Source organism: Nomascus leucogenys, chromosome 1a (assembly GCF_006542625.1).
Source record: "Nomascus leucogenys isolate Asia chromosome 1a, Asia_NLE_v1, whole genome shotgun sequence".
Classification (NCBI taxonomy): domain Eukaryota; kingdom Metazoa; phylum Chordata; class Mammalia; order Primates; family Hylobatidae; genus Nomascus; species Nomascus leucogenys.
The window spans coordinates 61,710,590-61,998,947 of record NC_044381.1 but is presented as its reverse complement, the minus strand read 5'-3'; the positions used below and the strand labels follow the sequence as shown (position 1 = coordinate 61,998,947).

The 288,358-nt window shown below is 40.3% G+C and overlaps 3 protein-coding genes and 1 pseudogene across 7 annotated transcripts; 1 reads left to right on the top strand and 3 right to left on the bottom strand.

The window, feature by feature from the left end:
* Nucleotides 1–65,214: 65,214 nt before the first annotated feature.
* ABHD17B (abhydrolase domain containing 17B) lies at nt 65,215–112,174 on the bottom strand. Its single transcript, XM_030809992.1, has 4 exons — nt 111,536–112,174; nt 74,867–75,336; nt 70,343–70,522; nt 65,215–67,086 (listed from the first exon to the last, which is right to left on the bottom strand). Exons 2-4 carry the CDS (start codon nt 75,331–75,333, stop codon nt 66,867–66,869), a joined length of 867 nt encoding a protein of 288 aa, XP_030665852.1. The 5' UTR covers nt 75,334–75,336; nt 111,536–112,174; the 3' UTR covers nt 65,215–66,866.
* A 234-nt stretch (nt 112,175–112,408) lies between these two features.
* On the top strand, nt 112,409–186,876 carry C1AH9orf85 (chromosome 1a C9orf85 homolog). Of its 3 annotated transcripts, XM_003267405.3 has the most exons (4): nt 112,409–112,738; nt 148,030–148,136; nt 174,011–174,124; nt 175,180–176,359. In XM_003267405.3, the coding sequence occupies exons 1-4, from the start codon at nt 112,637–112,639 to the stop codon at nt 175,328–175,330; spliced, it is 474 nt and encodes a 157-aa protein (XP_003267453.1). In that variant the 5' UTR covers nt 112,409–112,636; the 3' UTR covers nt 175,331–176,359. The 3 variants fall into 3 exon arrangements, with proteins under 3 accessions (XP_003267453.1, XP_030665826.1, XP_030665823.1); XM_030809966.1 differs by lacking the exons at nt 174,011–174,124; nt 175,180–176,359 and adding an exon at nt 183,495–186,876 and having other exon boundaries at nt 112,416–112,738; XM_030809963.1 differs by lacking the exons at nt 174,011–174,124; nt 175,180–176,359 and adding an exon at nt 152,456–152,915 and having other exon boundaries at nt 112,416–112,738.
* Nucleotides 186,877–247,849: 60,973 nt separating this feature from the next.
* C1AH9orf57 (chromosome 1a C9orf57 homolog) lies at nt 247,850–268,516 on the bottom strand. 3 transcript variants are annotated; one of them, XM_030809980.1, is made up of 5 exons: nt 259,204–259,252; nt 258,781–258,787; nt 253,929–254,029; nt 253,148–253,270; nt 248,765–248,919 (listed from the first exon to the last, which is right to left on the bottom strand). In XM_030809980.1, the coding sequence occupies exons 1-5, from the start codon at nt 259,250–259,252 to the stop codon at nt 248,765–248,767; spliced, it is 435 nt and encodes a 144-aa protein (XP_030665840.1). The 3 variants fall into 3 exon arrangements, with proteins under 3 accessions (XP_030665844.1, XP_030665832.1, XP_030665840.1); XM_030809984.1 differs by lacking the exons at nt 258,781–258,787; nt 259,204–259,252 and adding an exon at nt 260,418–260,528 and having other exon boundaries at nt 247,850–248,919; nt 253,929–253,988; XM_030809972.1 differs by lacking the exons at nt 258,781–258,787; nt 259,204–259,252 and adding an exon at nt 268,365–268,516 and having other exon boundaries at nt 248,245–248,919; nt 253,929–253,988.
* A 17,197-nt stretch (nt 268,517–285,713) lies between these two features.
* Nucleotides 285,714–286,204, bottom strand: LOC100582839 (annotated as a pseudogene).
* Nucleotides 286,205–288,358: the final 2,154 nt, after the last annotated feature.

Here is a 288,358-nt window from a genome sequence, read left to right as displayed (position 1 = left end):
CTCTCTCTCTCTCTCTTTTTTTTTAAGATACAGGGCTCGCTCTGCCACCCAGGCTGGAGTTCAGTGGCACACATAGCTCACTGCAGCCTCGAACTCCTGGGCTCAAGCAATCCTCCTGCCTCAGCCTCCTGAGTAACTACAACTACAGGCATGTGCCACTGCACCTGGCTGCAAGATTGAGTCTCTAAAACAAGGAAAAAACAAAATTAAAACTGTAAAATTAAAAGTTTACCAAATGCAATAACTCATGCCTGGCCATTTTTTAAAAATAAAATACAGGTTGAAATTAGTACAAATCCATTCAGACCTTACCTAAACAGAAAGAACCAAGCTATAACATTTGATGACAGTTTGAAAATATGATCTATTGGAATAATGGTACGATCTATAAGAGACTGAGGCTTAACTATAAAAGATACCGTCAGCAAGTATGGGTAAGGTTGCTAAATATTTTTCAAGCCGATTTTTTTTTTTTTTTTTTTTTGAGACGGAGTCTCGCTCTGTCGCCCAGACTGGAGTGCAGTGGCGCGATCTCAGCTCACTGCAAGCTCCGCCTCCTGGGTTCATGCCATTCTCCTGCCTCAGCCTCCCGAGTAGCTGGGACTACAGGCGCCTGCCACCACGCCCAGCTAATTTTTTTGTATTTTTAGTAGAGATGGGGTTTCACCGTGTTAGCCAGGATGGTCTCGATCTGCTGACCTCGTGATACACCCATCTCAGCCTCCTGAAGTGCTGGGATCAAGCTGATTTTTTAACCTATTAAAAGGTTTGACAGGTTATATCTCCATTTCCTTGCAGTTAGTATTTTGGGTTATTTCTAGCCAAAGGTCAAGATTTCTGTACTTGGGATTATGATTTTTATCTTTATATGTATCTCTTACAGTGTGATTGTCAATTTCATAAATGAACTATTTCCGCATCTTCTAGCTTTGATGAGGTTTTTTTAAATAAGGAAATTAAAGCCAAAGAGCCTCTTATTTCTATTAAGATTAATTTTTTATCTTTGAATATTTATTCTAAAATGTGGGGTACATAATTTGCCTAAGCCCTTTAGCAATAGCAGAGCAAGCCAAATTTCAGCATATGTGATAGTCATAATTATGTAAGATCATTTTTTAAACATGTTTCCATTTTCTATCTGTTCTGTCTTCCAAGATGTCATATCCTTTGCAAAGAAAATGAATAAAATATAAAATGTGATATATTTCCATCTCTGCAGAATATTTTTCACTTCACTGAAACTTGATACATAGATTCAACATAGACTATTAGTTCTAAAATTATTAGAGTATCTGTATTAAGCTTTAATCGTTTTTTAATTGTCATCTTCATGGAAAAGAAACCTAAATTTTTTTCACAATGTGCCGTATTTTACAAAGTTTGCAACATTTAAAAAAAAATTTTCCTCTCAACAAGAATAATTTTTTTCTCCTAATTAAGCAATAAATAGAAGTATGCAAAACAAGCCATTGGTTTAAAACTACATGGCAATAGAAAAGGCTTTTGTTGTCGCCTGCTTTGAGGAAATTCAATATAGTGTTTTAGAAAGGTTGGCAGAGGTGCCAACGGGGAGAAAAGGAGGCCCCCTCGCCCCAGTTTCAAGTTTTTTAAACTGAACTTGCATTCTAGGTCATCTACTATGTGTCGTGGTTAGGCTCCTAGTTTAGAATATTTTACATACAGAGAGGCTTTTTTCATATGAAAAAAGCTCAATATCACTGATCATTAGAGAAATGCAAATCAAAACCACGGTGAGATACCATTTCATACCAGTAAGAATGGCTATTATTAAAGACTCAAAAAATAACAGATGCTGGTGAGGTTGTGGTTGTGGGGAAAAGGGAACCCTTATACACTGTTGGCGGGAGTGTAAATTAGTTCAACCATTGTGGAAAGCAGTATGGTGATTCCTCAGTGAGCTAAAAGCAGAACTACCATTTGATCCAGCAATCCCATTACTGGGTATATACCTAAGGAATATAAATCATTCTACCATAAAGACACAAGCATGCAGATGTTCACTGCAGCTCTATTCAAAATAGCAAAGACCTGGAATCAACCTAAAGGCCCATCAATGACAGACTGGATAAAGAAAACGTCCATGGTACATATACGCCCCATATATGTACCATGTATATGTACCTAAGTATATGTCCATGGTTCATATACACCATAGAATACTATGCAGCCATAAAAAAGAACAAGATCATGTCTTTTGCAGGAACATGGATGGAGCTGGAGGTTGTCATCCTTAGCAACCTAATGCAGGAACAGAAAACCAAATACTGCACGTTCTCACTTATAAGTAGGAGTTAAATGATAAGAACTTATGAACACAAAGAAGGAAACAAAAGACAAGAGATTCTACTTGATGGGGGAAGGTAGGGGGAAGGAGAGGAGCAGAAAAGATAACTATTGGGTAGTGGGGATAATACCTGGGTGATGAAATAATATGTACAAAAAACGATCTGTGTAACAAACCCTCACATGTACCCCTGAACCTAAAATAATTTTTCTTTTTAAAGAGAAACTTTTTTTTTAAAAGAAATGTTTCGCCAGGCGTGGTGGGTCATGCCTGTAATCCCAGCACTTTGGGAGGCTGAGGCGGGCAGATCACCCGAGGTCAGGAGTTTGAGACGAGCCTGACCAACATGGAGAAACCCTGTCTCTACTAAAAAATACAAAATCAGCTGGGTGTGGAGGCGCTTGACTGTAATCCCAGCTATTCAGGAGGCTGAGGCAGGAGAATCACTTGAACCTGGGAGGCGGAGGTTGTGGTCAACCAAGATCGTGCCATTGCACTTCATCCTAAGCAACAAGAGCAAAACTCTGTCTCAAAAAAAAAAAAAAAAAAAAAAGAAAGAAAGAAATGTTTCATAATATGTATTGGTAATAAAAATAATAAGATGGACACCCCAAAGAGGATAAGCAGTTTATCCTACACCATGACATGAAACTGCTTGTGTCAAACTCTTCATGTTCCCAAACACAGTAGTCCTCAGCAGTTGACTGTGGGATAATTTCAAGCCTTTATTGGCAATGACACCACAAAAGAAAAATATAAAGCGAAGATTGATGTCGTGCAACATTCTCTATTATTATGATAGTCTGGTTCAGATTGCCTCTCCAAAACTGGTTCATTGTCAAATGGCTCATCAGCTTTGGCTGTTATGCTACTATATGTCTATGCCAGCACAAAAGAGCTAGGAACTCATAATGATCAAGAAGAACAGAATAATTTAACTTTTGAAAATAAAAAGTGACATCTGTATCTTTATATAAAATGAAGTTTGGGTCATTGCATCTAAAATTGTAGTGTCACCCAAGTTACTCTGTAAATAGGCTGCAAGTTCAGAAGCTAATGTTGTTAAGTGGTCACAGCTCTCTTTTCAAGGGAAAAGAATGGAAACATGAAAGTTGAGTATTTAATACCACAGCATAAATCAGTGACTTTTCTCTCGGAAAAAGCTATCGGGGGCTCCCACTGCTTTAGCATCAGAAGAGTTGGTCAGTCAACCGGGAGTATGACTTGAGGATGCTACTAAAAACTAAAAGATGGCTGGGCGCAGTGGTTCATGCCTATAATCCCAGCACTTTGGGAGGCTGAGGCAGGTGGATCACATGAGGCCAGGAGTTCAAGGGCTGCCTGGCCAATAAGGTGAAACCCCGTCTCTACTAAAAATACAAAAATTAGCTGGGCATGGTGGCGCACGCCTGTAGTACTAGCTACTTGGGAGGCTGAGGCATGAGTATCGCTTGAACCTGGGAGGTGGAGGTTGCAGTGAGCCAAGATTGCTCCACTGCACTCTAGCCTGGGCAACAGAGCAAGATCCTGTCTAAAAACAAAACAAAACAAACAAACAAAACCCCACAAAAAACTAAAAGACTATTGCAAGAAGGAAGCCTTTTTTTAAATATGTGAAGACATTTAACATGGATGAGCATGTAGAGTACTGCCCAGAAATCATGCTGAAAGCTATCATTACTGTATGAGTAACTTTTTAAAGTATATTGTTATAGATCCTAATCATGCTCATAACCTCGATGAGTGTGCTGCAAGTTTACAAGCAGAATATGATGGATTTGCAAATAAATTTCTAAAAGCTGGAGGAATAAATATTTCTGTTGCTGGGAATGATCCTCATAAGAGACATACACAAGGCATTTTCCCTGTACAAAGCAATAGTGGAAAAAGACAATTACACGTAGACTATTTTAGCTTTCCAGCAGCATCCCCAAACTATTTTTGTATGTGCTGAAGATGCTACTTTAGAACTAACAGTGAAAATTGTGAAACACTTAACGGTTTAATGAACATGCACAGTGAACTTGTGGGTCCATAAGTTTATGATAGAAAGAAATTGAAGGCGATTAGAGTAAAATTCTCCTTGAAAGAACAAAATACTTAAATAATTTTTTAACTACTCAATATGATAAAACACGGGGAATTCTGGAGGTTGTAATTGTTTTAAAAATCCAATGACTAGCTGGGTGCGGTGGCTCATGCCTGTAATCCCAGCACTTTGGGAGGCTGAGGCAGGTGGATCACCTGAGGTCGGGAGTTCGAGACCAGCCTGACCAACATGGAAAAACACCGTCTCTACTAAAAATATAAAAATTAGCCGGGCGTGGTGGCACATGCCTGTAATCCCAGCTACTCAGGAGGCTGAGACAGGAGAATCACTTGAACCTGGGAGATGGAGGTTGTGGTGAGCTGAGATTGTGCCATTGCACTCCAGCCTGGGCAACAAGAATGAAACTCCATCTAAAAAACAAAAAATCAAATGACTATATGCCAAACATTTTATATTTAGAGTGTGTCTATTTAATACAAGGGCTTAGGAGACATAGTTGGCTCTCACAACTGACCAGCTGTTTATTATAAATAAATATTTTAAAATAAACTTTGTTATACATAGCCAGCCTATAAAACAGCACAGAAATGAAATATCTGCCTGTTTTAAAATTGTAAAAGTTAGCCAGGTGCAGTGGTGTGTGCCTATAGTCCCAGCTACTCAGGAGACTGAAGTGAGAGGATTCCCTTGAACTCAGGGGTTTGAGTCCAGCCTGAGCAACATAGCAAGACTCTGTCTCTTTAAAAAAAATTCAAAAATTATTTTAAAGGTGAAGATTTTGCACATCAAGTACCATTTAAGAGTTTGACTCCAGTGGCATAATATACATAGATTTGTATTGTTTAATTACATGAAGAGACAGGAAGCCTTTTCAGTATCAAACAACTTATCTTTGCAAACCTTTATTTATAACGTGCTATCTACTTATTTTCTGTGCATTAGACACAAGCTTTTGCATAAAGGTGACTTAATCATCTTTCTGTGTTAGCATCTGGGCATCAAAAGTCCTGCCATATACTGTTGACAAATGAAATCTGAAGAGAAACAGTGCCTAAAAATGCAGTTTGGCCGGGTGCAGCAGCTCACGCCTGTAATCCCAGCGCTTTGGGAGGCTGAGGCAGGAGGATCACTTGAGGTAGGGTGTTTGAGACCAGCCTGGCCAACATGGTGAGATCCCACCTCTATTAAAAATACAAAAATTAGTGGGGCATGGTGGCCTATGCCTGTAATCCCAGCTACTCGGGAAGCTGAGGCAGGAGAATCCCTTGAACCCAGGAGGCAGAGGTTGCAGTGAGCCAAGATCGTGCCACTGCACTCCAGCCTGGCCTGGGCAACAGAGACAGACTGTGTCCCCGCCCTCCCCCCCCACCAAGAAAAGTGCAGTTTATGTCCTTTTGAAAAGTATGTATAAGTGCCTGTTCTTGTGCACTTTCTTCTATAGCCTTCTTTTTTTTCAGATGTGTTTTTATTTTATTTAATAATTTGGGTTCATTCCCTTAATATAAGGTTCTTGGCAATTATACTAAGAAAATTATTTTGAAGAAGATTTTCTCATTGTTGTTTGTTTTTTGTTTCTCTTTCTTTCTTTCTTTTTTTTTATACAATGTCTCTCGTTCTGTCTCCCAGGCTGGAGTGCAGTGGCACATTCGTGGCTCATTGCAGCCTCAACCTTCTGGGCTGAAGCAATCCTCCCATCTCAGCCTGCTGAGTAGCTGGGACTACAGCTGTGCACCACCATGCACAATTAATTTTCTTTTATTTTTTGTAGAGAAGAAGTGGGGGTTCTCCCTATGTTGCCCAGGCTGGTCTCGAACTCCTGATCTCAAACGATCCTCTCGCCTCAGCCTCTCAAAGTGCCACGAGGACAGGAGTGAGCTACCGGCCTGATTATTGTTAAACTTAATAAATAATTAAACTTATTGTTTACATATAAAAAATATCTAAAAGGATAATACAATAAAATGCATGCAAATTACTGTAAAGTATTTTACATTACCATAGCAATGTGCACGATTAAATTGCAAATAAAAGCATACTGCTTTCTACTTTTAGCTCAAATAATTCTTATAATCAGCAAACAAAAAGCTGTCAGGAATGTCTTAGCAGGTACTGTGGTCTGATTTCATTGAATACCCAAAGCCATTAATAATGCAATTCTCCATCCCCTTCCTGGATGTGGCTCCACTTTGCCAGCAGAGGGCACCATGTGCATACTGGGCAGAGAGGGCCAAAGGCTTATTATTAAGTAGGACAGCCTCTGGCACTGGTTTCTTTGTCTTCAAAGGAATAGCCCAGCCAGTGTGAGTGTGGTTGGAGATCAGAGCTGGAGGGCAGGTTGTTACAGCAATTATGCAGAACTTCAAACTTTCTTATGATGTCCCTCAGCAGTTCACCATCCAGGAGAGCCTGAGTTCAGCCTTGATCCAAATGGGAAAACGAAAGTTTGGGAACCAAAGTTCCAAATACATTTAGAAGCTTTGCTTTTGCTTTTATTACACATGCTCAACATGATAATTACTTTTTTTTTTACTTTGCTGTTATAATTATGGAAATTAATATGTCCACTCATTTAAATATTTATAAAATATTTGGTTTGGAAGAATACAACCATATTTTTTATGCATAGCATGTTTAAAGATTCAACTTTGGCTAATACTTATTTTAACTCTGTAATGTTTATATAATTTAGAGCAATCTAATTTTTAATATAGCAAAGAACAGCTAGCAATGGCTGAGATTATTGCAGAAATGTGCAAAATTGTGCTTATCTCATTAAAGATTTCTTTGAGACTCTTTTAAGAGCAAATAGAGTGCCCAACTTCCTAGAGGCAGATTTTATATGGAAAAGAAAAGATATACAATGTAGAATTGTTCAAAATGTTAGAGACAATATATGTGAAGTGGCTGTTGCATACTCAGTAAATGATCTCCTTGTGTGCTTTTTAATAACATTATTTTAGGAGTGAGGCTGCATTAAAGTAGATCTCTCTAGTTCATAAATCTAACCTGAAAATAACATGGACATCTCATGTTCAGGTTAATCACATTGTCATATCTATAAAGAACCACATCTTGCCACAAAGAACAATGAAGGGGTTATATAGATTAGGTCTTAACTCTGGGTCTCTTGATGAGGCAACAAAAAAGGAATTTCCACTTTGGGAAGCCGAGGTGGGAGGATTGCTTGAGCCCAGGAGTTTGAGACCAGCGTGGGCAATATAGTGAGACCCCGTCTCTTTAAAAAACAACAACAACAAAAGGAATTTCATTGCACAACACAGAGCAAATCTTCATAAACATCCTCCTTAGAGAACACCCACCTCTCCTTTTCTCCATGTCAGCTACTCACTCCTTCATTCACCTTAAAACACTCACCATTCCAGTCTTCTCAATTCTCTTGCCCTTCACTCTTTTCTTTCATTGAGTAGCTCCTTGCCCTTGCTTCTAGAGAACAATAATTCAGCTTTCTACAAAGAGATACTTTTCAAAATAATGTTTTCTTTTGTTAAATAAGACATCAGCCAGATTACTAACAGAATTTGACATTATCTGGCTAAACTGCATTATTAAAATCTCAAATAGAATCAGAAACTTTATAGCTGGGTGCAATGGTTTGCCCCTGTAATCCCAGCTACTCCAGAGGCTAAGGCGGGGGGAATCGTTGAGCCCAGGAGTTAGAGGCTGCAGTGAGCAATGATCACACCACTCAACTCCAGCCTGGGCAACAGAGTGAGACCCCGTCTCAGTAAAAAAATATATATGCATATATATATATAAATCAGAAACCCTTTGACCTGGAAAGGATCAACAAGTCCAAATCTCATATTTTACAGATTAGAAGGCTGAGACTCAGAGAGGGTAATTGGATTGTCCAAGTTTCCCTGATTAATTACAAAGCTGGGGTCAGAATGTAGATTCATTGACCCTGACCTGCTTTGTCCATTATAGCACACTGCCTTGAGCTAAGTTTTTAGCTACATTTTCATTATGAGGTGTTTCTTACTATAAGAAATCTTAAAATAGAAATAAAATCATCTTTCATAGGGTTTTCTTTTCCCATTGCTATTTTGGAACAACTTTTCTGCCTATTTCATCTAAATTATACACTATAAATAATTCAGAAATACAGTGTATGTATTTTTATAAAGGGTGATTTTGCAAAAATGTTGAGAAAATCATATGCAGGTAACATCACACTAGTTTACTTAAAATAAAACACAACTACAAATCTTTCTTAAAATTGGAAATTTATGTCATCCACTCCATTTATTTGATAAGAAACAAAATGAACTTTTTTTCTCCTTTATCACCTCTGGTTTTGTGCTAAGATCAAGTACAAATCTTTGGGAGAAATACTAAATTCTGAGTAGAACTTATTGTAAATGGCATTGTCACAGGAACTAGCAATACAAAGATGGGTAAGTCATTCTCTCGAGCACCTCAGTCTAGTAGAAAAACCTAGCTGTACTCACTCCTTTTGTTTTTTATTTGTCTTTTTGTTTTGTTTTGGGTTTTTTTTTTTTTGAGACAGGGTCTTGCTCTGTTGCCCAGGCTGGAGTGCAGTGGCATGATCACAGTGCATTGCAGCCTCACCCTCCAAGGTTCACGTGATCCTCCCACCTCAGCCTCCTGAGTAGCTAGGACCACAGATGCATGCCACCATGCCTGGCTAGTTTTTAAATTTTTTTGTAGAGACAAGGTCTCCCTATATTGGCCAGGCTGGTCTCTAAATCCTAGGCTCAAGTGATTCTCCCACCTTGGCTTCCCAAAGTGCTGGGATTACAGGTGTGAGACACCACGTCCAGCAGAAATATTCTTTATCATCACTGCAAAAGGCAGAATAACCACTTTCCTTCTCTCCAAAACAAACAAAAAATACATATATAGGCTGGGTGCGGTGGCTCACGCCTGTAATCCAAGCACTTTGGGAAGCCAAGGCGGGCAGATCACTTGAGGTCAGGATTTCGAGACCAGCCTGGCTAACATGGTGAAACCCCATCTCTACTAAAAATACAAAAATTAGCAGGGCATGGTGGTGCATGCCTGTGAGGCCAAAGTGGGAGGATCACTTGAGCCCAGGAGTTCGAGACCAGCCTGGACAACACAGGGAGACCCCACATCTATTTAAAAAGAAAAAAAGAAAGAAGGGAAAAAATAAGGTATAAGGGAGGATATGTATAGGTTATATGAAAGTACTACTCTACTTTATATTAGGGACTTGAGCATCCTTGAATTTTGTTATCTGTGGGGAGTCCTGGAACCAATCCCCTGCAGATAGCACGGGATAATTATATATGAATCTGTTGCCAATGAAACTAATCCCATACATATATGGTTATCTGCTCTACAATATTTTCATCTGCAAACTGAGTGCAGGATGGTATCATGGTTTTTGGTATAATAGGAAAAAAATCAAATGTGGAAAACTAGCTCAAGTGTGATTGTCTTTATCTGGGAACAAAAGAGACTGTCTGTGATTCTTTGCAACCTACTTTGGTTTAAATTAAGAACATTTGGCCAGGCGCAGTGGCTCACGCCTGTTATCCCAGCACTTTGGGAGGCCGAGGCTGTAGATCACCCGAGGTCAGGAGTTCGAGACCAGCCTGGCCAACATGGTGAAACCCCATCTCTACTAAAAATACAAAAATTACCTGGGTATGGTGGCAGGCGCCTGTAATCCCAGCTACTAGCAGGGGCTGATGCAGGAGAATTGCTTGAACCCAGGAGGCAGAGGTTACAGTGAGCCAAGATCGTACCACTGCTCTCCAGCCAGGGCAACAGAACGAGACTCCGTCTCAAAATAAAATAAAACAAAATGAAATAAAATAAATTAAGAACATTTGTGGTAAATCACCTACATTTAAGTGTAGAGGTTGAATGCTAACATTTTTTACTTCTCACCTTGGCAATGATTTTAAAAGCTAACTCCCCACATTAGTGAGGACACTAGGAAATTTGCCCTCTAATATGCCATTGGTAGGAATGTAAATTGGCATAACGCTGGTAGGCAATTTGGCAGTGAATATCAAGCAGAAAATAGTCACGACCTTTGACTCAACAATTTTGCTTTTAAGAATTTGCATATAGCTGGGAATGGTGGCTCATTCTCATAATCCCAGTATTTTGGGAGGCTGAGGTGGGAAGATTGCTTGGGGCCAGGAGTTTGAGACCAGCTGGAGCAACATGTTGAAATCCTGTCTCTACAAAAATAAAAATTAAAAAAAGTATCTGGGCATAGTGGCTTATGCCTGTAGTCTCAGCTACTTGAGAGGCTGAGGCAGAGGATTGCTTGAGTCCACGAAGTGGAGGACGCAGTGAGCTATGATCATGCCACTGCACTCCAGCCTGGGCAATATAGCAAAACCCTCTTTGGGGAAAAAAAAAGAATTTGCTTATGAAAACAATCAGAGTTAGGGGAAAAGGATTTTGATCACAGCATTATTTATAATTACAAAAAAACCTGAAGAACATGTAAGTACCCAACAATAGGGAACTGGTTAACTACATTATGGTAAAAGCATAGGATGGAATACTATAGGCTGCTGAAAATATTGTAAAATAAGATTTAATGGTATGAGAAGATGTTTATTACGTATTTTGAGAAAAAAGAATATCTACACACACACACATACAAACACATAGAATCCATACAAATATCTTTTTTTTTTTTTTGAGACGGAGTTTCACTCTTGCCCAGGCTGGAGTGCAATGGCATGATCTTGGCTCACTCCAGCCTCTGCCTCCTGGGTTCATGCCATTCTCCTGCCTCAGCCTCCCGATTAGCTGGGACTACAGGCACCTGCCAACATGCCCGGCTAATTTTTTGTATTTTTAGTAGAGATGGGGTTTCACCGTGTTAGCCAAGGTAATCTCAATCTCCTGACCTCGTGATCCGCCTGTTTTGGCCTCCCAAAGTGCTGGGATTACAGGCGTGAGCCATCACACCCGGCCAATTTTTTTTATTTTTAGTAGAGACAAGGTTTCACCATGTCGGCTAGGCTGGTCTCGAACTCCTGACCTCAGGTGATCCACCTGCCTCTGCCTCCCAAATTGCTGGGATTACAGGCATGAGCCACTGTGCCCAGTCATAAATATCATTTTTAAAGCTGTAAAGAGTATATAACAAAAATGTCACAATGATTCTCCCTGAATGGTAATATGATGAAGAGTATTTATTTCCTTCTCTGTATTTTTCTGTACTTTCTAAATTTTCTACAATAAATATGTAGTATTTTTGTAATTAAGAAAAAGTTATTTCTTTTTTTTTAAGCCAGACTATCCTCAGTTGATTGTCCAAATGTGATAAGGGCGTATATTTAAGAGAAAGTATGCATCAGTGCTGCAATGTGTTCAGAGCACGCTTGCTATTGCAGTTGTGTGCAAACCATTTGTCAAGCCTCAAGCACACCCTTGGCTCTGGAGCTCAGCACAGTTTCCTTTCTGTGAGTAACACTCTATCCAAAAAGGAGCGCCTCAGCAGGCTATTCCTGAGCCACTAAACCTTCCAACACCCTGTGAGCATAGCAGAAAGGCCAATTCCCCACTGAATCAGCAGATGGTGAAGCATCCCCTTGGCTTTTGCACATCCAGACATATTGGTGCAGACACAGCTGCAAAAAGGCAAGCAAGTTCTCCAAGGCCAGGCGAAATTAGTCTTTTCTCAAGGGAGTGCTCTGCCATGCCAGCTGGCATATCCTGCCATGCCCCCAGCCTGTTTCAAGGGTGGATAATGGACAAAAATGGAGAGGGCTTAAACTGAAGGGCTTTGAACACCGTGAATACACTGTCAGGAAGTAACAGTCTTTCAGGAAGCAAAGAATTCCATATGACAGCAAAGTGGAAAGAGGCCTGGACTGTGAATTAGGAGCCCTGGGTGCTTGTTACATCTCACAGTCTCCCCTCTTTTCAGTTCCTTCTTCTATAAAATATTGGGGGTGGGCTAGGGAGTCAATAGCTGAAATGAGTTATAAAAGTTGCTTCCAGCCTTCAAGACCTTATAATGATTAATAATGAAGTCATGCAATATAGATTTCAGTCAATAAAAATTTACTCAATACCTAGTATATCTGGCAAGAAGGAGCCAGATAAATAAAACACTGTGGCCACTCACGGGACTCACTGTCCAAAGCACTGGAAAATTCCTTGGTTTCAATATGTATAATTATCCACTCTACCATTTATTTAAGATAATGTTTTCCTCAAGATTGAATTTTCTCTGTTGCCAATAAAGTTAATTCCATTTTCGATGAACAACGTGTGTGCTGTATACTGGGAGACAGTATAGGTTTAGGTTAAAAGCATGAATTAGAGACTTAGAAAGTCCCAGTTAAATCTTAGCTCCACAATTTCTTAACTGAGTGATCTTGAAAAAATTACTTAAATTCTCTCAGCTTCGGTTTCCTCATCTGTAAAATGGGAATAATAATAGTACTTACTTCTTGGGACTATTGTAGGGAATGAATGACCTGAGTCATTTACATTAAATAAAGTCTCAGTAAATCCCTATTATCTGTTGTTAATATAGGAAGTTTAAAACAATTTTAATATCAGTTTTTAAAAAGCACAAAATCTTGGAATGTTAGATTAAACAAGGGACCTTAGAAATAATCAGTTCCTGGCACAAGACAGGGATGCCCTCTCTCACCGCTCCTATTCAACATAGTGCTGGAAGTTCTGGCCAGAGCAATCAGGCAGGAGAAGGAAATAAAGGGTATTCAATTAGGAAAAGAGGAAGTCAAATTGTCCCTGTTTGCAGATGACATGATTGTATATCTAGAAAACCCCATTGTCTCAGCCCAAAACCTCCTTAAGCTGATTAGCAACTTCAGCAAAGTCTCAGGATACAAAATTAATGTACAAAAATCACAAGCATTCTTGTACACCAATAACAGACAAACAGAGAGCCAAATCATGAGTGAACTCCCATTCACAATTGCTTCAAAGAGAATAAAATACCTAGGAATCCAACTTACAAGGGATGTGAAGGACCTCTTCAAGGAGAACTACAAACCACTGCTCAATGAAATAAAAGAGGATACAAACAAATGGAAGAACATTCCATGCTCATGGGTTGGAAGAATCAATATCGTGAAAATTAGAATCAATATCTAATTTATAGATTCAATGCCATCCCCATCAAGCTACCAATGACTTTCTTCACAGAATTGGAAAAAACTACTTTAAAGTTCATATGGAACCAAAAAAGAGCCCGCATCGCCAAGTCAATCCTAAGCCAAAAGAACAAAGCTGGAGGCATCACGCTACCTGACTTTAAACTATACTACAAGGCTACAGTAACCAAAACAGCATGGTACTGGTACCACAACAGAGACATAGATCAATGGAACAGAACAGAGCCCTCAGAAATGATGCCGCATATCTACAACTATCTGATCTTTGGCAAACCTGACAAAAACAAGAAATGGGGAAAGGATTCCCTATTTAATAAATGGTGCTGGGAAAACTGGCTAGCCATATGTAGAAAGCTGAAACTGGATCCCTTCCTTACACCTTATACAAAAATTAATTCAAGATGGATTAAAGACTTATATGTTAGACCTAAAACCATTAAAATCCTACAAGAAAACCTAGGCAATACCATTCAGGACATAGGCGTGGGCAAGGACTTCATGTCTAAAACACCAAAAGCAATGGCAGCAAAAGGCAAAATTGACAAATGGGATCTCATTAAACTAAAGAGCTTCTGCACAGCAAAAAAAACTACCATCAGAGTGAACAGGCAACCTACAGAATGGGAGAAAATTTTTGCAACCTACTCATCTGACAAAGGGCTAATATCCAGAATCTACAATGAACTCAAACAAATTTACAAGAAAAAAACAAACAACCCCATCAAAAAGTGGGCGAAGGACATGAACAGACACTTCTCAAAAGAAGACATTTATGCAGCCAAAAAACACATGAAGAAATGCTCATCATCACTGGCCATCAGAGAAATGCAAATCAAAACCACAGTGAGATACCATCTCACACCAGTTAGAATGGCCATCATTAAAAAATCAGGAAACAACAGGTGCTGGAGAGGATGTGGAGAAATAGGAACACTTTTACACTGTTGGTGGGACTGTAAACTAGTTCAACCATTGTGGAAGTCAGTGTGGTGATTCCTCAGGGATCTAGAACTAGAAATACCATTTGACCCAGCCATCCCATTACTGGGTATATACCCAAAGGACTATAAATCATGCTGCTATAAAGACACATGCACACGTATGTTTATTGCGGCACTATTCACAATAGCAAAGAGTTGGAACCAACCCAAATGTCCAACAACAATAGACTGGATTAAGAAAATGTGGCACATATACACCATGGAATACTATGCAGCCATAAAAAATGATGAGTTCGTGTCCTTTGTAGGGACATGGATGAAACTGGAAAACATCATTCTCAGTAAACTATCGCAAGGACAAAAAACCAAACACCGCATGTTCTCACTTATAGGTGGGAATTGAACAATGAGAACTCATGGACACAGGAAGGGGAACATCACACTCCGGGGACTGTTGTGGGGTGGGGGAGGGGGGAGGGACAGCATTAGGAGATACACCTAATGCTAAATGACGAGTTAATGGGTGCAGGAAATCAACATGGCACATGGATACATATGTAACAAACCTGCACATTGTGCACATGTACCCTAAAACCCTAAAGTATAATAAAAAATAAAAATAAAAAATAAAAAATAAAAATAAAAATAAAAATAAAAAAAAAGAAAGTATATCAACCTTGACTAAAATGGATAGGGACAATAAAAAAAAAAAATAGATTAGTATATTCTATACAAGAATTAACAGATAATTTCCTGCCTGGGCACCATGGCAAAATCCCATCTCTACAAAAAATACAAAAATTAGCCAGGCATGGTGGTGACTGCCTGTAGTCCTAGCTGCTCCGGAGGCTGAGAGGGGAGAATTGCTTGAATCCCAGAGGCAAAAGTTGCAGTGAGCTGAGACTGCGTCACTGCACTCCCGCCTGGGCAACAGAAGTGAAACCCTGTCCCCGCCAAAAAAAAATAAATAAATAAAATAAAGAAATAACAGATAAAAAAAAAAAAAAAAGAAATAATCAGTTCCATTTCAATCCTTCGATCCTCCCATTTTACATAAGGAAGCCATGGACTGAAAGAGGCTGAGTAAGGCCCCAGGGATACTTTCAAGCTTTTTTTTTTTTTTTTGGTATATTCTGTTAATTAGGAAATATATTGTGCTTTTCTGAGAAGCTAAAAATATACATACTTGCAAGTCATATAGAAATTATTTCAAATCATTACTATTATTTTGAATTATCTATCTGCTGCTTACTGAGATTTCAAAGTTTTTCCAAGAATCTGGCATTTTGGCTAAATAGCCCAGTTGACCCTTGCCCCAGCTTCCCAAAATCCACTGTGATTGATCCAAATGGGCTCAGAATTTCCCTCCTTGTGCATAGATGCCACTTATCTGTTTTTCCATCTTGTTTTTTTTTTTTCTAGCTACTTTTGGCCATCAGGAAAAAATAATTTAAAGTTCGTACAAGCCAAGTTTGTTTCACTGCCTCCAATCAGACAAAGATACCTTTTCCAGAAATCAAGACTGTGGATATACACCAGTGTCTGGAGGACAAGAAGAAGATAGAAGAAAATGGAACTCACAGAGATCAGAGAGAAAGGGAACTGACACTTATCCTGTGCTTTCTGTGTTCCCAAGGATTCGCTTGGTCCTCACAACAACCCAGTGAATTAGTCATGACTCTCCCCGCTTCAGGTGAAAAAGCTGAGGGTCAGAGAGCAACTTGCCAGGAAATGGAGTGGGAACTTGAACCCAGGCCAGCCTATTTCCAAACTCTTTCCAGTAAGTGGGCCACACTCCTCCCATGGTCTTAATGTGATTCAATTGACAGAGAATGGCTTGGTGGAAAAAATGTAAAATTGAAAACAAATGGTTCCTATAAGATGGTGTAGTCACATATTTGGAGAAGGGAGATCCATTATGCAATTCACTAAAATGTGTTGAATGTCTACTAAGTGTTACCAAAGCACTGAATTTCAATCATTAAAGACTCATCCCAAGTATCGTAAGTCACGTTTCAGTCCTCCCTAATACGATTTTCTTGTATTATGTATTATGACTCTTGAATGGTCAGAAATGAGAGTGAAACTTAACAGATGAAGATGAAGACAGGATTATTACATACATGTTGTTTCTATAAGAACTTTTCTCTAAATCTAATGTCTTTGTAATTGATCGATTCATGTCCATGGCCTTTTTGAGAGTAAAGGTTTTGTGTTCTCTTTCACCTCCCTATCCTGGCTTTTTTTCAAAGCATTTTTCCAGCCCCACTTACAGTTTAGAACAGATGTAGATGCTGGCCTGCTCCCAGAATCTTGCTGCAAAATCATAACTTCACCATTCCCCATGGACTGAGTAGTGCCGAGGTAGAAAATGACTTCAATCCACAGCAGAATCTGTGTTGCTGCCAATCCAATTTAAGCCCAAAGGAGTCACTCCTATTTGTAGCAAGTTTTTTTCATTTCCAGTTTATGCCGAAAATATATAGCACATTATATTTTGATGATTTATAGAGTAGATCTGAAGGCCTCTTTCTGCCCAACTGCCCCGACATTGTCATTTGTCAATTTTGCAGACTTGAAGTGCAGCAAAGGAGTAAAGTTTTCAGAAAATCTGAAGCAAACAATAGATCAAGAATATCAGCCAGGCACAGTGGCTCACGCCTGAAATCTCTGCACTTTGGGAGGCCGAGGTGGGTGAATCACGAGGTCAGGAATTCAAGACCAGCCTGGCCAACATGGTGAAACCCCATCTCTACTAAAAATTCAAAAATTTGCTGGGTGTGGTGGTGGGCGCCTGTAATCCCAGCTACTCAGCAGGCTGAGGCAGAGAATTGCTTGAACCTGGAAGGCGGAGTGTGCAGATCGTGACACTGCACACCAGCCTGGGCGACACAGCAAGACTCCATCTCAAAAAAAAAAAAAAAAAAATATATATATATATATATATGTATATACACATATAGACGGCCAGGAGCAGTGGTTCATGCCTGTAATCCCAGCACTTTGGGAGGTCGAGGCGGGCGGATCACTTGAGGCCAGGAGTTTGAGACTAGCCTGCCCAACATGGTGAAACCCCATCCCTACTAAAAATACAAAAATTAGCTCAGCTTGGTGGCAGGTGCCTGTAATCCCAGCTACTCGGGAGGCTGAGGCAGAGAGAATTACTTGAACCTGGGAAGTGGAAGTTGCAATGAGCCAAGATTGCACCACTGCATTCCATCCTGGGCAACAGAGTGAGACCCTGCCTCAAAAAAAAAAAAAAAAAAAAAAAAAAGAATATCTAGACATGGCTGCCAAGAAAAAGAACATGAACTCAAAGAGAAAATAAAATGGGTCTTTAAGAAAATAACAGCAAATCATTTAAAACCTGAGTAAAGTTAGAGCATATGACCTGGAAGATTAATACAAAACAACTTTGGGTTACTCATGTGTACTAATGTCGGCTGTATCATTTCCCCATCACTGACAGGTACAGGAAACTATACTGTGTTGATAAAAAGCAGATAAGAAAGGGGATGGCTGTCAGTAACTCCACCCCGTATTACAATAAAACTACTCCAGAAAACCTCTGGCTCAAAATGCTGCAACATACAACAGCGGGAACATAAAGTGACCAAAAAATATTGTTACAACTTTCCATTCCAGAAACATTTAGAGACGACCCACCATGAGATGGCCTTGACCAGGCGTGGCTGAACATCTTCATTATAGCTACAGCAGAAGCATCATGTGGTATTCTTATGACCAATTTCAGGGCCCAAAGAAGCTATTCAGGATCCTGTTTTCCACTTGCTTCAATATATTTAAGTTCCTTGAACTATGACATCCACCCAGACAGACTCGCTGACTTCCTTTACTGAGGCACCCACCAAATATTTGTTGAGATCTTACCATGGGTCAGGAACTGTTCAAGGCACTGGACATAGGGTGTTGAACAAGAAAGAAAGACATGATCCTTGCTGTCATGAAGCATTCATTTCAGAGTCACACTTCTTATGTTCACACACAAGTTAAGTGGTATCGGTATTTCAGAGTGAATGTGTTTTATAACCAATATTGATATTTTTCTTCTCTAGAGGCTCCCTTTATTTCTTAGTCACAAAACAAATATTTTTGAAAGATAGCAATGAAAACTTGGAACTTTTAGAAAAGCCGTTTATTGCTAGAAATGGGCTAAGCTTACCTTTTCCTAAAATATCTGTAGAATGAAAACATAATCCAAAAAGACACACATTCGCCAAGAGTGCAGCATGCTGGTCTTTGACTTACATAACCCTAAGGAAATAACTAGTTAGTTTCTATTAATGTTTGATGAACTTTGACAAATTAGCACGAAGGATTAGATCAAATGAACTGTATGCACTGTCTGAACAAGAGGGCTAAGCAAAAAAAAAAAAAAAAAATCCTCTCTAACAAGGAATGTTGGACTCAAGTATACTCTCCTAGAGGAGAAAACTGAGACTTCCTAGATGTAAAGCAACTGGCCCTAAAACACAGAATTAGGATAAAGGGAAGGAGGTCACTGGAGCGGCAAGGGCGGGGGTGAGCTTTACAACAAACAATGATGATCACTAGATTTCAGCTCTGCGTCGACATGGGCTCACTTCCTTCACATGGGGAAACAAAAAAAAATAAAAAAAATAGGCAGAGTAGCTAGGAGCCAAGGCTCAGCTGGGAACAACAGGAAGCAGCCGCCAGCTGAGTGCCATTGTGGCCACTTCACATGGCAGAAGGTGAGAAACCAGCACAGCTGGCAACTAAAAATGAACTTGCAAACACGAGCGGGCAGAAATCAGGATTTCAGCCTTTGGGGATGCAACAGTCAATAAGACATGGGGCCTCTGTTCTGGAGAACTCTGAGATTAGAAGAGGAAATAGATGAATCACACGATGTGATAAAAGGGGAGAAGAGTCAAAATGAGGAACACAGTGAACCCGGGTAGGGGGGCAGAAGATTAATTCAGTCCAATAACACAGGTATCATAGAGAAGGGATTATGCTCTGGGTATTGAAGTATAAACAGGAGTTTTCCAGGTAGACAACTTGGAAAGACCACAGCACTTCAATTTGGAAAACAGCAAGCTCACAGGTAATGAACTAAAATCATGTATTATGGCTGAAGCTTAAACATCAAGGGGGAAAAAGAGTAGATAAATCTAGAGAAGTAGGTAAGGGCTTTGGATATTATTCTGAGGAAAGCCAATGAAGCATTTTGTCTGTTTAACTTTGTTTTGAAAATAAATATAAGCTTACAGAAAAGTTGCCACAATAGAAAAGATTATACAACATACCTGCATACCATTTATCTACTGTTAACGTTTTGCCCCATTTTTCATTCCCCCTCTTTCTTTCCATATGTATATGTAATTTTTGAACCCTTTGAGAGTAAATCGCATACAGCCATTGAAGTGATTTCATTAGCGGGAGAACATGATCAGAGTTGTATTTTAGAACAGTCACTCTCATGGGAGTAGGGAGATCTTCAGGAATATGTATCAGAGGATTGGAACTAAACTAAATGAGAAATCAAATGAAGGGTATTTCTGTGGTAATGGAGAGGAGAGAGTACATTCAAGAGAGAATTAAGTTTTGCCCATTGCATGTGGTATCTGAGGGACGGGGTAAAAAGAGTGGAGTCTGAGTTTTGGGACTGGGTAACTGAGTGGTGGAGACCCTGTCAAGACAGAGAATAATAAATACAACATAAGAAAAATATGAATAGTTTATATCTATCGAATGCTAATTATATGCTAGTCACAGTTCCTAACACTTTAGGTATACTAATCCATTTAATCCTCAAAACAATCCTAACAGGTTTGTTCTTTTATTAACTTCATTTTACAGATGATTTAAACAAAACATGTTTACAGAAAAAAAATTTTTTTAATTAAAGAACATGTTTTGGCCGGGCGCAGTGGCTCACACCTGTAATCACAGCACTTTGAGAGGCTGAGGCAGGCGGATAGCTTGAGGTCAGGAGTTTGAGACCAGCCTGGCCAACATGGTGAAACCCAGTACCTACTAAAAGTACAAAAATTAGTTGGGCGTGGTGGCATGCACCTGTAATCCCAGCTACTCTGGAGACTGAGGCATGAGAATCACTTGAACGCAGGAGAGGGAGGATGCAGTGAGCGGAGATCATGCCCCTGCACTTCAACCTCTGTCTCCCAAAATAAACAAATAAATAAATATGCATGTTTTGAGGAAAAAAATGATAGAGTCATTTTTGGGGACGAAAAGTATAACCTACTCTTTCTAGAAGCTTCTCCAAAAAAGATCAAGGGAAATGTGGGGCCATGGGTCAAGGAATTGTCTTGGAAAATTTGGAACATTTAAGTTTCATTCACATCAAGATATAGCTTGCCATGCTCCAAACCTCCAACCTTAGCTTAAATACTGAAGATTACATTCATTTTATATGTAACTTTATGTCTATAATGCTGGAGATTATGTACACATTATATTAATGTAACTTTAGCTCACCCAGCAAATAATTAAACCTAAAATACCAAAGAGATGCTTTCAATCAGACATTTCTTTCAAATGAGATAAAACAAAATTAGATGTGGAAATAGAAAATCAATTTTATTTCTGTTTTAATTTTCAAAAGGATTTTAAAATCACTGAGAAGAAAAGCAGCATTTTTCTGGGCGCCCCCTTGTGGCTTGGATTAATGATTCCCAAATTTGTCTAATGGACAGAAATTACCTGGAAACTTCATGAAAATAGTTTCCAAGGCTGCATCCACAAATAATCAGAACAGAGTAGAAAGAGATCCATATTTTTGAAAGCTCTCCAAAGAGATTTTGATGACCAGCCACTGTGAAAACCTGCAGCTTAAAAATTCTTTTTTTTTTTTCTGAAACAACTTCAGAGCTGGGCTCAGTGGCTCACACCTGTAATCCCAGCACTTGGGGAGGCCAAGGCAGGCAGATCACGAGGTCAGGAGATAGAGACCATCCTGGCTAACACAGTGAAGCCTCATCTCTACTAAAAATACAAAAAAATCAGCCGGGCATGGTGACACGTGCCTGTAATCCCAGCTACTTGGGAGGCTGAGGCAGGAGAATTGCTTGAACCCGGAGGTGGAGGTTGCAGTGAGCCGGGATCACACCACTGCACTCCAGCCTGCACTGAAACAACGTCAGAAACAAAGATTGTAGAATCAGGAGGAAACTTAGGACTCATTTTGTCCTGTTGTTGCCCCTTACATGTGAAAAAACTGCAACCAAACACATGAAATGGCCTGCTCAAGGTCACAGAGAATGTAAATGTCAAAATCAAGAGCAGAATCTAATGTCTCCTGGCCCTAAATTCAGCATGATTAATTGGAACAATGCTGTCTGATCTAATCTATCTCAACATGTTTATCCCTTAACTCACTGACAGTTCTACAATGCTCCTTATACCCCACATCACCTCTGACTGAGGAGGGCACAGGCAAAATTGTCAGTGTCTTCTTCGGAGATAATTTTTTCCTTGTTAATATTTGGCATATCATAGATTGATTTTAAGGAGGCACAGAGAAATAAGCCAGAGAAAGTATTTCCCATAGGATGAGCCACTTGAACAAGCTGAGTTTCTTCTCTTCTCCAAGGTCTGTCTAGAACTGATACTGGAGGAGTGCTGAGCAAGGACCCTTCCCCACAAATATCGAAGTATTGTCTGTCATTCCACATTAAACATTTATTTCTTTGGGTCTTGAAATTTGAAAGTACATCTGAAATTGCAGCTTCCCAGGGAGGGATGGGGAACATGTAACAGGAAAAACCACCTTTCTGTCCACCCCCAGGCAAGGATTAGTTAACCAGCTGCAGAAAGATGGGCTAAGGCCCGAGCAAGGTGCTGAGCCAGGAAAGGAATTTGGAAAGTGGAAAAATAGGCCTGACAACATTTGTCTGCCTCATCATTTTGCAAGATCTAGTTTTGTTTATCCCCAATATAATTACATTTCTTAAATTCCTTTGGGTCCTGTCTCAGTGCCCATGTGTACTTGGAGAAGTAGTGAGTACATGGAAAACTCTGATTTCTTAAAAGTCAGTCAGCCTCATGGGCATCCCCTGGGAGCTTGTTAAAAATGCAGAAACTTGGGGCCCCACCCCAGACTATTGAAGCAGAATTGGCATTTTGACAAGATCTCCATGTGACTCGAATTAAGGTGTTTTTTTGTTTTGTTTTGTTGTTTTGTTGTTGTTGTTGTTTTGGAGACGGAGTCTCACTCTGTTCCCCCGGCCGGAGTGCAGTGGCGCGATCTTGATTTCGGTTCACTGCAACCTCAGCCTCCCAGATTCAAACAATTCTCCTGCCTCAGCCTCCCAAATAGCTGGGATTACAGGCACCCACAACCATGTCTGGCTAATTTTTGCATTTTTAGTAAAGACGGGGTTTCGCCATGTTGGCCAGGCTGGTCTGGAACTCCTGACCTCAGGTGATCCACCGCCTCAGCCGCCCAAAGGGCTGGAATTATAGGTGTGCGCCACTGGGCCCAACCTTGCACATTAAGGCTTGAGAAACGCTGCTCTAAAAGATAAGTTTCAGAATCCTGTGGCAGGGTAAGAAACAAAACGTTACTTGGTCAAGTTCAGAGTTTTTTCAATTGTATTGAAATCAAAGATTTCATGGGATGTTTCCGTGATTCCAAGAAGCATAATGATATTTTGCTGAAACTGCTGAATGTATACATACTTTGAGAATTAGATCAGAACCCAGTTTCTTCCTCTCTTTCTTTAAATCACACAGTTAACTTCACCTATGGGGGTGCATTTGTTTCCAAATGCAATCAAAGGGAACTAACACCAAACAGCTCAAGCGTTGTCATTTGAAGTAGAAAACAAGGCAGCGGCTCTCAGAAATAATGAGATGTGTGGACTTCAGCAAATTACCTGGTTTTCTTGAATATTAGTCACTACTTCAATAAGATGGAGACAATATTGTCTGCCTTGTGTCTCTTCCAAGATCAACAAAGTTCCCAGTCTCCAGAAATGGTGCTGCTGACTAATAAGTGGCTCAAATCGGTAATGTGGGGGCTGCCCTTGACTTCCCACAAGTCCATCCCCAATTATGATCAAGCTTATCGCTTCTCTCGAAATCTTTGTCAACCTAAAGGACGAAGCTGAGGCACACAATATAATTTTGAAGAGTTTACTTAAGCCAAAGTGAGGACAGCTGCCCAGGACACACTTCCAACTTTGGGGAATGCTCTGTTCAGCCTTTGCTACAAGCAGGTTTTTAAAGGCAAAAGGAAATAAGGAATGGGCTAATACAAAATTGTTTGACAGGAATTCTCATTGGTTTACAGGAATAACATGGATTAATGATTGGGTATACATTGGTGAACTACAGGGTATGAATTATGTGTCCAGCGTATGACATTGTTAGGATTTCATGATTACTTGGCGTCAGTCAGTATAGAGCCCACAGAGCGAGTGGCTTCCCTGTTTAGCTCAAAGAGGGACTGAGACATGACTGCTGTCACATTTTATTTTAATAATTTTTTTTTCTTTTTTGCAGAGATGGGATCTTGCTGTGTTGCCTAGGTTGGTCTCAGACTCCTGGACTTAAGCAATCATCCTGCCTTGGCCTTCCAGGTAGCTAGGACTACAGGTGAGCGTCACTATGCCCAGCTAATGTTTATTTTTGTTTTGTTTCGTTTTGAGACAGGGTCTCATTCTGTCACCCAGGCTGGAGTGCAGTGGTGCAATCTCAGCTCACTGCAGCCTCGACTTCCCAGGCTCAAGTGATCCTCCCACCTCAGCCTCCCCAGAGCTGGGACTATCGGTGTGAGCCACTGCCCCCAACCCAACTAATATTATTAGTTTTAGTAGAGATGGGGTCTCACTATGTTGCCCAGGCTGGTCTCAAATTCCTGGCTCAAGCAATCTTCTTGTCTCAGCTTCCCAAAGTGTTGGGATTACAGATGTGAGCCATCATACTTGGCCATGCTGTGACATTTCAAATGCTTGAATTCCTCAGATTAAAAGTTTATTTTCTTTCTTGCCTTCCATTTCTTTTATCTTCACTGTCACTACTCTGGACCAAACCACTATCATATTTTGCCTAAACCATGTCCTCCTTTTGGTGAGTCCTGCCTCTACTGCCCTTCAAATAATCATTTAGCCTGAAACCAGAAGGATTTTTTAAAAAACACAACTTCGGTCACAAAATTCCCCTATCTCAAACTCTTCAATGGCTTTTTTGTTGTTGTTTGTTTGAGATGGGGTCTCACTCTGTTGCTCAGGCTGGAGTGCATTGGTTAATCACAGCTCACTCCAGCTCAAACTCCTGAGATCAAGTTATCCTCCCACTTCAGCCTTCTGATTAGCTAGGATTAAGGTGCGTGCCACCATGCCTGGCTAATTTTGAAAATTTTTTTGAGGAGACATGGTCTCCTTATGTTGCCCAGGCTGACCTCAAACTCCTAGCCTCAAGTGGCCTTCCTGCTTTGGCCCTCCAAAATGATAGGATTATAGGCATGAGCCATCGTGCCTGGTTTCAAAGGCTTTTTAAAAAAAGCCTTTAGGGAAAAGTCCCAAACTCTTATATGACTCATTCTGCCTTCAAATCTGGCCCTTGACACCTTCTCTACAATGTCTTCTCTTGCCGCCCTCTAGGTTATATCGCTGTTGAAAATCAGGAAACAGAAGAAAACCAAAATATACCACCCCAAAATATATTTATTTGTTGTATCTTGATATGGCTATTCAGAGGGGCTGCAGACCACAGGAATAGCTCTGCAAAGCTGTCCTTGTGTAGGGGAGATTTGTATCTGTAGAGGAAATCTACATTAGTGAGAAACAGCAGACGCAAACAGTCTGTCTCTGAGGCCTCCCTTATCTGTCTTATCCAGATCTAGGAAAGATCAACTCACAGGAGAAGCAGACTAAAAGTCAGACACTTTTAAAGGTCTGACAAAGAAACTTTTACCACAAGCACTCCCATCTAATCTTCTCTCTTTCTCTCTTTCTTTCTCTTTCTCCCTTCCCTTCCCTTCTCTTCCCTTCCTTCTTTCTCTGTCTGTCTGTCTGTCTGTCTGTCTGTGTCAGTCTGTTGTCCAGGCTGGAGTACAGTGGTACCATCCTGCTGTACTGCAGGCTTGACCTTTTGAGTTCAAATGATCTTCCCACCTCAGCATCCCAAGTAGCTGGGACCACAGGCATGCACCACCATGCCCAGTTAGTTTTTAAATTGTTTTCTGTACAGACAGAGTCCCAATATGTTGTCCAGCTGGTCTCTAACTTCTGGGTTCCCGTGATCTTCCTGCCTCAGCCTCCCAAAGTGCTGGGATTATAGGCAAGAGTCACCACCTGGCCCCATCTAATTATTCTGAGTTCTGCTACCTGAGGGACTTCATCTGCATAACAAGACAGTCTTTGCTCACCCTGTATTTCCTCCCCACTCCTGCCCATAACCTGTCACTGGGCTCCAAGACTCTATTCTTTTCTGTATAGTATAAAAGCTTCAGTCATCTGGCTTTTCTTTGAGTCTCATATTTGCAGGACACCATGTCCATGTGCACATTATTACATTTGTATCCTTTTTTTCTTGTTAATCTGTCTATTGTCAGTCTGTTTTATAGACTCAAATGATCAAACCTTGAGAAGGGGAAAGGAAGAAAATTCCCTTCATCTCTACACAACTTAAATCTATCTCCCACTGTTCCTTTAACCCTTTATCTGACTAATTATTCTCTGACACGGATGAAAATGTCAGCAATTTTTTTTTTTTTGAGACGGAGTTTCACTCTTGTTGCCCAGGCTGGAGTGCAATGGTGCAATCTCGGCTCACCAAAACCTCCGCCTCCCGGGTTCAAGCGATTGTCCTGCCTCAGCCTCCCAGGTAGCTGGGATTACATGCATGCACCACCAACTCCAGCTAATTTTATATTTTTAGTAGAGACGGGGTTTCTCCATGTTGGTCAGGATGGTCTCGAACTCCCAAACTCAGGTGATCCACCTGTGTTGGTCTCCCAAAGTGATAGGATTATAGGCATGAGCCACCACTCCCGGCCAATGTCAGCAATTTTAATGACTTTTTGGTTCTTTTTGGGGAAATAGAAAATATTATAGTCACTTTAAGTAGCAAGCACATTTTCAGTCTAATATTTTATTTTATTTTATTTTTTATTTTTTATCTTTTTGTGAGACAGAGTCTTGCCCTGTCTCCCAGGCTGGAGTGCAGTGGTGTGATCTCAGCTCACTGCAACCTCTGCCTCCTGGGTTCAAGCCATTCTCCTGCCTCAGCCTCCCGAGTAGCTGGGATTACAGGCACAAGCCACCATACCCAGCTAATTTTTATATTTTTAGTAGAGACAGGGTTTCATCATGTTGGCCAGGCTGGTCTTGAACTCCTGACCTCATGATCCACCTGCCTCAGCCTCCCAAAGTGCTGGGATTACAGGTGTGAGCCACCATACCCGGCCTCAGTCTAATATTTTAAAATATCTAGTCCTATATAACCATCAAAATACCAAATTTGATCTCAAACTGTCCCCATCTCCATGCTAGGACCGAAAGTGGGCTGGCAGTTTATGGAGGCAAGGGGTGAGTCATGATCTCTTCTTCTCTGTTGCTCCCACTTGGTATTCTCAACTTCCTCAACCTCCTCTATCATGCACAATCTGGTTTCTGATTCCACTAGGGTGTTGAAGCAGAGGAAGAGATTGGAGGTGAGGAAAGAACTAAAGTTCTTTTCTGGCTATGTTTTGGTAAGATGCCACACCAAATGTAAAAGTCAATCCTCCCCTACTGTTGGCCTCTGTCCTGTCTACAACTGCAGATAACGCTAGCCATTTTGCCTGTAAATTTTTCATGTGTAGTATTTTTCTGAAAACAAGGACATTCTCTTACATAACCAGAGTACAATGACCAGTACTATTATCTTACCTAGGGGCTGGCAAACTGTGGTCTGAGACTCAGTCAAATCCAAACCACCATCTATCTTTGCAGGGCTCACCAGCTAAGAATCCTTTCAGATAGTTAAGCACTTTTTTTTTTTTTTTTTTTGAGATGGAGTCTCGCTCTGTCCCCCAGGCTGGAGTGCAGTGGCGCCATCTCGGCTCACTGCAAGCTCCACCTCCCAGGTTCACGCTATTCTCCTGCCACAGCCTCCCGAGTAGCTGGGACTACAGGCGCCCACCACCGTGCCCAGCTAATTTTTTGTATTTTTAGTAGAGATGGGGTTTCACCATGTTAGCCAGGATGGTCTCGATCTCCTGACCTCGTGATCCACCCACCTCGGCCTCCCAAAGTGCTGGGATTACAGGCGTGACCCACCGTGCTCGGCCAGCACTATTTTTTGTTGTCGTTGTTGTTGTTTTGTTTTTGAGACACAGTCTCGCTCTGTCGCCCAAGCTGGAGTGCAGTGGCACTATCTCAGCTCACTGCAACATCCACCTCCCGGGTTCAAGCGATTCTCCTGCTTCAACCTCCTGGGTAGTTGAGACTACAGGCTTGTGCCACCACACATGGCTAATTATTTTTATTTTTATTTTTTTAGTAGAGACAGGTTTTCACCATGTTGGCCAGGCTGGTCTTGAACTCCTGACCTCAAGTGATCCACCCACCTCAGCCTCCCAAAGTGCTAGGATTATAGGTGTGAGCCACCGCACCCGACTATTAGCTGTTTTATTTCAGTGAATGGAAATGTTTGACAGAGAAACAACTTTGGATGCAAATGCTAAATATCAACCATCCGAGCCCCAATTCAGAGGAGCTGTTTTGCCCACATACTGGACAATGGGGGAAAAAGTGGGAGCATAAGAACTATGTTCCAATTTTGGCTCTGTCATGATGTTTACCAGCTGCTCAATCTTAAGAATCTTGGCCTCAGTTTTCTTACCTACAAAGCAGGAATAACAATTCCAACTTCACAGGGTTGTTGTGAGGACAAAATGAGAAAAGCAGGTACCAAGTGCTTGGGACATAGTAAGTATTCAGAACATGTTAATTTCCTTCCCCACCATGAAAGAAATAGGTAAGTTTGGCCAGGCGTGGTGGCTCACACCTGTAATCCCAGCACTTTGGGAGGCCGAAGTGGGCGGATCACCTGAGGTCTGGAGTCCAAGACCAGCCTGGCCAACATGGTGAAACCCCATCTCAACTAAAAATACAAACATTAGCCAGGCGTGGTAGCAGGCCCCTGTAATCCCAGCTACTAGGTAGACTGAGGCAGGAGAATCACTTGAACCTGGGAGGCAGAGGTTGCAGTGAGCAGAGATTGTGCCGCTGCACCACAGCCTGGGTGACAACAGCGAGAATCATCTCAAAAAAAAAAAAAAAAATAGAAATAGGTAAGTTTGTGTTCAAAATGCTGTGGAACTGTCACAGTTACTTACAAACCAAATTTAAGCCTGTGCACCAGTTTAGTGAACTCATTATTTCATTTGACAGGTATTTATTGAAGACTTACTATGTACCAGATATTTTCATGATAGATCTGTAGCTTCAACCTCATAAATGAAAAATGGTATCTCTTCTAACCTAATGACAATATTTCTGACTCAAGCCATGCACTACACAAGAATGTAGTTACAACAACTTAGGCTCTGGGCAAATAAAATGTTTAATAAATAATGACAGTATGACCCTTGGAGCCACTATGGCATTTAAGGCCATTAATACTCCCTGCTGTCTGCTGAGTCATTGCTAAGCTGGGGAAACATGAGTTCCTAAAGGTACCTGGAAGGCTGGTTATGTCACCTCTGGTTGAAATAGATCCCAGTATATATGTCATGTCCAGGATGGGGAGGGAAAGGTTTTAACTCCTGGAAAGTGAGATATTACTTTGTTCCAGTTTATGAAAAAGATCTATTGGACTTCATTCCCAGAAACTGTCTCCTGAATGACTTAAGGCAGTGCTAAGGAAACAGCATATTTTAAATTGTCTCTTTCTTTGAGCTGAGCTCCAAGTTGCCTAATAAATTTTTAAATTTCCAAAGAGATGCATTCAGAGTGACTCCAAAAAAAGACATTCTAATTTGGGATGTCACCGGCATCAGTGACATAAATCATCACAAACAAAATTGCCGCTTTGGCTAATTGTGGGCTGTGTGAAGGATGTCCTCTTTGTCCTCCTTATCTGCTTTCTTCTTCTTCACCTTATTGGGTATCAGTTCTCAAAATTAGGAATAAGAATCCAATCTATTCTGTTATTTTTTTTATTTTTTATTTTTTTCAGAAGGAGTCTTGCTCTGTCACCCAGGCTGGAGTGCAGTGGCACGATCTCGACTCACTGCAGCCTCCACCTCCCTGTTTCAAGCAATTCTCTTGCCTCAGCCTCACGAGTCGCTGGGACTACAGGTGTGTGCCACCACACCCAGCTAATTTTTGTATTTTTAGTAGAGATGGGGTTTCACTATGTTGGCCAGGCTGGTCTGGAACTCCTGACCTTGGGATCCACCCACCTCGGCCTCCCAAAGTGCTGGGATTACAGGCATGAGCCACCGTGCCCAGCTATTCTCCTACTGATAATTCAGATGTTAGGTCATAGAAGTACCATAGGATTTTGGAGCTGGCAACTGGAGCTGGGAGTTATTGCATGCATTGCTCAAGGCCACATAACTTAGCTCAGTGCTTCTCAAACTGTATTACGTATCAGAAGCACTTGGAGGACTTGTTAAAACATAGATTGCTGGGCCCCATCTCCAGGGTTTCTGATCCAGTATGCAATGGGTAGAGTCTGAGAATCTGCATTCCTAGCAAGTTTCCAGGTATTACTGATGCTTCTGGTCCAGGAACTACACTTTGAGAGCCACTGTCTTAGTTAATTGTAGGACAAGGTATAGAAGGCAACTTTCAGACAGTCCTGTACTTTCTCCAAGGGGGCTCTTCTTTAGGGTACAGATTTTATGCTAAGATTATAAAAGCCATACTTGTGCCATTGCAATAAGAAGGGTTTCTTCTCTTGACATCCTGAAAGGGGAGAATTTCACTGAAGGTAGAGCTAAAAGGATGAGCTTTGGAATCAGACAGATCTGGATAAGGAATCAGGCAGTCCACAGATTAGCTTTGTGGCCTTGAACAAATTACTTAGTTTATTTGAGTCCCAGTTTCTTAATCTGTGTATTAGGAGTTATTAGTTCTGAATATTTGAGATTTCTGAAGGATAGTCTAAGAACTATTTGACATAGAGTTATAAGATTGGAAACATTTAACTAATAGAGCATCTAAATTAGCATTTACTAATCTTTATTTTTCAGATGTGGAAACAAAGGTCTAGGGAAAATAAATGTCCCAGTCAGGATCTCATGGCATATGGCAGAATGAGGACCAGAACCTGGTCTTTTAATGGGATTTGTTTTGCTTTACTCCTTCACATTGGATGAATATTTCCAAACTAGATACTTCGAAACTAAACATTTTGATAGTGGATATTTGTTCACGTGGCAAGGTGGACATTTAGGGCTTATGACGAGCATTTTAGAGAGCTGTATTAGCTAAATTTTATGATTTAATCTACTTTTCATAACACTATTCCTTATACAATGTTGTTGTACATTATTAGTAGTAAGATAATAAAACATGTATTCTGCTCACCCCTAACTACTAAAAGAAAACTTATAGGAAGTAAATTGATTTTTTTTCTTTACAATAGATTTTCAAAGTGATCTCCTTTTTTGGCATAATAGCATATTACAAAAGGGGTATGGCTATTTATAGAATTATTGTCTACACTGTTAGAAATGATTACATTTGAGAAAGAAGGATTAGTAGATGGGAAAACAATTTCTACACGAAGGGGAAAAAGTTTTAAATGTGTTGGTCAAATGAAAGTAAATGTTTGAAAGGAAAAAAATGCAACTTAAAGGATTCACTCGAGCTGTACTTCTACTTGTTTGGGAAGAATAAAAATTAGAGTGTTTTAAGTCCCAGCTATTCGGGAGGCTGAGATGGGAGGATCCTTTGAGCCCAGGAGTTTGAATCCAGCCTGGGCAACATACCAAGACCTCATCTCTAAAAAAGTAAAATGAGAGTGTTTTAGACTCAGGTAAATCTCCTTATCTAGCAGACATAGACCCTGGGGTGCAGAGATGTTGAGAGTTATGCTGAACTGAGCAAATGATGATGGCAGAGAGGGGGAATGAAGCCCAGGACTTCTCAACTCTAGTTTGGTGCTGTTGGCACTGTGAACAGCTTGTCATCAGCATTTTCATTTTTAATATTTTGGAGAAGCCATGAAATAAAGGGTCGTTGTTATATACTAAGAGACTGTGGTATGCCTTGATGCTCTATTATTATTTATTTTGAAATGAGCCAACTGTTTTACACCCATTAAAGAAAAAAATTATCCAAGTACTTGTTAAAGATGGGAAGGCAGACTAAATTCAAGAGGGGGCCATGGTGATAGACAAAGGGACCATTGAAATGAGGCACTGCAGCAGGGGAGAGAGATTAGACTCAACTCTAACAAGGACCAGTGGAGATTTACAACCAAGGAGTAGGGTGGCAATCAGCAGATGGAAAATTACTAAGAGAAAACATCAAACATAAGGGTACATGGCTAAACTGACTGGATAGGATTATTGCTGAAGGCAGGTCAGAATGGTGAGATACTGGGGGTGGTCAGACACACCAACAGTGGGACATTTTTGATAAAACAATTTAGAATAATTCTTGTTCAAACTGGATTCTACAAGGACAGAGAGGGAAGCCCAAGACTGGGGCTAGTCAAACAGAGAACTCAGAAGAGACTGACTGAAGTTTTGGCCAAAGGAGAGGGTCTTTGTCACACGTAAGTCAACACTTGGTTTATACTAAGAGTAGGACCAATGATATATTTTATAAGTTACTTTGATCCAAGGAACACAGCGCTCTCATTCTGAGAAAAAACATTCCCATTAAGTGGCCGCTAGCTGGCTAAGTAGACAAGAAAGAGACCTCTTCTCAAAACTATTTAGTTACCTGTTTGAAGCTTCAGTATCAAGATTTATTCAGTGATACGGATAATCCCATATGGCAAGAATTTTCAACTGCCTTGGAAGGACATACTGATGTGTAACAGATCAGTGGGTGAAAAAGGGGGCATGTTCACAGCTATGGGGCACTGAATTGTGCATATCAGGAAACCTCTGTTATCTACCCAGTACCTGATAATTAACAATACTCACTGGTAGAATGGTGTTCTCCCAGGGAGAGAATGGAAAATCTTTTTAAAAAGCCAGTTTGATCCTAGTCAAAATTTACAATGTGTTTTTCCTCAGATGATTTGTAGCTCTTCTTCATAGGCCTGAAAATCTGAAAATAAATTATTTTGAAGTGATGATATAAATTATGCATGAGTATCAATTGAATATTCAAGTATAATGAGTTTATAGAATACAAGAGAGTGTTTCTTTTGAGATGTTGCAATACTGCTATTGTTAGATTCAGGGCCCAGCTGATTGCTTATAGAAAGCCTTTGTGCAAATTTGAAAAAGGCACCCCCTCTGGGTGATGCAGCCCTGTGGGTACATGATTTGGCTAGTAGAGCTTGAACTGGGTCTTTGCTCCCTTTTGTTCCATTGGCTGGGTGCCTTTCTGCAATGCACAAACTGTGCTTCCCTCAACAGCAGCCCCAGTTGCTATTGGAAATGTGTGCCAGCAGAAAAGATGTAAAGGCTTGAAGTGCTTGCATTGGTTGTTAGAAAGTACATTTGAAATATGTAGGCCAGACGCAGTGGCTCATGCCTGTAATCCCAGCACTTTGGGAGGCCATGGCAGGTGGATCATTTGAGGTCAGGAGTTCAAGACCCAGCCTGGCCAACATGGTGAAAACCCATCTCTACTAAAAATACAAAAATTAGCCGGGTGTGGGGGCACATGCCTGTAGTCCCAGCTACTCAGGAGGCTGGGGTGGGAAGATCGCTTGAACCTGGGAGGCGGAGGTTGCAGTGAGCCAAGATCATGCCACTGCACTCCAGCCTGGGCAACAGAACCAGACACTGTCTCAAAAAAAAAAAAAAAGAAAGAAAAAGAAAAAAGTAATATGTAAAAGTAAGTGGTTCCTTCTCTTACCCCAACACAGAATGTTATTTGCAAGAGATAGTTTCAGTTCAGTTATAAAATGCCATGAAAGCCTTCATGATAGAGAATTGAGATCTGTCATGGTGGATATATTTCCCGAGGAAAGCACAGCTGGTGAGGGCACACTTCCTTAGCCAGAGGCAAACAACTCAACATCTGGGAAACTTAGATTTTTGGCACCAGAATTGCCTCATTTGCCACCTGTTGCAGTAACACAGGAAGAGAAAAGCTGTGTTGTGTTGGGTGTGGCTTTAAAACTCTTTACACACACCTAGATGGACTGGAATTTAGGAGTGGTGAGTGTTAGCAATAAAAAGTATATGGGTTTCAATGTCAATTTTCCTTCCTAGAAACATTATAATGCCACAGCAACTAAAGCAGAACCACAGGAATGAATCTAATTCTGAGTTTCTGGTTTCAGGACAGAATGGAGTACACACACATCTTATTTCTCCTGCTAAGTACAGCTAGAGGCCCTGGATATTGTATATACAACAGGTATAAGAAGTTTCTAAAAGGGAGAGAGAAGATGGGCTCGGCTAGATATCATGGATTTTCTTCTTGCTTCATATAGCCCAAATGGGTGCTAGAGAAATGGGCAATTAGAAAATGCTAGCAGGTGCAGACAAAAAAGGCCTAATAAAAGTCTGCTCTCTCTAACTACAGGACAAGAAAGGGGCAGCATAAGCAATCAACAGAGCAAAGAGACAACCATCAGAATGGAATAATGTATTTGCAAACTAAACAAAAGGAGTTAATATCCAAAATATATCAGATACTCAACTCAACAACAACAACAACAAAAACAAACAACCCAATTTAAAAATGGGCAAAAGACCTGAATAGATATTTATTTCTCAAAAAAATACCCATGCAGATGGCCAACTAATATATGAAATAAATGTTGAACATCACTAACCATCAGGGAAATACAAATAAAAACTACAATGAGATGTGACTTTACTCCAGTTAGAATGGCTACTATCAAAAAACCAAAAGACAACAAGTGTTGGCAAGGATGTGGAAAAAAGGGAACCGTTACACATTGCTGATGGAAATGAAAATTAATGTACAAAAATTAGCCAGGCATGGTGGCACTGGCCTATAGTCCCAGCTAGTTGGGAGGCTGAGACAGGAGAATCGCTTGAACCCAGGAGGCAGAGGCTGCAGTGAGCCGAGATCATGCTGCTGCACTCCAACATAGGTGACAGAGTGAGACTCTGAATCAGACTAAATAAATAAATAAATAAATAAATAAAAGAGAGGAAAATTAGTACAGCCCCTATGAAAAACAATACGGAGATCTTCAAAAAATTAAAAATATACTTACCATATAATTAGCAATCTTACTACTGGGTATATACCCAAAGAAAATAAAATCGGTATGTTGAATACTGCATATTCAGTAAATTTAAAAAGTAATTTAATTCAGTAAATGTAAAAAGTTGTTAAATTCAGGATTTAACAACTTTTTAAATTTCACATATGTGATTTCTCTCATACATGAAATTTAAAAGGTTGTTTTTTAAAACAACTACCCCAGCCAAATACCACCGAAAAAAAATGTGACCCATTCATAACCTGCACCAAAAGCCAAGAGGGAGCCTAGATTTATGTTCTTGCCCAGTTACAACAGTTCTCCTCCCCCTGTTCATGGTGTTAGAGAAGACCAAGTGGGGAGTTGGGACTTTTATCCCCACTTAAGTAAGGGGAACACTCCCCAACTTCTGTTCAAGGTGTCAGTAAAGATCATGTGGGGTAATAAAAAGCTCCCAGTAAGGAAAAGTGCAGGTCCTGATGGCTTCACTGCTGAATTATACCAAACATTTAAAGAACAATTACCAATACTACTCAAACTATTCTGAAAAATAGAGGGAGAATACTTCTAAACTCATTTTCTGAGGCCAGCGTTACCTTGATACCAAAACCAGACTAAGACACACCAAAAAAAAAAAAAAAAAAAGAAAACTATAGGCCAATATCTCTGATGAATATTAATGCAGAAATCTTAACAAAATGCTAGCAAACCAAATTCAACAACACATTAAAACATCATTTACCATGACCAAGTGGGATTTATCCTTGGGATGCAAAGAAGTTTCAGTGTACGCAAATGAATAAATGTGATACATCACATCAACAGAATGAAGGACAAAACCATATGACATTTCAGTTGATGCAAAAAAAGCATTTGATTAAATTCAACATCTTTTCAAGATAAAACCCTAAAAAACAAGGTATAGAAAGAAAACACCTCAACATAATAAAAGCCATATATAACTGATGACAGATCCACAGCTAATATCATATTGAGTGGGGAAAACCTGAAGGCTTTTCCTCTAAGATCTGGAACATGACAAGTATGCCCATTTTCACCACCATTATTCAACATAGTACTGGAAGCCCTAGCTGGAGCAATCAGACAAGAGAAAGAAATAAAGAGCATTCAAATTGGAAAGGAAGAAGTCAAATTATCCTTGTTGGTAGATGACATGATTTTATATTTCAAAAAACCTGAAGACTGCACCAAAAACTATTATAACTGATAAATTTAGTAATGTTGAAAGATACAAGATCAACTTACAAAAATCAGTAGCATTTCTACATGCCAACACGAACAATCTGGAAAAGAAATTTTAAAAGTAATCCCATTTACGGTAGCCACAAATGAAATTAAATACTTAAGAATTGTGAACTGGAAGTATCTGAGACAGGTCTCAATTAATTTAGAAAGTTTATTTTGCCAAGGTTAAGAACATGCTGGTGACATAACCTCAGGAGGTCCTGATGACATGTACCTAAGGTGGTCGGGGTACAGCCTGCTTTTATACATTTTTGGAAGACATGAGACATCAATCAATATGTGCAAGATGTACATTTGTTCAGTCCAGAAAGGTGGGACAACTGGAAGTGGGGGCTTCCAGGTTATAGGTGGGTAAGACACAAATAGTTGCATCCTTTTTAGTCTTTGATCAGCCTTTCACTGAACACACAAGTTACATGTGAGAGGTGGGTAGAGGAATAGTCAATTATGCCTTAGTCTGGCTCAGTGAATCTACATTTTTTATATAAATAATAGGGCAGAGGAGGTAATCAGATATGCATTTGTCTCAGCTGAGCAGAGGGATAACTTTTAGTTCTGTCCTTTATCTCTCATCTGTGAAGATAAGCTATCAATTTATATTACCAGGGTGAAATTCAACAGAACTGTTTTAGGGTCAAGATCTTGTGGGCAAATTTTGAGGGAGGTATGTAGCTTAAAAAAAAAATCTTGTAGCTATCTTATTTAGGAATAAAATAGGAGATAGGTTTGTCTGACACAGTTCCCAGCTTGACTTTCCTCTTTGTCTTAGTGATTTTGGGGTCCCAAGACTGATTTTCCTTTCACAGAATTAACCAAAAACGTGAAAAATCTTTACAATGAAAACTATAAAACACTGATAAAATAAATTGAAAGGAACACACACACAAAAGAAAAGATATTCCATGTTCCTGGATTGGAAAAATCAACATTGTTAAAATGTCCATATTATCTAAAGCAAACTACAGGTTCAATGCAATCCTTATCAAAATGCCAATGATATTCTTCGTAGAAATAGAAAAAACAATTCTAAAATTTATACGGAACCATAAAAGACTCAGACTAGCTAACATTATACTTAGCAAAAAGAATAAATTGGAGGAATCACATTACCTTACTTCAAAATATACTATAGAGCTATAGTAACCAAAACAGCATGGTACTGGCATAAAAACAGACACAAGGACCAATGGAACAGAATAGAGAGCCCAGATACAAATCCATACACATACAGTGAACTCATTTTCAAGAAAAGTGCCAAGAACATACATTGGAGAAAGGACAGTTTTTTCAAAAAATGGTGCTGGAAAAATTGGATATCCATATACAGAAGAATGAAACTTGACCTCTATTTCTCATCAAATACAAAAATCAAATCAAAATGGATTCAAGACTTAAATCTCAGACATCAAACTACGGAACTACTACAAGAAAACATTGGAGAAACTCTCCAGGACATTGGTCTGGCCAAAATTTCTTGAATAATATCCCACAAGCATAAACAGCCAAAGCAGAAATGGACAAATGGTATCACATCAAGTTAAAAAGTTTATTCACTGCAAAGGAAACAATTAACAAAGTGAAGGAACAACCCACAGAATGGGAGAAAATATTTAAAAACTCACAAAGGGTTAATAACCAGACTATATAAGGAGCTTAAACAACTCTATAGGAGAAAAATCTAATAATCTGATTTTAAAAAGGGCAAAAGATCTGCATAGGCATTTCTCAAAGGAAGATGTAGAAATGACAAAGAGACATATGAAAAGGTGCTCAACATCATTGATCATCTGCGAAATGCAAATCAAAACTACAATGAGATATCATCTCACCCCAGTTAAAATAGCTTTTATTCAAAAGACAGACAATAACAAATGCTGGCAAGGATGTAGAGAAAAAAGAACCCTCATACACTGTTTGCAGGAATGTAAATTAGTACAACCACCTTGGAGAACAGTTTGGAGGTTCCTCAAAAAACTAAAAATAGACCCATCTAGATCCATGACTCATGACTCAACCAGTCCTGTGTCCCCCACCCAAAGGTGGACTCAGCACACAAGGATCATTTTCCATAGCTCTATGATTTCACCACCAACCAATCAGCAGCACCCATCCCCTATCCCCCTGCCCACCAAATCACCCATAAAAACCCTAATCTTTGAATTCTCAAGGAGGTTTATTTGAGAACTATCCTCTTGCTTACCTTGCTTTGCATTAATCTTCCTTCCTTCCTTCCTTCCTTCCTTCCTTCCTTCCTTCCTTCCTTCCTTCCTTCCTTTTTCTTTCTTTCTTTCCCTTTCTTTCTTTCTCTTTCCTTCCTTCTTCCTTTCTTCCTTTCTCTTTTTCTTTTCCTCTTTCTTTCTTTTTCTTTCTTTCCTTCCTTCCTTCTTCTTTTCTTCCTCTCTGTCTTTCTTTCTTTTCTTTCTTTCTTTCTGTCTGTCTGTCTGTCTGTCTGTCTTTCTTTCTTTCTTTCCTTCGTTCCTTCCTTCCTTCTTTCTTGACAAGGTTTCACTGTGATACCCAGGCTAGAGTGCAGTGACACAATCATGGCTCACTGCAGCCTTGACCTCCCCAGGCTCTGGTTATCCTCCTATTTCAGCTTTCTGGGTAGCTGGGACTACAGGTGTGTGGCACCATGCTCAGCTACTTTTTGTATTTTTTGTAGATATGGGGTTTCATCATGTTGCCCAGGCTGGTCTCAAACTCCTGGGCTCAAGCAATCTGCCCACTTCAGCCTCCCAAAGTGCTGGGATTGTAGATGTGAGCCGCCATGCCTGGCTGCCTCTTTCTTTACAGCAATACTACTATTTCAGTGAATTGGATCTATCTTTGCAGCAGACAAGGGTAATTACAGGAGCAATAGCAGAAGGTAAAGGTCAAAGGAAAGAATCAAGGACCTTAAAGACAGAGCAACAGAAATTACCCAGTCTAAACAACAGAATGAAAATACATTGGAAGAAAATAAACAGAACCTCAGAGACCTGTGGGACTAAATAAAAGATACAATATTTATGTCATCAGAGTCCCAAAAAAAGAAGATAAAGAAGATGGGGCTCAAAAAGTATTCAAAGAAATAAGGAGCTGGGAGCAGTGGTTCAAGCCTGTAATCCCAGTACTTTGGGAGGCTGAGGCAGGCGGATCACTTGAGCCCAGGAGTTTGACAGCAGCCTGGGCAACATGGCAAAGCCCTGTCTCTACAAGAAATACAAAAATTAGCCAGGCATGATGGTACACACCTGTAGTCTCAGCTACTTGGGAGGCTGAGGCAGGAAGATTGCTTGAGCCCAGGAGGTGGAAGTTGCAGTGAGCCAAGATTGTATCACCTGGGTAACAAAGTGAGACCCTGTCTCAAAAAAGAAAGAAAGAAAGAAAGAAAAGCAAAAGAAATAATTGCTAAAAATGTCATGCATTTGGCAACAGATGTAAACATAAATTTAAGAAACTGAGCCAACTCCAAATAGGAGAATCTAGCATTGAGCCTTCCCTTCGTAGGGAGCTGTAAAACAGATGTCAACTGCACAGTCAGGTAAAACTATTTTTTTTTTCTTTTTTTTTTTTTTTAGATGGAGTCTCACCCAATCACCCAGGCTGGAGTGCAGTGGCATGCTCTTAGCTCACTGCAACCTCCACCCACTGGGTTCAAGCATTTCTCCTGCCTCAGCCTCCCGAATAGCTGGGATTACAGGCTACCATGCCTGGCTAATTTTTGTACTTTTAGTAGAGACAGGGTTTTGCCATGTTCGCCAGGCTGGCCTCGAATTCCTGACTTCAAGTGATCAGCCTGCCTTGGACTCCCAAAGTGTTGGGATTACAGGCATGAGCCACCTCCCCTGGCCAAACACATTTTTTAAAAAGGTGATAATATTGCTTTATAGCATCACTGTCATAGTGTTAAGCATAGTAAGTTTTAAAAAAAACCCATGACTCGGCTGGGCACAGTGGCTCACACCTGTAATCCCAGCACTCTGGGAGGCCAAGGCAGGCAGATCACCTGAGGTAAGGCGTTCGAAACCAGCCTGACCAACATGGTGAAACCCCATCTCTACTAAAAATACAAAAATTAGCTGGGCGTCGTGGCATCTGCCTGTAATCCCAGCTACTAGTGAGACTGAGGCAGGAGAATCACTTGAACTCAGGAGGTGGAGATTGCAGTGAGCTGAGATCACGCCATTGCATTCCAGCATGGGTAACAAGCGAAATTCTGTCTCAAAAAAAAAAAAAAAAAAAAAAAAAAAATCATGACTTGGGGATTGATAGTTTAATTTCAGAGAAATTTACATCTGCTAAGCAAATAGCTGATAATATATTCAATTAGTGAAGCACCAAAGTGATTTGGGAGGTGATTTTTAAGGAGAGACTTTGATTTTCATAACCTACCAGTATGACTCTTCACGGTTTTCAAATTTATTTATTTTCTATCCTCTGATCAGTTTGGCAGCAAAATTAGAGTGCAGGTATTTAAAAATGAATTCATTGTTATTTGTTTAATGTATTTAGCATTTAAAATGGTTTAAATTCAACATCCTAGTGAAAATAAAATTCAGAATTATTAGTTTCATGTAAATACAATAACCACATATACCATTAATTTCATCTGGAAATACAACTGTCTTTTTTGTCAGCTTCTAGAATCAAATGGCCCAAACATATGAGACTCCTCTGACAAACTTGAATATTTGTCAATGTGTATAGCAAAGAATGTTGCTAATTTTCAGGCCAGGCACAGTGGCTTGCGCCCGTAATCCCAGCACTTTGGGAGGCTGAGGTGGGCGGGTCACCTGAGGTTAGGAGCCCGAGACCAGCCTGGCCAACATGGTGAAACCCTGTCTCTACTAAAAATACAAAAATTAGCCGGCCGTGATGGCATGCATCTGTAATCCCAGCTACTCGGGAGGCTGAGACAGGAGAATCACTTGAACCCGAGAGGTGGAGGTTGCAGCGAGCCCAGATCGCACCATTGCATTCCAGCCTGGACAACAAGAGTGAAATTCCATCCCTCCCCCACCCCCCGTTACCCCCTCCAAAAAAAGAATGTCGCTAATTTTCTTATAAAAATGACATGTGAAAAGTGGTTGTTAAAAAAAAAAGGGGGGGGAATGATTATTGGTTTTTAAGACTGTTTATTCAAACATTATCTCCTTTAGTTCTTATGGGAACCCAACAAGAAGACATTAACTTCTTTATAGAGAAGAACAAAGAGATTCAGAAAAATTAAGGTTTATGCTGGGTCCTTCCCAGCTGAAGCAGTCACACAACTGACACAAAAATCTGATATTCTTTCCACTTAGGTATCTCATAAAGCATAGAAACTTCATCTCATTTTGAGGTCTTAGCTACCAATGTATGGGGGAAAATATCACCTGACTTTATGTCAATCAAACTAAAATCTTTTCTTAAGTGATGTAGAGTATAAATGAGAACATGCAGTGTTCAAGAATAAGTTTTTTTTTTTTTTTTAGAGACGGAGTCTCACTCTGTCACCCAGGCTGGAGTGCGGTGGCGCGATCTCGGCTCCCGGCAAGCTCCGCCTCCTGGGGTCACGCCATTCTCCTGCCTCAGCCTCCTGAGTAGCTGGGACTACAGGTGCCCGCCACCATGCCTGGCTAATTTTTGTATTTTTAGTAGAGACGGAGTTTCACCATATTGGCCAGGCTGGTCTTGAACTCCTGACCTCGTGATCCGCCTCCCTCCCAAAGTGCTGGGATTGCAGCTGTGAGCCACCACAACAGGCCAGAATAAATATTTTTATCCCAAAGTTATGTCTTTTTTTTTTTTCTTTTTTTTGAGACGGAGTCTCACTCTGTCGCCCAGGCTGGAGTGCAGTGGCGCTATCTTGGCTCACTGCAACCGCCACCTCCTGGGTTCAAGTGATTCTCCTGCCTTAGCCTCTTGAGTAGCTGGGATTACAGGCTTCCACCACTATGCCCAGCTAATTTTTTTATATTTTTAGTAGAGACAGGGTTTCTCCATTTTGGCCAGGCTGGTCTCAAACTCCTGGCCTCGTGATTCGCCCACCTCAGCCTTCCAAAGTGCTGGGATTACAGGTGTGAGCCACCATGCCCGGTTCAAAGTTATGTCTTATTCAATATTTAGTTGCTTCAAAGATTGCTCTTCTTGATTATTTTCCCTCATTTTAACATATGCACCAGGCACAAGGATGGTCCCTGCTCAGTTTTACTCTAATCTTCTCAGCAATGAGAAAATTGATGAGGTGTTTCCGAGCCTTTAACTGTTATGTTTTTCCTCCCAGCCCCCAAAATCAACCTCTCACTATGATCCTTACTTTACACCCAGAGTACTCCCTTACACTTTCAATTAAAAACCTGGTGAACAGTTAATCCAAATAAGTCTTTGTATACAGCGTGTAAGACCTTCTGGGAAGGTACATATTTCTCTTGCCCTTCTTTCCCTAGCCAGTCAAAAAGGCCGATCTGAGCAAAAATCGATTGAGCAAAAACATATCAATCCATTAACTTCTCTTCCCCCAAGAATAAAAAAAATCAGAACAGCATCCTTTCTATGTCTATTTTTTTTTCTTTTTTCCTTCTCTCTGGACACTCTTCCCTTATCCAAATAAGTTTCGCCATTTAGTATTTTCCTGGTGTTTCTCTCCTGCCCCACTCCCACACCCCATTTGATTACAAGAATTTGAAAATAGTCTATAATCCGCAAGGTATGTGCAAAACACTTTCAGCATGGGTTCAGTTAGTTTTGTACCTTGTTCACAAGAGAAAATCTGGGAAAGCCTCTAGTCCCTTCCAAGACAGTGTGACTTGAATCTGATAAGGCTGTGGCAAACAGTTTGATTTGAATTTGATTTTATTTTTTGGCATCTTCTTCAGAATCTCTTGGTTCTCTGAAGTTGTGTTTAACAATGCTATGCCTTAGGCATGGTCAGTTGTGTTTGAATTAAAAATATAATGTAATTCAATGTCACATTGACATGATAGTGAAAAGGGAATATCTTGCATGCCCTCTTACTTTATTCATCCATCAAATTGAAGTCTGGCAATAGAAAAAAAATGTATTATCTTGGTGTGCCTAATACATGCTTCTTACAATATGTTTTTTGGGGTACCCCAGATTCAGTCAGGTAATTTAAATAAATAAAATCTGACTAGCCCCACCCTATCCAACACTGCTGTGTTAGAGCAAGTTGGACACTCTAACTTCTTGATGAATCCCAGTTATTTCTTGATAGATTTCACTTTTCAACATGTGACAGTAAGCATGAGTTATTTAGTGGTTGCTGTTTATTTTTATTTTCCAAGTTAGAATGATATAACAGCTTGGTAAAATTATCTATTGTTGACTTAGTAGGGGAAAGTTTGAATGGGATTCACAAGGAGAGGGAAGAAGAGGAAGAATGGGAGAGATGAAGGGTAAAAGTGAAAGGCTAATGATGAAACGTATGTTTTTTCATATGTGGAAAGAAGAGAAAACAGCTATGGAGACTAATATAGAACATAAGCAAAAACTTCCTAATACAAATTAAGTTCCTTCAGCAGCAAATGTGTTTCCTTTTTTATTCTTATCAAAAAGCATCAGCCAGGCATGGTGGCTCACACCTGTAATCCCAGCTACTTGGGAGGCTGAGACAGGAGGACCACATGAAGCCAGGAGTCCAAAACCAACCTGGACAACATAGCAAGACCTCTCTAAAAAAAAAAAAAAAAAAAAAAAAAAGACAACCATTTGAAAAGCCCCAATCCTTTCTTAACAGGCAAGTAGAATAGCTGACTAATCCAAATACAAAATAGATCATTATGGTTGCACATGACATCAAGGTGAAAATATTTAAGAGCCTACCTGCAGAGGCTGGGTGCAGTGGCTCACATCTGTAATCCCAGCATTTTAGGAGGCCAAGATGGGAGGATCACTTGAGCTCAGGAATTCAAGACCAGCCTGAGCAACATAGCAAGACTCTGTCTCTAAAAACAAAACAAAACAAAAAATGTCTGCAGCATTTTTGTATAAATCCCATTCCTCCTCACATCCTGTGATATCATAATGTAAGCTAGGTTCTACAATCTCTAAAATGGAGTGGCTTAGGGCCAAAAATTTTTTTTCAGATCTGCGTTTTCTTTTTTTTTTTTTTGAGATGGAGTCTCACTCTGTTGCCCAGGCTGGAGTGCAGTGGTGCAATCGCAGCTCACTGCAAACTCCGCCTCCCGGGTTCAAGTGATTCTTCCTGCCTCAGCCTCCTGAGTAGCTGGGATTACAGGCATGCACCACCATGCCTGGCTAATTTTGTATTTTTAGTAGAGACAGGGTTTCACCATGTTGGCTAGGCTGGTCTTGAACTCCTGACCTCAGGTGATCCACCCCTCTCGGCCTCCCAAACTGCTGGAATTACAGGCATGAACTACTGTGCCCGGCCCAAATCTGCATTTTCTTGAATGATTTATACTAGAGAGTTGACTGTTTTCTTGAGAATGCTTAGATTGAACTCTTTTAGAGAAATTCAGTATTTTCTGGGTTATCTCACTTTTTCTGTAGATATTCCACAGTAAATGATGTATCAGAAGACTTTTTCCTGTCTTCATGTGCTATTAGATTGTATGTGCTCATGGTACACAATATCATACTTAAATGAAGTGGTAAGGTATATTGAAGTGGAAGGTAAATTGCTTGCCCAATTTATGTCTTTATAGTTTAGATTGTCTTCTCATGTTGTTTTCCCTTAAATTCTTGAACATGTTTATAACTGTTTTCTTGCTAGCTAATTTCATAATTTCTGTCATTTTTAGTTCTGTTCCTATGATTTTTCTACTGGATATGGGTTGCAATTTTCCACTTTTTTGTATGTCCACTAATTTTTGATTGGGTGCTGGACATTATGTATGTGACACTGTATAGCGTTGAGATTTTGTTGTCCTCTTTTAAAAATGTTGAAATTAGTTTTGGCAGGCAGTTGCTACTTTCAGATCACCTTGCTTCTTTTGAAGCCTCGTTTAAAATTTTGTTATATTGAGTTTAGCGTTGCCTTTATCCTAGGACCAATATAGCAGTACTACTAAGGTATAAACCCTCTCAGATCCCCTCTGATGGCCATAAATATTCAGAAAAGTCTTTCTGCCCTGGGTGGACAGAATTCAAATGTCCCCAAGCCCTGTGTGAACCCTTCCTTTACATGCTGGCCTTGTGGAGTTTCACCCTATGCATACAGAGTGACAGTATGCAGCCAAGAAATCAAGGAGGTCCTTGTGAGATTTTCTGAGTTCTTTCCCTGTAGTTTGCTCCCCTACAGTTTTCTGCCCTGGAAATTTTACCTGCCCCAGCCTCACCAAACTAGAATTTCTATCTCCTCATCCTAATGAAATGATAGTCCACTGGAGTTTTCTCTCCCTGTGTCACAGTCCAAAAATTGCCTCCAGGTAGCATTGCCGGATTTAACAAATAAGAATACAACATTGTAGTGTATATATACTTATATTAAAAAATTATTCATTATAATCCGAAATGTGTTGTATATGTGAAATTTAACTAGATGTTCCTGTATTATGTCTCACAACCCCACCTCAAGACCAAAAGCCAGGACAATTGTAGGGCTCATTTTAATCCTATCACTTCTCTCAGGAATCAAAATGTTGAATATACTGTGATTCCAGTGTGTCTGAAAACAGTTGTTTCATATATGTTTTAAAGTTTTCTAGTTGTTTATAGTGGGAGGGTAATTCTGCACTGGTCATTCCTTCTTGCCTAGAAATTGAAGTCCATAGTACATCTTTAAATTTAAAGAAAGCAAGCAAACAAATAGGATAGCTGGAATTGTTCAGGGAATTATTGAAGAAAATAATAAATAAATGTGTCACTTCTACTCATCCTGGGGTATGCTACATAGAATTGCCTGTTTGAGAAAGAGCTAAATTATAATTCAGAGCATCTGCCTTTAATTCAGTATTCTTATTTGAAATCACCATTTCTCTTCTGCTTTATGGTCTCATCAGGCTTTAAATGTACGTTAGTTTCAGCTGCTCTGAAGAATGTCAACCTCTCTGGGAAGCCACAATTTATGCCTGGTGAATTCTGTGCAGGTCACAGATCCAACATTGTTAGAAAGTGCATCCCTGGCTGGGCACTGTGGCTCACCTCTGTGATCCCAGCACTTTGGGAGGCCAAGGAGGGTGGATCATCTGAGGTCAGGAGTTCGAGACCAGCCTGGCCAACATGGTGAAACCCTGTCTCTACTAAAAATACAAAAAGTATCTGGGCGTGGTGGTGCACACCTGTAATTCCAGCTATCTGGGAGGCTGAGGCAGGAGAACTGCTTGAACCCGAGAGGCCGAGGTTGCAGTGAGCTGAGATTGTGCCACTGCACTCCAGCCTGGGTGACAGAGCAAGACTCAGTCTCGGAAAAAAAAAAAAAAGGAAAGTGCATCCCAAATACGCCTTGAAAATCTGTGAAATGCAGGCATCTTCATATGGGAAACAGAGTTCATTTTATTTATATGAATAAGTACAATGATGGCTCTCATATCTTGAGAAATTCAAATAGTGTTCATCAAACAATAGTTATATAGCATGGCAGAAAGAACTCAGGCCTAGTGAGGATGAGAAGGCAACTATTATTTATTGAGTATCTGCTATATGTCAAGTGTTACACATTCAGTGGTGTGCTGAAGCTGGCCCTTGCTGGCTCATACAGGATTATGATAGGCAATTATCAGGAATTTCGCCAGCTGGTTGCTAAACCACTGGTAGCTTGGAACTGGCCACTGGATGAATATTTACACCATAGAAATAACCAAGTACTACAAATTAGGGCTTTTCCCTCAACCCCAAGAGCCTATTATTAAATATTTACCAGCTGGGCGCAGTGGTTCACGCCTGTAATCCCAGCACTTTGGGAGGCCAAGGCAGGCGGATCACCTGAGGTCAGGAGTTTGAGACCAGCCTGGCCAACATAGTGAAAGCCCATCTCTACTGAAAATACAAAAATTAGCTGGGTGTGGTGGTGCACACCTGTAATCCCAGCTACTCGAGAGGTTGAGGCAGGAGAATCATTTGAACCTGGGAGGTGGAGGTTGCAGTGACCCAAGATCACACCACTGCACTCCAGCCTGGGTGACAGAGGGAGACACCGTCTAAAAAATAAAAAATAAATAAATATAATATATATGTATTTATATGTGTATATATACATATATTTATACATATGTATAAATATATGTGTATATATAATATATAAATATATATGTACAAATATATATGTGTACATATAATATATATATATATATTAACCAGTACACCACTGTCACCTTTTTCATTACAGTTTATTTTCCAAACAAGTCTACAAGGTGCATATTAGAATGCAAAGTCTAAAGATAGGAAAAAAACAACTCAGATTGCATAAATAACAAGTCCAAAAATCTCAGATTACATAAATAACAAGTCCACATTTACCCAGAGAACAAGTAATGAAACTAATTCTATGTATCTCCTTGTCGTTTCTACTTACATTCTTATACCTTTGACTTAAGCCAAGTTTTTGCCTTAATATTATATTGTCTTGGACCAAAACCTGACCATTCCCACCCTGGATTGTCCTTTCAGCTGTCAAGGTGGGAACATGAATTACTTAATCCCAGGGTCTCTTTTGGATATAGCAGTCTCTGCTGTCCACTACCTGGTGCTTAAAATTATGATACCACCAAATTTGCTTTGTTCAAATCTCCACCGTCAAGGAAATACAATAAAGAGAATGTGTGTAGTGGATTGACTTACTGGTTTTTTGACAGAGAACAGTAACTTACCGTAAAATTACCTGTTTTATTTTTCTCAGCTTTAGACTTGAGAGTTACTCACCACCACTCTTGTCCCAGAAGGATAACCAAGTCTTTGTCTCATTGATGGTTTTATCCCTGAGGACGATGTAGATCTTTATTTTCAAATGATTCATTATGGAGATTAAAAGTGGAAATAATGAAGGACTACTTCAAAGGTAGAAGAGGGAAATATTCCCATTTTATTATTTTTTTTAATTTATTTAGAGACAGGATCTGTTGCCCAGGCTGGAGTGCAGTGGTGCAATAGTGGCTCACTGCAGCTTTGACCTCCCGGGCTCAAGTGATCCTCCCAGCTCAGCCTCCTGTAGCTGGAACTACCAGTGTACACCACCATGCCTAGCTAATTTTATATATATATATTTTTGTAGAGATGGGGTCTTACTTTGGGTTTTTGTTGTCATTGTTGTTTGGGGTTTTTTGGTGGTTGTTTGTTTTGTTTTTGAAAAGAGTCTCCCTATCGCCCAGGCTGGAGTGCCATGGTGCAATCTGGGTTCAATGCAATCTCTGCCTCCCTCGTTCAAGCGATTCTCAGGCCTCGGCTTCCCAAGTAGCTGGGATTTCAGGCGCACACCAGCACATCCGGCTAATTTTTGTATTTTTAGTAGAGACGGGGTTTCACCATGTTGGCCAGGCTTGTCTCAAACTCCTGACCTCAAGTGATCTGCCTGCCTCAGTCTCCCAAAGTGCTGGGATTACAGGCATGAGCCACCAAGCCCGGCAATGGGGTCTCATTTTGAAATCCCATTTTAGAGGATGAAAATATTTCTGAAATCTGGGAGAAAAGTTGTAGGCTTATAAGTTTCAGAGGACTGAATTTATGGGTTGTTTATGGGGAAAACTGCAGGGATGTTATTGAGACCAGGTACTAAGCGCCTTGGCCTTCAGGGCTCAGCAAAGTTCCTCATAATGGGGCACCAGCAGAACAGAGCCACTAGTACAACCACTAGCCTTTGAGTGGACTGAGAAGTGATTTCTGAGTAACCATAGACTGAGGACTAAGACTTCCCTATTTTCTTTAACTAAGGAGGAAAGAGGATTGAGTTCTAAGACTGTTACATTTGGTCCTACATATTCATGAGTTAGGCATCTATGGATTCATAGACAATTCATAGATAGACAATCTGGATGGATTCATATGGATAGACAATACTCAGAAAAATTTCCAGAGTTAGAAAAAGTAAAATTTGAATATGTTGCGGACCAAGTACCACGTTGAATCGCATGAATGAAAGACACATGAATGAATATATAGGCATTGTAATAGGTATTGTAAGTAATTTAGACACGATTTAAAGTATACAGGAGGATATGCATAGGTGACATGGAATACCACCCTATTTTATGTAAGGGACCTGAGCATCTATGAATTTTGGTATCTGAGGGAGCTCCTGAAACCAATTCCTCAAGGATACCAATGGATGAATGTATTTGACTTTAGCAACTGGGCTTCAGACCAAAATCTGGTTGTCATGGAGAAATGTATACCCACTATATACAAATAATTAATGCTTTCCAATATGATAAGCAAAGAGATTCTATGATATATCTCTGTGGCAGGGTAGGGAAAAAATGATTTTAGAAACTGGAATAGTTCTTAGGGAATGTTCTATATCTTGCCCTCTCCCCAGTAAATCTCTCTCCATGAAGCTAGATGAAATTGTATGTACAAGAGATTTATTGGGAGAGGGTAAGGTATAAAAAGTAAATGGAGAGGGCAGAGTAGGGAAGAAAAGCCTTCAGATTGTGACGAAGGTATGATATCTCTGAAAGGAGAGCAGAGCTAAATTTGTAGGACGGGCCTCGGACTGCAACACAGTTCTGAGAAAGTCTGGCCAGGTCAATGGGGGGGTCCCTGGGCAAATTTCCCATGGGACTTCTATAGAGAAGTCCCCATCTGGCAAGAATGGCTCCCTCTATGTGTAGTTACTTACTACGTGTAGTTACTGGCTGGGAGCATCCCAGGGGAAGCACAATCTCAATGTGAGAGCCACAGCAGAAACAGAAGTTTGGCAGCTGGAAGCTGTCAGTCAGCTCTGCTCCTGAAGCAAGTGCCCTTCAAGGGACATCCGAGAGGTGCACCTCCATGTCTGCCATTTTTCAGGAAAGTATGTTTTTAGAAAAATACCAAGAGGCACTGCTTTGGGGTCCCAAGTGGGACCATGAGGCATGATCCGACAGGGGAAAAGGAAATAAAAAAAGTGTTCACATTTTCACCTTCATAGAATCAGAAATTTGAGAGCACAATTTAGGATTAAAGGAGACAGGCAAAAAACATGGCAGGAAATGACCAACTGACTTTTTACAAACAGGGGTATCTAATACTCAGAGTTACATTTTTTGTGTGTCCCAATAAAATCCTTTGTGTCATTGCAAGCCATCAGTAAAACCTTTTATGTGTACAAACACCTCATGGGAACATGTGTGTGCATGTGTGTGTTTAAGTCAAGAAAAAAGGCTGTGTTCTATTTGTAGGTCAATAAGATACAAAACCAGGTGCAGTGGCTCATGGCTATAATTCCAGCACTTTGGGAGAGGTCAAGGCAGGAGGATCATTTGAGGCAAAGACTTTGAGACCAGCCTGGGCAACAGACCAAGACTCTGCCTCTACAAGAAATTAAAAAATTAGCCAGGGGCAGTGGCACATGCATGTAGTGCCAGCTACTTGGGAGGTTGAGGAAAGTGGATTGTTTGAGCCTAGGCTGCAGTGAGCTAAGGTAGTGCCACTGCACTCTAGCCTGGGCACAGAGCAAGACCCTGTTTCAGAAAAAAAGATACTAAACAGGGATATTGTTGCAGGAAAAGAAAGACAATTCATAAATGAATTAATTCTGTAGAAACAGGAGTTCCGAGCCAGAGGTGGTCACTAGAGAGCATAGTTACCCAGGAATTCACAGGAACCTCGGGGAGGGCATTGGAAATTCCAGATTGTGCAATGAGAGCATTGGATCCATTTTGTCTAGCTTTCCTGGGGTCAATGCAGATTGACTTCAACTACGAGGTCTTCATGCTTAACCACTGCCAACCCATAGAGTCATGTATGGAGATGTGAAACAGTGGTAAGAATAAAGAAGAGACACCAAGAAATTACATTGCTTTCCAGGGTTTTCCTCTGTCTTCTATGCAATTTTTAGTGCAATTCTGCTAACATATCTTTTCTCCTTCTCTATACCTCCTTTATAAGATATAATGGTTTCAGTGGTCTATCACATAGAACGCCACTCTTCAGACTGGGCTGAGAAAGTGTTATACGTTATTTTTTCCCATTCTGCAAACAAATCCTTGTTTTTAAATCTAACTGATTGGCATGGATCTCATAAACAACCACCTGTCTCAGACCCAGAATGCCTTATCTCTTCACTTATTCCAATTTTAACTGGTGTATTGAAGCTTTCTTCAATTAATAGTAACAATAGTAATATTTGTATGAATATCTACCTAAATTATTTCCCATGTATTATCTTTGAAAAGACCCAGTAATGCAGGCAGGGCAAGTATTAATATTGCAACCACTTATAGATGAGAACATTTAAGTTTTGAGCGGATGGTATAAAGTCATGCTGTAAATGGTAGAGCCAGAATTTGAATCCAGATATTTAATGTTAAAAAGCCTCCCTTTTCCATTATACTGCTTTTCTAAGGCTCCTTCCATGTGGATCTAAATAGTCCATGATTTGGTGACATTGGGAGTCACAAATATGTTTTAAGCAATGGCAGTATCTTTCTAGGGACCCTCCCTTAAAAAGTAGACCCTGAGACAAGGGTTTGAATGCAAGTACAGACATACCTCAGAGATATTGCAGGTTCAGTCTCAGACCATTGCAATAAAGCAAGTCACATATTTTTCATTTCCCAGTACATATAAAAGTTATGTTTATATTACACCAAAAGTAATTGCAACAAAAGCCAAACTTGACAAATGGGATCTAATTAAACTAAAGAAGCTTCTGCACAGCAAAAGAAACTATCATTAGAGTGAACAGGCAACCCACAGAATGGAAGAAAATTTTGGCAATCTATCCATCTGACGGAGGTCTAATATCCAGAATCTACAAGGAATTTACACAAATTTACAAGAAAAAAACAAACAACCCCACCAAAAAGTGGGCAAAGTATATGAACAGACATTGCTCAAAAGAAGACATTTATGCAGCCAACAAACATATGAAAAAAAGCTCATCATCACTGGTCATTAGAGAAATGCAAATCAAAACCATGATGAGACACCATCTCACACCAGTTAGAATGGCGATTATTAAAAAAGTCAGGAAACAACAGATGCTGGCGAGGCTGTGGAGAAATAGGAACGCTTTTACACTGTTGGTGGGAGTATAAACTAGCTCAATCATTGTGGAAGACAGTGGGGCGATTCCTCAAGGATCTAGAACCAGAAATACTATTTGACTCAGCAATCCCATTACTGGGTATATACCCAGAGGATTATAAATCATTCTACTATAAAGGCACATGCGCATGTATGTTTACTGCAGCACTACTTACAATAGCAAAGACTTGGAACCAACCCAAATGCCCATCAATGATAGACTAGATAAAGAAAATGTGGCACATATACACCATGGAATACTATGCAGCCATTAAAAAGGATGAGTTCATGTCCTTTGCAGGGACATAGATGAATCTGCAAGCCATCATTCTCAGCAAACTAACACAGGAACAGAAAACCAAACACCACATGTTCTCACTGATAAGTGGGAGGTGAACAATGAGAACATATGGACACAGGGAGGGGAACATCACACACTGGGCCTGTTGTGGGGGTGTGGCGCAAGGGGAGGGAGAACATTAGGACGAATACCTAATGCATGTGTGACTTAAAACCTGGATGACAAGGCCGGGTGTGGTGGCTCACACCTGTAATCCCAGCACTTTGGGAGGCCAAGGTGGGCACATCACGAGATCAGGAGAGCGAGACCATCCTGGCTAACATGGTGAAACTCCATCTCTACTAAAAATACAAAAAAAAAAATTAGCCGGGCGTGGTGGTGGGTGCCTGTAGTCCCAGCTACTCGGGAGGCCGAGGCATGAGAACGGCATGAACCCGGGAGGCGGAGCTTGCAGTGAGCCGACATAGTACCACTGCACTCCAGCCTGGGCGAAAGAGTGAGACTCCATCTCAAAAAAAAAAAAAAAAAAAACCTAGATGATAGGTTTATAGTAACAAACCTGCATGTTCTGCATATGCATCCCAGAACTTAAATAAAATTTAAAAAATAAATCTATTTTTGTCCTCACAGCACGCAGTCTACCCTGAAGTACCTCTAGAATTTTTCTATCAGAAGGGATTACGACAGCAATCTGGATGGAAATAGGGCCCAGGAAACTTGTCTTAAGAGATATGTTAAGAGATATGTGTATATAGAATGCATATTAAATCAACAAACAAAAAAAAGTTATGTTTATATTATACTGTATTATTTTAAGTATGCAATACCACTGTGCCTAAAAAAGCAATGTACATACCTTCATTTTAAAATATCTTGTTGCAAAAAAAAAAAAAAAAAAGTCTTGTTGCTAAAAAAGACTACCAATCATCCAAACCTTCAGCAAGTTGTAATCTTTTTGTTGGTGGAGGCTCTTAAATCAGTGTTGATGGCTGCTAACCAGGATGGTAGTTGCTGAAGGTTGGAATAGCTGTGGCAATTTCTTAAAGTAATAGTGAGGTTTGCTACATCAGTTGACTCTTCCATTCAGGAAAGATTTCTCTGAAGCATAAGATGCTGTCTGATAGCATTTTATCTATATAACTTCTTTCAAAATTAGTGTAAATGCTCTCAAACTCTGCTGCTGCTTTATTAACTAAGGTTATGTCATATTTTAAATCCTTTGCTGTGTCATCTCAATAATGTTCACAGCATCCTCACCAGGAGGAGATTCCATCTCAAGAAACCACTTTCTTTGCTCATCCATAAGAAGCAACACCTGAACTGTTCAAGATTTTGTTTTCTTTTCTGAGACAAGGTCTTGCTCTGTTGCCTAAGCTGGAGTGCAGTAGTATGATCATGACTCACTGCAGCCTCCATCTCCTGGGCTGAAGCAATCCTCCCGCCTCAGCCTTCCATGTAGCTGGGACTACAAGCATATGCTATCATACCCAGCTAATTTTTTTAAAAAAATTATTTTAATAGAGAGAAGTTCTCACTATGTTGCCCAGGCATGTCTCAAACTCCTGAGCACAAGTGATCCTCCTGCCTCAGCCTCCTAAAGTGCTGAGATTACAGTCATGATTACTAGGATTACAGGGCCACTTCACCAGGCCCTGTTCAAGTTTTATCATGAAGTTGCAGCAATTCAGTCACATTGTCAAGCTCCACTTCTAATTCTCCTGCTATTTCAGTAGTTATTTCCTCCACTGAAGTCTTAAACCCCTCAAAGTCATCCATGAGGGTTGAAATCAACTTCTTCCAAACTCCTGCTAATGTTGCTATTTTGACCTCCTCCCATGAATCACAAATGTTTTTTTTTGAGATGGAGTCTCATTCTGTTGGCCAGCCTGGAGTGCAATGGCACAATCTTGGCTCACTGCAACCTCGGCCTCCCAGGTTCCAGCAATTCTCCTGCCTCAGCTTCCTGAGTAGCTGGGATTACAGGTGCCTGCCATTACACCTGACTAATTTTTGTATTTTTAGTAGAGATGGGGTTTCGCCATGTTGGCCAGGCTGGTCTTGAACTCCTGACCTCAGGTGATCCACCCACCTTGGCCTCTCAAATGCTGGGATTACAGGTGTGAGCCACCGTGTAGGGCCCACAAATGTTCTTAGTGGCATCCAGAATGGTGACTCAGCACATGCTGTTGGGAAAAATGACACCGATAGACTTGCTTGACGCAGGGTTGCCACAAACCTTCAATTTGTAAAAAACAAAAGCAGTATCTGCAAAGCACAATAAAGCAAAGCAAAATAAAATAAGGTGTCTCATTATAGTTTATTTTAGGAGGTCTACAGTTTATTTTAGGAGGTGAAGAAGATCCAGGAGAATGGGGAAATGTCAAGGGGGGAAAAGGCAACCAATAAAGTCTGAAATTAAGAGAGCTAAGATTCTAAGTGACTGAAGCATAATCTTTGTAATCTCTCTGGGGAAACTCTTGGAGCTGTGAAGGACACAAAGCTCAGTTATCCCACCTGAAAGGCGAGGGAGCTGGGGTGTGCCTAAACTCCAGCCAGTCTTTGGTTAAGGGCTGCTCCCAGTGAACGTAATTCTGCCAATACTTCCAGCAGACTGGACAGCAAAACTGGCTCAGGTAGTGAGAGAAAGCCCTCAGGGAAGAAATACAAGTGCTGGCAGCTGGCAGTTGGGCCCGTATGCACGGAAGTGGTACAGATTAAGGAATATGAGTGAGGCACCAAAGCATCTTCGTGGAAGTTTCAATGGAACAGCCTATATACAGACATCATGCTCACTTTTCTCTAATAATAAATAATTGGAATAGAATATAACTTTACAATTTTAAGAGCCCTTTCACATATATTATAGGATTATTAAAAAGTCCTTTGATATAAGCAGCATTATGAATATGGAAAAATCAGGGATAAAAATAAATTGGTCACTTGCATTGAATGCTCTCTACAAAGTACAAATTTTATCTCCTCCCGGAGGACTATCATAAATTTAAAAGTTCTTGTTTTGTTACACCAAATTAATTATTCTAAATTACAGTCTTCCTTATTTTGAGAATTTTCAGACCCTTCTTTGGTGGGGCAGGCAAGGGAGTAGGGAAACAGGAGCTGTGGGTGATGAAGACCATTTTTTTTTTTTTTTCTAGACGGAGTCTGGTTCTGTTGCCCAGACTGGAGTGCAGTGGTGCAGTCTTGGCTCATTGCAACCTCCACCTCTCAGATTCAAGTGATTCTCATGCCGCAGCCTCCTGTAGCTGGGACTACAGGTGTGCACCACCACACCCGGCTAATTTTTGTATTTTTAGCAGAGACAGGGTTTCACCATGTTGGCCAGACTGGTCTCAAATTCCTGACCTTGTGATCCACCTGCCTCGGCCTCCCAAAGTGCTGGGATTACAGGTATCAGCCACTGCACCCGGCCTGATGAAGAGCATTTTAAAACCCCAATCTAAAACCTCTTTTTCAGAACTATACAAGCTAGTATACCACTTTATAACCTCATTTTAAAAAAAGATTAATTAGCTGCTGGAATCAGAAAACATAAACAATGTATGGATTAAGTCAAATCAATTCAAATCAATAAGTCAATTGCTATTCAATTGTTCACTTATGTACATTTTACATCACAATATACAGTAGAATAAATATTTTCTTCATAAAGTGGTTTAAATCAAAGTGTTTTTCCTTCCCCTTCTCCAAGGTCTGGTGAGATGAACTTACTTCAATGCAGCCAACACTGAAAAGTATGGAAAAGCCCCAGGAAAGTCGTAAGTAGGAGATTTTCTGTTTATTAGCTTGTTTTTCAGGGCAGCTAAATGAATGGCAACTCTGGACAACCACTTTCAAGGGATTATCCCTAATGGATTAGATTGTTTTAGAAAACCCTCCTATCTAAATTCATTGATTCCTGGTTAATGCAAAGGAGTGACTCTGCTGCCACTACACTTGAATGAGAAAACTAATGACACAGATTGTAAGAATTTAGTCAAGGTACAGAGTTTCCTGTATGTCATATTTTTGTGTTATCATAAAGATAAATAAAATATTAAGACATTAAAAGTTTTACATTTAAAAATCTTCTTTAAAAGACATTAAATCTTATTAATGTGGTAGTTATTTATTTATTTATTTATTTATTTTTTGAGACAGAGTTTCGCTTTTGTTGCCCAGGCTGGAGTGTAATGGCACAATCTTGGCTCACTGCAACCTCCGCCTCCCGGGTTCAAGCGAGTCTCCTGCCTCAGCCTCCCGAGTAGCTGGGATTACAGGTATGCATCACCAGGCCCAGCTAATTTTGTATTTTTAGTAGAGATGGGGTTTCTCCATGTTGGTCAGGCTGGTCTTGAACTCCCAACCTCGAGTAATCTGCCTGTCTCAGCCTCCCAAAGTGCTGGGATTACAGGCGTGAGCCACCACGCCCAGCCATGTGTTAGTAATTTATTAAGTTTCTTATTATTTTTGAGACGGAGTCTTGCTCTGTTGCCAAGGCTGGAGTGCAGTGGCATAATCTCGGCTCACTGCAACCTCCACTTCCCAGGTTCAAGCAATTCTTCTACCTCAGCCTCCCGAGTAGCTGGAACTACAGGCGGGTGCCACCATGCCCGGCTAACTTTTTCTATTTTTAGTAGAGATGGGGTTTCACCTAAAGTTAAACAGCAAACCTCTAACAAACTAAATTTAAATAATTAATTCTGACATAAGTGGAGAAGCATTGTGATTAAAAAATGCAATCAGGATTTTTTTTTTTTTTTTTAAGGAAAACTGAGCACCAAGGATTTGCCACTACAGATTAAATCTTTTCTGAAACCATGGGATTTTCCTTTCAGCTGTTCCACTGTTGTTTGTCTTGCCTTCATCCTTTCTAGTTTAAACATCAAAATGAAAACACAAAGGCAGCATGTTTGGGGACAATAGAATACATTTGGACCCAAAGTGTTATGAGAATGAGGCTGTATTGGACAGGACAAAAGGTGCGCTTGCTCTCATTTGCTGTGGTTCACCAGTTGTGCCAGCTTCCTGGAGAACCATCATTTTAAGGTACTACAGGCCAAAGAAAGAAATGGGCCAACTTTAATCAGAGTTCCACAGACTCAAGTGTTCACTGCTAATTCACTTATAAATTGGCACATTATCAAAAATAAAAACTCTTCAAAAATTATCTACAAGTCCCAGCTACTTGGGAGGCTAAGGCAGCAGGAGGATCACTTGAGTTCAAGTCCAGGCTGGGCAACATAGCAAGACCCTGTCTCTAAAAAAGAGAGGAACTAAAAAAAAGTAATTCATGGCCTGATACTTAATTGCTAGGTGTAGATCCACCTATAGAACATAAACAATTCCTTATTTTTTTTTCTACATTTCTTTAGGGCACTAAGTATTCCCAATTAAGATTATTATTTAATCTTCATAGTAAACCTCTAAGGTCAACAGAAAGGATAATTATCTACCTTTAACTGGTGATGAAACGGTGGCTCAGAGATTAATGTCTAACATTTCAAAAGCTACCCTTCATATCCCCCTTGTACTGTTAATTTTACTAGTTTCTTCTCTAATATAATAAAGATACATGAGGAAAACATAAAGTCACAGCTTTGAATTATAAGGCTATCATATTGATAGGATTGATTGCTTTCAGATAAGGCAACAAAAAGGAAAAGTCTTATTTTTTTGGAACATGTTCTTTCTTTATATTAATTCAATTGTCAGGAAGCTTTCAGTTACCAAGTAAGGGAAGGGTGCAGAGATAAAAATGAAAGACGTATTCTCTGCCCTTCAGAGATGTCCAATCTAACAGATAAGATAGCAGATAGCTTCTTGGAAGGTAGATCTATAATGCAGAGGGCCTTTGTTTCTGGGGGATCTTCTTCCTTTACAACACTCCGCGTGGCACTCTTTGTTGAGAGACCTAGAACTGGGAGGATTAAAAGGGACAGTACACAGTAATATCTCTCATGTCTCACCCCAAGTACTGGAGTGAGGCTTTGAGGGGAAACACTGGGAAAGATCCAAACGACTGGTGCAAACAGCTCTTGTTAGGCTTTTCTTATATTCTTTTAATCATTATTATTATTATTTGCCTTTTTTCTCTTGGGAAGACCCTGGCTTCTCTAAAGCACAAGAATGCCAAATCCAAATGTGACCAAAATTAGGGAGTAAATAGTGCTAAACACACCCTAGTCATACTCCCACCAATACGGCCTGTTTCCAGCATTTCAAACAACAGTTCCACACTATTTCCTCATATTCAAATTAACTATTAACCCAGAATCTTTTTTTTTTTTTTAATGTTATGCTCAGAATATCTCATGACTTAAAATGTTCCTTAACTGGGTGTTTGGGCTATATTTATATCTACACTGCCTTCTAATTATGTATGTATTTGTTTGGAAGGATTTGTTAGACCTAAACTATTGCATGTTTCCTCCTATTCTGTTTCTGGTGTTGATTAACCTGTTCCTTCATTTCCAAAGTCACTCTAAGTTCTATTCTATATCTCCCCGATGTTTGCAACTGCTCAACTTTTTGTCTTTGTTCTCAAAGGGAACACTTCCATATTCATCATCTCAGTCAATGATGGTTATCAAACTACACTAAGCTCAAGGCTGATTGATGCATACTACCACTTCACATATTCCCCCTCAATTTCTCACATCGCTGATGAGTCATTTAGAAACCACTGACTCAACACTAGCAAAACTTGGGGATATATTGCTCTGGTTCTTGAAAATTCATGACTTCTTAAAAAAGAAATACAAAAAATAACAGAAGTAACATTCACAAGAAAAGCAGACTCCTAGCAAGCAGCCCTAGTAATCCTTACCTGCTGGACAGAACCAGATCAACTGGGCAGCTAGTAACTACTACTTTTTTTTTCTTGAGATGGAGTTTCGCTCTGTCACCCAGGCTGGAATGCAGTGGCACAATCTTGCCTCACTGCAATCTCTACCTCCCAGGTTCAAGCAATTTTCATACCTCAGCCTCCCAAGCAGCTGGGATTACAGAGGCACGCCACCACAACTGGTTAATTTTTGTACTTTTAGTAGAGACGGGGTTTCACCATGTTGGCCAGGCTGGTCTCAAACCCCTGACCTCAAGTAATCCACCTGCCTCAGCCTCCCAAAGTGCTGGGATTACAGGTGTGAGCCACGGCGCCTGGTGTTACTACTTCTTACTTCAGGGTAGGGGCAACTTTAGTCTTGGCTATCTGGCTATTGCTCACAGCATAGCCTTTCACAGATTTAAGCAGAGCTATTTTGCTCTTAATATAGACATAATGTAATAAGTTTAATTATCAAGTTTCCTAGATCTGAGTAGAAATACACAAAAAGCAAGTTGGAGCAAAAGAAACAAACTCACAGTAGTAAGTAGCAACAGCTGACAGTATGAAAGGACAACAGAGGAAAGCAGAGAATAAACGTAAGAATCTAAAAAACCAAAGCAGCCCGAGGTCCATTAACATAAGAGCAGCTGTAATCCTGTAGCCCTTGTGCTGAGTACCAGGAGAGAAAAGAAAATATTTGGAGAAATAATGGCAGAAAACTTTCCAATTTTATTAGAAAGCAATAACCTATACATCCAAGAACCTTAATGAATGCTCTGGAAAAAAAGCAAAGATGCCCACAAGCAGATACTTTATAGTATAAATGATGAAAGTCAAAGACAAGGAGAAGTTTTAAAATCAGCAAGAGAAAAACAATGCATCACTTACAAAGGTACTTCAATAAGATTTAAGATTAACACCTTATTTCTCATCAGAAACCATGGAAGCCAGAAGGCAATAGAAAAACATTTCATATGCTCAAAGAAAAAAGTAGGTAACCAAGAATCTTATATACAGTAAAGCTATCTTTCAAAAACGAAGATGAAATAAATACTTTCCCAGATAAGCAAAACTGAGATTTTGTTAGCAGACTCATTTTACAATACTAAACGAAGTTCTTCAGGCTGAAATCAAGTGACCCTACAGAAATATGAATCTACAGGAACAAACAATATTGATAATTATATAATGATAAATGCATATTTTTCCTCCTTTAATTGATTTAAAAAAGCAATTTCAAATAATATGTATATAATGGATTGTTGGGCCTATATAACATATAGAAATGTAACGTATGTGTAGTATAATAGCACATAGGAAGTGAGTAAAAACAAAGCTGTAATGGGCTAAGGAAATGACTACAGATGGTAAAGTAGTAACTATAACAATGCATTGTTGAGTTTTTAACATTAATATATTATGTAGGCATTGCCTAAAAAGTACTTTAGACCTGGTACTCAGTGAGAGTAAGTTTCAGATATTATTATCCTATTCATTACACTCCCTACCAAAACAAAACACAAAATTCAATATTGCTCACCCAAATAAAGGAATCCTCCCCTCCTCCAGCTACTTTTATTTGCTGCTCTGATAGCCAGGCTAAAATCACATTTGAGAATTACTTCTCCTTTATCTATTCTTGGGTCTTATGATTTCAGAAGTCCAGAAGCCAGTTTCTGACAGTGAAAACCAGGAGACAGCAAAGAAATAGGTCTCCCCCCTTCTTTTTTCACCATAAAAAATAACACACCAACATAAAAGATACCTTTCTAAGTAGGTCAAGGAAAAAAACTCACCCATAATCCTATTGCCTCAACACAATCATTTGTTTCATTGTATTTATTTCCTTCTGCTTTTATTCCATAGACACTTACATTTTATTTTACAGAGGTGTAATCATTTATACTCTCTTTTTCATTTAGGATTACACTGAATACTTTAGCAAGTTTAATTATCATTTTTGACAGCACCAGATATATTTAGGGATATATAAACTATTTTCTTTTGTCTCCTTCCCTTCTGCCCATTCTATTTCCCAGGGGTGGGCCTTGAAGGCTTGGAGCCCAGACTTCTAGACTTAAAAGAGCTCAAAAAGTAGCAAATTCTCACTTTGGTGAAGTAATATAGATGGCCTCTGACTTTACCAAAGTTATTAGGTGTTCAAATAGAAACACAAGTTTCATCTAAGATTCATAACATGAGAATGCTAATTATAAGTTTTGATTTATAGCCTATTAATTCACCATAGTGCCCCTATATTCGTAAACCTACCTGCTACCCTCTCTACTTCTTTTCTTCTTCAAAAACCAGAAGACTGAATCTACTTCAATTCAATATACTGCCTTAAGTAGTTGTTTTAGAGGAAAAAGAAATCCAAATTTTGAATTAATCAAGTACTACAGTGGCTGAAACTTGCATTTTATTAGGAGATAAAAATTATCTAAAAACAGCATTTCCCCATTTTTCTAATATAACGTCATTTTTTAAAGCACACTATTAAAACTTTTTTCTAAAAGTGTCATATTATGCAAATTTAGTACACGGCCTACAAGAGGAAATAGAGGGAGTAAAATAGTTTCATGTCCATCTGGCTTCATATGAAAAAGCCAGTTTAACAGCTTTCAGCCCACTGACATTTGTTAAGACCTTTGTACTTTCCCTAAAAAAAGAAAAAGAAAAACACACAACTCTAATGTCAAGTGGGTCATTTCCAGCATAGAGGTGTTTGCTTCATTCCTTAGCATTACTCATTCAACTACTCAGTCAGAGGCATAATCCATTTAGAGATACGATAGACAAATGTCTTCTTCCATTCTGCAAGTTCAAACTCAAAGCCTAATTCCAAGTATCGTAAGCATAAATTGTTACTTTTTTGGTTACTGGACATTTGGGGTGCACATTATCAGAATGCATCATGTTATCATGTTTGAATAAATTGCCTATTTTAAAACAAACCAACAAGCTAAAAACTAATTCGTAATAACTATATTGATACTTTTTTCAATGTAATTGCTTATTCTGTGTGTTACAATTTGTAGTAAATCAGCTTCTGAAGTAAACACTTGTTTATTCATGTGTCTGTGGCTACCATCCTCACTAGGTTTCAACATAACTAATTAACTGTAACTGTGCCTAGTAAAATGAATTGGTATTAAATTCTTTAATCATTAACTTGAGAATTAATTGGCACAATCTACAATCTACCAATTTACTATTCAATGAATAACTAGCTGACAAGGAGGAACTTACCCATTAAAAAAATACAATTGTGACTAACATTGTAGAGCAAATAAGTTTATGCCATATAATTTGAAAGGATCATTGGTATATTAATCCAGTTAAGTTTGGTAAAGAGAAGATAATGGAATACATAGTACCGTCGTTGACAACTGTAGACCTTGAGAAAATCACTTCCCTTCTTTATGTTTCTGCACCTGTAAAATAAAGGGATTAGGCTATATCATCTCTGCAGTTTTCATAATCTGAGTTTATGTGGCTTTCCATAACTGTTTATGAAAAATCACTCTTAAGATTTTGTCATGTATGTCTAAATGCAATAATACCACTATTTACATGATAATTGCTGTCAGTCTACAATTTCTAAAATTCATTTTATAATTATTTTTGCAGAGACAGGGTCTCATTCCATTGGTCAGGTTGGAGTGCAGTGGCACAATCAGTTCACTGCAGGCTTCTAGTCTTGGACTCAAGTGGTCCTCCCACCTCAGACTCTTAAGTAGCTGGGATTACAGGCTTGAGCCACCTCGCCCTGCTTAAAATTCATTTTCACTTATGAAGCTCTCTTAAAGTGAACACTACCTATATATTTATAGACATCACCAAGAAAAAAAAATCTATGGTATATATTCATGTAGGATACAGAACTGGTAAATTTGTGTAAGAAACCTGGAAAAATATGAAGATGACAAACTAGTTCATGAAAGTTCTTCTTTATCATTCTTTTTTGTACTTGGAGGATATGGCAGGAGACCAAGGATTTGTGTTACTATCGAAATTGCACTATGTTAGTATGCACAAAAGCCAAATATCAAAACAAACTAACTGGGACCATTCTATTAAGGCTAAAAACTGATATGAGCCATTACGTGTGAGTAGGGCTGAAATTTTCACATTACATTAGAAATGTAAGGGATATTATTATTCAATTAGTTCCATTTATTTCTAGTGAGAAAACTGAGGTCCAGAAGTAACTTGCCCAATGTTGCAGATCTAATCACTGTTAGCTGACAAGAGGCCCAGATGTAATTGCCAATTTAATTATTCTACATCATACTGTCTTCTAAAAACCATAGGTAAGCTCTCAGGAGTAAGTAGGGGAAATCAAAATGGAATACAAAGTCTCAAACGACCTTACACACAGTACATCTAGTTCAACTTTTCATTTAAATCTGGAATTTCTTCTGTGACACCTATGACAGATGTCATTCAGCTTCTGCTCTGTCTCTAGTGATAAGATACTCATTAATGCTTAGGAAGCAATCCCTTTCCTTTATGGACAAATAGCCATAAAGTTATTTCTCATACTGAGCTCTCATCTGGTATTGTGTAATTTTCACCCAGTCCTGCTCTGAGAGCCAGACAGAATACATTGTACATGCCTCTCAAATATTTGAAGGTAGCTAGTACTCCTTAGTCACATCTTTCAGCTGGTTTGAGAGTTTCAGTTTACGGTACCTTTTCCAACTTGGCAAATACCTCAGGATTTGCTCTAATTTGTAAATATCCTTTCACTGCATCCTGGAATAACATTAGTAACGTAAATGTGGTTTGAACAGCACTTTGTGTATCATTTTCCCATGATGTATTTTTCACCACTCTAAAATTAGTCAGTCTACACAACTGACTTATATGTTATTTCCAGCAAGCGAAAATCTCCAGATTTTTTCATCTTGACAGGTGCTGTTTCCTTTTTCTATTAATGGCCTATTTGTTTTTAGGATATAGACTAGGGTTCATCATGCCATCTGTAATTGTGTTCCTAATTAGCAGCCTCATGTGTAGGCCAAACTTTCTTCTTTTCTTTTTTTTTTTTTTTGAGACAGAGTCTTGCTCTGTCACCCAGGCTGGAGTGCAGTGGTGCAATCTCGGCTCACTGCAACCTCCACCTCCCGGGTTCAAGTGATTCTCCTGCCTCAGCCTCCCAAGTAGCTGGGACTACAGGCGTGTGCCACCACGCCCAGCTAACTTTTTGTGTTTTTAGTAGAGACAGGGTTTCACCATGTTAGCCAGGATGGTCTCGATCTCCTGACCTCGTGATCCACCTGCCTCAGCCTCCCAAAGTGCTGGGATTACAGACACGAGCCACCGCACCTGGCCCAGTCTTCATATTTAACTGCACCTTCCTTCCTCTAGGCTTCCATATATTATTCATTCCCCTCAGCTAGGAATGCTTCCCCTGGGTCACCCAGGTCTACCCAATTCTTAGTTATCCTTCAAAACTTAGCTGAAATACCACTTCTCTGGGGGATTCTTCCTTGCTCTGCTCCCCATGTTCCCATCCCAAAAGTACCTTTTACCTGTTACAATACCTTACAAATCTCCTTTAGCCCTTATCAAAATAGTAGTATTTGTGCAATGAGGTGCCTGTCTCCTTAGCTATACCATGAAATCTATGAGGACACAGTCTGTCTTTACCTAGCACAGGTTTTTGCATGATTTATACATTCAGTAACTGTCTGTTGAATGAAGGAACACTGAATGAATAGGATCAATATTTAGATTTCCCCAGGTAATCAAAGAAAACATTTAGCTAAGCCCTGGGTTGTATGCTGTACAAAGAAGAAACTGTATAGGTTACAAGACAATTTTGAGAAAGAAAGACCTCTCCAAAAAAAGTGATGATATAATTTAAAAAATTTTCAAACTATGTCCTATAAAAAAGAAGGGTAATTTTTTTTCACTCTTTCTAGTGTGGGGGTGGGGAGCATGGAAAAAGGCAAATAAGCACAGGTCAGTGGTATATTTGTTGTTTTACTGTTAATTTGACACATCTGAACCAAAGCATTCACAATACTTGATATACTTTGAAGAGAGTCATATACTATAGTCTTAAACATAACCACGGAACAAGCAGAACAATTAAAACTACATAAGGCCTTAAAATATATCCACAGTGTGTATTATTTCCATATTCATTCATTTACAAATTAGACTACATACCATTAATTTTATTTTTATTTTTCTTTCATTGTTTTATTCAGGCAGGGTTCATTCAAGGAAAGGCAACTTAGTTTTTATATGTGTGAGCTTTATTTTTTTACTATATTGGTTAATATAAAAGTTATGAATTAAACTTATTCTTATCTCCTGTATCCAGGAGTGAATCCATGAAATTCTCAGATAGTAATCCAAAACAATAGGTCCTATTTTAAAAAATAGCCAAAGTGGGCCAGGCGTGGTGGCTCATGCCTGTAATTCCAACACTTTGGGAGGCCGAGGAGGGCAGATCATGAGGTCAGGAGTTCAAGACCAGCCTGATCAACATGGCAAAACCCTGTCTCTACTAAAAATACAAAGATTAGCCAGGCGTGGTGGCAGGCATCTGTAATACCAGCTACTCAGGAGGCTGAGGCAGGAGAATCACTTGATCCTGGGAGGCAGAGGCTGCAGTGAGCCGAGATCGCGCCACTGCACTCCAGCCTCAGTGACAGAGCAAGACTCCATCTCAAAAAATGAAAAAAAAAAAAATAGCCAAAGTAAAAAGGGATCTGATAGCCAGGCTGTTTGTGGTCTTTAAGATCAACTCACAGACTTTCAGGATTTCATACAATGAAGACTACTGCAATTCTATGAAGACTATGAGATCAGTCAAAATTTAAAACATCGCATACAAAATCATTCTTGAAATCTCTAAATGCCTTTTAAATAACCAGCATGAAAATTTTAAGTAGTTGCCTCACAGTACCAAACTTAGAAGTCAAAACTAGTTAAAATTCAGTGCTATCATGACTTCTCATTCACAAGGTAACTCATTGGTAAATTAACAGATGGCATAAAAATTAAGATTTACATCTTTTTTAAAGGATAAATGTATGTAATCAGAGTATACAGAAAATTCAATGTATTTTACAATAAAATAGCTTTAAATTTCTATCCCTGTACAACAGGGTTTAGGTTAATTCTAGTGAACTTACATGGTTTTAAATCTCTTTTACAGTTCATTCTATTATGAGTACTTAAATTGATTTAGATACATAGCTTTTTTCAAAATAATATTACAGTTGTATTCCAGGATAAGATTTAGTATATTGAGATGTTTTAAAAATATTTATAAATTTGTTTCTAGTATGCAAAAGCATTTGGCAATACTTTTACAGCATTTGATTTTATAGAATTAAAATCTCATACAGTACTCATCTTGATGTTAAAAAAAAAATTCACAGAAAAAATATAAATTACACAGCCTGACTGCAGGGTACTGTTATTTCCAGTTTTTAGTTCTGGTAATTAAAACCTTCATTAAGTCTGTTAACAAATCATTACCTGTACATTTATGAAGGCAACTGACATGATTTGCAAACAAAACCTTCAGGTTTTATGTTATTTACCAAAGAGTGCAGTTCAGCAAGAAAGGAAAACCCAGTAGCAAATTTACAGAATATTTTACAAATTTACCAGTTCCTGTGACACAAACTGTTTCAACCTTTCAAGATACTGTCCATAAAGTTCCACATCATTGTGACCTGCTCCTTCAACCCAGAGAGGCTCCACAGGTCTTTGGCAACGTTCAAACAATGCAAGGCCATGTGAAAAGTCAATGACTTCATCTTCAGTCCCATGAATTATTAAAACTGGAGAGGTTATCTTAGAGATTTTGTCAATGCTGCAGGGAAAAAGGAAGGGGGAAAAATGCAATAAATTAACTATGTAAAGGAACATATTCTTGTGCTATATCAGACAGATAAGTCAAATATGAGAATTGTATGAATCAGTTCAGAAGGTAAGAATGTCTCTTGAATTTCCAGTAAGATTCAAAAATTGCCTTTTACATACTCCCTACCTTAAGATTATCTGAGGAAGTTATTTTCATGCACTTGTTTTGATGGTTTTGCTGGAATCACTCAATGCTCTTGTCACTCTACTGTACCTTTCTACAATGTTGACTTTTGGCACAGAGAAACTTAGGTGTCCAGAAGAAGAGAAAACTTAAGAACCATTTCAAGTATGCGCTAATTTCACTTTCTGCACTCACTATATTCTTTCTCCTAGTCTCCTACTAAAATGACAGCAAAATGTTTTATGTTTTTGTTCTTATTGAAGATAAAGATACAAAAACAAGGAGAATGTACTAAAATATAATCAAATGTTGGAGCTGGAAAGAAGATTAATGTGTGAAATAATTTATTAAAAGGATAGAAGAAAACACAATTTTAGGCAGATAGATGGTAAAGTGATGAACGAAACCAATTTATACCACAGAATACCCCAGAAAGCTAAGGAATTACCATGGTGATGAAGGGGGTGACTGAAATATACAGGACTTTTGCAAAGTCTGTGTAAGAAAGTTAGCCTCCCCTTCCCAGTTCCGTTTGCCTGTTCATATACCCAGAAATTGCCTGCCCCCAACACTGGAATGTCTGTGAACTAGAAGACTGCCAGAGTTTAGAACAGAGGTATCATAGAGACAACGGAAACATATACATTTACATACTGGCTACTATGAACCCATTTTCCCTATGTGGCTCCCAGAATGTTGGTAGTCAGGCCACTGTCCTCCAGGAGGGACTTTTAGAAAGAGTCTTCTTTGGGCCGGGCACAGTGGCTCACGCCTGTAATCTCGGCACTTTGGGAGGCCGTAGTGGGTGGATCACCTGAGGTCAGGAGTTCGAGACCAGCCTGATCAACATGGTGAAACCCCGTCTCTACTAAAAATACAAAAAAAAAAAAAAAAATTAGCCGGGCATGATGGCGCATGCCTGTAATCTCAGCTACTCGCGAGGCTGAGGCAGGAGAATCACTTGAACCCTGGAGGCAGCGGTTGCAGTGAGCCAAGATCGCACCATTGTACTCCAGCCTGGGTGTTGCAGCGAGACTCTGTCTCAGAAAAAAAAAAAAAAGAAAGAAAGAGCCTTCTTTGGAGATTATATCAGATCAGCCCTTTAGGTGATCTGCTAAATCTCGATTGTCTGCTTATATGTAAGAGTAAAGAGTTGATCAGCTCCTTTACTTACATATAAGCAGGCAACCAAGAATTATCAGACATGAGAGGAGAACACTTCAAATAACGTAGGAATCAAAACACACACTTTTTTAAAAGGCAACTTGGAGGGCACAGAAACTACACAGACAATTCTTTTTAAGAATCTTTAGAGAAAGATATAATAAACATAAAATGAAAATGGAATTTTGACAATGAAAAAACCATCAATGAAATAATCTAAGGCTGCATTTGGTAAGAATAAATACTTGGGTTTACTATCTGCTGTCAGAAAGATGTTCAGCGGTAGAGGAATTAAAACTTGAATATAAGGCCGGGCGCGGTGGCTCACGCTTGTAATCCCAGCACTTTGGGAGGCCGAGGCGGGCGGATCACGAGGTCAGGACATCGAGACCACGGTGAAACCCCGTCTCTACTAAAAATACAAAAAAATTAGCCGGGCGTGGTGGCGGGCGCCTGTATTTATAAAAATAAACTGTTTGAAAAAGATAATATACTTCTTTTTATTTTTTATTCAAGTTTTTTTTTTTTTTTTTTTTTTTTTTTTGAGACGGGAGTCTCGCTCTGTCGCCCAGGCTGGAGTGCAGTGGCGCAATCTCGGCTCACTGCAAGCTCCGCCTCCCGGGTTCACGCCATTCTCCCACCTCAGCCTCTCCGAGTAGCTAGGATTACAGGCACGCATCACCATGCCTGGCTAATTTTTGTAATTTTGGTGGAGACGGGGTTTCACCATGTTGGCCAGGCTGGTCTCGAACTCTTGGCCTCAAGTGATCCACCCACCACGGCCTCCAAAAGTGCTGGGACTACAGGCGTGAACCACTGCGCCTGGCCAGTTTATTTTTAGTGTTGCTCTCTGTTGGTGCACCAGAAATGAAAGAGGGAGCTAGATGGAGACAAAAGTTGACAACAACACTGATATGGGGATACTCAGATACATCCCTATCATTTTTACCATTCAGCTAGACAGAGGCAGTATAATGCCTATACCCACATTACCTGAAACAAAAACAAACCCAAAACAAAATAAAAACCCAAACATGCCCACAGCTTGCCCTTGTGATAAGATCATGTGTTTACATACTTTCCCTACTAAAGTGATCCACTACTGGCTAATGATGAAAATAATGTGTTTTTAAAATAATTCTTGAACCATGTGATGACTTTGCCTTTGGCCCATCAGCCATTCACAAAAAAAATCCTTTGTATTGCTGCCAGTTGGAGAAAGGAAAGAAAACTAAAATTTGCCAACTTATTTCTTGTCTTCTCCTTGAGAAAAATAGGCCATTAATTTTTTCCAACTATGAAGAGTAGGTGGGAACTACCTCCTGTCTTGAGAAGCATGAAAGAAAAGTAGCTACTTTCCTTTCAAATACATCTAAGTATGTTTGCAGGTTTTGTGGCAGCAATACTTACTAATCTAGTTAATTTAAGATTCAACTTTTTTTCAATTCACTTCTTTTGTAAATTAGGTATCATTAATCAGATATTCACTCATTTTAACCTCTACCTGTTCTTCTGTAACATCAAGTGTCTCACTGGATGGCACTATCCATTAGCACCTCAGGGCAGAAACATGGTAGTCATATTCAAGTTTTTCTCTTTAGCATCCTACATCCAGTCTGATACTCAGTTCTGTCAAATTTATCTTTCAAATTCATTCCCTTGTCTCCAACACTAGTGCCACCACCTGAGGTGTAAGGCTCTCAGCAATTTTCATCTGGATTACTACTCCTCAAACATTTCAGCCTTCTGACTGGTCACCTGCTAATACCCTCTTTACAAATTAATTTTTCATAATTTCTATGTGCTAATATATATAAAATGAAGTTTATGGTTGAGTGAACTGTGTCATGAATACTTTAAATGATGAAAAAATTCCCAAGTTTCTTGGAATTTAACTATTTTGAATATTGCTACTTACTTTGGGAATGCATCAAAACAGTAGGTCTTCTTGGTATCAGGAAAGGCAACTCGCATTCCTGAGGTCAGAGGAGAATGAAGAATAACAGCAGCACTCTCATATCGAGCAGCAAGATCCACAGATGGTACTGTCCCTATACTTTGGCCATATATAATCACATTTTCAGGGCGAATGCCATATCTACAAAGTTCAGGCGTTAAAAACAAAAACCAAAAAAGTTGGAGTGGTATGAAATGTTCCATCATTCCAAAGGATTTGATCTTAGAATAAGACAATGTCAACTAATCCATTTTTTAAACTTACGTTTCTTAGCTATTACTGTTAGTTTTAACGTTACAATAAAGTCTGTATCATCAGTTTATTTCATGTGTTTCTACTTCATCTTTTGGAAGAATAATTGCTGAGGTATTTTAAGATTTCAATCTTAAGAAATACATTTATTAAATAATTTATTACACTATAATATTTCAACCTAGCATACTGTTGACTAAGCTTGGGGCATATCACTAATATTTTAATGAACTGATGTTGAATGAATAGGTCATATTTATTTTCCGTTCAATGTAACAAAAGTTATTTATTTCTCCACACATCAAGAGTGGCTCATTTTAATTTCCAAAATTGGTCATATTGATGAACTGTTACATATAGTTATGGTATGAAATGAATAAACTATATGTATGGTTTGGTAAAGGGCAAATTATGATTTTATGATTTTTCTTAAAATTTATCTTTGCTTAGTTGTAGAAATAGACTTATGGTTGAAAAGATAAAAAAGAATTCCAAACACCACATCGTCCAGTTATTTATGAATAGACTTTACGCTAAAATCACAAGGTACTATTTTAATCCCTTTAAAATGGCCGCAGGTTTAAATAGATGAAAACTCATTGACTCAGTATTTATTGGGTACCTAGTACGTTCAATGAACTGCTTGCTACTTGTCTACAGTATAATCAACCCAAATGTAAACTACTGCCAGTGCAAGTGCAGTGCTACCTGAGCTAATGAATGTGGGGATAAAGGTTATAGTGACATTAAATACACCTTTCCACTTAGAAGGCACACAGCAGTCACTCTGGCAGCTAAGAACATAACAGCTTCTTTTGGAAATCTTTTGCAAGGGTAAAATATCTTTCTAAGAATCTGGATATTCACCAGGAAAGAGCAAGGGAAACTGTCCATGTGTTCTCTTCCAGGGGCATAATACTATTTCAACTATACAGGTAGTAACACAGCTCTCCCCACATAGTTTCTTCAAGTCAGTACTACACAAGCATTTGGATAGGACACAGAAAGTGGGGCTCTGTCTATTTCAAATTGACTCTAAATATTAGCAAACTCAGAAAAGCTTTTTTCTTTACAGCAGACCTAGTTGCACATATTTCACATGAATGAAGAAATCAGGAGAATGAACATTTGCAGCATAACCACAGTTCTTGAGGCTGCATTGTTGCTGTCAGCTGAATATCAGCATTGTTGGTGGCAATCATGAAATTTGGGCTACAGCTAGCAACGACAATGCTCAAGGAAAGAGTCGCAGAGGTAGCTGACAATTAAGCACGAGGGGACTCACAAGAGTAACAACTGCCTAACAGTATGAGCTAGAAAGGAGTTTACAGACCATCTAATCTAGAGTCCAGCTGCCTAATGAGCAGACCTTCAAAGTCACCAGTAGGTGACAGCTCTATAATTAGAACCCAGGCATGCTGACTCCCAGTTCAGTGTTTTTTACCTCTGAAGCACACAGATGAGGAACTCAAGGACTTTGTGGGAAAGGTGCATAGTGAATGCCAGGCCCCGAGTTTCTTTTGGTCCATCAGAAGGTCAGAAATTGGAGTTATTATGGATATCCAATTTTCCCAAAAAGGATACCATTCAAATAATAATTATTTAAGTTCATTATTTATTTTCTCTCTCCTGGTTACTTAAGTCCTAACTTTTAATCAGGCAAATAAAATAAAAGGCATGTATTCTAATTACACACATTTCATTAGATGACAGAATTCCAGAACTGGAAAAGATCTTGGGGATCATTTAATTCAAGCTCTTCATTAAACAGATGAGGAAACACAGGCTCAGAGAAGTAATATTTCCTAAAGTACCTACACTTATGAAACTCCTCCAACTATATTTTGGTTTCAACATGAAAGAAAACAGAGGTCTAAAATTCTAAAATATAAGTGCTAAAATAGTATGTGGGATTATTGATGAAATCTGCCCATTCCTCATTAACACTGGCTATCAAATATGTTAAAAAAATTAATCAAGGCTGAAAATCATTTTTGAAAGTTTTCTTCAAATTCATAAATGCCAAGATTAAAAAAAAAAAAATGAAAAGAAAAAAACAGTAAAGTTGACCACTTAAAAAATGGGATTTTTTCACATAGACACAGAACACTGAACTGAATACTAACATGTTTTGTTTGAGTAAAGTGACCCTTTTGTGTTACTGGGAAGCACTAATAATGAAGGCTGGCTATCAGTTTTAACTTAGCACCCTTTAAAACTTCATTATTCCACTGAAGTTAAACTTTAAAAGTGTGAACTTTATCACTCAATAAAGCTTTTTTAAATTATAATACTTTCTTATAGCTGTTATACGTTATTCAACTGGCTGACTCTAAAAAGTGGGCACTCAGTTTCTGTTTTAAGGCTTGTGGAACTGATATCAATATACGTAAAAAAGATTTTTATTTAAAGCAGTTTTTAATTTATCAATTAAACAATTATTTTACCATCCCCCATCAATTCTTTACCTACTACTTGCCATCTTTTTTTCCTTATTCCCCATATTTATGTTTTTATATAATTTCAATTGATTTTAAGAATCCCTTTTATGTAGAACTTCACTATCAGAGCGTAACTTTATTACATTTTTTTGGAGGGAAAAATAGCTTTAAAGATATTTTTAATATCTTTAACAATATTAACTACTTTATTATTAAAATTGAGGAAATTTTTCCTGACTAAATGAAATCTTTAATATTTAAACATTAAATTAGAAACAGTAAGTTTTCTTTATATCCTATAGCTTCAGTCTAAAACATCCTGGAAGTCAGATATTTTATTTTCATATAATATAAAGAATAGCCTATATTAAGGTATCTGTTTGTTGTACACTAACCTGACTAATAATACACTGAAGTCTACCAAATTGTGATTTTTTTTTTCAAGAAAAATGTTTAGGTATCTTGGTGACCAGAAAAGATTAATGCAATTTCTAGTTCCCCAAAATGTATGCTGCTATAATCAAAGAATAACTGACATAGTAAGAAAATTTTATTAAACAATTTATCATAACATTAAAACTTTTTTTTTTTTTTTAAACAGAGTCTTACTCTGTCACCTGGGCTTGAGTGTAGTGGCTTGATCTCGGCTCACTGCAACCTCTGCCTCCCAGGTTCAAGCGATTCTCCTGCCTCAGCTTCCCGAATAGCTGGGATTACAGGCACCTGCCACTGCGCCCGGCTAATTTTTGTATTTTTAGTAGAGACGGGGTTTCACCATCTTGGCCAGGCTGGTCTCGAACACCTGACCTCGTGATCTACCTGCCTCAGCCTCCCAAAGTGCTGGGATTACAGGCATGAGCCACTGCACCCAGACATTTTTTTTTGTATTTTTAGTAGAGATGGGGTTTCACCATGTTGGCCAGGCTGGTCTCGAACTCCTGACCTTGTGATTCCCCTGCCTCAGCCTCCCAAAGTGCTAGGACTACAGGCATGAGCCACTGCACCCAGCCTAAAAAATTTTTTTAAACTTGTTATCATCTCTCCCAATTTTAGGAATACAGAATATAAAGTAAAATCTCAGTTTTACAGAATGAATACTTGAAAAATAATTCCAATAAGGTATCTTTAAGTTGTACTTCCCAAGAAGTAATCACATAAAATAATGTAAATCTTGGCTTAAGATTTCAATAGAAAGCAATCCAGCCTCATACTGTTAATGAAAGATCAAGTGAATAATTAGCTATGTCAGTATTTTCTCTCATTTCCTTGAAAGGTTGTAGCTTTGAATAAACATTTTTTATATCACACTCCAATAAGAAAGCTTACAAAACTAAACATTTGTCACTGGATTTTTTTTTTTTTTAACTTTTTTAAGAGACGAGGTCTGATGCTGTCACTCAGGCTGGAGTGCAGTGGCACGATCATAGCTCACTGCAGCCTCAAACTCCTGGCCTCAAGTGATTCCCCTGACTTTGTCTCCTAAGTAACTAGGACTATAGGTATGTACCATGGACTTCCAGCTAAGGATTTAAGTTAAAAAAAAAAATCATACATATATACATGTATTAATGTACACAAACAAACCTGAAACTGTCTTTAAAAACTTTGTTTTGCTATTATGTGAAATTTAAAATTGCTGTCTAAAATATTAATTATTCACAGGTATGTAACAGTAAATATAACCTCTATATAGCAGTTATGTATAATAAAAACAGCTTTTATTTTATTCTTACACAAGATATTTTTAGCTAACCACCACGAGTATGAAAAATAATTTCCAACCACAATTTACCTTGTCCTAAGAGCAAGCCAAGCAGCTTCAATGTCTGCATAGAGGTTCTTCTCCGTGGGTTTCCCGGAACTGGCACCATATCCAGAATAATCATATGAGAATATATTACAATTAATCCGTGATCCTAGTCCTATGTAAAAGCTGCTCATTTGACCAAGATCAACAGCATTTCCATGTGAGAAGAGTAAAGTGTATTTTGCATTGGGTGAGCAACGTACAAACATACAGGCAATTCTGTTGCCTTTACTGGTTCTAGTCATGAAACACTCAATAGCATCTTTTTCTCTAGAAGAATACTGCCAGTCTGCTCGTTCAGACAGATGTAAAGTCCAACGGCTTCCGCTTTCATCACACATCAGTGTGTAAGTTGGATCAGGTGGCAAAAACGCTAATTTTGAAGCAATTTTCCCTGGACAAGGTGGACAGCAGAAGAGGCAACATAGCTCACTAAATGAAAGATTATTCATGCTCTGAAAAAGAAAAGGAGATAGCAAATATTTTAATAACTGAATGTAGACTCATACAATAAAAAGTTAAAACACAGACATGGGTAAATTTTATTGGTGGTTAATGACTACTATTATTTTAGGTATGATTCCGAACAGATTTTTGGCATCTTTTTTTTTGAGATGGAGTTTCACTCTTGTTGCCCAGGCTGGAGTGCAATGGTGCGATCTCAGCTCACCACAACCTCTGCCTCCCAGGTTCAAGTGATTCTCCTGCCTCAGCCTCTGGAGCGCTGGGATTACAGGCAGGCGCCACCACACCCAGTTAATTTTGTATTTTTAGTAGAGACGGGGTTTCTCCATGTTGATCAGATTGGTCTCGAACTCCCAACCTCAGGTGATTCACCCACCTCGGCCTCCCAAAGTGCTGGGATTATAGGAGTAAGCCACCGCGCCTGGCCTTTGGTTTCTTTCTAGAAGTGCTTTAAATCCTGGGGTGAGGCAAATATTCCTGACCAGCAGACAGACTCAAATCCTATATGACAGGTTTCAAATAGCAGTGATTATTATCTCATTTAACAAAAATGTCAAAAATGATAAAGGTAATATTTGCCATTTCTTTACAAATAACCTGAAGGTATGAAATATCTTTAGTGTAGTCTGTAATTTCTATGTAACTCAGCAAAACTTCTTAGAACCTCATGGAGAAGCTAGGAATTTAGCATAAAGTGAATACATAATAATAGCATTTATGAAGCTATTTGTCAGGCATTGTGCCAAGTGCTCTATGTGTATTACTTGGTTTAATTCTCAGAACAACTGTGTAAGTTGTTGTGAGAAAGGAAATTTGCACAAGATGAGGCAGTGGTGGAGCCAGGATTTGACTCCAGGCTGTCACTACACTATGTTACTGGGCTACACTGCCTCACAGATTCAGAACACGCTCAGAAGACTATCACTTTGGTCACAGTGCCAGTGGCCCAAATAACCTATAGAACATTAAAGTGTATGTATGTACGTATGCATGCATGTATGTATGTATGTAATTACTGCCCAAACTAAAAAGGCTATAACATAAAGTTTATTGTGGAAAAAAGGTAAAATCTACTAAAGGTAAACTTTTCTAAATGTTTGGAAGAGAAAGAGTACAAGGTTTAAAGTTAGGAAGCTGGGGCAAAATCCTACCTCTACCACTTACCGTTTACCAGCTGTATGTCCTTGGGCAAACTATCTCTTTGACTCTCATTTTCTTCATAAGTAAACAAGGCCAATACCTACACTGAAGGACCTGGTTGTGAATATCAAATGTTGGTGTAGTGAAGGCCCATCATACAACATATGGTGAGTGATGGCCATATCATTGTCACACTTTAACTTAGGGACAAAAATAAAGTAATACTTGTTTGTTCTATCAGTATTTCCTTCTATCTTGTCCTTTTTCAAATTCCTGTCTCTTTTTAGCAAAATTAGGCCATTGCTTAGTTCCAGAGAAAAGGCATTTAAAACCAACACCTTACAGGTTTGGTGGCATCCAATTTTCTCCAAAAAAAAAAAAAAAAAATCTAAGTATAAGAATAGGGGGAAAAAAGTACATTATTATGCCAAAAATGGGAAGAAAACAACTCAACAGTGACTAAATGGTTGAGAATATCTGGGGGAAAAAATGCCCTTTTCACTCAATACAGAATCAAATATATCCTATAATGCTCAATATAAATGTGTTTATAAGAAGCAGCAGGAAAAAGCACAGGAAGAGAGAAACAAGGGTAGGTATAACATAAAAGGCTTCAAAAGGTGAGACAAGGGCAGAAAAACATCTTGGATATTAGGAAATGCTTTAATTGCTTTCTACCTTTATTCCTTTTTAGGCTTCAAAATACAGCCTGAATAAGTTAATGGCTTACTCTGGTTGGAACAAGAAATAGGACAGAAATAACAACTAAGTGTCATCTGCTAACTTTAACTGAGGGCTTCCTGAAGTGTTGTGCTGAGAATGATTCTAAGGCATACACAGGGCTTAGCCAGCAAAAGATGTGATAAATTAGTGATGTTTACTGTAGACTCTGGCTACAAATTTACTATCCTGGTCAGGAGGATAAAGTGTCTGTTGAAGAAGATGGAAGGGAAGGGACTCAAAGGGTCTGTTCCAGAGGAGGAAATGACCTACAGAAAGGTGATGAGGTACAAGGTATAATATCAGTGCTATCTGTTTAATATCTGTCTATGGTTATTTGTCAACCCCAATTACCTCATATACCATTGACTGCTGAGCCACAATAGCCTTTTAAAAAGCTTAATAAGTAAATGGTACGTATATAGACTATAGTCCTATAATTTATCTCTTAGCCAGAAAAACTTTTGTTGTTGTTTTTCGAGACGAAGTCTCACTCTATCGCCCAGGCTGGAGTGCAGTGGCACGATCTTGGCTCGCTGCAACCTCCGCCTCCCATGTTCAAGCGATTCTCTTGCCTCAGCCTCCCCAGTAGCTGGGATTACAGGCACACACCACCATGCCCAGCTAATTTTTTTATTTTTAGTAGAGATGGGGTTTCATGATGTTGGCCAGGCTAGTCTCGAACTCCTGACCTCAAGTGATCTGCCTGCCTTGGCCTCCCAAACTGCTGGGATTACAGTCATGAGCCACCGCACCCAGCAGAAAAACTTTCATACACTATAATAAACCACTTTTGAAATAAACCTGGCTGGCTGAACATATATAATGCTGTGAAGAAGTTTCTGGGGATGAACACCAAAGGAGAGAAGCAGAAAGGAGAAAAACTGCAGTGTCAGGGTCTAGTTTAATGACAACTTCACTTCCTTAATGTTGACAGAATGATTCCCCTCTTCCACTGCCCAAAAGCCAGATAACTGGGGCTTATTTAATGACAACAACTTGCAAATGATCACTTTCCTAATAAGAGGCCTGGTATAGGGCAGCAACACAGACCTACTTTCAAAAGTTAATTGAATACTTTTTCTGTAAGTCTGAAAAATTTCACAAAAACTATAAACAAAACAAATAAATCTACGTTTTAGTATAGTGTGAGCAAGTTACTGAAGAAAAACATTTTATTCTGTAAAAAAAAAAAAATCACTGAAATAGCTTGTTAAACTTAGATAATTTCAAGTCCAACTTGTTCTTATAAAACTCATGTAGGGCTGGGCGCAGTGGATTGCTTGAGCAGTAACAGTTGAAAAACACATCAGTGAGCTAAAAGATCAGGTTGAGTAATTTGCAAATATGGAATTTTTTTGTGGGAATTAAGAGACAGAAAACAATAAAATTTAATAGATAGAAACAGAAGAAGTAGAAATATCACTATCCATACTACAGAAGTTCCAGGAGAAAATAAAGATAAGACTATCTAAGAATTTCTCAGAATTAAAGGGGGAAAAAACGTCAGATTGAAACACCTCAAAGTGTACCAAAAAACAACAAACTACTTACAAATGAACAAGATCAGATGAACATATGACTTTCTAATATAAACACTGGAAGCCAAAAGACAATGGAGAATTTTAAGCTAAAGATGAAATCAAACTTTTAATCTAGAATTGTATATAGAACAAAAATACAGTTTTAATATAAGGATAAAGGTATCTGGGCTGGGTGTGGTGGCTCACTCCTGTAATCCCAGCACTTTGGGAGGCCAAGGTGGGAGGACCACTTAAGCAACATAGGAAAACATTGTCTCTATCAAAAAAAAAAAAAAAAGAAAGAAAGAAAGAAAGAAAGAGACAGAGATCTGCAGGCCCACAAAAACTTGTAAGACTTAACCAAAGCAAGTCTCTCTTTGAAAAACTCCAGCAAGGAGGGAAGCAGATAAATCCAAGGGAAGGCCAGGCACAGTGGCTCACACCTGTAATCCCAACACTTTGGGAGGCCGAGGTAGGAGGATTGCTTGAGCCCAGGAATTCAAAACCAGCCTGAGCAACATGGCAAAACTCCATCCCTATAAAAAATACAAAAATTAGCCAGGCATGGTAGTGTGTGCCTGTAATCTCAGCTACTGGGGTGGTTGGAGTGGGAGGACTGCTTGAGCATGGGAGGTCGAGGCTACAGTGAGCTGTGATTGAGCCACTACACTCCAGCCTGGGCTACAGAGTGAGAGCCTGTCTCAACAATAACAACAAAACAAAACAAAACCCCAAACCTCAAGGGAATTCTATGAGATATCTGAGATATGAGAAATAAAGGAGAATAGTTAATACAATGTTTTTTGTACAAGTGAGCAATGGGAGCAAGGAGGGTGAAGACAACAAAGTATATCCCTAAAAATCCAGAACAAAAACTTTGGTGAATGAATATGAAAAGGATTGACAAAAGAGGGACTATTTAAGAGGTAAAAATGTGCTGGGGTACCTGACTTGTTGAGGATGCTACTGATACTAATAAGCTTAAGACATAGAAGAAACACATGAATATAAGCATGACTCTTAATAAGTCAGATATAATCATCAGAAAAATGACAGTGTAGGACACATCTAAAGGAGTTATAATTATCCATTACAAAAGTCTAGCTTTAAACATTAGTGTCCAACTTAAGGAGAGAGTAAACAAAAAGAAAACAAGAAAAAGAAAATTAAGAGCAGATATCAACAAAACAAAGAACAAAAAGCAATGGAGAACTAAAAGCTGATTTAAGAAAAGGCTTCCACTACTACTAATAGCAAATAGCATTAACTGAACACTTACAAAGTGTCAGGCACTATTCTAAACACTTTTCACACATTAGCTAATCCTTTCAACAATCCTCTGCTTTAGGGACTATTATTACACCCATTTTGCAATTGAGAAAACAGAGGCATAAAATAGTTATATAAGTTGCCTACTGTCACAAATCTGATCAACGGAACTGATACGTAACAGAATGACTGTGTAACTCAAACTCATAACTACTGCTTTGTGGAAAGGGTACTCAGACAAGACTGATCACAAGAAAGAGATAAGCAAAATAAACAAAATAATGTACTAAAGGAAAAAGGACTTTGAGCTACAGACATAGTTTCTAGAAACGAAAGAATATCATGTGTCAATAAATAACCTAGACAAAATTCACGCATTTTTTTTTTTTTTTTTTTTTTTTGAGATAGAGTCTCGCTCTGTCACCCAGGTTGGAGTGCAGTGGCGCGATCTCAGCTCACTGCAAGCTCCACCTCCCAGGTTCACGCCATTCTCCTGCCTCAGCCTCTCTGAGTAGCTGGGACTACAGGCGCCCGCCACCACACCTGGCTAATTTTTTGTATTTTTAGTAGAGACGGGGTTTCACCGTGGTCTCGATCTCCTGACCTCATGATCTGCCCGCCTCGGCCACGCATTTCTTGAGTAATATAAAAGGACAAAATTGGCACAAAGGATAGAATATGCAAATAACCGTCAGAACTTCAATGGGAAATCAAAGACCATCTTCACTTAAAATACTTTCATTAAGTGAAGTTATTCCAGAAAATGAATGCTGCTCAACAATTGCTTTCTGAGGCTATCATAACCTTTACCCCAAAACTTAGAACTATAAATAAAACTAAGTCCACTTCACTTTGAACATGCATGAAAAAACCTTAAAAACCTTAAAAAAAAGAAACAACATGTAAAGTGTATATAAACACAAAATACAAAATCAAGCTGAAAGACAAAAATGACAAATCTTCTAATGTTAAACCAAAGTAATTCACATTAATGAACTAAAGAAAAAAAATCAAATGGTTTTCTTAATAGATATACAGGGACAAAACAGTATGTTTGGTAGATGATATAATCACCCTGATAGAAAACCAAAAAAATCTAGAAAGTATTAAAACAAATGAGACTTCTCAGCAATTTTGGCAAATGCATGAACTTAGGTAAAGTTGGTACAGTTCAATGTTAGCTAGCATTAAACAACTAAAAATAGTTTAAAAAATTATAAATAAGATTGCACCCACAACCAAAACAACTATCTAGGAATTAATATAAAATAGAATGCAGAAAACCTTTATGCAGAAAAATTTTAAATAAGAACATTAAAAAATGGAAAGAATGACTTAATAGCATTGAGAATGTCAACTCTCCCAGAATGAAAATTTCAAGCTAATTCCCATCAAAATTTCAGCAGAAATTTGAGGAACTCAAAAGTGATTATAAAATTTATATAAAAGTATAAAGGTCTATAGAAAATTAAAAAAATAAAACTAAGAAAAAAGACTCCTCCACTTATAATCAAGAAAAACAAAATGCAGAGAATTCATACAGAACCTCAAGGAACCCAGAATAGCCAAATCAATCTTGAAAAGAAAAACTAAGTTGGAGGATTCACACTTCCCAATTTCAAAACTTATAAAGCAACAATAATCAAGACAGAATGCTATTGGCATAAGGACAGACAAATATATCTAAGGAATAGAACTGAGAATCCAGAAATAAACCTGACATTTATGGTCAGTTGATTTTTGACAAGAGTGCCAAAACAATTCAACAGTGAAAGAAGTGTTTTCAACAAATGGTGCTAGGGCAACATAATACCCACATGCAAAAGAATGAAATTTTACTCTTACTTCACGCCATATACAAAAATCAACTCAAAATGAGTAAAAGACTAAATGTAAGATCTAAACTATGAAGTTCTCAGAAGAAAATATAGGCATAAATCTTTGTGACCTTGAGTTATAAAATGTTTCCTTAGAAAAGATACTGAAAGCACAAGTAACAAAGGAAAAAAATAGATAAATCAGACTCCAAAATTAAAAACTTTCATGTTTCAAAAGACACAACGATACTGAAAGGACAACCTACTGAATGTTAGAAAATACAAATAATCTTTACAATTCAACAATTTTAAAAGGACAGCTGGGCACAGTGGCTGGCTCAAGCCTGTGATCCCAGCACTTTGGAAGGCCGAGGCGGGTGGATCATGAGGTCAGGAGATCGAGACCATCCTGCTAACATGGTGAAACCCCACCTCTACTTAAAATACAAAAAATTAGCAGGGTGTGGTGGCACGTGCCTGTATTCCCAGCTACCCGGGAGGCTGAGGCAGAAGAATCACTTGAACATGGGAGGTGGAGGTTGTAGTGAGCTGAGATCACACCACTGTACTCCACCCTGGGGAACAGAGCAAGACTCCGTCTCAAAAAACAAACCGAAAAAAAAAAAACAATAAAAGGACAACCCAATTAATAGGCAAAAGGATTTATAGACATTTCTCCAAAAGATATACAAATGGCCAATGGGCATGCGAAAAGATGCTTAACATCATCAGTCATCAACGAAATGGAAATCAAAACCATAAAGAGATACAGCTTCATCTCCACTAAGATAGCTATAATCAAAAAGACATAATAATAAAGGTTATCCGGCAGGTGGAGAAATTGGAACCCTCATACACTGCTGATAGGAAGAAAAATGGTAGTCACATTAGAAAACAATCTGATATTTCCTCAAAAACTTAAAGAGTTGCCATTTGACAAAGCAATTCTACTCTCAAGAGAAAGCAAAACCCATGTCCACACAAAAACTTGTACATGCATGTGCAGCATTATTTACAATAGCTGAAAAATGTAAGCAATCCAAATGTACACCAGCTGATAAATGGATAAACAAAATGTAGGCTGGGCGCAGAGGCTCACGCCTGTAATCCCAGTACTTTGGGAGGCCAAGGCGGGAGAATCCCCTGAGTTCAGGAGTTCGAGACCAGCCTGGCCAACATGGTGAAACCCCACCTCTACTAAAAATACAAAAATTAGCTGGTGTAGTGGTGCATGCCTGTAACCCCAGCTACTTGGGAGGCTGAGGCAGGAGAATTGCTTGAACTTGGGAGGCGGAGGTTGCAGTGATAGGTTGCAACTATTGCGCCACTGCACTCCAGCCTGGGCAACAGAGTGAGATTCCATTTCAAAAAAAAAAAAAAAAAAACAAACCAAAAAACAAGAAAACAAAAACAAAACAAAAGGTAGTATATATATCCATAAAACGGGGATGAGGAGAACAGGAGGGATGGAGAATAATAACTAAAGGGTAACAGGTTTCTTTCTGGGGTAATGAAAATGTTCTAAAATTGATTTGGGTGATTTGTTGCACAATTCTGTGAAAATTCTGTGAATATATATATTAAAAATATTGCCAGGCGCAGTGGTTCACACCAGTAATCCCAGCACTTTGGGAGGCCGATGTGGGCGGAACACGAGGTCAGGAGTTCGAGACCAGCATGACCAACATGGTAAAACCCCATCTCTACTAAAAATGCAAAAATTAGCCAGGCGTGGTGGCACACACCTGTAATCCCAGCTATTCAGAGGCTGAGGCAGGAGAATCATTTGAACCTGGGAGGCAGAGGTTGCCATGAGCTGAGATTGCACCATTGCACTCCAACCTGGGCGACAGGGTGAGACTCCATCTCAAAACAAACAAACAAACAAAAATTGAGTTGTGTCTCAAATATTTGAGTGTTATGGTATGTCAATTATATATTAATAAAGAAGTTACCAAAAAATGTCTATAAAAAGCAAAGGTATATATACATATTTGTGGGGTAGATAGGAATTTTCCCTCCCAGATATTAAGACACACTGCACAAAGTCCAAGTAATAAAGACAGAGTGGTGCTGGTACAGAAACAAATAGACCTAGTAACGGAGCTTATGAATGAACCCCTATGTGAATGGGACTAGGGATTGACACAGCTGGTTTCTCAAAGCAGTAGGAAAGGATGGATTCTTTAGTAGATTGTGCTGGGAAAACTTACCACATGGGTAAAGTGGTTGGATCACTACATCATGGAATACAGAAAGCAAATTCCAGGCAGATCACAGACCTAAAGAGCAAAACTAATTTTTACACAATCCACAAAAGACAAACATTGGTAGATTTAGCTTCATTCAAATAAAGGATTTCTCTTAAATGAAAAATATCAGGGCAGGCATGGTGGCTCACGCCTGTAATCCTAGCACTTTGGGAGGACAAGGCGGGTGGATCACCTGAGGTCAGGAGTTCAGGACCAACCTGGCCAACATGGTGAAACCCCATCTCTATTAAAAATACAGAAATTAGTTGGGCATGGTGGCGCATGCCTGTAATCCCAGCTACTCGGGAGGCTGAGGCAGAAGAATCACTTGAGCCCGGGAGGCAAAGGTTGCAGTGAGCCGAGATTGCGTCATTGCACTCCAGCTTGGGCGACAGAGCAAGACTCTGTCTCAAAAAAAAGAAAGAAAGAAAAGAAAAATGTCCTTTTTTGGATGATTTCATCATCCCAAACTGTCAGAATATTTAAAATGTAGGGAACTTCAGCAAAAACCAGAAAAAACTGGGTAACTCAAGAACAATGGGCAAAATACAGGAATAGGCAATTCATATGGCTAACAAGTATATGAAAAAAGGCTCAACCTCACCAACTATCAGAGAAATCAAGAAATAATACATCAAAACTAAAAGAAAAAAGTAGAAAGTTGAGTATTATCAAGTGCTGGTGAGAATGGGGAAAATGGAAATCTTTGTAAACCGCTTGCTAAGCTATTGTGTTTACCAATGACCCAGAATCTCTCTCTTGGGTAAATACTACAAAGAAATACTTGCACAGGTCCTTTAAGTGTATCTGAAGTATTATTTGTGTCAGGGCCTGAGATGCAATATAGGTTCCATACCTGGGGAAATGAGTAAGCATGTGTTGGATGCAGATAATGGAAAATTAACACAGTCAGAAGCAATGACTGATGACTAGGGATTAAATATAATGGTACTGGGTGAAAAAAGTAAGGTACAAACAGATCTATAATACCATTAACATACATGCAAAACAGACATAAACATTACCTTTGAGGACAAATACATTTCTAAGGGTATGTGTGTCAGAGTATATGCTTACGGAAGGGGTAATGGGGATGGAGGTTGAAGGGAAAAAAAAAATAGAAATTAAGTAAAACAAGAGCAGGGCCTATGCTCATAGATTGATGGTGATAATGTGCCATGAACTAGATTAGAAATTCCAGAGGGTAACAATCACATCTGCTTGCTTACAACTGGACATCTAGTATCAAGCAGAATACTTGACATATAGTAGGGTTTCTAATATTTTTTAAATGAATGAGTTAGTAAATTATTAAGACTGATTCAACTCTTTGCACCCAAGAAGCTCCTACAAAAGAAAGAAATTCACTAAATTTACATGTCAAGAAAGAATGCAAGGCCGGGCGCGGTGGCTCACGCTTGTAATCCCAGCACTTTGGGAGGCCGAGGTGGGTGGATCACGAGGTCAGGAGATCGAGACCACAGTGAAACCCCGTCTCTACTAAAAATACAAAAAATTAGCCGGGCGTGGTGGCGGGCACCTGTAGTCCCAGCTACTCGGAGAGGCTGAGGCAGGAGAATGGCGTGAACTCGGGAGGCGGAGCTTGCAGTGAGCCGAGATTGCGCCACTACACTCCAGCCTGGGCGACAGAGCGAGACTCCGTCTCAAAAAAAAAAAAAAAAGAAAGAATGCAAAAATGTTTTGTTACTATTACTTAGGTTTTTCATACAGGGGCGAAACAGAAGCTTTTTCATATGGGGGCAAAAGAGAAGCAGTCAAACAAAAATCTGTCAACCTAAGTGGGGGCAGGTGGAAAAAGCCTTGCAAGTTACTCAAATCATTCAATGTGTTATGCAACACAGAGAAGGACCCTATTCCAGGGAGGAGGGAATCTTGCCCCTCTTGAAATAAATACACAAAATGAAAGGTCAGGCCGGGAATGGTGGCTCATGCCTGTAATACCAGCACTTTGGGAGGCCAAGGCAGGAGGATCACTTGAGGTCAGGAGTTCGAGACCAGCCTGGCCAACATGGTGAAATCCCATCTCTACTAAAAAAATAATAATAATTAATACAAAAATTAGCCAGGCATGGAGGCGTACACCTGTCATCCCAGCTACTTGGAAGTCCGAGGCAGGAGAATGGCTTGAACCCGGGAAGCAGAGGTTGCAGTGAGCCGAGATCGAGATTGCATCACTGCACTCCAGCCTGGGTGATAGAACAAGACTCCATCTCCAAAAAAAAAAAAAAAAAAAAAAAAAAAAAGGGGGTAACCTCAATGTTAAACAGATGACCCATTGTGAAAAATTAAGGTTTTCCTTTTGGCAGGGTATTCAACAGTTTCTTCACTTACAGCAAAAGCAATTTCCTAAAATTGTATGAAATAATAATTTAAGAATCTGCTTCTCCTGGTAATGTTTTCCTCCTCAATGACAAAGAAAAAAGATGAATAACTGATTCTTTCTCAGCAAAACAGGAAGACTAATGTTAAAAAAAAAAAGTCCCTAAATAGAATGGCCTACTGTATCTCCTTCCTCTCTTCTAACATAAGAAATTACTGACATGACTCTTGTCAATTTTTGATGTAATAACAATTTACTAGGGGAAAAAAATCTCCTTTTGATCTCCTTGTAATAGTTTCTTGGTAATGCAGACCAACTCATATTACTACTAATTATTATAAGGTTTAAGATTCTTGGTGTACTGAACTAGTATTAAAAGTCTTTAAAAGCAAGTTTAGAGAAAACATTTAAAAGAATGCTTATATCTTTCTTCATTTTGTGTGATATGTTGACAACTATGCTCAGTACACTGTATATGATAAACCATTTAAATTTTGATATATTAGATTTCATGTTAAGAACTATAGTCTAAAATTCAAGATGAATACTCCATTTATGGATAAATCTGGGGATGCAATATCATTCTATGTAATCTGTAGTAGTATTCAAAGTATAGCTACATGTGAAACTCTGAGTGTTATGTTTTTTAGAAAGCCATACACATTACAGAGTTTAGTACATAGAGAAGCTGAATATTCACCTTGAAAGAAGATGAAGCATCCAAAACACAGTATCAAAGTTTCCTGGGCCAGGCACAGTGGCTCATGCCTGTAATCTGAGCACTTTGGAAGGCCGAGTCAGGAGGATCTCTTGAGGCCAGGAGTTCAAGACCAGCCTGGGCAACACAGGGAGACCTTGTCTCAAAAAAAAAAAAAAAAAAATCCACTAACTTACTAACTACAACTTGGACAGGAGGTACTTAGTTGTAACAATGTTTTAAAACATTTTCTATCTTATCTGGGCATGCCTTATGCAGGACGATAGCTCGTCACACTCTGTTGCCCTGGCTGGAGTGCAGTGACGTGATCTTGGCTCACTGCACCCTCTGCCTCCCAGGCTCAAGTGATCCTCCTACCTCAGCCTCCCGAGCAGCTGGGACCACAGGTGTGCGCCACCATGCCTGGCTAATTATTCGTACTTTTTGTAGAGACAGGGTTTCATGGATGAAACAGGGGTTTCACAGATGAAACAAGAGTTTCATCTGTGAGATCAAAGGGCTCAAAATTCAGGTGACTTTGCAGGAAAAAGTCAACTCTGCTTGAAGACACAAACTAGATGAACTGCATGCTACATGAGTTTTTAAACTCGGAGAAAAAATTTTAAAAATATTAATGTTTTAATATTTTGAATTAAAAGAAGAAGTTTTTGCAAAACCTCTTCTTTGAAAAAGAATCATGTCTGGTACTTTTAAGGTAAAGTTGCAATTTTTTAAATACCAATAAGATTCTAGATATAGAGTGTAACAGTGCCAATGGGTCACTTGAAAACACCCTTAGAACTGTGGGTTTTGTTGGGGGTAAATTGAACAAACGCCTTAATAATTTGAGTTTAGAAAAATTTAGAGGAGTTTCTCAAATGGAAAAAAAAATGTACTGGGCAATGTGCAAATAAGAGTCCTTTCTCACTGGTAGAAAGTATTGGAGTCAGATGAAAAAAGAAAGTTGAGGTGAAGATAGGAGGCATCAACCAGAGACATCAAAATAGTGTCAGTTCTAGTGTAAGTTGTGAACTTACTATTCTAGTAAAAAAAAGCTAGTAAGGTTCAGAAATGAAGATGTTAGATCTATGATGACATTATAGTAGAAGATGAAAATTAAGTGTAAAGAGTCTATAAGCTGTGCCAAGCAAACTAATTTGGGTCAGAAGTCCTATTTAGTTTAATGCAGTGCTTTTTATTACTTTTGTTTTCCCTCAGTTTCTTGATACTACTAGACACTGCACTATCAAAGCACTCACTCTCCACATATGATTATTTAAATTTAAATTACCTAAAATTAAATATTCACTTCTTCAGTCCCACCAGCCACTGTGGCTACAAGTTACACAGCATAGTATGAATATTTCTTTCACTACAGAAAGCCCTAATGGGCAGTGCTGAACGAAAACCTTTGAAACCCAGGCAATCCAGAACAAATGGTTCCATGCTTTAAATTCATACTAGCTTCAAATGTTAAAGAGCACCTTCCTTCCTGGCTTTTCCATCAAAGTACATATAGGTAAATCTCATAGATCTTTCTGTTGAACATTGATAAAACACATAGAACTAAGTGAGATTGCCTACACAAGACTATTCTGGAAAATTTTATCTTTATGACACAGACTTATTTCTAACCCAATTCTAACATAAAAGCCATTTTATTAAAAATGAGCAGTGCAACTCAATTAGGCTATCTACATGTTTTAATCCACGGTTTGATGAATCCAAAGGATTCATGTTCTTGAGAGGTTCCTTGTAAGCTGAAGTTGCAAGTAAACCATGAGAATGTGTAAAAAACACTTGTGACTATTAGCTAATGAATTTCTGAACATAGTCCAAAACAGTATCCTAAACACTTACAATCTTGATGATCCACCAGAGCAATGCCCTAACAAGTGAACCAAGTCTTCCTGATGGAGCAGTAAAACAGGTTGTTGGTTTTTGCATATGCTAGTATCACATACTCCTATAAAACTTTTGGTGACTGGAAAGTACAATTAGCTCATGGCTTTTAAAAGTCATACCTTTACCTGTTGCTGAGCGTAAGCTAGACAAGAACAGACACATGTTTTCTCTCCCTAATGATCAGCTTTTGGCATTTCTATTCTAAGAATCCAAATCATGCTTATCCTCAAAGTTCATAGAAAAGCTGTCATATTACATTGTTCCAGAAACATTCCACAATGCACCTTATTCCCTAGTTTATAAGTAAAATAAGTCCCTGAGAAACTTTTCAGGTGAGTACCTACTCAATATTTTTCATACCATAGAACACCCATATGTACCCCAATATTATCTAGTCAATGTAGTCACAAATTTCACAAAATTTAAGGATTATTGATTATAAATAATGAATACAATCTTTTTTAAAAAGAGGTTCATATTATGGGTACCCCAGTTTGAATTTCTAAGAGTTACAAAAAAGATTATTTCTAAGAGTTTATACAAAAAGATTATAAAACCACTTACAAGTCAACACAGCATATAAGCATGGACCCAAACAACCCTTATTTACCAAGCAGTAAATAAAATAAGGTGTTTCAATAAAGTTAAAAAAAACTTTACCAAACAACAACAAAGGTTTTGTTTTTTAGGCAACTGAAACTGCTGTAAAACATATTAGAGCTACAGTGAAAAGACAAAAATGTAAATGGTGATAATACTACTACTGTATTCAAATAAATATTAGTCAAGTTCCACAATAGGGATTTGACATTTTAAGAAATAACATTGCTATTATGAAAGTATTACAAGACAAAGTTTTAAAAAAAATCAAACCAGCCAGGTGCAGTGTCTCACGCCTGTAATCACAGCACTTTGGGAGGCTGAGGCGGGCAGATCACAAGGTCAGGAGTTCGAGATCAGCCTGGCCAATATAGTGAAACTCCGTCTCAACCAAAAATACAAAAAATTAGCCGGGCATGGTGGCAGGCGCCTGTGATCATAGCTACTCGGGAGGCTGAGGCAGGTGAATCACTTGAACCTAGGAAGTACAGGTTGCAGTGAGCCAAGATCGCACCACTGCACTCAAGCCTGGACGAGAGTGCGAGACTCTGTCTAAAGAAAAAAAAAAATCAAACCACATGTTACACTATTTTTTAAAAGTCTCCTCGCCAGGCTAAAATAAGGATTGGTTAAAAGTCCACTTCAAAAAATGCAGTTCCCTAGATACTGTCTCCAACTCATAAGAGTAGAGGTTTACATTGGGAAAACCTCTGAGGAATCAGACTAATCTGAAAGACATATCTTAAAAGATACTGATATGGCAAATTACACAGGGAAGTTGGGGGATCTGGGAGTGTATTTGTGTGATATTGGTGGGGGACCGCTATGCTCTCTACTATTAAGTGGGATGTCAACATGTAAGAAGTAGTAATATAATACTGTTATCTAGCGATATGGAAGTAAACACCAAAAGAAACATTCAAAAATAAGTAAATGCCCCTGGGAATTTGTAGAATTATTTGGCTTCCTGACCACATACATGTACAAAACCGATAAAAAACAAAAAAAGACCAAAAAAAAAAAAAAAAAACACTTAAAACTTCTTTAGTCTCTTCCCTAATCCCAACCCAAACCTCAGCCTTGTTCTCAGAAATTACAATTTCAGGTCATTTGTTTTTAATTCTTCTAGTGTTTACTACCATACTCATTTTTTTAAAAAATCTATTATTGCTTATTACAGTGTAGCCTCATTATAAAAGACTGAGCAGGCCGGGCATGGTAGCTCATACCTGTAATCCCAGCACTTTAGGAGGCAGAGGCGGGTGGATCACTTGAGGTCAGGAGTTTCAAGACCAGCCTGGCCAACATGGTGAGACCCTGTCTCTACTAAAAATAAAAATAAACAAATAAATAGATAAATAAATAAATAGCCGGGAGTGACGGTGCATGCCTGCAATCCCAGCTAGTTGGGAGGTTGAGACTGGAGAACAGCTTGAGCCCAGGAGACAGAGGTTGCAGTGAGCCGAGTTTGTGCCACAGCATTCCAGCCTGGGTGACAGAGCTGGACTCTGTCTCACACACACACACACACACGAAAGACTGAGAAGATTTATCCTAATTCCCGCCTTCTCTGCTCATTCTGATTTATTTTAGTTTGTATTAGTTATAACTTTAGATATTATAGCTGAACCTGTATTTCTTATTCTATCAACTTTAGGAAGTTTCTTCTGGCTCCCCCATGTAATCATATACCATTATTGCTGACTATACAATTAAGTTTCACATTAAGTTTTATATCATTTGCAGTTTATTAGTTTTTATCTATTAGTTGATTCTCATTAATTGGATAATAAAAAGTACTTACAGTGTCATTCACTGCCCATCCAAGGGGCATGGTAAGATTCAGAGAATAAATAGCAACTTTATGTCACTGAATTTCAAGTATCAAGGTGTTTACGTTATTGATACTCAATTACACCTCACTGTTCAAAAATAAGGTACATTTTCGTTTGCTTCACATTTGGACTTGCAGAAGAGGCTTTAATTTTTCTGAAGTTTTTGCCTTTTTATTACATTTAACATATTCCAATTTATTATTAGAATTTGTTCAACAAAATCCATGTTGTTCTTAAAGACATGTTTAGACCCCTGTGAATTCTGTTTTAATTTTGAAATAATTATGTTCTGGGTTAGTTCACAGCCCAGTTGTCTGCCTACCTAGTACTTCTTTTCATCACAAATTTCTGTTGATTCTTAATCTCAAGCTCCTTTTTGTAAGATTTTTTTGTTTGATTTTGCTGTACTACGACTCCCAAGCACTACCCCCCAACCCCTCACCCAAAGGTCTGGGGAAGTAAACTACACTGTTATGTATACTTCCACACTTACAGCAAACTAGGTCTGCTTCAGAATTATAGGTTGTTTCTTAAAATTCTCCTCGAAATTTAAATCATTGGTCCACATTTTCTAGCACCCAGTAATAAAAGTGTCTACCAATCTGATTTTTAAAAAGTGATTCTCATCTCTCCCTGCAAAAATATTTATGAGATTTCCCTACATCATGAGCTCTGAAATTTCATAAGACTATTATCTAAATGTGTGTTACTGTTTGTTCATTTTGTTTTATACTTAACGGGTCCATTTGATCTAAAGCCCTGAGTCTTTATTTAGCTCAGATAATTTTTCTTCTATTTCTTTTCTCTCCATCTTCTCTGTTCCAAGTGGAATTCCTTTTTAGGAATCCTAGGACTATCCACTATATCTATAAAGCTTTTCTTTTCGTTCTCTTCATTTGTGTTTTTCAGGTAATGCTTGTTCATCTTGGGTTTCATGCTGTTGGAATGCTTCTTTCTTGACTGTTCCTATTTCTAAGCAAAGAACTACATTGGGTTTCCTTTATATTTGTGTAAGCCTATTGACCCAGAAGGCTTATAGTCTGAATAGGACTGACTGCAGAATTGGAACTCCTGTAAGTGCTAGAATAAAGAGGATTTTGGAGATAGAGTAGTCAGTGTCAGTCTGTCTCTCACAAACACACACATACGCACTTTCTCTCTCACACAAACACCCACACCCACACCCTGTCTATAGGGCAAACAAGTATGCTCTGTTTATCTCTTCAATGGGACCAGAAGATGCTTTACAAATATTCGAGAACATAGTACAGCTTTAACTACTTGGTCCAATAATGTAATTAAAAATTTTACCCAGTAAATTCTTCTAGTGAGATGCCAATGAAGCCTTTGGACAGCACGATAGCACAGTGTAGTCCAAAGAGCACTAAGAATCAAAAGAGCCATGGCTTTCAGTTCTAGTTTTACTATTGAAAAGCTGGTGACTTTAGGGAAGTCAGTCTCTTTATACCTCATTTTCCTTTTCTACAAAGTGAAAAGCATAAACTGATAATAAGATTTCTTCTAGTTCTAAAACTTTGTAACTAAGATGTTCTCATAAGCTTCAGATACAATCTTCCACACTATATAAAAAGAATGAAGAAATTTATAATTTGAAAAACTTCAGGTTTTCAAAGTTGTTTCTGCTACTAAAAACAAAGCTCCTGGCCAGGCTCGGTGGCTCACACCTGTAATCCCAGCACTTTGGGAGGTCGAGGCGGGCGAATCACGAGGTCAGGAGATCGAGACCATCCTGGCTAACACGGTGAAACCCCATCTCTACTAAAAATACAAAAAAATTAGCCAGGGGTGGTGGCGGGCGCCTTGTAGTCCCAGCTACTTGGAAGACTGAGGCTGGAGAATGGCATGAACCCGGGAGGTGGAGCTTGCAGTGAGCGGAGATCACACCACTGCACTCCAGCCTGGGAGACAGAGTAGACGCCCTCTCAAAAAAAAAAAAAAAAAAAAACCACAAACAAAAAACACAAAGCTCCTAAACAGGTACACTATATTTACCAAAATTTAGTTAAGATAAACTTTATAAACATAAATTTACATTTAGCAAATTAATTTGGAGGGGGGAAGGCAGATGATAAGGTGGGGGAAGTGCAGAGGTGAAAGAGTAAGGGAGGTTGTCATTTCCTATAGCTGTCTTCCAAAATGAGTGGTTTTTGTATCTTGGTCACTGTAGGGAAATAATGTTGTGTTTTTTAAATTATGGTAAAATATAGATAAAAGTTACCATTTTAAGTGTACAGTTCCATGGCATTAAATACATTCGCATTATTGTGCAATTATCACCAGATTTTACTTTTCATCTTCCCCAACTGTAACTCTATACCGACTAAACAATAACATCATTTTCTTCTCCTGCCAGCCTCTGGCAACCACCATTTTGTCTCTATGAATTTGACTATTCTAAGTACTTCATACAAGTGGAATTATACAATATTTGTCCTTTTGTGACAGGCTTATCTCATTGTAGCATGTCTTAGAATTTCCCTTCCTTTTCAAGGCTGAAAAATATTCCATTGTACCTAAAACAAACTGTTTTGTCCTTTGCACTCACACCACAACAATCACCAGAATACTTCTGTGACCAGATGTATGAGAGATTTCCCCCAAGGCAAGCAATCACTTCTGCAGCGGACACCAGTTGGGTGTCCTCCCACCCAGTTCAATTCCAACATTATCTACCTGGAGACAGTGTCACATCCCACAGGTTGAGGGCTCCCCATTCCAATCCCAATCTAAAGCCCCAGGTTGTTTTACCTATGCTTCTGACTAACTTGCTATAAATTGGGGTTCCCACAACCTCTTATTCCAGTTCGATTAATGTGTTAGAGCGACTCACAGAACTCAGGGAGACAGATTTACCAGTTTATTATAAAGGATATTACAAAGGATACAGTTGAAGAGATGCACAGGGCAAGGCATGTAGGAAGGGGATGCCACCCTCCAGGTGCTCAGCCATCTGGAAGCTTTCTGAATCCAGTCCTTTTGGATTTTTATGGAAGCTTTGTTAAGTAGGCAATGACTGATTAAATCACTGGCCGTTGGTATCAATTTAACCTTCATGCCCTCTCTCCTCCCCAGAGATTAACAGGCAGGACTGAAAGTCCCAACACCCTCTAATCCCGCCTGTTTCTGGGTAACTAACATCCATCCAATAGCTACCTAGAGGTGCATGGCTTTCAGTCAACTTATTAGCATACAAAGATACTTCACTGGCCTGGCACAGTGGCTCACACCTGTAATCCCAGCACTTTGGGAGGCCGACGTGGGCGGATCACAAGGTCAGGAGATGGAGACCATCCTGGCTAACATGGTGAAACCTCGTCTCTACTAAAAATACAAAAAAATTAGCTGGGCATGGTGGCGGGCACCTGTAGTCCCAGCTACTCGGGAGGCTGAGGCAAGAGAATGGTGTGAACCCGGGAGGCAGCGCTTGCAGCGAGCTGAGATCGCACCACTGTACTCTAGCCTGGGCGACAAAGCAAGACTCTGTCTCAAAAAAAAAAAAAAAAAAAGGATACTTCACTTTGGAGATTCTAAGGATTGTGGGAGTTGTATGACACAACACAAGAATGAAGATCAAATATATATTTCACAATATAATGCACATTTTGCTTGTCCTTTCATCTACCAATGTTTGACTTATTTCTTATTTATCAGTTCATAACAAAATAGATACTATAACCAATTTGTGTATACATATAAAACTGGATTAAGGTAATAAATACATTAAATTTCAAATTTTTTAGATTTTTTAAAGACAGTATCTCAGTCTGTTGCCCAGGCTGGAGTGCAGTGGCACCATTTGGGCTCACTGCAACCTCTGCCTCCCGGGTTCAAGTAGGCTCTGCCTCAGCCTCTCAAGTAGCTGGAATTACAGGTGCCCGCCACGACACCCAGCTACCAAAATTTTTAGAAGTTTTATCTTTAGCACTTGGGGCATTATTACTAAAAAATTAAATTGCAGTCTGTACATATTATTAAAAGCTACCTTCTAAAAGCATGGAAATGTATACAAAGGGCCCAGAAAGTCTTATTTCAAAAGGAACTAGACTTCTTGGGCTTAAAAATGTTCATTTTAGCCAGGTGTGGTGGCTCATGCCTATAATCCCAGCTACTTGGGTGGCTGAGGTAGGAGAATACTTGAGCCCAGAAATTTGAAGCTGCAGTAAGCTATGATTACACCATGGCACTACCAGTCTAGGTGACAAAGCAAGAACACGTCTCTTAAAAAAAAAAGTTTCTTTTGATGGTACAATTAATCAAATGAACCACTTCATAAGTCATTTACTAACTATAAGGTCATGTTTGCCCTTATTAGTTTTGAACCATATAACACACCCCTCCCCACTGCACATACTTAAATTCAAGTATACCTACACCTAGCAATGGCTGCCACACAGAAATCACTCAAAAGCCACTGCTGGCTGAGCTGAATTTTGTCAAAACAAATCAAACAGTATTATTATGACTGGCAAATCCAAACTTTCAGGTTTAAAACTTTGCTAGGTTAGGAAAGCCAGGCTAGTGTTAATTTACCAAAACACACTTATGCAGCACTTACTATGTCTTGCTCCAAGTACTTTAACAATCATATGAGATAGATATTATTTTTTCCTCCCTCCGCCCACCCCATTTACAGATGAGGAAACAGAAACATAGATAAGTTTAACTTATGCAAGACCACAGTGTTAGTAAATGGTAAAGCCAGGTTTCATATTCAGCAGTCATCAGGAAGTGTTCTTAGACCTGGAAGCCAAGAAGTTATAACTTCTTAAGGAATTTGACTAGACCAGTACTTACTTGCCTAAAGCCTATGTCCTGGCCAAATAGGGTATATAATTGTGTTTCAGGCTGAATTATCTGTCTTTGCAACTTACTCTCAAGATTCTTCTGCCTTCTGAAGAATACCAGTATGGAAAAAGGAGGCTATGACCCAGTATAGATTTTTAAAGTTGAGAAGTACTACATTACCTTACTTTGTAAAGCCTGCAATTTGAAGAATGCATCAAGCTGTTCAGCCTCTGAAACACCAATCTGTCAATGTTCTAACAGTTAACTTTCTTATTAATATCTTCTACCAGAAAATGTCAGTGTCTCAGGATAACATTATACTGTATATTGCTCTCAGACCTGACTTTGGACAAACCCTTATTTGGATGGTTCGGAGCTAGGTACTATTTAATCAATTCCATGCAAAATCACTTAATGTGCCAACAGCTTGGGGTCAAGCCTAAAAATTATCTTAGAATGCAACAGGACTATTTAGAGTCTGTGGTTCATGGAAAACTCCTGAAACTACATGCAAAATTTTGGGACAAAAGGTCCAAAATATTTAATAACAGACTGACTTGAAAACTACTTTCTCAAAACTCTGGAGGTTCTTAAGATATATCACATTTTCATTTTAAGCTTCTCAAGCTTTACCACTCACCCAATCTAGAACAGCTATAATATCTTAATTTCTATTTAGAAAGCTAAAAGAACCCTTCCTTTTTGCACCTATCTAATCTGTGGTTAAGATGGATATTTCCAGTGCTGTGTAAGACATTTCTGTTACAAAATAAACCAAGCTGAATCTTAATCTACTCCTATCTTGATTCAGTGAATGCTCATTCTGTCCCCAGCTTCGCTTCTATATGATTAACATTCTCAGCTGTAGATAGGAATTTCTACATTGTACTCTTGACTTCAATTTCTTTTTTTACCTTTTAGAATTGCATAAAATTGCAGACTACAAATGTAGTAGCAGACGTCTTACCCCTGCCCTGAAAATATGTCTACATACGGGCATTAAGGAATATTCCTAGTTCTGTCACCTATCCAGTGGGGGTTCAAGAGAACTTGGTCAAGATACCAAACTTCTAAAAAATATCTTTAGTTCTTGATAACTGAGATACTGATGAAGGAGGAGGGTTAGAATTTCAGCCTGTGAATAAAAAAGATGCCAAATTTGTAGCATAAGGCTTCAGCTTTTCCTAGTGGAAATGCTGTTTAAAAAGTCCTCTGATGGTTATTACAAAGTCAACCAAATAAACGGGGTCTGTGTATATATACAGTTCTATCTTCTACCAAAACACACACACACACACACACACACACACACACACACACACACACACACACATATACCTTCTTCAAGACATAGGAGTGTCCCTCTCCTCACCTTTTCAAAGGCAAATGACAGAATTAAAAGGGAAAATGGGATAAATGGACATAGAGAAAATTGATTAAACCCCTGTATAGGTTTTCACGTTGTTGCAAAAAAGATCCTTTTTTCTGAGCTGAAGAAGTGGAATTTGGTTAGGAAATGTCATCTCTCTCTTCTAGCAGCCCTGGGGCTGATTATATGCAAAACCTCTTAGAATAAGGGTTAAGATGTTCAGTGGTGGGTGCCCAAGAGGAAGTACAGAACAATAAGAAAATGTTTAGGTCTCTCATTGGAGACACATGAATTTATAACTGGAAAGAATTTTAGGTGCCAACTAATGGCTAATAAATCGATCTGTCCCCTTTTTACCTAAAGATTAACCAAGAAAAGTTATAGAAGTGGCAGCTCCAAGAATAACCTATAAAACTAATAACAGTTGGCTTAGAGGGTTTCAACCACTCCATATCATTAAACTTCTTGTAACCTTGCTCTACATGAGATAGAAAGTCATTCTGCAGGCCGCGCTCAGTGGCTCATCCCAGCACTTTGGGAGGCCAAGGTGGAAGGATCACTTGAGCCCAAGAGTTCAAGACCAGCTTGGGCAACATAGTGTGTACAAAAAATAAAAATTAGCTGGGTGTGGTGGCACATGCCTGTGGTCCCAACTACTCAGGAGTCTGAGGTGGGAGGATTGCCTGAGCCCAGGAGTCGAGGCTACAGTGAGCAATGATCGTGCCACTGCAATCCAGCCTGGGCAACAGAGGAAGACCCTGTCTCAAAAAATATAAAAAATGAAATTAAAATGAAGCCATCTCGCAAAGAATTTATTTCCCAAAGGAATTTATATTCCTCATTTAACTATCAATCCCTTTTCCATATACTGTATATAATACCTTTTTAGTAGAGATATGGGGGAATTATAACATTTATGCAGTCTCAATATAAATGTAATACTCTTTAACTCTCGTTACATAGATGTTGTAACATGTCAGTCAATCCTTACTAATGTGGTCTTCAGTTTGTCTACCCAGTTTGGCTAGCTGCATAAACTGTCATCTCTACCACTTCCTTTTCCTCTGGCTGCAGTTGTTTTCCCTTAATCATATGTAAGTAAAGGTTTGAAGAAATAGCACTACTCTTAGATGTGTAACAAACACCTGTTACTTGTGCTTAATAAAACTTTTCCGGCTTCAAAAAGTTTACATTTCACCACCTTCTTCAAATATGGAAATATTGTCTTTTCATACATTTTTTTTCAGTAGTGCGTAAGAAGAAATGGAATAAAGATTTCAAAGAACAGTTTAGATGCCTAATATAAGAAAATAAGAACAATATATTTAACAGATTGGGAATTAATGTTCTGTAGGGTCTTTTCATCCAATAAAAAATTAAGGGCTATTTAATGTGGAGTAGATTTTAAGCTTTCAGAAATCAGAAGACAGCAGAGATCAAGAATTAGGAAAGCCTTGTGAGAGAATTAGAACTTCAGTTAGATATGACTTCCCAAAACCGAGGGAAAATCCTCCAGGCTAGGAGGATAATGTGTAAAGTGAGAAAGAAGAAAAGCATAGGGTGCATGGTGGAAAGGAAGTAAAAACATGGGAGGCTGGGCATGGTGGCTCACGCCTGTAATCCCAGCACTTTGGGAGGCCAAGGTGGGCAGATCACCTGAGGTTGGGAGTTCGAGACCAGCCTGACCAACATGGCGAAACTCCGTCTCTACTAAAAAAAATAAATAAATAAAAAATAAATAAAATTAGCTGGGCATGGCGGTGCATGCCTGTAATCCCAACTACTCAGGAGGCTGAGGCAGGAGAATCGCTGGAACCCAGGAGGCGGAGGTTGCGGTAAGCCAAGATCGCGCCATTGCACTCCAGCCTGGGCAACAAAAGTGAAACTCTGTCTCAAACAAACAAAAAACACACATGGGAAAGGGCGGGTTTAGACATGTGAGAAACTTAAAAACAAATCTCTGGCTGGGAGTGGTGGCTCCCACCCGTAATCCCAGCACTTTGGGAGGCCGAGGTAGGTGGATCACTTGAGCTCAGGCATTTGAGACCAGCCTGGGCAACATGGCAAAACTCTGTCTCTACCAAAAAAATTAGGCGTGGTGGTGCACACCTGCAGTCCCAGCACTTTGGGAGTCTGAGGTGGATGGATCACCTGAGGTCAGGAGTTTCAGAGCAAGCCTGGCCAACATGGTGAAACCACATCTCTACTAAAAGTACAAAAATAAGCCAGGTGTGGTGGTGCGTGCCTGTAATCCCAGGTACTCAAGAGGCTGAGACATGAGAATAGCTTGAACCCGGTAGGCAGAGGCTACAGTGAGCCGAGATTGCGCCACTGCACTCCAACCTGGGTAACAGAGCAAGACTCTCTGGGGAAGAAAAAAAAAAAGAGCTGAGTAGCAACAATACAAGCAAATACTGTTTTTGTTTTTTCTTTTAAAGAAATGTCCTAGGGTAGGTCTGAAAAGTATTTTAGCCAAAGCTGACAGAACAATGTTTCCAAAGCTGTATGCCAAGTAATGCAACTGGGGAAGAGTGGGATGGAGGAAAGCAGAAGAGGTTTGTAAAAACATTGAGGCAAATCCTTTATTTGAGATGAATCTCATAGGCTGAGCCTGTAGTTTTTATTTGGTAGTCTATATGTCTAGGGTATCTCTGGTGTAAATACTTCTTTGTGATAAGGAAGAAAGCAGGCATTTAAGACAGGTGGTTTGCTCACCCTTACAAATGTTGCACATCAGGTTACTAAATGGTCTTGCATACCCTTTTAGGCAGGGATCCCATGGACCCTGTTATTAGATGAGTTAAATATATCTTTGACAACATTACTTGGATCTGTAGGAAATATAGGAATTGTGGAAGGAGCACCAGCCCAAGAGTTGGAAAATGAAGGTTCTGGCTATAATTCTATTTAAATGAGCTCTATGCCCCCTACTGCCTCAATTTTAATGTGAAAATAATGCACTATGAGACACAGAGATTCTCCGGCAAAATTATACTAAATCCCCCCTCTTCTCTGTAAACTGCCTATTTCGGGGACATCATCTCCTATGTTAACATTATCTTTATGCAACTAAATATGGCTCTCTTCCTGCCTTGTCCTTACAGAAACAAAAACAAACAAAAAAACCCTTTAATTCTACATTACATTAAAAATACTGAGAATATTTTAAAAGCTTCTAAATGACATTTCTAAAAGAAAAGTAAATTCTTTAGGAGCCTTACTAAAAAGAAGCCAGAACAGTATCAGATAGGCAGGAAATTTTCATTGACTTTAATATCTTAAAAGTCTAAACTCCAAAAAAGATAGTTCAATTGAAAAGTCAATTTATGTCATCTTTAATTGTAAATAAGAACAAATGCAATTCTCTGAATTTATTAAGATTGCCTTTTCTATCCTTTTTGTACTAGGTTCTCACTATGAGGAAATGAAAGGACTAACTAGGGTTATATAGAATAAGAAAACAGAAAGAACAACTCAAAATGTGCGAGTAAACATAAAGAAAAATATTTGAGCAAATGTGAATTTCTTCCATTCATATGTTCTCCTAATCTACAGTTTCTTTTCTAGATGGCCTACAAGGTGATTTCCTGCTTAAAAACTCCTTGATGGCTTCTCTCTCTACTTGTAAAAAAATCAAGGTCGGGGACGGTGGCTCATGCCTGTAATCCCAGCACTTTGGGAGGCTGAGGTGGACAGGAGTTCGAGACTAGCCTCGCCAATAGGGTGAAACCCCGTTTCTACTAAAAATACAAAAATTAGCCAGGCATGATGGCATGTGCCTGTAATCCCAGGATTACTCGGGAGGCTGAGGTGGTAGAATCGCTTGAATTCATGAGGCTGAGGTTGCAGTGAGCCAAGATCGTGCCACTGCACTCCAGTCTGGGCGACAGAGTGAGACTCCATCTCAAACAAACAAACAAACAAAAATCAAACTTCTCCACAGGTCCTTAAAGGCCTTGTGTCAAGTGGCTTTTGCTTAACCCTCCAACCATATCTTGATAGTATCCGCCCTCTCATCACCATGGTTGCAGCCTCTCTCACTCACCATCTTTCAGTATCTTGAAAGCATGAAGCTGTTTCCACATCAGAGTTCATGCACTTGCTTAAAAAATTTTTGCATGGGCCGGGTGCGGTGGCTCACGCCTGTAATCCCAGCACTTTGGGAGGCCGAGGTGGGTGCATCACAAGGTCAGGAGATCGAGACCATCCTGGCTAACACCGTGAAACCCCGTCTCTCCTAAAAAAAAATACAAAAAATTAGCCGGGCATGGTAGCAGGCGCCTGTAGTCCCAGCTACTCAGGAGGCTGAGGCAAGAGAATGGCCTGAACCCGGGAGGCAGAGCTTGCAGTGAGCCAAGATCGCGCCACTGCACTCAAGCCTGGGAGACAGAGCGAGACTCTGTCTCAAAATAAATAAATAAATAATTTTTTTTGCATGTATCTGTATCTACATTCTACCTACTGTACCTGTTTTTTTTTGTTTGTTTGTTTTTTGTTTTTTTTTTCTCCCAGAATCAGACCTCTTTACTTCTCACTTACCAATATTTCCTGTCAGGCCCAAAATGAATTGTAATATAACATCTATCATCAACTTGTAGGATCACTGACAACTTCTTAACAATTTCGAAGTATAACAGGTATTTTTCAATCTTCAACTTATACAAGATCACTTTATAGCATTTAACATCGTTGTCCTTCCTTCCTTCTTGAAATTAACCTTCAACCTTGGTTTCTCTGATGGTTTCTTCAAACTCTTTTTTAACCTATTTATTTATTTTTATAGATTGGTCTTTTGTCTTCCTCTTTTTTATCTCACCCAAACCGAGTGCTTTAACTACCCTTTATACTACAATGTTACCTAGATCTAAAAATCTAAATCTCTAAGATTTCAGGTCTCTCCCCTTTAAACTCTAGACTCTGAAATATCTCCATCTGCATTTCACTCTTTCCCCATCCCCCTCTTCATTCCTCTCATTCAGTCAAGGTCTACTTCCTATGGACCTCTCTCCAAACCTCTTAGCCACATTTTTAGCTCAACAATTTTTCAATGAATGTTATAAAATCACTCACTAATATCTATTTCATACCCCTCTACACTGCCACCAGGTGATGTCACTTTCCTGTTTAAAATGTTCCAATGGGCCTTTCAAGCCCTCTTAAACAAGTCTAAATTCTCTGGCATGCTATACATGATTCCCCCCACCCTCCTTGGTCTGTAGCCTTATTTCTGAGCACTGTCCTATTCATTTATTCTATTTAACATGCTGTTCCTCGCTAAGAGAGGTTCTTTTCTGCTTCTGTGCCTTATCACATATCGTTCCTTTTTTGTTGATAAAATTTCCCCAACTCATCACTCCCCCTTCAAATAAATGAAACAACTTTTACTAGTTTTTAAGCCTCTGTTTAAGCTGTACTTCCTTCCGTAGGGGGCAAAAATAGTCTCCCCTGACCCGTGCCCATGCTGATTAATTTAGATAATCTCTTTAGTCAGACTTATTTTGGTTTTTGGGTGCATATGTATGAATTAGGTTATGAAGCAAAATGTATTTTTTATAGAATCTAATGAAAAATGGAAAGGCATTACCCTAGGGGTTTGTATCAGAACGCCCTTTATATATGTAAAGTCCTGCTTCTGGCTATTATCTCATTACCCCCACCTTCCACCCCACCCCCACCCTTTTAGTTTTTTTATTTTTTTCAGGCTAGTCAAATGAAGCAGTGGAACTGGAGAAGGAACAAAGAAGTCTGTAGCAGGTTGTTATCAATTAGTTGTAAAGGGACTGTGATCAGCCCCTAACTCTTTATTGGATTAATAAAAGTGACAATGAGGTCTGTTAAAAAGCTCTGAAGAAAATGTAACTTGTAGTGTTTCAGATGTAGGCTTGCCAACACAAGTTACTAAATGACAATTTTCTTTGCTAATAACTGATATGCAGAGAATAATCATTACCTTTAGGGGTTGGGTCCACAGAGCTAGAGTGAAAAATTATCAGCACACTAAGCCGGACAGTAATCAGAAACAAAATATCTAGGTCATAATCTGCAGATGACATTTTTGGGAAAAGTTTATTATACGAATTATTTCCACTGATTTTAATTTTCAAAACAAACTAAAAAAAAAAAAACTAAATTCAGAAGCCAAACAAGTTTGACATGATTGATAATGTCTTTTTTGTTCCTGGAGGCACTTGCTTTACTTCAAGTTTCTTGTGATTGGAATGAAGACTTGGCTGCACCAAGTAAATGAAGTTATTTCAACCCCCTTTCTTCACTGTGATCTACATTAGGCATGTGCTATGCATTTTCTAAATCCTACCCTTTTAATGTGACTACATCCTCAACATAAATCTTAAATACTCTGATAAGCCATAATTTTTAAAAGTATTTATCTGTATAAAGTATTTTTAAGTGTAAAGGCCTCTAACTATTGTCATCCTTTTTTTTTCACTGATAGATAATATTTTACCTATTTATGGGGCACATGTGTTTGCTATATGCGTAGAATTCTACCATCACCTCAGACGCTATAAGAAGCTTCTCGTGGGGAAAAAACTGAAAAGTAAAGTCATAACTAAAATATTAATTGCTTGTTTGCTAGTGATTTTCCAATAATCTACATATTTTTGCTTTTATACTTTAAAGAGAGTCCATTTTAACACTATTGAAGAAAGAGGAAAATATAATCAAATGTAATCAGATTTGATCCAAATTCTCTGATTTTCTATGTCTCTATGCAATTAGCAACCTCAGTTCCTTCAACTGCAAGATGATACATATCCATTGCCTTCATCACAAAGATGACATGTGGTAATTAATGGGCTAATACCTGTAATACAATCTGAAGCTCTAGCATAAAGACATTCTGTAAGTACAAAACACTTTCTCAATAAATCTGCATGAGATGATTTTCACATGAAAAAAGGTTTAGGGTTTGTCTACAAATGATTGTATGTTAACAGAATAGATTTACTGCACTGACTGGTTCTTTCCATCAATGTTTTAGAATGAGTGAGATAAATATTTATCAAATAATGACACAGATAATTATAGACCGTAATAAATGCTATGAAAATAAAGTACAGAATGCTATGAGAACAAGGTGGGGGGCGGGAAGTAAGCACTTTCACTTGTTATATCTTTTAATCTTAATAATACTTTCCCCAGGTTATCATGAAGAAATCAAGAATTCAGGTTAAGTTAATTAGCTTGTCAAGTTCACACAACTTAAAGGTGGAGAGAGCCAGGAACACAGGTTTCACTTAGAGACCATATTCTGTCCACTCTTCCAGTATTTTGCTAATATCTGCATTGCTAATACTCTCACTGACCGCACATCTCTGCCCATTCCCCTCTTCTCAATGAGGCCTACCCTGAACACCCTATTTAACAGGTTCAACTAACTCCTTTGGTCCACCTTACCCCTCTTTATGTTTTCTTTTATTCCAAAGCAGTTATCACTTTCTAATATATTATTTTATTTGTTGTGCATATTATCAGTGGGCCTCTGGTAGGTGATAAGCTCCAGGAAGTTAGGGATCTTTGCTTGTTTTGCTCATAGATATCATCCCCACCCTCCCAATCCCAGAATAGTGACTGGTACCCAGTGGACACTGGCCCAATTTTCCTTTCCCGTTTTTCAGCTTTAGCTGTATGCGAGAACTTGTTTAATCATTCTCACTTTTAATTACTAGGAAAACAAAGAAGTTTGACCCTATATCTGAGAAAAATTTATATTCAAGTACATTTAAATTTAGCCTGAAATTCTATTCTGTTAAAAAAAAAAAAATTAGGGTCATCAGTATCATTTTAAAAATCCTAGCCATAATAAAAAGTGGTGAAAAGACATGTCAAGCAAACTCTGAAATGTAGAAGATGCAGATGAGGATCAATGATCAGTATTTAACAGTGTCTACTCACATTTGATGATGCTGTAGTGGGCAAACGTGAGACATAGATGAAACATAAGAATCAGTGTACACTAAAGTAGTAGTTCCTAAACCTTAGGGATTTCAAAAAACAGGTAAAGTAGAAAAGAGAAAAGTTGGAATGAAAGAGATGTCAAATTTTAATTTTGACACAAAAGGATATTAAGAACTAAAAACAATTACTATCACTGTAATTTCATCAGAACATCTTAACATAAAAAATTACCTAATTTCACAATAAAGGGCAGTTATTTTTAAGTAAATTTAGATCCATGAGCACCTCATTATATACAAACAGTTCAACAAAAATTTAAGATCTAAGTGTGAACTCTTAAAAGATGCTCTGAAAGAATTTTTATAACCCCAGTATAGAGAAGGCTTTCTCCAAAAGAATGATACACTTGATATTAAAATTAAAAAACTTCTAGTCATTAAAAGACAACGTATTTAAAGTGAAAATGCATGCTAAAGAATGGAAAAAGTTTTGCTTTTCTCTTTTTTTTTGAGATGGAGTCTCGTTCTGTCCCCCAGGCTGGAGTGTGGTGGCGCGATCTCGGCTCACTGCAACCTCTGCCCACTGCAACCTCTGCCTCCCAGGTTCAAGCGATTCTCCTGTCTCAGCCTCCTGAGTAGCTGGGATTACAGGCGTCCACCACTACACCCAGCTAAGTTTTGGTATTTTTAGTAGAGACGAGGTTTCACCATGTTGGCCAGGCTGGAAGATATTTTTAATGCCTACCAAGTATTATTACAAAGAATACATTAAAATAAGATGCAAATAAAAACTACAATGAGGTACCATTTCATACTCCTCGGAATGGCAAAAATTAATAAAATATTACTACTAATATTTTTCTGCCTTCTAAAATAACTGAAATGCAGACAAGCAGACCCTCTCTCATGCATTATGGACTGGAAGGTGTACTTTGTACAGAAAACTGACAGTTATTTAATAAAGTTGAAGACATTCATACGCTGTGATCTAGCAACCTACTACCAGATTTATAAACCAGGGCAATCTTTCTCAATGACAGCTTTTGGCTACTATAATGAATGAGGGGCACTACTAAATAGAGGCCAGGAATGCCAGGCACTTTTCTTGCATAAAGAAAGTGCTGCTCAGATTGGGCGCAGTGGCTCACACCTGTAATCCCAGCACTTTTGGAGGGGGCAGGCGGGGTGCGGTGCTATGGTAGGCAAATCACTTGAGCTCAAGAGTTCAAGACCAGCCTGGCCAATATGGTGAAACCCTTGTCTCTACAAAAGAAATACAAAAATTAGCTGGGTGTGGTGGTGCACACCTGTAGTCCCAGCCACTCGGGAGGCCCAGGTGGGAGGATTGTTTGAGCTTGGAGGGTGTCGAAGGTTCAGTGGGCAGTGATCATGCTACTACACTCCAGCCTGGGTGACAGAGTGAGAATCTGTCTCAATAAATAAATAAATAAATAAATAAATAAATAAATAGTGCTGCTCCATGCCTCATGACTTGAATATTCTGCTGGACATTCATAGAGGGGAACAGAAAGGAAAAAAACCCCACTAACGTCAGATAATTCTAAACAGGATTTAATACCAAGTTTATCTGTATAGTTTTAACATAGATGAAGATTTGTTACGAATGCAATCATTGTGTAAAGAGGTAAGATTGCACTTTTATTTCTGTTTAAACTTTTCTGAGGATAGTTTATTATTTCAGAAAATCATTTTCCACCAATGACAGGCCCAGCATTGGTAATTGAATGGCTAACATACCTGTTTTAATCTGCAGCTGTTGTATTGATGGAGACACCATCCATTGGTACAAAGCGTCTAATTACTACTATTTCTTTTAGCAGTGCTTCTTATATTTCAATGCGTATATGCATCACTTGGGAATCTTGATAAAATACAGCATCTGGCCGGGCAGTGGCTCATGTCTGTAATCCCAATGTCCCAGTGCTTTGGGATACTGAGGAGGGAGGATCACTTGAGGCCAGGAGTTCAAGATCAGCCTGGGCAAGATAGCAAGACCCTGTCTCTGTAAAAAATCTAAAACTTAGCCAGGCGTGATGGTGCATACCTGTAGTCCCAGACACTCGGGAGGCTGAAGTGGGAGGATCCCTTGAGCCCAGGAGTTTGAGGTTACAGTGAGTTGTATGGCTCCAGAGATCCTGTCTTTTACATTATTTAAAAAACAAAAAACAAAAAACAGCATCTGCATCAGTAGGTTAAAGTCTGATGCTCTGCATTTCCAACAAGCTCCCAAGGGATTCTGATGTTGCTGGTCGACCATTACACTTGGTTGCTAATCTTGAATGTAGTCTTGAGCTCGAGTATTTACAAAGTGAAACACATATTACTTTATTACAAATTTTTCTTATTTTATTAAGGCCATTGCTTTCTTTAAAGTACTGTAAAATATTTTCTATGAACATGGGATGTATGTAGGGTCAAGAACCACTGCTCTAGAAGTCTTACACAACAGATACCTAACATATACAGGAATATTCCTTATAGTACTGTTTAATAGCAAACAAATGGAAACAACAAAAATGACCATCAACAGAAACCTGACATAGTTATATTATAGAGCACATACCACCTAACAGTAAAAGTAAATAAACTAGAGCTAACTAAATAAGCATAGATAAATCTTGGCCAAGTTGTGTGAAGAAAACAAGCTAAATAAAGATATCTGTATTTAAATAGTCTTAAGACAATCAAAATAAAACTATATATATAATGTTCATAGGATAAAGGTATGTAGTTAAGTATCAACACGTGGATATAGGAAGGATGCATGTCAACTTTGGGTCACTGGTTAGATGTGCGTGCGGGGGAAGGGAACAGCGTTTAAGAGAGGTATTAACATTTTAAGGAAACTTCGTTTTTTGTTTTTGTTTTTCTGAGACAGAGTTTTACTCTTGTTGCCCAGGCTGGAGTGCAATGGTGCTATCTTGGCTCACCACAACCTCTGCCTCCTGGGTTCAAGCGATTCTCCTGCCTCAGCCTCCCGAGTGGCCGGGATTACGGGCATGCACCACCACACCCGGCTAATTTTGTATTTTTAGTAGAGACAGGGTTTCTCCACGTTTGTCAGGCTGGTCTCTAACTCCCGACCCCAGGTGATCCGCCTGCCTCCGCCTCCTAAAGTGCTGGGATTACAGGCGTGAGCCACCGAGCCTGGCCAGACACTTCGTTTTAATTGGTAGTTTTGTTTGTTTAACTGGGTGATGGGTACATGGATATTCATTATATTGTATGGCACCAACATTTATATTGCTATGTTAGTTCTCATTTCACTTGGACAAAACTCTTGGGCATGAACAGGTGTTTGGAAAACACTGCTCCAAAGCAAAGGATTCAGGACTAGAGAAGACCCAGGTTCAAGCCTCAATTCTACTTCTTACTAATTGCTTAGCTTTAGGCAATTGAAATAATTAACTTATCTGGGCTTTATTTATTTCATCTGTAAAAATTCCACAAAAGGCCAGGCGAGGTGGCTCACACCTGTAATCCCAGCACTTTGGGAGGCCAAGGCGAATGGATCACCTGAGGTCAGGAGTTCAAGACCAGCATGGCCAACGTGGTGAAAACCCGGCTCTACTAAAAATACAAAAATTAGCCGGGCGTGGTGGCGGGTGCCTGTAATCCCAGCTACTCAGGAGGCTGAGGCAGGAGAATCACTTGAACCCGGGAAGCAGAGGTTGCAGTGAGCCGAGATTGCGCCATTGCATGCCAACCTGGGCAACAAGAGCAAAAAACTCCGTCTCAAAAAAAAAAAAAAAAAAAAAGCCACAAACTCACTTTTCCTCTCTCCAACTCACAAGGCTGGATTCGACAGGCAAATGGGGCAATGTATGTGAGAAATTTTAAAGAGTAGGAAGGGTAGGGGGAATTTTCAGAATTAAGAGCAAAACTTTGGATAAATTTTGGTAAAATCTACCAGTAAATAAACCAACCAATAAAATATACTCTATTTTCTTGTCATCACTGCTTCTAAAGATCTTAACACCAATCTTAATATGGAAGAAATTTTAATTCTTAAATGATGGCATAGGGAGAGTCATTCTCCTTATCTTTATGCTAACTGTTCATCAAAGGATTGAAATTCATAATATCAAACCAAAGTAAGAGCACTGCATTAAAAAGTATTCTCATTTAACTTATATCAATGTCACATAACCAGAGTAACTGTTGCTTATATGGTTCTCACTCCCCTTTTTATAAAGTAAGCAGGTGGCACATTTTATTAGCCCTATATTACAGATGGAGAAAACTGACTCAGATGTGGGATAGCGTGCCTGGAGTTGTAGACCAATTCAGTGTCAAACTTGGAACAGACACCAATTGCTTAATTCTTCTGTGTTCATTAAGCTACTAAAAACATTATTTTTTCATGATGTTTTTTGGTGATTTTGTTTGTCCCAGGAAACAGAAAATTCTTTGTCAGCAGTCATTTCATAAACATTTTAAAATGGGCAAAGATACTCAAGGAAACAAGCTACTCATCAACTACAGTACTGCACACCAAGGGACAAAATTAAAACTGCCTAGCCTGCTAAAAATCTAATCCTGTCCTTGCCAATTAACCTTATTAACACTAGAGTAGGAGAAAAGAGAGGTCAAAATATAGGTGAAGGTGCCATTCATTTCCTTCTGGATTTCAAATGATATGACAATTACTGCACAACAGAGATTTTTACCTCTGCTGTTCCGTAAGTAACACGACCCCTATTCTCCAAATAAAAACTTACCAACAAGTTGGGCAGTCTCAAATTAGAATACTAGCAATCATGACAATTTTCAAAATACTGGCTATCATTAGATGTCACCCAACTGAAATTCATGCTATAAACATATGTAGAGAAACTCTTCATGGAAAAAATTCATTTTAATGTACATTTCCCTGTTAATCTAAACAGATTAACGTTATTACAACATGTATCTGGCTTTCTACTCCGACTCATTAGGTATTATAGTTTCATATGTTGGCACAAGAGCTCCAAAGATTTATTAGAGGCATAAAAAAATTCCAATGAATCATCTATAGATCAAGCATCATACATCACAAAAAGTATTAAACAGGAACACGTTTCATAAACAGCGAAATTTAAAGGTCACCCTCTGTATTCCGTTATTCATCCTTTTGCTTACCAAATCTACCTCACACTGACTTAAAGCATCATTTACAAAAAATTCTCTTCTGGCATCGGCAGAAATCTCACCAAAGATCAAAGATCTGAACTTTCTTTTTTTTTTTAAACAAAAACCCCAGGTTAAATACACTCTTTCCTTTACGAAAGCCCCCACACAGTACAATCTAATTTGACATAACTTTGTTTCGGGGTTAAAACAAATCCCAAACAAAACCTTTAAATTTGCCAATTCAAAAACGATTCCTGATAAGCCTACTTTAGAGTTCGAAAACAGATAAGATTAAAGTCCAACCATCTGAAGAAAAAGAACCCTACGACAGCCCCACCGGAATACACAAATCGCCAAGCCCCGTGCAGATTCAATCTAAAATCGCGCCTGACAGAGATATAAGGACATTCAAGAGAAAGCTTTTAAGCACCCGCGAATCTCTCAGTGCGCCAGTGAGGGGAATGGGAACCTGACCCCATCTTTTCATCCACTGAGAGAAAAGCAAAGGAAATGAAATGGAACCCTTCTCTTCAGCGAGGAGGACCAAAGACCTTCTTAGAGTGTCGGTCGATCCTCCCTCCCCCACCCCCTGACTCCGGCCGCTCCACGGACCGCAGGGACTGTCCTACCGCTCCCCTTCACGCAACCACCAGAGAATCCTCTCAAAAACACAGACCCGATCAGGAGTGGCTTCCCCGCCTTTCCCCTGTGCCGAGAGGGATCCCAGTGGCCAACAACAAAGACGCTTCCCGCTCCCCTCCCCCCGCCGGCCCGGGCTCGTCCCTCCCGCGCTGCGGCTCCCGGCCTAGCGCCCCCTCCCCGAGCCGGGCTGCGGCGTCCCCAAGCCCCGAGGCCGCACGCACCTGCACCTGAGCGGCCCGGGCCGAAGCGCCGGGCAGAAGGAGTCGGGAGAGAACCGCAGCCGACGCGCTGTCCTCCACACGGCGAGATCCGCGCTCCGGACGCCGTCGGACTCTCTCCGCCGGCAGACGGGCCCGACAGAGAAGCGGGGACCAGGGCTGCAGCCCCCGGCGCCGGGACGAAGAAGGACGGTGGCGCCCCAGGGGCCCCGCTCGCGCTCCCGAGTCTCGCCTCGCGCCGGCCCTGCTCCTCCACAAGAGCCCGCGTTCTGCTGACTAACGGCCCCGGTGCGGGGCGCTGGAGCGGCCGCCGCTGCCCGTCGGCTGCTCTCGGGCCTCACGTCCCGCGCGGCCGTGGTCGCAGCCGCCGCCGCCACCGCCTCCCTTTCTGGCACCGCAGACACCACCCAGACCCAGCCAGGTCTTCCTTCTCTTTAATCCTGCTTTCTTTGCTCCTCCTCAGCCTGCCAGGCGCGAGGCTCGTTCCGGTAGCGGGAGAGAGACTGGAGGGGAACCGAGGGGACGAGCAGAATCCTCACTGAGCCAGGAGTTGGCCACTGACTGGAGGAAGGTGCCAAAGCTGACCCCGGCTCCAGCCTGCTAGCGGGCGGGGAGAGGGACGGAGCCCAGCCTCGCCTCACTTCCACCAATGACAGGCCGCCCGGCAGGGTCGGAGGCGCTCTGAGCTCCAGGAGAGGCTGAGTTCGCTCGGCAGGAGGCGGGGATTGCGGAAAAGAAGAACCAATAGGAACAAAGGTTCACCGCCCCTTTGATTTGATGGACTACACATTCGGACCAATGGGGGAATTTTCATTTCGAAGAAAGCGGGACTTGTTCTCCGGGTTTGAGAAAGAGGCTGCGCGGAGCCGGAGGGGTCGAGGCTGCGCCGCGTGGAGTGGCCTGGCTTAACAGCAGGGAGGGCAAAGCGTTGCTCTTTGACCTCCCAGAATAGTCACGTGGGCTGACCCGGAGCCGGGGCGGAAAGGCTGCGTAAGTGTCTTCCGGGTCATTGACAGAAGCATCAATTCCTGGGAGTAGTTCGTTGGTTTTCTTTACCTTCATCCTTTTGCCTGTTCCCGGCGAGGGGTGGCTTTGATTTCGGCGATGAGCTCCCAGAAAGGCAACGTGGCTCGTTCCAGGCCTCAGAAGCACCAGAATACGTTTAGCTTCAAAAATGACAAGTTCGATAAGAGTGTGCAGACCAAGGTAGGAACCTGCCTGTTGCACCGTCTTTGACTCCAGGAAGGAATGGTTCACTGGAGAGGGGAGAGAGGAAATGAGAGGAGTCGGCTGGGGCGAGTGTGGACCGCAGCCCAGAGTTAGTCTTGGCTGCAGTGCAACTCTTTCTAAAATGTTATTCTCACGCTCTTTCTTTGACCTGGACATGTTGTCTCCTGGTAAATATTTGATGGTCAGCACACTTTACTAATTGCACAGAGTGAACACGACCCTAATCAAATCTAAGGTGCAGATGGGGCAGTTACGTCGTTCAGCGTTCCCATCTGGATCACATTAGCAGAGCGAAACGAGGAATGTGGCATGAGTGTCTCTTTCAAATTTTACACCAAGTTTATGCAGCTACGATTTTTTTTCCAAAAACCCCAAGCCCATAGGGGAAATGTGAATGATTAAGCTGTCTTAGGCTGTCCTCACTAGTATTGTGGGAAATTTCTGTTTTGTAACAATTGTTTTGAAGATAAAAATATTTGGTTAATGTAAAAATACTTGTTTTGCTGTTTATCTTTAGCAGGACTTCTGTAAACTGGAAAAAATTCAGACTGTCTAGATAGCCAGAGGACTTGGGTTGTATATAAGTACTAATTTGCAGGCCGGGCGCCGTGGCTCAAAGTGCTGTAATCCCAGCACTTTGGGAGGCCGAGGCGGGTGGATCACCTGAGGTCAGGAGTTCGACACCAACCTGGTCAACATGGTGAAACCCCGTCTGTACTAAAAATACAAAAATTAGCCGGGCGTGGTGGCGGGCGCTTGTAATCTCAGCACTTTGGGAGGCCAAGGTGGTGGGCGGATCACTTGAGGTCAGGAGTTCGAGAACGACCTGGCCAACATGGCAAAACTCTGAATCTACTAAAAATACAAAAATTAGCTGGACGTGGTGACGGGCGCCGGTAATCCCAGCTACTCGGGAGGCTGAGGCAGGGGAATCGCTTGAACCCTGGAGGCGGTGGTTGCAGTGAGCTGAGATCACATCACTGCACTCCTGGGCAACAGAGCAAGACTCCGTCTCAAAAAACAAAAACAAAAAACTACTAATTTACTGTTTGCTGTGAATCTCTCTCCCTGTCTCCATAGCTGTATGGAGAGAAAATCATTGATGACAGGGGCATATTAGGGGCCAGCATCACTCAGATAAACCTAATATTCACATAAGTTATGGAGCTCAAATTTGCTAGGTGTGCGGCTTGGGTGAGTTATATAATATTTAATTTCTCTGAGCCTTACTTTGGTCTCAAATGCAAAGTTGTCAGGATTGTTGGGAGGCGAAACTATATGATTATGCATAAATGGCCTAGGTCATAGTAAGTGTTCAATAAGTGATTAATTTCCCAACATTGATTGGGAAAGCAAAGTAATCTGTTTTTGGTAACCTGTGATCTCCTTTTCCTTTCCTCTTCTTTCTTTGCTTATTCTACAAATATTTAATAAGCACCTTCCGTGTGCAAGGCGCTGTGTTCATAGGTATACTGTGTTCAAAAGAGCTGACTGTCCCTTCACGGAGCTTATAGTTTCTAGGTGATATGGGCAAAAAGCAGAAAGATAAGTAAATACAAATTATGATAAATATTGGTGAAGGGCAACACAGCTCATTAAGGGAGAATAAGGAAGAATATTTTAAATTAAGTGCTCTCCTTTCCCCCACTTAGGTTGAGAGGTTTTTCAGAATGAAAACCTGAAGCAACATTTGGGAAGACTTTCCCAAGTTTGCTCCTATTATCAATAGGTAAACAAGAATAAAAATAAAAAACTGCACTATTCCAAATAGATATCTGTGTCTTGTGTATTCTTACCCTAAGATTGTGCACAAACATTTGCTTTTGATTGTTTTTCATGACTGTTTTCGTAAAAAGCAGTTTTAATGAGTATTTAACTACAGTGTAGCTTCTCCTACTTGTACTTTTCATTGTGCGTTTTCTTGGTGTTATCTAATAACTATGTCATTCTGGTCCTAAATGTTTTCCTGGGTCTCAGGTTCAGTCACTAAGTTGCATTTGACCATTTTTATCTTTTTATCTTTAATTCCTTTCCCTCTTTTAAGTTATGAAAAAGTCTCATTTGTTAATCAGGAGGACCACCAGGCCACTTCATTATTGAAGGTTCTGACAAAAAACAACACAAAATATTTTACTGAGGAAAAATCATTAGGTTGATTGTTCATCTGTGTAATGAATAGCTAATAATTGTCTGTGATCATAACAGATTCTTGCATCTACTATGAGTAGCCATCTAAAGCCAAGACTTTGTCAGAAGCATCTGACCCTAACTTTGTGCCTATTCTTTACACTGGAAAGCTATTTGATTTGGTGACATCTAACAAAGGAGTGATAAAAAATGCACGATTCTCTGTAACTCCCAATAAAGCAAGCTTGTCCAACACATGGTGCAGGGCGTCTTTGAATGCAACCCAACACAAATTCATAAATTTTCTTAAAACATTATGAGTTTTTTTTTTTTTTTTTTTAGCTCATCAGTTGTCATTAGTGTTAGTGTATTTTATGTGTGGCCCAAGACAATTCTTCCAGTATGGCCCAGAGAAGCCAAAAGATTGGACACCCCTGCCTTAAAGGATTGTAGTAACAATTGGCTACTTGTATTAAATACTTTATGATTTGGTAGGGGTCCCACATGATAGTTTTCCTTTTCCTCCTCTGCCAAGCAGTTTGTTAGGACTCACTGCGATTAGAAGTTGGATAATTACAGATGTTTTATTGGAAGTTTGTATAGGTAAAGCACTCATTCTCAAAAGGACACAGATGATAGCTTTCTTCATATGCTTGAATATACTCTAGAAAAGGAGAGTATATTCAAATTTTGTGCCATTTCAAATGGCCAAACTTGGACCAGGGAGTCAAAGTAACAAAAATAGGTTTCAGCTCAATATGAGGGAATTGTCTGACAATGAAGGGGCTTGCGCCAGGATTTGTAACCTCCTCTTCCCTGGGGTTATTTAAAAGAGGTCCCTCTGGCCATTGGTCACCGGTACCCTCAAATAACTTGCGGGGATTGGGAGGGTCAGCAGTGGGAATAGGTTTAAATCTTTTCTAGTCATTTAGTACTAAGATGTTGAGCAGAGCAAGGCAGCCTTCTTTCCCTTACTGGAAAGGCAGTGATGTCCAACAAAAAGAGCATTGGACTAAGAGAAAAGAGCCATTTCTTAGCCCCAGTTCTGTCATTTGTTTTGCTTGGTGATGTCAGGCAATTTACCTGTAGCTTTTAATCTATGATACTGGGTTAGTACTATCTCTTGTCTTACTTTCCTCAGAGGATTGCTACAGAGATCATTACAAAAATTATTATTATTATTTTTTTTTTCGAGACAGAGTCTTGCTGTCTCGCTCAGGCTGGAGTGCAGTGGTGTGATATGGATCACCGCAACCTCCACCTCCCGGGTTCAAGTGATTCTCTTGTCTCAGCCTCCCAAGTAGCTGGGATTTCAGGGGCACGCAACCATGCCTGGCTAATTTTTGTATTTTTAGTAGAGACGGGGTTTCACTGTGTTGGCCAGGCTGGTCTCGAACTCCTGACCTCAAACGATCTGCCCACCTTGGCCTCCGAAAGTGCTGGGATTACAGGCGTGAGCCACCGTACCCAGCTACAAAAATATTTTTAAGAAATAGGGATAAAAATAAGAACTAAGAATAAAGCCCATAATAATTTATGTGGCCCTGCAGTTGATCAAAGCCTAAAAAAATTAATTAGAAAAGAAATGCATGCTTGTTGAAGAATACTGAGACAACAGAGAAGTATATAAGGTACTGTATAAAAGTGAAAGTCTCTGTTCCCAGTTTTAGTCCTGTTCGGATATAGTCACTGTTAACACTTTGATGTGTACATTTCTAGATATCTGTGTATGATACAGCGCATATGTAATAAAATACATCTTTTCCCTTCTCATTCAGTAAAGTGGATGTGTCGGAACAGAAAGATTAAGCTTATTTTTTAAATGCTGTGTAATATTATACAGCACAAATGTGGATTAGCTTATTTAACTACTTTCCTATTAATAAACGTTGAGTTGTTTTCAGTTTTGCACTATGCCAAAAAGACCGCAGTGAAATTCTGGTATTCCTGTCTTTATTCCACATCTGTTGTCTAGTACCAAACCTTGTGCTAGATATTGGAGGTATAGGGTTGAGCAAAATATACAGTCACAGTCTTAATTGAAGCTTGTGATTTGGGGTGAGAAGTGACAGGCATTAATCAAATAATCTTTCAAGTATGTTAATACTACAGCAGTAACAGCTATGAAAGAACAGTCTAGGGAGCCCTGAGAGTATCTATAATAGCATGAAGTCTTGATTACGTTTGGAGGGTTAAGGAAGGCGCCCCAAAAATCAGAAGGATGAGTAACATTAAACTAAATGGAAGAGCATCTGTCATCCTTTTGAGGATGCTATTAATAATATATATATAGAGTCAGTATTGTTTTTAATAGCATTTCCCAAAATATATTTCTTAGAGCCCCAAGGTCATGTATCTTCTTCATAGGGCAGGAGAAAATTTCATGATCAAATCACCTTGGAAATACTGTATACTAGATCTCACTTTTAGAGGTGGGTCGTAGTGTACATTGGAATAAATCAATGTTTTGCAGTTAAAAAATTATTCAACCAAAACTTGCTTGGCTATGGAATGCTTTGATTTACATAATACCTATTGAACTAATTTGTTGTGGAACTCACTAATTTTAGGAAACTATAGTCTTCATCTTGATATGGAGATGGAAAATGGAAGTCTATGGGTGTACTCTAAATAATTTTGGAAATATAGTTTTATTAATACAAGTTGAGTATTACTTATCTGAAATGCTTAGGACCAGAGTGTTTTGGATTTCAGATTTTTTCAGATTTTGGAATATTTGCATTATATCAGTTTAGACTCTCTAATCCAAAATGTTCCAACAGGTATTTCCTTTGAACATGATATAGGTGCTCAAAAAGTTTTAGATTTCAGATTTTTTGGATTAGGGATACTCAACCTGTTATAGCTAATATTTGTGTACTTAAGTGTATTAGGCAGTATGTTTAGGCACTATGTATACTTGCTATACATTATCTATAATAATTTCATCTTCAAAGTAACCCTAAGATAGATGCAAAATGATCCCATTTTACATATTGGGAAATTAGGGCTTAGAGGTGAGTGACATGCCCAGAGTTACATAATTAGCACATGCCTCTTCATTGGTTGGATGGGATCTGTGGGAGGACAATTCAAAGGGCAAGTAAATCAAAAGCCCTCCATGTGTATGTGTGATTTTAAAATATATATATACTGTATTTTTGGGTGTAATAGAAGCAGTGTGACAGCAGATTAGGGTCAGAACAGAAATGAGTGTGGTTTATTGCCACCGATACTAAACACTGCCTGTTTGAAATGTTCTAGGAAGAGTCTCTCCTCATGAGGTGTGGCCCCTGGAGTATCACATGCCATACATGTGGGCTGGTTGGGGTGGATCTCATCTCATCAGCCTGGGCTCTGTAGCAGAGGCTCCTTTTGCTGACTTAATGTGAAAGTAGATAGTAATTTAGTCCATTTTCTTGGCTCCTGATTTAGGCAGAAAGCCGTCAAGTTTAAGATTAGTTATGATTGCATTTATACAGCAGAACAGGATTCTGTGTTTACACACACCTTTATTCACAGTTGTCAAAAATGGGGAAAACCTCCAAGTATCTATCAACAGGAGAATATATATAAGCCGATTGTGGCAGATACATGCAATGGAATACTACTCTGCTATTTTAAAAAAAAGAAACACTGATACAAGCAAAGCAGATGAATCTTGGAAACATTAATGTGGAGGGAAACAAACCAGATACAAAAGAGCATACTATGTGATTCCATCTATAGAGACCAGAAAGGCGCAAGAAAACTTCCTGGAGTGGCAGGAGCAGTGAAGATTATAAGAGCAAATATATTAAAACTCATTAAATTGTACGTTTAAGGCCTGTGCATGACATTGATATAAATTTTACCTCAGCCAAAAATAGGCAAAACAAAAACAAAAACAAGAAGGCCGGGCACAGTGGCTCATGTCTGTAATACCAGCACTTTGGGAGGCCAAGGCAGGCAGATCACTTGAGGTCAGGAGTTTGCAAACAGCCTGGCCAACATGGTAAAACCCCGTCTCTACTAAAAATACAAAAATTAGCCGGGCGTGGTGGTGGGCGCCTGTAATCCCAGCTATTTGGGAGGCTGAGGCAGGGGAACCACTTGAACCCAGGAGGCAGAGGTTACAGTGAGCTGAGATCGTGCCACTGCACTCCAGCCTGGGCCACAGGGAAGGAAAAAAAATAGGTATTACAGGCAAAGGACTGATGAACCACCTAGATGTTTTAAAGTTCTGTTTTTGTTTGCTTGCCTTTTGTTTTGGGAAAGTTGAAGGAACACTAATTATATTAGTCCTATTTTAAAAGACAACTATTTTATTCTCCAGAAATAAAACAAGTTAAGATTCTAACAGATACTGAATATCTCAGCTAACCACAAGTCACAATAATTCTAATTGTCTTTTCATCTTTACCTTTTTGTAAGTCTTTATCTGCAAATTCTAGTCATGATGTTTGAGTTTGTCTCCCTTTGGAGCAGGGATCCCCAACCCCCGACCCCTGCATCGGTCATGGCCTGTTAGGAACTGGGCCACACAGCAGGAGTTGAACTGCAGGTGAGTGAGTTAAGCTTCATCTGTATTTACAGCCACTCCCCAACACTCACATTACCACCTGAGTTCTGCCTCCTGTCAGATCAGCTCTGGCATTAGATTCTCATAGGAGTGCGAACCCTATTGTGAACTGCACATGGGAGGGATTTAGGCCGTGTGCTCCTTATGAGAATCTAATGCCTGATGATCTGTCACTGTCTCCCATCACCCCCAGATGGGACCGTCTAGTTGCAGGAAAAAAGCTAGGGCTCCCATTGATTCTACATTATGGTTGTATAATTATTTCATTATATATTACAATGTAATAATAATAGAAATAAAGTGTACAATAAATGTAATGCACTTGAATCATCCCAAAGCCACCTTCATCCCCCACCCCTACCCTGGTCCATGAAAAAATTGTCTTCCACAAACCCTGTTTCTGGTGCCAAAAAGGTTGGGGACTGCTGCTATTGAGTAAAGATGATCATTACAAAGTAGATTTTGTATATAAGGTACTGAGCCTTGATACTGATTTTTTTCTAGTCTCAGATAAAGTTGTAATCCTAATTTCATGGGTTGTGATGCCTGACACTGTAAAATGAATGAATAAACTTTGCTGTGGGAAAAACCTTTCCTGTACTATTTGTCCAGGTAGCTTGGTATCAGTTGTTAGGGTCTTTGTCCTGTCTCCCCCAGCCCAGAGATGTTGAGCTTTAAGGAATAGTCCCAGATTGGTTCATGTAATCCCTGGTGTGAGGAATTTTAGTGTGAGTGGTGAAGTGCCAGTCATGGAAATAAGTGTTATTTCTCAGCCAATGGGCATCAGCAATTAAGGGTAGCCATGAAGTGGGTAGCCACTGAGCAAAGCAGTTGGCCAGACATAGAATCTACCGTAGATCTGATTTGACCATCTCTTGACGTTCTACAGATGATTCTGGTGTTATAGAGGTCACCCTCTTTTATCTTTCTCCAAATTGAGAAATATTCTTTGATATGTTTCCCAGTGCTATTAAATGAATTTATGTTAAATGTATTCCCTCCTCCATTGATTTGTTTTAAATTTAACATATTTTTTCAAGTGACAAGATAATTTGTGGTGTGCTAGGCATTATGATATACATAATATTACACCTAGTGAAGGTCTTTACTTTTCCTTTGTGCCTTTTTCAATGCTTTGAAGAATTGTAATCCATACTATTGTTTACCTTTTATTTTCTCTTCTCTCTTTCACACAGCATAATTTCATCTATGCCTGGGGATGTTCCATATACTTAGATTCCCAGGTTGCTTCCACTTGAAGCTAATAAAGCATGTTTCTTTTTTCTTTTTTTTTTTTTTTTTTTTTTTGAGACTGAGTCTCACTGTGTCGCCAGGCTGGAGTGCAGTGGTGCAATCTCGACTCACTGCAATCTCCACCTCCCGGGTTCAAGCACTTCTCCTGCCTCAGCCTCCCGAGTAGCTGGGATTACAGGTGCACATCACCACACCTAGCTAATTTTTGTAGTTTTAGTAGAGACGGGGTTTCACCATGTTGGCCAGGACGGTCTCGATCTCTTGACCTCGTGATCTGCCTGCCTTGGCCTCCCAAAGTGTTGGGATTACAGGTGTGAGCCACCATGCCCAGCCTAAAGTGTGTTTCTTAATGTTGAGGCCTGATACAATATAATTTTTTTGTGTGCATTAATCATATATTTTAGGTACTTCATTTTATGTCTAATACATGACAGCTGAAATTAATTTGTCTTGATTTGCTCTACTATGGGGAATAGTACTATACTTACTGTTTTTAGGGAATAGTATTATACTTACTGTTGGATTAATTATGACATTTTATAATTGTATTGCCAGTACTTGTTTCTACATAAATTCATGGTTAGAAACAGACTATTCTGTGAATTCTTCATTCAGGTAAATTCATTCATCTAAAAGAAAGTTGTAATTAGTATGAATTCACCCCCAAATGGGCCATTTTCCTTTTAGAGAAACACTATAGTAGGGAGGGGCATAGTTAGACACAAAACCTTGGGGTTGAGCGTTACAAGCTGTGGCATTCGTTATTTTAAGCTTCAGGACTCTCCACACCTGCAAAAGTGTTACTGTGAGGTCATAGGCAGGTATACAGTGAATCCTGTATGTCCTCAGAACACCCAGGCTCCCAGCTCACTTCAACCTCAATGGCTGGTGCTGTTTTTCACATCTTCACTTTTGTGAAAGGAAGAAATGAAATAAGGATGGGATAAAGGAATAGCTGACATGCCTAAGATTCCTTTCTTAGATTTTTCTTATCACTCCAGACCAAATAACACTTAAATATATTGAATGTGTAAAACAAAAAAAATTCTAGGCCCCTCAACCAACTTAATGGACCCCCCTTTCAACCAAGGGGACCTCAAAGAAACTTAGAAAATTAATTCAGGCCATGACGGGAAGAGGGGAACAGGTCAAGACATGCCTCATCATACCCTTCTCCATTTGGAGTCTAGACACAACTGACCAGCAGTAACATTAAAATAGAGATCTTAAGACTAACAAAACAGACTCTAGTAGTAAGATACCAACTTCCAACCTGACTCTAGTGTAGTATCACATGACAGATAGCAGGCCCTGAAGGAAATCAAAGTATTTTTCCGCAAAATATATTTCTTTTGACCTATTTAAAATAGCCCTGCAAAGCTGTGTTTTGTGGGGGGAGATTTGCATTCTGTAGAGAATCTCCTTCCCTTAGGAGAGTCTGACACCTTTTAAGGTCTTTTAAGAGACATTCACTGGCTATTCTCTCTGAAGCCTGCTACCTGGAGGCTTCATCTACATGACAAGAACCTTGACTTCCACAACTCCTTTATCTAAAGGCAAGCATTTCTTTATGCTGTATTCAACTGTTCAGGCAGAGCTGAACTCTTTCAACCAATTGCCAGTCAGGAAATCTTTGAATCCGCGTATTATCTGGAAGCCTCCCCCACCTCCCTTCCCTACAAGATGTCCTGCCTTTCCAGGCTAAACCAGTGTATACCTTACATACAGTGATTTATGTGTTAGCCTGTAACTTCTGTCTTCCTAAAACGTACAAAACCAAACTGTATCCCAACCAACCCATCTTGGGTACTTGTTCCCAGGACTTCCTGAGACTGAGTCATGGGCCATGGTCCTTAACCTTGGCCAAATAAACCTCTAAATTGATTGAGACTGGTCTCAAATTCTTTTTGGTTTACAAATGAAGTAAATAAACATTCCTTTTTTTACTTGTCTGGTGTGTGCAAGGCACTGTCCATGAAGGTAATTAGCATTAGGATTCTTTAGTTGCTAACTTAAGCAGAAAGGGAATTTATTGGAAAGATACTGAGCTACTCTCTTGAAAGTTCCAAAAGGCATTTATTTGTTTTGGTTGGCTTTTTATTTTTATTTTTTTATTATTATTATTATTATTTTGAAACAGAGTCTTGCTCTGTCGCCCAGGCTAGAGTGTAGTGGCGCAATCTTGGTTCACTGCAACATCTGCCTCCCGTGTTCAAGCGATTCTCCTATCTCAGCCTCCTGAGTAGCTAGGATTACAGGCGCCCACCATGGCTCCTGGCTAACTTTTGTATTTTTAGTAGAGACAGGGTTTCACCATCTTGGCCAGGCTGGTCTCAAACGCCTGACTTCGTGATCCACCTGCCTCAGCCTCCCAAAGTGCTGGGATTACAGGCATGAGCCACCATGCCTGGCTGGTTGGTGTTTTAATGTCCTAGATTCCCAGATCGTTCATTATTACTTTTCCCTATTTGGTTTGTAAATACCCTAATCTGATGCAATCTTCCAACCTTTCAATGCTCCCTCCCTAATGCTTCCACTTTACCTTCTACAATTTATAGTCTGTTGTCATGAAATAGAGACATAGTGTTGAATATAAAATGTCTTTTACTTTCTTGCCCTACCTGGCTATTCCTGGGAGCACTGTTTCCCTGTAATCCTCTTAAGTGGTGATGTATTTTCACCCCACATCTTTACCACCCCTCTCCCATGTAGAACCCTTTCTCCCATTTGCTGTGTTTGTTTCTCCTTACTCAAAAACTGTAGCTCCTCTGAAATACATGCTGTCAGACTACTATACTCTCCACAGCTGTACTAAACTCCTAGTTACATCTTCTCATTAGTACCTGGGCTTGCTACAGTTCCTGTCATCATACTTAGTAATTGCTACATACACATGGATAATCTGTCCAACATCTGACATCTCATCCCCACCTCAGAAGTCTACCCTCATGGTCAGACCACAGACTTGCTCCTCACTGGTAACTGCTGTACTTACAAAGTTTTTAAAAGACTGGGCCGGGCGTCGTGGCTCACGCCTGTAATCCCAGCACTTTGCGAGGCCGAGGCGGGCAGATTATGAGGTCAGGAGTTTGAGACCAGCCTGGCCAACATGGTGAAACTCCGTCTCTACTAAAGATACAAAAAAAATTAGCTGGGCGTGGTGGCACATGCCTGTAATCCCAGCTACTCGGGAGGCTGGGGTTGGAGAATTGCATGAACCCAGTAGGCAGAGGTTGCAGTGAGCTGAGTTCACGCCACTGCACTCCAGCCTGGGCAACAGTGTGAGACTCCGTCTCAAAAAAAAAAAAAAAAGACTGACTACCATCCATCTGGTTTCCATATCCCTCAGATAATATTTATTATCCCCATTGGGTAGTCCTGTCCATTAGCGCTTCTACTTTTTACTGTATTTCATTCATGTTTTGATTTCCCTGCTTTTCTATTTTATTTTTATTTTTTTGAGACGAGTCTCTCCCTGTTGCCAGACTGGAGTGCAATGGCATGAGCTCAGCTCACCGCATCTTCCGCCTCCTGGGTTCAAGTGATCCTCCTGCCTTAGCCTCCCAAGTAGCTGGGATTACAGGCATGTGCCACCATGCCTGGCTAATTTTATATTTTTAGTAGAGACGGGTTTTCTCCATGTTGGTCAGGCTGCTCTCGAACTCCCGACCTTATGTGATCCGCCCACCTCGGCCTCCCAAAGTATGGGGATTATAGGCGTGAGGCACGGCGCCCAGCCCTTCCCTGCTTTTCTAGTTTGGAGCCTATGTTTCATCAGTGTAACTGTTGTTTTGCATATACCCCAGCTCCCTTGTACATCTTTCCCTCTGTGGTACTCAGCTGACAGAATCCTAATCCTGCTTAGATTCAGCTTTTTATTAAACCACCACCACATCTATCAAACTACCAATGTCTGTACCCATATATTTTATTATTACCGTAGATGAAATGCCTGTCTGTCCCTGAGGCTAGCTGCTCCACAACACGCTGGAGCCCATCTTGCCTACCTAAGGATTTAATGTGTAAATTTCCTTAGTTGTTCATGCTTTCTTGCATCCTCAATCTTTCCATCTCTAATGGGTTATTGCAATTCCTATTGAAACACTCCCTAGATAGAACAAATGTTAACCTTTAAGTCATGGCTTCTGGGGACAGATACAGGTACCCACATGACCAGGCTCTTTTCAGAGATAGTATTAGTGGATGTGAAAAAGCATTCCAAAAGATCCTCTTAACTGTTTAAATATACAAAGCAACTTCAGATAATCCTTCTTTGGGCTGAAAGAAATCAGTGTGATTTGATTTTCTACCAGTGATTAATTTGGTCCCGGTAGGGTTTTTTGGCTTCTAAAAATATCGAGTGAACTTGGACTTTCCCATAGCTTTGGAGTTGATTTTCTCAACCTTAGTCCTAATTCTTTTCCAATTTATCTGCTTATTCATGAGGTGGAATGACATTTTTAGAACTTTATGGCAAACATTTTCTTTGATATTTTCTCAGATATATTTTTAGTTGGAAGAGTTGGAGCTACATTCTAAAATGTTAATAACTCAAATTGTCCTTTTGTAACTACCTTGTATGACGCATTTTCTGTTTTGCTTTTGTTTTTGCAGAGTCTTATGTCATAAAGAAGTATTTCTTCTTGTAGTTGATGGAGTTATGTATATGTAATAATTTTCAAATGATGGTCCATCAGCAGTAGAATTCAATTACAACTTTACACTAATCAGACCCAGTTTTGGAGGTCAGCTGATATCGTAGGCCATTCCCAGCATCATGGATATGAAATGCCAAGCTAAGCTAGGGATTATTTTAAATGCTTTGTTGTTCTGAGAATATTTATATAGGTAGCTTATATCAGGTGTCTGTCTTGTTTATTTTTAAATGACTCATGCCACTGAAGTAATCAATTTGAGTAATATATTTGACATCATGGTATATACTTATATATGTGAATGTTCAGTATACCATCATTAGTCTTTATCATAAGGCACTATAGTAATAGGATGTCATGTTTCCCATAAACTTGAATGACATAATAATGCTAAATCTGGTTTTCAGTAAAACTAGAATAGTCATGTGTGGTAAGTTGCCATCTATTATTGATATAAAATAGTATTGTGGTTACTTTTACATATGTAACACTGTTGCTTGAATTTAAACACCAATACAGAACAATGAGCAGTTCTTTGACTCTCATATGATGATTCAATGTCAGCTAGTCCTTAGTATATTAAAAAAAAAATCCTGGCTTACTGTGGTAGTTAATTCTAATTTTAATGTGTGTCTCTAGGGACACATTTATTAAGGTCTTTTTTTCACTGCCCAGTAAGAAAAGTCAGTCAAATTTAACTAAGGTATTTTTCTAATTCAAAATGGCTGACTGAACATGTACTTAAAATTTTCCTTTTCTTGGCTGGGCACGGTGGCTCAGGCCTGTAATCCCATCACTCTGGGAGGCCAAGGTGGGTGGATCACTTGAGGTCAGAAGTTCAAGACCAGCCTGATCAACATGGTGAAACCCCGTCCCTACTAAAAATACAAAATTAGCCATGCATGTTGATACACGCCTATAATCCCAGCTACTTGGGAGGCTGAGGCAGAAGTTTTCTTTTTCCCCAAATCTCAGTGAGAAGAAAAAGAAAGAAAAAAAGAACTATGATACCAAAAAACTGAAGAAGGTTCTGTCGGCAGAAAGCAGCATTAAGGATAGCAGGACAAAGAGAGGTCCCTTCTCTGAAGCTGGAGGAGACGGTGGACTCCGTTGTCCAATCAGACTCTCTTGGGAAAAAATATAGGGAGGCAAAATTCGAAGAAAAGGAACATATAGCTGAAAGAGACTGTTTTAATTAATCAGTAGCTTCTGATAAAGGCCAGATTATCTATAAGAAATGAACAAGCTGTTTTTTTTATATATCTGAATGTAGTGAACCTTGTAACATATACATTGAGCAGTTAAACAAAAACAAAAGCAAAATAAGTCCTACTTTTATTTTAAAAATTAAGAAAACTAAAGATATGGAGAGGATTAGATTTATACAACTAAACAGTGTATGAATTTGCAATATAATATGGGTGGAAGTTAAGGTTTTTTCAGTAAAACTCTAGAATAATGCCAAGACAGTCAGAAGAACAACTCTAAAGTGGGGAAATGCCATGAAAGAGAAAGGCAGAGCAGTATACCTGATCTGTGTTGGTCTTAGAGCTTAACAAAGAAACCCTTGTGCTTAGAAGCAAAATGCTTCCTGTGTATACTAAAGCAAAGCCATAGCTGTTAATTTTTAGTCTATCAACAGAGCCAGGGATTGTATAATTAATATCTGAATTCACTTCCAAAGCAATAGTGATTCCCAATTCTGCTTTAGTAATGCATTCTATAGCTACAGCTCTTTAATCAGTAGCAGCACTGTCCATTAGACCTCTCTGTGATAGAAATATGCCAGATAATTGCTATCCATTTTGGTAGCCAGTAACCACATGTCCCTGTCGAGCACTTGAAATACAACCAGCACAACTGGGGAATTTTAATTTTAGTTCAATTTAAATAACCAAATGTGAATACTGGTTACTATATTGGATAATGTAGATTTAGGCTTTCATTTATAAATATGAGCTAAGCAGACTAAACTTTTTAGGAAAATAGAAACCATGAAAAACGCATGCTAGAAACCCTCCCATGCCCAGTTAAGAGAGGTAACATAAGTCACAGAAGAGTACTTTTAAAAACTGCAATTGAAACCCGAAGTATCCTAAATTATATCCTTAATGATTCAAATAGCTTTCAAAGTCCAAAAACCAGCAAACACTGCTGTTGAAAAAAAAAAAAAAAAAGAATCCTGTGGCTTAAAAACTACCACTGTGGTTGCAGAAATGTAAACATCTTAATAGAAAGGCTGAATAGGACAAGGTTAAAGACTAAATTAGTGATTTGGGAGATCAAGCTAATGGGCTTGTCTAAAACCTAGTCAAAAAGGTCAAAGTGATAAAAATTATGAAATAAAATTTGATATTTGGAGGCTCAAGCTAAGAAAGCCGCTCTGTCTAAAGGAAATACAGAAGACATGGAAGGTAAGAAAGAAATGATAAAAAGAAAAAAAAAAACTCCAAAGTTAAGGAAAATCTTAAGCCTTCAAGTAGAAGGGTTCTATCAAGTGCTTTCTAGGATTATTGTGGGAAAAAGATGTTACCTAGACATATCATGGTAAGGTTGGTAAACTCCAGTGGTAAACAGAAATTGCTACCTGCTTTCAGAGGAACAAAAGAGGTTAACTATAAAGCAACTGTAAGTAGGCATCAGACTTCTGATCTGTTATCATAAAAAGTAGGGTAAGGTCTACAAAATACTGTAAAGGAGTATTTTGAATTTAGAATTTCTTATAGAGCTAAGCTATGGCTCCCTCATATGTCAGGGCAAAAAACCATCCAGGCTGAAAGTTTGTCAAAAAAAAAAAAAAAAAAAAAAGTATACATTTAGGGATGTACTCCAGAATATAAAAAGATGCGAGAGAAGAAACTGATGAACCAAGAACCAGTAAAACTGGGTTAACTTTAAAAATGATTGACAATATGGTAGTGAAATTTAATGCTGTTGTTATATAGAATTATAAAAATAGAAGAGGTAAATCTTTTAGAAGAAAAAAAAAGTAAAGTCATAGTTCCAGGTTTCAGCCAAACCTAGGGATTAAAAATAAATGCAAGCTAACGATCTTGTCTTGTTTGGGTGGTGGAGAAGCCACAAACAAGAAAAATCAGTATTGCCATCAAAATTTTAAAGTCTGAGTGCCTATCATTCTGGCCTTTGTAGTGTTAATAGTCTAGCTGGGAGATAAGACCAGTGTACAAGAAGCAATACTAAGGAATCTAGTAATATTACTAAGACCTTCTTATGATAAAAAGCTTAAAATTAAAAATAGCTGATAAGTTCTTGAAGTAGACTTTTAGTTCATTAGTAAAGTGATATTTGAACTATAGTATTATTTATATAATGTAACATTAAAAACATGGGGTTTCTCCTCTCTGTAAAAAACAGTTAACAGGATTACTTTATTTTCTATCCTTTATCAAGTTACTTGCATTTCATGGCCAGGCACAGTGGCTCATGCCTGTAATCCCAGCACTTTGGGAGGCCAAGGCGGGCGGATCACTTGAGGCTAGGAGTTTGAGACCAGCCTGGCCAACATGATGAAACTCCGACTCTAACTAAAAATACAAAAATTAGTAGAGCGTGGTGGCACATTCCTGTGATCCCAGCTACTTGGGAGGCTGAGGCAGGACACTCATTTGAACCCAGGAGGCGGAGGTTACAGTGAATCGAGATTCTGCCACTGTACTCCAGCCTGGGCAACAGAGTGAGGCTCTGTCTCAAAAAAAAAAAAAAAAAAAAAAAAAAGCAATGGCTTATGTGAATATCTGCATGAGCTGTCAATTAGCCATGGATCTATATGCCTCCTTCTCAATGCAAATTTTTCTAAAAGCTCACTTTGAAGAAATCAGTTAATTTCTTATTTTAAACACTATTTTAACTCTAAGAATATATTGCTTGCTGTTCAGATTTATAGCATGCACTGTGAGGAAGGGACTACGCATCATGAATCTTCTGAATCTTTGAGATGCTTAGCATAGTGTAGAGTACATACTAGCTTGTATTTTTTTGGATTGTTCCTATAGACAACAAAGAGATGGTCATGATACAGACTGTACTTAACTCTAACCTGTGACACATTTTATAGTTTAATATGTTGGAAGGAATCCTAAACTTGGAGTCAGGGCCACACCAGGAGTAGACTCTTCACATGGATACTGAGTCACTCTTTATATAACCATGGGTGAGTTATACCAACTCTCTGTAAGTTAGAATATCAGTAAATAACACTACCACTTATTTTCCTTCACACAAGGATGATTTGAGAATAAAATGAAAAGAATTGTAGGACAAATTCAGATACAGCAAAACTATAGAAATAAAATGTAGTATTTTATTACAGGTAATTTGCATTCTTCATTAAGAATATATATTAATTTTATCCCTTAGATTTTTATATTCTTGTCATCAAAATCCTCTTTCTGCTGTTTGTTTTTCTAAGAGTGAGAAAATGCTCTCAACTGAAGTTAGGCAGGTCACATGTGAATACTGAGCTTTAAACCAAATGAATCATGGTACAATCTAATTTCTTCCTGATGTGAGTTGACTCCTGAATTCATTGTTACCATAAATAGGTTATTCTTGTGACATATTAATATGACCAGAGCGAGGCAACTAACTATCTTTGAGGAAGTTAGTTTTACGATGGTCATTGTCCTCTGACACCTGCCCCAAGTAAATGACTTATGAAGTAGATTTTTTTAAAAGACAAAATCATTTGGTTTGTGGACATTGCCAATTATTATGTTTGGAAGACTTAACTCCATACATCCCTATTAGGAAATAAATCTCATTCTTCTTTTTTGTTTAATACATGTTAAACAATAGTCCATCAGTGGTTTGTCTCTTTTAAGATCACTAACTTGGGGCATACTGTACCGGTTGGACAAGATCTCAAATGGTGACTAACTTTTAATGAGTGCTTATAAAAACATGTGTGTTGCCTCATGACACTACACAATTGCTGCTTTAGTGGTGCTTTTTGCATTCCAGTTGAATTGTACATAGGTTGGCCCATATTGCTCACCATTTAGTTAGATCTTCATTGTTTAGATATCAGTATATTGAAAATCTGGGAACAGCGTCATAGAAAACTATATCCTCCTCTCTTCGAACATTGCTTAGCAAAAATTAAGTTTTGTTCTCTAAATGAACTTTTCCAACTTTGAAATTTTGTGACTTTTAAATCATGTATAATATTCTAATGTTATTCTAGGAACAAGCCAGCATGTTTGGCCCTATTTACAAAGCAGTTAATAAACCAGTGTTAGAATAAGTCAAAACACTGTACCAATAAAAATGTGTGCTCTGCCAAGTAGTATATGTGTTTTATTTTAATATTTAGAAGATCTGAAAAGCTATAGAACACATGTTCCACTTGTAACTTAATAGCATGCCTTAAACTTAAAGATATCTTTTTATGGATTCTGCCTCTGCTGCTTCTGATTAATTTTGTGACCTCAAGTAAATCTCTTAATTCTTTGAGCCTTGAGTTTCTCATCTGCAAAACGAGGATAATTATACCTACTCCTAGCCACAAGAATGTTGTAAAAATAGCAGGGAGAATTTTTATACAGAATTAGACATGTGGTTTGTAGATTTATGGTAGCAGTCTTTTGAATAAAAATTATTTAATTTGCTATTATTTTTATAATAAAAACCAAAAGACTTATTTTATAATAAACTTTGTAGATAAATAATTCTTCCCTAAGAATGCTTTTGTCTGGACACCTGACCAAAGTACAGCCATGTTCCATGCACATAAAATCACTCAGACTTGAGTAAGCAATAGAACATTGACCAGAAACATAAACAACCAAGCAGAAAGCTAAATGATAAGGATACTAGAAGATCTGAAAAGATAGAAACTCATGCATATAGCTATATTTCCTTTAATTTTCATGTGGCTATTCTCTGTTGGAAGATAATATTCCAGGTTCTGTCTTCCCTGTTTTTCCCCAAAATACTTATTACTCTCCTGTTAATTATGATTTGCCACTTTCTGTATATGATGATGAAGGTATGGCTGTGTGGACAGTAAAGACAGAAACAGGCCAGGCATGTTGGCTCACACCTGTAATCCCAACACTTTGGGAGACTGAGGTGGGAGGATTGTTTGAGTCCCAGGAGTTGGAGGCCAGCCTGGGCAACATAGTGACATAGTGAGACTCTGTCTCTACCAAAAAAAAAAAAAAATAGCCAGGCATGGTGGCACAAGCCTGTGGTCCCAGCTACTAGGGAGGCTGAAGTGAAAGGATCACTTGAGCCTGGGAGGTCAAGGCTACAGTGAGCCATGATCCCACCACTGCACTCTATCTGGGTGACAGAGCAAGACCCTGTCTCAAAAAAAAAAAAAAAAAAAAAGACACAAACAAGGGTTGAGAATCACTGATCTAGAAATTACCCACATTTCTTAGCATGTTCCTAATTTTAGATTCACTAGCACATTTGGTCTGACCTTTGAACTTACAACTAAGGCAGAGGTAATTCAGTGAGAAGAGTGAGGAAGAAGGAATAGTCTCCCAGCCTTCAAGGTGTTTAGATTTGGCTTAAATTTCAGGAATAGGAATAAAGGCCAGAAAATACTGATATAAACTTTATTTTTTCTGACCATGGAGGAAGTCAATCCAGAAAACAGATGATTTCTATACAGTGCAGTACCCATGTCAATCCATGTCTGAATTAAGGGACTTTAGTCATACAGAGTGAGAATCTGGGAAAAATTACATCTGGGGGTGATGCCTTTTGATACATGATTTTGGAAAAGCTTCTTAAATTATAGCTCTTCTGGCTCTACCACATCTTTTCCTGTCAGTTCAGAGATTATTCTGGAGACTGTTTTGCATATGCTAGACTAATATATCAGATATCTGAAACAGTCTCCAGAATGTTTAGTCTGTAAACACTGTATGTTTCAAAGCTTTCTTTAAGTCACTTGTTTGGAACTCAAAATTCATCACCCCAAAGTATCAGTGCTCTCAATGGTGAAATTAAAAATCAATCTAAGATTTAGTTTCCAAAAGAAAGGCAGTATGGAATAGTGGGGCAAATGATGAAATTTGGAGTCAGAGGCATGGCCTTGAGCTCTGGTTGTAATATTTGGTAGATGTGTGATCTTGGACAGATTATTAAACCTGCCTGGATTTGTTTCTTCCTATATAAGATAGGAATAGTACTATTCATCCCTCAAGATAGTTGTAAGGAAATGATTTAATTAATTGTAAAAATTGATTTTTAAGCAGAAGGTACGATACACTTGTCAGCGATTTATTATTTCTCACCTACACTAACCAGTGTTGTTTAAACTATTAAGAATCATAACTTTCTTTTTCAGGAAAAGTATATCACATCCTTAATAGTATTCCCAGTAGCAGAGGTGAGGTAGGGAACACATTTCTCTAGAAATGTCAGTTTGCTTTAGCTGCCTAGGGCAGTGGTTCTTAGACTTTGGTGTGCTTAAGGATCATCTGGAAAGCTTGTTTAAAATGCAGAATCCCAGGTGCCAGACATTCTTAATCAGTATATCTTAGGGTTGAGTCCAGGAATGATCATTCTTAACAAGCCTCATCTGTGATTCTGATGTATGTGCTCCTCAAATCATACATGAAACTATTCTAGTAATTACCTTCTCCTGTATTTGACGCTCAGATCTGATACTCCATTCTACATGAGTAGCTTTCCAAGGAGCACACACACTCAGTTTGTACACGTAGGTCTACCTTGCCTTGGGAAATGGTCGGGGGAGGAAGAGATTATTTTCATAGAAGCTCATTCTGTCTGAACTCTTTCTTGGCATTAATCATACCTTGCTTGCTCTAGTGCACCTGCCATCCCTTAACCATAGGTTGTCAAAGTGTTGTCTATACAACAGAAACTCCTGAGTTATAAAACCACAATTCAGAAGGTCGGGCCTGGAAATCTGATTTTTGATATAGTCTTCAGTAGGGTCTTATAGACACTAGAGAGTGAGAACTGGCTTAACAGTTGCTCTTCTACAGAGTCATGACTTTGCCTCAGCTCTGTACTAGTCATGTTCTGTGTAACCATTTATTGAATCTAGATCATTTCATCTTTATGAGACAATCTACGATAATAAAAAACAAAACAAAAAGAAGCAAACCCTGGGCAAAGAAGAGAATCTGACTTCCAGGGTTACTATCTTATTTGATTCAAATGTTCGGTTTTCAAGAAAAAAATCATAAGCCATAAAAGAAAAGGAAAATATGGCTCATTCAAAGGAAAAAAGTAAATCAACAGAAACTGCCCCTGAAAAAGAAGTGATGGTAGATCTATTAGAACTTTGAAATAGCTGTCCGAAAGATACTCAAAGAACTAAAGAAAGATGTGGAGAGAGTCAAGAAAATGATATATGAATAAAATGTAAATATCAATAAGGAAAAATCCTAAAAAGAAACCAAAAAGAAATTCTGGAGCTGAAAGTAGAGTAACTGAAGTAAAAAATTTACTAGAGGGATTCAAAGGCATTTTTGAGCAGCCAGAAGCAAGCATTAGTGCACTTGAAGATAGGACAATGGAAATTGTCAGATATGAGAAACATAAAAGATTGGAAAAAAGTGAACAGAGTCTAAAGAATCTGTGGGATACCCTTAAGTGGACCAACTTACATATTTTGGGGATTCCAGAAGGAGAAGAGAGAAAGTGGCAGAATATTTGAAGAAATACTGCCTGAAAACTTCCCAAACTTGATGAAAAATATGAATGTAAACATCCAAGAAGCTCAAAGAACTCCAAGTTAGGTGAATTTAGAGACCCACATTGAGATACATTATAATCAAACTGTTGAAAACCAAAGACAAAGAATTTTGAAGGCAGCAAGAGAGAAGTGAGTCATCATTTAGAATAATCCCCCTGTTATCTGCAGGAGGAAATGTTCCAACTTTTTCCTACTACACAAATTTTACAGATAGGTTTGTTCTTACCATAGATCTTAGCAACCTCAATGCACAATTTTTTTTTCTAAGTTGAGAACTTTCACCTTTTCACGTAAAGGAACCACTCTACAGCTTCTCTTTGGCACATATGAATCGCTAGACTGCTCTTGGGCTTTGGGGCCATGTGACGTGTGATAGTAACTTAACACATGGCCAAGGAAGTTATATTCAGGAGATACTTTGTCCCCTGTAGAAACTAAAGATAACATCATAACATGTCTTTGAGTTGCTTTTTGGAAACCTGGACTCCCACTAGGTGGATCTGCTGGCGCATAGACCGCAGATAAGGGGGAACTGAGAACTAAACTCTAACTGCTATTGTTTGTTCTAGTTTTCTTTCTGAGGAGCCTTCAGAAGGTCATGCCCATAAGCCAGAGCTAACTTTTTTTTTTTCAGATCCCGAATTTTTAGACAAAGTTTCACCTCCTTAACCAATCACCAACCAGAAAATATTTGAATCCACCTATGACCTGTGTGCTCCCATTTCAAGATGTCCCTCCTTTTTAGTTCAAGCCAATGTATAATCTCCATATATTGATTTATGACTTTGCTTGTCACCTGCCTTTAAAAACCATTACCTGGGCTGGGCATGGTGGCTCATGCCTGTAATCCCAGCACTTTGAGGGGCCAAGGTGGGCAGATCACTTGAGGTCAGGAGTTTGAGACCAGCCTGGCCAACATGGTGAAACCCTGACTCTACTAAAAATACAAAAATTAGACAGGTGTTGTGCCAGGCACCTGTAATCCCAGCTGCTTGGGAGGCTGAGGCATGAGAATCACTTGAACTGCACTCTAGCCTGGGCAACAGAGCAAGACACTGTCTCAAAACAAACAAAACAAACACTGTCTCAAAACAAACAAACAAAAAATCCTTACCTGTAAGCCATCTGGGAGTTCAGGCTGAGCTGCCCAGTTCTCTTTGTTTGGCACCTTGCAATAAATGCCTCACTTTCTCTTTCTGCTATCAGTATTTGGCTTTGCTGAAAATTTAAACATGTTTTTGCATCAAAAGACACTTATCAACAGAGTAGAAAGGCAACTCATAGAGTGGGAGAAAATGTGTACAAATCGTATATCTGATAAGGAATTAACAGCCAGAATATATGGTCGAGAACAGTGGCTCACACCTGTAACCCCAGCACTTTGGGAGGCTGAGGCAGGTGGATCACTTGAGCCCAAGAGTTTGAGACCAACCTGGGCAACGTGGCAAAACCCTGTCTCTACTAAAAAACACAAAAGCTAGGCAGGTGTGGTGCCTTGTGCCTGTAGTCCCAGCTACCCACGAGGCTGAGGTAAGAGGATTGCTTGAGCCTGGGAGACAGTGTATGCAGTGAGCCAAGATGGTGCCATTGCACTCCAGCCTGGGCAACAGAGCAAGACCCTGTCTCAGAAAAAAAAAATATATGCAGAATATATAACACTATAACTATTACTCAACAACAAAAGAAACAGCCCAATTCAAAAATGGGCAGAGGACCTAAGTAGACATTTCTCCAAAGATATACAAATGGTCAGTAAGCACACAAAAGCATGTTCGTCACTAATCATTGGGGAACTACAGATGAAAACTACAAGATACCACCTCATACTCATTCGGATGACTTATTTACAAACAAACAGAAAGTAACATGTTTTGAGGCTGTGGCAAAATTGGAACTTTTGTTTATTACTCTTCGTGGGAATATGAAATGGCACAGCTGCTCTGGATAACAGCATGGTGGCTCCTCAAAAAATTAAAAACAAAATCATTATATGATCATACGATTTCACTTCTGGGTATATGCCCAAAAGAATTGAAAGCAGGGTCTTAGAGATATTTGTACATCCATGTTCATAGCAGCATTATTTACAATAACTAAAACTAGAAGCAACTGAAGTATCCATCTAGGGAAGAGTAGATAAGCAAAATATGTTATATACATACAGTGTAATATTAGCCTTAAAAAGGAAGGAAATTCTGACATATTCTACAGCATCAATGAACCTTAAGGACATTATGCTAAGTGAAATAAGCCAGTCACAAAAAGCCAGGCACAGTGGCTCACACCTATAATCCCATACTTTGGGATACTGAGACAAGAGGATCACTTGAGGCCAGCAGTTTTGAGATCAGCCAGGGCAACACAGCGAGACTCTGCCCCCCCACCCAAAAAAAAAAAAAAAAAAGACAAATACTCTGTAATTCCACTTACATGATACTTAAAGTTGTAAAATTATACAGACAGAAAGTGGAATGATTGCTGCCAAGGGCTAGGAGGAAGGGAAAATGAGAGTTATGTGTTTCAGGTTTGGAAGATGAAAAGAGTTCTGGACATGGATGGTGGTGATGGTTGTACAATATGAATGTATTTAATACCACTGAACTATACACATAAAAATCGTTAAGTTGGTAAATTTTATGCTATGTCTATTTGCCACGGGAGAAACATAGAAAAAAAATAACTGTTGGCTGTTTGGTCTCACTCCCTCCGTCTTTACTCTGTAACCCATCTTCTGTTTGAGAGGCCACTTCAGTAGTACAGATTATATAAGGAAGTAAAGAGATATACAAGTGAAAGAGGAAGAAGTAAAAAAAGTGACCTAAGACTTTTTTATCTAAAGATTTTTAAAGATGAGGTTTGGGACACAGGAGGAACAGATTGTATTGCTAATTGAGTGATTGCTGTTTGGTCTTTGAATTTGAGGTGTCTCAAGGATTTCTGTGAGGAGAAAAATGGGTATCTCGCCTGCAATCTGAGACGTCAGAACTTCCAGAGAGACATGAGTTAGCACTAGGGACATAGTTTTGGATGTAATCGTTGAGCTCATTGCTGAGGCTGTAGTTATGCATTCAGTTGACCTGGAGAAAATAGTGTGAAAAGAAGGGACTGAACAGGATTGAGAGAGAAAGTTGATGACTAAAAGAAGGAGATGTATTGGCAAAAGATCTTGAGAAAGAGCAAATGGGATTGAAAGTATTACCCTACTTGTAGAGAGTCTTTTTTTTCAGTAAAGACATATTATTTCTAGATAAAACCATTGGCATTCAAAATTTTGAGGAAGGAAAGGTGTGCTTCCCATATTATTGCTGCAACAATATAGCTATTTGTTTCCATTTACATGAGTTTTTCTTGGGTTATTATTTACTACGAGTGACTCATAGTAAGATAGTTCAAAGATAATTTTAAAACATTGCATTGTAGGTCCTTTCTTAAAAATATTTTCTAATGTTCATAACACACCTTGCTGAATTGGAATGGAGAAAATTAAAAATCTTCATACTAGAGTTCTTTGTTCAAGCTTTTTTTTTTTTTTTTTTTTTGAGACACGGTCTCACTCTGTAACCAGTGGTATGATCACAGTTCACTGCAGCCTTGACCTCCCTGGCTCAAGCAATCCTTCCACCTCAGCTTGTGGAGTAGCTAGGACCACAGGTGTGCACCACCTTGCCTGGCTAATTTTCATTTTTTTGTAGAAACAGGATCTCCCTATGTTGCCCAGGCTGGTCTCAAACTCCTGGACTCAAGTGATCCTCCCATCTCGGCTTCCCAAAGTGTTGTGATTATAGCCCTGAGCTACCGTACCTGGCCTGTTGAAACTTTCAAAGTTGCAATAGATTTATCAGTGCAGTGTTTGTTAGAATGCTTCGCAAATACTTATTTGTTAAAATACAATGCCAACCTATTTTAATTTCCTTAAAAGTAAGTGAGAAAAATATACTTGGGAAAATAAAGTTGCTTAAATAGGTTTTCTCAACTGCCAGAAAAAGGTACTGCCACAGCATGTTTCTGCCTGTAGGTAGGTGTGGCTCCACTTTGTGTATGCATTAGGTTTGTCAGTGAAAATCTAGGTAGTTTGCTTGGTTGCTGAAATAAATCAGTGGTTAGTTTGTACACAGACCCTGTCTGCATAATTGCAACTGAATAGCTTTACCCACTTATTGAAAGAATGGTTCTCTGTTTGGGATGATCAGAACTCATTTTACATTCAGTCTTTGGATAAAAATGTGATTGTTCATTTTTGTAGATGTCATTTGTTAAAGATTCTAGCAGTAACAAGGAAAATGGGAGGAGGGAAATAAATATTATTTCTTGACTAGAAAAAGATATTGTGAGTATATTGAACAAGAGGATCATTTTGAGTATTTCTAGTATATACTTTCACTTCTCAGTTTGTTATTGGTGTTTTAAAAACTTTTGATGAATTTAGAGTGAATGGGAGCAAGATGAACTAAACTTCAGAGAATATTATTTTAGCTCACAGTGCAGATCTATATCACCTATACTTTAGATATCTTTTAATTAAATTTTGTAGATTAAAAATCAAATATTACTGAAATACTGATATATGTATGCATATCAGGTTTTTTAGGGTAATAAATTTGCTCAACTTGGACTTAAGTTTTTGTGAAGAATTCTTATAAGTGTTGATTTCTCTCTAATTAGCTATGTGGAACAAACGTAATTTCCTAAAAAGAAGTAAGCTAGTAATAACTTTGATTTTATATTTCTCCTTAAATGACAAACCAATTTTACTACCAGAACTCATTTCAAAAGTATTTCTGGGCTATTTGTATGACTAGCTCATTTTGTGAAATAATAAAATACATAAAAATAGTAAGGCTCAGTAACTTGTCCAAATAAGGTATTTTTGAGGATAGTACACATGCAAATTATTACTTCATATCACATTTTAAAAGGGCTTATAGGTTTGAAAGTTTTCATATAGTAGGGGTGTTCTGTCTATAGGAAATGTAGTAAGTTGATTATAGCAAGAATTTTAATTCCTTTTTCAAAAAGGGAACTGTCAGTGTCTTCTATTCTTTTAAAAAATCTTAACTGCCAGGATAAAAAAGTGAAGCAAGTTTTTATGGACAGTAGTAGGAAACATTTGCTTCACTATCCAAATAATTATGTGTACTCATTCTAAGTTTGGTCTTTTTTTAAAAATACAAGTCAGTTGAGTTGAGTAATAATGCACAAATTTGAGACTTGTTGTATACTATTATAATAAATAGCAACAATGTTTACAAAATAAAATCATTTTGTAATGATTTCTGTATTGGTACAGTGGCAAATAAAACAAGAACATGAACTATTTTTTTCTCTTATTCTTATCCATACATGTAAACTCTTTTTAGAGAAGCTTAATAAAGGAGTAGTACGCACTTGACCGAAGAAAGGGACATTTATTTTTTACAATGAGATTTTGCATCTAATAAAATTGCTTGTATTTTCTTACAATGTTGTTCATATGGGACCAGAACTTGTTATGTATAAATATAATGGGATGAGAATTTACATGTTTATTAGAAGTTTTCTGATATTTATACGCCAATATATTTAAAATATATATATTCAGAAATTGGAAACATTTAAACTGTCAAATAGTAGATAATAGGTTAAGTAAATGATAGTATTACTCTGAGAGACTATAATACATACAATAAAGACATGCTTTGAAAGTATATATATTAATATGGAAAAATGAATAATAAGTTATAAAACAACATGTGGAAAAAATGTGAACTTACGTAAATATATACTTGAAGTGCTGCAAAGTATAGAATCTCTGAGTGATAGGACTTGTCTTTATTCTTTATCTGTATTTTTATAAAATTTCTATATTTTGAATATTTATATGTAAAGACTCATATTGTTTTAGCTCTATAAAATTGATCTGTAGAGGTATTTTTCATCTATAAAAGTAATAAAGTCCAGTAAAAAATAATATATATACAATACTACATTATTGTATGATTTTCTTATGTGTGATTTTCTTATTATTGTATGACTTTCTTCTCTTGCGCTCTTCTAAGATAAATAAATTCTCCAGCACCTGAGAACCAAAACAGACAAAACCAAAACCAAAGACATTGGAAAAAAAACTCCAAATTACTATAGAGTATGATTCCTCATGCATATATATTCCAAAATCATTAACCAAATACTAGCATATGGAATTCATCAATGTATAAAAAGGACAATATATTACAAATGACTGGGGTTTATCTAATAAGAAATGGAATGTTCATGGACTGAAAGATTGAGTGTTGTTAAGATGTCAGTTCTTTCCAAGATTGATTTACAGTTTCAGTGTAATCCTAATCAAAATCATAGCAGGGTTTTTTGTTGTTGTTGAAATCAACAAACAGATTCTAAAATTTATATAGAAAAGCACAGGAATTAGAATAGCCAAACAATTTTGGAAACAAAAAAAGTTGGAAGAATTGAAGTACTGATTTCAAGACTTACCATAAAGCTACAGGAATCAACACAGGGTGGTATTGGTGAAAGACTAGACACATAGATTAATGTGACAGGATCTGAATCCAGAAACAGATCTTACACATACTTAATTTTTGAGAAAGGTACAAAGGCATTTCAATGGTGCTGGAACAATTGTACATCTGTATATAATTTTAAAAGAACCTCTACTTGGATTCTGCACTATGTACAATCAAAAATTAACTCAAAATAGATAATAGACTAAATGTAAAACGTAAAATTACTGAACTTGCAGAAGAAAACAGATTAAGATCTTTTTTATTCAAGAGTCAAAAAGTATGGTTCATGAAAGAAAAAAATTGATAAATTGTTCTTTGAAATTGAAAAGATCTGCTCTTAGGAAAAACTATTAAGATAATGGAAATGAAGAATTAAAAAAAAAAAGACGCAAAAGATTTGAATAGACACTTAACCAAAGAAAATATAGGGTGGGGCCAGGCACAGTGGTTTATGCATGCAATCCCGACTACATGGGAGGCTTAGGCGGGAGGATCAATTGAGCCCGGGAATTTAAGGTTGCAGTGAACTATGATCATGCCACTGCGCTCAAGCCTGGGCAACAGAGTGAGATTTTGTCTCTTAAAGAAACAAAAAACCCACGATAGCAAGTAAACACATCAAAAGATGTTCAACATTTTTAGTTATTAGAGAAATGTACATTGAAATCATAATGAAATAACACTACATACCTATTTGAATGGCTAAAATAAGAAATAAAATTTCAAGTCCAGGAAATAATATACAAAAACTGGATCTTCATATATGGCTGGTGTGAATGCAAAATGGTACAGCAACTTTGAAAAACTAATAGTTTCTTATAAAATTAAGCATTCCATTATACAACCCAAAAATGTCATTCCTAGTAATTGACCCAAGATAAATAATATGTCCACACAAAAACTTGTATGCAAATATTTGTTAGCACTCCAAACTGGAAACAACTCCAACTGTCCTTTAATTGGTGAATTGAATAAACATTATGGTAATTTATACAATGGAATACTATTCACTAATAAAAAGGAATGAGCTCCTCAAATGGCTATATACTTAACCATTTCATTTACACGACATGCTGGAAAAGACAAAACTGTAGGAGCAGATTTGAAATCATTATTACCTCGGAGGTAGTAGAAAGGATTGACAACCAAGGGGAATTAGAGAACTTTTTGGAGTGATGAAAGTATTGGAAGTTTGGTTGTCAGATTCATTAGAACTGTATACTTAAAATGGTTGAATTCTTTGGTATGTATGGACTTCTCAAAACTGATTTCAGCTGACAATCTTTTTAAAAAAATTAATATAGAAAGAATAGAATTCAAGTTAGCATTCTTCATCGCTTGGTAAAATGAATGATTCAGGCAAAGATCATAAGTGGATGCTAAAACCATGAGGGAAAGTGTTACTGTGGTACAGTACATTAACATGGCCTCCATAGATTGTTGTAGTCGTAATTTGAAGAGATCTGGGTCACCACCTTAAGCAAGTTATCAAATTCAGCGTTGCTGACAAGGCAAGAACTGGACAGTGTGTGCCTCCTGACTTGGAGTAATATGAAGTACACAACAGTAGCAGCGTCACCTATGAATTATTCTGATCCAAAAAATATTTAAACTGGATATAATTAAGCCTGTAAACCTAACTTCCACTTTACAGGAAATAAAGCAATGAGTTAAATTACAGCATGAGAAAATGGACAAATCCAGAATGTAGGATATTCTTTTTTTTTTTTTTTTTTTTTTTGAGACGGAGTCTCGCTCTGTCCCCCAGGCTGGAGTGCAGTGGCGCGATCTCGGCTCACTGCAAGCTCCGCCTCCCGGGTTCACGCCATTCTCCTGCCTCAGCCTCTCCGAGTAGCTGGGACTACAGGCGCCCACCACCACGCCCGGCTAGTTTTTTGTATTTTTAGTAGAGACGGGGTTTCACCGTGGTCTCGATCTCCTGACCTCGTGATCCGCCCGCCTCGGCCTCCCAAAGTGCTGGGATTACAAGCGTGAGCCACCGCGCCCGGCCAAATGTAGGATATTCTCTAAAATGACTTGCTTGTTAACTTTCAAAAAATATTCATGTAATAGGGGATAAAACATAAATAGCTGAAAAGAGAGATAACAGATAAACAGTACTTGAATACGGATTGATCCTGATTTGGGGAGGAAAAAACAGCTCTGAAAGCTGTTTTGGAGCAGTTGAAATTTCAATATAAACTGACTACATTCAGTGACATTAAGGAGTTATTTTTCATTTTTCTTAGGTGTGGTGACAGTATTGTGGTTAAGCACGAGAAAGTCTTTATTGCTAGGATATGATGAGTATTAAGAGGTGAAATGTCTTGATATCCCTAAGTTATTTTACCTGTACCCATACACACAAAAAGCAAAAAGGTAAGAAGATGTTAATAGTTGTCTCTGGGAGTGTGTATATGTATGCGTTAGTATTATTGTTTTCACTGTTTTCTGCAAGTTTGACATTTCTCATAATAGAAGAGAATGCTTTTAGAGCTAAGTTGAGAGAAATAGTGTTTATTGAAGATGGCCTTATTATATGTAGTGCATTCCTGTAGATCCTATGACTATCAGGGATCTGTACCTACATTGTACACCTAAGAATAACTTTATTGCACTCTGTTTTGGCATTATAACACTGGCCTACATTGAGAACCAGGATAGAAAACTGTTCTGTGAAATGCTTTGTGTTGTAAGGACGTTTTTGAGAGTGTCGCTTACTGTATCACATGGTATGGGAAAGATGAAACTTTGCATTTCAGTAACAAGAATACTTGTGCTGCTTCTGAGAAACTGGATTTTTGGCATGTTACAGACAATGAGTTATGTTTTACTGGGTGCTAGAAAGCTCAGATTTCATTTGTGGCCCATCTCTAACAAGTGCACTTTCCAGCTGCACTCCTGACTGCTTTGTAATTTCCCTCCTGCCCTTACTTTTCTCTCATTCTGATTCCCTCATCTATTTTTTGGTTGTGTTTTGTAAGATACTTTATGTCCAACAATGTTCTAGCCATATTTAAAGGAATTTAAATAATGTAGTTTATGATTTGAAACTCACAGGCTAAAGCCAGGTGCTGTGGCTCACACCTGTAATCCAAGCACTTTGAGAGGCCAAAGTGGGCGGATCACTTGAGGTCAGGAGTTCGAGACCAGCCTGGCCAACATGGCGAAACCCTGTCTCTACTAAAAATACAAAAATTAGCTGGGCGTGGTGGCGTGTGCCTGTAATCCTAGCTACTCAGGAGCCTGAGGTAGGAGAATCACTTGAACCTGGGAGACGGAGGTTGCAGTGAGCCAAGATCATGCCACTGCACTCCAGCCTGGGCAACAGAGTGAGACTCCGACTCAAAAAAAAAAAAAAAAAAAAGAAAGAAGCAGCCTAAAAGTCAGATTTTCACGTTATTGTTATTAGTCACATGAGTTCTTGCCCCCAAATCCAGGGATCTTTTATCCTCTAGCCAAATTTAGAATAAGGGACTGTTTCCAGCAACTTTCAAAGTACATACTTCTAAATATGATTAAATAAGATATAAAAGTTTCTATTTCTGGAGTAACATTGTTATAGCAGTAGTAGCATAAAATACCTTATTTTAGGAGAAGAGTACTGCAGGGAAAAGAACAAAGCCAGTTTATGGAAATAGATTTTTAGCATTGGAATTGGCATTGGCATTTTTCTTTGAGAATTTCATTTTTTTAATTCTGTTTTTGTTTGTTTTTTGTTTTCAATTAAGAGGAATAAATAGGCCTTGTTTTACCTTTGGAAATTCTGAAAGAATTATGTATAAAAAAAATCCTAAGGAAAAATTATTTTAGTTGCTTTTGAATGGTATTCAAATTTCTTTTCACCTACCGTAGTATCTTCCTTCTGTTAAATGATACTTTATATTTTATAAAATATTTTTCAGCATCAGCATGTTGATACAGATATAATATTTACAATTTGCTTGCTACCTTCTTGGGAGTTGAAGTCCTTTCTCGCCCAGCTTATTTTTTTTGTTGTTTTTTGTTTTTTGTTTTTGAGGAGTTTCGCTCTTGTTGCGCAGGCTGGAGAGCAATGGCACGATCTCAGCTCACTGCAACCTCCAAATCCCAGGTTCAAAGGATTCTCCTGCCTCAGCCTCCAGCGTAGCTAGGATTACGGGCATGCGCCAGCACCTCAGCTAATTTTGTATTTTTAGTAGAGACCGGGTTTCTCCATGTTGGTCAGGCTGCTCTTGAACTCCCGATCTCAGGTGATCTGCCTGCCTCGGCCTCCCAAAGTGCTGGGATTACAGGTGCGAGCCACCACACCTGGCCCTTTCTCACCCAACTTCTGTATGGCATTACTGTGTTAAAGATACATTGTTTGACAACAAATAGAATGCTTAAAGCACCAGTAACAACACTTATTTTAAAATATATGTTGTATGGGCCGGGTGCGGTGGCTCACGCCTATAATCCCAGCACTTAGGGAGGCCAAGGCAAGTGGATCACTTGAGGCCCAGAGTTCGAGACCAGCCTGGCCAAATGGCAAAACCCCATCTCTACTAAAAATACAAAAATTAGCTGGCATGCTGGTGCATGCCTGTAATCCCAGCTGCTCAGGAGGCTGAGACAGGAGGATTGCTTAAACCCAGGAGGCAGAGGTTGCAGTGAGCTAAGATTGCCCCACTGCACACCAGTCTGGGCAACAGAGCGAGGCTCTGTCTCAAAAAAAGAAAAAAGTTGTAGGAATGAAGGCTAAGACATTAAGACGTTATGTATATATTAAGTAGGCATGTTTTTTGATGTTCCTTAAGTTTATTCTAACTTTGAAAAGTATTCATTTGATAAGTAAGGGTTTCTTCTTTCACTGATTCCTAAGTTCAGTGGACTCTTCCACTGAAGATTTTTTTTTTTCTTCACAAATCTGGAAAGTAGCTTGTTGAACGAACTAAATGACCTTTATAGGCTTTTGTATTTATAAAACTTTTGATTTTATATTTGGACAGACTTAAGTTTTAACCTTAATTACTATGATCTTCTACCATGAGGGATATACTAAAAGTAATTGCCAAAATAGGGTTAATTGTAAATATAAATGTGAATAAGGTTAGATTGTCATTTCCTTTCCCCCAGGCAGAAGGATTCCTAGAACTAGGATTAACTTTCTTTGCTCACATCTCTGGAATTCAGTTCTGTTTTGCCAAAGAATGGTAAAACAGGTATATACTTTTCTTTCTTCTGCACCTATTTTTAAGTGAAAAGTATTCTTTCTCATTCTTACTCTTACTAATTTCTTAACACATAAAAATCAAGTTTAATTTGATAGTAGTGCCTGTTAGTCATGTGAACCCTGTACAACGTATCTATTTATACTGCTTCACACATCACTCACAGGACAAGTTCCCACAAAGACCTGTTTTGTTCTACTGTTGATCCACCCTAAAGAAACCAGTTTCCAAACTGTGCACAGCTTTGTAAATCAAGATGAACTGGTCAGAAATTGGATACAGAAACAAACAAGGAACCAAAGAATGCTTCCTAGTTAACAAGCAGAATGTGTTATATACAATAAAATTGCAGGTAATGAAATGTCTGTGTTCTAAGAATGTTCCAATTAGGAAGTTAATATCACATTCATATTGAAGTCATAGTTCAAAGTCATTCAGTTAAGGAAATATAAGTAATACTTAGTAAGATATTCTAGACAACACAGAAGACAAATGATGAATGTGAACTTTGATTCTGCATTTCTTAGCTGGCTTTGTCTATGATAACTATTAATAAGTACAAAGGTTGAGAGGACGAAGAGTTTGGTGTGTAGGTACAGATTTCCTTCTTTCTGGCAACAGTTAGGGACCTAGAGTAAGGAGGGGATATAGTAGCATGCAGAACTGGGACTCTCCATCTATGTCCAGAAGGAAGGAATGCACCCATACACAATTTGTAAGTAACAGAATGTATTTCTCATCATAAAGTTAAACATAATATATTCACACTTCCTGATGGTGAAGATTCCTTGAAGAGAAAAATTAAATAAAATGAAATACATTCACAGCTTAATTTATGGTTTTTCACAATATTCCTAAAATATTTTCTCATTGAATAAATGTTTTATCAAATATTTTATCTTTTTGTTTAGAACTTTCAAGAATATCAAGCTCTGTTCAAAAATTGTTTCTTTCAGATGATCTGATGTAAACATTGTGCTTTTAACTTAATATCTAATAGCCTCCCTAAGAATCTGCATACTTGTGATGCATTTCTTTCTCCCCTTGAGAAATTTTAAAAGAAAACAAAAGAAGCAAAGAAAATTGTAAATGTCTTCTGCTCATTATTCCAACAATAGGCAAAGACCAAGCTTCCACAGCCAAAGCAAACTAGAGAATTCTCAGAGTACTCAGTGAAAATATATAGTCTGTGTCCTCAATCAAATGAGTATGTTACAAAAATATAAAACTATTAGAGAAAATACAGGACACATTTAAATTTTTCCTGTCTTCCTTCTTCCCCAACACATTTTGAAAAGAAAATTACAATAAAAAAGCCTTTTCTCCACCACAGATATTTACATACGAATACATATTTTTTAAGTTTGAAGAAACCAAGTTAGTAGGGGGAACTTTTCTAAAACTTTTTTAACATGAGAATTCAAAAGCATGAAATTGAAAAATGAAATGCCTTTTTGCTTCCAGCTGCTTCTCCCTGGCACCCCTTCCTCAAATTTCAGCCTCTGTTCTCTTCAACAAACTGACAGTTCAGGACAGCCCAATTTCTCAGTTTAATTCCAACTCATGGGGAGGATTTGAATTGTTGAAATGATAGTCTTCAAATATGAGCAAGATTTTCTTTTTTATTATTATGTTTTTATCGAGATATAACTTACATACTATGAAATACACATATCTTAACTGTGCAGTTTGAGTTTTGACACATATATACATCAGAATCAATGGGAAGGTTAAAAATTTTCTAGATGAGGGCCAGGCCCCAGTGGCTCATGCCTGTAATCCCAGCACTTTGTGAGGCCGAGGCGGGTGAATCATATGAGCTCAGGAGTTCAAAACTACCCTGGACAACATGGTGAAACCGTGTCTCTACTAAAATACAAAAAATTAGCTGGGCATGGTGGCACGTGCCTGTAATCCCAGCTACTCAGGAGGCTGAGGCGGGAGAATTGCTTGAGCCCCGGGAGGTGGTGGTTGCAGTGAGCCAAAATTGCACCACTGCATTCCAGCCTGGGCGACAGAGTGAGACTCTGTCTCAAAAAAAAAAAAAAAAAAAAAAAAAAAAAAAAAAAAAAAAAAAAAAGAAAAAAGAACCATTGCCTTTGTAAAAAAAAATAACAAATTGAGTAATATACATAAAAATACATAATACATCATAAATTGTTATGCAGATTAAGGTTCAGTTATATTTTAAAATTTACATCTCATACACTCTTATGGGATTTGCAATGCTGGCTCACATGTGAAATTCTCAATTTGTCTTTGTTTGTTTTTAAGAAAATTAATGCAAAACTTCATGATGGAGTATGTCAGCGCTGTAAAGAAGTTCTTGAGTGGCGTGTAAAATACAGCAAATACAAACCATTATCAAAACCTAAAAAATGGTGAGTTAAGATTCTTCATTACCTTACTTGGTGGTATATGTATCATAGTTTATTATTTCATTTCCTGATTTTCAAAGTTGTGTCCAAATAAATGTTAAAGTAAATAATGAAAAAATTCCATTCTCCCCTATAGAATTTCATCTTGTGTGCTGAATCTTGGTTTGTGAAGGCAGACAGATTTAAAATGTAAATTCATCATTTCCTGCCCCATTCTTTCATAAATATGCATCATTTTTATAGGACTTTATTCATGAAAGGTGGGTTAGGGCTGAGAAGAGAGTATTTGTTTTCTACAGTTCTGTCTCCCACTGATAAGGTAATACTATGCACCATAAATTATCCATTCTTTCTTTTTTTTTTTTTGAGACGGAGTCTCGCTCTGTCGCCTAGGCTGGAGTGCAGTGGCGCAATCTCGGCTCACTGCAAGCTCCGCCTCCCGGGTTCACGCCATTCTCATGCCTCAGCCTCTCCGAGTAGCTGGGACTACAGGCGCCCGCCACCACGCCCGGCTAATTTTTTATATTTTTAGTAGAGACGGGGTTTCACCGTGGTCTCGATCTCCTGACCTCGTGATTCGCCCGCCTCGGCCTCCCAAAGTGCTGGGATTACAAGCGTGAGCCACCATGCCCAGCCAGATTATCAATTCTTAAAACGGATCAGACCTTTAGACCTTTTAATTCAACTCATGAAGATTACAGAAATGGCTGAGGTTAAATATTAGAAGTGAATCACTAGATTGCTAACTTATTATTTCTTTGGGAATAGAGGTCTAAATGAAAAGATACTAGATTTTGTTTCTGATCCTGCCATCCCTAACTCCTTTTTTTCTTTCTTTCTTTCTTTTTTGAGATGGAGTTTTGCTCTTGTCCCCCAGGCTGGAGTGCACTGATGCAATTTCAGCTCACTGCAACCTCTGCCTCCCAGGTTTAAGCGATTCTCCTGCCTCAGCCTCCCGAGTAGCTGGCAGTACAGGCGCCCGCCACCATGCCTGGCTAATTTTTTTGTATTTTTAGTAGAGACGGGGTTTTGCCATGTTGGCCAGGCTGGCGTCAAACTCCTGACCTCAGGTGATCCGCCCACCTAGGCCTCCCAAAGTGCTGGGATTACAGGCATGAACCACCGGGCCCAGCCTTAACTCTTGTGTAATTCTGGGGTTCTCTTATATCAGCCTTCTGTGTATCCTCTACAGCTCCCTGACATCCTTCAGCTCAGCTGTGTAAGGACAATATTGGAGAGTAATTGCTGCATGAAAGAGAAAAGTGATTATCTTAAATAAAAATTAGCATTTTTCCTTTTACATTATAAGATTTAATTTGGTAATCTATATAGTAGCTATTTAGACTATATTTGCTCTCAGTTGCCTTATTTTTCTGACTATTCAATAGTTTCATCATCTTTGAATGCATTTCTTCCTTTATGGGAAAAAATTTTGCTTACAGTTTAGAAAATCAGTCTAAATAATAGATACAGTACGACCTTTGTTTATATCTACTAAAAAATTATGTCAGCCTTTTGCAAATCTGAAACTCAAGATATAAAATAATTTGTTTACTTCAAAATATTTAAACACTGAAAGGCAAAAGTGTTAAGGAAGGATAAACTAACTTAAGCTTTTTAGATTTTTTTTTCTGTACCCCATTTTGGAGCAGTCTACTATTTATTACAGGTATAGTTGACCCCCCTTTTATTTTATTTATTTATTTATTTATTTATTTATTTATTTATTTTGAGATAGGGTCTCGCTGTGCCACCTAGGCTGGAGTGCAGTGACATAATCTTAGATCACTGCAACCTCCGCCTCCCAGGTTCAAGCAATTCTCCTACCTCAGCCTCCTGAGTAGCTGGGACTACAGATACATACCACCATGCCTGGCTAATTTTTGTATTTTTTTGGTAGAAACAAGATTTCACCGTGCTGGCCAGGCTGGTCTCGAACTCCTGACCTCAAGTGATCCACCCACCTCAGCCTCCCAAAGTGCTGGGATTACAGGGGTGAGCCACCCCCCACCCCGCTTTTAAATAGTTTTACCAGCTTCTTGCTCCTTTTAGTCTTTTCTTCCTATTCTCTAGCATTTCCTCCCAAAAGAAAACACTTTTAAACAAGTCTGATGAGTTTTATGCTTAGTGGCCCAAATTAGCAGTAAGGAAATTTGGCAACTATTTGCATTACCCAATTTTAGATTTCCATGAATGAATTGTGTTCTCTGCTAGAGTAATTAGATGTTGATTGCAAAACAAATCATGTAGTTTTAGTTAATAGGCCTCATACAAGATTTGTAGCTTTCTGAATATTTTCAACAAGTTTTTATTCCTATAAAGGTATTTTAAGATTTCATCATCCATCTCCATTTTCTCTTTATAGTGTTGTTTCCTAAAAGAAGTTGAAGTGTAGGCAATAAACAACATTTATGTAGTCATAGCATTTTAATAGATTAGTGCTGTGTAACAAAGGAAATGATTTTAAAACATTCCTGCCTTATCCATCATCAGTATTTAAATCTCTTACCTTTAATATGTGCTAAGTGCTATATGTTTATCTTCATTTTGAATGTGTCAGTGTGTAAAAGATCACATCAGTTATTGTAAATTTTCCAGATGCTATATTTTGCTGTAGAACTTCTGAACTTATGTATTTTTTTTTCTCGCGACAGAGCAAGACTCCATCTCCAAAAAAAAAAAAGAAAAAGAAACTGCTAGTTAAAACAAGATCTTTTAGAGGAGGAAAAAAGTCCTTTCCTTCTACCAATCTAAGTTCTCACCCTTGGCTCTCTAACAAAAACCAGATTAACAAGAGAATAATATACAGATTTATTTAATGTAAGCTTTTTGTGACACCAAAGCCTTCATAAGGAAACAAAGACCCAAAGAAATGGGTAAACTTGTGTGTTTTTATGCTACGTTTGATGAGGAGTGGAAAATCATGGGAAAAATGTGATACGGGACATAAACAAAGGGCTAAGCGTAGTAAACTAAATGAGCTAAGGGTAGTAAACTAAACAGCAGGGCTTGTTCATTCAGATTCCTCTTACTGTTCCTCTGTTTTTAGAGATAAGCATGGTCCTTTCCTCTAGGTATAGGAAGGGCACCTCTCATATTAGGGTCTTATGGCCTACTTCAGGGGTGGATCAGAGAGTCCTTCCTACATTTGCTGTTTGTCACATTTCTTTAGCTCAAAATACTCAGTATGCCAAAGCACCATATTTTGGGGTAGCATGTTCTGAATCCCATCAGACTAAACATATTACTTAGGAGGTTACTTGCCTGGCCTAGAACATCATGTATTTCAGATGGTCCTGAACACATGGCACATTAGACATATTGGAAAGTCTAGCTTTCAAACTCCAATCCAGGATTGAGAGTGTTATAGAAAGTAAAACTCACTTATATTCATTCAGTTCACTTTCTCTGCATATTAAGACTTGACCAACATTGTAAGGGATTTGAATCCATTGCTTATGCTGATAGTAGCATTACTTGTCTTAAAAAGTTTAATGTTTTGTTCAAGCTAATCACTTATGAATTAAATTTGTCATTTGTTAGGGTTTGTGTATGAATTTTACTGGATATATCTTTTGTCTTTGTTTTTTTTGAGGCAGAGTCTCACCCTGTTGCCCAGGCTGGAATGCAATGGTGCGGTCTCAGCTCACTACAGCCTCCGCCTCCTGGGTTCAAGCGATTCTCCTGCCTCAGCCTCTGGAGTAGCTGGAACTACAGGCACACACGTGCCACTGTGCCCAGCTAATTTTTGTATTTTTAGTAGATAGAGTTTCACCAGGTTGGCCAGGCTGATCTTGAACTCTTGACCTCGTGATCTACCCGCCTTGGCTTCCCAAAGTGCTGGAATTACAGGCATGAGCCACCACACCCAGCCTTGGATATATCTTTTGTATAAAGATTTATTTTTCTGGCATGCTGAGTATTTCCATCAGTTAAAATGTTGAATATTGTTTCATGTGTCTATCTGTTGCCACAAATTGTGTAACTAACTGATGTAGATAAAGAAATGTTCTGCACAACATAAAATATAGGGTATGGTGGGGCTTTTTATAAGTGACGTTTCTTTTAGAAGTAATAATATCCTGGATATTGGGAAAATTAAAACTTTTTCTCCCATTTGTTTATCTTGTGAATCACCAAAAACCACACGTTAATTAGCAAATTTCCAGTTGTTCATGGGATCCAATGCCAAAAGTTAAATCAAAGAAAAAGAGTTTGACATCTAAACTCTTCAAACTTACCTGTTTCAACCATGGGAAACAAAAATTATACTGCGTTTGTAGCTGACAGAATATTTCATGTTTCTCTTTTTCTTTTTTCAGTGAGGTGACATGCTGCAGTATTTTTATAAACATGTTCTTTATGGAATTTTCTCTCAGTTACTGAATACAACCCTGGACCATCTCCAGAGACTTTTTAGAAAACAATAAATGTCCTAACTTAAGTTGGAAGAGAGATGAATTGAAAATTATGTGTGTACTGAAGGAGGATAGGATGATGGCTATGAAAGACGAGGGTATAAAAAGCATCTTACTTATCAGCGATATATAAACAGTGTGACACTGGTACTGTCCTTTGACGTAATGAGATAAATATCTCTGACTACTCAAAGCTTTAGGTCTTTGTAGAAATAAAGTGATAAGCTCATAAAGATAAAAGCACCAAGACCAGCCACCACCCTTAATTGGAAGTCAGCATAATCTGTACCAAGATCCCCCTACCCATTTCTTAAGGCCAGTACCTACTACTCCCTGGGGGAGGGCCGCAATGGTGCTGTCGACATCTCCCTTGACATAGAATGGCATAAGCATTGTTAGACTTGAAAAAGAGGGTTCAGACTTTAAGCTTATTCATGTATGTAAGAATTAGGGTTCAGGAAAAGTCTAAATCTTTTTGTATAAAGTTTTATTTTTCAAGTGCCTTGTTTTTTACTTTTGAAAAAGAACTCCAAAATAAATGAAAACCATTCATTACCATTCCTGGTCAATCCCAAGTCATTCATGAACACTGTAAACAATCTCGATATGGAGCTGAATTGTTGGAGAAACAAGAGATCTTATAAATATAAAACAATCCCAGTCAGTAATGCCTATGAAAAAAATAAACGTAAAAATATATTAAATAATTTGTATAACTCTTAAGGAAGGAATCTTGATATTTTTATACTTAAAAGTCATTATAGACATTTATATATTTTTCCAGGTACTAGAAATATAAATGTTTAAAAGATTTTGTCCCTTTCCTCAAGCAGTGCAAGGCCAAATGAAATTAGTTCTTTTCTTTATTCTGGGCTCAGAAGGATTATACTTCTTAAACCAAGACAAAAGTAAAGCAGATGGAGGTGAGATTCAAATGCAAATTGATTGGATTCCAAAGCCTTGTTTTCCTTTTCTCTCAGTAATTTCTCAGCATTGTATTATTCAATTCAAAAAGTCCTTTTCTCCTCTTCACCTGGACCTAATGCTTCATTAATTTTTACAAATATCACCTATCTTGTTTATGGACATTGTCTGCTGTTGAGTACCACATATCCTGCTGAAGACCACCCTGCTTTTATTTATTTATTTATTTATTCTATTTTTTGAGACGGAGTCTCGCTCTGTCGCCCAGGCTGGAGTGCAGTGGCACAATGTCAGCTAACTGCAAGCTCCGCCTCCTGGGTTCACACCATTCTCCTGCCTCAGCCTCCCAAGTAGCTGGGATTACAGACGCCCACCACTACACCCGGCTAATTTTTTTTGTATTTTTAGTAGAAACGGGGTTTCACCGTGTTAGCCAGGATGGTCTGGATTTCGTGACCTCGTGATCCGCCCACCTCAGCCTCCCAAAGTGCTGGGATTACAGGCATGAGCCACCGCGCCTGGCCCAGCCTGCTTTTATTTTTTAATACATATACCTGTGGAAAGATAAATAGATTTTGCTTTCAGGCCCTGAAATGCCTATGCTGGTACCTAGAAACCTTTTTTGACTTTTATTTCAGGTAACCAAGCAACCTTTTCTCCTATTAATTTAGAAATGTGGCAGACAAATACCCCCATTTATGTGAGAATCTCGAGCCTGCTTCTTTTCTCTACCTATTAAAAAAAAAAATCACCAGCATTATAACGTTAGCCCATGTTTAACCTTGCCATAGTAGTAGAAAAGAAAAGAGAAGCTGGTATAAAACAGCACAGTCCTCAAACAGATTGGGGTCTGAGCTTGGAACTGGACCTGTGAATTCTTTACATCTGTGGTTCTCAGTTAAGGAGGTGGCTTGAGGATGGTTTGTCCCCAGGAAGGGTGCTACTGACACATAGTGTAAAGAGACCAGGGATGCTGCTAAACATCCCCACAGTACACAGGACAGCCCACCACAATAAAGAAATATCCAGCTCAACATGTCAAGAGTGTCTTGGTTGAGAAGCCTTGCTCTGTACCGAATAGATAGATACTCACAAAGCCAAGGCGCTGAAACATCCTGTATCTTAGTTCAGTGGTTTTCAAACTTTTCAGCTGTCACATTCTTTAGTAAAACGCTTATCCAGGAGTCCCATGAATACAACAGGCTAAAACAGAACTGCCCTAAATGGGGAGAAGGGAGCCCAGACCTTACATGCTGTGTGATAAATGTTCATTGAAAGTAGATTTCATCATAAAAATATTTCAAGTGAAGGAGGAAAGAGAATATAACCTGCCTTGGAACCAGCATTACTCTAGAGATGTCTGGCCTGAGAGTTTCATGTCATGAGGATGCTTTATTCCTTTAAAAACTGTTTCCTTTTCATTAAATATTTTAATTGAACAGAGTCACTCTTCTGGCCCTCACATCCAGGTTTAACCCCTCCAGATTTATTGCCTCTCAACTTTTATTCCCACTGATTGCCCAAGTGTACCCCTTACCTATTCATACTTCATTGCATTGAATAAGTAAATTCTCCTCTTTTAAATTTATCATTGCATCTCATCTCACCCCTACTCAGATACCTCTGTGGTTTCAGAGTTGACTAAACCAGTGGTTTAAAAAAACAGTGGGGGAGGGAGGCAGGCACAGTCGCTCACACCTGTAATCCCAGCACTTTGAGAAGCTAAGGCAGGAGGATCACTTGATTCTAGGAGTTTGAGACTAGCCTGGGCAACATAGCAAGACCTCATACCTACAAATAATTTTAAAAATTAGCCAGGCATGCTGCCACGCACCTGTGGTCCTAGCTGCTGGGGAGACTGAGGCAGGAGACTGAGGCTGGAAGATAACTTGAACCTGGGCAGTCAAGGCTGCAGTGAGCTGTGATCACACCACTGCACTCTGGCCTGGGTGACAGAGCAAGACCCCAGCTCAAAAAAAAAAAAAAAAAAAAAAAGCGTATTTTACATAAGTTGAGTCAAGGGCTCCAGTGGTGATGGGTGGGACTCCAGCAGCAGGAGGCTAAGAGAGCTTTGTCACCAGAGAAGTTCTGCTTTTATATGTCTACTATAATGTGAGAGTTGGCTGGGGGGATTGGTTGGTCGGCGGGAGGGGGTCCTCTAGACTGTAGGGAAAAAGGTGTTACTATTTGGGAGAAAATGAGATGGGGGGCTGAGATGTTGCCAAATAGGTTACGTTACAGGACAGGGGTCCCAATCCAGACCCCAGGAGAGGGTTCCTGGATCTCGTGAAAGCAAGTTTATTAAGAAAGTAGAAGAATAAAAGAATGGCTACTCCATAGACAGAGCAGAGCCGGGGGCTGCTGGTTGCCCATTTTTATGGTTATTTCTTGATGATATGCTAAACAAGGGGTGGATTATTCATGTCTTTCCTTTTTAGACCATGTAGGGTAGCTTCCTGACATTGCCATGGCATTTGTAAACTGTAATGGTGCTGGTGGGAGTGTAGCGGTGAGGACAACCAGAGAACATTCTAGTGGCCATCTTGGTTTTGGTGGGTTTTAGACAGCTTCTTTACTGCAACCTGTTTTATCAGCAAGGTCTTTATGACCTGTATTTTGTGCTAATCTCCTATCTTATTCTGTGTCTTAGAATGTCTTAACAACCATCTGGGAATGCAGCCCAGTAGGTCTCAGCCTCATTTTACCCAGCTCCTATTCAAGATGGAGTTGCTCTGGTTCACACACCTCTGATAGTTATGCCACCATGAGGCTGTTTTCCTAACCATGTGCTTGCTCCCTCTTTGCTACAAAGCTTTCTTATAACTAAATTAGCCAAACCAACAGGTTAAAGATAATATTTTATTAACCAACCCCTTTCCTTTTTTTTAGCCTCTATTTTTAAAGGGAAGAATTTCTATACCCCTAAAATGTTGCTTAGTAGAGTATCACTGTCATCATTTTTCAATGAAGACAAATTAGTGGACAGAGAAATATATTGGCCAGTTTATGGTTAAATTCGTGATAGTTTCTTGCACTCAGTCCTTGGCATTGTATTATTATATGTGTCTATCAATTGGCATTCATTACTTATATTTGTTCATCGAGCAAGCACTCAAGGAAACCAGAGTCTCCTTAAACTAGTTGTAATCACAATTTTGATAGGTTATGTTAAAAGAAAACTTAAGACAAATTAAATTTAACAGTTTAATTGAGCAAAGAATGATTGAAGAATCAGGCATCTCCCAGAACCAGAGTAGTTTCAGAGCAACTCTCAGGGCTGCCATGTGCTTCAATAACAGTTTTGGACAGAAAAAGGAAAGTGACCTTTTTCTGTCCGAAACTGTCCAAAGGTCACTTTCCTTTTTCTGTCCAAAACTGAAGTACATAAACAGCTGGATTGGTTATAGCTTGGCATTTGCCTTATTTGAACCTACTTTGAACAGTTGGCTGACTGTGGTTGGCCGAGACTTGGTTATTGTTACAATAGTAGGTTACAGTCAGTTGACACATCAAGTTATGTTACAGTTCAGTATATAGAGAGAAACCTTTAGGCCAAACTTAAAATATGTACCCAGGCAGCTTTAGGCCAAATTTAATTTATCAGTAGATTCCATCTGTAGCCATCCAAGCTGTACTTGTTCTCAGTGCTTAGAAACTGAGCATACCACTCGCTAGGAGGTACCTGAGGAATAATGTATACTATATGCAGTGATCAGTGCAAAGTGAGTCCTTGATCTCCATGCAATCTGAATTTGTAGCATCTGAATGGAGACCTATGATTTAAATGGCTAATTTTTATAGTTCGTATGTTTTAAACACTTTGACTTGCCTCCATTTTGATATATTTGTAGTCAATGAAAAGGAAAAATAAATTGATACAAATCCATTTATTTTACAAATAAATACATTTGTAGTCAATGAAAAGGAAAAATAAATGGATTTTTTAGTGCATTACTATGAAAGAATTTTTGCATGTTTTTTCCTCTTTAAAGAATATGTTTATTTCAGGACATCTGAACATTATATGCCTTATTGTAGAATCTTCTAATAAAACAACTGTTTACATGCTAATAAGCATTGGGTATCACAATTGGTAATAGGAAGGGGAATGCAAAAGCTTTTTGTTTGTTTGTTTTTTGTTTTTTGAGACAGAATTTCGCTCTTATTGCCCAGGCTGGAGTGTAATGGCACGATCTTGGCTCGCCACAACCTCCACCTCCCAGGTTCAACCGATTCTCCTGCCTCAGCCTCCCAAGTAGCTGGGATTACAGGCATGCACCACCACACTCAGCTAATTTTGTATTTTTAGTAGAGACAGGGTTTCTTCATGTTGGTCAGGCTGGTCTCAAAACTCCTGACCTCAGGTGATCTGCCCGCCTCAGCCTCCCAAAGTGCTGGAATTACTGGTGTGAACCACTGCACCTGGCCCACAAAAGCTTTATATTTTATAATACAGTTTGAGCGTCCCAAATTCCAAATCCAAAATGTCCTAAAATCTGAAACTTTTTGAGTGCCAACATAATGCTCAAAGGATATGTTTATAGGAGCATTTCAGATTTCAGATTTTTGGATTTGGAATGCTCAACTCTTAGTATTAGCAAATATTTCAAAACTTGGGGAAAAAAAATCTGAACACTTCTCATCCCAAATATTTTAGATAAGGGATTCTCAATCCATACTAGGGTCATAGCCAGAGAAGAGCCTTTGACTTGGTGATATTTTCTAAAGAGAAATAGCTAAAGAGAAATGAACAAAGTTAAGTGCCTTCCTGATAGAATATATGACAAGAAGAAACAGTATAGAATGTAAAAGATCTTGGTTAAAATTGAGTGTTTAATTTGTGTGTTTATTCCCTGAAGACTGACTTTTTTTTTTTTAAGTAGACACGGGGTTTCACTATGTTGGCCAGGCTGGTCTCGAACTCCTGACCTCTGCCCGCCTTGGCCTCCCAAAGTGCTGGGATTACAGTCATGAGCTACAGCACTGGCCAAGACTGACTTTCTATAGTTTTATGTTTACCACTTAAACTGACATAGCAATGTGATTATTTATCCAGTTGATAGATTATCAAGCCCCTTCATATCCTGCCCCAAATTTCACCCATTATTTTTGTTATTAATTTAGGGTATCAGATTAAGTGGAAATAGAAGATGAAGTTCATATCAGTTGTATTCATTACCTTTTAAAGATTTATTGGCTAAGAGAGAAGAATTGGTACTTGTAAGCATTGAGTTAAATTTTGCACCAAACTCCGGGTGAAATCTCAGTCAATTTCATTGAAATAAGTAATTATTAAATATCATATTACTCAGTGAAAAACTGATTACTTACTGCTGCAAAGAACATAATAAATTAGTAAGGAAAATTTGTTCTAAAATACAACAGGAAAAAGATATTAAATGATTAAAACTTCATTGTTAGCCTGTTCCTCTCTTTAGATGAGTGTGTACCTATGTGTAGTTTATTTGAAAAATTAGGTAAGTTTGTGATGGCAGAGGTTATTAAGATGAAGATAGTCAAAACATAAATGCTATTTTCCAGAATCCAAGCACAATTAAAAGGTAGTAAATACTTCAACAGTAGTCCAGGTCTTTTCTTTCTCCTTCCTCCCCATTCCTCATAAACACGGTAAAGATCTACTATAAATAGCTAAGAAAACCCCTGCAGTTGTGTATGTTTTTCCTGCCATGAGCCATGATACAGCATCACTTCCACAAATAAGGATTAGGAATGGCATTGCAGAGAATATGTCTTAGATCAATAAAATCCTTATTAGTAAGAATTGGGATGTAGAAGTAGCTTTGGTATTATAGAACCTTTACTGGTATTTTGGAAGTGCAGTCTTTGTACTATTTAAGGTCCGAATGATGTATCCTTTCTAGTGGAATTTTAAGTGTAAAAGGTTGAAACCAGAACACTTAAGAAGTCCCTTAAAACTAGAAATCATTCTATTGGTGGGAATTTTGAGAATTATTGCTGGAATTCTTCAGAGAATGTTCAGGAAGCTGGTGTTGTTTGGGGAAATAGGGTAAATGGAAAGGAAAAGATCCCAAGTACTTCAAGCTGGCCTGTCTAAGGAGGTAATTGAAAGCAATTAAATATATATATATATATATATATATTTTTTTTTTTTTTTTGAGATGGAGTTTTGCTCTTATTGCCCAGACTGGAGTGCAATGGCACGATCTCTGCTCACCGCAACCTCTGCCTCCCGGGTTCAAGCCATTCTCCCGCCTCAGCCCCCCAAGTAGCTGGGAATGCAGGCATGTGCCACCACGACCAGCTAATTTTGTATTTTTGGTAGAGACGGGGTTTCTACATGTTGGTCAGGCTGGTCTCGAACTCTTGACCTCAGGTGATCCGCCCGCCTCAGCCTCCCAAAGTGCTGGGATTACAGGCGTGAGCCACTGCGCCCGGCCGGTAATTAAAATATTTTACCCTCAAAATATATTTCTTTGACGTATTTTGAAATGGCTGCCACTTCACCATCCTGACAAAAGTGGCCTTGCAAAGCTGTCTTAAGTGGGGAAAATTTATATCCATATAGAATCTCCATTAATGCAGTCATACCCCCTCCCCTTTCTCTTTCTTTCCCCAGATCCAGGAGAGACTGAGAGCAGGACACCTTTAAAAGTCTCTCTGAGGGAGGCTCCTCTACATAACCAGGCCACTTTTGCTGGCCAAACCTCTTCCCTGCTCTGCTTTACCAGAATCTAAGCTGCCATTCTTTCTGTAACCTCAAGATATTATAAGTTTCTGAAACTATTGAGAAGTTGGATCTTCATTCTGAAGGCTCCTGTGTATGCACATTAAGTAAATTTATAGCCTTTTCTCCTATTAGTCAATCCACCTCTTGTCAATTACTTTAAACAAAACTTTAAGGGGCCAAGGGCCAATGGCTGCCACATCATATATATTATATATTTTAACCCCAGAATTTGAGTTCAGAGTGGACAAAAAAGATATTTATTTTAAATTTAACATTTTCTTCTTATTTTTCTTTTTTGGGACAGAGTTTCGCTCTTATTGCCCAGGCTGGAGTACAATGGCACAATCTCGGCTCACCACAACCTCTGCCTCCCAGGTTCAAATGATTCTCCTGCCTCAGCCTCCCGAGTAGCTGGGATTACAGGCACGCACCACCATGCCCGGCTAATTTTGTATTTTTAGTAGAGACGGGGTTTCTCCATGTTGGTCAGGCTGGTCTCAAACTCCTGACCTCAGATGATCCGCCTGCCTTGGCCTCCCAAAGTGCTGGGATTACAGGCGTGAGCCACCGTGTCCGGCCACAGTTAACATTTTCAAACCTCTGGCACATATGTTGGATTCTAATAACAACCCTGTAGAGGTAGCAAGAACAGATAAGGAGGTGGCCTTAGAAAAAATAGGTGTCTTACCCTGTAAGCTAGTAAACAGTATATTCAAAACTAGCATCTAGATTTTTTAAAGTTTCATAATCTATTTCTGGCTTTTATTTTAATGTCACGTCCCTAACTAAGAGTTTTCCATTATAGAACGAAAATAATACCTGTTAGAACACCTTGTCTTGTGTAACCAGGTCTGCTGTAACCTGCAAGAACCAAGAAGCTGGACTGGATGTGAAAGATAATTTACTATAATTCACGTGTTGTATTAAGAACAAAATTGTCTCTAGGAACAGTCCATGGTTATATTGGGGAATATTATTCCAATCAGAGCTCTTAATTTCTGAGCAAAAGCAAGATTGTTAAAGATGACAGATAGGAAACTGGATTCAACTTGCAATTATTTTAAATAGCATCCTCAATGTACAAGACACTGTGTTGTATGTCAAAAGAAGATAGCAAATGAATCTGTGACACCCAGGAATTTACCATCTATTTGGAGAGAGACTCCACAGATAATTCTGGGCAGGTTGCAAAAAGTGCTAGGTGTGAGTAAAAGGAGAAGGAGATGCAGAGGACACAAGGTAAAGCTGCAGGAGAATAAAATGAAACCCAGAGAGACAGGTCTAGAAAAGACTTAAAGGTAGAAGAGTGGTATGAATAATGTTTATAGGAAACCCTGTGAGGAGGGACCAGGGAATGGAGGGAAAATGAACAAGAATCCTGTTGACTTTCATGGACAATACAGATAATCCCGGGCTGTCTTAATATGTCCTGTTTTTTTGGTCCACATAAATTATCATTTCTTCATTCATTTGCTCTTGTTACTTTTTCTTTTTTCTCATTGCATAACTTTTGGTGATCCATGAACAGTAATCAAAGTTGCCTATCAAAAGGAGGTTTCAGTCTATTTTGAATATACATTAAATTAAAAGAAAACTAAACTTGGAAAGTTGGCTTAGGGTCTGGATTTGAATTTTTAAAAACTGGGTTATTATTTTTGTTCTTTTATCAAACAAAAACAGTTACATTTTACAGGTCTTTTTTGTCTATTTTTGTTTTTTGAGACAGTCTGTCTCTGTCACCCAGGCTGGAGTGCAGTGGCGCGATCTCAGCTTACTGCAACCTCTGTCTCAGCCTCCTGAGTACCTGGGATTTCAGGCGCCCGCCACCATGCCTAGCTAATTTTTGTATTTTTAGTAGAGATGGGGTTTCATCATGTTGGCCAGGCTGGTCTCGAACTCCTAACCTCAAGCGATCTGCCACAAAGTGCTGGGATTACAGGCGCAAGCCACCACACCCGGCCATATTCTACATATGTATCTGTTCCTTCATGTTCACCAGTGTGTGGCAATACACATTGGCCATTTTTCAGTTCCAAAATCTTTTTTTTTTTTTTTTTTGAGACGGAGTTTTGCTCTTTTTGCCCAAGTTGGAGAAAAGTGACACAGTCTCGGCTCACCACAACTTCTGCCTCCCGGGATCAAGTGATTCTCCTGCCTCAGCCTCCCGATTAGCTGGGATTACAGGCATGTGCCACCATGCCTGGCTATTTTTGTATTTTTAGTAGAGACGGGATTTCTCCATGTTGGTCAGGCTGGTCTCAAACTCCCGACCTCAGGTGATCCGCCCACCTCAGCCTCCCAGAGTGCTGGGATTTACAGGTGTGAGCCACCACGCCTGGCCTCCAGCATTTCTTATAATAGGCTGAGGCTGTGAAGGTTAATTAGTGATTTGAAAATTGTGTCACCACGGCCAGGTGCAGTGGCTCACACCTGTTATCCCAGCACTTTGGGAGGCCAAGGCGGGTGGATCACGAGGTCAGAAGTTCAAGACCAGCCTGGCCAACATAAGTGAAACCCTGTCTCTACTAAAAATACAAAAATCAGCCAGGCATGGTGGCATGCACCTGTAGTCCCAGCTACCCGGTAGGCTGAGGCAGGAAAATCACTTGAACCTGGGAGGCAGAGGTTGTGGTGAGCTGAGATTGCGCCACTGCACTCCAGCCTGGGCAACAAAGTGAGACTCCGCCTCAAAAAAAAAAAAAATTGTGTCACCACATTCCAAGAGTATTAAAATGTCCGAGAGTGGAGTTTTAGTCATTGATAGCTCTTTGTATCACATTATAGTATAAAATAACTGTAAACTGTGGCTTTATTGTTGTTTGTTGCCAACCATGGTCTTACTGTCTTTAAAGGTGAAAGCAGTAGAGAGCTTTTATTACTTCCATCAATGCCTCTCCAGTTCATGAGGACTCCAGTTCATGCTTTGATTTAAAATTGTCTGCCCTAAAGTATTGAATAATTTTTATTTTTTATTTTTCATAAACTACACTTGGTCAGAAGTAAATATTTTGTACCCGTTATGAATTATTGGCTGTAAACCCAGTACTTTGGGAGGCCGAGGCTGGAGGATGCCTTGAGCCCAAAAGTGCTAGACCAACTTGGGCAACATAGTGAGACTCTGTCACTACAAAAAATAGAAAAAATTAGCTAGGCGTGATGACGTGCTCCTGTAGTTCCAGCTATTCTGGAGGCTGAGGTGCGAGGATTGCTTAAGCCTGGGAAGTTGAGGCTCCAATGAGCTGTGATTGCACTACTGTACTCCAGCCTGGGCGACAGAGTGAGACCCTGTCTCAAAAAATAAAATTAAGAATTATTGTAATCTACTTGTCTACTACATTAAGACAAGGTAGTATAGCCTCTTCATTTACTTTCAAACTTGTAATCTAGGGACACAAGGAAGTGAATTGTGTAATAAGTTCTTATACTCAAGGTACTTAGAATTTGGGGATATTATTTCCTTAAAAGCATTCTCTAAGTAGCATATGTTATCCCATAGTAAAGTTTTATGATCTTGCTATGTTGAGTACAGAAGACTTAGAGCCATTGCAGGAAAATAGGACTTTACGAAACTTCAGCAATGTTGCGTTTCTGTTTTGTACACCAAGGGTGGAGTACTGTGGCTCACTGTTTACGAAAGTGCCTCATCATCACATACATGAAAGTACAACAGGAGCTAAATTATGTTAAAGGTTAAAGTGTAATAACCAGGAAATGAAGGCAGTGCCAGAAGAGTTGTAATCACGTAAAGTCTGTTATTTCTAGCAAGTAGTAATCTATTTTATGTCAGTCCCAAAGGGAAACCCTAAGAAGATAGAGGAGAAATTTTACTTCCTTCAAACAGATTTTCCAGATGTTGATAGGTTTAATCATACAATACAAAAAGTTGTGTTACTGGCCGGGTGCAGTGGCTCACGCTTGTAATCCTAGCACTTTGGGAGGCCGAGGCAGGCGGATCACTCGAGGTCATGAGTTCGAGACCAGCCTGGCCAACATGGTGAAACCCTGTCTCTACTACAAATACAAAAATTAGCCAGGTGTAGTGGTGCGTGGCTATAATCCCAGCTGCTCGGGAGGCTGAGGCATGATAATCACTTGAACCCGGGAAGTGGAAGTTGCAGTGAGCTGAGACTGCGCCATTGCACTCCAGCATGGGGGACAAGAGTGAAACTGCATCTCACAAAAAAAAAAAGGTTGTGTTACTATGACAACAGTGTCATAAAAAAACTTAAGCGTTTTTTGTTTTTTGACTGGGGTTGTGGAAGGGATGATACAGTGATTACTAGTATAATTTGATGCTACTGTTTTTGTTCATGCTAAGCTGCCAGGACTTTTAGTACCCATTATAAAAAATCAGACTCAGAGAAGTTAAAGTGACTTTCAGAGATTACATTGTTACCGGGGGAGCCTTCCTTGCTCCCAGAGCTTCCAAGATGGTGGCAGGCCACTTCCAAGATGGCGGCATGCCGTTTCCAAGATGGTGGTGAGAGGCGACAGCGTGCTGGCAGTCCTCACAGCCCTCACTTGCTCTGGGCGCCTCCTCTGCCTGGGCTCCCACTTTGGCGGCACTTGAGGAGCCCTTCAGCCCACCGCTGCACTGTGGTAGCCCCTTTCTGGGCTGGCCAAGGCTGGAGCCAGCTCCCTCAGCTTGCAGGGAGGTGTGGAGGGAGAGGTGCGAGCAGGAACCGGGGCTGCGCGCAGCGCTTGCGGGCCAGTTGGAGTTCCAGGTGGGTGTGGGCTTGGCGGCCCCCCACTCGGAGCAGCTGGCCAGCCCTGCTGGCCCCGGGCAATGAGGGCTTAGCACTCAGGCCAGTGGCTGCAGAGGGTGTACTGGGTCCCCCAGCAGTGCCAGCCCACTGGTGCTGCGCTTGATTTCTCACCAGGCTTTAGCTGCCTTCCTGCGGGGCAGGGCTCGGAACCTGCAGCACGCCATGCCTGAGCCTCCCACCCCCTCCTTGGGCTCCTGTGCAGCCCCAGTCTCCCCGACGAGCACCGCCCCCTGCTCCACAGCGCCCAGTCCGATCGACCACCCAAGGGATGAGGAGTGCGGGCACACGGCACAGGACTGGCAGGCAGCTCCACCTGCAGCCCCGGTGCAGGATCCACTGGGTGAAGCCAGCCGGGCTCCTGAGTCTGGTGGGATGTGGAGAACTTTTATGTCTAGCTCAGGGATTGTAAATACACCAGTCAGCACCCTGTGTCTAGCCAGGGTTTGTGAATGCACCAATCGACACTCTGTATCTAACTACTCTGGTGGGGCCTTGGAGAACTTTTGTGTGGATACTCTGTATCTAGCAAATCTGGTAGGGACATGGAGAACCTTTGTGTCTAGCTCAGGGATTGTAAACACACCAATCAGTGCCCTGTCAAAACAGACCACTCGGCTCTACCAATCAGCAGGATGTGGGTGGGGCCAGAGAAGAGAACAAAAGCAGGCTGCCCGAGCCTGCAGTGGCAACCCGCTTGGGTCTCCTTCCACGCTGTGGAAGCGTTGTTCTTTCGCTCTTTGCAATAAATCTTGCTACTGCTCACTCTTTGGGTCCACACTGCCTTTATGTGCTGTAACACCGCGAAGGTCTGCAGCTTCACTCCTGAAGCCAGCGAGACCACGAGCCCACCGGGAGGAACAAACAACTCCAGACGCGCCGCCTTAAGAGCTGTAACACCGCGAAGGTCTGCAGCTTCATTCCTGAGCCAGCGAGACCACAAACCCACCAGAAAGAAGAAACTCCGAGCACATCTGAACATCAGAAGTCACAAACTCCGGACACACCGCCTTTAAGAACTGTAACACTCACTGCGAGGGTCCGTGGCTTCATTCTTGAAGTCAGTGAAACCAAGAACCCACCAATTCCGGACACAGTGGCAAGCCTTGTGTTCTCTGACCTGGGGTTCTTGGCCTCACCAATTCCAAGGAATGGAATCTTGGGCCATGCGGTGAGTGTTATAGCTCTACTAGAAGCTGTGGGTCACGGAAGAGAACTGTGGAACCCAGTGACTAGTGTTCAGCTCAATTAGGACGAACCCGGGCACTTAGCCGTACAGTAACAATGGCAAGCCTTTAGTCCAGTCAGGAGCGGCAATGGGCGCCTGGCAAGATCAGGAGCACAGTGGACACCCTGCGGGATCCGGAGGGATGGAAGTCAGTGGCGGGTCTGCGACGGCAGCAAACAGCAGTGGTGGACAATGAGTGAAAGCTCAGTTCGAGCGGTAACAAACACAGACCAGAAGAGAGTGCAGTTGCAAGATTTAATAGAGTGAAAACAGAGCTCCTATACAAAGGGAGGGGACCCAAAGAGGGTAGCCATTGCCGTTGGAGTTCCAGGTGGGTGTGGGCTTGGCGGCCCCCCACTCGGAGCAGCTGGCCAGCCCTGCTGGCCCCGGGCAATGAGGGCTTAGCACTCAGGCCAGTGGCTGCAGAGGGTGTACTGGGTCCCCCAGCAGTGCCAGCCCACTGGTGCTGCGCTTGATTTCTCACCAGGCTTTAGCTGCCTTCTTGCGGGGCAGGGCTCGGAACCTGCAGCACGCCATGCCTGAGCCTCCCACCCCCTCCTTGGGCTCCTGTGCGGCCCCAGTCTCCCCGACGAGCACCGCCCCCTGCTCCACAGCGCCCAGTCCGATCGACCACCCAAGGGATGAGGAGTGCGGGCACACGGCACAGGACTGGCAGGCAGCTCCACCTGCAGCCCCGGTGCAGGATCCACTGGGTGAGGCCAGCTGGGCTCCTGAGTCTGGTGGGATGTGGAGAACTTTTATGTCTAGCTCAGGGATTGTAAATACACCAGTCAGCACCCTGTGTCTAGCCAGGGTTTGTGAATGCACCAATCGACACTCTGTATCTAACTACTCTGGTGGGGCCTTGGAGAACTTTTGTGTGGATACTCTGTATCTAGCAAATCTGGTAGGGACATGGAGAACCTTTGTGTCTAGCTCAGGGATTGTAAACACACCAATCAGTGCCCTGTCAAAACAGACCACTCGGCTCTACCAATCAGCAGGATGTGGGTGGGGCCAGAGAAGAGAACAAAAGCAGGCTGCCCGAGCCTGCAGTGGCAACCCGCTTGGGTCTCCTTCCACGCTGTGGAAGCGTTGTTCTTTCGCTCTTTGCAATAAATCTTGCTACTGCTCACTCTTTGGGTCCACACTGCCTTTATGTGCTGTAACACCGCGAAGGTCTGCAGCTTCACTCCTGAAGCCAGCGAGACCACGAGCCCACCGGGAGGAACAAACAACTCCAGACGCGCCGCCTTAAGAGCTGTAACACTCACCGCGAAGGTCTGCAGCTTCATTCCTGAGCCAGCGAGACCACAAACCCACCAGAAAGAAGAAACTCCGAGCACATCTGAACATCAGAAGTCACAAACTCCGGACACACCGCCTTTAAGAACTGTAACACTCACTGCGAGGGTCCGTGGCTTCATTCTTGAAGTCAGTGAAACCAAGAACCCACCAATTCCGGACACAGTGGCAAGCCTTGTGTTCTCTGACCTGGGGTTCAGCCATTGGGTTTATATCCCAATGATTGTCCCTCCCGCTGTGCTCTCAGGCAATAGATGATTGGCTATTTCTTTACCTCCTGTTTTTGCCTAATTAGCATTTTAGTGAGCTCTCTTTACTACCTGATTGGTCGGGTGTGAGCTAAGTTGCAAGCCCGACGTTTAAAGGTGGATGCGGTCACCTTCCCAGCTAGGCTTAGGGATTCTTAGCCTAGGAAATCCAGCTAGTCCTGTCTCTCAGTATGACAAGGACATGTCGAGGGTGGGCTAGAATCAAGGTCTCCAGTTTCCCAAACTAGTGTTCTTTTCCTACTATTTTATTGCCAGTGCTCAAGTGATCCACCTCAGCCTCTGAGTAGCTGGGACTACTACACTCTGGTAGGTGTTGTGCACCCCCACGCCTGGCTAATTTTGTTTTTTGTAGAGATGGGGTCTCTCTATGTTGCCAAGGCTGTTCTCTAACTCCTGGGCTCAAAGCAATTCTCCTGCCTGGGCCTCCCAAGGTGCTGGGGTTACAGGCATGAACCACTGTGCCCACCCAATAGTAGTATTTTTAAGAAGTGTATTGTCTCCTTTATCAAGAAACATGTAAACAGTGGTGACCTGTGTTTTTATTTGACCATAGTTTCCACTAAAATGATTAGTTGTGGTATATGTATGGTCAGAATTGTTTGAGTGATTGTTTCTGGGAATTGTGTGTGTTAAAGTGAACTAAAGATAGCCTGATAAGGACTCCCTATTTCTGTATTTGACTCCTCGTGGATGAACTGCAACCTAATTTAATAGGTAGACAAGATTGAAAACCTAAGTTTAACTAACAGGAGTCTGTGCCTGTAACAATAGCTGAGTCTTGGCCAATCCCAGCAGCCATACTTCAACCATTCATACACTGCTGAGTGTTCAAACTGTGTTCAGATAAGGCAAATGCTAACCTGTAACCAATCCAGCTGTTTCTGTACCTCCCTTCCTATTTCTGTATTGCACTTTATTTTTTTTTTGTCTATAAATTTGTTCTGACCATGAGGCATGCCTGGAGTCTCTGAATCTGCTGTGATTCTGGGGGCTGCCTGATTCATGAATCATTCATTGCTCAATTAAACTCCTTTAAATGTAATTCAGCTGAATTTTTTCTTTTAACATGTGTATTCCATAAAGAAATGAAAAGAAGGCAAAACTATCATCATTTTGACATTTCTGAAGTTTTCTTAGCAATGGACTCATAAAATACAATATAGCCATTTTTTAGGGAAATTTGGAAAAATTTATATTTAGGAGAATTTAAAATTTTTCCTTACCATTGTAGGGAGGTTTGAATTTTTCCCCTGAAGCTTTGGTAATTTGAATCTATAAAACAAACATAATACATAGATTAACAAGGGAAAAGGGCGTACAAATTTTATCGTGTGCATACGTGTGCACAGGAGTCAAGACTATAAAAAAAAATGCAAAGGCAAGATGGTTAACGCTTTTGTGTCATCTTGAGGTTACAGAAAGAATGGGGGGCTCAGATTGTGGCAAAGCAGGATATTGTGGAAAGACAGTTATGAGTGGGGGAGAAGAGGAGAAACCTGGGCAAAGGCAGTCTTGTTATGCAGATGAAACCTCACAGGTGGTAGCCCCGCAGGGCCTCTGGTAAATGTTTCTGTCAGATCTTTAAAGTTTTAGAGCTGAGTTGATCTTTCCTAGATCCAGACAAGGGCGGGCTTCAGAGAAAGCCTGTTTATATCCATTGTTTACTTCACTTTATTTCCTCTGCAGATGCAAATCATCCTCACAAAGGACAGCTTTGCTGACTGTAAGATGTTCAAAATACTTAATAAGTTTTGTGCCAACCTCTGGCTTGTTTTTTCATTCTTTTAAGGGTGTGTTTTGAAGAGGAGACATTTTTTATTCTGAAGAGGGTCCATCTAACAAATTATCCTTTCTAGATCATGGTTTTGTTGTTGTAGATAAGATATCTTTGCCTAGCTGAGCGTCACAAATAGTTCTTCCTATGTTTTCTTCTAGAAGTTGTATAATTCTTGATTTTATATTTGAATTTATGTTCTATTTCTTGTTAATTTTAGGGATAGTCAGTTTTTCCAACATTGTTTGTTGAAAAGACTGTCTTTTCTCTATTCAGTTACCTTTCTACTATCTTGAAAATCAGTTGGTCATATATGTATGTGGGTCTGTTTCTGGTCTTTATTCCATTGATCTGTGTGTCTGTCCTTTCACCAGTACTACACTACCTTGATCACTACCTTGTGATAAGTCTTGAAATCACATAGTGAGAATTCTCCAACCTCATTTTTCATTTTCATAACTCTTTTGGCTGTTATAATTTCTTTGCTTTCTCTTATAAAAAGTAATTAATCATTGCTAGAAACATAAAAATACCGTTTATGTTTGTTTACTGACCCTATATATTGTGGTTTTATTAAACTCACTGTTTATGTCCAGTACATTTTAAAAAATAGATTCATTGGTGTTTTCTATATAGACAATGATTTTTTCTTCTAAATAAAGACAGTTATTTCTTCTTTCCAATCTTTATGACCTTTTTTTTTTTTTTTTGGCTGCTATTGCACTGCCTAGGACCTCCAATATCATGCTGAAAAGGAGTGATGAGAGCAGATATTCTTGCCCCGTTTCTGATCTTATGGGGGAGGTATTCAGTCTTTCATCATTAAGTAGGAAATTAGCTGTAGTTTCTTTGTAGCTATCTGTTTTTAGGTTGAGAATGTTTCCTTCGGTTCATAGTTTACTGAGAGTTGTTATAAACGGATGTTATATTTTTGTAAAGCTTTTTTCACATGTATTAACATCATCATATGGTTTTTCTTAGAACATTGCTTTAGTGAATTATATTTATTGGCTTTGAATATATTGAATTAGCCTTGTATTCCCAGGATAAATCCATTTGGTGCATATATATATATATACATAGAGAGAGAGAGAGAGAGAGCGCGAGCACATGCAAGAGAATGAGCATGCGAGACAGTGAGTAAGCGTGTGTGCAAGATGTTTATATATTGCTGGATTTGATTTGCTAACATTTTGTCATGGATTTTTACATCTTTGTTCGTTAGAAATACTCATCTGTCATTTTCTTCTTTGCTTTTTTTTTGTCTTGATATTAGAGCCTTATCAAATGAGTTGAAAAATATTTCTTCCTGTTTGTTTTTCTGGAAGGATTTGTATATGATCAGTATTATTTCTTAAATATTTGATAGAATTTACCCATAAAGCCATTTGGGCCTGGAGTTTTCCTTAAAAAAAAAAAAATTAGGAGAGTTTTTTTAGAGTTATGATTAAATTTTTCTTTAATGGATAGAGGAGTATTTATTTCTTCTTTGGTGAGTTTTGATATTCTTTCTTTGCAAAAATTTGGCCATTTCTACAGAGTTGTTGGGCTTATATGCATAGAGTTAATACTAAAATTTTCCCATTATTCTTTGTTTTTTGAGACAGAGTCTTGCTTTGTCATTTGTTAGAAATAAATTTTCGGTGCCACAAAAGAAATAGCACTCAAACATAACTCAGCAAGGCAATTTTACTTCTATAGAAGGATGTGTCTTGCGGATGGAGCAATGGCAAGAGTACACCTGAACAGAGGAGGGGAAGGGGTTCTTATCCCTGACGCAGGTGGCCTCTACTGCTGTGTTGGTCCCCTGTTCGCTAGGGTTGGACCACACAATCTAAGCTAATTCCGACTGGCTATTTTAAACAGAGCAGGGGTATGAGCCAGAGTGGCGGGGTGAGCAGTTTCGGCAGGAAAGATGGTTATGGAACAGGTGACTAAAGGTGACTCAGGTCAGAGCAGGTGACCAGGGGTGACTCAGGACAGAGCAGGTGACCAGGGCAACAGATGTGAACTACTGATTAGAACTGGCGGGAAGGTTGTTTACTGAAACTAGGGGCAAGGAGATGAAGAGAACAAGGAAGTTAAACTTTAAAACGGAGAACAAAGAACTGAACATACTGACATACTGATTCTTTGAAGAGAAACTTAGAACTCGCCGTATTTAGCAGCCAGTCTGGAGTGCAGTGGCGCAATCTCGGCTCACTGCAACCTCTGCCTCCCAGGTTCAAGTGATTCTCCTGTCTCAGCCTCCCGAGTAGCTGGGATTACACCACCATGCCCAGTTAATTTTTTGTATTTTTAGTAGAGATGTGGTTTCACTATGTTGGCTGGGCTGGTCTTGATCTCCTGGCCTCAAGTGATCCACCTGCCTCAGCCTCCCAAAATGCTGGGAGTACCAGCATGAGCCACTGCACCCAGCCTCCTATTATTCTTTCAATGTCTGTTAGATCTATAGTGCTGTACCATCTTTTATTCCTGATGTTTCAGTATATGTGTTTATGAATTATATTGATCTTTTCAAAGAGCCTGCTTTTGGTTGCATTGATTTTATTTTTCTGTTTTCAATATCATTGATTTCTGTTCTTATTACAGCACCCCTTTGTTTGCTTTGAGTTTAATTTACTGTTCTATTTTCTAAAGGTAAAAGTTTAGATAACTTTTTTGTTTAATATAATGTGTAATCATGTATTAAAATAAATTTCCCAAGGACTTCTTTAGCTCCGTTTTGTAAATTTTGATGTATTTTCATTGTCATTCAATGAAAATATTTTCTTTTTGTGTGTGCGAATTCCTCTTTGATCTGTGAGGTATTTAGAAGTGTTTTGTTTATTTTCTAAATATTTGAGCATTTTCTAGATATTTTCTGTTATTGATTTTTTGTTAATTTCACTGTGGCAAGATGATATATATTTTATATAAATTTCAGGGTTTTTTCTTTTTTTTTTCATACAAAGTTTCATTCTTGTCGCCAAGGCTGGAGTGCAATGGCGCAATCTCAGCTCACTGCGACCTCCGCCTCTTGGGTTCAAGCAATTCTCCTGCCTCAGCCTCTCAAGTAGCTGAGATTACAGATGTGCTCCCCCATGCCCAGCTAATTTTTTTTGTATTATTAGTAGGGACGGGGTTTCACCATGTTGGCCAGGCTAGTCTCAAACTCCTGACCTCAGGTGATCCACCCACCTCACCCTCCCAAAATGCTGGGATTATAGGCGTGAGCCACGGCACCCGGCCAGTTTTTTCTTTTTTAAAATATGTTGAGTTGGTTTTATGGCCCAGAATATGGTCTGTCTTAGAGAATGTTCCATGTATACTTGAAGACAATGTATTGCTCTTGTATAGAGTGTTCTAAAATTGTCATTTTGACTGATAACGTTCATACAGAATAAGTACCTCACAATCCTTATAATAATATACTTTCAATTCCTCCTGGCCAATTTTGTATTATTGTTGTCATACATTTTACTTTTACGTATTCTATAAATCCATAATATATTTCCACTATTTTGCCTATAGATTCTCAATTCTATTCTGATGACCTATATACGTCTATTCTTATGTCAGTACTACACAGTCTGGGTTACTGTAGGTTTGTAGTGTGTTTTGAAATCAATACATGTGAATCCACACATTTTATTGTTCCTTTTCAAGATTGTTTTGGCTATCCTGGGTCCCTAGAATTTCTGTATGAACTTTAGGATTAGCTTGTCAATTTCTGCAAAAAAGCCAGCTGGAATTTTAATAGAGAGTTCATTGAATCTGTAGATCAGTTTGGGGAGTATTGCTATCTTCTCAATATTCTCAATATTAAGTCTTTTTTTTTTTTTTTTTTGAGATGGAGTCCCACTCTTTCCCAGGCTGAAGTACTATGGCACATCTCCCAGGCGTGCCACCACATCCAGCTAAATTTGTGTATTTTTAGTAGAGATGGGGTTTCACCATGTTGGCCAGACTTGTCTCGAACTCCTGATCTCAGGTGATCTGCCCACCTTGGCCTCCAAAACTGGTGGGATTACAGGCCTGAGCACTACTCCCGGCCTACAATATTAAGTCTTTTCATATAAAATATGGGATGTCTTTCCATATAGTTAGGTCTTTAGTTTCTTTCAGTGATGTTTTGTAATTTTCAGTGTATTGGTCTTGCACTTCTTTTATTGGATTTATTCCTTTATTCTTTGGTAGATTGTTTATTGGTAGTATATAGAAATACAGTTGAGTTTTGTATATTGATCTTGTTTTAACACATTTTTAATGACACTTTAAAAAAATTTTAAGAGTGGATAAATATCTAGCAGTTTTATTCTGCAGCTGTAAACTGCTATCTAGAAATGTGATATAATTAATTTAGAGTGACATAAGATAAACACCTGAAATTGAAATCTAGGAATTTTGATTGTTAGGCTTTTTCACTATACATTTAGACACATCTTATTTTATCAAATAAGTCTGAAATAAATATAAATAAGTTAACATTTTATTTTTTATTTTAGTGTTAAATGTTTACAAAAGACAGTGAAGGATTCTTATCACATAATGTGTAGACCATGTGCCTGTGAACTTGAAGTTTGCGCAAAATGTGGAAAGAAAGAAGACATTGTTATTCCGTGAGTGTTTCCTTTTATGTTTGAATTTTACTCTTAGTGATTGATACATGAATTTCTTTTAAGAGATGATCCTTGCCAGGCTCAGTGGCTCATGCCTGTAATCCCAGTACTTTGGGAGGCCGAGGCGGGTGGATCACGAGGTCAGGAGTTCAAGACCAGACTGGCCAAGATGGTGAAACCCCATCTCTACTAAAAATACAAAAAAATTAGCCGGGCACAGTGGCAGGCGCCTGTAACCCCAATTACTCGGGAAGCTGAGGCAGGAGAATCGCTTGAACTTGGGGGGCAGAGGTTGCAGTGAGCTGAGATCGTGCCACTGCATTCCAGCCTGGGTGACATAGTGGGACTCCATCTCAAAAAAAAAAAGAGATGATCCATGATCCATAACTCTTAAAGTTGTATGTCAAACTAATATAGACTTTTAAAATTATTTTTCTATCATTACAATAAAAGTGAAACTATATTTTTAAGAAAATAAAATATTTATGTTTGAGATTCATATTCATTACAAAAGAATTACACATTATTTAACAACTTTTCTTTTAATGGACATCATGTATTAATTTATTTGAGCCTACTTTAGTGACAGTAGTATTATAATTGGTTGGATCTCAAGTTAGCGTTCAATGATTTTTTTTTTGAGACGGAGTTTCACCCTTGTTGTCCGGGCTAGAGTGCAATGGCACGATCTTGGCTCACTGCAACCTCCGCCTCCCAAGTTCAAGCGACTCTGCTGCCTCAGCCCCCCAAGTAGTTGGGATTACAGGCTTGCACCACCACGCCCAGCTAATTTTGTATTTTTAGTAGAGACGGGGTTTCGCCACGTTGGCCAGGCTGGTTTCGAACCCCTGACCTCAAGTGATCCACCTGCCTTGGTCTCCCAAAGTGCTGGGATTACAGGCATGAGCCACCACTCCCAAGTGGATCTTTTTCTTTATATTTACTTCATTAGGTTTCTGTTATTCAAGAAATGTAGTGGTAAAAGTCTTTTCAATCTACATGGTTAAATAATGAAAGCTTGGGAAATAAATAGAAATTTTTTCTTTCATCTTTAGGTTGAATAAAGAAACAGAAAAAATAGAACATACTGAAAATAATCTAAGTTCCAACCATAGAAGAAGCTGCAGAAGAAATGAAGAAAGTGATGATGATTTAGATTTTGATATTGATTTAGAAGACACAGGAGGAGAACATCAAATGAATTAATATCACTGTATTAAAAGTCGGCTGGGCACAGTGGCTCACGCCTGTAATCCCAACACTTTGGGAGGCCAAAGCGGGTGGGTCACCTGAGGTCAGCAGTTCGAGACCAGCCTGGCCAACATGGCGAAACCCCATCTCTACTAAAAATACAAAAAATTGGCTGGGCATGGTGGCTCATGCCTGTAATCCCAGCTACTCGGGAGGCTGAAGCAGGAGAATTGCTTGAACCCAGGAGGCGGAGGTTGAAGTGAGCTGAGTTCACACCATTACACTCCAGCCTGGGTGACAGAGCGAGACTCTGTCTCAAAAAAAATAAAATAAAAAGTCAATTTAAGAATGTGAAATTCTGACCACCTTTTGGCTTTGAGTATTTTCCAAAAGATATTTGAAATCCTAATGAGGAAATCAGAAAAAGCTATGGAAAAATAGACAAATTTCATACATGAACAATATAAATTGTGTATATTACTTAATATCAAACTAAACAAGATTCAGAATTGATGGTTGTATAAGAACTAGCTCATGTAAAAATAAGATGACATTATTACATTGCCTCAAAAATTGGTCCTCAGTAAGTGCCTTTTGGTAAATGATCTCAGATAAATGACTCATAGCAAAAGCCCTGTCACTTATGTTTAATTGTTACAAAGTAAAAGCAATTTTTTCAAAATAATAATGTTTAACAAGCATATAGCAATTCTGCTTTGTATTTTTATATATTTCATCACATTTTAACTTTTTTCTCTTGTGAAATGTACATACAGAAAAAGTGCATATAATTTATACACTTTATAATAAGTGTATGCATTTTTTAGAATAATTATAAAGGAAAGTTCATGCATTGACACACCTCAGTGAGGAAACTGCCAGCATCAGGACACCCCAGTGAGGCTCTCCCTCAGCAAAAGTTCATCTTTCTTCCCATAGTTGGCACTATTCTGAATTTTGATCATTACTGTCTTAATTTTTTTACTACCCATGTTTGTACTCCTAAACAATATAAATTAGCTTGGTCTGGGTTTTTTTTTTTTTTTAACTCTTCTATCTTTTAATTTTTTTATTATGTTTTTTTTTTATTTTTTTAATTTTATTTTATTAATTTATTTTTCTGAGACAGAGTTTCACTCTTGTTGCACAGGCTGGAGTGCAATGACGCGATCTCGGCTCACTGCAACCTCCACCTCCTGGGTTCAAGCGATTCTCCTGCCTCAGCCTCCCAAGTAGCTGAGATCACAGGTGCCTGCCACCACGCCCAGCTGATCTTTGTCTTTTTAGTAGAGACGGGGTTTCACCATGTTGGCCAGGCTGGTCTTGAACTCCTGACCTCAGGTAATCCACCTGCCTCGGCCTCCCGCAGTGCTGGGATTACAGGTGTGAGCCAACATGCCAGGCCATATTTTTTATTTTTTATTTTACTTTTTTTTTTTTTTTTTTTGAGATGGAGTCTCGCTCCGCTGCCCAGGTAGAGTGCAGTGGCATGATCTCGGTTCACTGCAGCCTCCACCTCCCGAGTTCAAGTGATTCTCCTGCCTTAGCCTCCCTAGTAGTGGGGACTGCAGGCCTGTGCCACTACGCCTGGGTAATTTTTGTATTTTTAGTAGAGACGAGGTTTCACCATGTTGGCCAGGTGGTCTCGAACTCCTGGCCTCAAGCGATCCACCCACCTTGGCCTCCTGAAGTACTAGAATTACAGACATAAGCCTCCACATCTGGCTCATAGTTTGTTTTTTCTGACGTTGAGAGACATTTATCTCAAATTTTTCCTGTTATAATACTAGCATGAGCATTGTTACATGTGTCTCATGATAGACCTGTGCATTTCTGTTAGGTATGTATCTAGCAGTGGTAGAGGGAATCAGGTCAATGCATCTTCACTTTTACTATGTAAAACAAAACTTTTCCTGACAGATTTTATCCCCTTGTTCATAGAAATGGATTAGAATTTCAGCGCTCTGCATCCTTTCTAACACTTGGTATCAGACTTTTAAATTTCTGCCAGTTGAATATGTGTGCAATAGTATCTCTTTGTCTTAATAATTGTATTTCTAATTACAAATAAGCTTGAGCCCCTTTTTGTGTTTATTGGCTATTTCACTTTTGATAATAGGTGATATTAGGGAATCATTTAAGTGGAATGTTATTTTAGAAATCCATACTGAAATACTTAAGGATGTAATACTAATTTACTGTAGCCCATTTCAGCATAAAAAAAGTGCAGACATAGATAACATTTCAGTGACATCAGAAAATATTACCTGGGAATACATCAAAAAGTATTCAAGAACTCTGTCAACAAAAATATAAAATCTTATCAAGACATTAAAGAAAGTGGAGGCTGGGTGAGTTGGCTCATGCCTGTAATCCCAGCACTTTGGGAGGCCAAGGCAGGCAGATCACCTGAGGTCAGGAGTTTGAGACCAACCTGCCCAACATGATGAAACCCCAGCTCTACTAAAAATAACAAAAACTAGCCGGGTGTGGTAGCAGGTGCCTGCAATCCCAGCTACTCGGGAGGCTGAGGCAGGAGAATCGCTTGAACCCAGTAAGCAGAGGTTGCAGTGAGCCAAGATCGCGCCATTGCACTCCAACCTGGGTGACAAGAGCAAGACTCCATCTCAAAAAAAAAAAAAGTGGAGACAAAAATGAATAGAAATACTATCTTCAGAATTTGAAAGTCTCAGTATTCTAAACATATAGCCTGACTGAAAGAAATGTTGTGTCCCGCTGGGTGCATTGGCTCGCGCCTGTAATCCTAGCACTTTTGGAGGCCAAGGCGGACGGATCACCTGAGGTCGGGAGTTCAAGACCAGCCTGACCAACACAGAGAAACCCCATCTCTACTAAAAATACAAAATTAGCCAGGCCTGGTGGTGCATCCCTGTAATCCCAGCTAGTCCGGAGGCTGAGGCAGGAGAATCACTTGAACCCAAGAGGCAGAGGTTGTGGTGAGCCAAGATAGCGCTATTGCACTCCAGCCTGGGGAACAAGAGGGAAACTCTGTCTCAAAAGAAAGAAATTTTCTGCCCATAAATTTGTGTGGCTTTCCTTTCTTGCATATAAACTTATTTTCTGGACTATTTAACTTTTGTGATTAAGGAGCCAGCTAAAGTCTTATTGGACCTACCATAAATTCTTGCCCATGTGAATGAATACTAATTCCTAAGATGACTTTACCAGGAAAAAAATTTAACAAAGAGCATCACCTAGTGACATATATTAATAGCTGCATTCATTCCTTAGTGCTAAGAAAGATTGTTTTGTATTTTAAGCAGACTTTATTATATTTAGTTCCTTTACATTTATTTCTAGGAATTAACCCTTCTAGTCCAAAAGCTGTTTGTATCATAACATACAGAAATGAGATGAAGGCTTTGTTTTGTTTTAATGAAATGAATCACTTTAATGTAGTGCATTGATTTGTTGCACCTTGATATCTGGCAGGAGGATATCAAGACTGCATTCACATATTCTGAAATATTACAGTGCTTTGTTATAGAAGTGCCAAAGCTCTGATCATAAAACTTATATGAGGAGCTTTTAAGAAAATTATTGGCCGGGCACGGTGGCTCATGCCTGTAATCCCAGTACTTTGGGAGGCCGAGGCGGGTGGATCACGAGGTCAGGAGATCGAGACCATCCTGGCTAACGTGGTGAAACCCCGTCTCTACTAAAAATACAAAAAATTAGCCGTGTGTGGTGGCGGGCGCCTGTAGTCCCAGCTACTTGCGAGGCTGAGGCAGGAGAATGGCATGAACCCGGGAGGCGGAGATTACAGTGAGCTGAGATCGCGCCACTGCACTCCAGCCTGGGCGACAGAGCGAGACTCCATCTCAAAAAAAAAAAAAAGAAAATTCTTATTCCTGGGATATTGTGGTTCATTTGGTCTGGAATATAGCCCAGGATTTTTTTTTTTCCAACTCCTCAGGTGATTCTGATCATCAACTGTAACAAATACAATTAGCTGCATATGGCAAAAAGCCATTCCCATGCCCATTTCCTTCTCTACATAACTAGAATATAGTACCCCCGTTGTCACGTTTTCTCTTTCATAATCTCTCTTGCAACTAGGAGTACCCAGCATATGAGGGGAATCTGCTGAGACAATCTGGGAAAGACTTACCTCACTGACAAGAAGAAAGCACTTTTCTAACAGGCTGTTTCTACCTGAATATGATTGTGAGGAAATATGATGTCTAGAGCTAGCAGCCATGATAGGGATACCAAACGAGCTGCAGAGACAGTGATCCAGAGCCCTGACATTGTGAAGCTGCTAAACTAACGAGCCCTGGGCTCACCCACCTCTAGAATTCTTGTAAGATAATTACATGTCCAGAGCTTTTTCAAGCACCCATATCTGTAAAAAAAAAATGTTTTTAAATAGTTTCTTTTGTTGTAAAAAAAAAAAGTTAATTACATGTCTCATTAGACATTTAATGCATAAGCTGTTGCCAATTAGAAGTTCTGTTACTTTCAGCCAAATGCATTCCCAGCTGATACCTCAGCAAGTTTTATAACCCTATTTTATAGCACTTGCGTGCTATGGCAAAAAGAGAAAGATCAGTGTATCAAAAAATGATTCATTAGTAATGAAGGCTTATCAATGTGGTTGTTTGATTACATTCTGCAAAAGAAGAATTGATATACCATGTATACAAGATTATATATGTAAGACCTAAATCTTATATAAGATAGATCTTATACATATTATACATTTATAATTTATAATGTAAAATTAAAACTGATAGATGTCACATTTATGCAAAGTTATAAATATTCCATGATCCTAAACTTTTTTTCTTAAGTGAAATGTGTAACAATATTAACCTTTAACACATTTTTGTCCCTTGTTTTTACCCCTCTTCCTAGGTCTTTTCCTTCCCTTGTAACATTAATCCTGTATTGAATGATTTCCCTGTAATTGTGGCATAGAATTTTTTTCTCTCATATTATTCAGATTTGTCAGCAATACTGAATGTTACAGGACCACTTTCCACAATTTTTACTGGCTATGCTGATGGAATCTAGGGGCTTGGAATTGCTTACTCATCTCTATGCTAGTGAGTCCCACAATTTTGTCAATCATTATACCTACTGAAAAAAATCATACCTTTCCAAATCTCATACATGAGACTTTTTAAGGAAGTAGTCTTTTTAAGGAATTAAACCGCAATTACATATGTGGTTGCACCTTTTATTTCTACATAATCTTAAAAATTAAGAAAAGTTTATAGTCTAAAAATAGGTTCCTTACAAAGGAAATGCATTCTTTGTATTATCATAGAATGTTGTTTATAATTGGTAGTTAATTGGTACTAATAAGGAGCGTTTAAAAATATATTGGTTGTAAAAACACAAATAGTACCTAAGTGCTCAGAAGTTGACTAAGTGGTAGAAGTGGTACAGTATTTCATCAAAACTTGGTTTAAACATTTCTATAACCTCTAGCAATGTTAAGTTGAAGTATATGGATAAAATTTTAATATTAAACATTTATATGTAAATCATTTAAATATTTTAAATGAACTTTTTAATTTTTTGAGATGGAGTCTCACTCTGTCACCCAGGCTGGAGTGCAGTGGCATGATCTCAGCTCACTGAAATCTCCGCCTCCCAGGTTCAAGAGATTCTCTGGCCTCAGCCTCCCGAGTAGCTGGGATTACAGGTGCGTGCCACCATCCCCGGCTAATTTTTGTATTTTTAGTTGAGACAGGGTTTCACCATGTTGGCCAGGCTGGTCTCAAACTCCTGACTGCAAGTGATCCGCCCATCTCAGCCTTCCAAAGTGCTGGGATTACAGGTGTGAGCCATTGCACCTGGCCTATATTTTTTTGTTTAATCTGTAAGAGTTATTTATTTCTTTTGCCATTATGAAGAAAAATCATAACATGGGAACAATGACCTAAATAACTGAAACAGGAAATGAATTGGCCCTGGGGAAATTGCCGTGACCAGCTGAGGTTAGGAAAGATGGTCTAGAACGGGACAAAACTGACATCCCTTAGCAGAGGATATTACAACATGTCCGCGAAGTCAGGAAACATAAGATAAAATGATTTTTAAAACTATATTATTTACACTTCCAAACAGTGTATTGTACTCAATATGTTTTCTGGCTAAGTACTCTAAATTTAAAGCAATAGGTCCAATTGTGACTCTGGAAAAACATATAATGAGTAATCTGGAAACACAGGGAGAATAGTATATTATATACTTCACCCAAAAACATTCTGAGCTTACTATTTAGAAGTGTAACTAAACAGTTACACACTGTTTAAAAATAAGTTTCTCCTATGTTTCTCATCTCTGCAACACTTGTGGCTGCCAGCTGACACAAGGCAGGTGCAGTGTGAGTGGCTGCCAGTGGACAGTGACAAAAACAAGACTTACTGAAACAAACAAGTGTTTCATAAATAATTTGGAAACAATTTTGGAATCCTTTTCTTGGCCATGGAAACAGTACATTTCAGATCCTATTAAGTGATTTATGTGTGGGAAATCCTCAACTGGTAATGCTGGAAATGCTTAATGATGCTATACTGCTGTCCACAAATGTGAGAGGATATCCAACAGAAAATGAAAATCCCAGAGGAAGCAAGCCACAGTGAGGGGCCAGGCTGTCTCTGCAGGGTCATGAACATTTGATATAAAGTTTGCATTGTAGCTGTGTGGTTACACAAGCAGGTACAACTGAAATGGGCCCTAGGGGATAGATTAGAGACAAATCAGGAATCCACAAAACAGCTCCATAGTATGTTTGGACCAGCATCTAACCAGTCAACCTTTGTATATTTTTCTAGTCATACAGCATCCTCTTTCTCTATGATCCACTTGTCAAGTAAATTTTGCCCACACATGGGACATGCTTCTAGTCCGAAAAATAAATCATGTTCTTCCCAGCTGTAAACTAATTGCAGAGATGACTAAAAACATCATGGAATTGAACTTAAAGCAGCAATTTTGCTTTTCTTGGTTCACTGCTGCATTAAGAAGATGGAAGCTTTAGAAGGAGTTTCAACTCATGGGTCACTGTCCCTTGAGTGAGACCCCACCTGTATGGAGGAGCTGGTGATTCTATATCTGCACTTAACATTGTTAGTAGACTGACTACTATATCTTGCTATTTATATTCTATTTTTATATGTAGTAGATGTGATTAGTTAAGTCCAAATTCAATTAAAATTATCACAGTATTCCTGAAATTATGTATTTCCTCAATTTATGCTTAAGGTTCAATTTAACTATTGTTGAGCTGTGATTTTTTTGCTGTTAAAAAGGGATTCTTGGCCTGGAAATGGTTGGGAATTACTGATAAAAATACCAGCCTTCATTGTGCTGTAAAGTCAGTTAAATTGTATGAAAGCTTTTTTCATAGTGATAATTGTCTCTCTGTTTTTAAAATGCTTTATTGAGGCATAATTTACATGCATAAGACTCACCAATTTTAAGTGTATAATTTAATGATTTGGTAAATATACAAGCATTGTGCACCTATCATCACAATCCAGTTTTAGAACATTTCCGTCATCCCAAAATGATCCCTCATGCTCACTTGTAGCCACTCCCCATTCCCACTCCCCAGCCCCAAGCAACTTAATCTTTTGTGTGTCCATAAAATTGCCTTTTATGAACCTTTCATATAAATGACATCATAAAATATGTAGTCTTTGAGTCTAGCTCCGTTCACCTTACATGACATTTTTGAGGTAGAGCCATGTTAAAACATGTACCGACAGTTCATCATTTTTTTTTTTCTGAATAGCATTCCATTGTATGGACATACTAATTTTGTTTACCCCTTCAAATTTGGATTCTTTCCACTTTGGGCTATTATGAATGATACTGTTGTGAACATTTGCATGCAAACTCTTTGTGTGGACATATGTTTTCATTTTTCTTGGATATATATATACCTAAGAGGGAGATTAGATTGCTGGATTGTGTGGTAAATTCATATTTAGTTTTTAAGGAATCACCAAACTTGTGGTAATATCTGCACCCTTTTACAATCCTAGAGCTTTGTGAGGACTCCACACTGAGGAGGCTCCAGATCCTCACCAACACTTGTAATTGTCAGTGCATTTTGATTTATTGTCATTCTAGTGTCTGTGAAGTCTCACTGTGGTTTTAATTTGTATATTTCTTTTTTTTTCTTTTTTTTTTTTTTCAGATGGAGTCTCGCTCTGTTGCCTAGGCTGGAGTGCAGTGGCAGGATCTTGGCTCACCCACAACCTCTGCCTCCCGGGTTCAAGTGATTCTCCTGCCTTAGCCTCTCGAGTAGCTGGGACTACAGGCACACACCACCATGCCTGGCGAATCTTTGTATTTTTAGTAGAGATGGGGTTTCACCATGTTGGCCAGGCTGGTCTCGAACTCCTGACCTCATGATCTGCCCGCCTCAACCTCCAAAGTGCTGGAATTACAGGTGTGAGCCACCATGCCTGGCCTAATTTGTATATTTCTAATGACTCATGATGTTGACTGAGCATCTTTTCTTTTTTTTTTTCCTTGTTTTTTGAGATGGAGTCTTGCTCTATAGCCCGGGCTGGAGTGCAGTGGTGCCATTTCAGCTCAATGCAACCTCTGCCTCCTAGGTTCAAGTGATTCTCCTGCCTCAGCCTCCCGAGTAGCTGGGATTACAGGCACACACCATCATGCCCAACTAATTTTTGTATTTTTAGTAGAAACAGGTTTTCACAATGTTGGCCAGGATGGTCTTCATCTACTGACCTTGTGATCCGCCCCCCTCGGCCTCCCAAAGTGCTGGGCTTATAGGCATGAGCCACCGCGTCCAGCCGACTGAACATCTTTTCATGTGTTTATTAGCCAATCCTATATCTTCACTGGTGAAATGTCTATTCAGATGTGTTGCCCATTTTAAAAATTGGGTTGTTTTCTTACCATTGAGTTATGAGTCTTTTATATATATTCTAGATACAAGTCCTTTATCAGATATAATTTGGAAATATTTTCTCACAGTCTGTAATGTGTTATACATCAATTTTAAGATATCCTTCACATTAAGAAACTAACAATGTGGATAATAATCCTGGTATTGACAGAGGTTTGGACTCCTGAAGCCTGAAAGACTATCTGCTGCCACGCCTGGGCATGTACTGCATCATTTACAAGACTGTAGAGCACCTGTTGTGTGTGCAGTTGTGATTTCTTATAGATTTTTAGAATTGGAAGGCATGTAAACAACACGTAGTCTGGTACATTGCCTCAGTAGGTAAGTCAGTATGAACTTCTAAGAATTTTTGTTTTCTTCTGTATTGGGCCTATTGTGGGTATGTCCAATGTGACAGGGGAGGTAAGGGAAGTGGCTTCCCCTGAGGTTGTAATTGAAATGGCTTTCATCATCTTTAAGTCAAAGTGAGATGCCAGTAATAGGATATATGTATATATGTACTTGTGTCTCTGTATGTGTGTAAATAAACGTGCTGGAAGGAGGAGGTGATTCAATCAGGGACTTCGTGAAAGAAAAAAAGAATAACTGGACCTTCCTTTAATGATGAAAACTGTTTATACAGCAAACCATCAAAGCCAAAATGTGAATTTTGGTATTAGTCTGATTTTTCCTAAGAAACTGTTGATGTAACCACTGTAGTTGCAGAGATTGTTTTGGTATATTCTAGGCCCTCTTTGTTTTGTTCTGTTTGGGGTTTCTTCCCCCTCAAGTTGCTCTTGTCCACCACTAGACTGGCTGCCTTTTATTCCATAGCAGACAGTCCTTAAGTCTTTGCATATGTCCTTATTCAAAAATTAATCTTCATCAGTTTTTTTCTGCAGAAAACAGTTTTTTAAATATCTTACATGAGAATGCCCTGCACCTGCAATCTCTGGTTGATGCAGTTTCCTTTCTCTCTTCTCTGTTCCCATTGGTAGAATAAATCAGTTCCTTCTTAAATCCTGAGCTGAAAATGTCCACACTTCCCAGAAGTGTACTTTAGAATCACCTGTAACATGTATTTAAAATACAGATTCCCCAGCTCCACGAGCAAAGCTCTCCTGCCATGTGACCCTGATACAGTTCAGGGAGCCACTAAGTCAGGCCAAAATGGCTCAGCAGGCAAAGGTCCAAGCTGCCAGGGTATTATGTCATTACAGCATGCTTAGCATAGCTAGGAGGACAGGCTCACACCCAGCCCCACAGCTGTTGCGCTACAGACTCAGGCACAGGGCTGTCTAACTGGCAGATGTGGGCCACAACTGTTGGGGACAAGCCAGCCATTTTTGGGAAAATCTTATTGTAAGGGGCAAGTGTGAGTGAGATTTAGGAGTCATGGGAAAATACAGCAACACAGTAAATCTTGTGTTATGGGAGAGATGTGGAAGAAAGAGATAAACTACTGGCCAGGGTGTCTCCTGACTGGGTGACTTGCCACCACATGGGCCAGGCAGGTTGCGGCAGCTCTGCCTTTGGGAGGTGGCTGGAGGAGGGGAGGAGAGAGAGGCATGATGAAGACAGATGCACCCTTTCCTGAGCAGGGGTTAACAGTCAGGGTGCCGAAAGGAACTCCACAGCCTGTTTCCCATCTCTCTTGTCCTCATCAAGTACTGGTCCTCGTATATGTGTTCTGCTTCCACTTTCTCAGGATGCTTACGTTTTTGCAAATATGTTTATGGAAAAGAGTTACCTCACCCACCTCTCCAAACATCTATTTGTTTTACATTTTTATTGCAGGGGAGTAATCTCTTTACATAGCTTCAAATAGCATAACATTCAGCAGTATCCAAGCTTAGATATATCTGATGAGAGGAAAGTAATTGTGAGGCCTTTGTTCTAGTTACAACTTTGTCACTATCTGACTCCATGACTCCAGCAAATTGCTTCCACTGTCTGGCCTGCAGTTTTTTTCTTGCATTAAATAACAGACTTAGTCTAGATCGGTGGTTCTTATCATGTGGTTTCTGGACTAGCAGCATCAACATTACCTGGGAAACTTGTTAGAAATGCAAATTCTTGGGCTCTGCCCTAGACCTACTGAAACATACTCTGTGGGCGGGGCCCAGCAATCTGTGTTTGAAACGCGATTCTGATTATTTGACAAAAGTTTGCAAACCACTGGTCTAGATAAGTAGCGCTTAGCCTTGGCTGCACATTAAAATCATCTGGGCAACTTTTATAACCTACCAATCCTGGCCTCTTCCTCCAAAGATTCTGACTTAAATGGTTTCAGATGGGGACCATTATTATGTGGTTATAGCGGACGTCTAGGTGCTATCCGAGGTCTTCAAAACTAAAAGTCAGTGTTTCCCAGCCGTAAATGCATACCTCTAGACCTGACCTTCTCAAGCCACTAGGTGTTGCTATAATAGAGAAGAAAAGGCATTTTCAGAACTGTCTTTGGATATGGACGAGGAGGAGGAAAATGTATTTCTTAACTTCTGATAAGAGATTACTTTGTTATTTTAATCTGAGTGCAATTTGCTAAATATTCATTTGCAACTTGTTAAATTTATTCAAAGAAATTAAATGCCCATAAATGACAGAAAGAATAAAGAATTGTGATATATATTTACAATAAAATACTCTTTAGCAATAAAAAGAAATAAACTAGTGATGCGCATTATAACATGGCTGAATCTCACAACATAATGAACCAAAAAGAACTGGACACAAAAGAAGTAATATCGTATCATTGCTTTAAGTGAAAATCAAACACAGGTAAAACTAATCTATGGTGATTGCGGTCAGGATAGTGATTGCCCTTGGGGGTAGGGTGGTGATAATTAGAAGAGAGCACAAGGGAACCTTCCAGAGTGCTAGAAATGTTTTACTTCTCGATCTGATGATAGTTAAGTACATATACACACACTGCACATAAATATATATATATATACACTGAGCCATACTCTTAAATTTGCACACTTTACTATATATATGTTACTTGTTAGTAGTAAAGATTTACAAAAAATAAAATGTAATCCTTAGGTGGAGTAACCGGTACCCCAGCCCACCATCGCTTGGTATATTTGCCATCTACCTTGGTATTTGTACCATCTGTGGTCACTAAAAGATGAACATAGCACTTTGATTTCCTGTTGATATTAAGTTAAAATGTATATGTCAATGTCTATGGTCCCAAATTGAGAAGGTAATGGCATGATCTCTATTTATTTAAAGGTTTAGTTTGTTTTGAATATTTGCATGCCTGCAGGACCCACATTCCGCAGCAGTACCCATGGGTGATTGAATCTCTTCAAAACCATCTGCTGTCTCTTCCTTACTCCTCAAATCTTGTAAAAAGATCTAAGAAATAAAACTGCCTGCTCTTTACTGTCTGCAGAAGACCTCACCCCTTCTCCTGTCAGTGACAGGAGGTCAAATGCATCCTAACAAATCAAGGTGACATTAAAGAAAAAAAATCATTCTGTAGCAGGCAGAAACAAGTCCCTGCAAATTTCAATAAGCCACTGACTATTTAAACAAGGCATATTAGAAAGGCATTCAGGGAAGAAAAATGTGTTCGGGAAATGAAAACCAGAGTCACTTAGCAGAATGTAGAAAAATCCTTTGGGAAGGGAGTCTTATCATAATAGATGGGAAATTACCATCCATCACTCAGCTATCACTTTAAAGCCACAGGCTGGGTGATCTCACTTCAGGGAGCACATCTTAAGCACTGTTCATCAAAAACACGGACTGGACTGGCTGATGTCTACCTATGAAATCATTCAAAGAGAGCCGAAATCTTTGTTCAGCTGGGACTATATTAAATGCTGTCCGTTTTACCTGATACTGTCTTTTGAAATGCTGTGCTCTGTGCCATTATATTCCAGTTACTTTGATGTCATTCTGTTGGAGTTGGGTAGAACACGTAGGGCAGCTATTTCTTTTTTTTTTTTTTAGATAAAAGTTTTTTAAGAGATGGGGTTTTGCTATGTTGCCCAGGCTGGACTTGAACTCCTAATTTGTGGGCTCAAGGGATCCTCCCACCTCAGCCTCCATGAGTAGCTGAGACCACAGGCACATGCCACCTGTTAACTTAAAAAAAATCACAAATCTACAAGTTTAGAAAGGTGAAGAGACTTTATTTCTTATAAGGAGTTACAACTTGCAAGGTGGCATCCTGCAGGCTGGGAAGCGTAGCCTCCAGGCAAGACCAGAGACAGGAACTTCGAAGGAGGAGGGGTTGGGGTAAGAGCTTTATGATGAATGGGTTGGCTAAACATACATATTCAACAGGTTACAGGAGGATTAGAAATATTCATGAAGGTGGTCCTGACGCATGCATATTGAACGAGCATGCATGTTATGTACAACCCATGTTCACTTTGGGGTGGATAGTTAACATTTAAATATTAGGCCCTATACATAACATTTAAAAATTAGGTCCTGTACATCAGAAGGTCTTTTCAGGACATGAACGCACATAAATGCACAACCTCTGTTAACTAGCCAGAACCAGTCCATAATCGGTGGTCTTATCAGGGGAAAGTTATTGAAACCAGTCTTTTGTCCAATCAAGGCTATAGTTGTGGCTGGTGCAACAGGGGTTCAGTTAGTCACGGTTGGCATGAGCTGCAACTTTTTTTACTATTGCTTATCTCAAGACTAGCATTTGTTTAGCTGCCAGAGAAAAAAAAAACCCTTGTGGCAGTTAGAGCACAGTTTATCCTTTAAGCATAGGAGTGCATGACTTAAGTCTTGCCTGGCATAGCCTAGGTCCTGTTTATAATTTGGTATCTTATTGCCACAAAGAGTCTGTTCTATCAATCTTATGATCTTTATTTTAACATTAATGCTGAGTGGTAATGGTGCCACGCTGTTACTAGCCCCAGGGTACTGTACCATGCTTAGTGAATTCCCTATGCCCTACTCATATCCTTGTAAATAGTGCCTTTATTAAACTCTCTTTAAGCTATCCAGAGTATGTCATCTATTTATTTCTGGAATTTTTTTTCTTTTTTTTTTTTTTTGAGATGGAGTCTCACTCTGTCACCAGGATGGAGTGCAGTGGCGTGATCTCAGCTCACTGCAACCTCCGACTCCCTGGTTCAAGCAATTCTCCTGCCTCAGCCTCCCGAGTAGCTGGAATTACAGACATGCACCACAAGCCTAGCTAATTTTTGTATTTTTAGTAGAGACAGTGTTTCACCATGTTGGCCAGGATGGTCTCCATCTCCTGACCTTGTGATCCACCCACCTCGGCCTCCCAAAGTGCTGGGATTACAGGCGTGAGCCACCACGCCTGGCCTTTTTTTATTTTTTATTTTTTGATGGAATCTCACTCTGTTGCCCAGGCTGGAGTGCAGTGGCACAATCTTGGCTCACTGTAACCTCTGCCACTTGAGTTCAAGCAATTCTCTTTCCTCAGCCTCCCAAATAGCTGGGATTACAGGCGCCTGCACCGTGCCTGGCAAATTTTTGTACTTTTAGTAGAGATGGGGGTTCACCATCTTAGCCAGGCTGGTCTTGAACTCCTGACCTTGTGATCCACCTGTCTCAGCCTCCCAAAATGCTGGGATTACAGGTGTTAGCCACCGCATCCGGCCTCTGTGGGATCTTGACTGACATAGAAATTGCTACTACAGGTGGCCCCAGGAGAAAGACACTCAGATTGGGAATCTTGGTTTGGATAGTGCATTTACTTACTTGCCAGTGGTAAACACGACACAGATAACACCTGTCATAGGGCAGCATCATGGTTATTCACATTATCACTCTGTGGGCATGAGATGAAGAGCAGGAAGAGGGCAAAAGGCATTGGAAGATCAAGTACTGTGGCACTGACATTATGGTGTGATTAGTAATGATTGTATAGACCATGGGACCACCTGGCTTCTTTTGACAGTGCTAGAAAGTATATGAAGAATAAAGGAAAAATGAAACTGTGAGTTTGCAGTTGAGATTGTAAGTGGATAATCAGAAAGCCTGGGTGGCAGCTTTTGAAGGATGAAGTGTCTCCTGTACTCACAGAGCAGATGACACTGTGGGCCACGTCCAGTTCCAAATGCTGAGCATTATAACAACATTTAATTGGGTTGCACACCAACTTCACTAGGCCTTTTCTGCCAAGGTGAGGGCACTGGTAGAGGAGTGGAGCTTAAAACAGGGGTTGGATCAATGTGGGTAAAGCAGAATTTTGAAACTCCAGACTCCCTTGGACTTCCCTAGCTATGTGAGGGAGCTCTGCCTCCACTATTTGAGAGAAGCAGTTCTTACCTACATAAAAATTGTTCAATACCTGCACCTGGGGCAGTTGTCACACAAGCTGAGGCCAGTGCCCCTCAGGACCTCCCTCCACCCAACACCTGCTGCTCATTACTACTAGGCCTTTACTGAAAGGAATTACAAGTCCTGAAGTGAGTAGTGATAGCCTGTACACAGAAAGAAGTTTAGATCAGGATTGTACCAAACTGTATTGTCAGGAGCCTGGGGAGCCCTTAGTGAATCCTAAGGATGTTAGACCAACGAGAAAAAATACATGGCTTTATTGAGCCACACTCACAGAGATGGGTTGGGATTTAATGTATTGCGTGGGCCACCCAGGAGTGATATTAATGATCTGCTAATTAGCTTGAACTCATGGCCTTGGTTAATTGAGCTTGAACTCATGGCCTGGAGCCTTGAAACTCAGTGTGGTCTGTGGATTGGCAGCAGTGGCATCACCTGGGAGCTGAATGGACTCCTAGAATCTCAGAATCCGCCCCAGACCTACTGAAGCAAAACTCTGTATTTTACAAGCCTCCCAGGTGATTTGTGTGCATATTAAAGACTGAGAAAAACTTCCCTAGGCCTCTGATATAATGAGGTTGAAATATCGAACAGTGGCTTTCACACTGTGTTCCCAAACAACAGGGTTGGCATCATCTGGAAACTCAGAAATGCAAATTCTCAGACCCCACCCAAGACCTCCTGAATCAGAGTTATGGGGTAAGGCGCAGGAATCTGTGTTTTCACAAGCTCTCCAGGGGATTCTGATGCACAATCTTGTTTGAGTCGGTTTCATGACCTGCTTATGGCCTATAGCTAATTAGGTCAAAATGCTGGAACTTCCCTGGCATACCAAAGAGCAGTGCTTCTCTATTACAAACAACTACTCAGCCACCCTCTCATCTGCTTGTCACCAAAGCTGCAGGAAGTGCATCAGTGGGAAGATACCGACCTGCTTGAAAAGGTGATGACTCTCCTTGAGAGGCCAGAGATAACCTTGGGGGAAATTGCAAAAGGACTGGGTTTTCTGATCTCATGGGAATATGGGATCCCAGAGGCTTGAGGCCAAATGGCAGCATTTAACTGTCAAAGACAGTTGAGTACATCAGCTACAGTAAGCCACAGAGACAGAGGTAATTAGAGATTTTTGGCCCACAGGCATCTGTGGCAATAACTAAATGATTATAGGATCTCTTGAAATGAAATCTATGGTCACTACTGAAGTTCTTCTTGATATATACAGGTGAAAAAATTGGGGCTATACTGGGAAAACCTCAAATCTACATAATGGGAAATCTTGGCCTCTTAGGTCCCAGATCTAAGCCAAAGCCCCTCAACAGAGGGAAAGGGTGGATCCTTTGAGGACAGATGCTATAGTGGAGGCATAGCTGTTTATCATGGATGATCCGTCTCCTCTTCCCTGGAAGAACCTACTGCCATTTACTTAAGAAACTATACATAGGGCAAAGAGAAATAACACATCCTCTCAGGAGTTACTAGATACTTTACTCTGAACTGACATTTATCCAAGGAGACCTGAAAAATGCCAGTGGGGTCCACCATTCAGATAACTGGTGGAGTCTGGGCCCAGGTTCATCTTACGGTTGGTCCAGTAGGATCTTGGATCCACATTGTGGTTATTTCCCAGCCTTAAAATATACAGTGGGGCTAGATATACTTAGTAACAGGCAGATGCCCATATTTGTTACCTATTTATGGAGTGAGAGTTACTATGGTAGAAAGGACCAAGTGAAGACCCTGGAACTACACCACCACCCTCCTTCATGATAGTAAGCTGAAAGCAATTCTGCATCCTTAGGGGAGTTGCAGAGGTTGGTGCCACCATCAAACACTTAAAAGATGCTTTGATCCTTATCACATGCTCATTCAACTTACCTGTTTGGCCAGTATAAGAGTCAGACAGGTTATGGAAAATGATTGTGTATCACTGCAAACTTAAACAGATGGTGATGGCAAACATAACAATGATTTGGATGTAGTATCTTTACTGGAACAAATCAATATGGCCCTAGTGTCCATTTACAGTCATTGACCTGGCATATTCCTTTCTCCCCCATTTTCATAATTAACAAAAATCAGAAGAAGTTCACATTTTCAAGGCAGGGCAACATTGTACCTTTACTTAGTTGTCTCCAGGCCACATGAACTCTCCTGGTCTCTGTTATAAAACAGTCCAAAGGGCCTGTAATCAACTTGATACCCTACATCGTGTCACTCTCATCTTTTACAATGATGACATAATGCTAACTGCAACTGGGGAACAGAAAGTAGCAAGTATCCTAGATGTCTTAGTAAGTCACATTCATGCCAGAGGATAGGAGATAGAGTCCATGAACATTCAGGAGCCTGATGTATGTGTAATGTTTTGAGGGGTGCAATAGCCTGGGGTACGTCTCTCACTTTCTAAGAGTGAGAAGTAACTTGCCCTGCTTTGCACTGATCACCACAAAGGGGCACAACATTTCTGGGGCTTCTTTAGATTTTGGAGGCAACAAGCCACATGTGTGCATACTGCTTGAACCCATCACCTAGGAAGCTGCGAAGCTGACAGTTTGGAGTGGGATACAGAGCACAAGAGGGTTCTGAGGCAGATCCAGGCTGTGGTACCAGCTGTCTTGTCACTTGAGCCTTCTGACCCCACAGATTCAATGATACTCAAAATACCTTTGACCAACAGAGGTGTCTTATGGAGCCTCTGGCAGTCCTCAATAGGAAACTCATGACCTGCTGGTGATTATTATCGTTGGAAGGTGGCTCTGGCTTGCTCCTGCACTCTGGTAGAGCCTGAAAGCCTTATCATGGGCTGCCCTATGTTTATATGACCCAGACTACCCACCATGTATGGGAATATCCACTGAACCATAAAGCCGTTTATATGTGCAGCAGCATTCCATTTGTTAAAGCAAACTAAATATGGCCTGAGAAGGACTCCGTACTTCTATATTTGAGTCCTTGTGGATGAAATGTAACCTAGCTTAATAGTCAGACAAAATTGAAAACCTAACTTAAGAGTATGCGCCTGTAACAATAACTGAGTCTTGGCCAATTCCAGCAGCCATACTTCAACCACTCATAGACTGCTATGTGTTCAAACTGTGTTCAAATAGGGCAAACGCCAACCTGTAACCAATCCAGCTATTTCTGTACCTCACTGCTGATTTCTGTATGTCATTTCCCTTTTTTTGTCTATAAATCTTCTTCCACCACGTGGCTGCCCTGGAGTCTCTGTGAATCTGCTGTGATTCTGGGGGTTGCCCGATTCGCCAGTTGTTCATTGCTCAATTAAACTTCTTTAAATTGAATTTGGCTGAAGTTTTTCTTTTATTACATTACACATGGAAGTGGGATACATGCAATCAACCTGCTTATGCAGTTTACTTGGCTCCTGAACCTACCTGAGTGAAGCAAAACGCACAAGCAAGAGGCCTGGCCTCCTGCATTGCCTGGTCCTCTGCTTCACTGCCCTCCCTCACCTCATACACATGGCCCCAGGGGAAGATTTCTGTGACCACTTGATGCAGGAAAATGGGTCTAGTTTACTGACAGGTCTTCCAGGTATGCTGGCTTCTGTAGCATAGATTCATTCAGGGATAGCTGTGAAAAACCATAGCAAACGGAAATCCGCCTAATGGGCAGAACTTTGAATGGTACTTCTGATCGTCCACTTTGTGTGAAAGAAGAGATGGCTCAGATCTCAAATGATTTATAAACAGTAGGAAGTAGATTTTCCAGATTGTTAGGGACTTGGAGAAAACAGTTGAGGAAAACTGGTGTCATGAAGGCTTGGGAGAAAAGATGAGAAGGGATATTTCAGAACAGATGGTGGGCAAGATAACCTGTCCTGTGGATGTCAGGTAATCTTTCTCCAGTCACCCTAGTGTTTTCTCAATAAGCCTATGCACAAAGTGGCTGTAGTGGCAGGAATAGAGCCAGCGATGAACTCAGCGATGTAGACTTCCCCTCATTTTGTCACCGTCACTGCTGAGTGCCCCACCTGCCCACAGCAAAGGCCAAATCTGAGCCTCTGATATGACACCATTCCCAGGGCCAGCAGCCAGCCATTGGGTGATACATTGATTACATCGGGATTCTTTCATTATGGAGGGAATAGTGGTTTGTCCCCCACAAGATCTGACACATATTCTGAATAGTGATCTCTCTTCTTTGCTTCCAGCACTTCTATCAGAATCACTGTCTTTGGACTTAGAGAATTCCTGATTTGTAGCCACCATATCTTACATGACATTGTCTCTAATCAAGGGACTCATGTTGTGGAAAGTAAAGAAATCCGTTTGCAGCCGGGCGCGGTGGCTCACACCTGTAATCCCAGCACTTTGGGAGGCTGAGGTGGGCAGATCACGAGGTCAGGAGATCGAGGCCATCCTGGCTAACGCGGTGAAACCCCGTCTCTACTAAAAAATACAAAAAAAAAGCCAGGCGTGGTGGTGGGCGCCTGTAGTCCCCGGGAGGCTGAGGCAGGAGAATGGCGTGAACCTGGGAGGCAGAGCTTGCAGTGAGCCTAGATCGTGCCACCACACTCCAGCCTGGGCAACAGAGCCAGACTCCATCTCAAAAAAAAAAAATCTGTTTGCACTCATGGAATTCATTGATTTAACATGTGCCCTATTACCTAGAAAAACCTGGCTTGATAAATGGTAGAATGTCTAGACTACTGTAGATTCAATCAATGGAAGCAACTCTGTAAGTTTGGGTTGCTGTCTTTTTTTTTTTTTTTTTGGGACATAATCTCACTCTGTCATCCAGACTGGAGCGCAGTTGTGCAATCTTGACTCACTGCAACCCCTGCCTCCCGGGTTCAAGCGATTCTCCTGCCTCAGCCTCCTGAGTAGCTGGGACTACAGGCATGTGCCACCACGCCCAGCTAGTTTTTTGTATTTTTAGTAGAGATGGGGTTTCACCATGTTAGCCAGGATGGTCTGAATCTCCTGACCTCAAGTGATCCCCCGCCTTGGCCTCCCAAAGTGCTGGGATTACAGGCGTGAGCCACCGTGCCCGGCCTGGGTTGCTGTCTTACCAGTATATGCTTTAAATCATCAGTGAACGTTAAGAGGCCCTCTTCCCCAGAGCCAGAATGCATAGGAAACAAGAGGTGGATGTGGGAGTACCCTCTCACAGCTGTATCGAACAGCCCTTTTAAGATTTTGCTTCCTTTCCCCACTATGCTGAGTTCAAAGGATTTGAAGATGCTAGAAGCTGTAGAAGTTCCTCCACCAGGAAATATGGTGATGATTCCAATTACTTGGTAGCCCTGACCATTTTAGGCTTCTCATGCCTCTGAGCAAACAGGCAGAGAAGAGAGCTATCCTACTGGCCAGAGTGACTGATCCTGATACCAGAAGAAATTAGGTTGTTACTTCACAATAAGGGAAAAGAGAACCACAACTGGAATGCAGAGGATTCACGGGGGCATCTCTTTATTTCTCGCTTACCTAATAGTCTTACTCAGTAGAAAACATGGCCATCCAATAAAACAAGACCACTAAGAACTCAGACTCACCAGGAATCAATGATAGAGCTACCCCACAAGATAAAGAACCCCAACCAGCTGAGTTCTGACAGAAAACACGAAACAGGTGGTAGAGGAAAGCAGAGACTGGGCAAGGTAGCTCACGCCTGTAACCTCAGCACTTTGGGAGGCTGAGGCAGGTGGATCACTTGAGCTCAGGAGTTTAAGACCAGTCTAGGCAACATGGTAAAACTTGAGCTCAGGAGTTTAAGACCAGTCTGGGCAACATGGTATTTTTCTCTATGAAAAATACCAAAAAATTAGCCAGGCGTGGTGGCGTGCGTCTGTGGCCTCAGCTACTCAGGGGGCTGAGGAGGGAAGATCGCTTGAGTCTGGGACGTCAAGGCTGCAGTGAGCTATGTTCGCACCACTGTACTCTAGCCTGGGCAACAGGAGTGAGACCCTGTCTTGAAAAAAAAAAAAGACTGAATTGCCATCGCCAGAAGACGATACAATTACTGGTGAGCCTTTGCATATCTCTTATGTTGGGAACACGAATTTTTCACTTGGAGGACAGGAGTGGATGCTTAAGGGAAGAGCGGAGAGATTGTAACGAAAGTTTCCTTTTGGCGTTGCAGATACACACTGTCCCCTTCTCCCCCAGTGCTATTCCCAAAGAAGTTGACATTTAGGGGCCACAGCAACCCGCCTTGTATGATTTCTGATTTCCTGTGGGTTTGGTCTTTGGGAAGCATCCACAGGGAGCTGGAGGAAGGAGAGGTTAGAGGATTTATTCCCTTGTCTCCCCGCATTAAAGGTGGCTGCAGGCTGGTAGTGTCCCTCAACTGAAGGCCCTCTCCACACAATTGTCTAAGTTTCTGGGTTCTAGTAATCACTAGAAATCACTCTCTTCCTCTCTCCTTTAGGCATAGGCAGGACTAGGGTTGGGGTATTGTCCTATCTCTTATGAGTTCCCTGTACCCTATTCTGACCTTCTAAATTGTGTATTTACTTAAATTTTTCAAATTAACCAATTTGAGTGGGCCATCTGCTTGTCAGATTCCTTATAGACACATTATGTGGACATTTGTGTAAAACATGAAAGTCATTAATTTTTTTTTTTTTTGAGACGGAATCTCGCTCTGTCGCCCAGGCTGGAGTGCAGTGGCGCGATCTCGGCTCACTGCAAGCTCCGCCTCCCAGGTTCATGCCATTCTCCCGCCTCAGCCTCCTGAGTAGCTGGGACTATAGGCACCCACCACCATGCCTTGCTAATTTTTTGTATTTTTGTAATAGACATGGGGTTTCACCATGTTAGCCAGGATGATCTCAATCTCCTGACCTCGTGATCTGCCTGCCCTGGCTTCCCAAAGTGCTGGGATTACAGGCTGAGCCACCGTGCCCGGCGAAAGTCATTACACTTTTAAAAGCAAATAAGGGCTGGGTGCAGTGGCTCATGCCTGTAATTCCAGCAGTTTGGGAGAGTGAGGCAGGTGGATCACTTGAGCCCAGAAGTTCAAGGCTGGCCTGGGCAATATAGTGAGACCCCTCTCTAGAAAAAATACAAACAACAACAACAACAACAACTAGCCAGATATGGCGGTGTACCCAGCTACTCAGGAGGCTGAGGTGGGAGGATTGCCTGAGCCTGAGAGGTAGAGGTTGCATGGAGCAGTGATTCCAGCCTAGGCAGCAGAGCGAGACCCTGTCCCCCCCCACCCCCAAAAAAAAGGCCAGGGCGCAGTGGCTCACACCTGTAATCTCAGCACTTTGAGAGGCTGAGGTGGGTGGATCACCTGAGGTCAGGAGTTCGAGACCAGCCTGGCCAACATGGTGAAACCCTGTCTCTAATAAAAATGCAAAAATTAGCTGGGCATGGTGGCATGCCCTTATTATCCTAGCTACTCAGGAGGCTGAGGTGACAGAATTACTTGAACCCAGGAGGCAGAGGCTGCAGTGAGCCAAGATCGCACCACTGCACTCCAGCCTGGGTGACAGAGTGAGACCCTTCTCAAAAAAAAAAAAAAAAAAAAAAGTAAATAAGCCCAGCTTTCTCTCCTTATCTTTTCCTCTATCAACCAGACCAGGGCTTAGAGGGAATCATAGCTCAGGGGGTGTGGTACTTAGGTTCAGAAGTCCTAAAGTTGCAGCTTGGGGCTTAGGAGTCTCAGGCTTAGAAATTTTATTTTAAAATCTGTTAAAAAATCAATTAATTTGAGCACTAATTCAGCTATGGGTAACCACTTGCCTTTGGTTGGTGTGTCAGTTGCAGGGCAATATTTCTAGGAGAAATGTATCTTGTGTTCAAAGTAACTGACCCATGAACCTTGCAATATATTAATACATATATACACACATACATATATACACACATACATATATTAAATATCCTAGCATGGCTAAAACTAAAAAGACTGACCATGTCAAGTGTTGGCAACAATGAGTAGTTACTAAATGTTCATACATTGCTCATGGTGACGTAAAATAGGACAACCGCTTTGGAAAACACTTTGAAAAGTTAAACATTCAATTAGCCGGGTGTAGTGGCGGGCGCCTGTAGTCCCAGCTACTCCGGAGGCTGAGGCAGGAGAATGGCGTGAACCCGGGAGGCGGAGCTTGCAGTGAGCCGAGATCACGCCACTGCACTCCAGCCTGGGCGACAGCAAGACTCCGTCTCAAAAAAAAAAAAAAAAAAGAGAAGTCAAACATTCATCTACCATATGGTCCAGTCATTCTACTCCTAGTCATTTCCTCAAGATAAATGAAAGCATATGTCCACCCAAAGTTGTTCATGACAATTTTATTTATAATAGTTCAAAGCTGAGGGGTGGGGAAAGCTAAATGTCTATACGTAGATGAATAGATAAACAGATTGTAGTATTTTCATGCAGTAGAATACTACTCAGGAATAAAAAGGAATAAATGATTTTTTTTTTTGAGACAGAGTCTTACTCTGTCACCCAGGCATGAGTGCAGTGGCACCATCTTGGCTCACTGTAACCTCATCTCCCAGGCTCAACTGATTCTCCTGCCTCTGCCTCATGACTAGCTGGGATTACAAGTGCACGCCACCATGCCCAGCTAATTTTTGTATTTTTAGTACAGACAGGGTTTCACCATGTTTCCTAGGCTAGTCTCCAGCTCCTGACCTCAATTGATCTGCCTGCCTCAGCCTCTCAAAGTGTTGGGATTATAGGCATGGGCTACTGTGCCTGGCCGGAACAAACTATTAATGTATACAGCATAATGAATAAATGAATCTCAAAATAATTATGCTAAATGAAAGATGTGATAAACAAGAGTATATATTGTATGATTTCATTTATATACAATTTTTGAAAATGCAAACTAGCCAATAGTGACAGAAAGCAGATCAGTGCTTGTCCAGGGAAAGAGGCATGGGGAGTGGGAGGATTGAGAGAGGCATTATAAAGGAACACAAAGAAACTTTTGAGGGTGATAGGTATATCTAGTATCTTGATTGTGGCAATAGTTTCATATCTCTCAGCATTTGCTTGTAAAGGATTTTATTTCTTCTTCACTTATGAAGCTTAGTTTGGCTGGATATGAAATTCTGGGTTGAAAATTCTTTTCTTTAAGAATGTTGAATATTGGCCCCCACTCTCTTCTGGCTTGTAGGGTTTCTGCCGAGAGATCCGCTGTTAGTCTGATGGGCTTCCCTTTGTGGGTAACTCGACCTTTCTCTCTGGCTGCCCTTAGCATTTTTTCCTTCATTTCAACCTTGGTGAATCTGACAATTATGTGTCTTAGGGTTGTTCTTCTCGAGGAGTATCTTTGTGGTGTTCACTGTATTTCCTGAATTTGAATGTTGGCCTGCCTTGCTAGGTTGGGGAAGTTCTCCTGGATAATATCTTGAAGAGTGTTTTCCAGCTGGTTCCATTCTCCCCATCACTTTCAGGTATACCAATCAAACATAGATTTGGTCTTTTCACACAGTCCCATATTTCTTGGAGGCTTTGTTCATTTCCTTTTACTCTTTTCCCTCTAAACTTCTCTTCTTGCTTCATTCCATTCATTTGATCTTCAATCACTGATACCCTTTCTTCCAGTTGATCGAATCAGCTACTGAAGCTTGTGCATGCATCACATAGTTCTCGTGCCATGGTTTTCAGCTCCATCAGGTCATTTAAGGTCTTCTCTATACTGTTTATTCTAGTTAGCCATTCGTCTAATCTTTTTTTGAGGTTTTTAGCTTCCTTGCGATGGGTTCGAACATCCTCCTTTAGCTTGGAGAAGTTTGTTATTACCAATTTTCTGAAGCCCACTTCTGTCAACTCGTCAAAGTCATTCTCTGTCCTGCTTTGTTCCATTGCTGGCAAGGATCTGCGATCCTTTGGAGGAGAAGGGGCGCTCTGGTTTTTAGAATTTTCAGCTTTTCTGCTCTGGTTTCTCCCTATCTTTGTGGTTTTATCTACCTTTGGTCTTTGATGATGGTGACCTACAGATGGGGTTTTGGTGTGGATGTTCTTTTTGTTGATGTTGATGCTATGCCTTTCTGTTTGTTAGTTTTCCTTCTAACAGTCAGGTCCCTCAGCTGCAGGTCTGTTGGAGTTTGCTGAAGGTCTACACCAGATCCTGTTTGCCTGGGTTTCACCAGCGGAGGCTGCAGAACAGCAAATATTGCTGCTTGATCCTTCCTCTGGAAGCTTCGTCTCAGAGGGGCACCCAGCTGTATGAGGTGTCTGTCAGCCCCTACTGAGAGGTGTCTCCAAGTTAGGCTACATGGGGGTCAGGGACCCACTTGAGGGGGCTGTCTGTCCGTTCTCCAAGCTCAAACACCATGCTGGGAGAACCACTGCCCTCTTAAGAGCTGTCAGACAGGGACGTTTAAGTCTGCAGAAGTTTCTGCTGCCTTTTGTTCAGCTATGCCCTGCCCCCAGAGGTGGCGTCTACAGAGGCAGGTGGGCCTCGTTGAGCTGAGGTGGGCTCCATCCAGTTCAAGCTTCCTAGCCGCTTTGTTTACCTACTCAATCCTCAGCAATGGCGGACGCCCCTCCCCGAGCCAGGCTTGTCACCTCACAGTGTGATCTCAGACTAGCAGTGAGCAAGGCTCCGTAGGCATGGGACCCGCTGAGCCAGGCGCGGGATATAATCTTCTGGTGTGCTGTTTGCTAAGACCGTTGGAAAAGAGCAGTGTTTAGGTGGCAGTGTCCCAGTTTTACTGGTACAGTCTGTCACAGCTTCCCTTGGCTAGGAAAAGGAAATCCCCCAACCCCTTGCACTTCCTGGGTGAGGTGATGCCCTGCCCTGCTTCGGCTCACCCTCCATGGACTGCACCCACTTTCCGGTCCCAGTGAGATGAACCAGATACCTCAGTTGGAAATGCAGAAATCACCCATCTTCTGCATTGATCACGCTGGGAGCTGCAGACCGGAGCTGTTCCTGTTCGGTCATCTTGGAATGGACCCAAATTGTATCTTTAAATAGGTGCAATCTATAGTATGTCAATTATCCTTCAATAAAGCTGTTTATTTATATTTATTTTATTTTATTTTATTTATGTATTTTTCTTCAAATGGAGTCTCACTCTGTCACCCAGGCTGGAGTGCAGTGGCGCAATCCTGGCTCACTGCAACCTCCACCTCCTGAATTCAAGCAATTCTCCTTCCTCAGCCTCCCTCGTAGCTGGGATTACAGGCACCCACCACCATGCCCAACTAATTTTTGTATTTTAGTAGAGACAGGGTTTTGCCATGTTGGCCAGGCTTGTCTAGAACTCCTGACCTCAAGCAATCCCCCTGCCTTGGCCTCCCAAAGTGCTGAGATTACAGGCATGAGTCACCACACCCGGCCCTATATTTATATTTTTAACCCAATCCAGGAAAAGATTGCCTGGGCTTGATTAAACACATAGTATAGGAGTTGCAGCAGAGAAATAGGTCACTGAAAGCTTGCACCCTTAGGAAGAAGTGACAAGGGAAAGGAAGAAATTTGTTTATGTGCCAGATACTTTACTAGGGTTTTTTGCTTTGTACTCTGTCTCAGTGGTCCCCAACTTTTTGGTATGAGGGATTTTTCCACGGATTGGGTTGAAGGGTGGGCAGGTGGGGGAAGGAGATGTAGAGGGAGGATGGTTTCAGGATGAAACTCTTTCACCTCAGATCATCAGGCATTAGATTTTCATAAGGAGTGTGCAACCTACATCCCTCGCATGTGCAGTTCACAATAGGGTTCACAAACCTATGAGAACCTAGTGCTGCCACTGATAGGACAAGAGGCAGAGCTCAGGTGGCAATGCTTGCTCACCTTCTGCTGTGCAGCTGGGTTCCTAACAGGCCACAGACCACTACCAGTCTGTAGCTCAGGGATTGGTTGGGGACCCCTGCTTTATCTCAGGTAATCCTCATGACAATCCTAAGAGAAGGGTACTATCATCCTGAAAATAGAAATGAGAAATTTAAAAATGAGAAAACTTTAGTTCAGAGAGGAAAAGTAACTAGTTCAAGACAGAGCAGGGATTTAACCTTATTTAAATCTACTTCATGTGTTCTGCCTGTACCATTCTGTCTCTCTCTGCACGTGTGTGGGTTTACATGAATCTACACACATCATAAAATGGCATAGGACTATATGCACACACATCATATCAATGTCAATTTCCTGATTTTGATCTTGTGCTAGAGTTACATAAGATGTAACCATTGAGGAAGATTGAAGGCTACAGGGGACTTGTCTCTACTATTTTTTGCAATTCCCCATGAATATATGATTATTTTCAAAGTGAAAAGTTTATAAGGGCTGGGTGCTGTGGCTCACACCTATAATCCCAGCACTTTGGGAGGCCAAGGTGGGCAGATCATGAGGTCAGGAGTTCGAGACCAGCTTGGCCAACATGGTGAAACCCTGTCTCTACCAAAAATTCAAAAAATTAGCTGGGCATGGTGGCGCATGCCTGTAATCCCAGCTACTAGGGAGGCTGAGGCAGGAGAATCGCTTGAACCCAGGAGGTGGAGGTTACAGTGAGCCAAGATCACGCTACTGCACTCCAGCATGGGTGACAGAGCAAGACTCTATCTCAACAAAAATAAAAGTTAATAAAAACATACATGTTAAAATTTTAGAGTATGCAATAGATTCACAGGATTCAGAAACTAAAAAGTGTAAAGCAGTACACAATGAAAAAAATCTCCATTTTATTTCTGCATTCCATCAGCTCAATAGCTGAATCAGTCAAAGACCCAGCAGGAAATAGATGGCAAGCTCAAATGGGGCAGCTGAGAAAAATTTAATAGAGGGACTATTTATAACGTTTTGTGTATAGTTAAGGAAAAGCAACAAAGATGATCAAGCATATCAGGACTAGCAAAAGCAGGGCTATGGGGAAAATGTGTAGTTGCTAGGGCTCAAGAGGAAAGAGGAGGGAGCAGTTGTTAGAACTAGATAGTTTTAGGAGAGTGTTGCCCAGCAGTAGCTGTGACTGTAAGTAGAGAAACAGCTACTGCAGGCAGTGGCTCACACCTGTAATCCCAGCACTTTGGGAGCCCCAGGAGGGCAGATCACCTGAGGTCAGAAGTTTGAGACCAGCCTGGCCAACATGATGAAACTCTATCTCTACTAAAAATACAAAAATTAGCCAGGCATCATGGTACACACCTGTAGTCCCAGGTACTCAGGGGGCTGAGGCTGGAGAATATCTTGAATCTAGGAGGTGGAGGTTGCAGTGAGCCGAGATTGTACTACTGCACTCCAGCCTGGGTGACAGAGTGAGACTCTGTCTCAAAACAAAACAAAACAAAACAAAAGAAAACAGAAAAACAGCCACTGCTAACTAGCAGCTGACCTACTGAGGGAAAACCTGCCAAATGAATACCACTGATCACTCTTTCCTGTGCTCTGCCTCCTACTTTACCTCCCATCTTCCCAATCCAGCCCAGACTGAGAGGGCATCCCTGAAGCATAACACTCAGCCTGCTGGGGAAGAGGGAGACGGAAAGTTGAAGATTTGAGCTAAAGGAAAAAACATCAAGAATATCCAGTACAGGCCGGGCGTGGGCCACTGTACCTGGCCTGACATTTTCAAATTGCTTCAAGAATAATTCCCCATTTGGCCAGTCGTGGTGGCAGACACCTGTAATATCAGCACTTTGGGAGGCCAGGGTGAGTGGATCCCTTGAGCTCAGGAGTTTGAGACCGGCATGGGCAACATGGCTAAACCCTATCTATAAAAAAACACAAAAATTAGCTGGGCATGGTGGTGCATGCCTGTAGTCTCAGTTACTCAGGAGGCTGAGGTGGGAGGATCAATTGAGCCCAAGAGGTCAAGGCTGCAGTAAGCCACAATCATGCCACTGCCCTCCAGTTTGGGAAACAGAACAAGACCCTCCTCTATTATTGATGTTTGTGTCCGATCTTTTGCTGTCACATTAATACAATGAATAGTCTTGTATACACATGTCATTTTAAGAATATACACTTGTGGATGCACAACAAATTCTCAGAAATGGGATTGCTGAGTTAAAGGGATTTACATTCATAATTTTGATAGGGACAAGTGGCCTTCCACTGGGGTTGTATTTATTTAAACTCCTACCAGCAATGTGTGAAAAGTGCCTGTCTTCCCATAGCTTTGTCAGCAGAATTTATTATTACTGTTTTGCATTTTTGTCAATCTAATACAAGGGAAAATAGTGTCTTAGGTTAGTTTTAATTGCAATTATTTTATACTGAGTAAGGCTAAGCAAGTCTTCATAAATTTGCAGTTATTTGTACTTCCTTTTCTGTGAACAGTGTCTTTATATTTGCCCATTTTTCTACAGGTTTGTTGGTATTTCTCTTTTTGATTTTGTAAACAGAAAACAAAATTCTAAGGCCCACCAGCCATCTGAATGGGCCCCTTCTCTCAGCCAAGGACATTCCAAAGTTATCTCAAAAAACTAGTTAAGGCCATGATAAGAAGGGGGAGCCAGACATGCCTCATTTGGCCCTATTGGGTATAATTCCTTTAGGAATTACTGATAGAACAAACTCTTTAAGTATGATAAGAAACGTTTATAAGGCTGGGTGCAGTGGCTCATGCCTGTAATCCCAGCACTTTGGGAGGCAGAGGCAGGCAGATTGCTCAGGAGTTTGAGATCAGCCTGGGCAACATGGTGAGACCCTGGCTCTACAAAAAATACAAAAATTAGCCAGGCTTGGTGGCACATGTCTGTTAGGTCAGCTACTTGGGAGGCTGAGGTGGGAGGATCGCTTGAGTCTAGGGGGTTGAGACTTCAGTGAGCTGTGACCACGCCACTACACTCCAGCCTTGGCAACAGAGAAAGACCTTGTCTCACAAAAAAAGAAAAAGAAGGAAATATGTATAACCTATTCCCTGTAAAGCCTGCTACCTGGATGCTTCACTCGCACGATAAAACCCTAGTCTTCACAACCCCTTATAACTCAGACATTACTTTCTGTTGAAAATAAACCCTTTAAAACAATTGCCAATCAGAAAGTGTTTGAATGTGCCTACGACTTGCAAGCTCCTGTTCTGGCTGTCCTGCCTTTTCAGACTGAGCCAATGTACCTCTTCCATGTGTTGATTGGTGCCTCACGTCTCGCTAAAACGCGTAAAAGCAAGCTGTACACCAACCACCCGAGGCACATGCACTCAGGACCTTCTGAGGGCTGAGTCACGGGCCATTGGTCACCCATATTTGGCTCAGAATAAATCTCCTTGAATATTTTACAAAGTCTGACTTTTTCCAGCCACAATTTCTAGGAGCTCTTTAAATACTGGGGGAGATAAACTGTTCTTTTGTGATATTCGTTGCCAAGATTTTTCCAGAGGGTCACTGATTTGTTTTGACTTGGCTTACAGTGCCTCCCACTCCACCTCATGACGAAGCTTTCCTTTGTTTGTATTTATGCGCTGGATTTTAGCAATTAGCCATTTTTTTGGTTTTTGTTATTTGTTTTCTTGTTTATTTCAGCAATTAGCCATTTTTTTTAATGGCTATTAAACATAACTAGTAAGGTCTTCACTTTAAAGTTATATAAGAATTTCTGAATTTCTATAGGTTTTCTTTTTAGAAGTTGTATGCCTTCATATTTTACATGTAAATCATTGATCCACTTGATATTTTCTTGGAGTAAGATGTAAGATATGGTTCCAACTTAACTTTTTCCCAGGCATTAACTAGTTATTCTAACACTGTTTATTGAATAATCATTACCCTGCTCCCGGATTTCAGATGCATCACTTGCTACCGTAAAAATTTGCATGTATTTATATCTATTTATAAACTTTCTAATCTCCTCTGCAGGTCTATCTGTTATATTGTTTTAATTACTGAAGCCTTTTAGTATGCTTCAATATCTCTTACAGTTAGTTCCTGCTTACTGCTCTTCTTTTTTTTTTTTTTAGACAGAGTCTTGGTCTGTCACCCAGGCTTGAGTGCAGTGGCGTGATCTTGGCTTACTGCAACCTCCGCCTCCCAGTTTCAAGCGATTCTCCTGCCTCAGCCTCCTGAGTAGCTGGGACTACAGGCACCAGCCACCACACCCAGCTAAGATTTTGTATTTTTAGTACAGACACGGTTTTGCCATGTTGGCCAGGTTCGTCTTGAGTTCCTGACCTCAGGTGATCTGCCCGCCTTGGCCTCCCAAAATGCTGGGATTACAGGCATGAGCCATCGCACCGGCCTGCTCTTCTTTTTAAAAAGTTTTTCTATCATTTTTTAAGTATACACTTAAGGATTTATCTAGTCCTCACCCTCCAGCCCCTGCCCGGAAAAAAACAACCCTCTTCGTTGGACAAAGAGGACATTAAAATTATGAATTCCCTTGGGAGAAAATTAACACCTTTGATGTTATCTTCCAATTTAAGAACACTGTATGTCCTTCACTTGCTCAAGTCTTCCTTTATGCCCTTCAATAATGTTTCAAGATTTTCTTCCTACAGACCTGGCATATTACTTACTGGGCTTATTCCTAGGCTTTTTTTTCCTATTAAAATTGGGGATTTTTCTTCCATCGTGTCCGAATGTTGGTTAAGTAAAAGCTATTTATTTTGTATATTACTTCATACTATATCACCTTGCATAATTTAATTTTTATTTATAGTATTTTTCAGTTGATGGCTTTGTATTTTCTAGCATAGAACCATACCATTTGCAACTAGCAAATGTTACGTCTTTTTCTTTCTCTTATGTGTTTTTTTACCAAATCTTTTGGATAATATCTCTGATACAATGTTTAATAAAAATAATGATAATGAGCATATTTGTCTTTTTCCTGAATATAGTGGGAGTGTTTCTAGTGTTTCCCCATTAAACATAACACTGGCTATTTATTGGCTGAGATAGATACATTTTGTTATGTTAAAGATATCAACTAGCTCAAGTTTGTTAATAGTGTTGCCCAAATACTCTTTATTCTTACTGGTTTTTGGCCTGCTTTTCCTAAAAGTTATTGAGAGAGGTATTTGAGTGGGGGCAAAGATTTATTAAGTAGGACACAAAAATCACTAACATAAAGGAAAAGTTTGATAACTTGGATTAAAATAAATTTTAAAATTCTGTTAATCCTGAGACATCACTAAGAGAGTAAAAGGCAAGTCACGAGATATTTGCAATGCCTATATCTGAATATAAAAAGGAACACATAAAAAGCTTGATAAAGATAGCTCACCAACATAAAAATGGGCAAAAGACTTTAACAGTCAATTCACAAAAGAGAATGTTGAAATACCAATAAATATATGAAAAGATGCTCATTAGCTTTTAGGGAAATTTATGATTAAAACTACAATGACAATCCACTGGTATACCTAAAATTAAACAGACATCAATATAAAGTATTGGTGTGGCTGGGCCTGGTGGCTCATGCCTGTAATCCCAGCACTTTGGGAAGCTGAGGCAGGCAGATCCCTTGAGGTTAGGAGTTTCAGAGCAGCTTGGCCAACATGGTGAAATCCCATCTCTCCTAAAAATACAAAAATTAGCTACACGTGGTGGCGGGCACCTGTAATCCCAGCTACTCAGGAGGGTGAGGCACGAGAATCGCTTGAACCTGGGAGGTGGAGATTGTAGTGAGCCGAGACCGCACCACTGCACTCCAGTCTGGGCAACAGCAAGACTCTGTCTCAACAACAACAAAAAAATTGATGTGAATGTATAGCAAGTAGAATTCTCATCCATTGCTGATAGGAATATAAACTATTTATATCCACTTTGCAAATATGTATGGCAGTGTCTTCTAAAGCTGAACACCACATTCTGCATAGATGTAGAATTCTACTCCTGAGTATGAAATAGACACAGAAATATACGCCAAAAGAAAAGACAGGTACAAGAATGTTTATATCACAACCATTCACAACATCCCCAAACTGGAAACAATCCAGATGTCTGCCAAAATTTAAAAAAACATAAATGTGATACATTCTGTAAACCAAAAGGTATCTGAGACAGGCCACAATCAACTTAGAAAGTTTATTTTGCCAAGGTTAAGGACGCACCCATGACACTGCCTCGAGGTTCTGATGACATGTGCACAAGGCAGTTGGGGTACAGCTTTCTTTTATACATTTTAGGGAGACATGAGACATCAGTCAACATGTGTAATGTATATTGGTTTGGTTTGGTAAGGTGGGACAACCTGAAGCCAGAGCTTCCAGGTCCTAAGTAGATAGGAGACAAAACATTGCATTCTTTTGAGTCCTTGATCAGTTTTCCACTGAATATGAAACGGGAAAAGTTCCCTTATCCCCCTCACAGGGCATGCGATGGGATGCGGCTTGCTTCTTCAGTGCCTGGCTATTCAAACCCCTAAGAGGAGCAGGCAGACAGGCAGGCTGTGGGGCTCCAACCCCACAGCAGTGTCTAGGGGCGAATGTTTACAGCTCCTGAGGCCCCAGAGGGCGTGTGTTACAGGGTGTTCTTTTAGTTTAGCTGTCTGTAGGTGGCTTGTGTTAGTCAGCTCAATTAGACCCCCTGCCTTATCGCAAGGACAGAGGCTTTCTGTATCTGAGGGTTTCTTTCCTTGATGTACCAGAAGAACTGGATCACATATGGGCTTGGAGACTGAGTGCAAGGTTTTATCGAGTCGAAGTAGCTCTCAGCAGATGGGGAAGCCAGAAGGGGATGGAGTGGGAAGGTGGTTTTCCCCTGGAGTCAGGCCGCTCGGCAGCCCGGGCTCTGCTCTGACCACCCTGGCCAAACTCCACATTGTTCCACAGGTCGATGGCCTGCCGGCTTGCCAGCATCTGTCAGTGTGGTCTTACACCGGTGTGTTCCTCTCGACGTCCAGCTGCTTGTGTGCATACCCGCTAGGGTCCTGGGGGTTTTTATACGCGCAGGATGGCAGCGTGGCAGGCCAGGGTGGTCTTGGGAAATGCAACATTTGGTCAAAGAGGCAGGGGTGCCTGTCCTCATCTAGGTCCATGGGCACAGGCCTGGGGGTGGAGCCCTCACCAGAGACCTGCCCTTCTCCTCCCAGCACTTCCCTGCCCCCTTCCATATCAAATACACAATTTAATCTGGCTCAGCGAATCTGCATTTTAACATAAACAATGGGCAGAGGAAGCAATCAGATATGCGTTTATCTCAGGTGAACCTCAGAGGGATGACTGAGTTCTTTCTGACCTTTGTCCACAAGGAATTTCCATGTGGGAAAATTGTGAGGGAGGTATGTAGCTTTTTATCTTTGTAGGTATCTTATTTAGTAATAAAATGGAAGGCAGGCTTACCTGACATAGATCCCAGCTTGATTTTTCCTTTGGCTTAGTGATTTGGGGGTCCCGAGATTTATTTTCCTTTCACAATTCATACAGTAGAATATTATATAGCAATGAAAATGTGTATACTACTGTTATTTGAAAACATGGATGAATCCGAAGGAACATGTTGAATGAAAGAAATCAGACACAAACTTATCTGCTGAATAATTTTATTTACAAAATCTTCAGAAACAGGCACAACTAATCTGTTATCAGAAGGGGGGATAAGGTGAGGCATGGTGGCTCACGCCTGTAATCCCAGCACTTTGGGAGGCCAAGGTGGGTGGATCACCTGAGGTCAAGAGTTCAAGACCAGCCTGGCCAACATAGCGAAACCCCGTTTCTACTAAAAATACAAAAATTAGCCAGGCGTGGTGGCATACGCCTGTAGTCCCAGCTACTCAGGAGGCTGGGGCAGGAGAATCACTTGAACCTGGAAGGCGGAGGTTGCAGTGAGCCAAGAAGGTGCCACTGCACTCCTGCCTTGGGGACAGGGCGAGACTCTGTCTCAAAAAAAAAAAAAAAAAAAGAAGAAGTGAGGATAGTGATGATCTTTGGAGAAATAGGAAGGACATGGCAGGTACTTCTGGGATAATGCTTATGTTCTTGATCTCAGGTAGTTGTTATATAGGATGTTTATTTTGTGATAATCCATGAAGACGTACACACACTTGTGATTTGTGCACTTTTCTATGTTATACTTAAAATGCATTAAAGAGAAGATGATTCATTTTCTTTCAAGGGTGTGTGAAAATAATTCAAATTTGTGAGCTTCCATCTCTAGAAGCATGGGGTGCTCCACTGTCGTGTTTTATGCTCACCTCCTCCAGCAAGACTCACTCCCAAAATCTTCCAGTCAGGATTCATGCACCAGTCCTTGTTGCCTCAAAATCTGAGGCAGGGGGAGAGTCTGGTTTTCTAAACTGTTCTCTTGAAGTCCTCTTTGCTTAGGTTGGAGTGGAACAAGCACTTTTTTTTTTCGAGACAGAGTCTCAGTCTATCACCCAGGCTGGAGTGCAGTGGCGCAATCTCGGCTCACTGCAAACTCTGCCTTCCAGGTCCAAGCGATTCTCCTGCCTCAGCCTCCCGAGTAGCTGGGATTACAGGTGTGTGCCACCACGCCCCGCTAATTTTTGTGTTTTTAGTAGTGACAGGGTTTCACCATGTTGGCCAGGTTGGTCTTGAACTCCTGACCTCAAGTGATCCATCCATTTTGGCCACCCAAAGTGCTGGGCATGAGCCACTGTGCCCGGTCAACTTCTTGAATGTCTAGGACTTGTAGACTCAGAATGGATTGAAAGGAAGTAATAGTTGAGTTTGTTGATATGGCAGAGGTCCCAACTGCCCCAGAAGAAATTCCATGATTTTGGGTGGCCCACTTCTTTGGTTTATCCTGTCTCTTCCAGGTAAGTGGGAAAGTGGGAATAGAAGAAGTTAGTATGACATTCGCCTCTCTTATGCTCGCACCTTTGTACACATAGCAGGCACCGGCAACTGGCCTCTGTGCCGATGGATCTGTGACCACGTGCTATAAGTGGTTAAATATTTTTATTGTTCACCTCCTTACCCCCAATCCATCCCCAGTCTCAGTGAAGGCTTTGTTCTACTTTCTTTCTTTTGGCTACGAAGTTCATTTTCAGGGTCATAAATTTGTACTAGCCGGTGATGTGTTCTCAACCACGTGACATTTACTGAAAATTAGAGTCTGCCTACCTGTTGATGAATATTTTTATTTTGAAGTCCTGTTGGGGATTCTTATCTTTTGATACAGTGTCCCCAGGGGTGTCTTAAGGCCAAGCCAAGGAGATGACTCAGCCAGGGTTCTATAGCTCCTCTCTTAACTAGGAAGAACTTAGAAGCAGGTTTTAGAACTGAACCCTGGAAGTTATATCCATTTTTTGATCGACTTTTCTGAAAGTTGGTAGGCTAATACCACTCATTGTTTTATCTATGTTGTAAATAATTTAACAATTTGTTTCTTGGATTGTTATTTTTGTGAGTATTTTTAAAAAGCAATGGGCATAGGAGAATCAGATAATGGGATGTACCATTGAGAGGTGACAGCGTGCTGGCAGTCCTCACAGCCCTCGCTCGCTCTCGGCGCCTGCTCTGCCTGGGCTCCCACTTTGGCGGCACTTGAGGAGCCCTTCAGCCCATCGCTGCACTGTGGGAGCCCCTTTCTGGGCTGGCCAAGGCCAGAGCCGGCTCCCTCAGCTTGCAGGGAGGTGTGGAGGGAGAGGCACGAGCAGGAACCGGGGCTGCGCACGGCGCTTGCGGGCCAGCTGGAGTTCTGGGTGGGCGTGGGCTTGGCGGGCCCCACACTCGGAGCAGCCGGCCGGCCCTGCCGGCCCCAGGCAATGAGGGACTTAGCACCCGGGCCAGCGGCTGCGGAGGGTGTACTGGGTCCCCCAGCAGTGCCAGCCCACCGGCGCTGCACTCAATTTCTCACCGGACCTTAGCTGCCTTCCTGCGGGGCAGAGCTCGGGACCTGCAGCCCACCATGCCTGAGCCTCCCACCCCCTCCATGGGCTTCTGTGCAGCCCGAGCCTCCCCGAGGAGCGCCACCCCCTGCTCCACGGCGCCCAGTCCCATCAACCACCCAAGGGCTGAGGAGTGCGAGCGCATGGCACAGGACTGGCGGGCAGCTCCACCTGCAGCCCCGGTGCGGGATCCACTGGGTGAAGCCAGCTGGGCTCCTGAGTCTGGTGGAGATGTGGAGAACCTTTATGTCTAGCTCAGGGATTGTAAATACACCAATCAGCACCCTGTGTCTAGCTCAGGGTCTGTGAATGCACCAATCTACACTCTGTATCTAGCTGCTCTGGTGGGGCCTTGGAGAACCTTTATGTCTAGCTCAAGGATTGTAAATACACAAATCAGCACTCTGTGTCTAGCTCAGGGTTTGTGAACACACAAATCAGCACCCTGTGTCTGGCTCGAGGTTTGTGGAAGCACCAATTGACACTCTGTATCTAGCTGCTCTGGTGGGGCCTTGGAGAACCTTTGTGTCTATACTCTGTATCTAACTGATCTGATGGGGACGTGGAGAACCTTTATGTCTAGCTCAGGGATTGTAAACCCACCAATCAGCGCCCTGTCAAAACAGACCACTCGGCTCTACCAATCAGCAGGACGTGGGTGGGGCCAGATAAGAGAATAAAAGCAGGCTGCCCGAGCCAGCAGTGGCAACCTGCTTGGGTCCCCTTCCATACTGTGGAAGCTTTGTTCTTTCGCTCTTTGCAATAAATCTTGCCATTGCTCACTCTTTGGGTCCACACTGCCTTTATGAGCTGTAATACCGCAAAGGTCTGCAGCTTCACTCCTGAGCCAGCGAGACCACGAACCCACCAGAAGGAAGAAACTCCGAACACATCTGAACATCAAAAGGAACAAACTCCAGACACGCCACTTTAAGAGCTGTAACACTCACCGCGAGGGTCCATGGCTTCATTCTTGAGGTCAGTGAGACGAAGAACCCACCAATTCTGTACACACCATCTCCCTGAGATTTTGATCTGCTATTAATAGCACAGTCATTCTTAACTGGGGGTGGATCAGAACCACCTATGATGTTTGATAAAAGTCCCAAAACCTTATTCTTACAGCTTATAGCCTGGCCTTCCTGGCAGTGCGTTCTTGAGAAAGTGGGGTTGATGTTTAACAAGGGACTGAGGAGGACTTGCCTGCTTAACCCATTTCCCGTTTGCCCTGAAGAGACTGCGCTGGCAGCAAGCGGCACTTTTTTTTTTTTTTTCCTAAATGGGAAATGGGTTTATCTACTTACTTGGTTTTTCATTAATCTTAAAGTAGAAACCAGATTCTTTACCAAGGTATTCAGGCCTGTGTGATCTGTGGCCTGTCCAACCCCTCCCTCATTTGATAGGCTCCTTCTCTTTACTTGTAGTGTTTTAGCCACATCAGCTTTCACTGTCCTCAAAGCTCATTCCCACTTGAGGAACTGCATGAACAGTGAACTGTGCCTGGGTTGCTGTCCCCCAACTCTTTGGCTTCTTAATCTACAGGTTTCAACTCAAATATTCCTTTTTCAGAGAGATCATCCCTGACCGCCTTATCTGAAGTGTCCTTCCCCAGAAACTCTACATTTTGGCATCTTGTTTTTTCTTTAGGGAATTTGTAAAATCATGTAATTTTCTTTAGGATCTCACTGACCTCATGAACTAGGCTGTAGGCTCCACAAGGGCAGGGAGTGAGTTTTTTCAGGTCCCCACTGCACCCTGAGTGCCTGGCGTAGGGTCTGGCATATACTGGGCCCTTGGGAAATGTGAAATGGAAAGAATGGATGAACTCTCAAAGATGAAATGTGATCCTTTTGGAAACTGAATGGCAGGAACTGTGACAAATATATGGTAAAGTAATAATGGTGTACATGGCAGGGAACCATTAACCTCAAGCCACTGGGAGAAATGGATCCCTAACCCAGGGTGTCTCATTAAACATGTCAAAGAGAACTCATAGGAGCTTACACCTATTGTTGTCTCATCTCACCAGAGCTGTTTTATATGCTATGATGTTGCTTTACTTTTCATTATCTTTGAAATAGAGTTAAGTAAATTGATCATGCTTTCCTGCCTTAAAAAAAGAGGGAGGGCCGGGTGCAGTGGCTCACGCCTGTAATCCCAGCACTTTGGGAGGCTGAGGCCGGCAGATTATGAGGTCAGGAGATTGAGACCATCCTGGCTAACATGGTGAAACCTCGTCTCTATTAAAAATACAAAAAATTAGCCGTCCCAGCTACTCAGGAGGCTGAGGCAGGAGAATCACTTGAACCTGGGAGGTGGAGGTGGCAGTGAGATGAGATCGCACCACTGCACCCCAGCCTGGCGACAGAGCAAGACTCCATCTCAAAAAAAAAAAAAAAAAAAAGAATCCAATTTATTTACCTATTTTTAATTAGAAGTAGAAATTTCTGGGCCAGGCATGGTGGCTCATGCCTGTAATCCCAGCAGTTTGGGAGGCTGAGGTGGGTGGATCACCTGAGGTCAAGAGTCTTTAGACCTGGAACCCAGGAATCAGTATTTTGATAAAGTTCCACAGGTCATTCCTATCAGCAGCCATGTGGGTATTGGTGTACAAAGTTCTAGACTCAGTGTCAAACCCGCTGTATTCATTTGCTAAGGCTGCCATAACGAAGTACCATAACTGGGTGGTTTAAACAGCAGAAACATATCTTATAATTCTGGAGGCCAGAAGTCTAAGATGAAAGGTATTGTAGAGGTTGATTCCTTCTGAGGGCTGTGAGGGAAGGATCTGTTCCAAGCCTCTCTCCTTGGCTTATGGCTGGCTGGCTGTCTTTCCGCTACATCTCTTCACCTCATCATCTGTCTGTGCCTGTGTGTCTCTGTGTCCAAATTTCCCCTTTTTGTAAGCACACCAGTCATATTGGATGAGGCTCACCCTAATGACCTCATTTTAACTTGATTATCTCGGTAAAGCCCCTAAACCTCTGATAAGGTCACAGTCTGAGGTACTGGGGGTAAGGACTCCAACATATGAATTTTGAGGGAACACGATTCAGCCCATAATAGCCACCAAATCAGAACCTCCAGAGAAAAGGCCTGGGAAATTGTATATTTATCAAGCACTACCGAAGAGTCTAGAAAACATGGATCTAGGGCAGAAGAAGAAAACAAAAATGCTGGCAGCAGTCAGACAGGTATGAACTGGAGCTGATTGGCAGGAACTTTAGCCCCTGAAGGGCAGAAACTCCAGTCTAGCACATGTTGTCATTCAAGAATGAGGGGCCCAGTGTCCTGGCCTTAGTGTTTTTGTTTCGTTTTGTTTTAAAGAAACTGAAAACTTGGATTTTAATTTAAAATTTTTCAATAAATAAAGTGCTCTTCAGGCCAAACAAAATAAATCAGTAAGCCTGATTCAGCCCGTATTTTACATATCTTAGGGTGAGAAAACCAGTGAGGTTTTATTTTTTTTTTTTGAGACGGAGTCTTGCTGTCATCCAGGCTGGAGTGCAGTGGCGCAATCTCGGCTCACTGCAAGCTCCGCCTCCCGGGTTCCCGCCATTCTCCTGCCTCAGCCTCTCCGAGTAGCTGGGACTACAGGCGCCCGCCACAACGCCCGGCTAATTTTTTTTTGTATTTTTAGTAGAGGCGGGGTTTCACCGTGGTCTTGATCTCCTGACCTCGTGATCCGCCCTCCTTGGCCTCCCAAAGTGCTGGGATTACAAGCGTGAGCCACCGCGCCCGGCCTACCAGTGAGTTTTAATATCTGTCTCAAAAGACTTTGCTGGCCATGGTTCAGTGTGGGAAGAAGGGCACAGGGATTTGGGAGCTGGAGGGTGGTAGGTGTTGGGAGGGAAAGGCAAGAAGAAAGAGAAAGGCCAATCTGACCCAGTTATTCTGAGCCGATTGCCTCAATTAATTAATCCTTTTATTCATTAATTAAATCAGTTGTTCAACAATTGCCTTGGGAGGGTTTTCTAGTTGTTAATAGCTGAGCTGTGCTTTAAGTTGTGAACCCAGAAAATCTGAGACAGATCTCCATTAATTTAGAAAGTTTATTTTGCCAAGGTTGAGGATGCACCCATGACACAGCCTCAGAAGATCCTGATGACAATGTGCCCAAGGTGGTCATGGCACAGCTTAGTTTTATACATTTTAGGGAGACATGAGACATCAATCAATATATGCATCTTTGTCTGTGATCAGAGGGGTGAAATAGAACCAGAGGCAGGTTGGTCCTAAGCAGTTCCAAGCTTGATTTTTCTCTTTAGCTTAGTGATTTGGGGGCCCCATGATTTCTTTTCCTTTCACAAAGTCCTGACTATGAGCTTTGAATTACTGCAGGACTGCTCTTCTCTTTGAGCTGTTGTTTCTCTACTCTTATTACCCTATCAATCTGAGGACCCCCAATGTTTTTAGTCCACCAATTTGAATTTCTTTTTTGTTGTTGTTTCTGGAGCTGTAAAGAGTTCATTCATAGGCCAGGCGTGATGGCTCACGCCTGTAATCCCAGCACTTTGGGAGGCCAAGGCGGGAGAATCACCTGAGGTCAGGAGCTTGAGACCAGCCTGGCCAACATGATGAAACCCCGTCTCTACTAAAAATACAAAAATTAGCCAGGCATGGTGGCACACACCTGTAATCCCAGCTACTTGGGAGGCTGAGGCAGGAGAATCGCTTAAACCTGGGGGGCAGAGGTTACAGTGAGCTGAGATCACACCACTGCACTCCAGCCTGAGTGACAGAGGGAGACTCTCAAAAAAAAAAGAGTTCATTCATTTGCAAATGTTTCTTCTGCCATTACAGTGGGATTTTGAACAGGATTGTGAGTAGATACATGTTTTCATTTCTTTGTCTTTGAAAACAAATTACAAAATATAAAGAAAGATATAATGAACAACAATGTACATGAGAGTGACTTAGTACATAAAATGTTTCAATTAGTACTCAGAGTCCTCCAGCTGTTTCTAAAATAGCTTTTACTGTTTCTTGGTGTGAACTAGGATCCAATTTTGATCTATATGTCATTTTTGGTCATCATGTTTTATGTCTCTTAAGCTTCCTGGAATCTAGAATATCTCTTCTTTCCTTTCCTTTTTATGACATTGCCTAATTGTATAGACCAGGTCAGTTGTCTTGTAGAAGGTCTCAAATTCTAGATTTGCTTGATGGCTTCTTTGTGGTGTTATTTAACCTGTTTTTCTAACCCCTGTGTTTCCTGTAAACTGGAAATGAGAGCTAAAGTCTTGATTAGATTCAACTTAAACATTTTGGGCAAGAATACATCATAGATAATGCAGTTTACTTCACATTGCATTACTTTGGGATGCACATAATGTCCCATTGCATTTAATAGTGATACTAATATTCATCACTGGGTTCAGATGAGTTAAGCCTGATGTCTTCATTGCAATGTTTAGATTCACAAGTAATTGGCAAGGTGGCACTTTGTTAGTTTTTTTTATTTTTATTTTTTGAGATGGGGTCTCGCTCTGTCGCCAGACTGGTGTGCAGTGTTGCTGTGTCGGCTCACTGTAACCTCAGCCTCCCAGGTTCAAGCGATTCTCCTGCCTCAGCCTCCCGAGTAGCTGGGATTACAGGTGCCCGCCACCATGCCCAGCTAATTTTTGTATTTTTAGTAGAGACGGGATTTCACCATGTTGGCCAGGATGGTCTCCATCTCTTGATCTTGTGATCCGTCCGCCTCGGCCTCCCAAAGTGCTGGGATTACAGGCCTGAGCCACTGTGCCCGGCCCCACTTGTTTTTTTTTTTTTTTTTTTTTTGAGATGGAGTTTTGCTCTTGTCACCCAGGGTGGAGTGCAATGGCGCAATCTCGGCTCCCTGCAACCTCCACCTCCCAGTTTCAAGCCATTCTCCTGCCTTAGCCTCCCAAGTAGCTGGGATTATAGGCGCACACCCACACCACCATGCCCAGCTAATTTTTTGTATTTTTAGTAGAGATGAGGACTCACCATGTTGGCCAGGCTATTTTAGAATTCCTGACCTCAGGTGATCCACCTGCCTCGGCCTCCCAAAGTTTTGGGATTACAAGCGTGAGCCACCGTGCCTGGCCTTACTTTGTTACTTCGTAAACATGACATGTTCATCAACTTTTCACCTATAATGGTTTTAGCACCTTGTGGTAATCTTTGCTGCACTCATTTTTCTTCATTAGGAGGGAACAAAATGGGGACTTTCTAATTCTCTATTTCTTCTGCATGCATTAGCTGGAATTCTTCGATAAGGAATAGCTTTCCTTTTGGCTACGGCTCTTTGATTACTCTTAAGTACAGTTCTTACTTCAAATACAGCATGACGTTTCGGTTATTTCCTTTTAACCCTTAAAAGCTTAATATGTGGCCGGGTGCGCTGGCTCACGCCTATATTCCCAGCACTTTGGGAGGCTGAGGAGGGCGGATCACGAGGTCAGGAGATTGAGACTATCCTGGCTAACACACGGTGAAACCCCACTTCTACTAAAAATACAAAAAATTAGCCGGGCATGGTGGCTGGCGCCTGTAGTCCCAGCTACTCGGGAGGCTGAGACGGGAGAATGGCGTGAACCCAGGAGGCGGAGCTTGCAGTGAGCCGAGATTGCACCACTGCACTCCAGCCTGGGTGACACAGCAAGACTCTGTCTCAAAAAAAAAGCTTAATATATGTACTTAATACTTATCTAAGTTATTCAATATCTCTACTCTCTTCCACCTAAATTCAACCACCTTAGAATATCTCCATTTATCTTGCACATTATTATTATTATTATTTATTTATTTTGAGATGGAGTTTTGCTCTTGTTGCCCAGGCTAGAGTGCAGTGGCATGATCTCAGCTCACTGAAACCTCTGCCTCCCGGGTTCAAGTGACTCTTCTACCTCAGCCTCCCAAGTAGCTGGGATTACAGGAGTGTGCCACCATGCCCGGCTAATTTTTTGTATTTTTAGTAGAGATGGGGTTTCACCATGTTTGTCAGCTAGTCTCGAACTCCAGACCTCAGGTGATCCACCTGCCTCGGCCACTCAAATTGCTGGGATTACAGGTATGAGCCACTGCGCCCCGCCGTCTTGCACATTATTATTGTCCGGGTTTTAGCTCTATCTTCTTCTCTTTTTTTCTCTAAAGTTAGACTTCATTATTACTGATTTATACAGCCAGTCTCTGTGTGTTTGCACTTACTTAACACCAGCATGTGAGCTCACTCCCCACCACTCTCACTCAATCTCCTTCTATCTTTTATGATTATTTTCCATCTCCAGGACTGTCTTTTAATGTTCGTTTAGAGAGGTTATTTTGATGACAAAAAATTTTAGTCTTTGTTTCTCTGAAAAAGCAAAGAGTTTTACAGAGTATGTGATTCTAGATTAATCATTGTGTTCCATCCTCTTGTACCATTCAGGGACTGAGTCGGCCTCGAGCCCATCGCTCTGAGATTTCCCTTTGCTGCTGCCCTATGTAGGTTTTGTTTTCTGTATCTCATGCTGCCTTGGGTTTTTCTGGTTTTTGGTTTTTGGGTTTTTTTTTTTTTTTTTTGGTTATAATTCCTTTATTTTGCTGAAGCATGTTCTTCAGTGGTTTCTTAAGGACACATGAGGTAAATTTTTAGAGCCCATGCATGTCTATAAATGTCCTTATTTAATCTTCACACTTGATTTGTAATTTGATATAGGATTTGGCAGGCATGGTTCCTTAAAGATTTTGAAGTAATTGTCCTAACACCTCTCAGTGTTGCTGTTGAGCATTAAATGTCCTTTTGATTCCCCCACCCTTTGTGTGTGACCTGTTTTTCCTTTCTGAAAGTGACTTTAGAATCTTTTACTCACTTTGTTTCTGTAAAATTTATTTTCATTTGTTTAAATTGGACTGTTGGTGACCTCCTTCCAGATGGAGACTTACATTCTTGTATTCTGGATTGCTTTTTGTTGGGGGGTATATTAGTCCTTGATAATTTGATTCCTTTCAACTTATCTGTTTACTTTTTCCAGAATTGCTTTGATTTCTCCTCTAAGTCTCTTGTCCTTTTATTTCTATCTCTTTGTCTATTATAGTTTTACCTTCTGGAAGGCTTACTTAATTTTCATTGTCCAACTCTTCTATTGAATTTTAAATTTTGTTAGTCATACCTTGTGTTGTAAAGAACTTTTCATTTTTCTCAATGTCTTTTTTATAGCATCCTGTTTACTTTTTATAGGTAGAATATCTTGTTTCTTGCTAAAAGTAGTGACAGTTGTAAAATAACTGAATAAAAGAGAACAGAATAAAATAAAACAGAATAAAATAAGATGTGCATTTTATTCTGTTTCTTGCATTATACTGGTTTTCCTCTGAGGGTATGTGGGTGTGTGTGCACCCCCTGTTTTTTCTACTCGAACATTTCCACAAATGTCTAACTATTCTTGATTCAAAACCAATAAAACATCCTATAAAGAAAGACTGAGAAGAAGTTATCGTATAAAAAGTATTTGCTTTGGCTGTTTTTGAACTAGGCATCTAGTTATTGAGTGTCATCTTTCTTTCACCTTCACATGTTATTGTCTTTGTAGGGAGAAAATCCAAGCACCCTTATTTTTTTTTTTCAATAATAAGACTTTTCTATAGGTGAATATAAATTTAGATGTAACCTTCTGGGGGGATTTTGGATAGTATGATTATATGTCTTAAGTTTTATGAGAGTCAACAGTTTGCCCATATGTACTTGTAAGCATACTAGGCTGTAAGTTAGAAGGACTGGGCTCTATCTAGTTACACGTTCTTGTTGTGTGATTACAGGTGTATCATCTACCTTGTCTGAACTTCAGTTTCTTTGTGCATAAAATGAAACCGATTTTCTCACTAAAGTATTATGGGGATCCAATGACATTTTTATTTATTTATTTTTATTTTATTCTTTATTTTAATTTTAATGTTTTTTGAATTTTTTTTAAAAGCCAGATGCAGCAACTCACACCTCTAATCCCAGCACTTTGGGAGGCCAAGGCAGGTGGATCACTTGAGGTCAGGAGTTCGAGACCAGCCTGACCAACATGGTGAAAACCCCATCTCTACTAAAAATACAAAATTAGCCAGGCGTGGTGGCTCACGCCTGTTATCCCAGCTACTTGGGAGGCTGAGGCAGGACAATTGCTTGAGCCCAGGAGGCAGAGGTTGCAGTGAGCCAAGAATGTGCCACTCCACTCCAGCCTGGTCAACAAGAGTAAAACTCCATCTCAAAAAAAAAAAAATTTTTTTTTACAGTATTAATTTTTACTTTTTAATTTATTTTTATTTTTTTCACTCTGTTGCCCAGGCTGGAGTGCAGTGACACAATCTTGGCTCACTATAACCTCTGCCTCCTGGGCTCAAGTGATTCTCCTGCCTCAACCTCCTGAGTAGCTGAGATTACAGGTGACTGCCATCATGCCTGGCTAATTTTTGTATTTTTAGTAGAGATGGGGTTTCACCATGTTGGCCAGGCTGGTCTCGAACTCCTGACCTCAGGTAATCTGCCCTCCTCAGCCTCCTAAAGTGCTGGGATTACAGGCATGAGCCACTGTGCCCGGCCTACCTATTCTTTCTTATTTCTGTACTGTGTCTTCCTTGGATCATTATCTTGCCAAAGATCATAAACTACAGCTTAGAAACTGTGCTTAATTATTCATTTCATGTTTATTTCAGTGCCAGGGCTTGTGAAGACCATAGGTTGTTTCTGAAAGAAAAATAGGCATAAAACTTCTCCCTTAAAGCTATACAATTACCAGTTACCCTTTGACACTATCTGTGATCCTCTTATGTGTTCCTTCTTATTTATTTTTTTTGTTGTTGTTGTCTTCCCCGTGCAGATAGAGGACCAGCAAAGCTCCCTCATATTTCCAAAGGCCCAGGCATCCTCAAAACATAGACTAAAGCATGCATAGGAAGAAATGAGGGTGGATGACAGGAGATGACAGTAGTGTCTAGATGCCCGTGAAAGCTTCTCCGTGAACCTCAGCTTGGAGTCCAAATAGGGCAGGACAGGATAGCAGATGGGATGGGTGGAGGAGTAACAATGGGGACTCAGATCAAGTCCCACCAAGGGTCACCCTGGGCTCACCACTTCTTTTCCCTCCCCTTCTGATGTGGTTTGGGTCTGTGTCCCCACCCAAATCTCATGTCCAGTTGTAATCCCCAATATGGGAGGTGAAGCCTGGTGGGAGGTGATTGGATCATGGGGGTGGGTTTCCCATTTGGTGCTGTTCTTATGATAATGAATGAGTTATCATGATATCTGGTTGTTTAAATGTGTGTGGCACCTCCCCACTCTCTCTCTTCCTCCTGCTCTAGCCATGTAAAGATGTACCTGCTTCCCCTTCACCTTCTGCCATGATTACAAGTTTCCTGAGGCCTCCCCGGCTATGCTTCCTGCACAGCGTGTGGAACCATGAGTCAATTAAACCTCTTCTCTTTATAAATTATGCAGTTTCAGGTATTTCTTTACAGCAGTGTCAGAATAGACTAATACACCTGCTCTGTCATGTCTCAGGCAAAAGCCTTGCACTAGTTCTTAAAAAGGGGCGCCAGAAAGAAACAGGAGACAAAGCAGGCCTGAGAGAGAGAAGGAGTTGTTCTAGAAAGCGTGAGAACAAGAGCAAATGTGTGAGAATGAGATGAAGAGAGCGTGACAGAAGAGAAAAAGACAAAGAGAGATAGAGGCTCTTCCAGAAAGATGAATCACTATTTTAACCAAGCTACACACACACACACACACACACACACACACACACACACACACACACCTTACAAGTTCCTCATCCTAGAAGTCCAAGCCTCTCCAGGCTGACTCACCATCCAAACCCTAAATAAACTGCTTGACCTAGTTCTGAAGAGGATTACTTTTAGCCTCAATCACTCATGGATTATTCCTTTATATATGCAGTGTCTACCCATCTTATCTACTCCAGGTGGCTAATGAACTAAATTTCTCTTTCATGACATCAAATTTGTGACATGAACTTCATGCAGCCATGTTTGTGTTTAAAAGACCATTCAGAAGCTGAATCTAATAGAATGTGGCCTTGGGATTCTCATCCAGGAATAAAACCACTGAAAATATTTCCTTGTTCCTAGACCAGGTAAACAAATAAAAAAAAACAACACAAATAAATTAGAAAAAAATAAAAATTTAGTAGCTGTTTGCAAATTTTGAGAGGCCAAGGTGGGCAGATCACTTGAGGTCAGGAGTTCAAGACCAGCCTGGCCAACATGGTGAAACCCCTGTCTCTACTAAAAATACAAAAATTAGCCAGGTGTAGTGGTGCATGCCTGTAATCCCAGCACTCGGTAGGCTGAGGCAGGAGAATCACTTGAACCCGAGAGGTGGAGGTTGCAGTGAGCCGAGATTGTGCCATTGCACCCCAGCCTGGGGTACAAGGGCGAAACTCCATCTCAAAAAAAAAAAATAAGAAAGAATGAATGGGTATTTATTAAGCTGCGCTATCTGGGAAGCTGTAGCAATGTTAACAGTAATAAACGATTCAAAGTTCATCAGATAAATATAGGTAGATGAGAACAAATGAGTAACATCAATAAAGTAGGTTGTGTTTCTATGCATGAAGAAATGTGTCTTATAATTCAATTCACTTTAGACATTTATTAGGCACTCATCAGGTACAAACTCTGCTCTAGGAATTGGTGGGTGCTACAAAATAAATGAAACACTGTTGTATTCGGCTGTTCTTGCACTGCTATAAAGAGACTGGGTAATTTATAACAAAAGAGGTATAATTGACTCACGGTCTGCAGGCTGTACAGGAAGCATGGTGGCATCTGCTTCTGGGGAGGCCTCTAGAAGCTTCTAATCATGGTGAAAGGCAAAGTGGGAGCAGGAACATCGCCTGGTGAGAACAGGAGCAAGAGAGAGAGAGAGAGAGAGGTGCCTCACTTTTAAATAGCCAGATATTTCGAGAAATCACTATGATGAGGATGGGACCAAGAGGATGTTGCTAAACTATTCCTGATAAATCTACTCCCATGATCCAATCACCTCCCACGATCCAATCACCTCCCACCAGGTCCCACCTCCAATGCTGGAGATTACATTTCAATGTGAGATTAGGGTGGGGCCAGCATCCAAACCATATCAACTGTTAAGGAAATAAAAGCTTTCTGCTATTTTATATGTATGTTCCTCATTCAGATTACACAGTTCTTGTGTTGTATTCTGTGTAACACTCTCACTGGCTTTCTTCCTGTGAAGGCCAGTGGATAAAACCTCTTATGCTACTCATGAGGGGTATTCATCTGCCCTGAATCAGGGAGCTGGGGAAGAAAGGCCAATTCTCAATCAGAAAACCAGAGCTCAGGCGATTCTCAGAGCTCAGGGGCACAAAGAATAAACAATATTATATGATTGGGTCTAGCTCCGTTGTGTGTGTGTGTTTTTTTTCATATATATATATTCGGAATATATATATATATATATATTCGGAATATATATATATTCCAAACATATATATATTCCGAATATATATATATTCCAAATATATATATCCATTCCAAATATATATATATTCCAAATATATATCTATTCCAAATATATATATTCCAAATATATATATTCCAAATATATATATTCCATATATATATTCCAAATATATATTCCAAATATATATATATTCCATATATATATTCCAAATATATATATATTCCATATAGTATTCCAAATATATATATATTCCATACCATATATATATTCCAAATATATATATATTCCATATATATATTCCAAATATATATATATTCCATATATATATTCCAAATATATATATATTCCATATATATATTCCAAATATATATATATTCCATATATATATTCCAAATATATATATATTCCATATATATATTCCAAATATATATATATTCCATATATATATTCCAAATATATATATATTCCATATATATATTCCAAATATATATATATTCCATATATATATTCCAAATATATATATATTCCATATATATATTCCAAATATATATATATTCCATATATATATTCCAAATATATATATATTCCATATATATATTCCAAATATATATATATTCCATATATATATTCCAAATATATATATATTCCATATATATATTCCAAATATATATATATTCCATATATATATTCCAAATATATATATATTCCATATATATATTCCAAATATATATATATTCCATATATATATTCCAAATATATATATATTCCAAATATATCTATATATTCCATATATAGATATATATTCCATATGTATATATATTCCAAATATATATATATATATATATATATATATATCTCCTCATTACTTTTAGTAAGGTTTCCTTTCAAAGTTTTGGCCCTGTTTCTGAAGACATAAAGAAGGGCCTTAGATCCTTGGGAGCAGGGTTCTTACAGTGTGGTCTCAGGGCCAGCAGCAGCAGCATCTCCCTGGGGACTCGGGAGTAATGCAGGCTCCTGTGTGTCACCCACATCTACTGATCAGGAACTCTGGTGTGGGACCCAATGATGAAAGCCGTCCAGGGGATTCCGATGCTGCTCGGGGTTAAAAACCACAGCTTGATCTGAAGAGCTGCAGGGGACAGCGCCCTCTGGAGGCCACATGTTCACAGCAGCCATGGAAAAGCAGCCGCATCCACAGAAAGAAGCAAGAGTCCAGGTTTCCAAGTCCAGTTGTCCCTTTTCATGCAAAGAGATTTCTATGGTGGCCAACTTTGGAGATCCTGACTTGATTTAATTAAAGGATATTGCTGGTTTTTTTTTCTTTTCTTTGAGACAGGGCCTTGCTCTGTCACCAGGCTGGAGTGCAGTGGCGTGATCTCGGTTCACAGCAATCTACACCTTCCGGGTTCAAGCAATTCTCCTGCCTCACCCTCCCAGCAAATTTTTGTATTTTTAGTAGAGATGGGGTTTCACCATGTTGGCCAGGCTTGTCTCAAACTCCTGACCTCAAATGATCCGCCCAGCTCGGCCTCCCAAAGTGCTGGAATTATAGGCGTGAGCCACCACACCTGGCCTTGTTTTCTTTATAATAGTCCAGGATCTCAGCATGGGTGAATATAGGTATGTTCTACAATAAATACTGTTCTATTTACTTTTTCCAGTTCAGGTGTTCATATCATTCCCCTATTCAAAACGTTTTTACTGGTTCTTCATTAAACAGTCATCTCAGCCTAGTCTTTAAGGCCTCTGCAATGGGTCCAGCCCTCATTTTCAGCTCTCTCTCTCTTCCTCCCTACATGGAAAAATGCTGCTTGCTTGCTTTTGTGTTCATGTAGCATAGCTCATGCAACAGGAGCAGCCCACACAGTGTTGACAACTATGTCTCTCCTCTAAACTAAACTCCTTTTTTTTTTTTTTTTTTTTTTTTGAGACGGAGTTTTTCTCTGTCGCCCGGGCTGGAGTGCAGTGGCGCAGTCTCGGCTCACTGCAAGCTCTGCCTCCTGGGTTCACGCCATTCTCCTGCCTCAGCCTCTCCGAGTAGCTGGGACTACAGGCGCCCGCCACCACGCCCGGCTAATTTTTTATATTTTTAGTAGAGACGGGGTTTCACCGTGGTCTGGATCTCCTGACCTCGTGATCCGCCCGCCTCGGCCTCCCAAAGTGCTGGGATTACAAGCGTGAGCCACCGCGCCCGGCCTAAACTAAACTCCTTAAGGGCAGGCACCACATTCTATTCCTGCTTATCCCAGCATTTAGCGCAGTACCTGTTAATCATAGCTGGTTGGAAAATGTTTTAAAAATGAGTAAGTGGGTGAATATTACACGTGGTCTAGATATATTGAACTGTTTGCTGTTCTTGAAACTTTCTGTCTTCCTTTGTGCAGTTCCTTTCAATGTGAGATGCCCTTTACATGTCCATCTCTAGCCTCTCAAAATCCCACCCATCCTTTAAGATTTACTCATAGTGGCAGCTTAATAAACACGTGGGAGTGAACTGTACAGAACATGCACTTGATTGAACAGAGTCATCAGCTGGCAAGCTCATTAAGTCACACTGTTCCTAGGGCAAAGTGCACACATGATAAAAATAATAACAATGACATTTATCTATAATATCAATCAGTTGTATTGGTTGAGATCTTATCATGTGCCAAACCTTGCCCTAAGCTTTTTACATATTGTATTTTATTTAATTATTAAATCAGTTTATGGAGAAGGTGTTATTTGTAAAAATTTAGAATGAGGGAATGGAGGCACAGAGGGGTTAAATAATTTGCCCAAGGTTATTTATTTATTTAATTTATTTTATTATTTTTTTTTGAGACGGAGTCTTACTCTGTCGCCCAGGCTGGAATGCAGTGGTGCCATCTCGGCTCACTGCAAGCTCTGCCTCCCGGGTTCATACTATTCTCCTGCCTCAGCCTCCCGAGCAGCTGGGACTACAGGCACCCGCCACCACGCCCGGCTAATTTTTTTGTATTTTTTCAGTAGAGACGAGGTTTCACCGTGTTAGCCAGGATGGTCTTGATCTCCTGACCTCGTGATCCACCTGCCTCGGCCTCCTAAAGTGCTGGGATTACAGGCGTGAGCCACCGTGCCCGGCCTGCCCAAGGTTATACAGCTAAAAATGTCAAAGACAAGGTTTCACTATGTTGCCCAGGCTGGTCTTGAACTCTTAGAATCAAGCAATCCTCCCTCCTCAGCCTCCCAGATAGCTGGGACTATAGTCATACCACTATACCTGGCTAAAGCCAATATTAAAATGTAGGTCTGGGCTGGGCACAATGGCTCACGCCTGTAATCCCAGCACTTTGGGAGGCCGAGGCAGGCGGATCATGAGGTCAAGATTGAGACCATCCAGGCTAACATGGTGAAACATCGTCTCTACTAAAAATAGAAAAAAAATAGCTGGGCATGGTGGCAGGTGCCTGTAGTCCCAGCTACTCAGGAGGCTGAGGCAGGAGAATGGCGTGAACCTGGGAGGCAGCGCATGCAGTGAGCCGAGATGGCACCACTGCATTCCAGCCTGGGCAAGAGAGCGAGACTCCATCTCAAAACAAAGACAAAAACAAAAACTGCCCCAAGGCTGCTCAGTGAGCTGGGAATCCAATCCAGATGTGCCCAGTGGCCAAATTCATGCTCTTTGCTCTGCCACCACTTAGGACCTTCAAAAAGATATTGTCTGGGCCGGGAGTGGTGGCTCATGCCTGTAATCCCAGCACTTTGGGAGGCTGAGGCAGGCAGATCACCTGAGGTCGGGAGTTTGAGACTAGCCTGACCAACATGGAGAAAACCTGTCTCTACTAAAGAGACAAAATTAGCCGGGTGTGGTGGCACATGCCTGTAATCCCAGCTACTCGGGAGGCTGAGGCAGGAGAATCGCTTAAACTTGGGAGACGGAGGTTGTGGTGAGCCGAGATTGCACCATTGCACTCCAGCCTGGGCAACAAGAGTGAAACTCCGTCTCTAAAAAACAAAAACAAAAAAACCCAAAAGATACTGTCTGTTAAATTGGACAAAATAGCAGGCCTTTTACCAACCCGAAGTGAAATGCACAAACCTAAGGTCAACAGCATCTTAGGTGTTCTTGTTACTAATCTACTGAAATGCTTGGATTGAAAAAAAAGCAGCTCTGGAGTCTTGCCAAGAGGAAAGTTATAGCATTTAAGGGGCAGGACCCTTCCAGAGGGTCATGGCCAAAGATGTGGTTTCAAAAGCCTGAAGCTACAATTTTCTCCGCAAGGAAGAGATGCATATAGTGGCAACCACTAGAGAACTGGGAAGGGGTATGAATTTATCTCAGGGAGAACCTCTCCCAGTACCCATAGCATCAAACCTGTTAGTCAGCTAGTGTTGTGTTTTTCATATTTTCCCAATGATCTGATGCATTTAATACTTCTTGCCTTTCATAACGACCTCAAGGCAGGCATATAGTGACTTTGGTTTCTGACCAAGAGAATTTCATGATCATGTATGTATACAAATGCTTCATCTCTTTCTTCTATAAATACTATCACATTTCTCATTAGTCTTAAATAGTTCTTATGATTATTTTCCTTTTATCCTTTTCTTTTCTTTTTTTAAATTTGAGACAGAGTCTTGTTCTTGTCGCCCAGGCTGGAGTGCAGTGGCGTGATCTTGGCTCACTGCAACCTCTGCCTCCTCCGCCTCCCTGCCTTAGCCTCCCGAATAGCTGGGATTACAGGCACCCACCACCATGCCTGGCCAATTTTTGCATTTTTAGGAGAGATAGGGTTTCACCATGTTGGCGAGGCTGGTCTCAAACTCCTGACCTCAACTGCTCCGCTCACCTCTGCCTCCCAAAGTTCTGGGATTACAGGTGTGAGCCACCCTGCCTGGCCCTTATGACTGTTTTCTAACAGTCAAATCCTTCCAAATACATTATTCATTGTAATTGTGTGTTGAAGGGGGTGTTTATAGTGACTACTGCATGCTCATGTTGGATTTTTACTGTAGCGTTTAATAACCATGAAATTCATATAGAAACAGCATTCTGAAATCTCAAGTTCAGTGCCAAGATAACTGACATTTTAGACAATGAGGTTAAAGAATAAAAGACCTAATGAAATCTTAGTTAAATTGTTATCTATCTTTAATCTTGTGGAATATTCACTTAAGGTTTCTACTGCTGTTTTTCTGGGGCTTTTCAGTCTTATGAAAAGAACTGAAAAGGAACTTTAAAAAGGTCCATATTATTGAATCCATGTAGTCAACAGGTCATGTGGCCATGAGTAAATCTTAGACAACAAAACTTAAAACCTTCATGAATATTATCTGTAAGCATATGATTATGTAGGTCTTTTGGGTTAAAAAAGGACTTGTGTCCAAGGGGCTGAAGACTCATGAGTTTTTACTGTTTCTGTAGATTATTAATATTGAAAGGTGATTTTGCCAAATGTAGCCTCCAAGTAAGAGGAGTTAATGGCCCCAAGGGATAGCCCTCAACCAAATGCTCTGGCTGCCCACCCCCTAGATGGACAATTCTAGGAGGCATTTTGTACCCTTTTCAAGAGGTGCCAGAGGAATCGAGATAGGAGATAGCAGCGATCTTGCGGATGCACTTTTTTTTTTTTTTTTTTTTTTTTGAGACAGAGTCTCCTGCTGTCACCCAGGCTGGAGTGCGGTGGTGCAATCTCAGCTCACTGCAACTTCTGCCTCCCAGGTTCAAGCAATTCTCATGCCTCAGCCTCCCCAGTAGCTGGGATTACAAGTGTGTGCCACCAAGCCCAGTTAATTTTTGTATTTTTAGTAGAGACGAGGTTTCACCATATTGGTCAGGCTGGTCTCAAACTCCTGACCTCAAGTAATCTGCCTGCCTCGGCCTCCCAAGGTGCTCAGATTACAGGTGTGAGCCACCGTGCCCGGCCTGACTCACTCCACTCCTTTTTTTTTTTTTTTTTTTGAGATTGACCCTTGCTGTGTCTCCCAGGCTGGAATGCAGTGGTGCAATCTCGGCTCGCTGCAACCTCAGCCTCCCAGGTTCAAGCGATTCTCCTGCCTCAACCTCTCAAGTAGCTGGGAGTACAGGTGTGAGCCACCACACCTGGCTAATTTTTGCATTTTTAGTAGAGACAGGGTTTCACCATGTTGGACAGGCTGGTCTCCAACTCCTGACCTCGAGTGATCTGTCCATCTGGGCCTCCCAAAGTGCTGGCATCACAGGCGTGAGTCATTTTGCCCGGCCAGGTCAGCCAACTATTAAGGGAATCTATAAAAGCCAGACAGCTTCCCTGCAAGCATATAAAGAGAATCTTGTCTCTTGCAGCTGTGGGACAGCCTGGGCTACAGATCAGGCCTAGGAATTAATAATAAGGTGGCCGGGCTGCAAGAACAAGTGAATGTGTAGCCTCCACTCGTCTTCTGTGTTAGGCTGCCAGCTTGAAAAAATTTGCATGGATGTGTCTGAGAACCTTGAACTTTTTGCTGTATTCCTTTGACCCCTCTTGGCTGGCAGAACCAACAGTTCTTACTAAAAGGGAAGAGACTTCGTTTGCCTGAAGACCAAGAAAAACCTCACCTGAAGTGGTTGTGTCAAAAGATGATGGTTAAAGGCTGGTGCGGTGGCTCAAGCTTGTAATCTCAGCACTGTTGGAGGCTGAGGCACGAGGATTGCTTGAGCTCAGGAGTTTGAGACCAGCCTGGGTACCATAGCAAGTCCTCATCTGTACTAAAGAAAAAAAAAAATCGCTGGGCATGCTGGTGCATGCTTCTAGTCCCAGCTACTTGGGGGGCTGGGGTGGGAGGATCACTTGCCAGGAGGTTGAGACTGAAGTAAGCCATGATTGTACCACTGTGCTCCAGCCTGGGCAGCAGAGGGAGACGCTGTCTCAAAAACAAAACAAAACAAAACAAAACAAAAATAATAAATAAATAAAATGAAAGATAATGGTTGTTCTCGTGATCTGACACTCTCAATCCCACCCTCCAGCTCATTGCCTCCAGACCAATAACTAGGGTCAGGTCTCAGCATAACCCAAAGAGGAAGGTTTAATATCTGCTGTAGTAGAAACAGGTATTCACCAAAATAACTTTAGAACTTGGCATGCAAAATATGTACTGTCTGGAACCAGCAGAGCATGTGCAGGAATGGTTTTGAGAGTACTGGGTTAGGGGAGGGTGGAAGAGCAAAATATAAAGCTGATTATGGGAGAGTGAAATAACACTGGAATGTTCTTTCATGATTCAGGATTAAATGTTCTAGCAAGGAAACATGAAGCTGGTCCAACGTGCTGCCGGGATGGCTCCTTGAAGCTTGAACATGATGACCTTCAGCAAAGGAGGTGGAGATGTACAGAGGAGGAGGTTAGTAGGCTCAGAGAAGACGGCGTGATAGAATGGGTTTATTGCATAAGACTACTTATTGCCGACTAGGTTTTCAAAGAGGGCCCAGGGGTACTCTTTTTATCAAAGAGATAAGGAATGTGCTGGTGAGGGGCACCAGAATCACTGACAGCTCAGGGGTGTCTGTCCTCTGTAGGTTAGGGCTGATAATCTTAAGTGGTATTGCAAAACTGAATCTCTTTTCTGATGTCAATGGGAACAGAAAGATTTCAGAATGACAGAGACCAGTGGCAGTGCTTAAGCATCCGCATCAGATACATGGAGACATAATTATCATAATTAACAGTAAGAGTGGAGTGTCAAATAGAGCACCTTGACCTGCAAGAGTCTATAATGATGGTTCACAGAGCTTGGTGTTCTTAGAGGTGAGGCAGACGGGTAGCCAACTAAGGTGATGCTTGAGTTATAGCCAGAAAAAAAAAAAAAAAAGAAATGATGAGACAAAGACTGATGTTAGTTACCACTATAAATTCTCTCTATCCCCGTTTTCATATTCGAGTAATTTTCAGACCCAAAATCCACTTAGAAGGGACTATGGGGCCGGGCGCGGTGGCTCATGCCTATAATCCCAGCACTTTGGGAGGCTGAGGCAGGCGGATCATGAGGTCAGGAGATTGAGACCATCCTGGCTAACACGGTGAAACCCCGTCTCTACTAAAAATACAAAAAATTAGCCTACGTGGTGGCAGGCGCCTGTAGTCCCAGCTACTAGGGAGGCTGAGGCAGGAGAATGGCGTGAACCCAGGAGGCGAAGCTTGCAGTGAGCTGAGATTGCGCCACTGCACTCCAGCCTGGGCAACAGAGCGAGACTCCATCTCAAAAAAAAAAGAAGGGACTATGGGTCCTTGGAGGGAGGATTCTGCAGCTCTCCAGCAAGTATATACAATATGTGGACCTCTAATTCTCCCCCAAATAGAACTACATTCTGGGGAAGTTTCTATATGAACCCTGTCCAGGGCTGTTGGATATAGGATTTCAGCTGCAAAGTTTAAAGGAGAGCCATCATATCCCTGTTCAATTCAATTGCACGACCCCTGTAAAAACCAGATAGGCTGTAGCAATAAAGGTGGACTACCATAGATTTATACAAATGGCCCCAATTATAGCTGCTCCTCTATATGTGGCATCTTTACTGTAACAGGTCTGGTACTTGGTATTTGGTTATTGGCCTCAAGAATACCTTTTCCCCCCCATTCTGTCAGTAAAGGTGATCAAAAGAGTTCACATTAGTGTGGGAAGTATAGTAATGCACCTTCACTGAATTGGATCAAGGTTGTATTAAGCATCCTGATTTCTGAAAGAAAATAGTCTTCATGATCCTTGATCATCTTGGCATTTTGCAGCATATCATGATGGTCTATTACCTCATTGATATTATGTTAATTGGATCTGGGGAACAGAAAGTAGCAAAGACTGTGGATGCTCTAGTTAGACATATGGGGTCCAAGATAAAATGAAAAAGATTCAGGGGGCTGCCATATTGGTGAAATTATTAGGGGCCCAATTGTTAGAGATATGCTGGGACACCCACATATCTCCAGGAGAGAAAGAAATCATAGCATCGTGTACCCTCCACCACAAAGAGGATTAGTGGTTGTTGAGCATCTTTGGATTTCAGATGCAGCCAATTTTGAGTGGAGACCAGGGCAAGAAAGGACTTTATAGCAGGTTAGAGTTGTGCTGCAGTCTGCCCTGAGTCTTGTGCTAAATGACCCAGCAGGCCCAATGGTGCTTGAGGTACCCATGGTGGAAAGGATGCTGCTCAGTCTCTGACAAGCTCCAATAGGGGAGGCACAGCAGAGGCCCACAGTGTTCTGGATATAGTCATGCCTTCTGAAGCAGAGAACCACGCACTATAGGAAAAGAAGCTCGATGAGCGCTATTGTGCCATTGTAGAGACTAACTGTAGGTTGTCAAGTGGTGATGAGAATGGAGATGCTCACCACGGATGGGCCATCGTCATAACCACTGAATCATAAGGAACTTTTGTAATTTATTGTCTGATGAAAAATGGTTCATAAGGATCAGGCCCAAGCAGCTCCAGAGGGTATGTCACTTTTGTGGCACTAATGCCTCTTCCTCGGTTCACACACATGGTCTCACAACAGCTTCTGGATGATCCAGTGGTGGGAGAGGAAAACTCTTGCATCTGGTTCACAGATGGTTTGGCTTAGTATATGAGGGAAAGGAGAAAATGGACAGTTGCCACATTATAGTCTCATTCAGTATTGACCTTAAGGACAGAGTGTGGGGGAAATCCTCTCAGTGGACAGAGCTGCAACCGGCACACTTGGCTGTTCACTGTGTATGGAAGAAGTGGCCCGAGATACAGGTATGCATAGACTTCTGGCTAGGGGAGGATGGCGTCGTTTGTTGTCCAATGTTGTGAAACTAGCAATATTAGAAGATTGGTGACATGTGGATTGCTATAGTCTAGATGTTTGAGTCTCCTGAAAATCCACATGTTAAAACCCAGCGTCCAAGGTCGGTATGAGAAGGTGAGCCTTTGGGAAGTGATTAGGTAATGAAGGGGATTAGTGCCTTTATAAAAGAGACCCCAGAGAACTAGCTGGCCCTTTCTATCATGTGAGGACATGGTAAGAAGCCAACATCTGTGAACCAGACAGCAAGCCCTCACAAGAAACGAGTTCCTGGGTTAGGTGTTTTCCATAAGGTACTTTTTTGTTTATTCGTTTGCTTTTGTTTTTTTTTGTTTTTTTTTGAGATAGAGTCTCACTCTGTTGCCCAGGCTGGAGTACAGTGGCATAATCTCGGCTCACTGCATCCTCCGCCTCCCAGGTTCAAGCAATCCTCTCAACTCAGCCTCCCAAGTAGCCGGGATTACAAGCATGCACCACCACACCTGGCTAATCTTTTATTTTTATTTTTTTTTATTTTTAGTAGACGCAGGGTTTCACCATGTTGGCCAGGCTGGTCTCCAACTCCTGACCTCAAGTGATCCGCCTGCTTTGGTCTCCCAAAGTGCTGGGATTACAGGCGTGAGCCAAGGCATCTGGGCTTTCATAAGGCATTTTATTTAACTTTCAGAACAATTACATGAGTAAATATTACAATCACAACAATGTTGATGAGAGAATTTAGGCAACTTGCCAAGCTAGTCAGCTGGGTGGCTAAGATAGAATCCAGTGGTTCTCAACAGTGCAAACACAATTCCCACTTGTTTTTTGAACTTAAGAGCTAGGTAGCCTACTGGGTCAGGTGAATTTACTAGGGCTTAGGAATCATCTTCCCTCATCTTCACTCCTTATTTTTTAACCTACATTTTACACTTTGTCCTCCTCAGTCAGGCTACAAACCTCCTTCACAGGCCCTGTTATTGAGTAGCTAGGACTACAAGCACTCACCACCATACCCAGCTAAATGTTGTTTTTTTGGTAGAGATGGGATCTCGCTATGTTGCCCAGACTGGTCTCGAACTCCTGGGCTCAAGCGATCCTCCCGCCTCAGCCTCCTAAAGTGCTGGGATTACAGGACTTAAAGAGACAGTAGGTAGAACATCTTGGCCTGATAGGTCCAGGAAAAGAGCCAGGGCAACTATCAGCTTGGACTCTGGAGTGCAGTTACCATAGTTTGCCACCAGATGGCAGAAGCACTCAGGGAATCGCAGCGAGAAAGCAAAGGATGTGCTGCAGGCCTTAGGGGAAGCCTCAGGCCGGAGATCCAGAGGTTAGCCGCGTTCTCAGCAGGGAGGGCCAGTTGTTCAGGTAAATATAATTCAGACAGCTAGAATATGGGATGCGCTGGTGAGATTCAAACAGGCCCACTTTGTTTCTACCAGAAAGAGAAATAGGGTTTGTGAGCTGGAGATGGGATCATTGCAACAGAACGTTTCAAAGGCTCAAGATCAAAACACAACATAAATAAGCTGGGGAACAGGCTGGATGCGCTCTGCAGGCAGAACTAGAACGAGAACGGGTGATTGGCATTCGAAGGCGAGGATGAGCTGTGAGTGAAATTCAGGGAAGGCTGAGCATCCAGAAGGGAGTGAACCTTGGTTATGCCTGGGACCATCTGCCCCACAGATGACCCTGTAGTGGACTGTATTTCATAGAAATGGCCCTAAACACATTTTGGGTCCTATGTTTCCCCAGAAGCTTAGTACTTCCCCGACAAGAGATAGAGTCTAGGTACCCTCCCTGTGAACCTGGGCAGGGCTTCCTGACTGACTCTACTAACAGAGCACAGTGAAAGTGACATACATGACTTTCAAGACTCAGTCATAAACATGGTGCAGTTTCTGTACGGCTTCCTCTCTCTCAGGACCCTCACTTTAAAACCCTGAGCTATCATGTGAGGAGCCAGGCTACCTGGAAGCTGCCATGTTAGAAACGATGTGGAAAGATCACATATGTTGGGGCTCAGAAAATAATACCCAAAATGGAGACCTCAGAAGCAGAAGTTTTTCTCTGACGCTCTCCTACCCTCCTATCTCTCAGTCACATTCTCCCCTGAGGCCAGCCATGGAAGAACATCCCTCTTCCCCAACATGGGTTACAGCAGCCGTCCCCAATCTTTTTGGCACCAGGGACCGGGACTAGTTTCATGGAAGACAATTTTCCCACGGAGGGAGGTGGGGATGGTTTCAGGATGAAACTGTTCCATCTCAGACTATTAGGTATTATGTAGATTCTCATAAGGAGCACGCGACCTAGATCCCTCCCATATACAGTTCACAATAGGGTTTGGCCTCCTGCAACAATCTAATGCCACGACTGATCTGACAAGAGGCAGAGCTCAGGCGCTAATGCCTGCTCACCCACACTCGCCTCCTGCTGTGTGGCCCAGTTCCTAACAGGCCATGGACCAGTACCGGTCAGTGGCCCTGGCATTGGGGACCCCTGGGTTATGTGAAACCAGAACTCCTTTTCCCTAAAGCTAGTCATAAAACCTAAAAATATTACTCTAATTTCCCCCTCTGCCTTTCTGTGTAAAAACTGGCCAAAAAGAAATTATTTGGCTTATCTTGTTTGACTCTTGGTCATAAGACCCCCATTTCAGAGACGATCCTGCCCCATATACAGAAGGAAAGAATACTGCACAGAGAAGCCAAGAAGAATCTAGACAGACAGGCCTTACTCAGTCTATCAGCATTAGATCATTCCATTTTTGTCTAATCATATTTCCAGATAGTCCATACTGTATTGGACCTAAGCAATAAAATGGACAATGTCTCCTGTATTTTTGAATCTTCATTCTAAAGGCTCCCGCTATAATAATAGTCCCATACATAAAATGGTATGTATATGATTACAAAGAAATATAAAAATATTTTTAAAAGATATAATACATGTGCTTCTTTAATAATGTATTAAATAAGATACAGTGTTGCCTATAATAACTACTGTAACTTTCAAGTGTTGGTGAGCATAAAGGATGTTTGGAGGTATCTGCACAACTGTGATAAAACAAACTTATTTGCCGGGTGTGGTGGCTCACACCTGTAATCCCAGCACTTTAGGAGGCTGAGGCGGGCAGATCACGAGGTCGGTAGATCGAGACCACGAGACCATCCTGGCTAACACGGTGAAACCCCGTCTCTACTAAAAATACAAAAAATTAGCCAGGCATGGTAGTGGGCACCTGTAGTCCCAGCTACTCGGGAGGCTGAGGCAGGAGAATGGCGTGAACCAGGGAGATGGAGCTTGCAGTGAGCCGAGATCAAGCCACTGCACTCCAGCCTGGGCGACAGAGCGAGACTCTGCCTCAACAAACAAACAAAAACCCAAAAACAAACTTATTGCTATTTTTTTGGTAACAAAGTCACAGGTACTTCTAATATTTTCATGGCTTGCTGCTTTTATGCATTATGGAAGGAAAAGCTAAGTTTCAGTTAGAAATGAGTGAAAATAAAGGAATAGTATTTTTTTTTCCCATCCAAGTTCATGGACAACTTCCCCTACATTCCCCAACTCCCACTGTTGAGAACCATGGGAAGTGGGTGCTTGCAAGGATCTCAGGGAATATTAACCAAGCCTGTCTTTTGCAGACGGTGGAAGGGAAGGGAGTGACATTTGGTCCTTGCCCAAGGTCACATGGCTCTTTGGTGGCAAGGCATTTCCCTAAGTGTTCCCCTGCTCCTTTCCATTGTCTGTCTTTCATTCTCCTTCCAGTACATCTGTCTGCTTCTCTCTTTCTCCATGGCTTTTTCTTCTTCTATGACTCTTCCTAGTCATAAAATGAAATGGAGATCTTTAAAACCAAAGCCGTGTGTACATTCACTGCTTTCTCATTCTTACCCACAATTCGAGAGTTTTTTTTAATTGGGCCTCATTGTTCTCATTTACATCCTGTGACTTTTCACATGAGCCCTCTGCTTGGATCATAAATCCGGGTACATTCCTGTATCTCACCCCAAGAACACGCTGCACTCTTGGTGGTGCACTCTTTTTTTTTTTTTTTTTCTTCATGTATCTACATTAGCGTCTCTTCCACGTGCGGTCTGAGAACTACTTTTAGCAGAATCACCTGGCCCTCTGCCCAGCCTCATGACTACATGGGGGTGGGTGTTGAAAACTTGCATTTTATTAAGCTTCACTGACTGGTCTAATGGCTCTGAATGTTTGCGAAACACAGACCTGAGTCCTGCCCTTCCTGAAGGGCCACACTAGTTCCACCGACACAGTATAACCTCTTCTTTTTTTTTTTTTTTTTGAGACAGAGTCTAGCTCTGTCACCCAGGCTGAAGTGCAGTAGCGCAATCTTGGCTCACTGCAAGCTCTGCCTCCTGAGTTCACACCATTCTTCTGCCTCAGCCTCCCAAGTAGCTGGGACTACAGGCACCTGCCACCACACCCAGCTACTTTTTTTGTATTTTTAGTAGAGACAGGGTTTCACCATGTTAGCCAGGATGGTCTTGATCTCCTGACCTTGTGATCCGCCCACCTCGGCCTCCCAAAATGCTGGGATTACAGGCGTGAGCCACAGCGCCCGGCCGATATGGCCTCTTCTAACCACAAGAGCCTCACTTCCCCTGGAGACTCCCACTTTTAGTATTGCTGCTTCTCGTATCCTATCCTGTTAGCATGATTCAAACCTTAAAGCCAAGAGGAAGAACAAAGAGAATGAGGTGATGAACACTGGTCATGTACCGGATATTCTGCAAGGCTCAGTGACGTAGATACTGTTGACCATGTTTCACAAGTAAGAAAATTAAAGTATAAAATGTTGGGTAATGTGTTCAGGGTCACACAGTTAATCAACGGTGGAATTAAACTGCTAGCCTTGGTCTTTTTTTTGTTTGTGCTCCAGTGCCTCTGTTCTCATGACACAGACTTTATTCAACATAGCCTTAGGGTTGAGGCATAGCATCTTTGCATTTGCTGCATCTCAAAATATGTTCCTTTTTTTGCAGTCATCTGGAATTGATCCTTCACAGATTTCTTTCTCATTTTCTACCCGTTCCCTTTAATGTATGTCCTGCTAAAAGTTCTGTCGTGGTCTCTTCTCTTTTCTCACTCTTCGTACTAACCGCATTTTTTGCATCTATATGCCAGATGCCTGAATCTATCTCAAGCCAGGATTTCCCTGTTGAGCTTCAAACCCATATGCCCAAATGCCTAGTGTCAGTTCCATAGGGACTAAAATCTAACTAGCCGGACTTTGCTCCTTGGCCTCACTTCCAAGCACCTTTTCTTACCAACCACTTCAGCTGCTGTGGCAGATTCTGTGGGAAGCCTCTTTCAACATGTCCTCCAGCCTGTATTTGGTGGACCTCCCCAGTGCAGAGGCTACCATGATCCTTTTCTGTTCTACCCCTTAATTTCTCAGGGCCCCAGGGCTTAGTCCTAATCCCTCTTTCCTTCACTCATTCCTTAGGTGGTCTCATTGAGTTTAAAGGCATTTTCAAGCATAGATTTTGCTGATGGATCTCAAATATCTCTCTCTCCAGCCAGATCTCTCCCCTGGGCTTCAAACTTGCATATCCTATCACACATTAGCCATCTTCATAGGGGCGTCTAATCAGTGTTGCACACTCAATATGTCCAAAGAGAACACTGAGGTCCCTGCTGCCTGCTGTGCTCACCTTGCATGTGGTGCTTGACTGACCCTCCCAGCCCTTTCAGGTTTCTGCTCATAGAAGCCTTGCTCTGCCCACCTGTCTCAAACAGACACCCACCATCACCCTAACCCACTTAATTTTATTTCCATAACATTTGCTTTCTGAAATTAGGTGATTTATGGTTTCTTGTCTCATTCTTCCACTGTAAGATCTCTGAGAGCAAGGACATGTTCACTGCTGCCCCCCTGGTACCTAGCAGGGTTCTTGTACATAGGAAGCGCAAGCAGTGTTTCTTACTTTCTGATGCTCACTGCCACTTTTCTAGCACAGGCCATTATTTCTCACCTGGCTTGCTGCAAAAGTCTAAATGCTTTCTTTGCCTCCAGTTCCAATTATTTTCCAAGCTGAAGCCCATGTGATCTTTTGAAAACACAGAGCTGTTTGTCTGCTGCCCTTTTCAGACCTTTCAGGGAGGTTCTGTCTTAGTTTGGTTGGACCTTCTGTCTCAAGCAACAGAAACGCAGCTTGCTTAGGCAATATGAATTTTCTTTTTCAGCTCAGCATGGTCTTGGTCTCTCCCTCTGGTCACCAGACATGCCACGATTCTTTTATACCTCAAAGGCCCTGGCATACATGGACCTCTCTATTTAGAAGCTGTATTAGTCAGGGTTCTCCAGGGAGATAGGACTGATAGATGTGTGTGCATATATATATAGAGAGGGAGAGATATTTATTCTAAGGACTTGGCTCGCATAATTGTGGAGGATGGGAAGTCCAAAGTCTGCAGGGTAGGCAGACAGGTTGGAGATGCAGAGAAGCCCTGCAGTTTAAGTCTGAAGGCAGTCAGCTGGAAGAATTCCTTCTTCCTCAGGGAGGCAGTCATTTTTCTCTTAAGACTTTCAACTGAATGAGGTCTCCCACCTTATGATGGGTAATTGGCTTTACTCAAAGTCTACTCATTTAAATGTTAATCTCATCTAAAAAATATCTTCACAGAGACATCTAGAAGAATGTTTGACCAGATACCTGGATATTGTGGCCTAGTCAAGTTGACACATCAGAAAACCTTTTCCCTCCAACCTCCCAACTCTTCTGGTTAATTTCTTTCAGATATTGGCTTAGATAACTCCTTTGAGAGCCTTTTATGACAACATGAGCGTAGGTGCCTCTTTTTTTTTTTTTTTTTTTTGAGATGGAGTTTCACTCTTGTTGCCCAGGCTGGAGTGCAGTGGCGTGAGCTCAGCTCACTGCAACCTCCACCTCCCGGGTTCAAGTGATTCTCCTGCCTCAACCTCTTGACTAGTTGGAATTACAGGCATGCACCACCATGCCCCACTAATTTTTGTATTTTTAGTAGAGACGAGGTTTCACCATTTGGTCAGGCTGGTCTTGAACTCCTGACCTCAGGTGATCCACCTGCCTCGGCCTCCCAAAGTGTTGGGATTACAGGTGTGAGCTACCCCCCTTTTAAATAGTTTTACCAGCCTCTTAGTCCTTTTAGTCTTTTCTTCCTGTTCTCTCTTTTGAGCCCCATGGACTCCTCGTACTTATTCATGGCACAGATTTATTTTACTATATTACAAAACACCACCTTTTGTGGTATTATTCCCCACACCAGAAGCTTACTTCGTGAACATCTAAATTGTTCACTATTGTATCCTCCTTACCTCCATAGTACATGACACGTAAGAACTGCTCAATAAATATTAATTGAATGAATGACTCCCATGTTCTTCAAAATTTTCCCATCATTGCCTACTTCTTTCTCTCTCTTCTCTCTCCATAATCAGAACTGTAACTAGGGCTCTGAAATTTACAGTGCGCCAGTTTTTTCTTTTTTTTTGTTTTGAGACAGAGTCTAGCTCTGTTGCCCGGGCTGGAGTGCAGAGGCACAATCTCGGCTCACTGTAACCTCCACCTCCCAGGCTCAAGCAATTCTCCTGCCTCAGCCTCCCCAGTTGCTGGGATTACAGGTGCACGCCACCACACCGGCTGATTTTTGTATTTTAGTAGAGATGGGGTTTCACCATGTTGGCCAGGCTGTTCTCGAACTCCTGACCTCAGGTGATCCACCCACCTCAGCCTCCCAAAGTGCTGGGATTACAGGCATGAGCCACTGCGCCCGGCCACAGTGTGCCAGTTTTTAAAATGATCGTCCAACTAATTCAATAGCACAAGCATGTAGTATCACTAACTTTAACAGCTAGTAAGTGAGAATAACTAGTTAAAATAGGAAGCTACCAGATGGAAAGGATTTTCAATAGCACCCATATGTAAGCTGAGACATGAATCACAAAGTCGATTTGATGGCTGTGTTTTATGCTTGCCCTGGCACCAAAATTGCTGGTTACAGCCGGACACTCCATTGTATACAATACTTTCTGGTGGCAGATCTATTAACTTCATTCAGTGTGTCGGGGGAAGGAAGGTGGAAAATATACTTACACCAGGAAGTTACATGTAGGATAGAAGATAGACCTGTCTTTTTTTCTTTTTCTTTTCTTTTTCTTTTTTTTCTGAGATGGAGTCTCACTCTGTCGCCCAGGCTGGAGTGCAGTGGCATGATCTTGGCTCACTGCAACCACCTCCTCCCGAGTTCAAGTGATTCTTCTGCCTCAGCCTCCCGAGTAGCTGGTACTACATGTGTATGCCACCACGCCCGACTAATTTTTGTATTTTAAGTAGAGATGGGGTTTCACCATATTGGCCAGGCTGATCTCAAACTCCTGACCTCGTGATCTGCCTGCCTTGACCTCTCAAAGTGTTGGGATTACAGATGTGAGCCTCCTCGCCCAGCCTAGACCTGCCTTTTTGTATTTGTCCTGCTAATTGGAGAATTAGGATTCGAGGTTCAGCCAAAGGAAGATACAGCATGACTTACAGGTGCTGATCTGCATGGGTCAATGAAATGTGCAAGATATGTGTCCATCAACAGGTACAGCCACCTCCATTGCCTGCACTTCTAGGATTTGCACCCCCATGGAGCAGCCACTGGCAGAGAGAGAGGGAAGGACTTTAAACAGTCCGTACTGGGATGGCCCCACGCCTCCTCAAAGATGGGGATGTTTTACTATGTTGCCAACATCATACATCAGCTAGCAGTTTTAGCCATAAAGATATTAGCATATGAATCTTTCACTGCAGAAAATCAAGAACTAAAAGATGGCTCCCTATTTACTTGGCTTGCAACCTTCAGCTCTTCAGACTATTTCTTTCTGTCCAAAGTCCTCAGTTAGATACAGAATTGTTTGTGGAGCTCTGGGGTCAATCATCAACCATCCTATGATTACAGTAGGTAGTCAGGCAGACATGAGCAGAACAGGAGAGGGCCACCCCACCCCCTACCGGGAATGCCATGTGACCATCAGGTGATGGTCAGGTGGTTGTTAACTGTTGCGCTAAAATAGTAATTGGTTGCAGCTGGTACCAGGGACTGGCATTCTTCCAATAGATAGAAAAACCTGAAACTGGTGATTAGCTTCCTGATGAGATCTCAGGAGTTGGGTGAGTAGGGTTGGGCATGTGCACTAAGAGGCAAAATGGTGAAGTTTAACTGGTATATGATCTTCCTCTAGGAGCATTTGACTGGTAAGGGATGAAGGCCTCAAGTGAGCATGTGCAAACTCCAGGACTGTGCATGTGGCCCCTTGCAAGTGCTAGCAGACCACTGACCACTGCACATGCAGACAGCTCACCGCAAGGGAAGAATAAGGGGAGAAGTAATGCAAGACCCCAGAAGTATACCAACATATAAAACCCCAAGTTAAAGGTCAAACCGTGCACTTAATCTCTCAAGTTGCTCACTTGGCCCTCTTCCAAATGTACTTTACTTCTTTTCATTCCTACTCTAAAACTTTTTCTTTTTCTCTCTCTTTTTTTTTTTTTTTGAGACAGTCTCACTCTGTTGCCCAGGCTGGGGTGCAGTGGTGTGATCTGGGCTCATTGCAACCTCTGCCTCCCAGGCTCAAGCAATTCTCATGCCTCAACCTCCCAAGTAGCTGGGACTACAGGTATGCGCCACTGCACCCAGCTAATTTTTTAATTTTTAATAGAGACAGAGTTTTGCCATGTTGGCCAGGCTGGTCTTGAACTCCTGGCCTCAAGTGATCCGCCACCTCTGCCTCTCAGAGTGCTGGGATTACAAGCAGAGCTGCTGCACCTAGCCTGCCCTAAAACCTTTTAATAAGCTTTCACTCCTGCTCTAAAACTTGCCTCGGTCTCTCCTTCTGCCTTATGACCCCCAGTCGAATTCTTTCTTCTGAGGAGGCAAGAACTGAGGTTGCTGCAGACCCGTACAGATTTGCCGCCAGTAACATATTTTGGTGCCGTGTTACTCGGATACGTTCTGCGGCTAACACTGTTTTCTTCTATTTCTTAGCTCTTGTGCTTCCTTTATTTTTTATTTTTGAGACGGAGTTTCACTCCTGTTGCCCAGGCTGGAGTGCAGTGGCGTGATCTCGGCTCACTGCAACCTCCACCTCCTGGATTCGAGCAATTCTCCTGCCTCAGCCTCCCAAGTAGCTGAGATCACAGGCACACACCACCATACCTGGCTAATTTTTGTATTTTTAATAGAGACAGGGTTTCACCATGTTGGTCAGGCTGATCTAGAACTCCTGACCTCAGGTGATTCACCCGCCTCGGCCTCCCAAAGTGCTGGGATTACAGGTGTGAGCCACTGTGCCTGGCCTCCTGTGCTTCCTTTAAAAGCCCTTATGTCTCATTTCTCAGAGGCCTGAAACATACACTGAAGAGTCAGAGTAGCAGCATCCCAGACACTCACTTCTTGGCCCCCCACGTGGTTCTTTCAAAGCCTGGCATTTGTGGAGGAGTGAGGATCACTGCAAGTTCCTCTCAGCCACCTGTCAGCTCTGGAAACTTCAGATTCCTTATCAGTACAGTGGGATAGCTGGTAATGGCTATCTCAGTTGTAAAAAGTGTGCTTCTTGGAACTTTAGAAGATGTAACTGAGTGCTCGCAGGCAAATGTTACATCTCTCCTTTGCTAATAGAATCATTTCAGTCTCTTCCGTGCCACATCCTCCAGATGCCCCTAATGTATTGACTGCAGAGACATTTAAATGAATTAGGAGGCATTAACCACTGACATTTCTATTTCAGTTGCAGGAAAAATGTAATCAACAAGGAAGCCAACCTAGTATTCAGAGATCAAGGGAGGTTCCTGGATCCACAGGCCCTTCGGGCTGATGTCTTATAAATAGATCACATTCAGGCTAATCTCATATCATGTGTCTTTGGGTGTGAAGGACTAGAAAAAAATAAACTTGTTAGCTAAATAAATCCTGAATGGATAGAGGCTTGAGTGGGAGGTGTCAGCTGAAAAGATGTGATCGCATGTCTGTAGGCCATCTGTGTGTTTCGAGGGAAATTATGACTGAGAGGTTGTGAGAATGAAAGGAAGACCATATGACACCGAGGTGCCTCTCTTGAAATTAGATCCCACAAAAATCCAGTATGGCCTGTGTTAACCTTGCGGGAAGAGAAATGCCACACCACCCACTGCATGACCAAGCCATTTCCCGTGGCTGCGGTAACAAATGGCCATGTCTAAAGAAAGCAAATTCATTATCTTACGGTGCTGGAGGTCAGAAGTCTGAAATGTGTCAGCAGGGCTGCATTCCCACTGGAAACTCTCGGGAGACTCCGCTTCTTTGCCTTTTCCAGCTTCTAGAAGCCGCCCAAATTCCTTAGCTGTGACCCCCTCCTCCCTCTTCAAAGTCAGCAGCATAGCACCTTGAAATCTGTGACCTCTGCCTCCATAAACACAACTCCTCTTTCTTCAGCTCTCCTCCATCCTTGTGATTATGTTGGGCCTACCCAAATAAGCCAGGATAATTACCTAATCTTAAATCCTTAAGTTAAGTACATCCACAAACTTCCTTTTGTCAGGCTCCAGGGATTAGAACGTGGACATCTTTGGGGAACCATCATTCAGTCTACACACCAAGTTGTCAAAGTTATTTTTGTTTCCATGGTGACTGCTGGGTCAAACTGGCATGCAGGTAAACTGCTTCTGTGATTGTCACTGCTCTGGTGGCTGGCATTTCTCCTCTGTTTTTCATAGATTATACAGAGCTGGGTGTGAAACTGACCCAGTAGTCCCATTGACTGTTCTTTTTGATAAACACAGAAATTGATCCTTCTGGTCTTAAAGTTTGAAACTTTTGTTTTATCTGAGTTCCTTCCTCAGGAAAGGACCTTCAGACCTCTGCAAAAGGGTATCAAAGAACTGCAACTCACCAGATCACCAGGGTCCTGACAATGAGATGCCAGACCCCTCATTCATCATGACTGCTTACTTGCCTCTCCCTAGTTCCTGTTTTCTTACACATCGTTACATTTCTTCCCTGCTATGCAAATCTTTCGTTTTAGTGGGTCAGGGAGATGGGTTTGAGACTGAGCTCCCATCTCCTCAGCTGCAGCACCCTGCTAAAGCCTTCTTCCTTGGCAATACTCGTCTCAGTGATTGGCTTTCTGTGCGGCCAGCAGCAGGACCTGGACCAAACCTGGTGTTTTGGTAACAGGTGCACAATGGTCATTTAATCAGGGCCTATCTCAGGGGCTGTGTTCAGCACCAGGTCTTATTTTTAATCTAAGAAAACAAGAAAATGGTTTTATTCAATGTTGAGTCAAAAATGCTAGAATTTGAGGAAATGTAAGAGATGGTGTGATCCAAGAATGAGGTGCAGAGAGGCTGATGGGACTTGCTGAGGTCAACAGCTATAATAATTAGTGAACCAAAAAACTAGCACCTGCTCCCTAGTTCTCCTCTCATTACATCACCTGGATTGTGAATTAGGCTTGGGAAGCACTCTGGAATTAGTGATGGCGTATGTGATTTTGTCATTCCCCACCACTGTGATAGCGGGTAAATAACGTAACATTAAAAAAAAACTAAAGCCGGCCGGTCACGGTGGCTGACGCCTGTAATCCCAGCACTTTGGGAGGCCGAGGCAGGTGGATCATGAGGTCAGGAGATGGAGACCATCCTGGCTAACACAGTGAAACCCCATCTCTACTAAAAACACAAAAAATTAGCTGGGCGCGGTGGCGGGCGCCTGCAGTCCCAGCTACTTGGGAGGCTGAGGCAGGAGAATGGCGTGAACCCAGGAGGCAGAACTTGCAGTGAGCCGAGATAGCGCCACTGCACTCCGGCCTGGGCGAAAGAGCGAGACTCCGTCTTAAAAAAAAACAACAAAAAACAACAAAAAACTAAAGCCCAGCATGGTAGCTCATGCCTGTAACCCCAGCAATTTGGGCGGCCAAGGTGGGTGGATTGCTTGAGCCCAGGAGTTTAAGACCAGCCTGAACAACATGGTGAAACCCTGTCTCTACAAAAATTACAAAAATTAGTGGGGGCATGGTTGTGTGCACCTGTAGTCCCAGCTAGCCTGGAGGCTGAGGTGGGAGGATCACTTGAGCCTTGAGAGCTTGAGGCTGCAGTGAGCTGTGATTGCACCATTATACTCCAGCTTGGGTGACAAAGCAAGACTCAACCTCAAAAAATAAAATAAGATAAAATAAAAAACCCAAGAGAAAGAAAAGTTAGATTTTCATGAAGTTCACTGATCTAAGGTAACCATTCTTCATCAGTGTGGCTATGGCAAAATATGACAGAATGAGGGGAACTGGATTTCAGTCTCAGGATGGAGACTTTTTTTCTTAGTTTCAGAGATATGGTCTAAGGAATATCGTTGAAACGTGTCTGAAGGGAAAAGAATCTAGCTTTCTTGAACTTTAAAAAAAATGCTTGTTTTTCTTCAAAGTTTATAGAGAAGCATTTGTTGAGGGCTCACTATGTGAATGTGGTCCTAAGTCCCGAGAAAAAGACAGACAAGATTTTATTGACATTTATTATTTTTTGAATTTTCAAACTCCTGAAAATACAGAGAAAGACAGTTTTAAATTAAATTTTAAATTAAATCAAATTAATGCAGTACTCTTCATGCTGCCAAAGTAGGGCATGTAATAAAAGATGTAATGATCGCAAAATGTGAAATGTAGTTCAAAGTACGTCCCTACTCCTTTTAAATTCCCTATGGTTGGGAACTTACTTCTCTGCTTACCTTGAACTGCTTAATCTGCCAAAATTGAACAAGCCAAAGCATTTAGGCATGGTTAAAGTACGGAAAATTCAAAATTTGGATAAACTCTGAGGCAGATGGAAGAAATAAGTGCCAGCCCTACCACCTGCCTCAACCCTTTATTGTTTGGGGTCATACTTTTCCCGCAGGCCTGGCTTGCTGATTCATGGCTTATTTTTTCCCTATAGTATATGTTAAGTCAGTTTCTTCTATACCATAAGTCACCCCAAAGGAGCAAGGCAGTTTGCTTTGGAAACCAAATGAATATTCTCAGGTTACTTGCCGTCTTGTGAAACATTTGTAACCATATTTTGGAATATGGAAACATTTAGGGAAATGAAAGTAGTTAGAGGTGACATGGCTAGTTTGACTTGGAGAATCACTAACATTTTTCCTTCTTTGTAGCCTTGTGGTAGGAAGGTAAATTAAGCAGAAGGAGGAGAGGAGAGAAATGGTGTTGAAAGGGATATTTCTCAGATGAGTTGGAGGTGGTGGGGGAGACATTGGGAATATTGAAAACCAAAGTCAATTTCAGATCAAAATTCCTTCCACCTACAAGGGTCTGAGGTTTCTGAAGTGGGCTAATTGACAATAGCCATCATTTTGTGATAGTCAGGTCAGGCTTTGAGACTGATTGATCTGCCAAGCATTTTAGATATGGGCCACTGACTCAGAAATTGCACAAAGAATGATTGCAGCAGCGAGTAGTTACAAGTTCATGCAGTTTCAGAATTCCCTTGAAGAGAGTTCTCTTGAAGAGAGTTCTCTTGAAGCACTCTGATGTGTTCTTTGTGCAGCCTTTGGTTGAATACCATTCAATGCCACCTGACGGAGAGAAAAGAGGTAAGGAAATTCCTTTTTTTTTTTCTTTTTTGAGACGGAGTCTCGCTCTGTCACCCAGGCTGGAGTGCAGTGGCGCAATCTCAGCTCACTGCAAGCTCCGCCTCCCGGGTTTCCGCCATTCTCCTGCCTCAGCCTCTCCGAGTAGCTGGGACTACAGGCGCCGGCCACCACGCCCGGCTAATTTTTTTTGTATTTTTAGTAGAGACGGGGTTTCACTGTGGTCTCGATCTCCTGACCTCATGATCCGCCCGCCTCGGCCTCCCAAAGTGCTGAGATTACAAGCGTGAGCCACCGCGCCCGGCTGAGGTAAGGAAATTTCTTGGGAGGTACAACCTATGTGGCCTCAGATGCTGCAGATAACTAATAGGTTAAAAAGAATACTAAGCAAAACTTTAGTTTTATCAAGATACGAATCTAGCATTTCCACCATTAAGAATGGTTCATTTCATTATTTTACGTTTAAGAACTCCCACTTAGACTATTGTAGTTGGGTACATTGCATACACAAGCTTTGAAACCGTAAAACAAAAAAGCTTTCAAACTCAGATTGTAAAAGCCATGCAATTGCCGTTGACTATGTGGAATTTCTGAAGTGCAAGCTGTTTTGAAGCTTCCTGATAATCATCCCCCAGTTTTATCCAGGTTGTGAGTTATTCAAAGGGCTGAATGTACAGAAGGATCCTTTAGATGTGTTAAGTGCCTCTCAGAAATGGAGGCGTATGTATGACCTCACTTAATTCCTTCCCTGATTAAAGAAGTAATGCATGTTCACTGTAGAAAACACAAAAAAGGCCGGGCGCGGTGGCTCATGCCAGTAATCCCAGCACTTTGGGAGGCCGAGGCGGGCGGATCACGAGGTCAGGAGATCGAGACCATCCTGGCTAACACGGTGAAACCCCGTCTCTACTAAAAAATACAAAAAATTAGCCGGGCGAGGTGGTGGGCGCCTGTAGTCCCAGCTACGCGGGAGGCTGAGACAGGAGAATGGCGTGAACCCCCGGTGGGGGGGGAACCTGCAGTGAGCCGAGATCGCGCCAATGCACTCCAGCCTGGGTGAAAGAGCAAGACTCCGTCTAAAAAAAAAAAAACACACACAAAATGCACACAAGGACAAAATAAGTGACAGTAACATCCTGTAATTCTACCACCCCAGTTTCAGTTGTAGGTAGGAGGACAAAAGGAGCAATTCCCCAAAGACAGCAAAACGTGATGACTGGAAACGGACAAAACGGTAGTTTCTCAGCTGGGGATGATTTTGCTCTCCCTTTCCCAGCACATCAGGTAATACCCAGAGACATTGTTATTGTCAGAACTGGTTGGGGCGGCAGAGTGGGGTTGGAGGTGCTCTTGGCATCTAGTGGGTAGAAGCTACGATGTTGCTGTACATCCTACAATACAAAAGACTGCCCTCCATTACAAAGAATTCACCTGCCCAAAATGTCAATAGTGCAAAAGTTGAGAAACCCTATTGATAAAACTATCAAAAGCATGAGGTTCAGTTGTTTGTTTTGCATCAGTGTAAATGGCAAATTTCCCAAATTAGGAAACTGCTCTTCCGAACACCGTAGTCATTCCAGGCCTTCGACCCATCAAGAACTATTGTTAATATTTTGTTGAATAAGCTTCCAGGCTCTTTCTTATACATAGAGTATTTTAATCCTAATTCTGGTGTCTGTCTGGCTAGATGACTCTCTGGCCACATTCGGGAAGAGAAGAGCCAACATCTCATGGGCCCAGGGAGTCTGGATATCTTTCCCATTCCATAAAGAAGGGGCTGTGACTAGCAGAGGGGAGAACTGACCTTGGAGAGGGGACCTAAACTAGAAAGATTGAACAGAACTCAAGTAACCCTCTTAATACCAAAACGCCTTGTGATGTGACCCCATGATTCTCATCCTCTCTCCAAACTAACTTTGATCTCCTCTAATTTTTGTTCTTCCCTTCCAATTCCACAGAAAAATTTAGAGTTTTGTTTTGTGGATTTTTATTCATCAGTGGTATACTGAACGTACTTGTTGGCAACTGAATTTTTTCCCGATCAATATGTTTTAGAGATTCCTCCATGTTAACAAAGGGATCTGGTTCATTTTGAGTGTTGCATAGCACTCCATGACCTCCATATAACACAGCTGAATGAATAGTTCCCTATAGATGAACATTTAGGTCATTTCTTTTTTTATTTTTTTGAGATGGTGTTTCACTCTTGTTGCCCAGGCTGGAGTGCAATGGCATGATCTTGGCTCACCGCAACCTCCACCTCCCGGGTTCAAGTGATTCTCCTGCCTCAGCTCCCCAGGTAGCTGGGATTACAGGCATGCGCCACCACACCCAGCTATAATTTTGTATTTTTAGTAGAGATGGGATTTCTCCATGTTGGTCAGACTGGTCTCGAACTCCCTACTTCAGGTGATCTGCCTGCCTCGGTCTCCCAAATTGCTGGGATTACAGGCGTGAGCCACCGCGCCTAGCCTATTTAGGTCATTTATATTACTTTACTATTAAACATAATGCTGCAATGATAACCTTGATACATGTGTTAAATGTAAATATTTTTCTGCAGTAGATACCAAGAAATAGAATTGCTTTGTCGAAGGCTGTGTTTATTTAAAATTTTAATGGAAATTCACAAATTGTCTAAAAAGATGCTGAACCAATCTAAGCTGTCATTGAAAATGTCTGAGCGTTCCCATTTCCCCATACTAACTCCTGATATAATAAAACTTTTATACTTTTTACCAATCTGGTGGGTTAAAAATATTATATTGTTTTCATAATTTGCATTTCCTTGATTTTTACTAACAAGGTTGAGCAGGCTTTTATATTTGTAGGTTACTTATATTTATCCTTCAGGGAATTGCCTTCCTACTTCCTTTAATAAGGTATTTACTCTTGATTGTTGGTCTTTTTAAAATTGTTTTTGAAGTTTTTTATTCTGGATAAATATTAATGTTATCCATGTTTCTTATATTTTCACCCAGTTAATTCCTTATCTTTTACATTTTGGAATTATCACACATTTTATAAATGTTAAACTCTTCATCTATTCAAATGTATTCATTATTTCCTTTACAACTTTGGGGTTTGGGATTTTTTTTTTTTTTTTTTTTGAGACAATGTCTTACTCTTGTCACCAAGGCTGGAGTGCAGTGGTTCAATCTCGGCTCACTGCAACCTCTGCCTCCTGGGCTCAAGCAAGCTTCCTGCCTCAGCCTCCATGCTGAGTAACTGGGAACATGGTGATGCAAGCCACCATGTCCGACTAATTTTTGTATTTTTTTTTTTTGCAGAGACAGGGCTTCACCATGTTGCCCAAGTTGGTCTTGAACTCCTGAGTTCAAGCAATCCACCCACCTCTGCCTTCTAAAGTGCTAGGATTATAGGCATGAGTCACTGTGCCCGGTCTGGATTTTGGATGTTAAAGAGCCTCCCTTCTTTCCTTCCTTCCTTTCTGCCTTCCTGCCTTCCTTCCTCTTTCTCTCTTTCTCTGTTTCTTTCTCTTTCCTTCTTTCCTTTCCTTTTCTTTCTTTCTTTCTTTCTTTCTTTCTTTCTTTCTTTCTTTCTTTCTTTCTTTCTTTCTTTGAGACATGGTCTCACTCCATTGTTCAGGCTAGAGTGCAGTGGCGTGATCACAGCTCATTGCGGCCTCAACCTCCTGGGCTCAGGTGATCCTCCCGCCTGGCCTCCCCAGTAGCTGGGACTGCTACAGGTGTGTGTTACCATGCCTAGCTAACCTCCATTCTTTCAAACTTAAAATGTTTCCCAGTATTTTCTAACAATGTTTCATTATTTGGATTTTTATGTTTTGGAGAAGGCCAGTTTCACAGGCATGCAACTGGTGCACAGGGCCCAAGTTTAGAAGGGCTCTGAAAATTGTGTATTACTTTTTTGTGAGTATGTGAGTGGTGTGAATGAGACAGTATATAGATTATTAGGAAGGTGTGCTATGGAGTCAAAGTACTCACATTTGAATCTTGTCTATAAGACTCATTAGCTATGTGACTGTGCAAATTACATGATCGTTCATGTCTCAGATATCTCATCTTTAAAATGGGGATAGTGACAGGATCCATCCAGCTCTTTTCATTGTTTTGTTGGTGTAACGTAGCCCTGGCAAAGCCCTTAGTGTAGCATCTGGCATATGAAAGTTTGTTGTGATAAGCATTTTCCCTGTGCTTATTTTAATTAAAATTTTTAAAGTGTCAAAACTTACCTTGAATGTGGACCTCTTCTATACAGTACTGACCAGGTTTTGCCTGGCAGGTTCCCAGGTCTAAAAGACATCCATGGAAGGGGATTGAAAGATTGCATGCTCTGCAAATCAAACCTCCAACATCTCCAAGTACAGGGGCAGAAAAATGAGAAAGTAGTGATAGATAAAAGAGAGAAAAAGAGGAAGGAAGAGAGATCAAAAAAATAAAGTAGTGATTTTTGACTTTATATATATATATTTTTGTTATATATAATTTTATGTTATATATATTAAATATATATTTTATTAAATATATATTTTATGTTATATATTAAATATATATTTTATTAAATATATATATTTTGTTATATATATTTTATTATATTTTTTTTTATGTTTTGGAGAAGGCCAGTTTCACGGGCATGCAACTGGTGCACAGGGCCCAAGTTTAGAAGGGCTCTGAAAATTGTGTATTGCTTTTTTGTGAGTATGTGAGTGGTGTGAATGAGACAGTATATAGATTATTAGGAAGGTGTGCTCTGGAGTCAAAGTACTCACATTTGAATCTTGTCTATAAGACTCATTAGCTATGTGACTGTGCAAATTACTTAATCGTTTGTGTCTCAGATATCTCATCTTTAAAATGGGGATAGTGACAGGATCCATCCAGCTCTTTTCATTGTTTTGTTGGTGTAATGTAGCCCTGGCAAAGCCCTTAGTGTAGCATCCGGCATATGAAAGTTTGTTGTGATAAGCACCCTGTGCTTATTTTAATTAAAATTTTTAAAGTGTCAAAACTTACCTTGAATGTGGACCTCTTCTTTACAGTACTGACCAGGTTTTGTCTGGCAGGTTCCCAGGTCTAAAAGACATCCATGGAAGGGGATTGAAAGATTGTATGCTCTGCAAATGTGTATATATATATATATATATATATATATATATACACTTTTTTTTTTTTGAGACAGTGTTGCACTCCTGTTACCCAGGCTGGAGTGCAGTGGCACAATCTCGGCTCACTGCAACCTCCACTTCCCGGGCTCAAGTGAGTGATCCTCCCACTTCAGCCTCCCAAGTAGCTGGGACTACAGGCACACACCCACCGTGTCCAGCTTTTTGTATGTTTAGTGGGGAGACGGGGTTTCGCTATGTTGCCCAGGCTGGTCTCTCTGCTTTGGCCTCCCAAAGTGCTGGGATTACAGGTGTGGGCCATTGTGCCCAGGAAGTAAGCAATATTTTAAAAATTCTAAAACCTAACGTAAATTATTATTATTATTTTTTGAGATGCAATTTCACTCTTGTTGCCCAGGCTGGAGAGCAATGGCGTGATCTCGGCTCACTGCAACCTCCACCTCCCGGGTTCAAGCGATTCTCCGGCCTCAACCTCCTGAGTAGCTGGGATTACAGGTGCATGCCACAATGCCCGGCTAATTTTTTGTATTTTTAGTAGAGACGGGGTTTCACCATATTGGCCAGGCTGGTCTCAAACTCCTACCTCAGGTGATCCACCCGCCTTGGCCTCCCAGAGTGCTGAGATTACAGGTGTGAGCCTCTGCACCGGGCTAAAATTATTTTTTATTTTGAGAATTTAATGAGGGAAATTTCGAAGCGTATGCTGTATTTATGAATTGAAGCACCTTGAACTATGGTAATCAGTCAGGAGCCCAGGTCGTCTAAACAACTTAGTTGGTTAAAATTCATTCAGTTCCTCAGTGCTTAATTAAATCACACCAAATTTATTTTACCAGAAAATTTAATTTCAGCCACATATTCACTGTTAGGGCTTAATTTCAGTGCCTAAGGTAGCATATTATATATAGTCAATTCTTCATGAATATTTATTGCTTCATTAATGTTTACATATTGGTTATCTTCCATACTCAAATTTAGTGGCTTGAAAATGTTATTCATTTTGTTTATATAGAAATAGCCCAGAGATTCTTGAACTGGTCAATATTGATAAGGTTGGAAGACATTATCTAGAAGATTGTTTTCCAAATTCTACTGTGCATCAGATTTATTTAAGCAGATTAAATAAACTCACAGATTCCCAGAGCCCCCAAAAACCTGAGTTAGAATCTATGGAAGGTGGGGCTTGAGAATTTGTATTTTAGATCTGTAGAAATAGCTGAGGGGATATGATTTAGCTATCAATGTCTAGACCAATGTTTGTGAATCGTTGATTCTTCCAATTCAGGGATCTTTCTTTTTTTTTAGAGACAGAGTCTTGCTCTTTTGTCCAGGTTGGAGTGCAGTGGTGCAATCTAATCTCACTGCAACCTCCACCCCTCGGGTTCAAGCAATTCTCCTGCCTCAGCTTCCCGAGTAGCTGGGACTACAGGCGCCCGCCACCACGCCCAGCTAATTTTTTGTATTTTAGTAGAGATGGGGTTTCACCGTGTTGCCCAGGCTGGTCTCGAACTCCTGAGCTCAGTCAATCCACCTGCCTCAGCCTCCCAAAGTGCTAGGATTACAGGCGTGAGCCACCGCGGCCAGCCTTAGGGACCTTTCTTATAGCTTCTGCAGGGAGCTTTGGCCAGTGATAGAGAACTGATCACCATTAAAAACAGCTCAGATTGTTAAAAGATTCTTTTGAAATTGAGCCAGAATTTCTCTGAGTGCTCACAGTTTCCATCTTCCACTATATCATGACCACTGCCATGTCACTCCTATTCATTGATGGCCCCAAAGAAGGGTTTACCAGATGTTTTCTGCAATGTGTTTTATATCTCCCTCTGCCATATTGGGAGATAGAAGAGAACATTTTTAATAGAAAACAGTCTGGCTGATGAGGCTAATTAACCTTTGTTGATGATTTTCCCCAGGCTCAACCTCATCTAAAGACACTTCGGAAATTTCACATTGGTTCTGCCACTAAGCATGACAGACTTTCCATTCATAATCAGTGATCAATCAACAATTTTTTTTTTGAGACAGAGTTTCACTCTTGTTGCCCAGGCTGGAGTGCAATGGCATGATCTTGGCTCACCGCAACCTCTGCCTCCTGGGTTCAAGCAATTCTCCTGCCTCAGCCTCCCGAGTAGCTAGGATTACAGGCATGTACCACCACGCCCAGCTAATTTTGTGTTTTTAGTAGAGACGGGGTTTCTCCATGTTGGTCAGGCTGGTCTTGAACTCCCGACCTCAGATCTGATCCACCCGCCTCAGCCTCCCAAAGTGCTGGGATTACAGGCGTGATCCACCACACCTGGCCAACCAACAAATATTTTTAAAGAATGGAGCTTATATCAAGCACTCTACTAAGCCATTTACATTCATAAGCCCAATTATTTCCCAAAGTATACATTTCAGGTAGGTATTATAGATGTCTGCATTTCACATAAAAGAAAACTGAGGCCTTAATAGCTTGGGTAAGTGGAAGAAAGAGTGAAAAATAGTCTGTTGGAATCTAAGTCCCTGCTCTTAGCAAGCACACTACCTCCTTGGAGCTCCCTACCTTTTGCATATCCCAAACCTTCTGATCACTCTCTTCATACTGGAGGTCTTGGTTCTTCTTGGATCAGGATCAATTGCCTGCCTGGAATACTAGGCCTGCTGTTTCTTCAGGTCATCCTGGAGTAAGTTTTCCTCCTGAATTTGTGATCATTCAATCTCACAACTTGCCCTTAGAGACTCATCACGTTACTCAGACCTTTGGTGCCAAGAGGCCCCCTGAGGTGGAGAGCTCATGTGATATCAGATCACTGTCCTTCTTGCCCAAGGCCCCTGGACTGGTTTCCTGGGTGAGATCTGTTCCAGTTTCTCTCCCCCTCTCTCAGACTGTCTCTCTGATTCCACACCCAACAACCATAGCCTTCTTCTTCCTGAAACCTTGACCCTGACATGCTTCACTATGTCCGAAGATGACTCCTTAACTTTAGGCCTTTTCGCTGTCATTGTTCAGTTTTCTGCTTACTTATAAATATGTTCCTGGATCCCATTTTCTTTCTTCCAGTCTGTTTTGGTTTGAACATTTACTGTTGATTTTATTAACATATCTACTATATAATATATTCCAATTTGGCCACTAAGTTTAATGCTTTAGGTTAGATGTAAAATGAATTATTTCCTTAAGTGTTTAATTCTGAAGTGTGCTATTCTCTTTATTACTTTATTAGCTGAGAAAGATCTATTATATATATAATTATTTAAATGCATACTATAATTCATATATATATGTGTGTATATATATATATATTTTTGGGGGGTGGTGGTGGGGAGGAGATGGAGTCTCGCTGTGTTGCCCAGGCTGGAGTACAGTGGTGCAATCTCTGCTCACTGAAACCTCTTCCTCATGGGTTCAAGCGATTCTCCTGTCTCAGCCTCCCGAGTAGCTAGGACTACAGGCGCATGCCACCATTCCTGGCTAATTTTTGTATTTTTCAGTAGAGATGGGGTTTCACCACGTTGGCCAGGCTGGTCTTGAACTCCTGACCTCAGGTGATCCACTCCCCTTGGCCATCCCAAAGTGTCGAGATTACAGACATGAGCCACTGCACCCGGCCTATAATTCATATATATGTATATTTAAACATATAAATCATGATGATGTGATCTTTTAAAATAACCACCCCTTACTTCATGGGCAGTCCTGCAAACCAGGTAAGTACCAACAACAAAATTTCTCTTTATGCTGAATTTTCTTCTTTTGCCTATACCTCTTTCTTATGTCCAGCAAAATTAATGCAACCCCTGAATCATTTTCTTATGACACCCAAGACACTGAAGATGTTTTCTTATGATTTTTCATGGATTCATATGCTTCCTTTCACATTCGTTATAGGAAACAGTATGAGGACTTCAAATGCAGCAGAGACCTAAGCTGTACAATTTGAATTTCTTGCTGCCCTCCCTCTCTGCAAGGGGTAATCAGAACTCCATTGTGCACTGCATTTAGTAATGAGGGTAGCGTAGGAAGCAGATGCCAGAGACTGGTGGTCTTGTGTTCCAGATGTGGTGTGTTTAACTTGCATAGAGTTTTCAAAAATTGTGTTAGTTGTCAACATTTAAAAATTGGGAGAGTTATCCTAAGAATCTGGGTTTCTCGCTTCTCCTGAAGAATCAGGAGATTTGGCAGTCTTGGGCTCCACTTTCTCTGCGGCAGCAAACATCTGCAGCTGCATACCAGCTGCCCTTCCTTAGAAGAGCCTTTCCTCTTGTGTAGCTAGCTGGCTTCCCTCATTTATATTAGGTGGCCAGAAACTTTATGAATGTGAGTTGGTGACTGCAGTATTTGATATCAAGTCTCCAATCTATGCTGCTTTTGTTATGATTAATTCACTTCCTTTGCCATGCTTATAAGGGCTTCTGGACCAGTTTGGTTAGTTCTAGCTCAGTGATATTAATAGCAATGTGTGGTCCACCACCTCTCAGCTCAATTTCCTCATCTATAAAATGAGAAATAACAGCACCTAACTTAAAGATCATGAGAATTCAATGAATTATTAATAATAATAATGAAATGTTTAGAACAGAACCTGAATATATAAGTGCTCAATAAATGTGAGCTCTTATTATTAATTGAGTCCTTACTCAGGCCATGCTATAAGCACCCAGAGATAGAACCCAGAAGTTAGCAGGCAGAGTCTGTTAGAGTCAGAATGTGGTTACCAAGAGTACATCTAGAAGAAAGAGCAAGAGAAGGTGGCTTCTACAGCAGTACTTTTCAGATTCCCTTATTTAAGGTCACTCTCCACTTAGTCATATGGCAATTCTACAATTTTTTTTTTTTTTTTTTTTTGAGTCGGAGTCTCGCTCTGTCGCCCAGGCTGGAGTACAGTGGTGCGATCTTGACTCACTGCAAGCTCTGCCTCCCGGATTCGTGCCATTCTCCTGCCTCAGCCTCCCAAGTAGCTGGGACTACAGGCACCCGCCATTGTGCCCAGCTAATTTTTTGTATTTTTAGTAGAGACGGGGTTTCACCGTGTTAGCCAGGATGGTCTCGATCTCCTGACCTCGTGATCCGCCCGCCTCAGCCTCCCAAAGTGTTGGGATTACAGGTGTGAGCTACCACGCTCGGCCCTACAATTTCTTAATAATTTTCTATCCTTTTAACTTATGCTTTCCTAATGACTTACCACCTAAGAGGCAGCATAAGATAACACCAGCAAAGACAATCCTTCTCATTCTGATTTCCAAGCCAAAAAGGAGATGAAAGGAAAGACACGTCCCACTGATTTCTGGGGAAGTGATAAAGTTACACATTTATGTTAGCTATTTTAAAAAGGGAAAGGACTGTTTAAGTTTTATTGATTTCATTAAGACAATATAAATAAGTTTATTTTGTGAAGGAGGAAAAATAAGCTACCTGTCTTTATAAAAAAGTCACCATATGGCTGGGCGCAGTGACTCACGCCTGTATTCCCAACGCTTTGGGATGCCAAGGTGGGAAGATTGCCTGAGGTCAGGAGTTCAAGACCAGCCTGCCCAACATGGTGAAACCCCGTCTCTACTAAAAATAAGAAAATTAGCCAGGTGTGGTTGTGGGTGCCTGCAATCCCAGCTACTTGGGAGGCTGAGGCACAAGAATCGCTTGAATCCAGGATGCAAAGGTTGCAGTGAGCTGAGATGAGGCCACTGCACTCTAGCCTGGGGGACAGAGTGAGACTGTAAAAAAATAAATATAAACCCATAAAACTTCTAGTTCCAGAACATTTTAAGTTATTTTATTACCAAATATCACCTTCTCTCTTCACTTTTTCCTCAGAATTATAATGGTTTCATACAAAAATATGAAGTGAAATAGATGGTATTTCTAGAATAATATCCTGTTAGAAATCCTTTTAACTATTGGCCAAAAGGAAAATACACATATTCGTTCATGCTCCTTTATGAATTATTATTATTATTATTATTATTTTTGAGATGGAGTCTCACTCTGTTGCCAGAGTGGAGTGCAATGGCGTGATCTCAGCTCACTGCAACTTTGGCCTCCCAGGTTCAAGCGATTCTCCTGCCTCAGCCTCCCAAGTAGCTGGATTACAGGCGTATGCCACAACACCTGGCTAATTTTTGTATTTTTAGTAAAGACAGGGTTTCACCATGTTGGCCAGGATGATCTTGATCTCTGGACCTCACGATCCACCCACCTTGGCCTCCCAAAGTGCTGGGATTACAGGCGTGAGCTACCAGGCCCGGCCTATGAATTATTAATAATACTTTCACTGCAAAAGACCTTATTTATGAGGGAAAAGCATTATGTGATGGTTAACGATAGTTAATACTTATTAAAATGAAGGGAAGAAATTGTAAGATTGGGTAAAGTATAATATTTCAGTTATTCATGACCTACCTATCTTTTTCATTAAGGTACTATGGAAATTTTCCTGGGTCTGAACTTCCTTAAAAGGATGAAAACGAGTACAATTTCTGATGTGATGAAGTCTGTTACAACTGAAAGTGACACTCTGATCCACTAGATTCCAAACGGTTTAAACAGTAAAAATTGACCGTGTAAATGCGAATATTTTTTCACTTGAACACTCTCATCTGTTTGGAACTTAATTTCCTTACTCATGAGATTAATATAATAAGTCTAAGTTGGTCAGTAGTTAAACTAACTGTAAATTTGGCTGAAGTTGCTATGTTCACTATGCAAAGATTAGGTAATTCAGAAATAGATAGCCTTGTGGGCATACTATCTATTTATTATGTAAAGTACTTGGTCTTAGTTTTTAAAAAAATTCCATATAGTCTTTAAAGCAACACTTAGTGCATTCAGAAAGCAATTTGAATTTTTAAAAAGTTTATTTCCAAACTAATATATAGTTCCAAATTAATATACATTATTTTTGAAAAAATGAAAGTATTAAGAATGTTAAAATCCCCTTTGACCATGTTCCCATCAAACCCAGTGTCTCCTCCAAATGTAACCACATTATCAATATGTTGAGTATCTTTTTTTTTTTAAATCATTTCCTAAAGTTTATTCAAGGGTACTTTTTCTTCTGTGCATTTTCATCATAACACTTATAACATAGGATTATATATAATAATACTTTCTCTTTTACTTTTGCAAAAATAATATAATACTCTACATATTATTTTCCCCCTTCTATTTGATTAAAAAATGAATGTTTAAAATCTTCCTATGTCAGTCTTTCAAACTTTCATTATTTTTCATTGCTATATAATATTTTCTGGTATGGATACATCATATTTATCCATTTCCTGGTTGATGAGCACATACATTCTTTTTTTTAAAATAACAAACAATGCTGTAATGTGTATATATGGACTTGGGCACATATGCAAATTGTTTCTCTAAGACAGATCCTGAAAATTGGGATTGCTTCTCCCAAGGCCTATCAAACTGCCCCTGAAAGTAGCTATAGAAATTTTGCCATCCACTGGCCAGGCACGGTGGCTCACGCCTGTAATCCCAGCACTTTGGGAGGCTGAGGCAGGCAGATCATGAGCTCAGGAGTTCGAGGCCAGCCTGGCCAGCATGGTGAAACCCCTTCTCTACTAAAAATACAAAAAAATCAGCCAGGCGTGGTGGCAGGCACCTGTAATTCCCACTACTCAGGAGGCTGAGGCAGGAGAATCGCTTGAAACCAGAAGGCAGAGGTTGCAGTGAGCCGAGATTGCATCACTGCCCTCCAGCCTGGGCAACAAGAGAGAAACCCTGTCTCAAAAAAAAAAAAAAAAAAAAAATAGAAATGTTTCCACCCACCAGCAGAGTATGAATACTTCCTCCCCATATCCTCATTAATATTGAATCAAAGATTTGCAAAATAATATTTATTAACAGCTAGAAGTCTAGATTAACATTATCTTTTGCCTAGCAAGTTGCAGAGATGAAGAAATAGATGTATTATTATTGACAAATGGTGTTCTCAAGTATGCACTTTTAGTCAAAGGGTGGGGAAATGTAAATGAGTGTGTGTGTGCGTATGTGTGTGTATTAATATGTATGTTAGTACCTATACTCAAATATACATACATAAATACATAATTTGTATTACCCCATAGCTATAACTTTGTAGTCTGTTCTTTTTAAAACTTAACTTCATATTTTGAGTATTTATTTTGTCATTAAATATTTCTTTCTTTTCCTTTTTGAGACGGAGTTTTGTTCTTGTTGTCCAGGCTGGAGTGCAATGGTGCGATCTCGGCTCACCGCAATCTCTGCCTCCCAGGTTAAAGCAATTCTCCTGCCACCGTGCCCGGCCAAGAATATATTTTTAAAGCTCCTGTAATATTCAGCCATATAGAGTTACTATAATTTATTTAATAATCCTCTCATGTTTGGGGATCTTTCATTATAATTTTATTTGTGTTTAAAATTTTCTTTAGGGTAAGTTCTTAGAAACGAAATTATCAGAACAAAAACATAAACCGTTTATATAAGTTGGCCGGGCACAGTGGCTCACGCCTGTAATCCCAGCACTTTGGGAGGCTGAGGCGGGGGGGTCACCTGAGGTCGGAGTTCAAGACCAGCCTGACCAACATGGAGAAACCCCATCTCTACTGAAAATAAAAAATTAGCTGGGCGCAGTGGTGCATGCCTGTAATCCCAGCTACTCAGGAAGCTGAGGCAGGAGAATTGCTTGAACCCAGGATGTGGGGGTTGCAGTAAGCTAAGATCACGCCATTGCACTCCAGCCTGGGCAATGAGAGTGAAACTCCGTCTCAAAACAAAACAAAACCCTTTTATATAAGCCTTTTGATACACATTGGAAAATAGTTTCCTAGAAAGATAATACCAATTTAGAGCTACAGTGTGGCATATTCATCTTCAAATTCATGACTAGACCATAATAACCCCTCAATTAATGCTACTTTTGCTTCCATTCCTTCTTGAGATTTTCCTCTTGTTTAAATGTCTTCATTACAAGTTTTTCTTTGGCTCTAATGTGCCACTATTAAAAATTTATTTTCTTGAATGAAAGTGACATTATCTGATTAGTCGATCAACAAACATAATGTTCATACAAATATAAACTCGTAGGTATTAATGATGATATTTTTCATGATATATATTATCTGTTTTTCCTTTCCTTTAGTGAAAATTGTTTTTCTGACACCTCCTAATTGATATTAAGACCAGCCTGCCCAACATGGTAAAACCCTGTCTCCACTAAAAATACAAAAATTAGCCAGGTGTGGTTGTGGGTGCCTGCAATCCCAGCTACTTGGGAGGCTGAGGCACAAGAATCGCTTGAACCCAGGATGCAAAGGTTGCAGTGAGCTGAGATCAGGCCACTGCACTCTAGCCTGGGGGACAGAGCAAGACTGTAAATAAATAAATAAATAAACCCATAAATCTTCTAGTTCCAGAACATGTTATTTTATTACCAAATATCACCTTCTCTCTTCACTAATTGATATCTGTAGGCCTTTATATTTTATTTGAGGTGGCAAAATACCCGCTCCAAGTAGACTGTGAAAGGTATGTATATTGTAACCCCCACAGCAACTACATAAACAATAACACCAAGAGATACAGCCTCTTAGTAATCAGTAGAACAAGTAGGCAGAAAATTGGCAAGGATAGAGAAGACTTGGAATTCTTTTAAGTGTTCATGGAATATTCACTAAGACAGACCATATAATGGTTCATATAACAAACCTTAAAGTTTTTAAAGAATAGAAATCATTTAAAGGAGTTTCTCTGACCATAATGAAAGCAAATAGACTTTCATATCTATTTCATGTGGGTGACAGATTTTTGGCAAAAGTCAAGAAGAGACCTGTGTTCAACAAATAATGCTGAAACAATCACCTGTTCATGCCTTTTCCCTAAAAAATACACCTCAACTCTTACCTTACACTTTATACAAAAATTAGTTAAAAATGCATCATAGAGTTAAATATAAAACATAAAAGTATAAATTTTCCAGAATAAAACATAGGATAGTTTAATTTTTGTTTGAGACAGAGACTTGCTCTGTCACACAAGCTGGTGCAATGGTGCAGTCACGGCTCACTGAAGCCTTGGCCTCGCGGCTCAAGTGATCCTCCCACCTGAGCCTCCCGAGTAGCTGGGACCACAGGTGCATACCATTGTGCCCAGCTCATTTTTAATTTTTTTTTTTTATAGAGACAAGGTCTCACATGTTGCCCAGGCTGGTCTCAAACCCTTGGGCTCAAGTGATCCTCCCACCTCAGCCTCTCAAAGTTCTGGGATTATAGGAATGAGCTTATAAGGAGAATTTTTGTGAAAGCAGAGTTCTTAGACACCAAAACCATGATTCATAAAAGTAAAAAAAAAAAAAAAAAAACTAATAAATTGAACTTCATCCAAACTAAAAATATTTGTTCTCCAAAAGACAAGAATGAAAGGACAAGCCATAGACTAGAAAAAAAATATTTGTGGCTGGGCGTGATGGCTCACGCCTGTAATCCCAGCACTTTGGGAGGCCGAGATGGGTGGATCATGAAGTCAGGAGATCAAGACCATCCTGGCTAACACAGTGAAACCCTGTCTCTACTAAAAATACAAAAAATTAGCTGGGCATGGTGGTGGGCGCCTGTAGTCCCAGCTACTCAGGAGGCTGAGGCAGGAGAATGGCATGAACCCAGGAGGCAGAGCTTGCAGTGAGCTGAGATCACACCACTGCATTCCAGCTTGGGAGACAGAGCCAGACACCGCCTAAAAGAAAAAACATAAAAGAAAAAAGTATTTGTAAATCATGTGTCTGATAAAGGCCTTGTATTCAGAAAACATATAAAAATTTCAGTAATATGAAAACAACTCAATTAAAGAAAAATAAGCAAAGGCTCTAAATAGACATTTCCCCAAAAAGGATACATGGATGTCAGATAAGCATATAACAAAATGCTCAATATCATTAGTCATTAGCAAAATGCAAATTGAAATTATAATTAGATACCAATATATACCTATATTGAACAGCTTAAATAACTTAAAAAGAAACTTGACAATACCGGGTAATGGTGAGGATGCAAAACACTTGGAAATCTCATTTATTGCTGGTGAGAATGCAACATGGCACAACGTCTTTGGAAAAGAATTTGGGAGATACCCAATAAAGATAGACATATACTTACCATGTAACTTAGGAATCTCATGCCTATGTATCTACTCTGGAGAAATGAAAGTGTACATTCACTCAAAAACCTGTATGTGAATGTTTACAGCAACTTTATTCATAATTGCCTCACACTGGAAATAGTCCAGATGCCCTTCAATTGATGAATGGATAAACAAATTGTGCTTTGTCCATACAATAGAATACTACTGAACAATGAAAAGTAATGAACTACTGATGCACAAACAACACAAATGGATCTCAGTTTCCTTATACTGAATGACAGAAGCCATACCAAAAAGGCCACATATTCTTGGATACCATTTACCTGACACTCTTGAAAAGGCAAAACTTTTTCCTGGAGAGTGGTTGACAGGGGTTAAGGGTGAGAGGAAGGATTGACTATGAAAAGACAGCATGGCTGGGCATGGTGGCTCACGCCTGTAATCCCAGCACTTTGGGAGGCCAAGGTGGGCGGATCATGAGGTCAAGAGATCGAGACCATCCTGGCCAACATGGTGAAACCCTGTCTCTATGAAAAATACAAAAATTAGCTGGGCATGGTGGCACGTGCCTGTATTCCCAGCTACTTGGGAGGCTAAGGCAAGAGAATTGCTTGAACCCAGGAGGCAGAGGTTGCAGTGAGCCGAGATCGTGCCACTGCACTCCAGCCTGACAACAGAGTGAGACTCTGTCTCAAAAAAGAAAGAAAGAAAAAAACCCTAAAGACTCATCCAAAAATCTCCTAGATCTAATAAATGAATTAAGTTTCAGGATACAAAATCAATGTACACAAATCAGTAGCACTGCTATACACCAAGAATGACCAAGCTGAGAATCAAATCAAGAACTCAATCCCCTTTACAACAGCTGCAAAAAAAAAAAAAAAAAAAAAGTTAGGAATAGACCTAACCAAGGAGGTGAGAGATTTCTGCAAAGAAAACTGCAAAACACTGCTGAAAGAAATCACAGATGACACAAACAAATGGAAACACATCCCATGCTCATATATGGTTAGAATCAATATTGTAAAAATGACCATACTGCCAAAAGCAATCTAGAGATTCAATGCAATTTCTATCAAAGTACCATCATCATTCTTCATGGAAGTAGAAAAAACAATCCTAAAATTCACATGGAACCAAAAAAATGCTCACATAGCCAAAGCAACACTAACATAAAAGAACAAATCTGGAGGCAGCACATTACCCAACTTCAAATTATACTACAAGCCTATAGTTACCAAAACAGTATGGTACTGGTATACAAATGGGCAGGTAGACCAATGGAACAGAATAGAGAACCCAGAAATAAAGTCAAATACTTAACAGCCAACTGGTCTTCAACAAAACACACTAAAACATAAAATGGGGAAAGGACACCCTATTCAATAAATGGTGCTGGGATAATTGGCAAGCCAAATGTAGAAGAATGAAAGGGGACCCTCATCTCTCACCTTATACAAAAATCAACTCAAGGCTGGGCATGGTGGCTCATGCCTGTAATCTCAGCACTTTGGGAGGCCAAGGCAGGTGGATCACAAGTTCGGGAGATCGAGACCATCCTGGCTAACATGGTGAAATCCCGTCTTTACTAAAAACACAAAAAATTAGCCGGACGTGGTGGCAGGCGCCTGTAGTCCCAGCTACTCAGGAGGCTGAGGCAGGAGAATGGCGTGAACCCGGGAGGCGGAGCTTTCAGTGAGCCGAGATCACACCACTGCACTCCAGCCTGGGTGACAGAGCGAGACTCTGTCTCAAAAAAAAAAAAAAAAAAAAAAAAATCAACTCAAAATGATCTGAGACTTAAATCTAAGACCTGAAACCATAAAAATTCTAGAAGATAACATTGGAAAAACTCTTCTAGACATTGGCTTAGGCAAGGAATTTATGACCAAGAACCCAAAAGCAAGTGCAACAAAAACAAAGATAAATAGATGGGACCTAATTAAACTAAAAAGCTTCTGCTCAGCAAAATAATAATGATAATAATCAGCAGAGTAAACAGACAACTCACAGAGTGGGAGAAAATCTTTGCAAGTTATGCATCTGCCAAAGGACTAATATCCAGAATCTACAAGAAACTGAAACAAGTCAGCAAGAAAAGAGCAATCCCATCAAAAAGAGGGCAAAGGACATGAATAGACAACATCTCAGAAGATTAAAAACAGCCAACACATGTGAAAAAACCCTCAACATCACTAATTATCAGAGAAATGCAAATTAAAACCACAGTGAGATACCACTTCACTCCTGCAAGAATGGCCATAATTAAAAAATCAAAAAATAATAAATATTGGCATGAATGTGGTGAAAAGGGAACACTTTTACACTGCTGGTGGGAATGTAAACTCGTACAACCACTATGGAAAACAGTGTGGAGATTCCTAAAGAACTAAAAGTAGAACTACCATTTGATCCAGCAATCGCACTACTGGGTATCTACACAAAGGAAAAGAAGTCATTATATGAAAAAGACACTTGCACATACATGTTTAGAGCTGAACGATTCACAATTGCAAAAATATGAAACCAGCCTAAATGCCCATCAACCAACAAGTCAATAAAGAAAATGTGGTATATATACACCATAGAATACTACTCAGCCATAAAATGAAACAAAATAATGATCTTTGCAGTAGCTTGGATGGATTTGGAGGCCATTATTCTAAGTGAAGTTAGCTCAGGAATGGAAAACCAAATATTGTATGCTCTCACTTATAAGTAATAACTAAGCTATGAGGATGAAAAGGCATAAAAATTATATAATAGGAGGGGGGCTGGCAAGATGGCTGAATAGGAACAACTCTGGTCTGCAGCTCCCAGCAAGACCAATGCAGAAGGCAGGTGATTTGTGCATTTCTAACTGAGGTACCTGGTTCATCTCACTAGGACTGGTTACACATTTACTAATGCAGCCCATGGAGGGCGAGCAGAAGCAGAGTGGGGCATTGCCTCACCTGGGAAGTGCAAGGGGTTGGGGAACTCTCTCCTCCAGCCAAGGGAAGCCGTGAGGAACTGTGCCATGAGGAATGGTGCACTCCAGCCCAGATGCTATGCTTTTCCCGTGGTCTTCACAACCCATAGACCAGGAGATTCCTTCGGGTGCCTACACACCCAGGGCCCTGAGTTTCAAGCACAAAAGTGGATGGCTGTTTGGGCAGACACTGAGCTAGCTGCAGGAGTTCTTTCTCCTACCCCAGTGGCATCCAGAACACCAGCGAGACAGAACCATTCACTTACCTGAAAAGGGGAGCTGAAGCCAGGGAGCCAAGTATTCTAGCTCAGTGGATCCCACCCCCATGGATCCCAACAGGTTAAGATCCACTGGGTTGAAATTCTTGCTGCTAGCACAGCAGTCTGAAGTTGACCTGGGACACTCGAGCTTAGTGCAGGGAGGGACAGCCACCATTACTGAGGCTTGAGTAGGCAGTTTTTCCCTCACACTGTAAACAAAGCTGCCAGAAAGTTAGAACTGGGTGAGGAACCCACTGCAGCACAGCCAAGTGGCTATACCTACACTGCCTCTCTAGATTCTTCCTCTCTGGGCAGGGCATCTCTGAAAGAAAGGCAGCAGCCCCAGTCAGGGGCTTATAGATAAAACCCCCATCTCCCTGGGACAGAGCACCTGGGGAAAGGGGCGGCTGTGTGCACAGCTTCAGCAGACTTAAATGTTCCTGCCTGCTGGCTCTGAAGGGAGTAGTGGATCTCCCAGCACAGTGCTTGAGCTCTGCTAAGGGACAGACTGCCTCCTCTAGTGGGTCCCTGACCCCAATGCCTTTTGACAGGGAGATACCTCCCAGCAGGGGTTGACAGACACCTACAGGAGAGCTCCAGCTGGCATCTGGCAGGTGCCCCTCTGGGATGAAGCCTCCAAAGGAAGGAGCAGGCAGAGCAATCTTCGCTGTTCTGCAGCCTCCACTGGTGATACCCAGGCAAATAGGTTCTGGAGTGAACCTCCAGCAAACTCCAGCAGACCTGCAGAAGAGGGGCCTGACTGTTAGAAGGAAAACTATCAAACAGAAAGCAATAGCATCATCAACAAAAAGGACTCCCATGCAAAAACCCCATTGGAAAGTCACCAACATCAAAGACCAAAGGTAGATAAATCCATGAAGATGAAGAAAAACCAGCACAAAAAGGCTGAAAATTCCCAAAACCAGAATGCCTCTTCTCCTCCAAAGGATCACAACTCCTCACAAGCAAGGGAACAAAACTGGATGGAAAATGAATTTGACAAATTGACAGAAGTAGGCCTCAGAAGGTAGGTAATAACAAACTCCTCAGAGCTAAAGAAGCATGTTCTCACCCAATGCAAGGAAGTTAAGGACCTTGATAAAAGTTTACAGGAACTGCTAACTAGAATAGCCAGTTTAGAGAAGAACATAAATGACCTGATGGAACAGAAAAACACAGCACGAGAACTTTATAAAGCATACACCAGTATCAATAGCCGAATCAATCGTGGAAGAATCAAAAGTGGAAGAAAGGATATCAGAGATTGAAGATCAACTTAATGATATAAAACATGAAGACAAGATTAGAGAAAAAAGAATGAAAAGGAACGAACAGAGACTCCAAGAAATATGAGACTATGTGAAAAGACCAAATCTATGTTTGATTGGTGTACCTGAAAGTGATGGGGAGAATGGAACCAAGTTGGAAAACACTCTTCAGGATATCATCCAGGAGAACTTCCCCAACCTAGCAAGACAGGCCAACATTCAAATTCTGGAAATACAGAAAACACCACAAAGATACTCCTCGAAAAGAGCAGCCCCAAGAGACATAATTGTCAGATTCACCAAGGCTGAAATGATGGAAAAAATGTTAAGGGCAGCCAGAGAGAAAGGTCAGGTTACCCACAAAGGGAAGCCCATCAGGCTAACAGTGGATCTCTCTGCAGAAACCCTACAAGCCAGAAGAGAGTGGGGGCCAATATTCAACATTCTTAAAGAAAAGAATGTTCAACCCAGCATTTCATATCCAGCTAAACTAAGCTTCATAAGCAAAGGAGAAATAAAAATCCTTTACAGACAAGCAAATACTGAGGGATTTTGTCACCACCAGGCCTGCCTTACAAGAGCTCCTGAAGGAAGCACTAAATATGGAAAGGAAAAACCAGTACCAGCCACTACAAAAACATACCAAAATATAAAGATCATTGACACTATGAAGAAACTGCATCAACTAATGGGCAAAATAACCAGCTAGCATCATATGACGGATCAAATTCACACATAACAGTATTGACCTTAAATGTAAATGAGCTAAATGCCCCAACTAAAAGACACAGACTGCAAATTGGATAAACAGTCAAGATCCATCGGTGTGCTGTATTCAAGAGACCATCTCATGTGCAAAGACACACATAGGCTCAAAATAAAGGGATAGAGGAATATTTACCAAGCAAATGGAAAGCAAACAAAGGCAGGGGTTGCAATCCTTGTCTCTGGTAAAACAGACTTTAAACCAACAAAGATCAAAAAAGACAAAGAAGGGCATTACCTAATGGTAAAGGGATCAATGCAACAAAAAGAGCTAACCTAAATATATATCCACCCAATACAGGAGCACCTAGATTCATAACACAAGTTCTTAGAGTCCTAAAAAGAGGCTTAGACTCCCACACAATAATAATGGGAGACTTTAACACCCCACTGTCAATATTAGACAGAGCAATGAGACAGAAAATTAACAAGGATATTCAGGGATTGAACTCAGCTCTGGACCAAGTGAACCTAATAGACATCTACAGAACTCTCCACCCCAAATTAACAGAATGTACATTCTTCTCAGCACCACATAGCACTTATTCTAAAATTGACCACATAATTGGAAAACACTCCTCAGCAAATGCAAAAGAACAGAAGTCATAACAAACAGTCTCTCAGACCACAGTACGAACAAATTAGAAGTCAGGATTAAGAAACTCACTCAAAACTGTGCAACTACATGGAAACTGAACAACCTGCTCCTGAATGACTACTGGGAAAATAACGAAATTAAGGCAGAAATAAGTAAGTTCTTTGAAACTAATGAGAACAAAGACACAACATACCAGAATCTCTGGGACACCACTAAGCAGTGTTTAGAGGGAAATTGTTAGCACTAAATGCCCACCGGAGAAAGCGGGAAAGATCTAAAGTCAACACCCTAACATCACCATGAAAAGAACTAGAGAAGCAAGAGCAAACAAATTCAAAAGCTAGCAGAAGACAAGAAATAACTAAGATCAGAGCAGAACTGAAGGAGATAGAGACACAAAAAATGCTTCAAAAAATCAATGAATCCAGGAGCTGTTTTTTGAAAAGGTTAACAAAATAGATAGACCACTAGCCAGACTAATAAAGGAGTAAGGAGAGAAGAATCAAATAGAGACAATAGAAAGTGATAAAGGGGATGTCACCACTGATCCCACAGAAATACAAACTACCATCAGAGAATACCATAAACATCTGTATGTAAACAAACTAGAAAATCTAGATGAAATGGATAAATTCCTGGACACATACACCCTCCCAAGACTAAACCAGGAAGAAGTCAAATCCCTGAATAGACCAATAACATGTTCTGAAATTGAGGCAGTAATTAGTAGCCTACCAACCAAAAAAAGTCCAGGACCAGATGGATTCACAGCTAAATTCTACCACAGGTGCAAAGAGGAGCTGGTACCATTCCTTCTGAAACTATTCCAAACAATAGAAAAAGAGGGACTCCTCCATAACTCATTTTATGAGGCCAGCAGCATCTGGATACCAAAACCTGGCAGAGACACAACATAAAAAAAATTTCAGGCCAATATCCCTGATGAACATCGATGCAAAAATCCTCAATAAAATACTGGCAAACCGAATCCAGCAGCACATCAAAAAGCTTATCCACCATGATCAAGTCAGCTTCATCTCTGGGACGCAAGGCTGGTTCAACATATGTAAATCAGTAAACATAATCCATCACATAAACAGAACCAATGACAAAAACCACATGATTATCTCAATAAATGCAGAAAAGGCCTTTGATAAAATTCAATACCCCTTTATGCTAAAAACACTCAATAAACTAAGTATTGATTAAACATATCTCAAAATAATAAGACCTATTTATGACAAACCCACAGCCAATATCATACTGAATGGGCAAAAGCTGGAAGCATTCTCTTTGAAAACTGGCACAAGACAAGTATACCCTCCCTCCCCACTCCTATTCAACATAGTATTGGAAGTTCTGGCCAGGGCAATCAGGCAACAGAAAGAAATAAATGGTATTCAAATAGGAAGAGAGGAAGTCAAATTGTCTCTGCAGACAACATTATTGTATATTTAGAAAACCCCATTGTCAGCCAGGCATGGGGGCTTATACCTGTAATCCCAGCACTTTGGGAGGCTGAGGCAGGCAGATCACGAGGTCAGAAGATCAAGACTAGCCTGGCCAATATGGTGAAACCCCGTCTCTACTAAAAATACAAAAATTAGCCAGGTGTGGTGATGTGTGCCTATAGTCCCAGCTACTCAGGAGGCTGAGACAGAAGAATTGCTTGAATCCAGGATGCAGGGGCTGCAGTGAGCAGAGATCATGCCACTGCAGTCCAGCCTGGGCAACAGAGCAAGACTCAATCACAAAACAAACAAACAAACAAACAAAAAAAACATTGACTCAGCTCCAAAACTCCTTAAGCTGATAAGCAACTTCAGCAAAGTGTCAGGATACAAAATCATTGTGCAATAATCACAAGCATCCTATACATCGATAGCAGACACACGGAGAGCCAAATCATGAGTGAACTCCCAATCACAAGTGCTACAAAGAGAATAAAATACCTACGAATACAACTTACAAGGGATGTGAAGGACTGCTTCAAGGGGGACTGCAAACCACTGCTCAAGGAAATAAGAGAGGACACGAATGGAAAAACATTCCATGCTCATGGATAGGAAGAATCAATATTTTGAAAGTGGCCATACTGCCCAAATTAATTTATAGATTTCATGCTATTCCCATCAAACTACCATTGACTTTCTTCACAGAATTAGAAAAAACTACTTTAAATTTCATATGGAACTGAAAAAGAGCCCATATAGGCAAGACAATCCTAAACAAAAGAACAAAGCTGGAGGCATCACAATACGTGACTTCAAACTACACTACCAGGCTACAGTAACAAAAACAGCATGGTACTGCTACCAAAACAGATATATTGACAAATGGAACAGAACAGAGGCCTCAGAAATAACACCAAACATCTACAACCATCTGATCTTTGACAAACCTGACAAAAACAAGCAATGGGGAAAAGATTCCGTATTTAATAAATGGTGTTGGGAAAACTGGCTAGCCATATGCAGAAAACTAAAACTGGACCCCTTCTTTACACCTTATACAAAAATTAACTCAAGATGGATTAAAGACTTAAATGTAAGACCTAAAACCATAAAAACCCTAGAAGAAAACCTAGGCAATACCATTCAGGACATAGGCATGGGCAAGGACTTCGTGTCTAAAACACCAAAAGCAATGGCAACAAAAGCCAAAATTGACAAATGGGATCTAATTAAACTACAGAGCTTCTGCACAGCAAAAGAAACTGTCATCAGAGTGAATAGGCAAGCTACAGAATGAGAGAAAATTTTTGCAATCTATCCATCTGGCAAAGGGCTAATATCCAGAATCTACAAGGAACTTAAACAAATTTACAAGGAAAAGACAAACAGCTCCATCAAAAAGTGGACGAAGGATATGAACAGACACTTCTCAAAAGAAGATATTTATGCAGCCAACAAATATGAAAAAAAGCTCATCATCACTGGTCATCAGAGAAATGCAAATCAAAACCACAATGAGATACCATCTCACACCAGTTAGAATGGCGATCATTAAAAAGTCAGGAAACAACAGATGCTGGAGAGGATGTGGAGAAATAGGAATGCTTTTACACTGTTGGTGGGAGTGTAAATTAGTTCAACCATTGTGGAAGACAGTGTAGTGATTCCTCAAGGATCTAGAACCAGAAATACCATTTGACCCAGCAATCCCATTACTGGTTATATATAACCAAACGATTATAAATCATTCTGTTATAAAGACACATGCACATGTATGTTTATTGCAGCACTGTTCACAATAGCAAAGACTTGGAACCAACCCAAATGCCCATCAATGATAGACTGGATAAAGAAAATGTGGCACATATACACCGTGGAATACTATGCAGCCATAAAAAAAGATGAGTTCATGTCCTTTGCAGGGACATGGATGAAGCTGGAAGCCATCATTCTCAGCAAACTAACACAGGAACAGAAAACCAAACACCACATGTTCTCACTCATAAGTGGGAATTGAACAATGAAAACATATGGACACAGGGAGGGGAACAACACACACCAGGGCCTGTCAAGGAGTGGGGGACAAGGGGAGGGATAACATTAGGAGAAATACCTAATGTGGATGACGGGTTGATGGGTGCAGCAAACCACCATGGCACATATATACCTATGTAACAAACCTGCACATTCTGCACATGTATCACAGAACTTAAAGTATAATTAAAAAAAAAAGATTATTTAATTTAAAATAATTTAAATTTTAAATTTAAATAATTTTAAATAATTATAAAAAAGACTTTGGGGACTCAGGGGGAAGGGTAGGAGGGAGGTGAGGCATAAAAGACTACACATTGTGTACAGTGTACCCTGCTCAGGTGACGGGTGGATCAACATCTCAGAAATCACCACTAAAAAACTTATCCATGTAACCAAAAACCACCTGTTCCTCAAAAACTATTGAAATTAAATTTTAAAAAAAGAACTGATTACAAGGAAGACATCTAACCATAGACTGTACTTGATCCGAGGTTTGAAACACAGAAAGAATATAACAGTAAAGTAAGACAAGTCAAGACAGAGCAATTGCTCAAATGAATTCAGCATGCCATGTTGACAACTCAAAATGCTAAAAACAAAACCCAAACCATTGATTGCTCAAAAATATAGCTTTTCATAATTTTGCATTGTAATTTATGTTTCATATGCATGAATGCACAACGTGTTTTCTTCTTACAGCTAGGCTATTATTAGGTGAGATTTCTGAAGGCACGGTCTAGGTGACTGAAAAGAAGTACACTTAGCAGGGAATTGTCTAGCTATTTACAGCATCATCTGCCTTGACCCAAAAGAATATTACCATTCTTGGAAAATGCCACGGTCTGTTTTTCCTCCTCCCTTACTGGCCTCTCCTGCTCAGGCTCCTTTGCTTGCAACATCTCTTCTGGATTACTAAAATTTGGAGCCCCTCCAGAATTCTTTTCTTAGGCTTCTTTTCTTCTTTATTTTTTAAATTTAATTTTGAAAATTTGTAATATTGGGTAAATTCAAAAGAATACATATAAGAATTTTGCAAGTTACGAAGCATAATTGTAAAACCAGCCCATTCAGGGCCAGGACAAGGGTGAGGCAAGTCAGGCGCTTGTCTTGGGGGCAGAATGTAAGAGGCCACCAAAAAACTCATAATCAAGATAAATTGTAGTTTAATACAATATTTTAAAAATCAAAATTAATATAAAAAATCTGTGATGAACAAAATGTGACAATTTTAAATAAAGGCAGAATCTGACTCTGTAGTTTTATATCCTTGACTTAATTGTCTTACTCTAACCCCAGCCTTGGTTCCTACATAGGAGAGGAAATTAATTCTTTTAATTCTTTTTTTTTTTTTTTTTTCGAACAGAGTCTCCTTCTGTCATCCAGGCTGGAGTGCAGTGGTGTAGTCTCGGCTCACTGCAATCCACCTCCAGGGTTCAAGCGATTCTCCTGCCTCAGCCTCCCAAGTAGCTGGGATTATAGGCATGTGCCACCATGCCCAGCTAATGTTTTCTATTTTTAGTAGAGACAGGGTTTCACCATGTTGGCCAGGCTGGTCTTGAACTCCTGACCTCAGGTGATCCACCCACCTCTGCCTCCCAAAGTGCTGGGATTACAGGTGTGAGCCACCGTGCCCAGCCAATAAATTAATTCTTAATATATCACATGGCAACCACGATAATTTAGCAAAGCATATTAGTTTTCTGCCCTGAATTTATAAGTCTCCCAAGAGTAAGAGGCTATAAAGAAACATGATTTATGGTGGGAGAGGATAGAATTAAAACGTGTCCGTTTAATAGTTGCATTAATGTAATTCCATTTGTACTCATTCTTTTTTTTCGTTTTATTCCTTTAGTAAGAATATTGAGAACAGCACTTCAATATTCCAAACTTCAATGGAAATATACCTAGGTTTCACTTAACTATGGTCCTGATGGCTTTTTTGAAAAAGAAAGAAAGAAAAAATGTTTTCATCGTATTAAGAAAATGTCTTAGTCTTAGTTCAGAGATTTCATCAGAAAATGATGTTGATTTATATACAAGGTTTTTCATAGATACATCAAACCTATAGAAATTATAATGCATTTTTCTCTTCTTTTGATATATTGATAACAATACTGTAGATTTTCTAAGATTGAATGATCCTTGCATTATTGAAATAAGTATTGTCATAGTGTATTATCATTTTATTACAGTATGCATTTGATTTTTCTGGTGTTTTATTTTCGTCATTTCCGTCTATATAAAGTAAAATTAGTCTACATGGGGTATATGTGTGTGCATATGCATGTGTGCATGTGTGTGTGTGTGTATTTGCTATTTTGGTCAGGTTTGCTATTAGCATTATGGGAGGTTTTAAAATAAATTGGACAGCTGTCTATATTTTTTTTAGATGCTGTAAAATTTCAAATTCATGCTCCACTTCTTATAAAAGGTATGACTTTGTGAAAGTTGCTTTATTTGTTTTTAAATTTCTTTTGTCAAAATTAAATACTTGAGCTTTTCCCACTTTTGAGGTACATTTAAACATTTTATATTAATGAATTTTACATGTATATTTATAACATATTTTCCTTTAAGAATTTTAAATATATAACCAGGTGCATATAAAAGATTTTAAAATAAATTATAATATCTGTCAAATCTATGGTTACAGACTGAAAATTTTGCATATTTTGCTTTTTAAAAATATTTTCTTGGCCGGGCGCGGTGGCTCACGCTTGTAATCCCAGCACTTTGGGAGGCCGAGGCGGGCGGATCACGAGGTCAGGAGATCGAGACCATGGTGAAACCCCGTCTCTACTAAAAATACAAAAAAAAATTAGCCGGGCGTGGTGGCGGGCGCCTGTAGTCCCAGCTACTTGGAGAGGCTGAGGCAGGAGAATGGCGTGAACCCGGGAGGCGGAGCTTGCAGTGAGCCGAGATTGCGCCACTGCACTCCAGCCCGGGCGACAGAGCGAGACTCCGTCTCAAAAAAAAAAAAAAAAAAAAAAATATATTTTCTTTTTTAGGCTTTCTAGTAGTTTGTATGATTGGTCTTTTTACAATCTAGCATTTAGGTTAATTTATCTAATATTTTCAGGTTCTCCAATATATTAATATTACATATTTATTTATTTTAAATTGACTCTGACAGTGCTATTACACTGGTATTGGATTGCCCGGATTTATTCTCCACAGCTCTTTTCCTTTGTCCTTTTTGTTTCTTTGCTTTCTTCCCCTAAATTCTAGGAGGATTGCTTGGAGCTTGGGTTCTAATTCATTGACTTGTTTGAAACTTGACAATAAAGTTTTCTATTTCCTCAGTATTTTCTCATCTCAGGTTTCCTTCTTTTTAATGACTACTTACTCTGTCGTCCAACATGTAAAATCCTGTTCAACTAATCAGAAAGTTTCTAAAATTTCATAAAGGAATATTTTATGTCATTACTTAAATCATCACTCAGATTGGCATCTTTTTTGACTTGCACTGTCTTTTCTTATTTTCAGTCATATACTGAATTAAAGATTGAGATTAGAGTTTGTCCAGTATTGGTTTAAATTCTTTTAGAAATTGTGTGAGTTTGAAGTTCCAGACCACTCAAGATAAGGGGAAGGGGGAAATATTTCAACTTATTGTACTTTTACTTATTTGGTTCAGAAATCCAATAGCTTAAGGGTGGAAGAAAGATAACAGGAGTCTGTCCCTTTGGCCAAAGAGTTTCTTTTCAAAGCTCGTAGTGGCAGCCTGATGTCAGCTGGGGAAGAAGCTCCATTCTTTTTCTGGCAGAACTGACTTCTTTGCGGGAGAGCTGTGGCAGCCCCTTTGCTTATTCCCAGCATGGAAAGACCACCAGATCCCTGCTCCTTATGGCTCTGGCATGCAATGCACTCCCTAGAGGGACCCCTTACAAGGCTACCAATAACTAACATCACCTCCAACTCTTACTTCTGCACTGAAGGTTAGAGTCAGATTTTGATGATGTCTCTTTTCATTAAATTTCCAGACTACATAGAAACCTGGGGTGATAGGCCTTTCTTCATGGCTTTTAGCTGTATGGTCTTTAGCAAAAATTCCTTCAATTCTTAATGATCAGCATTGCTATAAGATGTTCCCTATTTATGACATCTGCAGATTATTTCAATGGAAAACTTGGATGGAATAAAAGGTAGTTAAATGCATCCTCAAGTTGCCATTTTTAACTGAAAGCCATCTCTGCTTTTATGAAATCTGGGACAGCTACCAAATTAACACCCACATGTACTAGTAATGGCTGGCAGAGTAGGGAATTGGGAGCAGAAGATCTATGCTGTGTTCTTATTCCATTTCTCAGTCATCACCTACAAGCAGATGTCTCCTACAAGAACATCAATTTAGTGGCCAAAAGTATCTTGGAAAGAGGAAACCAAGATATTTTTCTAATGTGTGGCTTTCCAATATTTTTGACATCTAGAAGTCACCAGATCAATTAAATACTCAATCATGTTCTGCTGCTTTTTCCACTGTGCAGTGCCATTTGTCAGGGCCCTTCAGGAACACAGGCAGATACCTTTATGAAACCTCTGTTATCCCACTGTAAACTGTCTCACATTAATAAGATTTACCTTCAGGTGGAAGGAAATTCACATAATTCCTCCCATATGTGAGTTTCTTCTTCTAAGTTTATATGGTCAACACCTCATTGCACATGCTCATCAAACCAGACTAAGGAATTTTGACAAACATTCCTAGGTTGTAAAAGTTATATCAAAGTTTTCTTTTAAAATTCTACAAACACATAAATAGCCTATCATTTTATATTTAGGTTTTATTTCCCAGATAATTTCTTCTTTGGGTTCTGGCTGGATTTCCTCTTACCTCCCACTAACCACCTAGTGCTCAAATTCAGTAAATTAGGAGCAGAAATTTCAGAAGCTTAGCATTTGGCCAAAGCCTCTGAACTGCAGCAAGAGGAGAAAGTATGCCAAGATTTCAGTTATTTCTGAGAAGCACATGGGAGAAAGGGCACTTGATCAGAAAAGCCTGTTGATGACTGAGGTTTAATACAGTACTGCTAGGAGAACTTGGTGCAGGAATACCTACATGGCATGACTCTGAATGTGGAGTACACAGTCTTACAGGCGAAGGCCATTATATTGCCAGCACCTCTGAACAAAATCAGAAACATTTTAATTTCATAGGTGATTGAATAAATTTGATCACAAAAAATAGTGTTTTATACTGACGTTAAAAGTGGTTATCAGCTGGGTGCAATGGCTTACACCTGTAATCCTAGCACTTTGGGAGGTTGAGGCAAGCAGATTGCTTGAGTCCAGGAGTTCTAGACCAGCCTGGGTAACATGGTGAAACCCCATTTCTACAAAAAATACCAAAAAAAAAAAAGTAGCCAGGTGTGGTAGCATGCACCTGTAGTCCCAACTAGTTGGGAATCTGAGGTGGGAGGATGGTTTGAGTCCGAGAAGTCAAGGCAGCAGAGAGCTATGATGGTGCCACTGCACTCTAGCCTGGGTGACAGAGTGAGATCTTATATAAAAAAAAGAGTGGTTATCATTTAATAAACACTTATTGAGTGACTACTATATGGCAGTCACTGTGCTAAGACTAAAGTATACCAAGATGCATAAGACCTCCTCACCAAATAGGGGATAATTTAGGGAAAGATTATAGTAAAAGGAGGAGCTTAGGCCAGGCGTGGTGGCTCACACCTGTAATCCCAGCACTTTGGGAGGCTGAGGCAGGTGGATCACCTGAGATCATGAGTTTGAGACCAGCCTGGCCTACATGGTGAAACCCGGTCTCTACTAAAAAAACACAAAAATTAGCTGGGCGTGGTGGCGTGCACCTGTAATCCTAGCTACTCTGGAGGCTGAGGCACGAGAATCACTTGAACCTGGGAGATGGAGGTTGCAGTGAGCCGAGATCATGCCACTGCACTCCAGCCTGGGCGACAGTGAGACTTTGTCTCAAAAAAAAAAAAAAGAAGAGCTTATACAATTCTGTGATTCTACCAATGGTGTTTTATCTAGCTCCTTAATAAATATTGGTATTTTTAAATATTTATTTTAGGAAATTACAAACATATATAAAAGTAGAGAAAATAGTGTAGTGAAACTAGTGTATTCATTACTCATCTTCAAAAATCATTAATACATTGTCAAGCTCTTTTTTATCTACATGCTCTTAACTACCCCATCTTTGAGATTATTTTGAAGTAAATCCTGAGTATCATATCATATCCTCTGTGAATACTTCAATGTATATCTGTAGGAAATAAGGACTCTGTTTTTTAAACACACCCGCAATACTATTGTTACCACATGTAGACAAATCTACAATAAATCATGAGTATCATCACATAAATATTCATGTTGAACTGATTGTTCTATTTAAGCAATTTTTATAGTTTTTTAAAAATTATAATTTAAATAAGGTCCATAGTGTGCCACTGGTTGATAAGCATGTGCAGTCTCTTTTAATCTGTAATATCCCACTCCATCTCTTTTTCTTGATTTTTTTGTTGCTTATTTTGTACTTTCCCATAGTCTGGGTTTTGCTGATTGCATCCCCGATGGTATAGTTGAACATATTCCTTTATTTGCCATATTTTCTACAGATTGGCAGCTAGATTTAAAGGTTTGATCTGCTTCAAGTCCGATTTTTTTCAACACTACTTCATAGGTGGTTTTTCCATCATGAAGAAAATGTTGTCTCAATGTCTCTCTTTTTTGTGACATCATTAGAGTTTACAAAATGGTAATACTCAAGCAGGTGCGGTGGTTCACAACTATAATCCCAGCATTTTGGGAGGCAGTAGCAGGTGGATTGCTTGAGCCCAGGAGTTTGAGACAAGCCTGGGCAACATGGTGAAACCCTGTGTCTACAAAAAATACAAAACAATTAGTCAGGTGTGATGGTGTGCACCTGTAGTCCCAGCTTCCTGGGAGGCTGAGACAGGAGGATCACCTGAGCCCGGGAGGTTGAGGCTACAGTGAGTCATGATCGTGCCACTGCATTCCAGCCTGGGTAACAGAGTGAGACTGTCTCAATCAAACAAACCAAACAAAAACTGTAATACTCTAATTTTATAATTCCTTTTCCTTTGGTATTAGAATACTTCTATACAAAAAAACCTTCCCCTCATAAATTATTTGGCAATTCTGAAATACAGACTGTAAAAGGCAGGAAAGGTACAATTCTTTCCCTTTATCATATTTCAAAATAGAGATGTTGATGTCAGCTTCATTCTTCCTGTACAGCCTGCAGACCTGTGAGCCAATTAAACTTATTTTCTTTATAAATTACCCAGTTTCAGGTGTCTCTTTATAGCAATGTGAGAACAGACTAATACAAGCACCATCTTGGATCAAGAATTTAAGAACCTTTAAAAAATTAACCTCTAAAACTCTATGACTTACTGTAATGGCACAAATTCATAAGAATGATCAGTCTGTGGTTTGTTTTAGAGCAATCACTTATGTATGTTTCACAGAAGAGAATAATGCTGTGACTTTGACTTCTTATGATCATAAAAACTTGAAAAGACAACAAAGTGATACAAGTACGAAAGTTTTAAGAGTAAATGTTTCCTTCTCTCTAATCCTAATTATCAGAGGTAATCACCCTTACAGGTGGGTGTTGTCCTAGCTTGAGTTCCCCAAAAAGTAGAGCCTGAGACAGGGACTTGAGGACTTAGGTGCAGTTAGGCCATGTGAAAGTCACAGGGAGCAAGAGAAAGAGGGAGAGAAGCAGGAGGCGGCAACATAGGGACATATCATCAAAATTCTGAGGTTCAATTCCACCAGGACCTGTGAAAGTTAAACTTACTAAAAAAAAAAAATAAAATAAAATAGGACTGGGCATGGTGGCTTACGCCTGTAATCCCAGCACTTTGGGAGGCCGAGGCAGGTGGATCATGAGGTTAGGAGATCAAGACCATCCTGGCTAACATGGTGAAACCCTGTCTCTACTAAAAAATACAAAAACTTAGCTGGGCATGGTGGCAGGCACCTGCAGTCCCAGCTACTTGGGAGGCTGAGGCAGGAGAATGGCGTGAACCCGGGAGGCGGAGCTTGCAGTGAGTGGAGATCCCACCACTGCACTCCAGCCTGGGCGATGGAGCGAGACTCCGTCTCAAAAAATAAATAAATAAATAAATAAATTAATTAATTAAACAAAAAATAAAATAGTTTTTCCGTGGAGCATGTTAAATACAAGCAAACACAATAAACTTAGAATTAGCATATGACCCAGCATTTTCACTCCCTAGTATATACCCCAAAGAATTTAAAGTTGGGACTCAAACAGATACTTATACACCAATGTTCATAGTGGCATTATTCACAATATTCAAAATGTGGAACAACCAAATGCCCCCTCAGCAGATGAATGTATCAACAAAAGTTGATATATACATACAATGGAATATTTATTCAGCCTTTAAAAGGAATGGCTGGGCGCGGTGGCTCACGCCTGTAATCCCAGCACTTTGGGAGGCCAAAGTGGGCAGATCACGAGGTCAGGAGATCAAGACCATCCTGGCCAACATGGTGAAACACCATCACTACTAAAAATACAAAAATTAGCCAGGCATGGTGGTGCGCGCCTATAGTCCCAGCTACTGGGGAGGCTGAGGCAGGAGAATTGCTTGAACCTGGGAGGCTGAGGCTACAGTAAGCTGAGATGTTGCCACTGCACTCTAGCCTGGGTGACAGAGCAAGACTTCATCTCAAAAAAAAAAAAAAAAAAAAAAAAAGATTACAATGGTAAATTTATATTGTGTATATTTTACTGCAATTTTAAAAAGTATACAGGATGACTCCAAGACTTGTCCACTTGAAGGCTGTGGGCTGTGGTAGGGCTGGGGAATTTATGCGTTAGCTCTCATTCTACATTGGTAGAGTGTTGCTCACTCACTTTTCCTAGGTGGCTCTTGTTTGCAAGGCTAAGTGGGCTTCCTTGAGAAGCCCCCAAGGCAGAGTATGAAAAGACCACAGGCGGCCGGGCGCGGTGGCTCACGCTTGTAATCCCAGCACTTTGGGAGGCCGAGGCGGGCGGATCACGAGGTCAGGAGATCGAGACCACGGTGAAACCCCGTCTCTACTAAAAATACAAAAAAAATTAGCCGGGCGTGGTGGCGGGCGCCTGTAGTCCCAGCTACTCGGAGAGGCTGAGGCAGGAGAATGGCGTGAACCCGGGAGGCGGAGCTTGCAGTGAGCCGAGATTGCGCCACTGCACTCCAGCCTGGGCGACAGAGCGAGACTCCATCTCAAAAAAAAAAAAAAAGAAAAGACCACAGGCATGCTCTTTCAGTGGGACATCACCACTACACTCAGAGCATGTGTGGAACCACCTACACAGCTGTGGCTGAAATCAGAGATGGACTGAGGGTATGCAATCTGGGGCCTCAAAAGGCCTCTGGTACAAATATGTATCCTTTTAGACAATTCTCTCATGCATTTACAAATATACAAATAAGGCTCTATCTATATCTACACATATTTTTATATACTGATAATTTTACTTTTGCAAATCATGCTACTCATGTTGTTTGGCAAACTTGCTTTCCTCATAGATATATTTCTAGCTTTGCACTTATAGATGCACCTCAATCTGTTTAGCCACCGCAGAGTAAATCCATTGTATATGGAGGTACTCTAATTTTTTTTAACCCACTGCAATTGTAGCTTCGCATTCATCAATAACAAATACGTTTTGCTAAGGTCACCAGTGACTTTCATATCTTTAAACCCAATCAGTCATTTTTAGGGACTTCTATGGCCTTCACTTGCTTTCATCTTCTTTGATGTGTTTTCTTTGACATTTGCATCGTGATGGTATATTCTTTGCTTCAAGTCACACATTTTCAGATGTAATTTTAAAAGAATTAGTAAATATGGTGACAGATTCAAAGTCAAATCATCATATAAGATAGAATAGGGATTGTTTTCCTTGTCTTTTTATAAAAAACATTTTTCCAAGCTGTTTGCTCCTGAATTTTCTGTAAGCAAGAAAAAACTCTCAAAAATGTTTGAGTTGATGTTTGAAGAAAATATCTGCTAATTATAGTTTGCAGCCATGTGCAACAAAATAACATACATGTGGATTACAGCATTCTGTAATCTTTGCTGACACTGAGTGAAATAGGCTATTATTAGTTGAGAATTATGTGGGCAGGATATAGATGGGGTGATTTTAACAATTAAGTGAAAAGACACTTTTTTTTCGTTCAATGTCAATACATTTTAATGTCTCTCAAAATCCAGTCTTATTTAATTGAAATCATTTCAGGAGATTTAGGAGTATTTATGTTGAGCTTCTATTAACCTTTCAAATTTAGGGTTGACACTTGGGACTTAGATTACAAAGTATAACATTTGTATTAGTTGGCATGCAAAAAGCACAAGTTTGTCCATCCTGGGTGCCTCAGTCTGTTTAGGCTGCCATAACAAAATACTGTAGACTGGGTGGCTTAACAACAGACATGTATTTCTCACAGTTCTGGAGGCTGATTATGATCGAGGTGCCAGGCCGGGCACGGTGGCTCACGCCTGTAATCCCAGCACTTTGGGAGGCCAAGGTGGGCAGATCACGAGGTCAAGAGATTGAGACCATCTTGGCCAAGGTGGTGAAACCCTGTCTCTACTAAAAATACAAAAATTAGCTGGGCATGGTGGCACATGCCTGCAGTTCCAGCTACTTGGGAGGCTGAGGCAGGAGAATCGCTTGAACCCGGGAGGTGGGAGGCAGAGGTTGCAGTGAGGTTGCACTGCACTCCAGCCTGGCTACAGAGCGAAACTTCGTCTCAAAAAACAAACAAACAAACAAACAAACAAACAAACAAACATCAAGGTGCCAGCAGATTCAGCATCTGATGAGGACCCTGGCCCTGCTTGTTGACAGCTGCCTTCTCATTACATATTCACATGGCAGAGAAAGGAAGCTTTTGTGTCTCTTCCTCTTCTTCTTTTTCTTTCTTTTTTCTTCCTTTTTTTTTTTTGTTAACTAGGCAAAGAACTTTATTAACCTTTGTTTCAAACTTTATTCCCAGGCTTCTTCGGTTTAATTAGCTGCAAAGAATGAACTGTGTATAAGCAAAAACCGAAAACAGCTGCAGTGTCGAGGAGGCTTGGGCTTAAAGATATTAGAGATCTAGATTTTATCAGATCCATAAACAAACATTTCTTAAAAAGCAGTCATAATATAAAATGGCAGCTCCCAGTAACTTCTTCATGTTTTATCTTCAGAAGTTGACTCAGTTCAGTTTGCCTCATTCATGGAAGCCTCATCAAAATTCTCCATAAGCTCTGGAACTTCATCATCATCATCATCATCCTCTCCAGTAGCAAGTGGTGCTTTTCCATCCGCAGACTGTTCGGTCAGAGCTTCAGCCAGTCTCCTTAAACTAGTTGGACTGTCTGCACCAAGCTGGTTTAAGACGCTGGCTAGCATTTCTGTCAGCTGCTTTGTCTCAGCATGGCCTGTAATGGTGAAGTGTTCGCTGCCAGAGATGCCTGAACCTTAGGGTTGTTAAAGTGGATCACTGTTCCTTGGTTTGTAAACATAGTCACCTCTTCAATACCAGAGATATTGTTTACCCCTCACTTCTTTAAGGAGAACTGAAGTTTTTGATCATCTGTTGTGGCTGTTCTATGAACCACCTTCTTTCTGTGAGCAGTTCCTTTCCCACCAATGCGCATTCGTGACTGCAGTTTGGCGAGTTTTTCCTGGTTCATGATCGTTTCTTTCATCTTGTCCGAGCGGATAAGGGGTCGCGCGGGGGACTAGGATTGGTCCTCAGGGGGTCTCTGGTGGACTAGCTGAGATGAAGCGCACACATGCTAGAACGCAAGATGGCAGCTCTTCCTCTTCTTAAAAAGGCATTAATCCCGTCATCGGGGCTCTACATCCGTGACCTCATCTAAATAGAATGACCTCCCAAAGGCTCACTGTCTAGTACCATCATACTATGGGTTTAGGGCTTCAACATCTGAGTGATGGGGGCACATGAGCATCCAGTCCATAAGACAGGGATATGTGTTTTGCCGCTTATTATGTGTGTGACCACGGTTGTATCACTTAACCTTAGTTTTCTCATCTACAAAATGAGTCATATTTTATAATCTCATACAGCTCATGTGAAGATGAAATGGAATAACATTTCTTTTTTTCCTTTTTTTTTTTTTTTGAGACGGAGTTTCGCTCTTGTTGCCCAGGCTGGAGTGCAGTGGCACAATCTTTGCTCACTGCAACCTCTACCTCCAAGGTACAAGCAATTGTCCTGCCTCAGCCTCCCAAGTAGCTGGGATTACAGGGGTGTGCCACCACGCCTATCTAATTTTTGTATTGTTTTATTAGAGATGGAGTTTCACTACGTTGGCCAGGCTAGTCTCCAATTCCTGACCTCAAGTGATCCACCCTCCTTGGCCTCCCAAAATGTTGGGATTACAGTCGTGAGCCACCACACCCAGCCAAAATGGGATAACACTACTAAAGTGTTTGATGATGCCTTTTGTGTAGACAGCTATTATTAGGATACTTCTCTGAGTATAAAATGTTAGTCACTCTTTACAGTTCTTCAATATCATGGTGGTCAGATGGGTTGGAAGGGCATGCTTTCAGTAGGACTCAATGGAACATGAAACTATTAATTGTGTCAGCAAGGCACCCTACTTGGAAAGGTGATTTGTCAGCACTGAATCCATCTACACTTGCTAGATTCTGATAAGGATTAGGGATGTAGTCAGGGATTCACACAATGCTAACTGACCAGGAGGTAGGTCAAAGTCATGGACTTTGTTTCATTTTTATCACATTCTTACCTCCCAAGGATACTAGAGTCCAGAGACTGATGTAAGAGCTTTAAGCCTAGGGTCCCTCTGCTTCCAAGATAGAGCGTAGTGAATGGGCTTCCGATATACTCTTGCAAATGAGCTTTTCCTGTAGAGAAGCTTAGAGTAGAGCTTCTGTGGAGAAGCTGTAGAGAAGTGAGACCTCAGAGTCTCAAAGGGGATCTGTGACCCAACAGACACTATAAGCGTCTAACCATAAAGAAATTTCTAGTATTTTCCATAGCATCCTCCTCATCTAAATATCTTTTGACCTGTGCTTTCTAGTTAAAATTTTTATTTCTTTTCCCTAGGAAAAGATTAAATTTAATTGGGATACTCACAATCTAAAAATTGAACAAATGAATATATGTACTTTTTTTTGGAGGGATTGTTAATTAAGAAACAGAGAAGAGCTATCTGTAAATTAGAAAATAATGAAAGAAAGAGAAGTTGCAGTCATTTTCCATAATTTTAATACTGCAATGTAACCTAAACATCCTTGGCCTTCACAGCCAGTGGGTATAAACAAGGTCACAGGAACATTAGTAAGACCTGAATTTAGCATCCTTATTATCCCTTCCTGACATATTTCAGGACCCCACCTCATCTCTAATTTCATGGATGTTTCACTTGTGCTCAGGTGCTCTAATTTTGTATCATTACTGAAGTCCATTACTAGGAACCATTGTATTGTGGTTCTTCAATATAGCCACTGTGGCCAGGATCTCCAGTGGGAATGCTACTTCCCGGCACTTTTGCTCCACTGCTGTGCGGAGATTCCTGCCAGATGCCATCCTGTGCTTTGCAGAGATGGGGGACATGCTCGTCTCTTCTCTAAGCAGCAATTTGGCACCTAAGCTCCATAGTGCTATTGTGTATGCAGTTTGTCTTTTTTTTTTTTTTTTTGAGACAGAGTCTCGTTCTGTCATCCAGGCTAAAGTGCAATGGTGTGATCTTGGCTCACTGCAACCTCCATCTCCTGGGTTCAAGCGATTCTCCTGCCTCAGCCTCCTGAGTAGCTGGGATTACAGGCACCTGCCACCATGCCTGGTTAATTTTTTTTTTTTTTTTTTT

Coding starts and splice junctions, on each gene's coding strand:
- ABHD17B (XM_030809992.1), bottom strand. CDS start 75,333: ATGAATAATCTTTCATTTAGTGAGCTATGTTGCCTCTTCTGCTGTCCA. Junction 70,523..74,866: donor TGGCTTGCTCTTAGGACAAG/GTAAATTGTGGT, acceptor TGAACTTTGTAG/ATATGGCATTCGCCCTGAAA. Junction 67,087..70,342: donor TGTTTTGATGCATTCCCAAA/GTAAGTAGCAAT, acceptor TTTTCCCTGCAG/CATTGACAAAATCTCTAAGA.
- C1AH9orf85 (XM_003267405.3), top strand. CDS start 112,637: ATGAGCTCCCAGAAAGGCAACGTGGCTCGTTCCAGGCCTCAGAAGCAC. Junction 148,137..174,010: donor TTATCAAAACCTAAAAAATG/GTGAGTTAAGAT, acceptor TTTTTATTTTAG/TGTTAAATGTTTACAAAAGA. Junction 174,125..175,179: donor AAAGAAGACATTGTTATTCC/GTGAGTGTTTCC, acceptor TTTCATCTTTAG/GTTGAATAAAGAAACAGAAA.
- C1AH9orf57 (XM_030809980.1), bottom strand. CDS start 259,252: ATGAGAAGGATTGTCTTTGCTGGTGTTATCTTATGCTGCCTCTTAGGT. Junction 253,271..253,928: donor AGAAGAGGTCCACATTCAAG/GTAAGTTTTGAC, acceptor CTGTACTTGGAG/ATGTTGGAGGTTTGATTTGC. Junction 248,920..253,147: donor AGAAGAGGTCCACATTCAAG/GTAAGTTTTGAC, acceptor TCTCTCCGTCAG/GTGGCATTGAATGGTATTCA.